Source organism: Macaca nemestrina, chromosome 14 (genome assembly GCF_043159975.1).
Source record: "Macaca nemestrina isolate mMacNem1 chromosome 14, mMacNem.hap1, whole genome shotgun sequence".
NCBI lineage: Eukaryota > Metazoa > Chordata > Mammalia > Primates > Cercopithecidae > Macaca > Macaca nemestrina.
The window spans coordinates 25,104,340-25,392,697 of record NC_092138.1 but is presented as its reverse complement, the minus strand read 5'-3'; the positions used below and the strand labels follow the sequence as shown (position 1 = coordinate 25,392,697).

The 288,358-nt window shown below is 38.0% G+C and overlaps 2 protein-coding genes and 1 pseudogene across 2 annotated transcripts; 1 reads left to right on the top strand and 2 right to left on the bottom strand.

The window, feature by feature from the left end:
• Positions 1-52,916: 52,916 nt before the first annotated feature.
• On the bottom strand, positions 52,917-53,267 carry LOC105498673 (small ribosomal subunit protein uS10-like). Its single transcript, XM_071078864.1, has one exon. The coding sequence runs from the start codon at positions 53,265-53,267 to the stop codon at positions 52,917-52,919; it is 351 nt and encodes a 116-aa protein (XP_070934965.1).
• A 14,711-nt stretch (positions 53,268-67,978) lies between these two features.
• On the top strand, positions 67,979-238,059 carry LOC105498954 (transmembrane channel like 1). The gene is made up of 21 exons (XM_071077413.1): positions 67,979-68,118; positions 89,139-89,203; positions 90,227-90,274; positions 96,095-96,266; positions 102,088-102,216; positions 138,717-138,807; positions 141,015-141,096; positions 150,467-150,573; positions 153,406-153,504; positions 170,969-171,111; positions 187,176-187,320; positions 188,072-188,266; positions 190,814-190,993; positions 191,118-191,279; positions 207,613-207,741; positions 216,635-216,702; positions 221,329-221,568; positions 227,111-227,236; positions 230,734-230,812; positions 230,914-230,965; positions 237,799-238,059. The coding sequence occupies exons 1-21, from the start codon at positions 67,979-67,981 to the stop codon at positions 237,819-237,821; spliced, it is 2,475 nt and encodes an 824-aa protein (XP_070933514.1). The 3' UTR covers positions 237,822-238,059.
• LOC112422999 (ubiquitin-ribosomal protein eS31 fusion protein-like) lies at positions 139,756-140,928 on the bottom strand (annotated as a pseudogene).
• Positions 238,060-288,358: the final 50,299 nt, after the last annotated feature.

Here is a 288,358-nt window from a genome sequence, read left to right as displayed (position 1 = left end):
TGATCCACTCGCCTAGGGCTCCCAAAGTGTTGGGATTACAGGTGTGAGACACTGCACCTGGCCCCTTATAGGTGAATTTTTATTTCCGAAGTATGACACCTATTCATAACCTGTTTGGAACCCTGAGAACATTTTGTTGGTGTGTTTTGTGACTAATATTGCCTTTTTCTGAGATGAATGTTGTTCTTTGAAAAAACATTTGTATTTTTAGATAGAAATGTACTTCATTCCCAGTGAATATTTCTGACTTTAGAGAAATTGCCAAACCTGCTGACTCATAACAAAAATAAAGAGCATCTACTATTCAGTTTATGGCTTTTAGTTTTGGGAGGTGGTAGGAGGAAGGATAGATTACCACCCACTATAGATCATTTTCTTTTCACTTTATTTTAATGCCATTTACCAGTACTGTGTATGGAGGTGGTCTTGAGAGCTTTGTGGAGATTATTTTTTCAATAGTACAGATGGCTCTGATAAATATTTAAGGCATCTTGAGAAACAAGAATACAATCCTGACTCAGGGGAAATTGGTCATGTAAATCACTTTGTTTCAAGTGCTTTGGCGTCTGAGCGTCTCAAATGGACACATACTTTATTGGCTTATTAACTCATTGCTGGAGTCACTGAAGGCCTAAACTACAACTTCATGCCCGACAACACACCAAGGCTTTTTTATTGCTTAGTTGTCTGGCTCTTTGCCTATTCTGCTCTCCCTACCCATAACCATGTGAGTATCATGTCCAGCAAACTAACTTACTCCTTCTCTCTCCCCACTACACACACACACACACACACACACACACCACACTGCACACACACACACACACACCACACTCCACACACACACACACCACACTCCACACTGCACACACACACACACACCACACTCCACACACACACATACACAGAGCATTTTGCATGGGTATGTTAAGTCAGACAGATTTCTCTGTTCTGAAGGCTCATCTCCTTAGAGAACCTTATCATGTCAATGTTGTATTTAGTTTAGTTTAGTGTGTGTGTTGTTGTTGTTGTTGTTGTTGTTGTTGAATCTTGCTCTGTTGCCCACAGTGGCACCATTTCGGCTCACTGCAACCTCTGCCTCTCGGGTTCAAGCAATTCTCCTGCCTCAGCCTCCTGAGTAGCTGGGATTACAGGCGCCCGCCACCATGCCCAGCTAGTTTTTGTATTTTTAGTGGAGAGGGGGTTTCGCCATGTTGCTCAGGCAGGTCTTGACTTCCTGATCTCGTGATCCACCTGGCTTGGCTTCCCAAAGTGTTGGGATTACAGGTGTGAGCCACTATGACCAGCTGTTTTATTGTTTTGTTTTGTTTTGTTTTGTTTTTGAGATGGAATTTTGCTCTTGTTGCCCAGGCTGGAGTGCAATGGCACGATCTTGGCTCATTGCAACTTCTGCCTCCAGGGTTCAAGCGATTCTCCTGCCTCAGTCTCCCAGGTAGCTGAGATTACAGGTGCCCACCACCATGCCCGGCTAATTCTTGTGTTTTAGTAGAGATGGGGTTTCGCCATGTTGTTGTTGTATTTAGTTTTAACGCTGTTATCTTCTCAGATTATAATGAGAGAACGGGCTATCATCATTTGGTGATAAAATTTCCTGTAATTATAATCTCATTATCAAAGATAAAACACTGATACCTAATATGCTTTTAACTTTAATGCCAATTTATCACAATGGAAGACATTTCAAATAAATACTGTTTTTCTGTTCATAAGCTCTTAAAAATCTTGAACATAACGGCAAAAAAGAATTACATGTTAAAACAAATCATAAAATTAGTTACGAAATGAGCCAAACTGAAAGAAGATTATATTCCTATGCCCTTGAATCTTTATAAAATTTGGTAAAAACTATTAATATAGAATTATTTACAAGAGACTTCTCTATTTACCAGCCCAATATCTTCATATTTCTACAATCTAAGGGGAGTTGATTGTGACCAGAGTAATTTCTAGGCTCTGGTATTGCAGTTTTCCTGCACTTACCACCATCTGACATGTTACATATTTTACTTATTTTTTTTGTTTATTGCTGTCTCTTTCCAGAAGTTCCATGAACAGAAACAGTTTTTCTGTGTTGTTTATAGCTATATTCTCAATGTTTGTAAGAGTGTCTAACACACTGTAGTCATTAAAGAAATGCTGGTTGGATGAATTCAGAAAAAAATTAGTAAATAGATGAAGCATGTTAGTTTAATATTCATCATCAGAACTTAAAAAGAGTTTAGAGAACCTCGACTGAGTTTTATACAAAAAGTAGTGATAAGATGGGACAGAGGTAATTTCTTCGTATCTCTGAGGCTTTCTATCTCATGAGGAACATAGAATAATATGTGTTTGAAAATACTGTGTTCAATATCTGAAGAGTATATATCATCAGTATAGAAAATAGGCAACACATGTTAAAGGGAAATGTTGTAAAAATTTTAGATGATTTTTAAGGTATGTGTGGTTTAATAGATTGTTTATATGCTATTTTCTTCTCTTAAAATGAAATAGTGCGAATGAAAAAATAAACTTTATGGGTAGTTTCTGGGAAATTCAGACAACAAAATTGTCTCTAACATATGCCAAAAACAATATAGCATTTAATCATGACATGGATTCTGAAAGTCAAATCACTGTTCATCATATCACAAGGAATCCAAACAACTGAGGGGTTATCATTTATCTATAGCTGCATAACAAATTACCCTAAAATTTAGCAGCTTAAAATAATAACAATTTATTATTTCATACATTTCTGGGGATGAGGAATCCAGAAGCAGATTCACCGGGTGGTTCTGACTCAGAGTGTCTGTATTTGTTTGCTAGGGCTGCTGTCACAGAATACAACAGCGCAGGTGCCTTAAATAACAGAAGCATGCGTTCTGGAGGCCAGAAGTCCAAGACTAAGGTGTTCTCTGAGGTCTCTGTCCTTGGATTGCAGATGCTTGTCCTCTTGCTCCCTCTTCACATGGTTGTCCCTCTGTGCACATGCACTCCTGTGTCTCTTTTTGAGTGAAAATTTATAAGCATTCCAGTCCGATTAATTTTTTTTTTTTCCTTTTTCTGAGATGGAGTCTCACTCTGTCACCCAGGCTGGAGTGCAGTGGTGCAATCTTGGCTCATTGCAGCCTCCACCTCCCTGGCTCAAGTTATTCTCCTGCCTCAGCCTCCCAAGTAGCTAGGATTACACGTGTACACCACTATGCCTGGCTAATTTTTGTACTTTTAGTAGAGACAGGGTTTTGTCATGTTGCCCAGGCTGGTCTTGAACTCCTGGCCTCAAGTTATCCAGCTGCCTTGTCCTCCCAAAATGTTGGGATTACAGGTGTGAGCCATTGCACTCGGCCCCAGTCAGATAAAATTTTCATCTCACTTTAACTTAATCACCTCTTTGAAGGCCCTATCTCCAAATATAGTCACATGAATTAGGGCCAAGCTGTATGGCTTCATTTAACCTTAATTACTTCTTTAGAGGCTCTATCTGCAAATGCCTCCACATTCTGAGGTGGTGGTGGGGGGTTAGGATGTCAACATATGAATTTGAAGGGGCACAATTTAGCTCATAGAAGCCTGTCATGAGGTTGTAGTCAGCTATCAGTTGGGGCTGCAATCTCATCTGATGGATTAACTGGGGAAGGATGGGCTTCCCAGCTCACTCATGTAGTTTTTGGCAGGCCTCAGTTTCTTCTCACTGGAGACTTCAGTTCCTGCCATGGGCTTCTCCACGGGTTGTCCAGATTACCTCAAGACAGCAGCTGGCTTCCCCAAAAGCATGGGATGGGGGTTGGGAATGGGATAAGAGAGAGAGAACCCAAGACAGAATGCACAGTCTTCTTATAACTTAGGTTTAGAAATAATATATCAGTACCTCTGCCACATTCTGATGGTCACACACACTAACCCTGGTAAAACGTGGGAGTGAACCATACAGGGGGAACTGGGGTCATTGGTGGTCATCTTTGAGGCTGGCCATGGTAATTAGGCAAAAATAAAAATTCAGGCTGCAGAAACTTATGTACTTATGTTACTTAAAATATTTTAACCAATTAGGAAAAAATGACTTTGAAGTATTTTTATAATACTGTATTATACTGTACTGTATTGTATTACTGTATTGTAATAATTGAGTAGGAATTATTTTTTCTTGGATTGAGTTTTTTTTTTTTTGTCAAACACATTTATAAATGCTGCAAATATTAGTGACCGATGGTCTATTCCTCTAAATAAATAGCACCAGGAGTTAGTATACTATTTGACTCCAGCCTCTGGTGCTAGACTGCCTGGGTTTGAATATTTACTTTTGCATTTACAAGTTGTAACAACTTGAACAATGTGTTCAGTCTCTCTGTTCCCTAGTTTTCTCATATGTCAAATGGGACAAACAAATAACATCTGCTTCATATGGCTGTTATGAAGGCCAAGTAGGTTTATATATATGTATGTATATATGTGTGTGTGTGTGTGTGTATATATATATATATAGAGAGAGAGAGAGACAGAGAGAGAGAGAGAGAGAGAGAGAGCTTAGAATAGGACCTGGCACAGAGGATATGATAAAAGAATATTATTTGTTTCCTCTTCTTATCATCCAGAACATGGCGCAATGCCCAATACATTGTAGATACTCAATAAATGTTTTTGTATGATCCCTAAACATTGTCCATAAGGAATTTACAATGGAGTTTATAACAAAAGGTGGTAGATGGTAGGTACCATGGAAGCATTACAAACAAATGACCATGTGAATTTGAAAGAAGCACAGATTGATTTCTTCATCATAAAATGTGGTTGTATTTGAGCTAAAGCTTAGAACTAATGAAGAGTATCAATATATCAAAATCATTATTTTAGGCTGGGCATGGTGGTTCACATGTGTAACCCCAGCACTTTGGGAGGCTGAGGTGAGAGATCACTTGAGCCCAAGAGTTCAAGACCAGCCTGGGCAAGATGGTGAGACCCTGTCTCTACACAGAAAAAAAAAAAAAAAAAAAAAAAAAAAAAAGATTATTATTCCCCAAATAGGAAATAACATAAGCAAAAGTCCCCTATTTCCCCCACGATGGAGCTGGACCATGGTGTTTGAGAAGGAGAGTCAGAGGGAGCAAGAATGAAGGGGTTGGGTTGCTACCAGGTAATGAAATCATTTTAACATAAGACTACATGGCTTGGACTTCATTGTGTAGTCATTGCGGAGCATTTTAACAACAAAATAATGTCTTAGGAAGATTAACCTGGTCCAATTGTAAAGTAGATTGAGATTCAGGCTTCAGACTTGGCTTGATTCAGGTTTCAAATAAAATCACCAAGAATCCATATTTCAGATCTGCTTTCTTTGTGTGGCTCTGCCTGTGGCTCCATAAGAAGCACAGAAAAAAGAGAAATGGTCTATTAAACAGAAAAAGTGGAAAAGATTCATTCCCAGAAAATATCTTCTTGCATCTCCTTGGCCTGAGTTCAGTCATGTTCCTATTCTTCAACAAATTGTCACGTCCAGGATATGAAATGGCTGCTTGGATTCAGGCACACTGATAGTGCTGATACCACACCTAGAAAAAGAAACAAATGAATTTCATTCAAATTCTATTCTAATACTTTAGGGTTTCATGTCTAGATGGCTGGAGAGTAAGTGTTACAGGCCAGGCATGGTGTCTCACACCTGTAATCCCAGCACTTCGGGAGGCTGAGGCAGACAGCTCACTTGAGGACAGGAGTTTGAGACCAGCTGGCCAACGTGATGAAACCCCATCTCTACTAAAAATACAAAAAATAGGCAGGTTTGGTGGTGCGTGGCTGTAATCCCAGCTACTCGGGAGGCTGAGGCAGGAGAATCACTTGAATCCGGGAAGTGGAGGTTGCAGTGAGCCGAGATGGCACCATTGCAGTCCAGTCTGGGTGACAGAGACTTAATCTTAAAAAAAAAAAAAAAAAAAAGGTTTTGCAATTAGGAGACCATAATGTTTATTTAGTGCCTACAATGTTTATTTAGTGGTGATACGTATGGTTTAGTCCTTTAATTATACTGTGGTTTAAATGCAAATTTAAAGTAACTCAAATACAGCTATTTTTTTCTCACCTCGTAGGGAGAATATAAAGTCCCTCAGTAATCATTCTTTAAATAGATATTTTTCTTCTTCTTTCATCTACTGCCTTCACCACTTCTGTAGTGCTTTCTCCAACAGTTTTTTCTCCAAATGAAACGAAAAACACCACTACCACCACCACCACCACCAAAAATCTCAAGTACCTACTAGCTCTGATCTTTCTCATCTGCTAATATTCTCTTCCTCCCTTACTCCCCTCCTCTTTTCTTCCTTTCCTCCTTCCCCGTCTCTCTATCTCACACTTCCCTCTCTTCCTACCTCCCTTTCTTTCTACCTTTCCCCTTCCTTCCTTCCTTCCTTCCTTCCTTCCTTCCTTCCTTCCTTCCTTCCTTCCTTCCTTCCTTCCTTCCTTCCTTCCTTCCCTCCTTCCTTCCTTTTTTTTTTTTTTTGGCTATTAAAAATTCCTCAAACTGGCTGGACGTGGTGGCTCATGCCTGTAATCTCAGCACTTTGGGAGGCCGAGGTGGGTGGATCACTTGAGGTCAGGAGTTCGAGAACAGCCTGGCCAACATAGTGAAAACCCATCTCTACTAAAAATACAAAAATTAGCCGTGCATGGTGGCACCACATCTGTGGTCCCAGCTACTCGGAAGGCTGAGGTGGGCGAATCACTTGAACCCAGGAGGCAGAGGTTGCAGTGAGCCGAGATCGTTCCACTGCATTCCAACCTGGGTGACAGAGTCAGACTCTGTCTCAAAACAATGACAACGACAACAAAAACAAACTGGCAATGTAGGACTTCCTTGAAAGACAGAGGGAAGGAAAAGACTAAGAGCAGTTATACCAAAACTCTTTTTAATAGGTAGGCAGGGGAAAAATTGGGAACCTTTATACATCAATAATTTTATTCTCATAGTACTTGGAAATCATGACCAGCTCTTGCTCTTCTTCAACATCTATTATCATTTCCACATCTGATTCAAGTGCTTCCTTTGTACGTCTTTTTTTCTTTGCCTGAAATATTACTTCCTTCCATCAAATTAACTTTTCTGCCCACCTGGTGACCTTCTCTTCTTCAAGCCTTACTCATCAAGAAGCCTTCCCTAGCAACAGGGAAGAAAGACTCTGCTACCAACCCCACCTTTATGCTCTCTGGACCACCACTTTGTCTTGTACATTTCTATTAAATTGTAACTTTTCATTTTTGTTACGTGTCTATTGACTCTACTGCTCAGTGAACTATTTGAGACCAGGATGCCATTTTGCATACCTAGCAGAACACCTAGCACATAGTAGACATTTCATAAATTCTTATTGATTGAATAAGTCAATGGTGAATAAAATTTTTATAAATTTCTTTTTGTATTTGAGTTGAAGCTCCAAGGAGTACACCCTGTTAGAGATTTTAAACTTGATTTTGAAAATATTGGACTAGAGCTTAAAAGAAGACTGTCTCAGTCAGGGTTCTCAAGAGAAACAGACTCAATAAAGATATATACATTGACTATATAATTCATTATAATAAATTGGTTCACATGATTGTGGAGACTGACAAGTCTCAAGACTTACAGTCAGCAAGCTAGAGACCCAGGAGAGCCAATGGTGTAGTCCAGACTCCATCCAAAGGCCTCAGAACCAGGTGAGTCAGTGGTGTAGTTCTAGTGTGAAAACCTGCAGGCTCTAGACACAGGAAGAAGCCAATGTTTCAGTTGAAGTCCGAGGGCAGGAAACACCAAGGTCCCAGCTCAAACATATTCAGACAGAAGGAATTATCTCTTACTCAGCCTTTTGTTCTATTCAGGCTTTCAACAGCTTGGATAAGGCCCACCCACAATCTGCTTTACCCAGTCTACTGATTTAGATGTTAATCTCTTCCAGAAACACCCTCACAGACACACCTAGAATAATGTTTGACCAAATGTCTGGGCACCCTGTTACCCAGTCAAGTGGATGCATAAAATTAAACACCTAAAGCCAGACTAAAGCCTGTAGATGAATATCTGGTAGCACCTCACAGAGGAGAGAGCTAAAGCTGTAATAATGTCTCTGAAGCCAAGAGAGAAAGGCTAGAAAAAGCAAGATCTGGGATATTTCCTTAGAATCCTTGCCTGAAGGCCAAGAAGATGAGGAAGTTAATTTTCTCATCCAGAGTGGTGGCATTGAGCTAGATAATTTTGAAGATCTTTCTAGTTCTAAAACATCTGTTACCTCCTTACCTTGGGGTTTCAAGACCAGGTAAATGGAAATACTAAGAGAAGTGGATGATGTAAGAAGACTTTGGACGGAACAATGTCTTGTTATGTACCAGTTGTATGGAAACTACTTATTTATAAGATTTAAAATTCCACGTACATTCCTTCAGAAAATGTTATCGGCTTTCTACAAGATGCAGCTTTAATTGTATTATTGGGAACCATCATTTATTATGAGGTTCTTTGGAGAAATTTCTTTCCTTCAATTAGAAGTGCCCATGAAGGATATGAAGAAGAGTGGGTCAAAGAACTGTAAGAAGATCATAAAATGCACTACACTATAGAAGCCAAAAGAAGAGGTAAATCAAGAGGCAAGAAATGATGGAAAAGTATTTTGCTACAGAGAGGTAAAGTTGATAAGACTTGGGAAAAAGGACATCGGATTTGGTGATTAGGATATTAAGGACAAGTTTCAGCCAAGTCATGAGAAACTGAGCATCAATTAGGTCCCTGTTGTTTGATATGAGCAAAATGTGGTGGATTTAGTAATTAGAGTCTTTTAAAATTGTCTGTTAGTGCTTTGCAGCTTGGGGACATGAGCAGAGAAGGTAAGGGGTAGGAGGAATGAGGAGCATGTCTGTGGCTGAGAGTTGAAGGCTTGAATGGTAAAAATAGGCTTGAGGATTGTGGCTTGTTAGAAAAGACAGCATTAAAATATCTGAACATGGGATTTTGTTTTAGAAAGGATACAAATGAAGTTAAAAGCCAGAAGAGGGTCTTGGGTAGGATTTTCAAGCTGCATTCCTTGGAGTCTTGAATCATGGATCAGAGTAGAGACCACCCAGTGCTGATCTCAGTATCTTCTCCTGTTAAACATCATAGCACATGTGCTTTGACCAGTTTTGTATATTAAGGCTTTATGTGGCTATCTTCTGTCCCGCTCTGTCTCCCAATGCCACTCTCCTTCCTTCTCGATGCTGCTCTATGACCGGGGAAGTTGACCTATACGGACTGTTATCAGTGGGCTGCTTTGCCCTCCTGCTTCTGTTTGGATTTTGCCCTTGGGGAGCACTAGCATGAGATTGCAGGGAGGGAGAATGGGAGGCAAGGTATAATCTGCTGTGACCTACAGAGTCATCACGGTCCTTTCCCCTTCAGGCCTAGATTTGGTAATAATGCCCAGCTTTTTTAGGCCCTTGAAATTTCTCTATACCCTGCTATACCTGTGCAATTGCCGACATAACTTAACCAGCGTATGCTTTATTTCCTCAAATGACCCAAGTTGAATATTCCACCTGGACCCTGTCTCACACAAGTTTTATGTAATCTTTTATTATAAAGAATTGTCAACACCAAAAAAAAAAAAAAAAAGTAAATAAATATTTGAAACCAGTGAACTGGGACAGAGGTTGTCAAACTTTGTTTTTCTTTTTTTTTGACAGGGTCTCACTCTGTCATCCTGGCTGGAGTGCAGTGGCCTGATTACCTGATTACTACTCACTGCAGCCTTGATCTCCCTGGCTTAGGTGATCCTCCTACCTCAGCCTCTTGAGTAGCTGGGACTACAGGTGTGCATCACCGTGCCTGGTTAATTTTTTCCATTTTTTTGTAGAGACAGGGTCTCACCATTTTTCCCAGGCTGGTCTTGAACTCCTGGGCTCAAGCAGTCCTCCCACCTTGGCCCCCCCGAAAATGCTGAGATTATAGACATAGACATGAGCCACCACTCCTGGCCCAAACTTTTTTTTTTTTTTTTTTTTTTAAAGCCAGGCAGTAAATATTTTTGATTTGTGGGTTATACAATCTGTGTTACCACCATTCAACTCTGCTATCTCAGTGAGAAAACAGCCACAGATGTTAAGTAAATGAATGAATGTAGCTGTGTTTCAATAAAACTTTATTTACAAAAAACAGGCAGTGAGCTTTGCTTTTGGCCCATGGATTGTAATTGAAAGACCCATGATCTAGGACAAGAAGTTTTCCCTTTACTCTATGATAGTGGTTCTCAGTCTGGGATAATTTAGGTCCCTAAGGGACATTTGGTAATGTAAGACATTTTCGGTTGTCACAACTGGAGGAGGAGTGCTACTGGCATCTAGTGGATAAAATCCAGGGATACTGCTAAACATACTGCAATGCACAAGACAGCCCCCACAACAAATATTACCCTGCCCAAAATATCAATAGTGCTGAGGCTGAGAAATGCTGGTCTTGAAGATGTTAAAAAGATTTTCAGTTTGTTGATCATATCGCCGTGGCTTGGCAAAAAGAATCACAGAGTTAATTTTATAACTATGAAGGATTGTTAGGAGCTGAGTTTTTTCTAGTTCTTATTTTTAAATTATTTTATGATACTTTTTATAAAAAGTGTTATAAGTTTGTGTTTATTCAGAAATGTGGTGTTTTTTTTTTTTTTTTTGACAGAGTTTCGCTGTTTCCTAGGCTGGAGTGCAGTGGTGCAATCTTGGCTCACTGCAACCTCCTCCTCCCGGGTTCAAGCGATTCTCCTGCCTCAGTCTCCTGAGTAGTTGGGACTACAGACCACCATTCCTGGCTAATTTCTGTATTTTTAGTAGAGACAGGGTTTCACCATGTTGGCCAAGCTGGTCTTGAACTCCTGAACTCAGATGATCCACCTGCCTTGCCCTTCCAAAGTACTGGGATTATAGGCATGAGCCACTGCTCCTGGCCCAGAAATGTGATGGTTTCTTCAGCAATTTTATCACCCCTCAAGTCATATTAATCCTCCATAACTTAGTCTTTTTGCCTCCTGATTATCTTTTGGGTGGGCAGTGAAAGTATTCATACCTCTTTTAGCAAAAAACTGTCTCTTCTTGGATTTCCTTTGCTTGCTGATTAAGAGGAAGGACTATCTGTGAAAGAGTCAGATGTGGCTCATGTGAGTCTTTCACGTGAATGTGAGAATGGTATGAGTGTGGGTGGTGGGTGCTGTGGGGGTCAGGGATGAGTGGCTGAACTGCCCCAAAATAAGAGTACTGAAAAGTATGTTTTCTTGTGTGTGTGTATGTGTGTGTGTGTGTGTTGGGGGAGGAGTGGAACTGATGTGGCTAGACAGGATTAACGAAAGTCTCAGGAGTTCAGAGAGACTGGGGACATTTTACCAATGGCGAGAAGGAGGCAGGATGACAGCTGGGAAAATTAGTGATTGGAAAACGTAGGCTGGGCAGTGTGCCCATGAGCTAGTCCTTTTCATTATACTCTTCTGGGGCTCTATGTTTAAAACTGGATACTTTCATATTTCAGAATGAGAAAGAGAGGAATGGATGGTAACTGATAGGGGCCATTGTGCTATGAGTTTTAAAAGAGCCTGTATATTATCCTAAAACTACTGAACCTGGCAGAACTGCAACATTAGTATTCTTGAACTGAACTGATATTTCCTTTGACTTATGTCCTTGTTCGATGATCAGAGACCATGACACTCCCCACCTCCACCCCCACACATTGTTCATTTGTGTCCAGTATGAAGAACAATGACACATGGAGGTCTGTGTTTGGATGACGTCATAATTTTGATCAGCTGGAAAGCCTGGCAGTGGCCTTGAAGAGACGCTTAACTTTTGGAAATCACTTCTTTATTGCAACCAAAGCTCTTAAGTTTAAAGGTCCATAAAGATGAGGTAAACAGTCATAACAGCCTTTTGAAATTCATACACAGTGTGTTAAATGGATTTAATTGCTGTTAGTTAAATGTAGTGATGTTAAAACAATGTCTGGCAAAACAATACACTGGCGAAAATCAGATCATCAACTGCTTAATGAGGGACAAAATTCTTGAGAAAGACAGTGGAAGAAATGCTGCTTATATGTAATTTGTGATTAATTTTTGCAAAGTTTTCAAGGGAATAACTTGGCTTTAAAATATTACAGTGAAAAACAGCTTTATACTTGGGTCCAATCTTCTTAAAAATAGAGTTCATTTTTGCTATTAGACACCTTTTATTATAGGATAACTTCTTTTTTCCCCCCATTGGAGACAGAGTCTTGTTCTGTTGTCCAGGCTAGAATACAGTGGCATGATTTCGGTTCACTGCCACCACTGCCTCCCAGGTTCAAGCAATTCTTGTGTCTCAGCCTCCCGAGTAGCTGGGATTACAGTGCCTGCCACCACGCCTAGCTAATTTTTTGTATTTTAGAGACAGGGTTTCATCATGTTACCCAGGCTGGTCTCAAACTCCTGAGCTCAGGCAATCCACCTGCCTTGGCCTCCCAATATGCTAGGATTACAGATATGAGCCACTGCGCCCAGCCAATTATAGGATAACTTCTAAACTTACAATCTTTGAAAGATCATTTTAGAATAATTCTGATCCTGCATACCAGTGAAATAAGTATAATTGAAACATTAAACCAAATTTGGTTTTAACATTAAACCAAAATTAAACCAAATTAAGCCAATATGTTAAATTGGGGTGTTAAATTAGAATTAAGATTAAATAGTTTAATCTTAATTGTAGTTAATCTTAATTCTAGTTAATATTTTTCATTTCCTATGTGTCAGGCAATATACTAAACAACTTACATGAATTACTGTTTTAATTTTCCTGGTAAACTGGAGGGGTGTGCAATTATTGTCATCTCCATTTTATAGAGGAAGAAAACTGAGTCATAAAGAGGTTCTGTACTTGGCTCAAAGTCACACAGTCAGTGATACTGTTGGAATTTGTACCCAGACAATTTAATTTTGGAGCCTATTTTCAACCACTCTCTGAGACTGCTTTCCTTTTCTGTACTTTTGATGATAAGTATAAGAAGATAATTTTGAGGGTATTATGGTATGTCGGATCTTACAAACCCAGGTAATAAGTCCCATCTATAGTACAGATAAGCTGTGTGATCTTAGAGAAATCACATAACTGCTTCTGTAAAATGAGAGATTATATTAAGTGATTTCCAAAATGTCTTTTCTACTTCAATGTGGTGATTCCATAGTAATGTAGAGGTTTTTAAAAAAACATACCCTTCAACCGAATGATCATCTTTTAGCATTAAATTGTTTGGAATAGATACTTCCCAAATTCACAGAATAATTTTCCAGCCTCTCTTTTTGCTTTGACACCTTTCTTTTTTTTTTTCTTTGAGATAGGGTCTCACTTAGTCACTCAGACTGGAGTTCAATGGTGCGATCTTGGCTCACTGCAACCTCTGCCTCCCGGGTTTAAGCAATTCTTGTGCCTTAGTCTCCTGAGTCACTGGGATTACAGGCGCCCGTCACTACACTCAGCTAATTTTTAAAATAGAGACAGGGTTTCACCATGTTGGCCAGGCTGGTCTCGAACTCTTGACCTCAGGTGATTCCTCTGCCTCAGTCTCCCAAAGTTCTGGGATTACAGGCATGAGCCACCGTGCCCGGCTATTGACCCCATTTGTTGATGCTTAGGGGTGAAACTGGAAACTCCACTACTAAAAGGGAGAATATTACTTGAGTCATTCCTCCATCATATATGGGATGTTTGCTAGTATAGAACATTCACAGAAATTATAACTGCAAAGGCCCTAGGCAATGTTTTAACGTGGTCTCTTCATATTACAGTTGAGGAAGCTCAAACTGTGACAGGGTCAGGGACAGGTAAAATTTACAAAGTTGGTTTACAGCAGACCTGTACTACAGTTATCTGGATTCAGATCCAAGGCCCCTCCAAATGAATCACAACCGCTTCTACCTTTATAATTCCAGGCCATGAAAGATCACTGTTTTAGTCTGGGTGGTGTAGTGGAACAGAAGGACCTCGGTTTGAATCTCAGCTCTACTGTTTACTAGACGTGAAATGAGGAACTCTAAAATGAATGTGTATACACAGAAACACACATTACATACATATATGTAATGTTCAGGATCATTAGACTGAATTTTAGAGCTTAGTACTAATGTACAATCGAGGTTGTGTTAGTACTGAGCAGTATATCTTTTATTGTTGAAGTCCAATAAGAACAGAGCAGATATCAACCTAATTTGTAAGTGATGCATTTTCCTAAACTAAATGCCCAATAATGGAATGGGCTAGAATATTGCAGAACAGGGCTGTGAATGGAGGAAAGTAGTTGGAAAATCAATCCTTATAAGGGCACAAAAGGATGAATGAACCACATTCCCAAGAACCTGCTCCCACCCACTGCTGTTCCCACCCCCGCTGTAGTTGGTAGCATGTTCACAAGGAAGGAGTTGGCTAGCTTTCATGGGAGCCACATCATCCATCAAATCACATTAGTGTTGATTTGAATGTTGTTTCCTTTGTAGGTCTGTTTGCTTTGACTTTGTAAAATTGTTTAGTCTTGCTATTATTATATAAGGACTATAATCATAAGGCATTTATATCTTATTGTGTATTATGAATTCAAGCAAAATTAAATTAAAAATTAGAGAGAGATATATAGAATGATTTTTCCTTCAAGAGTTATTCATTTATTTCCTTTTGGATATGAAAAACGCTTATGCAGTCCTGTATGTGGTCTCTCTCTCTCTCTTTTTTTTTTTTTTTTTTTGGGACAGAATCTCACTCTGTTGCCCGAGCTGGAGTGCTGGGGCACAATCTCAACTCACTGAAACCTCTGCCTCCTGGGTTTAAGTGATTATCCTGCTTCAGCCTCCCAAGTAGCTTGGATTACAGGTGACCACCACCATGTCTGGCTAATTTTTTTGTATTTTTAGTAGAGACAGGGTTTCACCATGTTGGCCAGGCTGGTCTTGAACTTCTGATCTCAAGTGATCTGCTTGCTTCGGCCTCCCAAAGTGCTGGGATTACAGGCGTGAACCATTGCACCTGGCCTGTGGTCTCTTTTTAAATGTTTGAGGTTTTCTCTGATCATCACATGATGGCAGCTGCAAGCTGTAAATATATTAAATGAGATAATACCAAATGGCCTAAGAGCACTGTGAATTCAGTGATGTTCCAAAATAACTTGTATTTTATTCATCACACAGGCATTTATATAAATTAAAAAGCAATAGCACCTGAAAACCTGAAAATAATTGTATTCAAAGTTATTTACTGATTTTTAAGAGAAAAGACTGGAAACAACCCGAATGTCCACTAATCGAGACTGCTTGAACCCAAGACGTTATAGCTACATCATAAGCTGAGAGAAGGAATAAGGTCTATTTCTGCTCACTGCCAGTGGTAATCTCTAGGAAGCATTGTTAAGTGAAAGAGCAAAATAGAGAAAATGTGAATAGTGTTGCCATTTACCCAAGAAGTCTGTGTGTGTGTGTGTATGTGTGTGTTTGTGTGTGTGATCTCCAGAGGGACAGAGAAAAAAGGATGGTGAAGACAAGGATAGAAGCGAGACTTCTCTGGGTGTATCTCTTTTTTTTTTTTTTTTGAGACGAAGTCTCATTTTGTCTCCCAGGCTGGAGTGCAGTGGCTTGATCTCAGCTTACTGCAACCTCTGCCTCCCGGGTTCAAGTGACTCTCTTGCCTCAGCCTCCTGAGTTGCTGGGATTACAGGTGCCTGCCACCACGCCCAGCTAATTTTTGTATTTTTCGTAGTGTCTGGGTTTCACCACATCGGCCAGGCTGATCTCCTGACCTTAAGTGATCCACCCACCTCGGCCTCCCAAAGTGCTGGGATTACAGGTGTGAGTCACCGCACCCGGCCTCCTGGATCTCTTTTTAGTACATTTGACTTTGAAACCAAGTTAGTATTTTCCATAATTAAGAAAAAAATAGAATAAAAAAGCAACAATTTCTAAAAACGAAGTCAAAAGAAACACATTAACCTGTGAGTTGAGTTGGTAGCATAACCACACAGACAGAAATTATTTCAAGTGACTTTAACACATACTGATGTGACAGTGCATCCCAAGGGAGATGGAAATAAAGGCAAATGTAAATAAAGGTAAAAATAAGCAAGATATACATAAAGGTAAAAAGAAGTGCAACCATCTTGAATAGTTTTCAATAATTATATCGTAAGTAGTAATTTTGGTATTGTTACTTTAAAACTATCATATTTATAATACATATGTTAACATAATCATGTTTATGCTTACCATAACATATGGATGTATAGCTATTAGGATAATGTATAAACATGATTGTGTTAATGCCATCAGGGACCAAGATTTCAGAGAAAAAGAAAGAAAAATATAGAATTAAAGAAGCTAGTAAATATATTATCTTAAATTTAAACTGGAAACCTCAGTGTAAACTCATAATGTGTTTTCTTTTAAAAAAATTATTTTCAAATTCAGTCTCCTGAATAGAACTCGCAATAATTACCAAGCCAGTAGCAATGGCAATAAACAGCCCTAGTGCCCAGATGGTGCTCTCTAAATACCATTTTCCACTAAGAGGAATGAGGACTCCTTGGAGAATTGGATGTTTTCAGATACAGGGCAGAACACATACAAAAAGTGCCTGGAACATTTGTCATACTGAAAAGCAAATACACTATGAAAGACTATAGTAATTTTATCAAAAGAACTCAAGAGCCACCATGAAGAGGCCCCCCGTGTCCAGAAATGGAATAATGTGAGCATTAAGAATAACGAATCTTAATTTGTCATGATATAACTTTAATCATATCATAAATATTCATAGCAGCATTATTGAAAATAATGAAATATTAGAAACAACTTAAATATTCAAAACTAGCAGTATGCCCTCATATATAGAAATGTCATTTAAACCTTGTAGAAAAGAAGTTTATGATTCAGGAAGATGTTTACAATATGCTGTAAAATACACACAACAAGTCATAAAATATTATGCATGCAGTATGTTCCAGTTTGTTTAAAATGATCTAGGTATAAATATCCATAACAAGAAAACTGAATGAATAAATGGTGAAATGTGAATAGTTGCTATATCTGTGTGGCAGGATTACAGGTGGTTGTATTCTAGTTTCTCTTTATGTTCCAATCTTCTACAGTTAGCATGTATAATTTTATATTTTTAATACAAAATATGGTATTTAACTAGTATTTATTAAACAAAACATTAAAAGTTCAAATGTTTTACAAAAACAAAAGCATATGCATAGAAAAGTACATTATTTTTTAGGTTATAGACAATGCTTGTACCTGTGTTTAGGGATTTGGTCCTCCAGGTAGGGAACTACAGATCTAATTTAATTAATTAATTAATTTATTTATTTATTTTGAGACAGAGTCTTGCTCTGTCAACAGGGTGGAGTGCAGTGGTGCAATCTCAGCTCACAGCAACCTCCACCTCCTAGGTTCAAGTGATTCTCCTGCCTCAGCCTCCTGAGTAGCTGGGACTACAGGCACATGCCACCATGCCCAGCTAATGTTTGTATTTTTAGTAGAGACAAGGTTTCACCATGTTGGCCAGGATGGTCTCGATCTCTTGATCTTGGAATCCACCCACCTCACCCTCCCAATGTGCTGGGATTACAGGCGGGAGCCACTGCGCCTGGCCTGACTTTAAAAATTTTTAAGTCACCAAAAAGCAAAGTGACATGCTCAAGGCCATTATTGCCAAGCAAAGAAAAAAATGTCAAAAGTACAAAATGTGGTTTTATTTTAAAAATTAGATTATTATTATTAAGATAGGGTCTGGCTGTGTTGCCCAGACTGGAGTGCAGTGGTGCACTCACGGCTCACTGAAGCCTCCACTTCTTGAGCTCAAATGATCCTTTCACCTTAGCTCCCAAGTAGCTGGGACTATAGGCAGGCACCACCATGCCTGGCTAATTAAAAAGAGAATTTTTTTTTGTAGCAATGAGGTCTCACTATGTTGTCCAGGCTAATCTTGAACTCCCGGACTCAAGTGATCCTCCCACCTCAGCCTCTCAAAGTGCTGGCATTACAGTCATGAGCCAACACGCTCAGCTATATTTCTATTATTTTGACAAGGTCCTGGATACTTCATCTATGTGTGCAAAATTTTGTACTTATCTCTTAAATCTGGAGAAAAATGGCCAAATTTATCATGGGGTGATTAATAAGTGATTAGAGATTGACCTTCAAGGATCTGAAGATCTGACCAGTGTAGATTTATAGTATTATAGTAATTACATTGAACCTCCAGGTATTTTCTATACATTGCTATAGTTAGCTATGAAAGGATGTAAAGAATTAGGGCAATTGACTATTTTAAAGAAATTAACCTCAGAAAGAGATTCTTCACCTAAATGCCCCTGCAAATACTATTGCTTTGTGCTTTGAGTTAGTTGAAAATGAGTTTACCATGCCTGATGTAAACTCTTGCACTACCCCCCTGTGCCAAAGAACTTTTCACTAACTGCATCGGGACTGATTGACGTCAGTCAAGTGACTTGATTGACTTGGCAACCAAGTGAGCCACTTAGAAGAAGGATCCCCTTATGAGGTTAACTTCTTTAAAATAGTGAATTACCTTTATTCCTTATGTCCTTTCATAACTGATTACACAAATGTATAGAAAATACCTCTTGAGGTACAAGACGATCTGTAACTACTTATCAGGGAAAAACACTTTATTGTAACACACATTTAGCTTGGCCATAAAGGGCATATTTACATCCACATTGAAAACAACTTTAATAAAATGAAAAACATATATCCTTGGATTCTTAGCAATTTAACAGCAGTGCTCTCAGGGGATCAAGCTACTATTTATTGACTCCCCCCGTGTGCCTTACACATTATTACTGATCCTCACAACATTCCTGGGAGTTAGTGTCTTACAGGAGACCTTTGACTTTTGTGATCGGACATTGTGAGTATTTTCCAAGTCCTCAATCCAGAAGTGTGGACATAGCTGTTGGTTTTCCTGAATTGTATTTCTTTCAAGAATCAAATGTTGCTTGTGAATATTCTCATGTCAGATTAAAAAAACATCTTTTCCCGACTCTTAGAACTTTAGTTTTATCTCTGCTTTGAGAGCCACTTTAATAAGCAAACTAACTAAAATCACTCTACAGAAAGACTGTACAGGAAATGAGTAGAGAACAGAAGTTGGCTAAACTGGGCAGCCAGCTAAGATCACTCAGGGTCTGAGAATTTGTTCCAGCAAATCACCCTCCGAGAATCATGCAGATTGTGCTTAGGCTTCCTTCATATATTCATACTCTCTTGGGGTGAATACAAGTCGGCACATTTATAAAGAAATTTTATTATTATATTCCGGAATATTTTTAAATATATATATAGTTTGTCTTTTTAAGTCTACCTCTTGGAATCTATCCTAAGGAAAATAATCATAAGATATCTGCAAAAAATTATGTGAATGTTGATAATAATTTTATTTATAACAATAAAAATTTGCAAGGTGGCAGATACCAGTTTACGTCTCCGAGCTCCAAATCCACCCTTGTTTGTCTTGCTTTGTGTGACTGGAGCTGGACCCTGTGGACCTTTGTCTTTTGCAAATTTGGGGGATATTCAACTTTGTCAGTTGAGGGCACTGGAGAGACCCTGCAGTGGAATAGAGGCTCCAGGTGCACCCACAGGCCATCTTTCCCTACCAGCAGCGATTTCAGAGCAACTTCAGCCTGTCCATACCCTCCAGCAATGGTGGATCACTTCTATAGATGAACTCTGGCCTGCCCACAGCACCAAGCAAAGGAAGGTCATTCCTGAAGACCAGCTTCCAACCACCCTCATCCACCAGTGATGATAGATTGCTTTTATGGATCAGTGGCAGTCTTTGCACTCAGTCATTTCTTTCTTCCTGCAGGCTGCCTGTGGTAGTTATTATCTCTCCGAAGAGGTCTGAATCTCAGCCTTGGAGCAAGGATGGCTTCTCCTAGTCCTTAGTGCCTTTACTGTTCTTCTTCATCAGCCTAGAAATAATAGCTGCTTTTAAAATTCTTGATGCCTGGACCCCTTAGAGTCCTCCTTTATATATCTTTTAGTAGTTAATTTTTAGAACATTAAATTTTCCTTGTTCAAATAATTGTCGTAGTTTTTGTCTTCCACTTGGGCCTTGAATGATACAGAATTTAAAGACTCAACAATAATGGACTTGTTAAATAAATAGGGAGGTATCCACACACTGGCATAAAATTGTTTGGATTATCTATTGTTCTCTTGGTGTGGTGACCCAGACCCTTATTTGAAAGGGTTTTATTGGCTGGGCATGGTGGTTCATGCCTGTAATCCCAGCACTTTGGGAGGCCAAGGTGGGCAGATCACCTGAGGTCAGGAGTTGAAGACCAGCCTGGCCAACGTGGTGAAACCCCATCTCTACTAAAAGTACAAAAATTAGCTGGACGTGGTGGTGGGCACCTCTAATTCCAGCTACTTGGGAGACTGAAGCAGGAGAATCACTTGAACCTGGGCATTGGAGGTTGCAGTGAGCCGAGATTGCACCACTGCATTCCAGCCTGGGTGACAGAGCAAGAGTCCATCTCAAAAAAAAAAAAAAAAAAAAAAAAAAAAAAGAACAACAACAACAAGAAAGAAAACAAAAATGAAAGAAAAGGTTTTATTTGTCTTCTCTCTCTCTCTCTCTCTTTTTTTTTTTGGCTCATATTTGCTGTAATTGCTCATTTGCTAGGGTCATTGGACACAGAGATACTAAGATGCCTCCGGAAATCATGAATATTCCCCAAGTCCTCTATCAAAAAGTGTGGACAGAGCTGTCGGTTTTCCCGTGGTTTAGACATGTTCTTTCTTGCTTCTGTTGTGTAGTAACCCTAGCTCCTCAAGGAAATCGTGGTCTATGGATTCTACCAAACAGTAATTCCTTTCTTTGCTTGCTGGCTCATTGACTCGAGGAACTCAAAGTAATCCTTTGGTAATTTCAGCTTCTAGGTCAGTGGGGACATTAATATGTTTCTTGGTAGAAATGTCACTCTACTCCAAGAAATAAGATCTTTAATCCAGAAAACCTGAGTTTTCAGGGACAGAATGCACAAACTTTTGTGGTCATTCACTGGGAGTTCTAATGAGCAGATTCAATCATATTTCTATTCTTTAGTTCCTCAACCCATGCAGTTTAGCTACTGGGCAGAGAACCACGTATCAGCTGTAAGTGTTATGTGTATTCCATATCATGAAGTTAATTTCCCAGGCCCACAAGGTTTTCTTCCCATGCTGGTGCCGTAACTGAGCCTTTATCAGGCTATTCCATCATTTTAGGTGTTTCTGGGGTAAAGAGTAAATGATAAGACCAGTGACTCCCATGATAAATGTGCACCATGGTGCACTTCCTTTGCTGTAAAATGTCATCTTGGTCCTAGTCTATATTGTAAGGGGTACCATACTGATATATCAGGTACTGTTGAGCCCTTGGATGGTGGTACTGGTAGAGGAACTGCAGGAAGAAAAGGTAAATCCATACTCAGAATATGTGTTGATTCTGGTAAGGACAAATTGCTTTTCCCTCCAAGACAGATGGTTCTGATAGATGGTTGTGTAGCCACCCTCCCTGGGGAACGATACTATGTCAAGGTCTTGGCATCAGATTCCGTGGCTTACAGGTTGGAAATTTAGCATTGGCAGTAGCTGAATTATCTTTTGTAAGTGGGAGCTCAAATATGACAATGCATAGCACCATAGTGACTGCAGCACTAGAGACACTATTTATGGGCTTTCCTGCACAAGAACTGGGGTGGCTAGAGACAGCCTGGCTAAAAGGCAGGATGGATCATCCTGAGCACATGGCTGTTGAGAGTCTCCTTTGCAGTGGGGCAGTAGTGTGAGATCTGCTTTGTTTATTCCTGTAGGGTTGTCCACATACTTTTTTCCCACACCTTTTCTCTGAGCTTCAAATCTTTTTTTCCTGTCCTGTCCAAATGGCCAAGTCATTCACTACTGCTTAGAAGCCAGTGCATACTAAAGGACCTAGTCTTTTCTTCCATATGAAGTGAATAACCAAGTGAGTTGCTCATAGTTTTCCCCACCGGGAGGATTTCCCTTTACCTCTCTTCTTTGGGGCCACCTCAAGTGAGGATGAAATGCAACAGCAGACTATCTTTGGCTCGAGGCAATAATCATGCTAGCCCAATTATGCACCAGGCCTGAGCTGTTTCCTCTACCACTGATTGTAGGTAGCAGTTGTGGGAGCTTCCTGTGGACCACATGAACAGATTCAGGTGGTGCAGCTGCTCAAACTCAGAACTCACCTGCAGAGTGTTCTGAAAATGTGTGGCTTAAGTGCCTCTACCCTAAAAGACCAACTTGGTGAGTGATGCAATGAGTGGGAAGTAGTGAGGATGGTCTGGATTCTCCATTGAGGAAGTGGCCAAGTCCTGGGGACAAATTGTACCTAGGAAAAGGTACAAAAACAGGAGAATAGATCATGTATTCAGTATTGGAACTGATGACTACTAAGCCGCTGTAGGCATCTGATTATAGATGTTGTGATGGTTTTAAAACATGTCTGAAAATTCTTTGACACTGTTTCCATCAAGAAGTGATGTCTTTGTCTCCTCCCCTTGAATCTAAGTGGGCCTTTGTGACAGATCTGATGAACAGAAGGTAGCAATGTGATGTCCAAGGCTAGTTTAGAAAAGACCATGTTGATTTCTCCGGCGACACTTGCTCTGGGGGCTATCAGTGTCCTTCAACCAAAGCCCCCCAGGAACACACCTGCAGCTAAACAAATTGGATTTATTGCTCATTGTAGCAAGGGAAACATACACCAAGGGGAACCATAGATATCTCAGTAAGAGGGTGTTAGAAAGAAACTATTATAAGATTTAGGCTTTGGTTGGGTGATTTGGGGGAAGGTTTAAGGAATCAGGGGTTTGGTCTAGATTGAATGCTCTCAAAAATGGGAGCAATTCTAGGGTTGGATATTTTGTAGGTGGCATAGTGACCTTCTTTTGTCTGTCCTTACACAAACGATGAAGTAGGCTTGTTTTGTTTCATTTTATCTTGGTTGCAGAGTAACTTTGTCTGAGGTTGGTGTTCTATAAGATTGTTTATGTCCAACCAGAGAATGACATGGCTTAGCTGTGAATATCAGATCATTTCTGGACATGAGGGGCTGATATTTTCCTTTTGAGCTTTCAGTTGTCATGTAAGAAGTGTGGCTACTATGAGGCCACTGCAGAGAGTGATTGTATAGCTATATATAAGAGAGATGGTTTGGAGTTCAAGCCCCCAGCTAGTCAAGTCTTCTCAGCCCAAGAGACAGATGTTCAAATGAAGGAGACAGGTAATTTCAGCCCCAGTCACTGTCTGACCACAACTGCATTAGAGACCCTGAGGGAGAACTGCTTTGCTAAACCCAGTCAACCTCCAGATTTGTTAAGTAAAATAAATAATTATCATTGATTGAAGTCACTCTTCTAGGGGTGGTTTTTCCTACAGTAATAAGTCATTGATACAGGTGTCTGGCAGGCAGTTGGCTCTAGAGGTCTGGAGCTAAGGAGAAAGGTCTGGCTTGGAGATATGGATCAGGAAGTCCTTTTACAAGAAGAAAAGCACTTGAAGTCATTTGAATGGTTGACATCACTTGAAAGATAATATACATTGAGAAAGAAAAAATAGAGACCCGACAATAGCACCCTTAGTAACAACACCGAAGAGACCAGGAAGAAATAAGCATTTGCAAAGAGACAAAGGAGTGAATAAGGTGATCAAATGGCATCCATCCAAGAGATGATGTCCAGGAAGCCAAGAATGAGAGTATTTCAGAAAGAAGAGTGTTGTCCACAGAGTTAAATGCTGTGGAGAGAGATGGAGTAAGATAAGATTGATTTAGCCCTAATGAGCTTTCATTGTTGACAAATGCAGTTTGAGGGAAATTGGGGGCTAGGTAGTGATGGGGCAGGAACCAGAATTCAGTGGGGTAAGGAGGGGTAAGAAGAAGAGAAGAATGCCAAATCCATGCTGTTTGACACATCATGGGCCCTCTCTCCATACCATTTATGTTTGTATAATTTTTTTCTACAATTTAATAATGCATAAAACCATCACATCACATCACATTACATCACAAACCCTACAATTCCACAATAGCATGGGTAGATCACACCCTGGTATATTTTTAATGTTATACTTTAACCTGTAGTTTTGAGTCATAAATGTACTACTGTGTTGTTGGTTTTGTTTTATTTTATTTTGGTCTGTCATTATAGTAATCACTTTAAATCTCTTATTGTTTATTTCTCTTGCAGTTAAAATAGTTCATCATTTAAAATAATACCCAGTGTTCCGTGTCCATTGGTGCCTTGTAATTACTTCAGAAAAACAGTCTCAGTTTAAAAGTTATAAACTCTTAATGCCTCTCTGCAGGAGGAATAGCTTCCTTTTGCCAGAGCAGTCTGGGGAGCGTTATTCTAGTCATACCCTGCTAATTCATTGGCTTGATTGTCAGGGCTCCTGGTCTAGTTCACCCTCCCGGGAGGCTGGTGTGGGACCCTGCTTATCCCAGCGGGGATCAAGGCCTCCTTGACGACAGTGAATGTGTTACTAGGAGGCTGCGGAAAGAAATTCCTCTAGTTCCATCCACAAGTAGATCCCACTGCAGTGGCCTCATTTGGCTCCTCTAATCCTCTCTTTCCCACTTTTCTTCAGGGCAAGTCTTACCCTATTTTCTTCATTACTTGCTTGTGGTTTCCTTGCCGGAGATGCTTGGAGGCAAGCATTATGACAAGGATGGGAGCAGGTGGGAGTAAGGCCTTTAAATGAAGAGTTTACATTTCAAAGAACTTGAAATGTATATTTCAAATGTCACTTCCAAATGAGGTTGTACACACAGACAGAAATGCAATTAACAGATTTGGAAGAGGCCACGTAGCATGCAGTTGAAAGTCCTGTTGCATTCCTTGGTCACTCTTGTCTGTGGCATCTTTTTAACAAATCCTGTAGTTACCTTGTAAATACCACCATAGAATATATTGTATTTAAAAAATATTATTTACTTAGATGTAAAAGTTGAAAAGGTACTATTATTTTTAAAAATCTTTGTTGGATTTTTTTTTTTTTCATATTTTAGGATGCTAGAAGCCTCTAAAATGGAAAACCCCCCGGTGCTTCTCCGCATCTGAGAATCTGCTTGGGGCAGCAACTTTGAGCCTGTGGGGAAGAAACTGTCCATGTGGAGTGGTCTGGTGAATGCTCAAGGAGCGGGGGATGGGAAGGTAGTAAGGAGACAGTTACATATTGAGCATGTTTTGGTGCTTAGCACTGTCCTGGCCTTTCACATGCTACGTTTAATCACACAGGATTGTATGGAATGAGGCCTGGGTTTGCGAAATCCTGGGGGAGATTGTCTGAGCTGTCATTTGAAGGGAAAACTGTAGCGTGTGGGACTTGAAAGCAGCTTGGGATGGAGTTTGAGGTATGGGGAGAGGGTAAAAGATCTTGGCAGATATATTCTGAACAAATACTTGTGTCATCCTCAATTGTGTAGTCTTTATGACTTTTCCTGTGTTCATCTGGTTGGCAGATGGATGCAAAATGCCTCTTAGCTTCATAGAAGGCACACATGAATCATGGCTATGTGATAAGTAGAAGAAGCCATGTTTCAGAGGGTTTCGGTGTGTGTGCGTGTGCACTTGCCTGTGTGTGGGTACACCCTTGTGCCAAATGGACCACCAGTTTAAATCAGTTTTCAACAGGGCAGATTTCACATGCTTCTTTAGTGTGGCCCAAGTGAATCTATTTTTAGAAGGGAAAAGTAGAGCGTGTTCCGGAAGTTCTTTTCTTCTGCCATCAGGGATTGTGGTACTTTTTATTTATAGTAATTTCAAGGTCCCTAAATACTTCCAGCAAAATTAAAGAGGCAAACAAAAAAAATTAGGTACCGGATAATTGGATCATGTGTTATTTTACAGAGAACTTTATTTCTCTTGCCTTTGGAAAATATAATTTGTATTTTTCAAAATTGTGATCAGATCTAATTCTTTTCCAAGATTTACTTAAAAGAAATATTTCTGCCTAGGAACAAGAATGTGTATAGTACAACTGGCTTTTTCTTAATGACTTGGTGATGCAAAGAAAAATATATAAGAATCAGTTTTTAAAAAATGTGTTAATGTTTATTATAATGGAAATAGTCTTACTAATTAGCAATAACTAGAAAAATGTCTACTATTTATTGAACCACTGCTATGTGCCATATTCTTTACCTGTGTTCATTTTCTCTTCTATATTGAAAATAATCCTGTATGCTTTATGATAACCATTTGTTCCAATAGGGTCTCAAAGATATTAGGTAATTATTCCTATAACATTGAGCCTGTGAATGGCAGAGCTGGGAGTTTGAACCTAACTAAGTCTGATGACTCTGAAGCTTATAGTCTTTCCACTCAAACAAGCTGTCCCCAAAGTCACGGCAATAACTGAGAATAGCACTCAGTTTTACAGCTAGGAAGGTAGTTGTAGTTGTGTTTATTGTTCAGTACTGTCCATATTCAAAGAACTATTCAATGAGTTTCTATTTCACTCCAGTCACGGTGATAAATAATGCAGAATCTAGAGATCAAAGATAAAATGGCCTTGCCCTCAAGGAACCCATGGTCTAGTAGGGAAGACTAATAGGAATATTAATGACTATAATGCAGAATGTTAGGTGCAATGAGAGAGATAACAAGGTACTACTGGGGCTTGACAAAGGATACAGGTTCTCTGTGTGTGTGTGTGTCTGTGTGTGTGTGTGTGTGTATGTGTGTTTGAGAGATGGTAAAAGAAACTTGAGATAAAGGGAACAACATAGACAAGGTCAAGGGCTTGAGAGCGTATAACTTATATGAGACAGAGCAAATTGTTTACTTTAACTAGAAAGTAGTGGTTACATGCAGCAGACTACGAGAAATGAGAATGCAAGTCCTTGAGAATGGTAACATTAGAAATTCTACTTTTTGGAATGATCTCAACCTTTTAAAATTGTCTCAATATGATAGATATTTTCCTTCTGTTTTGGGGTATCTGTCTTTTATTTTTATTTTTTATTTTATTTTATTTTATTTGAGGTGGAGTCTCACTCTGTCACCCAGGCTGAAGTGGGATCTTGGCTCACTGCAACCTTCACCTCCTAGATTCAAGCGATTCTCCCGCCTCAGCCTCCTGAGTAGCTGGGATTACAGGCACATGCCACCATGCCTGGCTATTTTTTGTATTTTTAGTAGCGATGGGGTTTCTCCATGTTGGTTAGGCTGGTCTCGAACTCCTGACCTCAGGTGATCCACCCGCCTCAACCTCCCAAAGTGCTGGGATTACAGGCATGAGCCACTGTGCCTGGCCTGGGGTGTCCATCTTTTAAAGACACACTGTAAGAGTCATAATATTTTCCCAAATAAGAAATGTAATTAGTACACAAATGTATGTTAAAGCTGGCTGTTATTGGTAATCAAAAATTTTTAAAAATTAACCCTACTAAAGAATAGAACTAATGAAAATATTTAATATTGATAAGAACAAGATGTGATATGTATATTTGTGTTTTGCTGATTGGTCTATAAAGTGGTTCAAAACTTTTGTAAACTATGCATGAGCTCTTTTAAATGTTTATGCCCTTTGATTCAATAGCACTAGGTTTGGTACTTTACAATAGGAAAGTTATTAGAAATATTTATTGCAGGGTTTCTTTAATGATGAGTCATAAGAATCAGCCTCAGTAACTATGGTACATCACTTTGATGCAACTTAATGTGTCATTAAAAGTCATGTTTATGAATAACATTTCAGATGCATTTAATACAATTCTAGCTGAAAAAAGATACTGAAATATTTTGTTTTTATATATGTCTGTGTATATATCCATATATATCCCTCTCCCTGTCAATCTATAAATTAAAAACTATACATTATAAACTGCAAATTAAAACTATATACTAAAGAAAGAAACTGGAAAGAAATCCACAGAATGTTAATAATCATGGTCATTGTGTTTGAGTGGCAGGACTATGGATAATTTTTTCTTTCTATTTATACATTTTTCACTTTTTTTTTTTTTTTAAATTTGAGACTGAGTCTCACTCTGTCACCCAGGCTGGAGTGCAGTGGCACCATCTTGGCTTACTGCAGCCTCTGCCTCCCGGGTTCAATCAATTATTCTACCTTGACCTCCAGAGTAGCTGGAATCACAGGTGCACACCATCACCGCTGGCTAATTTTTGTATTTTTGGTAGAGACAGGGTTTCACTATGTTGGTCAGGCTAGTCTCAAAGTCCTCCCAAAGTGCTGGGCCTCCCAAAATACTGGGATTTGGCCTCCCAAAGTGCTGGGATTACAGGTGTGAGCCATCACACCCAGCCCATTTGTCACATTTTTAATGACGTTTTTAACTTTAAAAGTAAAAATTTGTAATTTAAATTTGTTTTAACTTTTACAAATAAAAATTACTAATGAAAATTGAAATTACTATATATTTTTGTTACTGAACAAGAAAAGATGCATTATAGAGTCCAGTTTTATTTTGTTTTCTGATAAATCTATGGCTGGGCGGCAGATTGGTAATTCTTTTTTAAAAATCTGTGTTAACTAGATTTCTCTTGGGATAGCTCTGCTGAACTGGAATTAGATCTTCTCCCCCAGAGCCGCTTGGTGTTTTGATTTTCTGGAAAGAGAGGAATTATAGCAAGCTACAATCTACAAATTGCTGTGTTCTACAGTCTACTAAATAGTATAATATTTATTTTGCAAACTATATGTCTCAGAGTATAAGGCTCCACAGCTAGTCTTGCACCAAATATACGATGTTCTTGAATAGACATTTTCTCAAAGTTCCTGTCTCTTTACAAAGCAAGTTCATGGGGGAAGTGGAGAGAGCACTCTGGTGCTTCCAAAAGCATCAGCCATCCACACTCTGCCTATTGAAAACACCAAATCTGTTATCGTCCAGGGATAAACAATCATAAAAAGACATCAATGAAGCCTATAAAAATAAGAGTTCATGCAAGAAGATGTGATTTTTATTAAACAGGAGCACAAAGCTATTAAGAGAGAGCAACCCTAAGGAAAAGTCACCAGGGTGAGATGGAAATAGATATAGGAGGAACAGTGAACAGTTGCAAGAAAGTAAAGGAATACAAAAGTAATAAAATATCCATTGCATTAGTCTGTCCTTGCATTGCTATAAAGAAATAACTGAGACTGGATAATTTATAAAGAAAAGAGGTTTATTTGGTTTATGGTTCTGCAAGCTGTATGAGAAGCATGGTGCCAGCATCTGCTCCTGGTGAGGCCTATGGCAGCTTCTATTCATGGAGGAAAGTGAAGGGGGAGCTAGCATATCACATGGTGAGAGATGGAGTGAGAGAGAGAGAGAAAGAGAGAGAGGAGATGCCATTCTTTTAAATAACCAGATCTTATGTGAACTCAGAGAGAGAACTCACTTATCATGAGGACAGCATCAAGACATTCGTGAGGAATCTGCCCCCATGACCCAAACACCTCCCACTAGGCCCACCTCCAACATGGGCAGTCACATTTCAACATAAGACTTGGAGGTGACAAAACATCCAAACCATATCACCCACATTGAGGGAGCAAGGAGCAGACTCCATACTGTAGAACACACGTGGGGAACAAACTTGAGAAGTTTCCCCAGGAAATAGGGTAAGAGGAGAAGGGGTTGGAAAAAGAAAGGTAATGGTTATAGAGGACAGAGAATGGAGTTAGAAGCTACATCTGAGAACTTTACATATTCCTAAGGAACCAACAAAGATAAAACAGAACAAGTATGAAAGATGTAATAGAAAAAAATGACCCTGCATTGAAAATGATCAAAGTATACAGATTGGAAAGGCTCACAAATTCCAATAAAAAGAATTGAAAACAAAAAATGCTGCAATAACATTCTTTAAACTATATTAATTACAAGATTTTAACAAAAATAAATACCCAGGCAGTAGTAAAAAGTTTGCCAATGAAGAAACCAAATTAAACTATAACTTTTCTTATGTAATACCAAATTCCAGAAGAACTTGGAAACATATCTGCATGCTTTACCAGGGACCAGATTATGAGGCAGGTATTTATGATTAGAAAAGTTCTCTTTCATTGGTAAAGGCAACAGAAAGATGTATTTTAGAAGTAGAAGCTCTCTAACATAGGCACTATTCTGCAAATAATAATAATAATAATAATAATAAGATAAATGTAACAAAATAAAATGAGCTTCAAAGTGTATTTTGGTCACTGAGAGATGATTCAAAAGAAGACTTTTAATAATGAGAATGTTAACATTTAAAAGATAGGTGGAGTTTTTCCTTACTCAGTTTGTTCAATAAAATCTTGGGTCCACTATAACCTGATGTATCTTGTTACTTAAAGGGAAAGCTTGGCCCTTTAAGTAACCCTTAAAGCCCTTTTCTGCTTTCTTCTCTTTTCATGGCATAAAAAATATATTTTTGTTAACCAATTATTTACTTCTCACTTGAGGTACACTTTGTTGCCATGTTGGATGGCTATTTTGTTAGGTCAGACAGTTTTTTGCCACATGCCTAGGTGATTTTAAATAATGTAGCCTTCACCCTCAGCTTCTGCTATAGGGACCACATGCTTTGTGGTAACCAGGTGCTGCCAAAATTGGATGATAGCAGGCTCCTGACCCATGCCTGTCAAGTCATAGGTGGTTAAGGGAATGGGAGTTGGAGTCAGATTGTCTGGTTCCAAATTCAAGGTCTGCCAGTTGACTTTGACTTTTATTTTCTTATTCTGTAAAATGAGTTTATTGATTGTTCCTACTCAATTTGCTTGAGATGAAGATAAAATGAGTTAATACATGTAACTTTTTGACTGGCACAAGACACAATCCTATTACATCTTCTGAAAAAAAAATTACACCAACTAAGGGAATGAATTCTATTTCCTCCACTACTACTACAACTCAATCCTTCTAGTCACCAAATGTGTGGGGGTTTCTACATCAGTTTGTAAAACACCTACTAGGTATCCTATAATTCAGTTTAGTTCTGACACCATCTACATGGAATCAGCATCCGATCCCATGGACTAACAGCTCAGTCTCATAAGACTGTCTGTAATGATCCAAGTGGGTTCTTCTTGCCTGCTGCACAGAAAAACCAATACATGGAGACAGTGGTGTTGCAGTAGAGAAAGCATTTGATAATCACAAGGCCAGCCAAGTGGGAGGATGGGACATAATTCTTAAATCTGCCTCCCCAAGAGCTCAGGGGTTAGGGTTTTTAAGGATAATTTGGCAGACAGGGGGCTAGGGACTGAGTGCTGCTGGTGACTTGTGGATGAAATCATAGGAGTATCCAAACTGTCTTCGCACGCTGAGTCAGTTTCTGGGTGGAAGTTTCTGTGTGGGAGTCAATTCATTGGCATGAGTCACAGGTCCGGGTAGAGTCAGTTAGTTGCCAGAATGCAAAAGTTTAAAAATATCTCAGAGACCAATCTTAGATTTTGACAATGGTGATGTTATCTATAGGAGCAAGTGGGGAAGTTAAAAGTCTTGTGACCTCTAGTTACAGGATTCTTGAGCAGGAAGCTATTATAGAAAGGCAAGCTAGGGAACAATGGTTGGTTATCGTTTACACCTACATCTTAGCAGAATTCAGGTTATTCTCATAATCCCAAACTTGTGGACTTTCATTAGTTTTACAAAGGCAGTTTCAGTCCCCCACCAAGAAGGGGATTAGTTTCAGGAAGGGACTGTTATCATCTTTGTTTTAAAGTTAACAAAGGCACTTAGCTTGTGATGTTAGAAGAAAAAGGAGTCAGCTATATCAGATTTCTCTCACTGCCATCATTTTTGCAAAGGCGGTTTCATGACCCCACTTGAAATGAGAATGGGAAGTCCTTTCACCTGTGCTTCGGACTGGGTGGAGATAAATTAGAGGTTCACAGGACCTCCTCCTCAGTTTTGACCATTTGCTAGAATGGTTCACAGAACTCAGAAAAACAGTTTACTTATTTGACTACCAGTTTACTTCAAAAGGAAATTACAACTCAGGAAGAGCCAGATGGAAGATATGCATAGGGCAAAGTATGTGGGAAGGGGCATGAAGCTTCCATGCATTCTTGGGCTCATCACCCTCTCAGCACCTCTATGTGTTCAGCAACCTGGACACTCTTTGAAAAATTTTCTTAAGCCAGGTGTGGTGTCTCATGCCTACAATCCCAGCAAGTTGGGAAGCCAAGGTGGGTGGATCACCTGAGGTCAGCAGTTCAAGACCAGCCTGGCCAACGTGGCGAAACTGCGTCTTTACTAAAAAAAAAAAAAAATATATATATATATATATATATATATATATATATATATATAAGCCAGGTGTGGCAGTGCATGCCTGTAATCCTAGTTACTTGGGAGACTGAGGTAGGAGAATTGCTTGAACTTGGGAGGCAGAGGTTGCAGTAAGCCAAGATTGTGTCACTCTACTCTGGCCTGGACGACAGAGCAGGACTCCATCTCAAAAAAAAAAGGAAAAGAAAAGTGTTCCTTCAGATTTTTATGAGGGCTTCATTGCATATACATGCCCCTCCCTGGAGGTGGGTCTGGAGGTTGGGCTGGAGGTTGGTCTGGAAGTTGGGCTGGAGGTTGGGCTGGAGGTTGGTCTGGAGGTTGGGCTGGAGGTTGGGCTGGAGGTTAGTCTGGAGGTTGGGCTGAAAGTTCCAACTCTAACCACATGGTTTATTTCCCTGGCAACAGCCCCTCTTATCATTAGGGACTTTCCAAAAGTCACCTCATTAACACAAACTCTGGTGTGACTGAAAAACGAAAGATGTTCCTGTTACCTTTATTACTCTTAGAAAATTCCAAGGGTTTTAGGGGCTTTGTGGCAAAAACAAACACTATATATATATATATCTTATTATAAATCACACTATCACACACTATTATTGTTTAAAATGATAAGTCGGTGAAGCTCTCTTTTCTTGAGAATTTGATTTGGGAAACTTCAAGAATGAGGCAAGGAGCAGTGGAAATAGGAGTTTGAAGTAAGCATAGAGAGAAGCTAGGGAATACATTAGGGTTGCAAAAAGGGATGACAAATTGAGATTAGGAAATAGTGGAGACTGTGATTAAGCAGAGCCTGTCACTAGGCATTTCTGATATAAACCCAGATGCTGTCATATCACCGCCATGAATGCTTGCCCTGAAACACTTGTTTTAGCGCAGATAAATTCACCACCTAAGGATGGCTTATCCTTTCTATGGCCATTGAACCTATGAGCTCCACTAAATAGGATAACTCCCTTTATGTCAGGAAATCTACCAAAATTACCTGTGTCAGAAGGTTAAGAAAAGAGAATCCAGGATCCAGAATGGGATTGAAGTGATCTCCCATTCTTTTTGTGATATTTAGACTGCCTTCTGCCTCTCCAATTGACAGAATAAAGACCAAACTTCTACCCGGGGTGGGTAAGGCCTATCCTGAGGATGGAGACTTTCTAAGTATAGATGGTCAAGAAACTGGTGCACATTTCAGTTAGACGCATCTCTAAATTGTCTGGGCTTGGACTATTCTAAGAATGAATAATTATGAAAATTGAGGCAGCTCAGAGACTCATTTTCTAAGATTTCAATATATGATTAGCAAAGTGCTATAGAAAAAATAAAATGGCACAGTTTGGGAGTTGGCATCTTGTATCTTTCTGTCCCAGGTCTTTCCTGTGCTTGTAATTCTTTCATTGATAAAGAACTCAGCTATCTGTCCAGGCATGATGGTTCATGACTGTAATCCCAGCACTTTGGGAGGCTGAGGCGGGAGGATCACTTGAGGTCAGGAGTTCGAGACCAGTCTGGCCAACATGGTGAAACCCACAGGGTGAAACATCTCTACTAAAAATACAAAAGTTAGCTGGGTGTGGTGGTGGGCACCTGTAGTCCCAGCTACTGAAGAGGCTGAGACAGGAGAATTGTTTGAACCTGGGAGTTGGAGGTTGCAGTGAGCTGAAATCGCGCCACAGCACTCCAGCCTGGGTGACAGAACAAGACTCCATCTCAAAAAAAAGAACAAAAAAAAAAAGAGAATTCAGCAATGTGTGGTTCTTTTGAATCTATGGTATGTAGTAGCACATCACCCCAGAGCAGAGGTTCTCAACAATGGATTTTATTCCCCAGGGGACATTTGGCAATGTCTGGAGACAATTCTGGAACTTAGAGGCTGACGCTATTGGTGTTGTGGGCAGATGCCAAGAGAGACTGCAAATGTTCTCCAATTCAGAAGACAGCCTCCACAAAAAGAATTATTCAGTCCGAAGTGTTAATAGTGCTGTTACTGAGAAACCCTGCCCTAGAGAAGCAGCCTAGAACTTTGATTTTTTCCTTTTTTTTTTTTTTTAATCAACTAATGAGAATAAATGTGGGGGAGACAGGCAAAAATGTCAGCAGCCCCCGACGGGTTTCAAAATCATTTCAGATATTTGCTATTTACCAGTGTCAGCCAATGTGTATATTTTTGAAAGGTCGGGAATTTCATAGGGCCAGATTACTAAAATGCTTATTATTATTTTTTGTTTTCAAGGGTTTATGTTAGTTATCTAGTATAGAGAAGCCTACCATAGATATCCCTTTGTTCTGAGCACTGGACCTTTTTCACTTACCCAAAACTCTCCTCCTCTATATGTTCTTCACCCTGATAATCCAAAAAGTCTGAATCCTCCCCATGGCTCTGCCCTGTTTCCATCCCCAGTCAGTGGGGTTTCCCCCAGGTCTCCAGTGTGCTTTGGAAGTAGGACCTCCTAACAGATTCGCAGTTTGAACATGGTAGTCCTCTGAGCTGTTCAGGATTTTAAATCTCTCTGCAGTTAGTTAGAATCCTTCAACTCTTTTAGTCATTCTTCTAATATCAGTATAGATAACTAAATTATTAGAGTATTAGAAGACCTATTTCCCAGAGACCACTAAGACAATCTCGTGGATATCCCACTGTAGCAAATAGAGTCTATTTTCTGTCCAGCATCTGGTAGAGTAATTCAGACATGTGTTTTGACAGTTTGCCTGAAAGTAACTTGACGCATAATTTTACTAAAGAATCCTAGAAAGTCAATGGTAACATTTCGGTCATTCTAAGTTGTTCAAGCCACATCCTTATATGTGGTTGCTTCAAATTTCTTCAGAACTGGAAAAGTACAAGAGAATTAGTATTCCAGTAATAAGGAATCTTGGATTGTGTTGGTCCTTTTAAAACATAAACTAGTTTAGCACACAAGTGGAAGCCTAGTACATTTTAAAGGGGAGTCCGAGGGAAATTTCTTGAATTGCTGTAGTTCTCATGGTGTTCTCCTGAAGCCGTGTAGATATTGATCATGCTGCCTCCCACCACCATCCCCTTCATTCCAGATGAGCTCAAAGACAGCTTAGAAGGTCCTATGCTGGTCTCCTGTCTGAAACATACTTTCTCTCCTCCCGCCCCCAGCCTGCTGCCCATACTATCCCAATCCTTCTCTACCCTATTACTCCTCTGTTTTATTTTCTATATAAAAATTTTATCTATTTCTTTATATGTTAATCATCTATCATTCCCCACACACTACAATGTCTGCATTCATTCCCTGAGTAACTGAAACCTAGAAGCCCTTGAGTTATTTTTGAAACTTCCTTTCCTTGGCTTTCTCCTCCAACTGCTCTTCCAATTCATCTGCTGGGCTTGACTATTCAAATTCCAAATCTGTCTGGAACTTGTCTACCTCTCACAGTGTCCACTGCTGTTGTTCTGGTCTGGGGCACGATCGACACTCATGCTCACTGAATTGCAGCAGCCCCCTGCCTGCTGCTTATTTTAACCACACCTCTTTGTGAACCTATTCTGTACAGAGGAGCTCGAAAGAGTCAATAAAAATACAGAGCATAGTGTTCATTGCCTTGCTTGGACAGGACTTGTCATGTGTGTCTTCTCTATAGTATTGGCTGAATGCATAAACAGCGAGAAATAAATGTGTAGAGAGTAAATCGACAGAAAGCTGCCCTCAGTCATCTCCCATGGAGAGGGCTAGTGGTGACTGGCAAAGGTCACAGAGCTACTATGTGTTAGATTTTGAACTAAAGTCCAATTTTTCTGAGAACAGTCAAGAGTTTATTTATAGAAATCATGCTGCTCTATCTCTTTATTCCTTCTCACTCCCTGCAAATTAGTGGCATTTTAGTTTATTTTAATGCACAATTATTTTTAATTTTGATTGAAAAGTTAACAGTCATTTACTTCTGAAAACTATTGCTTTACTGAGGAGCATAGAGAAATAGGGACTAATTTATCAACCTACCATAGGTGGAATTTTTACTTTCACCTTTATACTTTCTTCCTCATTATTACTTTTTTGAAAACATAAGTATGCATTTATTTTTATAATCAAGAAATATGTGAAGTTACATAAATGTGTAATGAATTTCATTACTGGGAACTAACTGCTGGTGATATGTTACACTTGATCTTAGCCAAAAGGCCGAGAAGTGATGCTGGTGATATTTTAATGCACTATAACTTATTCTAATATTTCATGGGATTTATTTGCAATTTGTGTGATATAAATTTCCATAATGTATGGAAAGATATATTAGAAGATGCTAACCATGGGCTTAAGAAAGTAGATTTCATAATTTGAAACACGGCCCACACAATTAATAAATATAAGACATTTGGCACTCTACTTCTAATCTCTCGATTTTTTAGAGGAACTGTCTTTAAAAACTGCAACATATTCATGGATTTTTTAGAAACTTAATTATTTCTTGGAAAAATCCTTTGAAACAGGAAAATTATATTTGACAGTTTTCTAAAGATTTTCTGTGGAGAAGTTTTATCTGGATATACGTATAAAGCCCGAAGTAATCTATACATTTTTTTTATCACTGGTCTTCAGATACATTGGCAGAGTCACTTGTGAAATATATGGTTGAAATTAATGTAATTACTCTGACATTTGTTATTTTAATAAGCATTCTTAGCTAATACATAGAGGAACAAATGAAAGGAACTCTAACACAAAAATTATCCTTTCTTAATTAAATAAGAAGGACTGCAATTATTTAAAAAGTGTATGTCAAATCCAAGTTCCCTTCAAATGTAATTTAATTTTCTGTTATTTACATTTTAAAATGGCCATAATTTTTTCATTGTTCGTCTTTCTTAATTCTGTAGGCACTACTTACGCCCCAACTCCAACAACCAAAGTTAATCCTAATTTGCATCACAGTAATTTAAAATAGGTCAAAGAACCAATTTCATAGCCTGATTCAAAAGCATCGTGCTACCAATATATAGTATTAATAAAGCATATTTCTGGTTTTGCAGATCCGTTTTTTTTTTTTTTTTTTTTTTTAATTAAGTGCTTAACAGAGTGCTCGGCACAGAAAAAGCACTTGATACATGTTTGGTAAAGTCTTTGTGACTGTCGTTTTTACTGATGTTGGATATTGGTACTACTAAAGGCTAATGGGATGACTGCATTATGGTTTGATAATACAGTTAGGATGACCACTCGTCATAGCTGGCCTGTGAGAATCCTGTTTAATATCTATTGTTCCAGTTTTCTCCAACTTAACATTTTAGCACTCAAAACTATGTGATGTGGAGGATACATTTTAGGGTCACCAATCCTTTATTGTAAAGAATCGTGATGGAAAGGCTCCAGTGTAGTCATCACTCATCTTTTGATTTAGGCATCTAAGCCATTCAGGCATCATCATGGGGGTGAGCAGCCTGAATGACAGTAAGCTTTTCAAGTATGGGGACATGCACTTAAGATAGGTATAGTTAGTCCAATGCCAATCTCCTTTTACCTGCTGTAGGTCAAGAATCAGGCAATATTTAGGAAATGGAACCAAAAGTCTTGATCTCTTTCTTTACCCTTTATCTCAAAATGGTTTTTACTTGGGATTTTTTTTTTTTTTTGAGACAGAGTCTTGCTCTGTCGCCCAGGCTGGAGTGCAGTGGCACCATCTCAGCTCACTGTAAGCTCCGCCTCCCGGGTTCACACCATTCTTCTGCCTCAGCCTTTCCAGTAGCTGGGACTACAGGTGCCCGGCTCCATGCCCGGCTAATTTTTTGTATTTTTGGTAGAGATGGGGTTTCACCATGTTAGCCAGGATGGTCTCGATCTCCTGACCTCGTGATCCGCCTGTCTTGGCCTTCCAAGGCGCTGGGATTACAGGCATGAGCCTCTGCGCCCGGCCCCAGATCTTAGATTTTGTTAAGGCCCTCACGAGGTAGATGAAATAACACCCAGAATTTGGCTAGATTATTTTCTCCTTAAGATGCTCAGTTGTGATTTTCTGTGTATCAGTCTCAAGCTGCAAATTCTCTATTCCAAGTTCTTATGATCTGTGTCCTAACTAGGACCCCAGTCGTCCCTATGCCTCTGGTTCTATTGTCATCATACACTTTTCCTGTTTCATTCCTATAGACAAATTTATTCATGGCTAGGGAACAGATTATGTTAGTAAAGGTGTTAGCTAACATGAGTTTAAGGCAAGAGCTTAAATGTAAATATCCCTAGGGATTGGACAAGCAATATGCCTTAAATAGTAAAGCCATCAGGTATGGCCTGACTGCATGCCTGCAGAGGAAACAGCTGCCTATTTAAAATAGCCACAGAAGATTATTGCCATCTAAAAATGTGGGTATGCTTTGTCAAATATTTTTAAAGAAAAGTCAGAAATCCAAAAATTTGTATGAAATTTTTAAATTTTTTATGTTGTCAATTAATTCAATTTTTGAAAAGACTCAATATAGGCAGAGAAAAATAACTACAGCCCAAGGTTAAGCCAAGAAGTATCAGTTTTCTACTTTTCCATTGTAGTCAGATTTGTTCAGATGTAATAAATTCACCCTTTTGTGAATTTATGTACAGTTCTATGAGTTTTGACAAACACCTGTACATTAGTGTGACAATCACTGTAGACAAGATATGGAATAATTCTCTTATCTCCCCTCTTCCAAAATTCTCCCAAGCCTCTTTATGGTTAATTCTTCTAGCTCCTGACAATCACTAAAAAATTTTCTGTCTGTAGCTTTGCCTTTTCAAAAATGTCAAATAAAAGGAACACTACTGTATGTAGTCTTTTGAGACAGGCTTCTTTCACTGAACACAAATAATTTGACTTATTCGTGTTGTTATATGAAAAAATTATGCCCATTTTAAAATGTAAATAACAGAAAATTAAATTACATTTGAAGGGAACTTGGATTTGACATACACTTTTTAAATAATTGCAGTCCTTCTTATTTAATTAAGAAAGGATAATTTTTGTGTTAGAGTTCCTTTTATTTTCAAAGGAACATATAACAACATGAATTTCTACCTCATTTTCAAAGGTTTTTTTCCTTCCTTCTCCTTTCCTCCTTCCTTCCTTCCTTTCTCTTTTCCTTCCGTACTACACTCCTTCCTCCTTTTATTCTGCCTTTTTTCTCTCCTTCCTATTTTCCCACTTTTTTAGATATGAGGTATACAGAAGTAGATTAATCTTGATATTTATTTCATAACATATTCTCATTTGGGCCCATGCATGGCTTGTATTTCAATATTCTATTGAGATAAAACTCATATACATGGAGAAACAGCCCTGTGGAGGGAAAGAAATTGATATGCAGTAAACTACACATACTCATTTACAACTTGAAAAGTTTGACATATGTATACACAATGAAACCATCAACACATTCAAGGTAATAACATATCTCAGTTTCCTTGTGTCTTTATGTTATTCTTCCTTCCTTCCATCTGATCTGCTTTCTGTCACTGCATTTTCTAGAATTTTATGTAAATTAAATCATATAGCATGTGCTCTTTTTTTGTCTGGCTTCTTTCATGCAGCATAATTATTTTTCCATTCATATCAGTTTTTGTGTGTATCAATAGTTCATTCTGTATTATTACAAATTAGCATTCAATTACACGAATACATTGCAATTTATTCATTTGTGAATGGACATTGCATTATTTCCAGTTTTGGCTACGACAGAGATTCATGTGGAAGTCTGTATAGGGACATATGCTTTCATTTCTCTTGGGTAAATGTCTTAGAGTAGAATGGCTAAGTCATATGGTAGATGTATGTTTAACTTTTAAAGACATTGCCAAATTGTTGTCCAAAGTGTGTACCATTTTACATTCCTGGCAGCAGTGTCTGAGAGTTCTAGTTCTTCACCATCCCCCTTGGTATAGTCAGTCTTGCAATTTTAGCCATTTTAATAAATGTGTAGTAGTATCTTACTGTGGTTTTACTTTGCATTTCCCTAGTGCCTAGTTATGTTGTGTCTTTACTTTTGTTTATTTACCATCATTATCTTCCTTGGTCAAATATCTGTTTAATAATTCATACTTTTTTATTGGACTGTTTGTTTTCTTATTAATAACTTTGGAGAGTGCTATATATATTCTGGATACAAATCCTTTAACAAATGTAAGATTTGCAAATATTTTCTCCCAGTCTGTGATTGTCTTTTCATTCTCCTAGCTGTCGTTTGAAGAGCAGATGCTCTTAATTTTATAAAGTTCACTTTATGGTTTTTTTCTTTTATGGATTGGACATTTGGTGTTATAGCTAAAAAAAATCTGCCTAACCCATAGCCTTATGTGTTTTCTTCTAGAAGTTTTATAGTTTTAGGTTTTACATTTGGGTCTATGGTCCATTTTTGAGTTAATTTTTGTATATGGTATAAGATGCAGATTGAAGATTTTTTTTTAATATGTGGAAAACTGATTGTTCCAGCACTATTTATTGAAAAGACTAATTTCACCACTAAATTGTCTTTCTACCTTTGTTGTGAATCATTTAACTATGTATGTGTGAGTCTATTTCTGAATTCTCTTTTCTGTTCCAGTGATTCATCTATGTTGATGCCAATGCTACACTGTCCTGATAACTGTTTTCTACTTTTTCTTTGTAGTCAGATTTGTTCAGATATAATTCAGATGTAATAAATTCACTCTTTAAGTGTACAGTTATATGAGTTTTGACAGACACCTGTGAATTAGTGTGACAATCACTGTAGACAAGATATAGAATAATTCTATATCTTGGTAACTGATAGTTATCCTGATAACTGTAGTTGATAAAGTCTTAAAGTTAGGTAATAAAAGTCTGCTACCTTTTTCCTTTTCAAAGTTGCATTTTCCTATTCCAAGTAATTTGCATTAATCAAAACTACATGGAATATGTGTATTATGAAAAAAAGTTATGGAATTTAAAAATTTTCAAAATTCTTTTGCATCAAAGTAAATGTGTACTAACTTGTTATAATATGTGTGAACAGGAGCTAGTTTGAGGCACTGAAAAGGATAAATCATCAATTTAAAAACAGCCCCCATTAGAAAACATGAATTCTGATAAAATTGAAGGAAGAACAAATATCAAGTTTATTGCGAACCTGAGTGAGAAAAGGGTGAAATCACAGATGCTTTATGAAAAATTTATAGGGAAAATGTCACATTATCAAATGGATAACTCATTTTAAGAACAGATGATTTGATGTTGAAGTCGAAGCCCACAGCAGCAGACCATTCACATTAATTGATAGGAAAAAAATTCATCTTGTTTGTGTCTTAATTGAAGAGCACTGATGATTAACAGCACAAATAATAGCCACCACCATATACATCTCAACTGGCTCAGCTCACACAATTCTGACTGAAAAATTAAAATTGGCCGAAGTTTCCACTCTATGGGTGCCAAAACCATTGTGCCCAGATCAGCTCCGGACAAGAGTAGAGCTTTTGACGGAAATTTTAAACAAGTGGGATCAAGGCCCAGAAAGATTTCTTAGAAGAACAGTAATAGGAGATGAAACGTGGCTTATCAGTATGACCCTGAAGCCAAAGCACAATCAAAACCATGGTACCAAGAGGTGGAAGTGGCCCAGTCAAAGTAAGAGCAGACCAGTCAAGAGCAAAGATCATGGCAACAGTTTTTTGGATGTTCAAGGCACTTTTCTTGACTTTCTGGAGGGTCAAAGAACAATAATATCTTTTATTATGGGAGTGTTTTGAGAAAGTCAAAGCGTTAGCAGAAAAAGGTCTGGCAAAGCCTCACCACAGAGTCCTTCTCCACCGTGACAATGTTCCTGTTCATTGTCACGAAACAAGCTCTCACCAAACAAGCTCAATTTTGCAAGAGTTTCAATGGGAAATCATTAGACATCCACCTTACAGTCTTGATTTGGTTCCTTCTGACTTTTTGTTTTCTAATCTTAAAATAATCTTTAAAGGGCACCCAGTTTTCCTTAGTTAATAATGGAAAAAAGACTCCATAGTTCAATTCCCAGGGTCTTCATTTCTTAAGGAATGTACTATTTGGCTGGTATCATTGCTTACAAAAGTGTCTTAAACTCGATGGAGCTTATATTGAGAAATAAAGTTTATATTTTTCATTTTAATCTTCTAATTATATTTTTCCACAAAATTTTTGAAGTCCTCTCATATATACAAGCTCTGGAATCAGCTTATCAAGTTATTTACATTTACTGCTATATCACACTCTGTTTTGTGAATATTCTAAAATTATAGTCTATGATTTATATGTTCGTGACTATTGCATGATTTACATTATCTATATACCGATGATCATATTTTGCAAAGTTTTTGTTATTGTTATTCCATTATGAACAGTGCTACTAATATAAATCATATTTGCCACCTCATACATAGGTGCAAGTTTATTGTAATAGTCTTAGTATTAAATTTTCTGAGTCATAGTTTAGCAAAAGCTCAACTTTTTACAGGATATTGCTGGATTGTTTTCCAAAGTAGCTAAGTTATACTCCTATTAGCCATATACGAGAGATTCTAATCATCTTCATTCTTCAACATTTGCTATTTTCAGACTTACTAATTTTGCCAGAAAAAATGCATGAAAATGCATACCCATACCTGTAGTGGTCTTGATTTCCATTTACTCAGAAGAGATTGGACCTTTTTTCTTATGTTTATAGGCTATATTTTTCCTTCTTTTATGATATTACTGTTCATGTTTTTGATCATCTTTTATTGGGTTACAGGCCATTTTATTTTATTTTATTTTATTTTATTGTTTTTGAGGTGGAGTCTCGCCCTGTCCCACAGGCTGGAGTGCAGTGGCACCATGTCGGCTCACTGCAACCTCCAATGGGCCATTTTATATCCTAACACATGAAGTATCTGTTCAAAACTTTTGCCAGTTTTTTCCTGTAGGTGTGCTTGTCCTTTCCTTGTTATAATGTAGCAATTCTTTATTTTTGATATCAATCTTTTAGAAAGTGTTCTGTCGGGCTGGGCATGGTGGTTAATGCCTGTAATCCCAGCACTTTGGGAGGCTGAGGCGGGTGAATTACCTGAGGTCAGGAGTTCGAGACCAAACTGGCCAACATGGTGAAACTCCGTCTCTGCTGAAAATACAAAAATTAGCCGGGTATGGTGGTGGGTGCCTGTAATCCCAGCTTCTCTGGAGGCTGAGGCAGGAGAATTGCTTGAACCCAGGAGGTGGAGGTTGCAGTGAACTGAGATCGCGCCACTGCACTCTAGCCTGGGTGACAGAGTGAGACTCCATTTCAAAAAAAAAAAAAAAAGAAAAGAAAAAAAAGGAGAAAAGAAAGTGCTCTGTCAGTGGCAAATATCTCTTACCATGTTTTTTAGTTTTCTTTGAAACCTCTTTTAATGAATAGATTTTTTTTATTTTAATGTAATTTAATACATCTATTCTTCTTTTATAATTGTCCTCAGTTTCTTTAGTATTGTTTTCATAATTTTCTGAATATGAGTCTTGCAAAACATCTTTTGTTAATTTTCTCATGGTTTTTGTTATAATAGTATTTAGAGTTATTTTGTATGTTTATAGTTAATAGAAATCAAATTACATGTTGTTCTTGCTCTAAATTACAGATTCAATAATTTGCGACAAAACTTTATTTCTTTGTAAGTCCTCAAGTTAATTAAGTACTCTGGATATCTTTACATGTAAATACTTGTATCGACTGTCTTCTGTCTTACTCTTTCAGTTAAAATCCAGTATCTAGAATAGGGAAAAACCAGGTGAACATCACCCTTCCAGAGATTTATTTTGAGACATAATTTAGGGTGTGCTCCATACTGTCTTGGCTGTGGGCTGGTCTGTATATTCTAGAAGGGTCAGGTATGTGCACCCATTGATTTGTGTAGTCAAAAACTGCTCCACTATAAATGTGCCACCAGGATCCATTTCAAAACATTGCTTCCTCTTGCCTAGGTTAGCGCAGCTATGCTTGCTATCACCCAAGTAACCAGAGAATGCCAGCGTGCTTACTCTCAAAAAGGCAGCCTTTTCTGCACCATTACGATTTGTGCTTTTTGTCTCTTTCTTTTCACTGATGGAAATCTTTTTTTTTATCATTCCAAATCAAAGATCGCTGCCTTCCTATGAGAAGTTTCAATAGAAAGAAAAAAAATGTTATACTTCCTCAGAAAAATAGCACTTTCTTCATATTGCAAGTTTTACTTTCAGAAAAGTTGAAAAAATAAATACTATGTCCCCAAGTTTCCCCTCACTGGAAATTGATTGCTATGTTGAATGTGCTGTAGCTTTGCTGCTTAAACCCAAATGCCAAGTGCAGGGGTATCTTCTTTACTAACCCATTTAATTTACCAAGCACACTTAGTGGCTGGTGTTTCTCACCTTTCTAAGAGTGCACTCACTTACACTGCTCTCAATATATGTAATTAGGATAAAACCATAGAATGGAAGGCATTAAAAAGGAGGCAGGAAAGCACAGGCAGAGTGGGATGAAGCCAGCTTTGCTCCGAACAGGACTTATATGATCACTTTAGTTTTATTCCAGACATGAGCCCCAAATACAACCCCTTTGACCTGAGTACTCCATCCCTTAAATGGCAAACTAAACATTCGTGAAAATTTAATGGTGAGGAAATTAGTACCTTCTTAAGTTTCAGACGGTGAAATGGCACCAGGGGAGCACTTTCAGTGGCAGGCAGAACTGTGTGGATGTGCTAGATCAAACCTGAAATATTTGTCCCTTCATCCTGCAATCCCTCTCCAAACCAGCCAGCCACTGAGACCTTCTGACAGGACACCCCCAGGATGCCACCCAAAAAAGGTATTTACAAAATCGAGACTGTCTGTAGGACACTATGTCTTTCTGAGAGGTATAAAGGTATTTGAAAACTTTGAGAAGTTTGTTTTACAATTTTTGTTCCCTCTTTTGGGGTTTTCCCTCTTTCATTTTTTTTTTTTTTTTCCTGTGGGTAGTTTCCCTTTGTTTTCTGAGAAATTGAGAAGGATTTAATATCTCTCCACCTTCTTCTCTTTTATGGATGAATGATTTCACCAACTGGTAAGTGCTAAAACTGACCTTGCTTTCATTCAGGAAGACAATGGAGGATAGGAAAATGCACTGAGATTTCAGCATAGCAACTCAAAAACGGGCTTTATTCCACAGCAGTGACCTATTGTCAGATTGGTGTGTGAGACAGCTTTTGAAAGAGGACTTGTTCTACTTCCGTTTATGAATTAAGCAAAGTTCTAAATTAAGTAAAGTTGAGAAGAAGAGGAAGCAGGTAAAGGCAGGGATAGCAGAGAAAGGAGACATCAAACCCTATTGTTGTAGGATATTTATGTGAAGGAACGAGCAATGTGATAAAACACATTTTTGCTTGCTGTGACTTGCCATAGGGTGCATTTTCAGTACTACATGGATAATGTGTGGCATGTTCATTCATCAGTCATTCTGTGACATTTATGTAGCTTACACTTGGATCTATTTTCAACAACATTTCGGTTTCCTAAAGACAAACTGGCAGAATTTTCAAATAGGAAAAACCTGAACACACACATTTGCTTTTCTGTATAGACTGTCTAGTCCAGATAATCTCGCTATCAGTCATTTTGTTAGCTTGCTTATTTAATCTTAGAAATGGAAAGTGGAAACAGAGACCTCATTTAGAGATAATCTAGTAAAGCCATCCAGCTTCAGGCCCGTATCTTGGGAATCTGAGTAGTATCCTATTTAATATGCTCATTTTATTAACTTTAAACACCTGGAGAACATCATTATTGAGAAAGCCATTGCTTTTGAAAAAACAGAAACAAAACAACCACTTCGTATGAGGCTCTACACATCTTTCCAAAGAAGCTTTTGGAAATGGCCCAAAGTTTCATATTAGCTCTTAATAGGGTGGGGTGGTTTTTCATTAGTAAGAACAGGATTCAAATCTTATGGAAGATGGTAGATTTCAAGACCTTAGCATTTTTCTCAACCCTGGGATCTTCAAGTTCCTCAGGCTATTTTAGGTAGTTATAGTGTTGGCAAACTTTTTAAGTGCCCAATAATTTTTACAAAAACTTGTAATAAATCTGCTCAGGCTATCTTAAATGCCAACCATCTCATTAAGCAAGTCAAATTAGAATGGATTATTCCTGCTGTTTATTATTGCTGCATATTATTTATCATTTATTAACCTTATTGCACTCACATAGCAGGTATTTTAAAGTTTAATAGTTTTATTTTAATTATGAATGTAATATATGTTGTTGCGGAAAATATGTAAACTTTAGAGAAAATATACTAAATGATGCACTGATGGAAATACAGACTCCCACCACAAAAATATCATTATCAACATTTGGGTATTCTCTTCCAAACTTTTTATATGAGAATTATGTTTGGTTTTTACGTAATAAAATGGATAAAAATCAATAAATACAAAGCAAATGTAGTTTTTAAGACAATACTTGGGCTTCATAAAAATGGAGAAAAATGATAGACTTGCCTGGTGTGGTTTACATAATGTCACAGTATCATAACAATAGCTCCATTATTGAGTGTCCATTATGTGCCAGGTTCTGTACAATGTTCAGTGATGAGTCACCGTGATGACTAGAGGTAAAGGAAGGACAAGTGATGCCTTACTATGATGGCTTTCGACAAGCTATGAAGGGACAGAATAAGCCTTTTTTGAAACTTTTATTTTAGGCTTGGGAGTACATATGAAGGTTTGTTACATAGGTAAACATGTGTCATGGGGGTTTGTTTTGCATATTATTTCATCACCCAGGTATATATGCCCAGAACCCAATAGTGTAGTTATGTTTTCTCCTCTCCTCCGTCATCCTATCCTCCCCGCTCACATAGACCCCAGTGTCTGTTGTTTCCTTCTTTGTGTTCATAAGTGCTTATCATTATTGTACTTATAAATGAGAACGTCGTGTTTGGTTGTCTGTTTCTGCATTAGTTGGCTAAGGATAATGTCCTGCAGCTCCATCCACGTTTCCACATACGACGTAATCTCATTCTTTTTTTATGGCTGCATGGTATTTCACGGTGTATATATATATATGTGTGTGTGTGTGTGTGTGTGTGTGTGTGTATCACATTTTCTTTATCCAGTTGGGACAGAACAAGTCCATTGCTCAGATTGTTGAAATACTCTGCACAGAACACAAGGAAATCTGTGGAGGTAGCCCATGAAGAGATGAAGCAAGGCAAATTTATCCGCCTGGATAACCTCCTGTATGCTGTTTTCACTCCATGGAGAGTCAACACAACACACTTCTGAGTTGTGTTATCAAGTTCCTTCAACATGGCATTGCTGTAAGATCCTAGATCCCACACTCCATGGTGCGATGTTTTAGCCAAATCTGGAAGTGGCACAGGCCCTAAAATCTCTGCGATTGCAGGTTGTCCACTCTGCTGTAGGCTTGCCACTTCAAGGGAAAGTGTTTGGTTGGGGCTGGGATTTGGGCAGAGCCATAGAAAGGAAGGAAACATTCAAGGGAACTGGATGATGTACACGGTGTCTCTGTCTGATACAGAAAGAAAAAACTCTAAATAAACATTTGATACGTAGAAATGCTAGTATTTGGTGAGATTGAATGTGAGAAGATGAGGGATAAGAAGGTATTAAGAATGACTCCCAAGTTTCTAACTTGGTCAGTCAAGTAGAAGGGAAATTATTTTTATTTTTATTTTTAAAATTTCAGCAAGTTTTTGGGGAACAGGTGGTGTTTGGTTACATGAATAAGTTCTTTAGTGGTGATTTCTGAGATTTTGGTGCACCCATCACCTGAGCAGTGTACTCTATACCCAATGTTAGTCTCTTATCCCTCAACCCCTTCCCACCCTTTTGCTTGACTCTCCAAAGTCCATTGTACCGTTCTTACGCCTTTGGGTCCTCATAATTTAGCTCCCAATTATGAGTGAGAACATATGATGTTTGGTTTTCCATTTCTGAGTTGCATCACTTAGAATAATAGTCTCCAATTCTATTCAGGTTGCTGTGAATGCCATTATTTTATTACTTTTTTATGGCTAAGTACTATTCCATGGTACATATATATGTCCTACATTTTCTTCATCTACTTGTTGATAGATGGGCATTTGGGCTGGTTCCATATTTTTGCAATTGCAAATTGTGCTGCTATAAACATGTGTGTGCAAGTATTTTTTTCACATAATGACTCCTTTTCCTCTGGGTAGCTACCCAGTGGGATTGCTGGATCAAATGGTAGATCTACTTTTAGTTCTTTAAGGAATCTCCACAGTTTTCCATAGCAATTGTACTAGTTTTACATTCCCACCAACAGTGTAAAAGTGTTCTCTTTTCATCATATTCACGACAACATTTTTTTTTTTTGATTATGACCATTGTTGCAGGAGTGAGGTGGTATCCCACTGTGGTTTTGATTTGCGTTTCCCTGATAAATAGTGATGCTGAACATTTTTCCATAGGCTTGTTGGGCCATTTGTCTATCTGAGTAGAAGGAAATTATAATAAATAAAACAGGAAGGCAGCAGAAAAGGTGTGTTTGGGATATGGCTTGATTATTTGCAAGATGTTTGCTGTAGCATAGGAGAGAGGTGGATGTTGGTGATACTGATTTTGTCATTATCTGTGAGTTAAAGTTTTTAAAATCATGTGGCTTCCTAGGGAAAGCATATAGAATAACAAGGGAAGATAGCTAGTAATGGCACCCTGAATAACTTCAGCATTTAGAGGTGGGTGGAGGAGGATAAACCCATGGAAGAAACAAAAGGATGGGCCAGTGAGATGAGAGGAGAAGCTAAGGGAGTAGAGAGTTACCAGAGGGAGGGCGGGATCAGTTAAGAACCTTAGTGTGTTGCAAAGAAATAACCTGCAATGCGGACCAACCACGGGAACATTTGTACAAATGATGACAATTCTGAATTGTAATTTAAAATTTAATTGTATTGAGAGCTTTCTCTGTTTTTGTCTCATCATAATTTGAAGCAGGTTAACTACATATTAGCTAGAAAAAGCCCTTTGAAATTTTCCTTCAATGTATCAATAGATTCTGTGATTTTTTTTAAGTAGAAACTGCCTATTGGTAAAATAGCACTTAATTGGGATAATGCTTGTGAAAGCCATTTCTAAACTTTGAATTGACATACAAAATAAAGGTGGCAATCATCACCATGTTGCTATACTCTCTTTGGCCATATAAATTTTTTTTTCAACAATACAAAGGTAAGCCTTGTACAAATTCTTCAAAGTTATACATTTGTGGTACTTGAATAATGTTTTACTATATATAAAGATTAATAGATAGCATTTCCTACAATAAATAAATAGTTTATATATCAATGTGTTGGGATTATAAATTCTCATAGAAATTCACTTTATTAACTCATTTATTCATGTGATCACAGCTCATTCAGCAAACAATTTGTTTTTTCCTTCCTTTTTTTTTTTTTTTTTGAGATGGAGTTTCGCTCTTGTTGCTCAGGCTGGAGTGCAATGGCGTAATCTTGGCTCACTGCAACCTCCGCCTCCTGGGTTCAAGCGATTCTCCTGCCTCAGCCTCCTGAGTAGCTGGGATTACAGGCACGTGTCACCACGGCTGGCTAATTTTGTATTTTTAGTAGAGATGGGGTTTCTCCATGTAGGTCAGGCTGGTCTCGAACTCCCGACCTCAGGTGATCTGTGCATCTCAGCCTCCCGAAGTGCTGGGATTACAGGCATGAGCCACTGCACTCAGCCTTGTTTTGTTCTTTTTAAGTGCTCTGGGAAGAAGGTGATGTGACAGAGTCCTTTCTCTCAAAGCGTTTATAGATTAATGTGTTTGGGGGAAGTACAGAACAATTATTGAAACAAAACCAGAGTCAGGCACATTGCTATGCAAGCTATAGAAAGCCTATGAAAATTACGAACATTGACACATTTGTTCCTAACCTGGTTTGTGCTTTCAGGATTCCTCTGAAGTGGCAGCACTCCTTGGGTTTGAAATGTTCGTCAGTAATGACTGATGAACATCAACAGGTGAATAGACACACACAAAAAAACCTGTGAAACTTACATACCATAGGATACTATTCAACAACAAAAAGAAACAAATTATTGATACATCTAACAATGTGGATGAATCTCAAAAGCATTATGCTATTCCTTTGACTGATAAAATGTTGATACTCCTTTATTTCCCTTTCTTTCATCCCACTTTAAAAATCAGCCTTAGTATACTTTAGGCACAATATACTATGTGCATTTAAAATGACAATTTGACAAGTTTTGACAAATGTATATGCATTATAAAAATCATGATAAAGATTTCCGCCTCCTCAAAATGTTTCCTCATGCCTTCTTGGAATAAATCCACACATTCCCTCCGTCTCTACACCCCACCACCCATATATTCTACCTCTAGACCCAAGCAATTGCTAGTCTGCTTTTTGTCAGTGTAGATTAGTTTGCATATTCTAGAATTTCGTTTTAATGGAAATGCACAGTAAGTACTGTTTCGTGCCTGGCTTCTTACATTTAGTATGGTGCTTTTAAGATTCATCCACAAGAAAATGCGGCACATATACACCATGGAATACTATGCAGCCATAAAAAAGGATGAGTTTGTGTCCTTTGTAGGGACATGGATGCAGCTGGAAACCATCATTCTCAGCAAACTATCACAAGAACAGAAAACCAAACACTGCATGTTCTTACTCATAGGTGGGAACTGAACAATGAGATCACTTGGACTTGGGAAGGGGAACATCACACACCGGGGCCTATTATAGGGAGGGGGGAGGGGGGAGGGATTGCACTGGGAGTTATACCTGATGTAAATGATGAGTTGATGGGTCCTGACGAGTTGATGGGTGCAGCACACCAACATGGCACAAGTATACATATGTAACAAACCTGTATGTTATGCACATGTACCCTAGAACTTAAAGTATAATAATAAAAAAATAAAATAAAATAAAATAAAAAGAATGCTTAACAAGAATGTATGAAATGAGAAAAAAAAGATTCATCCACATTGCTGGGTATATCAATAATTTGTTTCTTTTTATTGCTGAGTAGTATTCTATCGTATACATGGTTCACAGTTTATCCATTTGTTTGTGAATGGACATTCCAGTTGTTTTATATTTGGGGCTGTTACGAATAAAGCTGCTATGAACATTTGAATAGAATTTGTGTGAATGTTTGGATTGGAATTGCTGGGTTGTATGGTAAGTGTTTGATTAACTTCATAAGAAACTGCCAAATGATTTTCCAAAGTAGCAATATATAATTTTGCATTTTCACCAGCAGCATATGAGATTTCCAGTTGATCCTCATCCTCATCAAAACCTGGAATTAAGAGTGAATCTTTTAGATTTTAGCCTTTTGAGATGTGTAGTGGTACTTCATTGTGGTTTTAGTTTGAATTTCTCTAATGACTAATGATGTTTAACATGTTTTTATATCTTCTTTTGTCTCCATCTATTCTTCATTCTTCATTCTCTTTTCTTCCTTTAGATTAAGTATTTTTTATTTTATTCTATCTTCACTACTGGGATATTATCTATAAATTTTTTGTTGTTCCATTTTAGTGGGTTTACAATATAAATCTTTAACTTATCACTGTCTATCATCAAATAATGGTATATCCCTTACATATGTTTTAGAAACCTTACAGTGGTAAAAATATCAGTTCCCCATCCTGTACTTGGTGCTATTGTTTTCATGCATTTTATTCCATATATACTAGAAACTCTATAATCTATCATTATTACTTTTGGTTTAAATATTAAATTATCTTAAAAAGAGATTTTTTAAAAATAAGAAAAAAGTCTTTCATATTTTTTCATTTATTTGCCATTTTTATTTTTTTTTCTTCCATATTTCAGATCCAAATTTCTATCTGGTATAATTTTCCTTCTGCCTGAGTAACTACCTTTAGTATTTTTTTGTAGCACAGATCTGTTGGCAATGGTTCTCTGAACTTTTGTATGTCTGAAAAAGCCTTTAGTTAATTTTTGAAAGAAGTTTTTTGATGGACATATGATAAGGTTTGGTTCCATGTCTCCATCCAAATCTCACTTTGAATTGTAATCCCCATGATCCCCATGTCATGGGGACATGATCCCCGTGTCAAGGTGGGGGACCAGGTGGAGGTAATTGGATCATGAAGACCATTCCTCCTGTGCTGTTCTCCTAATAATGAGTGAGTCTCATGAGATCCGATGGTTTTATAAGCATCTGGCATTTCACCTGCTTGCACTTCTCCTTTCTGCCACCTTGTGAAGAAGGTGCCTGTTTCCCCTTCACCTTCTGCCATGATTGTAAGTTTCCTGAGGTCTCCCCAGCCATGCTGAACTGTGAGTCAATTAAACCTCTTTCCTTTATAAATTACCCAGTCTCGTGTATTTCTTCATAGCAGCATGAGAATGGACTAATACAGTACGTACAATTACAGGTTGCTAGTCCCTTTTCAGTGCTTTAAGGATTTCTGTCTTCCATAGTTTCTGATGAGTAGTCTGTGACCATTCTTATCTTTGTGCATATTTTCTCATTTTTTTCTGACCCTCCCTTCTGAGACTCCAATTACAAATATCCTAGACTTCTTAATATCATTCAAAAGATTACTGATGCTTGTTTCTTTTTTTTTTTTTTTTTTTTAAGTTTCCAACTGGTAATCAATTTATTAAAATAGTTGACTTAAACGTCTACAATGGTGACTTCCATCTCAACTCCTGGCTCAATACTGATGGAAGTAATCTGCTTAATAATCTCAGACGGGCTGTACAAGTCAATGAGTCTCTTGTGGATTCTCATCTGGAAACGATCCCATGACTTAGAACCTTCACCACTTGGGCTTTTTTTCTTGTAGTGATTAGTAGGTATTCGAACTGGTCTTTTCACTTTGAGATTCTTTTCCTTTGCTCCTCTGATCAAGTCAGCACCCACCTTCTCCAGGGATTTTACGTTGCAGCTTGTTAGAGTGATTCGAATTCGGTGAATTGCCAACTCCTGCTCCATGGTTGTTTTTCCAGTATCCTTAAAAGCCATGGCTGCTGCGTGGCTTCCTGACCGACTTCTTCGGCGGCGAGAGCTAACAGCGGTGAGTCAGGAGCAGGTGTGGGCGGATCGGAGCTCCGCACCACCTACGACCACGTCTTCCTCAAAGAGGTGTTTCATGTTTTAAAATCTTAATTTCCTTCTGTTTCACTTTGGGTAAAATCTGTCTTCAAGTTTGGTGGTCTTTTTTTGGGCCAATATCTAATCTAAAGTTTATCCTATCCAGTATGTTTCTCATTTCAAATATTGTATTTTCTAGCTGCAGAGTTTGATTTGTATTTGACAACGTTTTTTGTTTTTCTCATCGTCTTAAACATTTGGGGTATACTTATAACAATTGTTTTACTGTTGCTATCTGCTAATTCTATCATCTATGAAATTACTAGATCTATTTCTGTTGATTGATTTGATTACTATTCTGGTTGGAAGGCAATATTTTCCCTACTTTGCTTACTTGGTAATTTTTTTTTATCAAAATAAATTTATAAAAGTAAACTTCATTTACAATTGGACATGATGAATTTTACATTTTTGTGTCCTGGATTTTTCTGTATTCCTTTAAATATTGTCGGATTTCTTTTTTTTTCCCCCGTGGGATGCAGATAAGTTTCTTGGAATTAGCTGGATGGCTTTTGAGTTTTGCTTTTAAGATTCGTTAGGGTGAGTTCAGAGCAGGGCTACTTTGATCTAGGAAATAGCCCTCTGAAGGGTCTCACGTTCTGTGAGATAGGAGGTCTTTCTCCTTTGACTGGTTGACAGCCTAAGCTATTCCTGATTCTTGTAAGGTCTGGACACTGTTCTGCGTACTCCTTCCTGATAGTTCTTTCCCTGGCCTTAGTAGTTACCACACATCCATGCATACAGCAGTGTTCAGCCAAAGTTTGAAAGGATTCAAAGATCTCCAGAGCTCTCTGTGTGTCACTCGTTTCTGTTATTCTATCCCACAAATTCTAAGTGTGTGAAACTCCCTGAAATCAGCACTATGTCTCCTCAACTCAGTGAGACCACAAGCCACTGTTTGGGTTTCCCCTGCCTATGTTGCAGCCTGGAAACTCTTCTCAGGCGAAAAGATCAGGCAACATCAGGGGTCATCTCATTTCCTTCCCTTTCAGAGATCACTGTCTCGGGCTGTCTATTGAACAATGTGTGAAGAAAGATGTTTCATATATTTTGTCTGACTTTCTAGTTGCTTAAGGTAAGAAGGTAAATGCATTCCTAGTTAGTGGATTGTGGCTGGGAGCAGAATTCCAATACTGTTTTTTAATGAGATGTTTTTACTTAATTATTTGAGGATTCCCTTTAGTTATCATAATTTTACATGATGTAAACAGGTAAATGAGAATATCTTCAAAACATATTTTTCAGTTTTGGGGTGGTTCTCCCAGTTCTGGTTTTTGCCAAAGATAATAGATTTTTAGTATCTGAGTTCCATATGACAATATGTATAAGTCTTGGGTGTATCCATATGGTATGTTATAATGGGAAAAGAAAGATGAAATTCTGCTTTTGTCTGATGTCTTTATAGGTCTTGGAAAGACTAGAAGAAGGGTTGTAAAGTCCATAACTTTACAATAAGACAAAATTAAAAGAATCCAAACCAAAATTGTCCCAGACAATGAAAAGTATCGCTAGGCAGAAGCTGAATCTCTTAAGCTCCCCTGCCAAATCGGCCATGACACAGTCCATAGTTTAACCGTTGTTTCAATTAGGAAACTAATTTTTAGTACTAATTTAAATATTTCATATTAGTATATGAGAATTCTTCCTCCTGTTCAGGCTGTGGTATGGGGAAAAGTCAGTTCCCATCAATACAGATTCATATCTACAAGCACAGTGATGAAATTATCCTCATAGCCCCTTGTGTTTGAACAAGCTGTGTACTTTAAATTTTAATGGGTTTAACACAATATTCAATATATGTTGATTACTGAATACAACAAAAAGTGTAATAAACACTCCTTGAGAAGCTCATAATCTATTTGGGCAGATGGAAAAAATACTTAGAAAAATTAAAAGGTAGTATAGGACCACAGTAAGAAAAATATTTGGGTGCAGGATATAAAGTATCAGTTGAATTGTAGAGGCAATATATACTATGTACTTTTTCGCCTGGGTGACAGGGTGAGACTGTCTTAATAAAAAACAAAAAACAAAAAAACAAAAAAACTATGGTTGTTCACTATAACTAAACATCTCTTTTTTTTTTTTTTTTTTTGAGACGGAGTCTCGCTCTGTCACCCAGGCTGGAGTGCAGTGGCGAGATCTAGGCTCACTGCAAGCTCCGCCTCCCGGGTTCACGCCATTCTCCTGCCTCAGCCTCCCTAGTTGCTGGGACTACAGGCACCTGCCACCATGCCCGGGTAGTTTTTCTGTATTTTTAGTAAGGATGGGGTTTCACCATTTTAGCCAGGATGGTCTCGATCTCCTGACCTCGTGATCCACCCGTCTCTGCCTCCCGAAGTGTTGGGATTACAGGCGTGAGCCACCGCGCCCGGCCACATTTCATCTCTTTTAGTCTAACTTACTCATCTACAAAATGGAGATAATACCTGTTTTGCAGTGCAGGCCCTGACACACAGGTAGAGTTGCATAAATTAGCTTCTATTCCTTAACTCTCTTCTTCCTTCCTTCTTTCTAGCTAATTTTTAACTCTCTATCCTAGACAACTTTTGCTAAATGTGTATAACATGTAGTACCTATGCATAGGAATATGTTTTTGTAGAACAGAATTATTGAAAACAGCTTCTTACATTTTTGTTATTTTTTCAAAGGCAAGAATTCATGTATCCCTTCTGAGCCAAGGACATGCAATAAAAAGTAAGAGAGATTCAGAAACTCTGATGATTACTCTCCCAAGAAGGGTGCTTGCTAGGGTGAGGGTCTTGCAGACACAGAAGGAGCTGATGGGATGAACTGTTGGGGTGTTACAAAAGGCCTTCAGGAAAATATGTAATCTAAGGCAAGAAATCAGAGTGAAGATTCCCTCAAGGAAAAAGGGAGTGGTTCTGAAGAATTTAGAAGTTTTTCCAGGCAATAGCCACAGATGCTAGCACAAGGACATGGTGGCCATATAGTGTGAGCAAAAATGCTTAACTTTTTGCTCTTCTTCTAATATTTACTCTATTAACCCAGACAACATGTGTTCCAGAAGCCTCATGATGAGTGGAGAAAGAAACATAAATCAGAAGTGGTCAAAAAGATGCCTATGTTCACTTCCGCCCTTAGGTCTCCAAGCCTCAGTTCCTGGCATGAGGAGGTAGAGGAGAGAAGCTTGGAATAGGATGTGAGATTACAGTTTTAATATAGACTGGACTGGATATTTGAACACCTGAAAATGAATCTAAATTCTCAAAATGAGGTGGTTCCTACAACTGAAAATAACAAGAAAGCTACAGGATCTCCTGCTATGTTATCCAGGGTTGGAAAAGTGAAATTCAATGGAGCCAGATTAAAAGATGGACTTTGGGACGGGAGCAGTGGTTCATGCCTATAATCCCAGAACTTTGGGAGGCCAAGGTGGGCAGATTATTTGAGGCCAGGAGTTCAAGACCAGCCTGGCCAACATGGTGAAACCCCATCTCTACTAAAAATAAAAAATTAGTCAGATGTGGTGGCCTGTGCCTGTAGTCCCAGCTACTGGGGTGGGTGAAGCATGAGAATCACTTGAACCTGGGAGGCGGAGGTTGTGGTGAGTCAAAATTGCACCCCTGCACTCCAGCCTGGGCAACAGAGCAAGACCCTGTGTGACCCTGTGTCCAAAAACAGACAAAAAACAAACAAAAGCCATGTGGAGTTTGTTTACTCTTTAAACAAATATCCTTCAGGTATTGAACTGAACTATAATTAACTCCTCTTTCACTTGCCATTTCCTGTGCTTCCTTTTCCAACCACTGTATCTCCTTTGACACATTTTCTTTTTTCCTTCTCTTTTTTTTCTTTTTCTTTCTTTTTTTTTTTTAGATATAGTCTCTATAATTAGAGTTAGTAGGGCACATAGCAAGTTTTATTAAGATATCTAGTTCCTCCTCTTAAGGTAACTCATGAGAACCTTTAAGCAAAAGAACTGAAGAATTTCTAATGGGGCAGCTAATCCACTCTTTTGTGCACTCTGTTCTGCTCATGATCTGATGTTAGTTGGGGTTTCTATTTGTGATTCCTGGGCCTTAACCGCTGATGACAGAGTTCGAAATCATTGCTTTCTAACTCTGAGAATGACTGCATAATACGACATCATTTTCTACCACTGAGTGTTAATGGTCTATCTTATTCTTCCTGCCTGTCCTTCTCCTTGAGGAGGAAGATCATCAATGTACTGTGTGGATTGAAGTGGCTTCATACCCCCTTGATGTTAATGTTCTCGTTTGCTTGAAGTCTGAACTGAATATGGATCCCTCATTTATGAAGCACCATGACACTTCCTGGGTAGTGAACAATTAAACAGACTTCCCAGCGACAATGGCTATTTTTTTTTTTTTTCTGCTTTTTCACTTCATGGACAATATTGTATGCAAGTTAAATTTGCAACTAGCTTGAGGCTTCACACATGGTGATTTTGAGAAATTGAATTCTGTACCTCAAATATATTTCCTTTTCCTTGAACTTTACATTCAGGTCAGCTGTCCAGTTCTTAAACAATGGGTTTTTGAGAGGCAATGAGCAATACAATAGCATTTTCTCCTTCAATTCTATCTGCCTTTGAAAAAAATAACCTTTTATTTTTGATTCAAGGAAGAGAGGAGTTTTCTTGTCTTTCTACATCTGTTCCAACTCCTCCAAATGCACAAAAATTTTTTCAGAGCATTCCAGAGTTTCTCAGACTGCACATATAAGATTTTGCATATAGATACATCTTGGTCATAATAACCTTCTACCGAATTAGTAGAAAATAGATGTATTCTAGATTTTCATATCTTTATGGCAATATGAATAGACAAGGCTCTTCTTGCAAAAATATCTCCTGAACTGTGCAGGAGATGCTTGGAAGACCCAGTCAAAATTATGAATTATCCCAAGTTCGTATCCTCCTGTGGCTTCCCATATTACAATAATGCCTTTCTTATCCAGGTTCCAGGACTCTCAAGCCCTTGTCCTTCACTTTTCATTTTAGTTTGCATTCATCCAAGTATTTGGATGGAAATTATCAATACCTTATATAAGAATGTATGGGAGGCTGAGGCAGGTGGATCACGAGGTCAGGAGATCGAGACGATCCTGGCTAACACAGTTAAACCCCGTCTCTACTAGAAAAATACAAAAAATTAGCCATGCATGGTGGCAAGTACCTGTAGTCCCATCTACTTGGGAGGCCGAGACAGGAGAATCGCTTGAACCTGGGAGACCGAGGTTGCAGTGAGCCAAGTTCGTGCCACTGCACTCCAGCCTGGGCGACAGAGCGCGACTCCATCTCAAAAACAAACAAACAAACAAAAAGAATGTCAATGGAGTTAAAAGTATGCTTTTCAGTTTTCAGCCATGGATAAAATTTTGTAGCCTTGCCTAATTCCTAGAGTCTCACTCCATGACGTTTCCTCCTTATTATAAAGATTAGATGGTTTGGCATTGCTGCCATGTGACATTTATACTTCCCAAGCTGCTGTGTCATCTTCTTCTACCATTTAAACTTAGTTTTACTTTAAGTGCACATCTAACCTGTGTGCCTGCGTGCCCAGCACATTTTCCACCTTCTACATTTTATTTGACTGGAGAAATCACCTCAGCCTCTCTAGGTCTCTGCTTATCATCACTCTGCTCATTCTTCAAGCCTCACTTGATTACTGCTTCCTCTGTGATGCTTTCCTGGATTTCCTTAGTAAGACATAATTTCTCCTTTTCATACTTCTGTGGTATTAAGTATGCACCAGTTACATGTGACTCATCTCCAAGTGCTTTGGTGTGGAGTTGTTATTTATGTTCCTTATGTGACTACTGACCACTTTTTTCCAGACTAAATATTGAAACACTTGGCCAGATAATTTTTTCTCAATTTTGAGTTTCCTTTAATAAGTTTTAAAACAAATTTTTGAAATTAAATTACATTTTGTTAGGTTGCAAATCTGACAAAGTCCAACGATGAGGTGAGTTTGTTGTGGTCAGTTGGCTAGTTGCTAAACTCACAGCTGGTTTGTGTCTGCTGACTAGCAAATTATTGGCCTACAGACAGTCTACATGGGGGAACCAGATTATGATGCAAACATTGCTTGGAGAGCCCTTGATCAAGAGCAGAACAGGTTGGCAGACTCGAGGGATAGGTTCGGCTAGGTCTGATAGAACATTCTAGTTTTGCCAATAGAAGCAAAAACATTGGAAGGACTTCCCCAGGATCTGGATCTCTTGCCACTGGGTAACATTTAATAAGCACTAACATGGTATCCTCTTTCACTTGCCATTTCCTGTGCTTCCCTTTCCAACCACTACATCTCCTTTGACACATTTTCTTTTTCTTTTCTTCTTTCTTTCTTTCTTTCTTTCTTTCTTTCTTTCTTTCTTTCTTTCTTTCTTTCTTTCTTTCTTTCTCTTTCTTTCTTTCTTTCTTTCTTTCTTTCTTTCTTTCTTTCTTTCTTTCTTTCTTTCTTTCTCTTTCTTTCTTTCTTTCTTTCTTTCTTTCTTTCTTTCTTTCTTTCTTTCTTTCTTTCTCTCTCTCTCTCTCTCTCTCTCTCTCTCTCTCCTTCCTTCCTTCCTTCCTTCCTTCCTTCCTTCCTTCCTTCCTTCCTTCCTTCCTTCCTTCCTTCCTTTCTTTTCTTCCTTTCTTCCTTTCTTTTTTTAAGATAGAGTCTTGCTCTGTCACCCAGGCTGAAGTACTCACTGCAACTTCCACCTCCCTGGTCCCAGCGATTCTTCTGCCTCAACCTCCTGAGTAGCTAGGATCAGAGATGTGTGCCACCACACTCAGATATTTTTTTTTTTTTTTTTTCATTTTTAGTAGAGACAGGGTTTCACCATGTTGGCCAGGCTGGTCTTGAACTCCTGACCTCGTGTGGTCCACTGGCCTCGGCCTCCCAGAGTACTGGGATTATAGGTGTGAGCCACTGCGCCTGGTCTCTTTTTCCTTAAGTGTATCAATACCATCATTTTGGCTACTTATTCTGCCCTGGGAGCCATTCTGTCTCTTTAGGAAGTTTTTGCATCTATCAGATCTCATCTTTTATGTTTTGATGTTTAATAGCATTTAAAGCTTTTTGTTTTGTGTTTTTCAAATGATTTGAAAAAAGTGTGCTCGTTAATTAATAAGCAATAAATTCAAACTTTTGTTGCTTTTTTAAGAAAAAAATGAAAAATTCTGTAACAATGTATCTTAGCCATAAAACACTTGTAATCAGCATTCCTCCAGAAATTTCAGGATGTAAGTTATCTCAATGATAATACTAGAAAATCTTGGGAAGCAAGGATATGGCTAACTTTTTATATCATAGATCCCTACTGCCACAACAAGAGTTAAGACTTAGTAAATTCAGTCATGCATTGCTTAACAACTGGGATATGTTCTTGTAACCACCCAACGGGTTCATTTTGCCTGCTGCCTGGATAGAGCCAATTTATCAAGAACCAGGAATTGCAGTAGAGAAAGAGTTTAATTCATACAGAGCCAGCTGAATGGGAGACTGGAGTTTTATTACTCGAATCAGTCTCCCTGAAAATTCGGAAGGTAGTGTTTTTCAAGGATAGCTTGAAGGGCCAGGGAATGGTGCTGCTGACTGGTTGGAGATACAATCATAGGGGTGTGGAAAATGGTCCTCGTGCATTTCTCAAGTCCACTCCTTTTCTTACTTCCTGCTTAGTGGAGGTGTTAGAATCTGCTTCTTGGTGGGGCCACAGGACTGGTTGGTGGGTCCAGGTGGGACCACCAATTATCAGAAATGCAAAAACCTGAAAAGACATCTCAAAAGACCAATCTTAGGTTCTATAATAGTGATGTTATTTGCAGGAGTAATTGGGGGAGTTGCAGATCTCGTGGCTAATTTGTTAGTCCTACAAAGTCTAGTCCCCAGGAAAGAAGGGGGTTTATTTAAGGAAAGGGCTGTTATCATGTTTGTTTCAAAGTTAAACTATAAACTAAGTTCCTCCCAAAGTTAGTTGAACCTATCCCCAGGAATGGACAAGGGCAGCTTGGAGGTTAGAATCAAGATGGAATTTGTTAGGTCGGATCTCTTTCACTGTCATAATTTTGTCCCTGTTATAATGTTTGTAAAGGTGGTTTCAGTGTAGACTTTATAAACACCATATACTTAGAGTATACTAAGTTTATTAAAATATTTTTCTCTTTTTGATAACAAATTAACCTTAGCTTACTATAAATTTTTTACTTTTTAAAGTTTTTAATTTTTTTGAACTTTTAACTCTTTTATAACAGCATAAAACACACTTTGTACAACTGTACAAACATATTTTCTTTATATACTTATTCTGTAAGTGCTTTCTATTTTTATTTTTTCCCCTTAAACTTTTTAATTTAAATGAAGACACAAACGCATTACCCTAGGCCTACACAGGGTCTGGATCATCAGTATCACTATCTTCCACCTCCACATCTTGTCCCACTGGAAGATCTTCATGAACAATAACACGAAGCTCTCATCTCCTGCGATAACAATGCCTTCTTCTGGAATACCTCCTGAAGGACCTGTCTGAGGCTGTTTTATAGTTAATTTCCTTTTTTACAAATAGAAGGAGTACACTCTAAAATAATGATTAAGATATTGTACAGTAAATACATGCACCAGTAACAGAGTCTATTATTATCATTATCAAGTTTTATGTACTGTACCTAATTGTGCTACATTTTTGTATGCCTGGCAGTGCAGTAGGTGTGTTTCACCAAGACCACCACAAACATGTGAGTAATGTGTTGAGTTATGACGTTACCAGAGCTACCATGCTGGTATAGACAGGAGACAGGGAAATACTGGGTAGAAGAGGGCAGTTCCCTAGTAAAAGCCTTACTCCCAAGCCTGGAAACCTGCAGCCCTAAACGGGAATAGACATTCCTGTTTGTGCACCCAAATGTTACCTTTCAGCCTGCCATGCCGCTTTGTGCTGTACCCATATAAACCCCAAGTCCTAGGCTTGATGAGCAGATGAGCAGATAAGCAAACAGAAGAGCAGAGAAGCAGAAGAGTGGTGCTGCAGAGAAGGTGAGAAGAGAAGGAGCATCTGAATGTCAAGAGGAGTTTGGAGGGGGATGGTCAGAGAGGAGATCAGTTGCAGGACAGCCAAACTCCAGGGGAAGATCATCTTCCACTCCAATCCCTTTCCAGCTCCCCATCCATCCTGCTGAGAGCCACCTCCATCACCCAGTAAAATCCCCGCATTCACCATCCTTCAAGTTCATGTGTGACTTGATTCTTCCTGGACACTGGACAAGAACCCAGGTGCCAAGAGGGCACTGAGCTGGTTAACACTTAAGCCATCTGCCGATGGCGGAGCTAAAAGAGCACTGTAGCACACCCACTGGGACTTTGAGAGTCACAGGCACACACCCCTAGATGCCACCGTGGGGCGGGAACCCAAAAGTGCTCGCCCTGGCTCCTGCACCTGTCTGTCTACATGCTCCCTCTCCTATAACGGACTTGCGCAGCAGTGGCTGCCCAACAGATGAGCCACGCCCCTTCCACATGTCCTGCAAGGGGGATCAGGGAACGCTCCCCCTTCAGTGTTTGTAGCTGATAGGAATATTTTAGCTCCATTATAAGCTTATGACACCACCTTTGTGTATGTGGTCTGTCATTGACTGAAGTGTCGTTATGTGGTACATTACTGTGTTTATTGAGTGGATGGTCAACTGTATGAGGTGCTTGAATAATGGGTGATGTGAACCTTGGTTTTATGACATCTTCTGAGAGCTGCTTTCAGGTGAGTATAAGAAGAGATATTTCTAGTCTAGGTCCCCACTCCTTTTCTTAGTTCCCGCTTAGTGGAGGTGTTAGAAAAAAAGGTTGGACTCTGGTACTATTTTCCCCCATTGGTTATATGGACTCAAAGCCATAACTTAAGGAAGAATGTCTATTTTTAGATTTGGTGACTGTTTTAGATAGGTTGCTACAGAAAGTGGTACAAAGATATTTCACACATAGAATATCAAATCCAGGGTGCTTTAGCACTACATTCCAATGGCCTGAGGATGGATGGGTGGAAGCCCTGGCAAGCTGAAATAAACCAGGGCAAGCTCCTCTTTGGAATTCACAAGTCTGACAACTGGTGACTCAAGCTCTAGTCAGGAGACCTGAATGTTATGTCTGGCACCACGACACCTTAGTTTACAGAGATTAATCTAACAGGCCTTCAGTTAGTTTGCTTTATTTTAAAATTCTGCTTAGCTTTTTGTTGCCTACCGAATTTCTCCTGATCTATATTTAGATGTAGGTGAAGGCTCTAGATGTGTGCGCTACCAACACCAGCTCCTGGGAGGGAACATTTTCTCACTCACAAGCAAGTGAACTTTGCTTTCTCCATGAAGAAGAATGACCTGCATGATGGCTTTCAGAAGTGGAGAACGCGGCTCATGGTTCCCTCCATAGTTCCTCCATGGCCTTTGGTTACATCTTCTCTGAATGGAGGAGCTTGGGTTATGTGAAAAGCAGAGCGACCAGACGACACAAATGCTGTAGTGAGAAGGCAGCAAATTAAAATATCAGAAATTTCAAAAGGAAAGGTTTATAATAGTTAGATTTAAAACATGCTCTGAGGCCAGGCATAGTGGCTCACGCCTGTAATCCCAGCACTTTGGGAGGCCAAGGCAAGAGGATTGCTTGAGGGCAGGAGTTCAAGACTAGCCTGTACTACATAACAAGACCCTGTCCTGTCTCTATATTAAAAAAAAAAAAAAGAAACAAAGGAAAAGGAAGAAAAGTGCTTTAATATTCAGAGGCATGAGAGATGCAATGAGTAATATAGGACCTTCTCTAGGCACACTGGGGAAGCACTCTACGGAGGTGGTTCTAATCTAGCCTGGAAAATCTCTCTTCCCTTCATGCCTTGTACTTCCTTCTTTGTGACTTTGCTAATGTTTTTCCTTCCTCTTGGAAAAATTTCCTATACTAATCAAAAGGCCCCAAGACACATGGGGAAATGTGGTAAATCTGAGACTGGAAGGAAATTACCATCTAATATCGCTCTTATACAGTATAACTATTGTTAATATTATTGCTTGGGTCACTCATTTATTCATATCACAAACACTGACTGAGTGCTTATTATTTGCCAAGCATGGGCAATAAAGAGTTGAAGACCAACAAAGCCCCTGCCTTCCCAGAAGCTTATTTGCTTGTGGGGAAAATAAACAGTGGATCAATTAACAGATAAGTAGATAACATAATGGCACAGCCAGGCGTGGTGGCCTCATGCCTGTAATCCCAGCACTTTGGAAGGCTGAGGTGGGAGGATCGCTTAGGCCCAGGAGTTTGAGACCAGCCTGGGAAACATAGGGAAATCCCATCTCTACCAAAACAAAACAAAACAAAACAAACAACAAACAAAACACATGGTGATGTGTGCCTATAGTCCCAGCTACTCAGGAGGCTGAGGTGGGAGGATCACTTGAGCCCAGGAGGCAGAGATTGCAGTAAGCCAAGATCTCCCCACTGCACTCCAACCTGGGTGACAGGGTGAGACCCTGTCTCAAAACAAACAAACAAACAAAACAACCAAAAACCAAAAAAACATAATGTCAGATGGTGACAGTGTTTTGAAGAAAATAAAGCAGGGTAGGGGAACTAGTGATAACTGGTAGATATGGGTTTCTCCATCTCCCGCTGCTTTTGCATCCTCTGTAAGGTGAAAGTGGCAAAGGAAATTCCAGGTTGACTTTTGGGTTCAGTGAGTTTTCTACCCTGTGTCTCTTCACTGCCCTTTCCCTCCCCAGAACCTCTAAGATCTGATCTTTAGATTCTGCAATGTAAGTCAGCTTCCTTCTTCTTGGTTGCCAGCTCACTATATTCTTATTCCTGGATAAACCAAAAATCTCTTCCTTGTTTTCCCATTTTCAAAAAGATGTAGAAATCTCTCACCTGCTCATGTTCCTTCCTTTTTGTCTCATGGGTATATATACCTTTTACAATTTTTTCCCTACCAAATGTAGTTGAATATTGGGATGTAGTCATAACAAACACATAAATACAATCAACCGTATTTAAATGGACTTATTCATTTAGTCTGCTTAAAATCGAGATAGTAACACAGGCACCAGTGGGTTTCTCTGCAAACTCTGGGCATTTTTAATCCTGGCAATTTTTAAATTGCTTAGCAGTAAAATGGTCAGGCAACAGCACCTATTGTTATGAATCCCTGCCCCTTCTTACCTCAATGAGGCTATCATTTCTCTCTATCAATTCTGCTGACAGAATTAAGAAGAGCCATTGACTTCCAGTTTGTTCAGTGTTTTTATTCTTAGGATGGGAGTGATGACTTGTAACCTCTTTCCATCTAGAGACTCAATTTAAGTCTACCTCTTTCATTCAGCCTTCTCTCACCATTTTCAGCTGCCTGGAATGCCGCCTTTCTCTCAGTTCCTATTTTTGACATTAAAAATCAGGGTACTTAGTTATATTGTACCTCACACCAATCATTTTACTTGTTAATATCTTTTTTCCTAGTTAGATTGTGACATTTTGGAATAAAAGAAAAAATATCTTTTTTAACTTTACAGCTTCCCAGATTTCATTAAATTAGTATAGATTTGAGTGCCTTTTATACATCAGGCAATGCCTAGTGTATAATATTTTTACTTATGGGTTTTAGCATTTAACTTATCTAATGATCACAACATTCCTATGATGTCATTTGTTTTCATGATTTGTTGAAAGTTGATGGTCACAAAGTTTAAAAAGTTGTCTGTGGTCATAATTTTTGAGGAGGCAGAGCTAAGTTTTGAACTCAGGCCTGTTTGATTCTGAGAACAATCATGTGCTCCTTCAGCTGAACCACACAGCCCCTCTTAGAGCTTTGTCTCCATAGACACTAAATGTATTCTTGTTGATTGAGTGAATTAATGGATGAACTATCTGGAGTTCCTTCTGCTTCTGTTTTCTTCTCTGTAAAACGAAGATCATTGCAGGAACCTGAACTAATAATAGTATAGTCCAACTGAGTTCCGTTAATTTGGTAATCAAGAGAAAGTAGAGTTAATTAACTAGAACCCTTTGCCATGACTGCTCTCTAAACTTTTCATCGCTTTTCTCTGAAAGTCCGGTCCTGAGCTCTATTACAAGATAGAACATTTTAGCCACGATTGAAGAGAGCACTATTAACATTTTATGTCATTGGTTCCTTTTTTCCTAATACTGTGGGATTAAAACAATGTTCACCAAATTCTGGATGTTCTATTCCTGTTTTTTCATGATGTTTTATAATCCAGGCCTTCTTCATAGAGACAAAGGGCTATGTTTTATAACTGCCAGGGTCAAGAAAAGAACAGCTTGTGTGAGATCCTTAAAGAAATAGCTAAGCAGTAACTTCAGACCTTCTGTATGTTTTCCTCAACATTTTCTCTCACTTTTTGTCTCCCTACAACTCAGTTTTAGAAAACAAAAACACAACACAATTTTGCCTTTTTAAAAGATAGTACGGCTGGGTGCAGTGGTTCACGCTTGTAATCCCAGCAATTTGGGAGGGGGCAGATCACCTGAGGTCAGGAGTTTAAGACCAGCCTGGCCAATATGGTGAAACCCTGTCTCTACTAAAAATACAAAAATTAGCAGGGTGTGGTGGCAGGCTCCTGTAATCCCAGCTACTTGGGAAGCTGAAGCAGGAGAATCACTCGAACCCAGGAGGCGGAGGTTGCGGTGAGCCGAGATTGCGCCACTGCACTCCAGCCTGGGTGAAAAAGTAAGACTCTGTCTCAAAAAAAAAAAAACAACAACAAAAAAAGGTAATATACGTGTACTGTAAAACTTTACAAAGTACAGAAAATATCTAAAGAAAAAGAAATAACATCTCACAACCTCATCATCTAGATATGACTGCTCACATTTTGACGTATTTCATTTCAGCTTTTAATTAATTTTTGCAGAAGACATTTATTTCAGATATTCTAACTTTATAATCTATAGAATTTTAATGATATTTTTGTATGACATCTATCATAAACATTTCTGCATGTCATTGAAATATTTACAAATATTATTTTTATTTAAAGGATGCATAGTTAATTGATATAACCCTTCTTTTAAAATTGGTAATTTCACATACCTGGAGATGAGCAGATGTGAAACAAACAAGAAAGGGTAAGAGATAGCTAGTCTCTTGACTTATATATCTATTTTCAATATGACTTGAAAAAAAGAACTTAACTTAGAGACCTCTAGAATAGTTAGCACAAATAGATTTCTCAGTGTGGTTAAGATGAAGTACAGATACTAAATTTACTCTTTTATGTGAGATAAATAAAAACTGGATAAGATATATACAGCAACAGTTTTCAAGACATTATACCTCAGACAACAAAGGATAATGACCTGTGAGAGAGGGAAAACAAATTAGGTGAGCCTATGATTGCCCCAGTTTACTGCCTGGAGAGAGATTCCAGGCCTAGGTGCAGAGAGAAGGGCTGCAAATGGAAACTATTGCTCTTTCTGAGTTGAGGAGAGAGACCTGAGAGTCTGCAGGTACTAAGATAGCTGCAATTCATGAGGAAGAGTTCCAGAGAAAAGAAAACTGAACAGAGAGTGAGCTCTGGATTTCTGTAGTGTTCCTGCTGACTCTTCTGCTGAATCATGATCAGTGCCTGTGTGTGGCTGGAGAAAGAACCTCTGAAAAGGTTTAGAGGGACAAATCCTTGGTATCACATAGGTCTTGGAATAGCTCCTCTTTCCACCAGAAAGAGTATAAAACCACGTAATTCACGGGATATCAGGTAGCGTACTCAGGAGGGTTTTGCTTCAGCAGTGAGAAAAAATTAGACCTAGACCAAATGTTGCTCTGATCCTAACAAAACTTAAAAATTTAGACCCTAAAGGATAAAACTGTTTCCAGGTAACTTAAATATATACCAGAACAAAGCCGAAGAATATGGGAATATGAAAATATCTAGCAGTCAGTAAGATAAAATTCATAATATCTATCATGCAACCAAATATTACCATGAATATAAAGAAGCATGAAAATAAATACCCATAATTCCAAGAAAAATCAATTACACATAATTGCCCCGTCAATGACACAGATGATGTAATTAGTAAACAAAGAGCTAATTATAACTCTGCCAACTCTAGCCATTACACATGTTCAAAAGGCTAGAGGAAAGATTAAATCAGGACACAGAAGAAATAAAAAGACAAAATAAAATATCTACAGATGAAAATTACATTATCTGAGATGAAACATAAGCAAGATGGGATTCGCAGCAGATTAGGTGTAGAAGAAGGATTAATGAACATCAAAGCATATATGACAACAGTAGCATAAAGTCTGTAAGAAAAGAAATGGAAACATAGTCGTATAAGGTTTTACACTATGTATGAAATGGTGTAGTATCACTTGAAGAGAGACTGTGACTAAAGACCACTGTACTCTCTTAGGGGAAGAAAAATATCTTTTTTTTCTACCCATCCTGGGTTCACAGCTGAGGCCACTATAACAAAAAACAGATTAACAACACAGAAGCGTACACATTTACTTGGTGTAAGTGTTACGTGATGCAGGAGCCGTCATAAGGAAAGAAGACTCAAAGAAACAGACCTGAGTATTTTTATAGTAGGTTTGATGAAGAATGGATAGTCATGGAGAAATATAATAGAACAATGGGTGTATGATCTAAAGGTAGTCAACTGGGGGAAATTTAGCAGGGTTTGCTTGTTCAGATTTTTCTCCTTGACGTTTTGTCATGAGAGGCAAGCATGTTTCTTTTCTCTGGGTATAGGGAGGGCACGTCTCACATGAGGGATGTAGGATCTGCTTCAGAGAAGTGCCGGGGAAGAACAGTGACCTTCCTGCTTCTGCAGTTTTCTTAAATTCATATAACTTAAATATTTAATATGCTAAGGTGTTACATTTGGGGGTAGTACATCTTGATACCCATCACCTGAAACCAACCACTTTATAATAGTAACACAAAGAGTTGTAGATAATATGCCATAAAGGTGGTAAAATGGAATCATTGGAAAAGTCAATTCATCCAAAAGAAGGCTGAAAGAGGAAAGCAAAAACAAAGCAGAGATGGGAGAAATAAAAAGTAAATCATAGGGACATGAGCATCCCTTAATTTTGGTACACAGGAGGGGTTCGAGGGGTGCCGTCAGATACCAAAGGATGACTGTATATTTTTTAAATTAAGAGACTTTCATTCTTTAAATATTCTTGGACTTAAAGTTTTTTAAAAAGAAAACAAATCAAAGCATACTATAGTTGCTAAAACCAATCATTTTGGTAGTATATTCAGTGACTGAAATGATAGGGAGCATCAATCGTTATTTCTTCAATATCAAGTTATCCTTACTGAAAAAATAAGATATAACTGGGAAATATTCTTGGATCCCTTACACATCCACTTAATTTCTTAAAAGAAGAAAGATAAAACACATGTAACAACAGAAACAAATAAACCATTTACTGTAACATTCCAGGAATCATGGGCTCCTTTTCTTCTTCCCCAGTTGATTTATTTACTTATCTTTATCACCTAGTAGTAGTTTGTTTCCTTTGATAGAATATATGGCAGTCCCACATTGGTGACAACTGGTGCTCCCTTCATCCAACTGGATCATTTTGAGATTCAGTTTTACATCTTTTTAGCATTTTCTTTGTGTTCCTATATCAGTTATGATGAGCCACTGATAATATTTTGTTCTAAAACGAAACATGTTACTTAGTACATTTTTTTAGTGTCTTGCTGACTTTTAAAATTTGAATGATGTACAGACTTTGTTTTTTAATGAAGTATAAATATTTGCTCATGATTTCTAAATTCCTTATAAAATAAAATTAATTCAATCTGCAAAAAATTAAATGGTAAGAGAGTAAACTCATCACTTAGATATTCATATTAAACGTAAATGGCCTAAACACCCCAACTAAAAGTTAAAAATGGTCTAATTGAATAAAATACCAATATCCAACTATAACTTGCCTATAAGAAAATATTGCCACTTTCAGTATAAAAATACAAATAGGTAAAAGATAAAAGGATGGAAAAAGACATACTATTTTAAATTAATCAAAAGAGAGTGGAGTGGCCATATTGAGTAAATTAGACTTCAAAGCAAATAATATTAATACTACCAGGGATGAAGAACATTATTTCATAATAATAGATGTAAATTGATAAAAAGGAAGTAACAAATTTAAACATTTATTCACCTAATATCAGAACTCTAAAATACATAAAGAAAATGCTGATATAACTTCAAATAGAAACAGATAAATCCACTGTTATAGTCAGATTTCAGGACCTTTTTCTCAATAACTGATAGAAAAAACAGACAAAAATATCAGTAAGGATATAGAAAAGCTTCAAAATATTATCAATCAACTTGAATTAATTAATATTTATGGGGCCAGGCTTGATGCTCATGCCTCTAATTCCAGCACTTCGGCAGGCCTTGAGCTCAGGAATTCGAGACCAGCCTGGGCAACACACACACACACATACACACACACACAAACACACACACGCATATATATGTATATATACACACACACGCAACACAGCAGCAGAATACACATTTTCTTCAAGAGCACACAGAATAATTAGCATGATATGCTATATTCTAGGCCATAAATAAATCTCAACAGACTTAAAATAATTCAACTAATACAAAATATATTCTGTAACTACAATGGAATTAAATTTGAAATCAATAGCAAAAGATATCTGGCAAATCCCCAAATATTTGGTAACTAATACCATACTTCTAAATGAACCAGGGTCAAATAAGAAATCAAAATAGAAATTAGAAAGTGTTTGACTAAATTAAATACACATTTCAAAATTTTGAGATGCAACAACAGCAGTATTTAGAGGAAAATTTACAATAGTATAGACCTATATTAGAAAAGATCTCAAACCAGTGACCTCAGTTCTTACCTGAAGAAACTAGAAAAGGAAGAGCAAATAAATCCAAAATAAGCAGAAGAAAGTAAGTAATAAAGACCAGAGCTGAAATCAATAAAGTAGAAAACAGAAAAACAAAACCAAAAAAATCTAATAACACCCAAAACTTGTTATTATGCAGATCAGTAAGATTGATAAACCACTGGCCAGACTGATTAGGAATTTATCAAGAAGAAACAAACAATTTTCTTTTTTTGATACCTTATATGTAGCACCCAAAAATACATAACTTTGATATAACATTTATTCATCTAATAACAGAACACAGAAATGAGAAAGGTGACATCATTATACATTCCACAGATAGTAAAAGGATAATAAGATAATATGATGAAAAACTCAGGCCAATAAATTTGACAACTTAGATAAACAGAACAAATTACTTATATGACACAATCTACCAAAGTTCATTCAGGAAGAAATTGATAATCTTAGTAGCTGTATATCTATTAAAGAAATTAAGTTGACAGTTAAAAGTTATCCTGCAAAACGTATTTCAAGCTCTGATTGCTTCCCTGGAGAATCGTACCCAATATTTAAGGAGAAAGTAATTCTAATTCTGCGTAAACTTTTCCAGGAAATTGAAGAGGAATAAATATTTTCCAACTCCCCCTGAGACCAGTGCTACTCTATCCAAAACCAGACAAAGACATTCCAAGAAAACAAAACTACAGACCACTGTATGCAAGCAGCAATGGGAAATTAAAAGTTATAAAATATGTATAACTATATTTATAATATCAGAAAAAGTAATTATGAAGTACTTAGGAACAAACCTGACAAAAGTGGCTCAAGATTTGAACTCTGGGCTGGGCGCGGTGGCTCAAGCCTGTAATCCCAGCACTTTGGGAGGCCGAGACGGGTGGATCACGAGGTCAGGAGATCGAGATCATCCTGGCTAACACAGTGAAACCCCGTCTCTACTAAAAATACAAAAAAAAAAAAAAAACTTAGCCGGGCGAGGTGGCGGGCGCCTGTAGTCCCAGCTACTCGGGAGGCTGAGGCAGGAGAATGGCGTAAACCCGGGAGGCGGCGCTTGCAGTGAGCTGAGATCCGGCCACTGCACTCCAGCCTGGGTGACAGAGCGAGACTCCGTCTCAAAAAAAAAAAAGATTTGAACTCTGAAAACTATAAAACATTGCTGTAAGAAATTAAAGAGGGCAGAAATAAATGGAAACCTCATTTGTGAATTGGATAAATTTAACATTGTGAAGATATAAATTTTCCTTAAATTGGTCTATAATTCAACAGAATCTCAATCAATACCTCAATAGGCTTTTAAAAATGCTTGCAAAATTTGACAAACTAATCCTAAAATTGATATGAAAATGCAAAGGACCTTCAAGAGGCAAACTATCTTTGAAAAAGAAGAGTAAGTTTGAAAGACATATATTTGCCCTCAGGGCTCATTATAAAGCTACGATAATCAAGACAGTGTGAGGCTGAAATAAAGATAGACAAAGACAATTTCTAGGTCATGAGAGCTATGTTTCCTAAAGGAAGGCAGCAAGTACTTATCAACTTTCCCCGTGTCCTCAGGATGCCTTAAGCAGTGGTTGCCGAACCACTAGCAACTTTAGCACCAACTGGAAGCTTTTTAGAAAAGCTAATTACTGGGCCCATCCCAGACCTACTGAACCAGAATCTCTGTGGGCAAAGCCCAGGAATCTGTGTTTTGACAAGCTCTCCAGGTGATAATGATGTCTATTAAAGTTTGAGATTCATTGCCTTGGGCTTTCCCTGTTGGAAATCCGCCAGGATTTGGGAGACAGGAGAAGAGGTCTGGAGAGAGTGGCAGAATTCAGCACCACAGAATGACGAGGAAAACTGATGGCCTTTGTCCATGGAATCCATTAAAATATACTCTCATTGCTGCCAGGCTGAGTTGATGAATAAAAAATAAGCTAATGTCATATCAAGCCATCAGGCTATTGATAATTGTGCTTCAGGGTGAGCAAACAGCTTTACCAAGCTCACACAGTTGACACAGTTTGTTGTTTGGAACTATCTTACTGTAAGTAGATGCTTAAGAAGAATGCAGAAGTTATGAAAATCAATCCAGGATTCAGAAATCTTTCAACTAAATCTTTAAAGTTCTCTCTCTCTCTCATGCACACACACACATGCACACATACACACATAGTAAGATTTCATGACACATGAGACAGGCTGTGAAGTTGAACAGTTCTGATGAATGCCTGAGTGGTAAAATCACCTTGAAGAACTGGAAGTGAAGGTCTATTCTAGCTGGGTATGAGCTACAAACTCGTTTCTTGGGGAACACATGAATACACTGGGGAGGCTAAGTAGCTTCTGAGGCTACTAACAGAATTTTAGTAATTTCTCCTGTCATCTGAAAAATATATGATATTGAATTTTTAAAAATGGGTTTAGTGTAGTCTAGTCTTACTGTCTGAAACTAGGATGTGGTTTGTTCCAATAACCAAAGTGATTCCATCCCATGTGAGGGAAAAAAGGGATAATGGTGAATTAAAAGCACCTGCATGTATTTGTTGCTCCTTTAGAGGGAGTGTCTCTTCATCAACATTAACTTTCTTTCCTACTTTTGAGCTGGCTGCTAAAAGTCTAGGTTTAGATCTTAATCCATTGTCCTTCCCTGCATGATGTAATGCTTACAATTACAGTCTCAACCCTCTGGCATTTAATGAAGATAAAATTGATTACTTTCGACTGAAGACAAAAAAAATCACTTACAATCAGGATACTGAATATATTAGTAAGTACAAGGTCCCAGCTTCTGGTGGACTTGGCAGACTGTCAAGCTCTTACTAAGTGACCCCACCCCATGCCTTTTTGTCCTTTCTGTTGCCACACAATCACGATAATTTGTTCTCTGAATGCCAGAGTACTGCCAAGGAAAGGAATTCTGAAGCTGGCTGAGAGAGATCATGTAAAACTCCCAATCTAGACTCCATTGACTCTTGTCTCTTTTTTTGTGTGGAACTGATTTTATAATTTCTGTGGCAATGAAAGATTAGTACCCAAAATGACTGCTAGTCCTTTGTTTATTGATCAGTCTGAGCATGGACTAGAATTCATCCTCTAATTGGTAACAAGAAAAACTTGGATGGGGAAGCACATCATTGGTTAAGGCAGCACAGCAAGTTTGAATTTGGCTGCCTCTACTTTCAATATTGGTTGACGTCAAGAGCAGACATTGGCGTTGTAGTTAAGAGTATCAAGAGAGTTAGTAAGTATGAATTTAGGGTCATATTTTATGCCTGGTCCTTATCTTTTGGTGAAATGATTTCTAATATCATCTCAGACTAAATGATATGGGATATTTCTACCTGCAGATTCTAAGGTATTAAGATAAAGCTCAAAGTAGATATGTTTTCCTTATCTTCCTAAAATTTTAGATTAAAGATGCCAAAAATTTGTGTGTGTATGTGTCAAAGCATTTGAACAGCCCTTGTAGACTATTACAACGTTTGTTCTGTACCAGGCACTGTATTTTTTTTTTAATTAATTAATTTTTTATTATACTTTAAGTTCTAGGGTACATGTGCACAACGTGCAGGTTTGTTACATATGTATACATGTGCCATGTTGGTGTGCTGCACCCATTAACTCGCCATTGACATTAGGTATATCTCCTAATGCTATCCCTCCCCCTACCCCACAACAGGCTCCAGTGTGTGATGTTCCCCTTCCTGTGTCCAAGTGTTCTCCTTGTTCAATTTCCACCTATGAGTGAGAGCATGCGGTGTTTGGTTTTCTGTTCTTGCAATAGTTTGCTGAGAATGATGGTTTCTAGCTGCATCCATGTCCCTATAAAGGACACGAACTCATCCTTTTTTATGGCTGCATAGTATTCCATGGTGTATATGTGCCACATTTTCTTAATCCAGTCTGTCATTGATAGACATTTGGGTTGGTTCCAAGTCTTTGCTATTGTGAATAGTGCCGCAATAAACGTATGTGTGCAGGTGTCTTTATAGCAGCATGATTTATAATCCATTGGGTACATACCCAGTAATGGGATGGCTGGGTCAAATGGTATTTCTAGTTCTAGATCCTTGAGGAATCACCACACCGTTTTTCACAATGTTTGAACTAATTTGCAGTCCCACCAACAGTGTAAAAGTGTTCCTATTTCTCCACATCCTTTCCAGCACCTGTTGTTTCCTGAGTTTTTAATGATCGCCATTCTAACTGGTGTAAGATGGCATCTCATTGTGGTTTTGATTTGCATTTCTCTGATGGCGAGTGATGATGAGCATTTTTTTCATGTGTCTGTTGGCTGCATAAATGTCTTCTTTTGAGAAGTGTCTGTTCATATCCTTTGCCCACTTTTTGATGGGGTTGTTTGGTTTTTTCTTGTAAATTTGTTTGAGTTCTTTGTAGGTTCTGGATATTAGCCCTTTGTCAGATGAGTAGATTGCAAAAATTTTCTCCCATTCTGTAGGTTGCCTGTTCACTCTGATGGTAGTTTCTTTTGCTGTGCAGAAGCTCTTTAGTTTAATTAGATCCCATTTGTCAATTTTGGCTTTTGTTGCCATTGCTTTTGGTGTTTTGGACATGAAGTGCTTGCCCATGCCCATGTCCTGAATGGTATTGCCTAGGTTTTCTTCTAGGGTTTTTATGGTTTTAGGTCTAACATTTAAGTCTCTAATCCATCTTGAATTAATTTTCGAATAAGGTGTAAGGAAGGAATCCAGTTTCAGCTTTCTACATATGGCTAGCCAGTTTTCCCAGCACCATTTATTAAATAGGGAATCCTTTCCCCGTTTCTTGTTTTTGTCAGGTTTGTCAAATATCAGATGGTTGTAGATGTGTGGTATTATTTCTGAGGGCTCTCTTCTGTTCCATTGGTCTATATCTCTGTTTTGGTACCAGTACCATGCTGTTTTGGTTACTGTAGCCTTGTAGTATAGTTTGAAGTCAGGTAGTGTGATGCCTCCAGCTTTGTTCTTTTTGCTTAGGATTGTCTTGGCAATGTGGGCTCTTTTTTGGTTCCATATGAACTTTAAAGCAGTTTTTTCCAATTCTGTGAAGAACGTCATTGGTAGCTTGATGGGGATGCCATTGAATCTATAAATTACCTTGGGCAGTATGGCCTTTTTCACAATATTTATTCTTCTTATCCATGAGCATGGAATATTCTTTCATTTGTTTGTGTCCTCTTTTATTTCATTGAGCAGTAGTTTGTAGTTCTCCTTGAAGAGGTCCTTCACATCCCTTGTAAGTTGGATTCCTAGGTATTTTATTCTATTTGAAGCAATTGTGAATGGGAGTTCACTCATGATTTGGCTCTCTGTTTGTTTGTTATTGGTGTATAAGAATGCTTGTCCCTGTCTCTACTAAAAAATACAAAAAACTAGCCAGGCAAGGTGGCGGGTGCCTGTAGTCCCAGCTACTTGGGAGGCTGAGGCAGGAGAATGGCATAAACCTGGGAGGCGGAGCTTGCATTGAGCTGAGATCTGGCCACTGCACTCCAGCCTGGGCGACAGAGCAAGAATCCACCTCAAAAAAAAAAAAAAAAAAAAAAAAGAATGCTTGTGATTTTTGCACATTGATTTTGTATCCTGAGACTTTGCTGAAGTTCCTTATCAGCTTAAGGAGATTTTGGGCTGAGATCATGGGGTTTTCTAAATATACAATCATGTCATCTGCAAACAGGGACAACTTGACTTCCTCTTTTCCTAATTGAATGCCCTTTATTTCTTTCTCCTGCCTGATTGCCCTCGCCGGCACTTCCAACACTATGTTGAATAGGTGAGAGAGGGCATCCCTGTCTTGTGCCAGTTTTCAAAGGGAATGCTTCCAGTTTTTGCCCATTTGGTATGATATTGGCTGTAGGTTTGTCATAAATAGCCCTTATTATTTTGAGATACGTTCCACCAATACCAACCTTACTGAGAGTTTTTAGCATGAAGGGCTGTTGAATTTTGTCAAAGCCAGGCATGGTATTATGTATATTGCATGTATTTATTATTATATTTAGTTCTCACAGCAACCCTATACAATAATTACAATTCCTTCCTTTCATTAAGGCATAGGGTGTTTAAATAAACTAGCCACTGTACAGGATGGCATAAAATTGTAGCAGAGCCAAAACTCAAACATGTCTCTGTCTGACTCAAAAACATAGTCTCATTCTCCAAGAGCCAGGCAACAACCTGAAAGCTCTGAGTTGACTTTTCTTGTTTTGTGGATGAATGCAATCATCTCAGGACCCAGATAAACAGAAGTCCTTCTTTCTTATTTGTATTTCTCAGTACTAGGCCAGTCAGGACAAACTCTGTTCTCCATGGCCACGATCTTGAAGAAATTTAGATTCATCCAAAGGAAATCAGGTATTGAAACATGTGTTTATGTGTATTGATTAATCTTCTGCCTGTTCTAGAAACATTTGAAGAAATGTAACAAAAACCAAATATCCTGAAACTCCCTAATGAACCTGATCTCTCTCTCTCTGTCTTTCTTTTTCTCTCTCATAGGTCTTTTGCCTGTATTTCTCTGGTAGAATTTACTAAATAATTATATAATGTGTCTTTTTATTGTACTTGACTGTTTTCATCAAGGTAATCTTGGGGGCAGAGACTTCTTTTGTTAGCCAGGGCACTCTAGTTGAACAGAAATTACACACACACACACACACACACACACACACACACACACGCACACAGAGGAACTGGCTCATGGTGGCTAAAAAGTCTCAAAATCTGCAGGCCAAAGGCTTGAGAACCAGGAGTCCTGATGGTGTAAGTTCCACTCAGAGTCTGAAGGGAGGAGAAGACAGATGTCCCAGCTCAGAGACCTTTAGGCAGAGAGAAAATTCTGTCTTGCTCAGCCTTCGGTTCTTTTCAGGCCTCCAGTGGATTAGATGAGGCTCACCGACACTGGGGAAGGAATCTGCTTTCCTCAGTCTACCAATGCATAGGTTAATCTCATTCAGCAACATCCTCACAGACACACCCAGAATAATCTTTCACCAAATATCTAGACACTTTGGCCCAGCCAAATCGACACATAAAATTCACTTCCACACTTTCTTACTAATGCATGCATTCTCTCCAATATGGGGCACTGGGCCTTGCAAGGAGTAAGTGCTCCATACATATTTACTAAATGACAAGCAATGAGATTATCCTTAGCCTATGACTTAGATATAGACAACCAATTATTAATACCCTATCATTTTTCCCCACTCTGAGAACCCAAACTGAAAAATGTTGGGATTACCTCTTTTCGCAATATGATATTCTCTGAATGCATACTCAAGTTTTGACCTTCCCTGTCTGTTCCTGTTTAGTATTCATGCTGGCTTAACTCATTGATTGATCAAGTAACCATTGAGCATATGCTGTGTTAACACTCTGAACAAGATCCTGTGAGAGGTGCTAATATGAATGGTGTTTAGCCTGATAAATAAAGTGTGGCAAACCTGTGGCTTCTGTGCATTTATTTTTATTGATTTATTTTTTAACCAACCTTTGCTATGTAAAGAATAACATCGATGATCGATGACAGGAACTTGAATTTGGATCTGTGTACATGTTCCATTTCAGACTCACCATGAAATGAAGTGCTTGCATTTGTCATTGTTGATTTTATAATACACTTTTGCACCTTTTGGGTAAAATTTTGCAACCAATGTAACTGAGGCAGCCTGGTATGAAAGCAACCCTGGAGGTGGAAATAGAAGACTAGAATTTAAATCTTGGTTATGCCTCCTATTGGTTTTATGATTTTTGTCATTTGACCTGTGTCTATTCAGAGTTTCTTTGCTAGAATGAGGGAGTTGACTAGAATTTATTGATCTCAGTAGTCAGCCTCCTCAGGCACAGATAAATCTTGGATATGTATCCTGAGACAGTTTTCCCATTTCCACATTGAAGACAACGTTCTATTTTAGAGCAATAATGAATTATATTATTTAAGGATATATGTTTCAGAGTTCAGACTCATGCCTATGGGTTTGAATTCTAGTTCTGCCACTTTCTTACTGTGCAGACTTTAGCAAGTCAGTTATTGTTTGTGAGCCTCAGTTTTCTCACCAGTAAAGTAGTGTGAGTAATAACTATCATATTATATCATTACAAGCATAAAATGAAATAAGAGTACTTGGCACAAAGAAGGATCTTAATTTTTAGCTTTTAAAAAAAACTATATATGTTTATATGCCATATGTACATATATTCTCAATTCTATTATAGACTATATTTATTATGTTTTTCATAGTCATTAGTTTCACTTAGGAATTGGTTGACCCTTGTGAGATACATGGTTTGACCACTTTTGACCTTGATATTCTTCAGAAAATAAGACAATTAGAAATATCTGATTGTAATTTTGATGCAAAATATTTTATAATCACGGCTAAAATGATCCCAGGAGTGGAATCATACACATAAATTCTTTTCTTTATTCTAATAATATTACTGTTAGTGTCTATGCCGAGCACGTATGTTATGTGTTGAGACAAAAAATTCTTTGTATGTTTGTTTATAACATTCCCAGCTCTTATTCCACTGAAGTCTATATTTACCTAGTTTCTTTCTTTTGTTTTCCTCTAACATTCATGCTATTTTAATCAATGTTCTTTCATTTGCAAGCCCCCAATCAGTTTGACCCCAAAGACTTTCAGTTTGCCCTTGCTACTCATAAGCATACTTACGACAATGCATGCCTCCCATTCTTTTCTTATATTTACAACAATCTTTTTATTGAGACAAATGCGTTCACTTTTTTCATGCTTGTGTTTAAGATCTCACTGAGTTCAGCAAAAGATATTAAACATTCCCTCAAGACTTTCTTTTTCTCTAGACCTTTATTTCCTAACTCCAGAGTATTTGCCCAGGTCTATAGGCCCCTCTCTCTTTTGCTTTCTTACCACTCCATCCACTTTCTTCTGTTTCCTATTGCCCAACTGGCTTCACTTACACAAAAACATTTGTTATTTGTACAAAGTGCAACATATAATTGTCCTACTGTATTTGGTTGCTATAACAAAATACCATAGACTAGGTTGCTTATAAACAACAGATTATTTATTTCTCATAGTTCTGGAGGTGAGAAAGTTCAATATCCAGGCACTACTGGCAGATTTGGTATCTGGTGAGAGCCTACATTCTGGTTCATAGACAGCATTCCATTTGTTGTGTCTCCATATGGCAGAATGAATAAAGTTTCTGGAGTCTTCTTTATAATGGCACTAATCCATTCATGAAGTTTTCATCCCATGACCTAACAATACTGTTGTATTGGGGGTTATCTTGCAACATATGAATTTTGGGGAACATAAACTTGCAACATATGAATTTTGGGGAACATATGAATTTTTGGGTAACATAGGCAGTGAAGCAGGAAATTTTCCCTGACCCCTTCATGGGCAGGAACGGGAGAGTGCCTATTTCACAGAGGTCTTATCAGATAATAAAATTCTCCATTAAATGGCAAAACAAATAACTATTTGGGATTCCTGGGTCTGTGGTGCCTACTCTTCCAAAATGAGATTATTAAGGCTAATATATTCTCTGACTCTGTGTATACAAAGACGGGGGCAGAAATAATATTGCTAGCCAGTCCACATACCTCAATCACATTTAATTTCACAAAATTTACTTCTAATAAGCATTGTTCCAACTAACAAACCATCTGGTGCTCGTCTAGAGATGGCTGAAGTGTACCTGATTCCAGTATTTTAGGTGTTAAATCTCCGTTCTAACATTGTGAATCCTTAACTGGAGTATTCAAATATTAACTAGCTTCCTCTAGGATATAAATTAATATGTGTACCACAGTCTATGTGAATTATTTTAATTATATTACAGGCCATACACAAATTATATATAGGTTTAGTCTTTCTGAGTATTGCAAGTTGAGTCTGTGAGAGAAAAAGTTAGGATGAATTGAGAATAACTAGAATTCAGAATTATTTTTCATTAAGTGATGACTGTTAACTCATATTCCTGGCTAGGTAGCAAGTCCTATGAAGTGTGATTTTCTCCTAACAGCTAAAGAGCAGGAAAAAAAATGGATTTATTCTCGTTAATGACTTGCTTTTACTATTTTTATTTAAAAAATGAAGTAAATTGTTTCATTTTTCTTGGTGCTATTACTATTTTGTCAGGAAGACAGATCCTCCAAATTTTAGGAAACTCTGAATCTAAATCCTATATTGCTCTCACTTCCTTTTTCTCTTTGTCTCTCTTCTGTTGTAGCCCTTCCCTCACTGCTAAGCCTTCATCCTGACTCTACCCTGCCCCCACTGCCTTTTGTTCTTCAGAAGACACTCATTAACATTTGCTAATGTATGCTAATGAGCAATAATTAGCATCTCTAATGTGAACAAAAGCAGTGCTACAAAGGAAGGGTAAAGATGTGTACAGAGTTCAGCCAGCCTTTTATGCCTCTTTATGCCTTAGGAACAATCCTCTTCTTTCAGTTCTTTCACAATTCTTTAGTGTTTTTTGTTTGTTTCATTTTGTTTGCTTATCCATGAACCCTGACAACCATTCTTCTTCTTGAGTTGGAATATTGCAAAAAGGCTGTGGAGGACAGAAAGATTCCTTTTTGTCCTAAATAATCCAAGGATATAAGCCTAGCTGCTAAGAGGTTTTAATGCACATTTGTATCTTCATCTGGTTGTTATTTTGGTATCCTATTACTAGCAAAGATTTTTAACCAGAAAGCCTCATACAAGATAATGTATTTCATTTTACAACACTTATTTACAGTGGTTGCCCTTTACGGTGGTAATTGCAATGTGAAAGCATACACTCTGAATATATATTATGACAGCATGGTTAAATAAGAAATGTTCCCTCCCTCAAACAATCTAAATGCAAAGAAAATGCAAGACTCACCACTTACTTTTTCATAACCACAGAGGGCTCTAAATGTTTTTGTAAATAGCTATTTATTTATTGAATATGTATAGTTTTTTTTTGAAAAGGCCAACCCTCCAAACCACATAGAGTAAGAGCTGTTTTTGTTCTTTCTGTAGACTGATGGTGTCGTGAAATACCTAATTGCAGTTTCTCACAAATACTCCAGCATGTAATTTGCCATTTGCAGAACCAGGCTTCACATTTCATATTTGCTCTTCCAGCTCAGGGGTGGTAGAATCTGGAAACATACCAGCAACCCACTTCACTCAGCCTGTGTTTAATTATAATTTCATGTACAATAAAAGCAGAAGGAAAACGTGCAAAAAAATTGGTGTGCATCCCTTTCCCCTCCTTCTTACGTATATAAAAAAGATTTATTTCCATTGTAAAAGGATAGAATGGGGATCTTTATTTTGAGTAGATTTTCTATTTTTATTCTTTCTGTTCGCCTCAGAGTTAGTGTCCTCTCTCTGTGACCTCGGAGTAAAATGTGTTTCTCCGTAGGCTTCATCCTGTTCTATTTATCAACTATATTGTATTTATCAACTATTTTATATTGTGTTTTTAATAAAGCAGACATCAGCAGCTATTTGTTTTCTGCCTCTGAGGGCCCAAAGAGTCTCAAAAAATGAATGTAATCTAGAAGGACAAACATTGAAGAGTGACAGCTATTATAACAGTTGCAATTTTTGCCTGCCTCCCTCTTTTGGATTGGTGAGTCCTACCAAAAACCAAACCTATTATTCTCTTTGTAATTTTGAAACCACAGAGATTGAAAATAACTATTTAGTAGCTCCAAGATATTATAATGTTTGAAAATATGACCAGTTTTGGGGGCATTTGTTACACAAGTTTCCAGTAGGGTGTTTTTGAATGTCTGTGCCCTCTGGTTTTCACAAAACTGATCTTAAGGAAGATAAGATACTGGTACACACAGAAGAAATATCAGCCTAGGTCTGTCTCATTAAATCTTGTCCCCAGATACTTTGATGATATTTAAGTGTGATGATCTCATTCTGTGTTTCTCACTCCTGATAAGTTTTTAAATGTCTTATAGCTTACAGGTTTATTAAGGTATTTGATTTATATAAGAACTAAATATTCTGTTCATTCAATGGCTTTTGAGATATGTTTAATTCCATTATTTGAAGGACTTGGGATTGTTATAAACAAATGGCACAAGCTTCTTTTTGTCTTGACCTAGAAGTAGCAAAAATAAAGGGAGCTGCTTTGTTAACCTGAGCGAGATTTAATAATCTTGGGTATATTTTATTCTAGAGTAAGAAGAATTGCATCCCTTTATTTTTATTCAGTTTTGTAGACAGTAGCTTCTGTTCCCTACTTCACAACCACCAATAGTGTTATCATAAATTCAGAGAGTTGGGCGGTATTAGTCCATTTTTGCAGTGCTATAAAGAACTACCTGAGACAGGGTAACCTGTAAAGAAACTAGGTTTAATTGGCTCATGGTTCTGCAGCCTGTACAGAAAGCATGGCTGCGCCGGGCGTGGTGGCTCAAGCCTGTAATCCCAGCACTTTGGGAGGCCGAGACGGGCGGATCACGAGGTCAGGAAATCGAGACCATCCTGGCTAACACGGTGAAACCCCGTCTCTATTAAAAAATAGAAAAAAACTAGCCGGGCGAGGTGGCGGGCGCCTGTAGTCCCAGCTACTCAGGAGGCTGAGGCAGGAGAATGGCGTAAACCCGGGAGGCGGAGCTTGCAGTGAGCCGAGATCGCGCCACTGCACTCCAGCCTGGGGGACAGAGCGAGACTCCGTCTCAAAAAAAAAAAAAAAAAAAAAAAAAAAAAAAAAAAAAAAAAAAAGCAATCATGGCTGCTTTCTGCTATCCAGCCCCCTCATGGCGGCCTGGAGAAACTTACAATCATGGCAGAAGGCAAAGTTGAGGAAGGAGGCACCTCCTACATGGCCGGAGCAGGAGGAAGAGAGAAGGGGAAGGTGCTACACACTTAAACAACAAGATCTTGTGAGAACTCACTATTCCAAGCACAGCAAAGGGAAAGTCTGTGCCCATGATCCAGTCATCTCCCATCAGGCACCTCTTCCAACACTGGAGATTACAATTAGACATGAGATTTTGGCAGGCACACAAATTTGAACCATATCATGGGCCATTCTCTTTATGGAGATGATGCCTGAATATGATTCGGTGACCCAATCTAGCATCCAAGTGGCTCATTGTTGGGCAATTCTTCTTTAGTCTTCTTTAGGGCCAACTTTACCCATTCCTTTTAAAATTTGGATTGATTTACTTTTTATTGGTTTTAAGAAAAGCAAAATATCTACGTGCTGTTCTTGGCCTACCTTATATGCATATACATACATATACATGTATAATTTTCTTCATATCAAAATATGCATCCCCATCATTCTTATTGCTCTAATCAGAAATTAGTAATTTGAGGGGCAACTGAATGACCTTATACCTAGAATTTTCAGAGTATAATATTACACAGTGTGTATTCATAAGAATGCTGCCTTTTAAAGAGATGTTTTAATATCATAGCTTATTTTTTATAGTTTCGCTGGTCTCTTTTCCCTCTTCTCTCTTTTTTTTTTCCCCCTGAGAAGAGAGATTTCATGTTTTTGTTAAGGGGCTCATAATTTCCTTATAGAATATGACAAATTTCAGTTTGGAATACAGTATCTTAAAAAAATTATTTTATTCACATTTTCTATCTTTTCACTTTCAAATTCTTGTTAAAGCAAAGTATTAATAGTACAGATAGCTGAAGGTGGTCTGACTTTAGTTAACGTGAGGTTACACATAATATGTAAATATATTAAAAATATTTATCATATGTAGCAAGACAAAAATGCAAAATTTTGCTTTATATTTATTATTTTCCATTATCATTTACTGTAATTCTCACCCCATATTTATTCTTTTACTTCTCTTTCTGTTTCTCTCCTTTCTCCTCTCATTCTTTTTCTTTCTTGTCTTCTGCCTACCCCATCTTTTTTTTTTTTTAATTAATAAATGTATTTTTTTATTATACTTTAAGTTCTAGGGTACATATGCACAGTGTGCAGGTTTGTTACATATGTATACATGTGCCATGTTGGTGTGTTGCACCCATTAACTCGTTATTTACATTAGGAATGTCTCCTAATGCTATTCCTCCCCACTCCCCTGACCCCACAACAGGCCCCTGTGTGTGATGTTCCTCTCCCTTTGTCCAAGTGTTCTCATTGTTCAATTCCCATCTGTGAGTGAGAACATGCGGTGTTTGGTTTTCTGTCCTTGGGATAGTTTGCTGAGAATGATGGTTTCCAGCTTCATCCATGTCCCTACAAAGGACATGAACTCATCCTTTTTTATGGCTGCATGGTATTCCATGGTGTATATGTGCCACATTTTCTTTTCTTTTTTTTTTTTTATTATTATACTTTAAGTTCTAGGGTACATGTGCATAACGTGCAGGTTTGTTACATATGTATACTTGTGCCATGTTGGCGTGCTGCACCCATCAACTCGTCAGCACCCATCAACTCGTCATTTACATCAGGTATAACTCCAAATGCAATCCCTCCCCTACCCCATCTTTTAGTTCCATACTTTTGAATTCCTATAGTGGACTCAAATATAAGCAAGAGGTGGTATATTAGTAAGTTGTTCAGTCTTTTAACAATGTATCAGTCAGAGAGTCACAGCCCAGGGATAAACCAAAAGCAGAAATAAAACTGAGGAATTAATAATCTAATTCATGTTGTTTGCTTTACATTATAGCTGGTTCATTTCATAGCCTACATCTTCAATTTCTCAATTCTCATTAGGTCTTTCTTATCAGCATATAAGAACATTCTATCTAGTGAAAATAGCTGTATCCTCTTACTCATTGCCCATCAGCTCATAAAGCCACTTGAATTCAGCTTTTTGCCCACACAACTGCACTAAACCTATGCCTGGAAGATGAAGATCATCAATATCTCTACATTGTCAGATCCAGTGGTCAATTTTCAGTCCTCAATGTACTTAGCAACTTACGATACATCTCTGATGCACATCTTCCGCCATCTGCAATCTCCGACTTTCCTTCTACTTAAGAGCTGATTGTTCATTTTTAGTCTCTTCAGTTTGTTCTTCTCCTGTTCCTCACCATTTTGAGTCTCCTTTTTCTGTTTTGTTTACACTCATTTTCTTTGTTATCTCATCTGGTCTTATGGTTTTAAATACAATGTATATGTTGATGATTCCCTGATTCATATTTCCAGTCCAGACCTTTCTTCTGAACTCCAGGCTCAAATATTCAACTGTCTACTTAATGTCATGCTTGGATGTCTAGATGGCACCTGAAATCCAATGGGTCTGATTAAACTCCTGAACTTCAACAGCTCCTACCTAAGCTATTCTCCCTACAGTCTTCCATCTTCTTTTCCTGCCGTTCCATTCTTCAGGTGCTCAAGCAAAGTACCCGTGGTTATCCTTGATTTCTCTATTTCTCTCACATCCCACAGGGATGACATGGGTTCATTTATGCCTGTCATGTCATTGATTAACATCCCTGTCAAGAAAGTTTAGTCTAAGGTAAAAGACATGCAATTTTTATGAGAAGGGTCAATGTTGACATTTCTCATACACAAAAAAGAATCCTGAGAAGAAACACAAAAAAGCTAAATAATACATTGCTGTTGTAGCTCAAGTAGACTGAATAAGATACACATACCTAATCTTGAAACTTGTTATAAAGTCTTTTTTTTTTTTTTTTTTTTTTTTTAAGAAGGAGTCTCACTTTGTGGCCCAGGCTGGAGTGCAGTGGCATAATCTCAGCTCACTGCAACCTCTGCCTCCTGGGTTCAAGTGATTCTCCTGACTCAGCCTCCTGAGTAGCTGCAATTGTAGGCACACACCACCACGCCCAGCTAATTTTTGTATTTGTAGTAGAGGCAGGGTTTCACCTAGTTGTCCAGGCTGGTCTTGAACTCTTGACCTCAAGTGATCTGCCCACCTCGGCCTCCCAAAGTGCTGAGATTACAGGCATGAGCCACTGTGCCTGGCCTATAAAGTCATTCTTTTGCATCAAATAGTAAGACTCATTAAAGGCAGTGGTATTTTCTTTTACTGTTTACCAACCCCTATTCAAGAGCATTTTCTCTGTATTCCTTTGTGATCACACAATAAACGGTAATTCAATAAGTGAATTTTCAGTTTCCAAAATAATAGCTTGGAGCTACAAACATTGCTTCAAGAGGTAAATGTGGGTCAGAGAAAAAGGCAATGCCATTCAACTTTTCTGGCCACGTGGTCACTGTGTTATCCTGAAGAAACATAGACTACTTTCAGTTTCATAGATTCAAAAAGAAGCCCCAGAACAATATCCACTTTTCTGAACGACTCCGATGCCTCTGAAATGTGACATTTTGCTGTTGTTTCTTTTTACTGTTTTTAATTACTGAGTCTATCTGCATGAAATGAGGATCTGGGTTGCCTAGGAGTTCATCTGCTCCTATTGCATATTCCTCTTTTAACTACACATACTTCAATGCAGTTTTGCTTGCTGCCTCCAACATTTTGACAGACTTCCCCTCCTCTTCCTTCACTATCCTCCCATCACTCTCTAGGAGAGAAGGTTATTTTTAAAGTGCATGATCAATAGGCATTGGGGAGCAACTAAGGCATGAAGAGATCACATGATTGGGAATAAGGTACTAGGGACTGCTGGGAGAAGCAATGGCAACAGGCCACCTCAGAGATTGTCTGAGAAAGGGAAGATGGTTTGTAGCTCCCATTCAAATATTCTGAGTTATCTCTTTGCACAGGTTTTTGTCTTGGAGGGGGTTCTTAACATGGTTCTTTAGCATTGCTTGAGGTTGAAGGAGATATAGGCCAGTGCTGATAGTTACTTTTCAGGCCAAATAATGTTCCATTAAAATCGAGCTGGGTCTCAGGATCTTGATAGTGTCTTAAATCTCCTGGTCATAGTGCTTCTATTTACTTCTTAATGCTGATGACGCCTTTGCTGAGGGTTTGAATCAAGGACAAAACAAGAATTATCACAATGACTATAAAAAAATGACTGTTCCATGATCAGACAAAGGAATGCTGTTAAGCAAAGAAGGCACCTAAGGAGAACGTGGAGACGATCAGGCACAGACCAGAATCACTATTGGAAAACCAACTCAAGAGGAGGGAATGGGTCATTTCTGCAGCTTTCTTCATTGCATCACTAGGAAATCATGGCTGTGTTTTAGTTCTCTACTTGCCATCACAGGGAATGTCTTCCCTTATGGACTTTTAAGTTTTATTTAATGGTTATTTATAACTATTCTTTCTGTGCCAGAGAAGATGATTCATGATTCTAGTCCTGCTTTTTCTCTCCCTTGGTTATTAGAGGAAACTGAGTTGTTGCTTATCTCTTCGGCTTGGGATACCTTATTCTGCTCTTTTTATTTAGTATATAATCCTTCCTAAAGATTTGCTTATATTTTTGTTCATTTAGTAGATTTTTCTATTTTATTTGACTTTATATTATCACATTCTAGTGAAATAATCATCAGAAATCAGCCTAATACATTGTGCAAATGTTTTAAAAATTTGCTTTGGCTATGCATATTGCAAAGTAGGCTGTGGGTCAGCATTTGCTATTTGTCCTCAGCTGTTTCTTCTTTATATATAGCTGATAAGACCCTGCTCCAATGCTAATCTTATATCATTAAAATTCTTTCCTACAGAATCCTTCTTTGACTGAAGAAGCTTAGTGGTGACATTAATTGCAAATAAAAGACCATGACCTATTGTAGAATGTGGAATATCTCCTTAGAAGTGTCTGCCTTCATTATTGCAAACTCTCAGTAGTGACATAAAGATCTTTGTCCTGTGTAGATTCAGTTGCAGCCAGCAACAGAAGGCATATGTTCACTCTGAACAAAAGAACATTTATTTTCACATTCTGTGGCTGATGTTGAGTGATAACATTTTTGCATATCCTAAATTTTTTTACCCAGATGCTGTTTAAAGGCAAAAAGTGCTTTTACAATAATCTTCTTTGTGAATGGAATTTACACTCTTGGTATGTGTTGCCTTTTCAATATGCCTGTCAAGTTCTGAATAATAACCTTTGACAGTGAGTGAACAGAAACAAAACCAGAGGTTGTTTCATCTGTTCACAGCAACATTGTTTGTCATCTTTGCTTTTTTGGACAAATGCCATTCCACCTTAAATAAAAATATGATAAAATTCATGTTTTATAAGCAAATTGATAGACTTTGGTTTTTAACAAATATTCTAATTTTTCTAAGGCAAGAAACCTGTGGTGAATGAACATTAAGTTGACAAGAAAAAAATTTGCCAGTAAACATATTTTTCATATTACTGTAGCATTAAAAATTTTGTAAAACTTTTATATGTCTTTATAAAAATGAAGCAAAGCTAAAAACAAGATGCTATATGGGGTGAGGAATCAACAGAAAAAGGGTCCTTTGTCTTGGAAAGAACTGTAAAATCACCTATCTCCATATTGCCAAAGGGAATCACATATTGGGAAATTTAGGCTATATTAATATAATACCTATAAAAATAATTGAAACAGAAAAGATCTGGCTTTAAGCATTTTTCTAAAGACTTTTTCATACTTGGTAAAAAAGGTTGAAATAAATTATTCTCTAGTTTTAGGTAGTTAATTTGGTTATTAACCTAATTGGTATGGGCATGTGGATATAGCTTTATTAACAATTCAATTTCTCGTGAAATAAAATAACCCAACAAACCCCAACTCTACCTATTGCAATACAGAATTCATTTTGGTTGAAGTTATTTTGAATTGAGCTGATAACTTATAACTTTGAATGGAGCTTATAACAGTTATGTTTTGCAAATCCCTGAAGATTATGAAATAGAAAAATCTTTGCATGGCATTGTATAAGATGCTGTAGCTGTATATCTTTAATAAATCGTGCTCATTTTCACAAGTTTATGGAAAAATTGTATTAACTGCACAAAAATGTTATGATAAAAACAATAAAAGTAAAAACTACTTACTAACAATTGTACAGGCATTTAAATAATTGCTGTACTGTTTTCTTTCCTCAACAGTACAAATCAAAGTGGAGGAAAAAGAAGACGAGACAGAGGAAAGCTCAAGTAAGTGGTGATGGGCCCACTTGGGATATGTTTCCTATGGAATACCCGTAAATTCAAGGAATTTATCCTCTTATCTTGTGGACTTGAGCTACCACATATAAGCAGAAGTGTGTGTGGATAACTTTTGATGGTCTTACAGAAGGAATCAAGTTCAGCAAACAGAATCCCCACTCTAGATTCCATCCAGTTGGCGTTGTAGGGGCCAAGACCGTGGTCCCTTGAATGTTCGCTGAAAAATCAACAAGCAAAAGGCATATTAATAGGAGAAAAGGCATATAATGTCTTGGAACATGTATTCATTAAAGCCTTAGGATGAAGACCCAAAGATAGAGAAAATTTTTCATTTTAATGCTTAGGTTCAACAAAGTATGGACAGCAGTATAGAAATATGATTGGACAAAAAGGGTATAATCTAATGTTTACACACTGAGTGGGGAAATGCAACAAGGCCTGTCTGCCTAGATTCTTCTTGGCCTCTCTAAGCAAGCATTTCTTTCTTCTGGGTGTGGGACAGGACCCTCTTTGGAATGAGGGTCTTATGATCTACACTCAAACAAGGTAGGGCGAATGATTTCTTGATGACCAATTTTTACACAGACAGGCAGAGGGAATGTTAGAGTAGTATTTTTAGGTTTTATGCATTTGAGGAGAATGTTTATTCTGCTGCTATTGGGTAGAATGTTCTGTGTATGTCTGCTAAGTCTATTTGATCTATAATGTTGTTCATGTCTGCTGTTTTCTTATTGATTTTCTGTCTAGATGTTCTATCCATTATGGAATGTAATGTAGGGTATTGAAGTTTCCTACTATAATTATATTGCTGTATGTTTTCTCTCCTGAGTTTGGTTAATGTTTACTTTATATATTTAGGTGCTTTTGATGTTGGATGCATATATACTTATAATTGTGATATCTTCCTGGTAAATTGACCCTTTTATTACTATATAATGCCCTTATTTGTTGCTTATGGCAGATTTATACTAAAAGTTTATTTTGCCCAATATAAGTATAGCCACCCCTGTTCTTTTTTAGCTACCATTTGCATGGCATATCATTTTCCATTCCTTCACTTTCACCCTGTGCGTGTCCTTAAATCTAAAGTGAGTCTTTTGTAGTTAGCATATAGTTGGACCTTGTTTCTTTTCTTTGGTTTGTTTTTTAATTCATTCAGCCACTTTACGTCTTTTGATTGGGAAGTTCAATCCACTTAAATTTAAAGTTATTACTGACAGAGCAAGATTTACTTTTGCCTTTTTGTTCATTGTTTTATGTTTTAAAGCTCTTTTGTCCCTTTTTTATCTCATGCTATTCTTTTTTATATTTTATTGATTTTTATTACAGCGATACACTTTGATTCCTTTCTTTTTTTCTTTTGTGTATCTTCTATAGAAATTTTATTGTGGTTACCATGGGACTTAAGTTCAACATCTTATAATTATAAAAGTCCTATTTTAGGCAGAAAACAATTTAACCTCAATTGCATACTAAAACTCTACACTTTTACTTTCCCTGACACTTAGTGTTATTGATGTCTTGATTTATATATTTTTATATTATGCATTCATTAACATATTTTTATAGCTACTTTTAATACTTTTGAACTTTTAAAATAAAATTAAAAGTTATCAATACACTGTCATTAAAGTATTATAGTATCCTGTATTTGTCTATATATTTACCTTTACCAGAGAGTTTTATATTTTCATGTGATTTTGTCTTGCTCTTTAGTGTCCTCTCATTTCAACTTGAAGAACTTCCTTTAGCATTACTTCTAAGAAAAGTCTAGGGGTGATTAACTTAGGTTTTGTTTGTCTGAGAGTCTTTATTTATCCTTCATTTATAAAGGACAGACTTGCTGAGCATAGTATTCTTTGTTGGCAGGTTTTTTCTTTTCAGCACTTTGAAAATATCATCCTACTTTCTTCTGGCCTGCATAGTTTCTGCTAAGAAATCACTGATAGTCTTATGAAGGTTTCCTTGTACATGACAAGTTGCTTTTCTGTTTCTTTCAAAATTCTGTCTTTATCTTTGACTTCTGGCAATTTAGGTATAATATGTCTTGATGTGGATTTATTTGGGTTCATATAATGTAGGATCTGTGGGCTTCAGAATCTGAAGGTCCATTTCCTTCCCCAGATTTGGGAAGATTTTGTCTATTACTTTCTTTGAATAGTCTTTGTGTCCTTTTCTTTCTTTTATTGTCCTTCAGAACTCCCATAGTGTATATATTGGTCTGCTTGTTGAAACCTCATAAAACTTTCTTCACTTTTTCTTATTCTTTTTATGGTTTTGCTCTGCTAACTATTTCAAACATCCTATTTTTCAATTTGGTAATTTTTTCTTTTGCTTGATTGAGTCTGCTGTTGGACCTCTGTAGTGAATTTTTGTTACTGTATTCTTCAGTTATTGTGTTAAGTTATTGTCTTGTATTCTTCAATATTTATCTCTGGTTATTTTTATATTTTTATTTCTATGTTGAAATTCTCACTTTGTTCGTGCATTTTTCTTCTGAATTTGTTGAGCATCTTTATGAGTTAATTTTAATAGTCTGTTAAGTAATTAATATATCTCCATTATATTAGGGCTTGTTTCTGGAGCTTTATCTTCTTCTCTTGTTTGGGGCATGTTTTCCCATTTCTTTATTTTTCTTGATTATTTTTGTTTGTTTTGGCATCCATATATTAGAAAAAACAGATTCCTTTCCCAGCCTTCAGGAGAAGGACCAGCCTTGTACAGGAGAAGACTTTCACCAATGAGGCAGGCCAGAGATTCTTGGGCCTCTCAAACATTTCGTGTGTATGCATCCTCTCTGGACTTGTGTGTCTAGGGAGGACACACAAAATCCCTCAATAAGAGGGATTTTTCAGCTGACCTTTTTCTTTTTAAGAATTCATAATCTCTTGTTCCCTCCAGTATTCTTCTGTCATAACATGTGCCTTCTGGGGAAGCAGCATGTCCTGAGTTCTTTTTTTTGTTTCCGGTGGCCCCCAGGCATCAACAGTATGCTGGGTCCTGTCCATGCTCTGAGACTGGCCATTCCCTTAGGCAGCCTCCTGAAAAGTCTGAACATTGGGTATATATTTCAGTCTTTTCTTTCCCATTTCAGGGGCAAGTCAAGAACTGGAATTCTTGCCAAGTATGTCATGCTGAACTGGGTGGGGAAAGGAGCTCTGGTGAATGAGTACAAACTAGTTCAAAACGTCACCTTTGTTCTCCGTGGCCCTGGACCATCTAGAATATAATGGGTCCTATTAGTGCTCTAGGAGACAAGTGGGACAGAAGCCAGTCCAGTCATCCTTTCCAAAAGTTGGAGGGAGTGTTGGTTACACTATCCAACTGTTTCTCCCCAGAGAGGTGCAGATTTGGTGTTTATCATCTGGTTACTCTGTGCTAAGTTGGGGGAGGGGCTACTGTGAGTGAGGCATACTATTCAAATGGCTATCTTTGCTCTCATTGGTTCCCAACCAGAGGTCTTTTCCTGTCAGTACTCAGATTCTGGCAAGACAGAAACCAGTCCTTTGGGAACCCCCAGAAAAATCCGAATGTTGGACACATGGTTCAGTTGTTTTCTCCCCTCCCCAGGGAGAAACTAGGAGATGGTGGGTTCTTCCCAATTGTATGGAGTTGTGTTAGCAGAGAGGGACTGTGGTATGAGGGTGTGTCAGATTTTTCTACCAGCTACTTAGCTGATTCTGTGTTCATCTAGGGTACAGGTACCTTTCAACTAGTTTCCGAATTTCTCACGAAGGGAGCTTATCTCCACATTGTGGTTGAACGTCTGTGGAGGAAAGGAGAGTCCAGGGCTTCCTATTCTCTCATCTTGTTGACGTCATCCCAGTAGTTTCGTTTTAATACAAAAAACACTAAAATTCAGAGCACCTAGTAGCTGCTTGGGTTTGTGAGTTTTTCGTGGGTGAATTGTTTCTCACCTCCTGTCAAGTTTTTGTCCTTTCTTTAATTAGTGACCAATGTGGCTAATAAAAGCTGGGTAAATATTCCGAATGCCACGATGGGGTTCAAATAACATACATTTGCCACAAAATTAAACAAACAGAAACTCATTCTTGATTCGGATGACAGAATATATACAGTTTTCCAAGCCCAGTTAGAAAAGTTATTACAGGTCGGGCGCGGTGTCTCAAGCCTGTAATCCCAGCACTTTGGGAGGCCAAGGCAAGTGAATGACTTGAGGCAAGGAATTCAAGACCATTCTGGCCAACATGGTGAAACCCCATCTCTACTAAAAATACAAAAAATTAGCTGGGCTTGATGGCTTGCACCTATAGTCCTAGCTACTCAGGAGGCTGACACAGGATAATTGTTTGAACTCTGGAGCTGGAGGTTGCAGTGAGCTGAGATTGTGCTATTGCACTCCAGCCTGGGTGACAGAGCAAAATTGTGTCTCAAAAAAAAAGAAAAAAAAAAAAGGAAAGTTATTCTGTTCCTCTCTCTCTGCTACCTGACATTTAGTAATATAGGTAATATTTAAGTCTTATACCTGAAATATCAATAAAAAAGTTCTAACAAGTGGTAATTAAAGATAATTTTGAAAAAAAAAGGATGACTCACACGTATGTGAAAAGAACATATTTATCTAATAAAACAACTTGTGAGATGCTATAATCAGTTCAAAGGAAAGTCCAAAGAATAGATACATTTATAGATAATAAATATTGAAATGATTGTACAAATGAAGGCAAAGTTGTTTTTTGAAAGGGGGCTTGTCTCTCCATTGGAAAGAGTTCATTTGTATGTCTACAGATAAAAAGTGTTTTATATTGCTTTATATGGTTATGTATAATTTTCAAAGTTGTCATATAGTTCTCATAAAATCAGAATCAGACAACACAGAAAGGCATACTGTAGATAATTCATAGTTTTCATTGAAATATAATTTTTTCTCCATGGTAGCCTCTATTTAAGAGAATAATGATAACTGTAATATTTAATTTTTTACAATAGTTTATGCTAAATGTTAGAAGAAGTTAGGAGCAATAGAAATGAAACTGAAGTAGTAATATTATGTTATAAACTTTGTGAAGGAAATTTTATCTTTTATCGTAATTATATCTCTATTCTTTACCTGGAAGCATCCTAAAAAGTTATGAACACATGAGTCTTTCATTGTTAATTGATGATAAAACAAAATAATGCTGTCATTATTCTCAATTTTACATTAAATTTATAAGTTACCTATTTCTATTCATAAGAAATAAATGATCAAGCAAATGTGTATGCTACTTTTTTTTAAAGAAAAGAACAAAAATATTTACAAAAAGGAGAAAAATATTTAGAATCAATAATGAAGAAAATTTAAATTGGGAGGAACCTCAAGGGTTGAATGAATTTCTCCAAAATTATTCTAGTTTGTAGCACCTCTTTAACGTTCCTCTTCTTTGTTCTAAGATAGAAATAGTAATAAATATGAACTGGGTAATCACTCAACAATTGCATAATGGAATGGTAATCTCTAAACTTGGACTTATTTGGTCTTAGAGGTCATGGTATGATATTAACCACCAAGCTGTTTAGTTACTCAAGTAAATGAAGACTAGAACTTCTTCAAAAACTTATTAAAATTTGGGAATCCACATTCACCTATTTGAGTCGATGAATCACAATGGAAATGGAAATCTAGATACATTTATTTAAATGACGGGCTGTGAAGTATGTATGCCATGATGCCTCTCATCATGATGTGGAGAATTGCTAGATTATGGTGTCAGATGTGTAATAATAGTTATTAAAAACTAAGAATAAGCTTGGTAGTGGGAGGAAGCACTTTCTGACATCACTCATTGAATCAACTGCTATGTTTAGGTGAAGAGGAAGAGGAGGAGGAAGGTAAACTACCTCGAAGAGAGAGCTTGAGACCAAAGAGGAAACGGACCAGAGATGTTATCAATGAGGATGACCCAGAACCTGAACCAGAGGATGAAGAAACAAGGAAGGCAAGAGAAAAAGAGAGGAGGAGGAGGCTAAAGAGAGGAGCGTAAGTTAGTTCTGATATCCTTTCAAAAGCTCCAGTGTTGAAGAAGATCACTCCTTTTAGATACTCTTTGACCTTAAAATTGGTAATTAAAACTACTTTTCGAAAGACAGCCTTAATCTGATGATGCTCTTTTATTCTACTCAATTAAATGTATTTTAATAGTTAAAATATAATTTTAAAATGAATGTATATTAAAAATGGACCATAAGAAATTCTCTTATGAAGGATCTGAATTATCATAGGTCATTGACATATTACAGTTAATTTAAAGATTTTAAAATTATCCCACTAATTGTATGCATATCTAGGTTAAGTAGAAACTCTTAAACAGTGAGCACACATCACTTTATCTTACAGAGCAGGGTTTGGAAAATTATGGCTAAATCCAGCCCAAGAGCTAAGAGTGGTTTTTACAGCTTTAAAGGGTCATTAATAAAAAGCAAAGATGAATATGGGACAGAGTTGTATATCTTACTCAAGGCTTAAAATATTAACTATTTGGCCCTTTACAGAAAGAAAGTGTGCTGGCCCCTATTACAGAGGATTTGGGTTGTCATTTTATTTTTAATACAACTCAGTTATCTTTCAGTTCCACCAGGAAAACATTTTAGTGAATGCCGACTTTGTGTAGAATAATACATTAAATGCTGTTTAGGAAAAATCCAAGAAAATACTTTTCTTGTCTTTGCTTTTTGGAAATTTGCAGATAGCAGGCAGGTAGGAAAAGTGTGCATGTAAAACACCTCTAATAAGAGAAAACCTCGAATGCAAGAGAACAGTCAACCTGTTCCACAACCCACAGGTAATAGGGCCATGTGAATCACCATCGGGTGGTAGAATCTCCTCCAAACACTCCTAAGACTTTAAAGCAAGAGGACATTTCTAAGGTGTCCTTCCAAGATGACACACTTTTGTACTCAATAGCTCTAACTATTGTATTGTTCTTTATAAATGATCGTCATTAAAAACAACTGTATGAAAAATTTGTCAAGTAGAGAAGCTTAGCATTAACAGACGATGGTTCCTTTTAGAATAAGAATAACGTCATCTACTTCACGTCTTAGTTTTCCTCCTCTTCTTCCCCATCTTCTCCTTTCTCCCTTCTGAATACCAAGACAAAACTTGCTTTTAAATTTTGTCTCTAGTATTTTTAATTTATATCTGCTTTTAAAGTTTCTTCACGCTTTATTCCTTTCAAAAATAAAATGCAACACAATTTTAAGTCCCACGTATTACTACGATTGTTAGTTCCATTATTATGTAGTAATAGTTCCTATTTAGCAAAGCTTATGCTTTCCAACAGCGGTATTTCATTGAGAAAACATCACTAATTGATGTATGCATGATATAGGTTGTGTTCCAAAATTTGCTTTTCTTCTTTATTTGTGCCTCAAAAAAATCCTTTTAAAAAGATGAGTTGGGCAGGAATTCCTCTGCTGTCTTGGTCTGCTGACAGCCCTCATGGCAACTGCTCAATCTCTAGGAAATGGGGCCATGTGAAGCAACTGGATCCTGTGGCTATGACAGTGTCTCTCCCTAGCTGGTCTCACTTTCATTTTGATCTTGAGAATCAAGATCCCTTACCTCCCACTCTTCCACATAACCAAACTGTCTCCATAGGTTTTGCAAATTGTATTTTTACTGCGACAATTTGCGCATCTATTATAAATAGTATCAGAAATTAGTTGTGATTATTGATAGTTCTGTTCTCTGTTTTAGAGTCCATTTTCTATTGTTCATTTTGAAGATAAGCATCTATCTTTTTTTAAAAAAGAAAATCTTAGATAATATTTTTGAGAAAGATTAGTAGGCAAATCAGGGCACATTTATTTGGGTTAATTAATTCAAGGCCTTTTTAATTTAAATATTCAAGTAATGCTTCAGGGAATTTCCCTTGCATTGACACAACATTTGAAACCAACTAAAACCAAGGTTGTAATGCTAACTATCTTTGGAGGCAGTTAAAAAAACACTGCCTTGTTAGACATTTTGGAGTATTTCCAGTAATATTACAGGCTTTTCCTGACCCAGTTTTAAGTGAATAAGTAATATATTCATAGCAGTGAGAAATTCAGCATATTATGCCTTCTTCTTCCTAACAACTGTTGTTTAAATATATCAAACTTAAGATAGAAAACCATTCTTGCACAGATTAGCCTGAAAATTTAGATGAGGCATGCCTATGCCTTTTAATATGATTAGCCCTTTCTTTGAGAGATTCTAGAAAAGTAGGTTTCCTGTAATGCTGGTTAGAAAAGTATTTTAATTACCTTCATATTTGAGGGTATCTTACGTGTCAGCAACTGCACCCTGTAACACAGCATGATCCTCCTGGTGAAATAAACAATTAACAACAGAGACGTAAAAGATATAGCAATCTGGGATCATTTAGTACCGAAATAATTGTCTTTCTATACCATAATAATCTCAGAGGTCGTTGTTCTATTTTAGTGTACTTTGAGCACTGGGTTTACGATGATAACCCTGAGCTATCCAGAAAAGTTTTGTACACATATGTTTATTCAATAAATTATTTACCCACCTCTACTTTTGTGCGGCATAATTTACTAATATCTTTGGGATACTTGGATATGAGCATGTAATTGCCTGCAATCTTGCAATCTTCAAAAGTCCATAATATAGTAAGGGACAGGCCACTTAGATACAAATTATTATGACATATGACATTCTATGTGTCCCAGCAAAATACAAACAAAGTAGCTTGGAGTCTCAGAGAAGCGAAACTGTTCCCATAGGCATAATTAGAAAAGGGATTATTAAAGACATTTCATATGATTTTTAAAGGACTTGAAATTTGGACAAGCTGAACTTATAAACTGATTAGTGTTAGAATTGTTTCTATTAAAGGGTTTCCGAAAGTTGGCATGTAGATTTAGTTACTTGGCAAATCCACACATCAGATAGGTAATTCTTTCATTCTTTGATGATGTTGGATTAGAGATGCTGTTTTACAGGTGATTCTTAATGGAAGTTCAGTAATGTAAAACTTTAAGGTAACTATATGTAAATATGAATTATTTTGAAATGGTTGGCAAGTTAAAGGCTTAACATATCAAGCAATTAAAGTATTAATCATAAAGATTTTTTCTAATTGACTTTATTACTGATAATTTCTTGCCATCTATTTTATTTTATTTTTGCTAGTTTCTGAAAATATTTCAGTAAAACTGCTATGTAATTTAGAGTTATTTCTATGTTTGCATGGAAACAATTATAATCATTTTAATTAAAACACATCTTTACCTCCTAAGACAAACTAACTCACTTATCATTCTAATTGGCAAATAAAAAAAACCTGTGGATATAGATGCAGTAAAAAAAAATCCTGAGATATTTTATGCCGTGGCTGCACAGCATCATAGGCTTTCATATGATAAACACCAAATAATTAAATAGAAACAACTCAATGCTTATCAGAGATGTATCTTAGAAGAGTGTACTTCCCTGGTTCTCTTGAACCATGATGATTCTTCTAAGCAAAATGTTTGGATTGTCCAAAAAACAAACTGTCGGTAGGAAGTGTTATTTTAAAGGGTTAATATGAATTTTTGTTTCAGTACTCATAGCACGATTAAAAACTATAGATTGGTGGCAAAGAAAGGAGATTGAAAGTCATTTTGTAGGGTAAACTATACAACTGTGGATATGTCCTGTTCCTCAGCTAGAACTTTAAAAAGCAGCTTTTGCCTTATTTCTACTGTGTCTAGTCATGAGCTTAGTGAAAAATAAATTGTTTTTCTGAGTAATACTAAACTGGATTACAATTTTTGTTATTGGTCCGTATCTAGTGAGGGGAGAAACTTCAACAGTTAATTGAACAGAGAGAATTTAATAAGTGAATTGTTAGGATGTATAAATAATGTTAATTAGACTACAGAAAAGGTAAAAAGATAAAGTATCATGGTGATGGTAACTACTGGAAGCAGCTACCATCCCAAGGGCTGGAGGAACAATGGAAAGGGTTAAAATGAAAACACTGTAGCCTGGGTGTTTTATTTCACTTGTAGTGGCTGCTATCAGATGCTAAAACCCAGGAGCTAAAACTCAGCCTCTGCAGAGGGGCTGATGCTCTGTGGCGTTGGTTTCTATGGGAGAGGTGATGAAGCTGGTTCTGCTAGCTTGTAGCAGATTGGTAATAGGGATTCACTTGCAGTACGGCAAGGATGCTCAGCTCCAGGAGTGAAGAAGTGATGCTAAGGAGGAAGTGTCACCCCTCAAAGCAAATAGGAAGCAGAGAGGAAGCCACAGGAAAGATGGAGATCCTCTTCAGTATCCCCTGTTGTCAGAGTCTATATTGACCCCACTAACAAAGCAGAAATATGACTCACAAAATACCAGCCCCAGCACCACAACGTTAATGTGTAGGAGGGTGTGTTTGAAGTTGGGACAATAGCTTAACAACTGAAATAATCTATTGCCAAAAAAACTGATCTCTATGATATGGTATTGCATGCCTCGATTTAAAATTATGTTGCTCTTGTTTAGATTTTGTTTTGAGCTCTGGACCCTATAGTGTTTTTGTAATACTAGGAACACAGAAAAGAAAAGCTACGTCTCCTGCTCAGTAGGAACTAAATTCCTTTGAAGGAATCCTTCAAAGGATTCACTTCCATCAAATATATTTCAAGGTGAATTTTACCAACTGAAGTTATAAGTTTAATTAACAGATAACAGATTAAGTTACCTTTGAGAAATGGATTTTTATTTTTCCCGATTTCAATTTTTCTTTCTTTCTTTCTCTTGAGACAGGGCTAACAAAATGTTTAAGGGCAAAGACATCTTCACCCTTAATTTATTATCCTTATTGAAAAACAAAATATTTAAATGAAATGTAGAATTGAGGGAAGGTATACAAGGGAACAAAGAAGAGAGGGAAATATCTTGATATATCTGTAATTATTCTTTCCACAGATTTTCTAGTTCAGAGAGTTTGAGGCTCTAGACATAAAAGAATTGCTTAGGCTGGGTGTGGTGGCTTATGCCTGTAATCCCAGCACTTTGGGAGGCCAGGGCGGGTGGATCACCTGAGGTCAGGAGTTTGAGACCAGCCTGGCCAACATGGTGAAACCCCGTCTCTAATAAAAATACAAAAATTACCTGGACAAGATGACAGGTGCTTGTAATCCCAGCTACTGGGAAGGCTGAGGCAGCAGAATTGCTGGAACCTGAGAGGCGGAGGTTGCAGTGAGCCGAGATTGTCCCACTGCACTCCAGCCTGGGCAACAGAAGGAGACTCTGTCTCAAAAAACAAGCAAACAAACAAACAAAAAACCCAGCTCATGCCTATAATCCCAGTACTTTGGGAGGCCAAGGCGGGCAGATCACCTGAGGTCGGGAGTTCGAGACCAGCCTGGCCAAGATGGTGAAACCGATCTCTATTAAAAATATAAAAATTAGCCGGGTGAGGTGGTGGGTGCCTGTAATCCCAGCTACTCAAGAGGCTGAGGCAGATTGCTTGAACCCAGGAGGCAGAGGTTGCAGTGAGCCAAGATCACGCCATTGCACTCCAGCCTGGGTGGCAAGAGCGAAACTCCATCTCAAAAAAAAAAAAAAAAAAAAAGAAAAAAAAAAAAAGAATAGCTTAGATTCAGGAAGGCAAACACTACTGCTTAAAATTGTAATAGTTTCAGTAATCCTGCATCAGTGTTCAGATTTGAGTTCTCACGCTTATGGGTCCTAATGTTGACTGTATATGGTCACATTTTAAAAAATGGGTTAAATATCTGATACCTACCTTCCTTAAGTTCCAAAGTCAAGCAAAGCTTAACTTTACTAAGGCGTTTCTTTTTTACTTTTAAAGAGAAGAAGAAGAAGAAATTGATGAAGAGGAATTGGAAAGACTGAAGGCAGAGTTAGATGAGAAAAGACAAATGATTGCTACTGTCAAATGCAAGCCATGGAAGATGGAGAAGAAAATTGAAGTTCTCAAGTATGGTGCCACTTTTTATGAGCAGAAACACTTTCCCCGACATTGATTTTCTAAATCCTCTGAATATTTCCTATATATATACACACACACATACACACATACACTGTATATATAGTATATGTAATATTATATATAATGGTCACCATCATAAACATGTATATCATATATCTGCATATATATACAAATATATGTATATTCACATATATCTGTTTCTTATCACTAGAGAGACTGGGCTAATGATTATAAATTGGAAGCAACTCTGAGAAATTGTTTAGAGTCTTTTAAATTCTCTGGTCATCTTTAATCATTTGTTCTTTAAACTGGAGTTTCGTTAGCTTAATACATTTGTTGCCACCTCTTTGAAAGAGATAATATATTTGAATTTTACAAGTTTGTGTGGATTGCACACTCTTGTTTCTCTTCAGGGCCCTGGTCTCAAATGATCTTTTCATGTGACAGCTCACATTAAAGCACAGAGAAGATGCTAGGCCAACAGAACAGTAAATAGGATTCCAATTAAAGGTTATGCTAATAGCTATTCCCCGAACATGTCAGTGACCCAATTTCAGTCTTATGTTGATGCTAATGTGGATGCAAACGCAGTCAGAGTACACAGATTTATAAACTCTTCATATGAAAAGTCAAATGATTATCCTATTCTGGGGGATGGGAAGATTCACCTCTGAGGATCACACTATATTTCCCTGCCCTGGTGGTTGGGGCAGGAGGAAAGGGCAGGTAAAAGGGAAACTGTTGTTTGTGATAACAGCCATGTTTGCATCTTCGAGTTTTGTCAAACATTGCATTCTTCCATAAATCATTTTTGTAAGTAGTAATAAGTTTTAAAAACTATCCCCTCACAAGCCTATTTAACTAGAAATGCTGTAAAAATGATAGTATAGTATTATTGTCTCTGATGATGAAAACAAGAACTGAAATAGCTATCAGGATAATTCACTTCTACTTTGGTTCTGCAAGAGCTTGTGTGCTATTTAAAGGCATCGCTTAATCTCCTGAAGCCTTAGTTGCCTCATATCCAAAATAAAGAACTATATTCTATATCTTCTCTGTGTGCTCGAAGCATAGCCATCATTTATAGTATTTTTGTTTTGTTTTATAGAGTAAGGTTTTCCAAGTTCCAAACAATGGTTTTCCCAGAAAACTTTTGCAACACCACAAAATTGTAGTCTGGGAACTCCCTTTGCATGCTCATGTACACATCCATCATAAATGAAAGCAAAGGCAAGCAGCATCCCTCGTTCCACAGAGCTACAAATTTTGTGTGTGCATGCACATGCGTCTGCACATTAAAATAATTTTCATTTAGTGAAGTGATAATGATGCTAAATTATAGGTTTTAAAATATTCTTACCTGGCAAAATAGAAGTTTGGCAACCCTACGTGGGCCCCTCAAACATATTTGAAATATTAATGGCCCATAAAATCCCCAAACCTGGGAACCACAGGTAACTATATATAGAATGTTTAAAATTGGAGCGATATTGTGAACATCCAAAATATATGGTTGAATAAAAATTCCAGGGACTACTTTTCCTTTCCAACTGCATGGAGGTGTAGAAATACCCCCCTGGTCTTTGCCTGTGTCTCTCGTGCAGGATAGTGGAGGAGACAACAGCTTCAGATTTGAGTTAGGATCTCAGATCTCCCATTTAATAGCTGTGTACATTTGATCGAGTTGTGTAGTCTCTCTACACAACTCAGATTCCTTATGAAATTGTACCTTATTGACAGAGTTTCTGGAATTATAAAGTGAGATAATTTGTGTAAAATATGGTGCCAGAACATGGCACATAGATGGGAAACCTAAGCTGTAGTTATTACTTCATCTCAGAACAGACTTGAAGCCTCATTCTTGAAGGGTGACAGGAGAGATGGAGAGAATTTGGGACCTGGCAAGTCTAGGTGGGAGCAGACCTAGCCACAATCAGACCCCAGAAGCCTTGTGGGATGGTGACACATTGGTACTAGTTTGGATAAACAGTAAGATTTTGAGGATGCAACAGAAGGATGTAAGGCGTTTGACAATTTAGCAAAATCCAGGACCAGACCATTCTCAGATCTTCTAAATCATAGCCATAGTCCTGTGGCAGATTTCAAGGTCTCAGGCCTTGGTCTGGAGTCCAAGAGTTAAGCAAATTTTAGCAATGAGGAGAGATAGGCATTAGCATTGGAAAGAAGGACAATATGAGTCCTTAGTACGAAAGCAGACACTGACAATGAGGAGACAGCACCTGAATCTAATCTAGACTATAGTTTTTTTATTTGGCCCACATGTTTTTTGTTTCTTTTTCTTTTATTTTTTTAATCGTGGCAGTATATACAATACAAAATTCACCATTTTAATCATGAAATGTATTTTCTTTATCACAATTTTTTTCAATATTTTAAAAAATTTAGGTTATTATTATTATTATTATTATTATTTTGCCCATGCTGGAGTGCAGTGGTGCAATCTTAGCTCACTGCAGCCTCAAACTCCTGGGCGCAAGGGATCCTTCTGCCTCAGTCTACCAAGTACCTGGGACTATATGTGCACACTTCCATGTTTGGCTAATTTTTTCTTTTTGTGTAGAGATGGGGTCTTACCATGTTGCCCAGGCTGATCTTGAACTCCTGGCCTCAAGCCATCTTCCTACCTCAGCCTCCCAAAGTGCTGAGATTATAGGTATGAGCCACTGCACCCAGCCTCAATCTTTTAAAAGTGGCAGTAAAATATTCAGATGTTCAGCTTTTCATGAACAAGTGGAAGATTTGGTCCTACATTCTTCCATCACAGTGACAGCTAGGACTAAGCACCTGGCCTCTATTAATGAGGCATTCCTTTTTCAATTTGCACCATTCTCAAACAATCCATATTACTTGTTTATGCTACTTGGCTGGACCTTGTAGACATTCAGATTTGCTGCCTCCTACCAGTGCAGCTGGGGGACAAGCTAGGCGTGTTACCAAGATGGGTGATTCAGATCTTCAAAGCCAAAGTCAGCTCACAGAATGGAAGCACAAATTTAGGCCCAGAGAAGAAACAACCGTGGCTTCTCACTTGTCAGCAAGGCTTACAGTCTGGTGATGATTTTCCATGGCCAGAAGTGGTTTCTGCCTTGTGGTTGCACCTGTGGATTCCAGCTGGTGCCATGACCGGGGCCAGCCTAATTCTTTTGGTTTCAGCCTCTGTGATGAAGTTGTTGGTACTTAAGTGCCCTCTCTTTGAATGCTCTATTGAGCTTTTTTTGAATGCCCTGTTGAGCTTCTCCCTACCAGATTCCAACTACATTATTAGAACAAGTGGTCAGTACTTCACAGAACAGGCAGGTAAATGTTTCTCTACCCCAGTGCTACCAATGCATGGGAGTGAGGCAGCTTTCCCTCCACCCTTTATTTCTTTCAGAGACATCTAAATTTGAGAGCGTGTTTCTAAGGATTATGTTATTAATATTACCCAAATTAGCCTGCATCATCACTCCTGGATAAGTCTATGAAACCCAAGATACTAGGCTCAGTGTAACTGGAATAGATGTTTTGATCAAAGGTTTGGATCTGTGCCTGGGTTTGAAGCCTTCTTGTTCTGGACTTGGAGAAAGTTTTGAAACTTCTAAAAGATATTTTAGACAGGGGCAGGGTTTTAAGATATATTTTAGAGTAAGCCTCAGGAATGGTGACTTATGGTTCTGTGGGTGTTATAGGAGACTCAGAGATAGTTCCCACATTTTTAAAGAGCATCTACCATTAGGAACATGAGCACGCTCAGGGCGTAGGGTCAAAAGATGGTTAATGTAAGTGGTTGCTACATAGCCAGACAGCTCTAGGAATTGGTTGTGAATCCGTATTAACCCTCAAACATGGCTCAGGAACTAGAGTTCAGCATCTTCAAGACAGTGGAATTGGCTCTATACAGCTGAAAGGAAGCCATCTCCTTTCCATCATCACTGTGGAAATTGTGGTTTTCATTCTATGTTTTATTGTACATTAATACAATTTCACACACTCCTGTAGCCTTAAACCTATTGAATGACAATCTCTTGGTGGAAAGGCAGGTGTATCTGGCCCAGACCAGAAATGTATATTTTTATTTTTTGATCTAAAAATTACTGATATGTAGTCAGAATGGAAGCTGCTGTTCTCAATTCTGACAGAAAGCTCCGCTAAACAGAATATTCAGTTCTACAGATGATTTATACAATGAGGAAGAGTGTGTGTGGGGAGTTGGAGGGGGGAAAGGGAAACTGTGTCATATTTTCCAATTATTTGAAAGTCAATTTCTATATTTTATTAATCACTTCATTTAAAAATATCCATTAATGAGAATACAAAGTATGATTTTAAACTGTTCACGGGTTTAACTCAGAGGTTGGATGACTAGATCTTTCCTACTTGTAAGAGGTCGCAGCACTTACCTGATAGCAGCCAGCACAAGTGAAATAAAATACCCAGGTAGAAAGTAACAGGTCTACTTATTACTCATCTTGAAACCTAAGACTTTTAACTATATCAGAACATTATATGTGGTAGATTAAAAGTGCTCATGACTAAACCTAAATAAGCAACCACCTTATTTTGTTACAGTAGAATAGGTTTTAGACTGAAAATTGAGACTTGGACTTTGGGCTAAGTGCTTCCTATGACTTCTCCTCTTTGAACCTCAGTTTATTCAATTATAAAACAGATAAATTGGATTGTGGACCATGGTCTTCAAACTGCTGTCCTCCAAAATCACGCAGTTTGGTGAAATCAAATCAGGGCAAAGGAGGCAGAGGTCACAGGGAGAGCTACTGGGCCACAATGCCGGCTTCAAGAACAGACCTATGGTTTCTCTCCTCTACACAGTGTACTTCCATATAAAGCAGTGGTTGGAAGAAAGATTGCTTCTGTGGCTATTAAAATAAAAAAAAAAAACAGTTTAAAAAACCCACTTAGCTGGATATTTAAAGAAACTTATTTTGGAGAGGGGACAGTTCTAACATTTCATGAGTCTACAAATTAGGATACAGAAACACTCCAAGTATACTTTTGCAGGGAATTGGCTCTTGGATAGACACCATTAAAATGATTTATTTTGATAACAAAAATGTTTATTTAGCTATTATACTGACTACTTTAATTTCTGAGCTTCGTAGCACCCTGACCCAATGTTTCTGGGAGTTGTCCATTGGCTGGCTAGGCCTGGTGATTTATTAATGAGACACCCAGTAAAGCCAGGAAAGTTATCCTCAGATTTCATTCACACTTAAACAGGTGCTTCAAGCTGTCAGCTGGCCATTAAGGTAACATTCCTCCTTATTCAATCTCCCTTGATCTTTTCACACTTCTTTTCATTTGTTTGTTTGTTTTTTTAAATTTGTTTTCTTTTTAGTTGGGAGAATGAATACATTTCTAGGAAAGTAGAAACAGACCACGGTTGATTTCCTCTAATGGAGCTATTGGGAAAACTATCTAGCTTCCATCCTCACCCTTTCTCTCCTGTTTTCTCGGAGCTTAAGATTTTCACAGACAAGAATCATGGTGTATACTTTAATTCACAAAGCTTTTTCTCTCATCTGTCATCGTGAAGGAATGAAAGATGCTATACAAGAGGACATTTAAGCATGTGAACACACCCACCAACATACCCTCAAAACATTCTGGATTATTTTCTTTTTAAATTTTTATATTTCCATAAGTTTTGGGGGAACAGGTGGTATTTGGTTACGTGAGTAAGTTCTTCTGTGGTGAGTTGTTAGATTTTGGTGCACCCATCACCTGAGCAGTATACACTGAACCCATTCTGTAGTCTTTTATCCCTCATCCCAATCCCACCCTTTCCCCAGAGTCCCCAAAGTTCCCTGTATCATTCTTATGCATTTCCATCCTCATAGCTTAACTCCCACTTACAAATGAGAACATATGATGTTTGGTTTTCTATTCCTGAATTACTTCACTTAGAATAATAGTCTCAGTTTTATCCAGGTTGCTGTGAATGCACAATATTTCTTTCTTTTCTTTTCTTTTCTTTTTTTTTTTTTTGAGATGGGGTCTTGCTCTGTCACCCAGGTTGGAGTGCAGTGGCATGATCTTGGCTCACTGCAACCTTCACTTCCTGGGTTCAAGCGATTCTCTTGCCTCAGTCTTCCGAGTAGCTGGGATTACAAGCATGTGCCACCACACCCAGCTAATTTTTGTATTTTTAGTAGAGACAGGGCTTTGCCATGTTGGCCAGGCTGGTCTTGAACTCCTGACCTTGGGTGATTATGCCCACCTCGGCCTCCCAAAGTACTGGGATTACAGGCGTGAGCCACCATGCCAGGCCTGAATGCCAATATTTCACTCCTTTTTATGGCTGAGTAGTATTCTATCATGTATGTATACCACAATTTCTTCATCCATTCATTGACTGATGGACATTTGATCTGGATTCATATTTTTGCCATTGTGAATTCTGCTGCTATAAACATGCATGTATAAGTATCCTTTTTGTATAATGACTTCTTTTCCTCTGGGTAGGTACTCTGTAGCAGGATTGCTGAATCAAATGGTAGTTCTACTTTTAGTTCTTTAAGGAATCTCCACCCTGTTTTCCATATTGGTTGTACTAGTTTACATTCCCACCAGCAGTGTAGAAGCGTTCCCTTTTCACCACATCCATGCCAACATCTATTATTTTTTGATGTTTTGATTATGACCATTCTTGCAGGTGTAAGGTGGTATTGTGGTTTTGATTTCCATTTTCCTCATCATTAGTGATGTTGAGCATTTTTTCATGTTTGTTGGCCATTTGTATATCTTCATTGGAAATATTTGTATATCTTCTTTTGTATATCTTCTTTTGAAAATTGTCCATTCATGACCTCAGCCCACTTTTTGATAGGATTGTTTGTATTTTTCTTGCTAATTTGTTTCAGTTCCTTGTAGATTCTGGATATTAGTCTTTGTCGTATGTATAGATTGTGAAGATTTTCTCCCTGTCTGTGGGTTGTCTGTTTACTCTGCTGACTATTCCCTTTGCTGTGCAGAAGCTCTTTAGTTTAATTAAGTCCCACCTGTTTATCTTTGTTTTTGTTGCATTTGCTTTGGGGTTCTTCGTCATGAAGTCTTTGCCTAAGCCAATGTCTGGAAGGGTTTTTCCGATGTTGTCTTCTAGAATTTTTATAGTTTCAAGTCTCAGATTTAAGTCCTTGACCCATCTTGAGTTGATTTTTGTATAAGGTGAGAGATGAAAATCCAGTTTTATTCTCCTGCATGTGGCTAGCCAATTATCCCAGCAACATTTGTTGAATGAATAGAGTGTCTTTTCCCCACATTATGTTTTTGTTTGCTTTGTCAAAGATCAGTTGGCTGTAAGTATTTGGATTTATTTCTTGGTTCTCTATTCTATTCCATTGGTCTATGTGCCTATTTTTATACCAGTACCTTGCTGTTTTGGTGACCATAGGCTTATAGTGTAGTTTGAAGGAAGGTAATGGGGTGCTTCCAGATTTGTTCTTTTTGCTTAGTCTTGATTTGGCTATGTGGCCTCTTTTTTGGTTCCATGAATTTTAGAATTTTTTTTTCTAGTTCTGTGAAGATCGATGGTGGTATTTTGATGAGAATTGCATTGAATTTGCAGATTGCTTTAGGTAGTAAGGTCATTTTCACAATATTGGTTCTACCCATCCATAGGAGCATGGGATGTATTTCCATTTGTTTGTGTCATCTGTGATTTAATTCAGCCATGTTTTGTAGGTTTCCTTGTAGAAGTATTTTACCTCCTTGGTTACATATAGTCCTAAGTACTTTTTTTTTTTCCCCCGTGGCTATTGTAAAAGGGGTTGAATACTTGATTTGATTCTCAGCTTGGTCACTGTTGGTGAACAGCAGAGCTACTGATTTGTGTACATTAATTTTGTGTACTGAAACTTTGCTGAATTCATTTATTAGTTCTAGGAGCTTTTTGGAGGAGTCTTTAGGGTTTTCTGGAGTGGGCATCCTCATCTTGTTCCATTTCTCAGAGGGAATGCTTTCAACTTTTCCCTGTTCAGTATTATGTTGGCTGTGGGTTTGTCATAGATGGCTTTTATTACATTGAGGTACGCCCCTTGTATGCAGATTTTGCTGAGAGTTTTAATCGTAGTGGGATGCTGGGTTTTGTCAAACACTTTTTCTGTGTCTGTTTTTTTGGGGGCGCTGTTTAAGAGCGGAAAGTTTAATAGGCAAAAGAAAGAAGAGAAAAGCACCCCCATGCAGAGGTGGGGGTTTCTGAATGGATCCTCTCTTTCTGCATCTATTGAGATGATCATGTCATTTTTGTTTTAATTCTGTCTATGTGGTATGTCACATTTATTGGCATGTGTATGTCAAACTATCCCTGCATCCATGGTATGAAATTCACTTCATCCTGGTGGATTATCTTTTTGATACAGTGTTGGATTTGGTTAGCTAGTATTTTGTTAAGGATTTTGACATCTATGTTCATCAGGGATATTGGTCTGTAGTTTTCTTTTTTTGTTTTGTCCTTTCCTGGTTTTGGTATTAGGGTGATACTGGTTTCATAGAATGATTTAGGGAGTATTCCCTCTTTCTCTGTCTTGTGGAATAGTGTCAACAGGATTGAATGTCTGGTAGAATTCAGCTGTGAATCTGTCTGGTCCTGGACTTTTTTTGTTGGTAATTTTTAAATTATCATTTCAATTTCATTGCCTGTTATTGATCTGTTCAGGGTTTCTAATTCTTCCTGATTTAAGCTAGGAGGGTTGTATCTTTCCAGGAATTTATTCATCTCTTCTAGGTTTTCTAGTTTATGTGCATAAAGGTGTTCATAGTAGCCTTGAGTGATCTTTTGATTTCTGTGGTGTTGGCTCTAATATCTCCTATTTCATTTCTAATAGAGCTTGTTTGGATCTTCTCTCTTCTTTTCTTGGTTAATCTTGCTAATGGTCTATCAATTTTATTTATCTTTCCAAAGAACTAGCTTTTCCTTTAATTTATCTTTTGTGTTTTTGTGGTTGTTTCAATTTCATTTAGTTCTGCTCTGATCTTTGTTATTTCTTTTCTTCTGCTGTTTGGGTTTGGTTTGTTCTTGTTTCTCTAGTTCCTTGAGGTGTTACCTTAGGTGGTCTATTTGTGCTCTTTCAGACTTTTTGATGTAGGTATTTAATGCTATGAACTTTTCTCTTAGCACCACCATTGATGTATCCCAGTAGGTTTGATAGGTTGTGTCACTATTATTGTTCAGTTCAAAAAATTTTCTCCTTTCCATCTTGATTTCATTGTTGACCCAACAATCATTCAGTAGCATGTAGTTTAATTTCCATGTATTTGCATGGGTTGGAGGATTTCTTTTGATTTCCAGTTTTATTCCACTGTGGTCTGAAAGAGTACTTGATATAATTTCAGTTTTCTTAAATTTATTGAGACCTGTTTTCTGGCCTGTCATATGGTTTACCTTGGAGAAAGTTTGATGCACTGATGAATGGAATGTATATTCTGTGGTTGTTGGGCAGAATATTCTGTAAATATCTGTTGGGTCCATTTGTTCTAGGGTATAGTTTGAATCCATTGTTTCTTTGTTGACTTTCTGTCTTGATGACCTGTCTGGTGCTCTCAGTGGAGTATTGAAGTCCCCCACTCTTATCGTGTTGCTGTCTCTCTCATTTCTGAGGTCTAGGAATAATTGTTTTATAAATTTGGGAGCTCCAGTGTTAGATGCCTATTTATTTAGGATTATGGTGTTTTCCTGTTGGACAAAGCCTTTTATCATTATTTAGTGTCCCTCTTTGTATTTTTTAACTGCTGTTGCTTTAAAGTTTGTTTTGTCTGATATAAGAATAGCTACTCCTGGTCACTTTTGGTATCCATTTGCATGGAATGTCATTTTCAACCCTTTTACCTTAAGTTTATGTGAGTCCTTATGTGTTAGTTGAGTCTCTTGAAGACAGCAGATACTTAGTTGGTAAATATATATATATATTTTTTATATATATTTTTAATTATACTTTATGTTCTGTGGTACATGTGCAGAATGTGCAGATTTGTTACATAGGTATACACATGCCATGGTGGTTTGTTGCAACCATCAACCCATCATCCACATTAGGTATTTCTCGTAATGCTATCCCTCCCCTAGCCCCGTATCCCCCAGCAGGCCCCAGTGTGTGTACATGTGTTCTCATTGTTCAGCTCCCACTTATGAGTAAGAACATGTGGTGTTTGGTTTTCTGTTCTTGTGTTAGTTTGCTGAGAATGATGGTTTTCAGCTTCATCCACGTCCCTGCAAGAGACATGAACTCACCTTTTTTATGGCTGCGTAGTATTCCATGGTGTATATGTGCCACATTCTTTATCCAATTTATCATTAACGGGCATTTGGGTTGGTTCCAAGTCTTTGCTATTGTGAATAGTGCCGCAATAAACATACGTGTGCATGTGTCTTTATAGCAGCATGATTTATAATCCTTTGGATATATACCCAGTAAGGGGATGGCTGGGTCAAATGGTATTTCTCGTTCTAGATCCTTGAGGAATCACCACAGTCTTCCACAATGGTTGAACTAATTTACACTCCCACCAACAGTGTAAAATCTTTCCTGCTTCTCCACATCCTCTCCAGCATCTGTTGTTTCCTGATTTTTTAATGATGGCCATTCTAACGGGCGTGAGATGGCATGTCATTTTGGTTTTGATTTGCATTTCTCTAATGACCAGTGATCATGAGCCTTTTTTTCATATGTTGGTTGGCTGCATAAATGTCTTCTTTTGAGAAGTGTCTGTTCATATGCTTTGCCCACTTTTTGATGGGTTGTTTGATATTTCTTGTAAATTTGTTTAAGTTCTTTGTAGATTCTGGATATTAGCCCTTTGTCAGATGGATAGATTGCAAAATTTCTCTCCCATTCTGCAGGTTGCCTGTTCACTCTGATAGTAGTTTCTTTTGCTGTGCAGAAGCTCTTTAGTTTAATTAGATGTGATTTGTCAATTTTGGCTTTTGTTGCCATTGCTTTTAGTGTTTTAGTCATGAAGTCTTTGGCCGTGCCTATGATCTGAATGGTATTGCCTAGGTTTTCTTCTAGGGTTTTTATGGCTTTAGGTTTAAGTCTTTAATACATCTTGAGTTAACTTTTGCATAAGGTATAATAAAGGAATCCAGTTTTAGCTTTCTGCATATGACTAGCCAGTTTTCCCAACACCATTTATTAAATAGGGAATCCTTTCCCCATTTCTTGTTTTTGTCAGGTTTGTCAAAGACCAGATGGTTGTAGATGTATGGCATTATTTCTGAGGTCTCTGTTCTGGTCCATTGGTCTATATATCTGTTTTGGTACAAGTACCATGCTGTTTTGGTTACTGTAGCCTTGTAGTATAGCTTGAAATCAGGTAGCATGATGCCTCCAGCTTTGTTCTTTTTGCTTAGGATTGTCTTGGCTATGGGATCTTTTTTGGTTCTATGAACTTTAAAGTAGTTTTTTCCAATTCTGTGAAGAAAGTCATTGGTAGCTTGATGGGGATAGCATTGAACCTACAAATTACTTTGAGCAGTATAGCCATTTTCATGATATTGATTCCTCCTATCCATGAACATGGAATGTTTTTCCATGTTTGTGTCCTCTCTTATATGGTTTGTAGTTCTCCTTGAAGAGGTCCTTCACATCCCTTGTAAGGTGTATTCCTTGGTTTTTTATTCACTTTGTGGCAATTGTGAATGGGAGTTCACTCATGATTTGGCTCTCTTTTTGACTGTTTTTGATGTATAGGAATGCTTGTGATTTTTGCACATTGATTTTGTATCCTGAGACTTTGCTGAAGTTGCTAATCAGCTTAAGGAGATTTTGGGCTGAGACAATGGGGTTTTCGAAATATACAATCATGTCATCTGCAAAAAGAGACAATTTGACTTCCTGTTTTCCTAACTGAATACCCTTTATTCCTTTCTCTTGCCTGGTTGCCCTGGCCAGAACTTCCAATACTATGTTAAATTGGGGTGATGAGAGAGGGCATCTTGTCTTGTGCTGGTTTTCAAAGGGAATGCTTCCAGTTTTTGCCCATTCAGTATGATATTGGCTGTGGGTTTGTCATAAATAGCTCTTATTATTTTGAGATACATTCCTTCAATACCTAGTTTATTGAGAGTTTTTAGCATGAAGGGCTGTTGAATTTTGTCGAATGCCTTTTCTGCATCTATTGAGATATCATGTGGTTTTGGTGATTGGTTCTGTTTATGTGATGGATTATGTTTATTGATTTGCGTATGTTGAACCAGCCTTGCATCCCCAGGATGAAGCTGACTTGATCATGGTGGATAAGCTTTTTGATATGCTGCTGGATTTGGTTTGCTAGTATTTTATTGAGGATCTTTGCATTAATGTTCATCAGGGATATTGGCCTGAAATTTTCTTTTTTTGTTGTGTCTCTGCCAGGTTTTGCTATTAGGATAATGCTGGCCTCATAAAATGAGTTCGGGAGGATTCCCTCTTTTTCTGTTGTTTGGAGTAGTTTCAGAAGGAATGGTACCAGATCCCCTTTGTACCTCTGGTAGAATTCAGCTGTGAATTCGACTGTCCTAGACTTTTTTTGGTTGGTAGGCTATTTATTGCTATCTCAATTTCAGATCTTATTATTGTCTATTTAGGGATTCAACTTCTTCCTGGTTTAGTCTTAGGAGGGTATATGTGTCCAGGAATTTATCCATTTCTTCTAGATTTTCTAGTTTATTTGTGTAGAGGTGTTTATAGTATTCTCTGATGGTAGTTTGTATTTCTGTGGGATCGGCAGTGATATTCCCTTTATCATTTTTTATTGCATCTATTTGATTCTTCTCTCTTTTCTTCTTTGTTAGTCTGGCTAGTGGTCTATTTTGTTGATCTTTCAAAAAAGCCAGCTCCTGGATTCATTGATTTTTTTTTTTTTTTGAAGGGCTTTTTGTATCTTTATCTCCTTCAGTTCTGCTCTGATCTTAGTTATTTCTTGCCTTCTGTTAGCTTTTAAATTTGTTTGCTCTTGCTTCTCTAGTTCTTTTAATTGTGATGTTAGGGTGTCAGTTTTAGATCTTTCTTGCTTTCACTTTTGAGCTTATTGCTATAAATTTCTCTCTACACACTGCTTTAAATGTGTCCCAGAGGTTCTGGGTCATTGTTTCTTTGTTCTCATTGACTTCAAAGAACATCTTTATTTCTGCCTTAATTTCATTATTTACCCAGCAGTCATTCAGGAACATGTTGTTCGGTTTCCATGTAGCTGTGCAGTTTTGAGTGAGTTTCTTAATCCTGAGTTCTAATTTGATTGCACTGTGGTCTGAGAGACTGTTATGATTTTCCTTCTTTTGCATTTGCTGAGGAGTGTTTTACTTCCAATTATGTGGTCAATTTTAGAATAAGTGTGATGTGGTCCTGAGAAGAATGTATATTCTGTTTATTTGGGGTGGAGAATTGTTTAGATGTCTATTAGGTCTGCTTGGTCCAGAGCTGAGTTTAAGTCCTGGATATTCTTGTTAATTTTCTATCTCATTGATCTGTCTAATATTGATAGTGTCCTGCTATTATTGTGTGAGGATCTAAGCCTCTTTGTAGGTCTCTAAGAACTTGCTTTATGAATCTGAGTGCTCCTGTATTGGGTGCATATATATTTAGGATAGTTAGCTCTTCTTGTTGCATTGATCCCTTTACCATTATGTAATGCCCTTCTTTGTCTTTTTTTTGATCTTTGTTGGTTTAAAGTCTCTTTTTTCAGAGACTAGGATTAGAATCTCTGCTTTTTTTTTTTTTTTTTTTTTGCTATCCATTTGCTTAGTAAATATTCCTCCATCCCTTTATTTTGAGCCTATATGTGTCTTTGCACATCAGATGGGTCTCCTGAATACAGCACACCAATGAGTCTTGACTTTTTATCCAATTTGCCAGCCTGTGTCTTTTAATTGGGGCATTTGGCCCATTTGCATTTAAGGTCAATATTGTTATGTGTGAATTTGACCCTGCCATTATGATGCTGGCTGATTATTTTGCTCATTAGTTGATGTGGTTTCTTCATAGCATTGATGGTCTTTACAATTTAGTATGTTTTTGCAGTGGCTGGTACCAGTTATTCCTTTCCATGATTAGTGCTTCCTTCGTGAGCTCTTGTAAGGCAGGCCTGGTGGTGACGAAATCTCTTAGCATTTCTTTGTAAAGGATTTGATTTCTCCTTCACTTATGAAGCTTAGTTTGGCTGGATATGAAATTCTGGGTTGAATATTATTTTCTTCAAGAATGTTGAATTTTGGCACTGTCTTCTGGCTTGTAGGGTTTCTACAGAGAGATCTGCTGTTAGTCTGATGGGCCTCCCCTTGTGGGTAACCCGACCATTCTCTCTGGCTGCCCTTAATATTTTTTCCTTCATTTCAACCTTGGTGAATCCGACGGTTATGTTTATTGGGGTTGCGCTTCTTGAGGAGTATCTTTGTGGTGTTCTCTGTATTTCGTGAATATGAATGTTGGCCTGCCTTGCTAGGTTGGGGAAGTTCTCCTGGATAATATCCTGAAGAGTGTTTCTCAACTTGGTTCCATTCTCCCCATCACCTCCAGGTACACCAATCAAATGTAGATTTGGTCTTTTCACATGATCCCATATTTCCTAGAGGCTTTGTTCATTTCTTTTCACTCTTTTTTCTCTAATCTTGTCTTCTTGTTTTATTTCATTGAGTTGATCTTCAATCTCTGATAGCCTTTCTTCTGCTTGATGGATTTGGCTATTGATACTTGTGTATGCTTCACCAAGTTCTCGTGCCATGTTTTTCAACTCTGTCAGGTCATTTATGTCCTCTAAATTGGTTATTTCAGTTAGCAATTTGTCTAACCTTTTTTCAAGGTTCTTAGCTTCCTTTCATTGGGTTAGAACATGCTCCTTTAGCTTGGAGGAGTTTGTTATTACCTACCTCTAAAGCCTACTTCTGTCATTTATCAAACTCATTCTCCGTCCAGTTTTGTTCCCTTGCTGGTAAGGAGTTGTGATCCTTTGGAGGAGAAGAGACATTCTGGTTTTTGAAATTTTCAGCCTTTTTGTGCTGGTTTCGTCCCATCTTTGTGGATTTATCTACCTTTGGTCTTTGAAGTCGGTGACCTTCAGCTGGGGTCTCTGAGTGGACGTCCTTTTTGTTGATGTTGATACTATTCCTTTCTGTTTGTTAGTTTTCCTTCTAACCATCAGGCTCCTCTGCTGCAGGTCTGCTGGAGTTTGCTGGAGGTCCACTCCACACCCTGTTCACCTGGGTATCACTGGCAGAGGCTGCAGAACAGCAAAGATTGCTGCCTGTTCCCTCCTCTGAAAGCTTTTTCCCAGAGGGACACTCACCAGATACCAGCCAGAGCTCTCCTGTATGATGTGTCTGTTGGCTCCTACTGGGAGGTGTTTCCCAGTCATTATACTTGGGGGTGAGGGACCCACCTGAGGAGTCAGCATGTTCCTTATCGCAGCTGGAACCCGGTGCTGGGAAATCCGCTGTTGTCTTCAGAGCTGCCACACTGGGTCATTTAAGTCTGCTGAGGTTGCACCCACAACCTCCCCTTCCCCAAGGTGCTCTGTCCCAGGGAGGTGGAGGTTTTACCTGTGAGTCCCTGACTGGGACTGCTGGCTTTTTTTCAGAGATGTCCTGGCCACAGAGGAGGGAATGTAGTGAGGCAGTTTGGGTGCAGTGACCTTGCTGAGTTGTGGTGAGCTTTGTCCAGTTCGAATTTTCTAGCAGCTTTGTGTACACTGTGAGGGTAAAACCCCCTACTCAAGCCTCAGCAGTGGCAGATGCCCCTCCCCCCACCAAGCTCAAGTGTCCCAGGTCGAGCTCAGATTGCTGTCCTGGCAGCGAGAATTTCAAGCCAGTGGATCTTAGCTTACTGGACTCCATGGGCGTGGGACCCACCAAGCCAGACCACTTGGATCCCTGGCTTCAGCTCCCTTTCCAGGAGTGTGAGTGGTTCTATCTCGCTGGCATTCCAGGCACCACTGGGGTATGGAAAAACAACTCCTGCAGCTAGCTCTGTGTCTTCCCAAATGGCAGCCCAGTTTTGTGTTGGAAACCCAGCACCAGGGCCCTGGTGGCGTGGGTACTGGAGGGAATCTCCTGGTCTGCAGGTTGCGAAGACCATGGGAAAAGTGCAGTATCTGGGCCGGAGTACACGTTACAGTCCATAGTGTCTTCCCTTGGCTAGGAGAGGGAGTTCCCCGATCCCTTGCACTTCCCAGGTGAGGTGAGGCCCTGCCCTGCTTCAGCTCACCCTCCTTGGGCTGCACCCACTGTCCAACCAGTCCCAATGAAATGAACTGGGTACCTCAGTTGGAAATGCAGAAATCACCTGCCTTCTGGGTCGATTTTGCCGAGAGCTGCAGACCAGAGCTGTTCCTGTTTGGCTATCTTTCCAGCAAATTGGTGAATTCTTATGTATTCTGCAATTCTGTATCTTTTAAGTGGAACATTTAGGCCATTTACATTCAACGTTAGTATTGAGATGTGAGGTACTATTCTATTCATCATACTATTTGTTGCCTGAATACCTTGTTTTTTTATTTGTTCACTTATTTATTGTATTTTTGTTTTAATGGGTCTTGTGAGAGTCAGGCTTTAAAGAGATTCTGTTTTGATGTGTTTCCAGGGTTTGTTTCAAGACTTAGAGTTCATTTCAGCAGTTCTTATAGTGCTCCTTGGTAGAGGCAAATTCTCTCGGCCTTTGTTTGTCTGAAAAAGACTGTATCTTTCCTTCATTTATGAAGCTTAGTTTCTCTGGATACAAAATTGTTGGCTGATAATTGTTCTGTTTAAGGAGGCTAAAAATAGGACTCCAATCCCCTCTAGCTTATAGGGTTTCTGCTGAGAAATCTGCTGTTACTCTGATAGATTTTCCTTTATAGGCTACCTGGTGCTTTTACCTGGCAGCTCTTAAGATTCTTTCCTCTGTCTCGACTTCAGATAACCTGATAACTATATGTTTAGGTGATGATCTTTTTGCAATGAATGTCTCAGGTGTTCTTGGAACTTCTTGTATTTAGATGTCTAGATCTCTAGCAAGGCCAAGGAAGTTTGCCTCTATTATTCCCCCAAATATGTTTTCCAAACTTAGATTTCTCTTTTTCCTCAGGGACACCACTTATTCTGAGGTTTGGTCATTTAACATAATCCCAAACTTCTTGGAGGCTTTATTCATTTTTTAAAATTCTGTTATTTTCCAGTACATTTTACATTTCTCTAAGTGTGTCTTTTATTTCCTGAAGTGTTGTTTTATATTTATGCTATCTATTTCACTGAAGATTTCTCCCCTCATATCTTGTATCATATTTTTTTATTTCCTTAAGTTGGACTTCACCTTTTTCTTGTGCCTCCTTGATTAGCTTACTACTCGACCTTCTGATTTTTTTTTTTTTCTGACAATTCAGGGATTTCATATTGGTTTGGATCCATTGCTGGTGAGCTAGTGTGATTTTTTTAGTGGTGTTAAAGAACATTGTTTTATCAAATTACCAGAATTGTGTTTCTGGCTCCTTCTTATTTGAGTAGGCTGTTTCAGAGGAATGATCTGAAGCTCAAGGCTGCTGTTCAGATTCTTTTGTCCCACAGAGTGTTCCCTTGATGTAGTACTCTCCCCCTTTTCTTAGGGATGTGGCTTCCTGAGAACCAAACTGTAGTGATTGTTATTTTTCTTTTGGATCTAGCCACCCAGTGGAGCTACTGGTCTCTGGGCTGGCACTGGGGGATGTCTGCACAAAGTCCTGTGATGTGAACCATCTTTAGGTCTCTTAGCTGTGGATACCAGCACCTGGTCCAGTGGAGGTGGCAGGGGAGTAAAAGAGACTCTGTGAGGTACCTTAGTTGTAGTTGTTTAATGCACTAGTTTTGTGCTAGTTGGCTTCCTGCCAGGAGGTGGCACTTTCAAGAGTGCATCAGCTGTGGTAGTATAGGGGTGGATCAGGTGGTGGGTGGGGCCCTAGCACTCCCAAGAGAATATGAACTTTTTCTTTAGCTACCAGGGTGGGTAGGGAGGGACCATCAGGTGGGAGAGGAATTAGGTTCAAATGACCTCAGACTCTCCTTGTGTGGCGCTTGCTGTGGCTGCTGTGGGGATGGGGGTGTGGTTCTCAGGTCAATGGAGTTATGTTCCCGGGAGGATTATGGCTGCCTCTGCTGTGTCATGCAGGTTGTCAGGAAAGTGGACAAAGCTGGTAGCTACAAGCCTCACCTAGCTCCCATGCAACCCAAAAGGCTGGTCTCATTCCCACTGTGCCCCCCCAACAACACTGAGTTTTCTGGCCTTTGGAAACCTACAACTGTTTTCCTCTTTGTCGTGTCACTTCTCTACAATGTATTGATCTTGTTGAAAATTTTATATTAGCCGGGATTCTAAGCCACACTGCCTTGAGTTACTTTTCACCTGCGTGATGTTCATATATTAATAGACTTGTTTGTTTTTCTCTGGTTAATCTGTCATTTTTTACAGGAGACTGTCTCAATTAAAAACTTATGAGGGTTCAGAAAAATTGTAATTTCTTCCCAATCATGACAATAGCAGAGCATAAAACTAAGCACAGGGCCCATCTGAGTATGGGGCCCTGTGTGACAGTGCAGGTCACAGGCCTATGAAATTGTCCCTACATGTGAATTTCACCTGAATATTCCAAGCCAAGAGCTACTTATTATCTATGTTGAACATTTCTAATGATTTCCATCTTTTCCAATAGCAGAATTCAGTGGTCTCAAATAATTTAGCCAACTCACATTATAGAACTCAAGTCTATGTAACTCCAAGTCACTGTTCATGCACTATAGCCATGGAGTTCTTTTTAAATACCATTTTGAACATGTCATTCCCATGTTCAAACCCTTCAATGTCTCCCTAGTAATTAAAAAAATTTAGTCAATTTTGCTTAAAAAAATCAGTGAGCTCCACAATCTGAATTCCAACTCCCTTTCCAAAGCAACCTCTCATTAATTACTGATGATGACCATGAGGTTTTGGAGAGGGACAAAACCATCTCCAAATGTTTTTGAGTATCTACTATATATCGTGTCCTGTACTAGAAGATGTTTTACACATTAACTCATTTAATCCTCATGAGAACATTGAAAACAAAGTTATCCCCATTTTACAGATGAGAAAATTGAGATTGACAGAGGTAAGGTAACCATACATAGTTATTAACTGTGAGAGTGAATTAAAATCCAGATTTCTCTGTCTCTAAAACATCAGGCTTTTTCTATTGTGCCATACTTCTTCTAATTTGAACCATATTTTCCAGTGAAATGAGATTAATCTTCTCCTATAGATATGCCAGGTACATGTTATCACTTCATTCTGGTATCTTCTCCATTTTTTGGCATCCTATGTTTCTTCCATGCCTGACTTTATCTCCCGTTTGAGCTTCTTTCTCTGCCAACACCCATAGAAATAAAATTCAAATGAATTCTCTTGATTATTCATTTGGCTCTTGTGTTATGCAGCATTGTGTTGTATTTTTAAAAATTGTATGTAAATCTCCTTCCTTTCGGAAGAGATTTTGAGTTCCTCAGGGCACAAAATGTATCACATAGCTCTTTATTTTCTCAAGCACTAGCATAGTGCTTTGTACACAATATTTAATTAATGTCTTCTGTGTGGGTGAAAATGTTAATGTCATTTTTGTTGGACATTCATTTCCAAAGCAGAAGAACAATTAACATGACTGGGATGTTTAAAGGGTCTGGATGAATAGGTGAGTAAAGGACAGAAATATACTGGTAAAAAGCCCTGATCTATAGTGTTTGCCAATTTCCATGGTGTAAATACTTCTACTATAGCCAATTTCAAGCTACCAACAGTTAGAGCCAGCTCACAAAATTCTTGGAAATTTCATAATCAATGGTTTTGTGTGAGCCAGCATAAGTCAACTTCGGTATCTCTTTGGGGGTTTTAATAATGAACTCAACTTAGGTAAAACTAATCTGGAACAACTAAAAGCAGAGGTTAAAGTAAAATAACTCTCTTATTTAATCTATAATCAACTATGAAATGCTTGAATTAGAACTGCCTGTGAGAAGGAAGAACAATGATTCCATAATATGAAGACTGAAGACAAAGGCTGAAAGTGCATCAGTGACTTCTTATCCTAGTTTTTTTAAACTAAAAAAACTGCTAAATGATTTTTGTTTTATATTTTAGAATTTCCTCCCACATCTGTTAGCATGCATAGAGAGTTTCAGTTTTTCTTTCATCTTCTCTGCTCCTGCTCATTTCTCTCTTTCTAAATTTTATCTTAAAGTGGAACACTTTTTATTCAAGAGAAATCAATTCTTGATTGAGATCAGAAATCTCTTGCCATTCACATTAGAGTTTATCTACCACAATTGCCTGCTTCATCATTTTTATTCTATTGGAATAAGTATTTACAGCTATAAACTATCCTGCGTCTTGCATATTTCTATTAAACAAGAACAATGTCCCTGACAGTCTTCTGTCTCAGGATTTATCTTATTAATATTTGTTGTATTGTTACGGGTGCTTAGCAAATTATTGTGGTTAACTTTACCAATACGTTTCAAATAATATTTTGAAATTTTCCCTGGAAGGACATTGAGAAAAGCCAAATGTAAAAATTAGTGCTTTTTTCCTTGGGATTTGCATGTTTTGAAAATGTTCTCAATTGTTAAGGAAGTCAGCTGTAAAACATAGGCTAAATATACTTTTGTCTACCAAGAATTCCCTTTACTTGTCTGTTTCATGATTTGTTTAATCTTTCTTAGTTATGCATGTACCATTTTACCATAGTTACCTGGATATATTCTTGTCTCTGCCTTAGTTTGGCAGACTTTTCAAGTGGCTCACTGAGCTCCTGTTTCTATTTCTTTTAGAAAGTTGTGGAGGCATTTATTACTCCCATAACTGCCTCAAAATCTCAAGCACATGGCCTAGTTAAATCATCTTGAGGTTGTGCCCATATGGTTGCAGGAGGATATTAGTCATTGGGAAAAATGGGTCTAAAATGATAATATTCAAAGATGTTTTCCAATATTCTTGGCAATCTTATTCACTAATTTCCACAAACATTTAATTATCAAGAATTTAAACAACTTTGTCTTAGTTTCCTGCTGCTATAATAGAATACCACAGACTGGGTAATATATAAAGAAGGAAATTTATTGGGCATATGGTTCTGGAGGCTGGGAAGTCCAAGAGGCATGACACTGGCACCTGGCAAGGGTCATCCAATGGTGGAAGGCATCACATGGTGAGCAAGGATGAGAGACAGAGAGAAATGGGGCTGTATTTATCTGTTTATCAGGATCTTACTCTGTGATACTAGCCCACTCTCATGGTAACCACATTAATCCATTCATGAGAATAGAGTCCTCATGGCCTAATTGTCTCTTAAAAGTCCCTTCTCTTACTACTGTTACAATGGCAATCAACTTTCCAACACATAAACTTTAGGAGACATAGTCAAACCATAGCAAATATTAAACTTCAAATAAACAAGGATTTTTTTTAGTAGCACAGTATAAAATGATAATAATAAATATCAGACATAAAAAAGTTCTGAAGTTCTTTTCAGATAGATAAATCATGGTCACTATTATCTTCTTAATTACATTTCATTGTACCCTGTTTTCTGTGGTATTATCAGTCAACATATTATATATAGTAAGATGCATTAAATTTTCTGAGCTTGCCAGGGCATCCTGTCCCCTAATGATTTTTGATAATGATTTATCAAATGTGTACTCTTTAGAATTTTAGCTGTCAGTAACAGTTGATTTTCACAACTTTTATTAGACTATCCATTATGTTTTTTGGAAAGGTGGTTAAAAGGATAAATACATTAATTATCGTGAAATTATCTAGGAATGCTTTTAAATACATTTGACATAATACATTAACAGTAAAAGGGAAGCAAATGTGCACCTAATAAGCACAAAATAAGATTAATCAGAGAAATATGTCCTTGCTGTTTTGGGGAAGAGTTATCCAGATCTCAGGTAAGGTACTTTTTGTGAAGATAACCTTTGGGTTTTATGAAGCTTGTAACAAGATAACAATCAAGGCATTTTTGTGGCCATCTTTATGTATATGACCAAGCAATGGCAAGTGAGATACTATTTTGGGGGCTTAAATAAAATAAAATAGTTAAGCTTTATGAAAATGCACATATTAAAATAAATTTTGAATAACATTGTACTTGAATATTATATTAGTCAGGGTTCTCTCAGACAGAACTCATAGGATACACACACAAACATTATATGTATATAAAATATATATAATATATAAATATAATATATATTTTATATTTATATATATAATATATATAAAATACATATAATATATATTTTATATATAAGGTCCCACGACAGGCTGTCTGCAAGCTGAGGAGCAAGGAGAGCCAGTCCCAAAACTCAAAACTGAAGAACTTGGAGTCCAATATTTGAGGACAGGAAGCATCCAGCACAGGAGAAAGATGTAGGCTGGGAGGCTAGGCCAGTCTCTCATTTTCACGTTTTTCTGCTTGGTTTATAGTCATTGGCAGCTGATTAGATTGTGCCCACCAGATTAAGGGTGCATCTGCCTTCCCCAGCCCACTGACTCAAATGTTAATCTTTTTTGGCAGCACCCTCACAGACATGCCCAGGATTAATTCTTTGTATCCCTCAATCCAATCAAGTTGACACTTAGTATTAACCATCACAAATATCATAACAAATTGTGTGAAAGGAAGAAAGGGGAATAGTTTTACATTTCAAATATAAGGGGTCCAAGATTCCCTTTTATATTTATAAAAATTAGAAATTTTTAAATAGTATGAATCACTTATTTCAAATAGTTGTGTTTATGATGCTTTCATAATATATATGCCTAAGTTTACATATATTTATACGTGTGCATGTATATATAATGTATATATACACAAAGGCAGTCATATCTACATAAAGATACATGGTTCTTTGGATGAATTAACTTTTACATTTTATGCATACACTCTTATTGTGTTTCTTGACCAGTACTTGGTCACAAGGATCAGGACAGGTTAGAAGGGAGGCTATGGAAGGACACTGAAAATACTACCACAACTTAATTCTGCAGAAAGCCCAGTTCACATAGGAACATGGTGTCCTTTGAGGGTGCCCTTACCTGAGCTGTGTTCCCCAATTGCTAAGGACAGTCTTCCATGTCTAAGTTTGTCATGTGGCAAACGATCACATTTACCAGATAGTCCCAGTGATTTGCAGAGCTCATTGAACTGCCATCATTTAAAAGCATCATTTTAAATTTATTGTCCACTGATAGATCAAAAGATTGAATACACTGTTCCAACAGAAAACTAAGGACTTTTTTTAAGAAAAATTTAGACTGAGCACTTCTAAATATCAGTACACAACATTTTGAAAAATGTTTTGAAAAAACAGTTATAATGCTTAGAAATATTTAGAAGAATCTAAACACACAGGTATTGTGTTGAAACATGCTACCCACACTTTCAATGCAGGATGCTTCTTCTCACTATGGGGCAGCACTTTGTGAATTTTTCTGTTTCACAGTATTCAGAATTCATTAGAATGCATTTGATTAGAATGCACATGAGGCAAGCAAAATTAACACAGTCTGTCTACCAAGCCACATAGATGGCCTTGCAAAGAGCTGAATGCTAGTATATCTAAGAATATGAGATTATGTGTATGATTCATGGTGGAAATGTCTCCTTTGTTAGAGAAATTCCTGCAAACCAATGCCTAGAATGCCCTCTCTGCCTACTCGAATTCTATTAGCCTTTTAGCATCCATTTGAATTCTTATCTCATCTATAATATCTTCAGCAACTCTCAAGCCTCCATTGTCCTCTCCTTTTTCACTTCAAGGCTGTCTTGCTTCGTTATGTAACTATTTCATGGGCCTAGATCTCATTTTTCTTAATATAGTTTAAGTTATAGAAAGGAATCCATATATTTCTTTTATTTCTTTTAAACACTTAACACATTAAGAACATAAAACATACCCAGTAATTACTTTGAAAAAACAAAAAAAGACTAAGTAAAAGAGAGAATGAAAGAATAATAGAAATAAAATGAATTTGTTTATCAACCAGAATTTTGGGTGGATCCTCCTCATAGCTATGTACAGCAATCTATAATTTCAGTGCCATTTCTACCTACTTCTAATAAAAATATTCCCACAGTAAAGGGGTAAGGTGATATTCCACCATTTTGCAACATTTTGGTGATTAGAATTGTTGAGGTACAGTTTTAGATAGAGTTTCCTTCTTATTCTTGGGCTAGTGATTTTAAGATTTATTTGTGGGTTTTAGGTCACGTTCTCCCCAAATCTCATTTCTACTCAACACAAGAACAGTAAGTGTAGGCCTTAGAGATATGGCGTGGAACTCTGCAGCCCACATAATACTATCCCTGCCTTCAGGTATTAGTGTTGCTAATAACATGCTCAACTGATTCATTAAAACAAAAGACAAAAAATAAACAAACATAAAATCATTTTCATAGAGCTTAAAGAGACTATCCAGAGAGACATTTATAAAGTTACCATTATAAAATGCTTCACACTAAGAAAGAATTCATTACAATAATTTGGTTGTAAATTGTGTAAAGATTCTTTTTCCCTCCATCAATTTTAGATTTATTGGCTGGAGCCTTGTAAGCCAGACTGACAAAAGACAGATTAACAAGAGAAAAACAAGCAGAAGTTTACTACCATGTATATCCTTCTTACTCATGGGACCACACAGGGATGAGTAACTGAAAGAGGAGGTTAGAACTTGAGTTTACATAGCATCTTAACAAAAGAACAATACACTTTTAGAGAAGTGACAAGACAAAAAGGACTTTGAGTTTCTCGGATGGCAAATGATGGGAAAGCAAATATATGGGGGAACTAATGGAAAATAAGGACTATTTAGTAAAGCTTGTTGTGCAGATTCCTCTGGTGCCCTCTCTTGACTGATAGGTCTGGAATAGTCTTCAGTGATTAACTTCTGTCCTTCCCGGTAAGAGGGGAACGAAAATAATGCCTTTATATATTTATCTCCTGCTTTTAGGCAAAGGGGGAGAGCAGAGAGCTTTTCTTGTGTATGCTGCTTCTTGATTGCTTTCAGCTCAAAATAATCCTTATACCATATTTTTGGCATATTTTGGCATAATATGGCACATAATCCTGATACAGCCTATTTTGGGATGCCATATTCTGCTACCCTCCACATTGTCTCTACCCTTCTATGATCTTAGCAGATAATAGTTCAGCTTTCCAAAATGTTGGTTCCTTTCTATGAAGAAAACACAGTTTGTGCTGTGACCAGTATTGTAGCTCCTAGGGAAACCTGTATGTTCTCCTCTCTCTTCTCCCCTGCTGCTGTAATACTAACAAAAAGATTGTTTAAACCATAAATTGACTCTTAAAGCAATCAGGTACAAATCAGAGTTAAGCCAGCAATGAAAATTAGCATTGTTTTAGAGCTCCAGGGAGCAAAGAAGTCATCCCGAGTCTGAAGAGCTTCTGTGGCAGTAACTTGGAATTTCATACAAATTTGACCTGTCCAAGACTTGCTTTAATTATTCATCAACACCAGCATCTGACTTTAACACATCTCCATGAGTATCATCAGAACTAGAGAAAAAAAAAATTCCCTTAAGAAATCTTTGTACATAGGCCACTCTCATGTTTGTTGCTGGTAAAAATTTTGAGGTCTTAGTAATTTAAAAAATATGTATTTTACCTGTGAAGTGGTACTATCCAAAAGGAACTATACCGAAATACATCAGACAAAAAAGTTAAGAGGTTATAAAAATGCACATGCAATTCTTTTTTTGCTTGTTCTTAGTTTATTTACTGCTTGTTTTCAGATAGTCAGTCAGGTAGTTACTCTTTAGAGATGTGAGATAAAGTATGGACATGAAAAGTAGTTATTTACCAAAGGCAATTATTGAGTATCGAAACATGTAGAGTACTTACTGCCAGTTCAGGGAGACAACAAAACAATTATATATAATATAGTAGCTGTTTAGCCCAATCTTCCAATAATTGCTTGACCAACATGCTAAATTTAAGAGTTCTTTACCTCTTAAATTTGGTAGTCGCAGTAAACAAAATTTGGTTAGTTCTGCAGGGGCAGAAAGATGTGCTATTTTGTACCCATCATAAGGTCACAGACAATACTTCTGTAATGAAAGAGGTTTGACAAGAGAAAAACATAACACATTTATTTAACCAAGGTTTTAAATGACATGGAAGCCTTCAGAATGTAGATTTGAAGTCCCCAGGTAAACTGTCCATTTTTATGCTTAGATTCAGTAAAGAGTGAACAGCCATGTAGAAGTGTTATTAGACAAACAAGGAATTATGGAATAGTAATGATGAGTGGGGAAACCCAGCAATACCTGTCCATATTCTTCTTGTCCTCACTGCTGTAACATCTCTTCCCCCTCCTGGCTTATTTTGGTATAGTTCCTTTTAGATAGTACTACTCTACAGATAAAATATATATTTTTTGATTATGAAGACCACAATTTTTGTCAGCAACAAATATGAGAGTGTTTCTTCCTCCCTTGACCTACTGTTGACCAAGAGTAGGTCATAGAATTTCTTTATGGCCACCTTCTAGACAGAAAGATGGAGAAGGTTAGAGTAATAATTCTTGTTTATATGGCCGGCTTTGGGGAAAAGGGGGTTTTAGTGTTTCTAAGGCCTGCCCTGGGGAAGGGGAACTCTGAATTCTATGGCGGTTTTGGGGAAGAATGAGGGGTGAGAGGCAGGAGAGCAGGAGAAGGTCAGAGAGACCCTGGCTCTGACGCTGCTTCTGAGGCCTTCCAGTGTCCTTTAGTTCAAGGTGCCTGGCATCCCAAAGCAGCACATTCAGGATATCATTTTCTGAGCCCAACAGTTCCATATTCTGCACCCAACTTGCACGTTGGAATCGTTTGTGGACTTAAAAAAATATTGATGCCATATCCCAGTCCTAGAGATTGTGACTTAATTTAGCTGTCTCCAACCTTTTTGACACCAGGGACCAGTTTCATGGATGACAATTTTTCCATGTACTGGGGCTGGATGAGGAGATAGTTTCAGGATGATTCAAGTGTATTACATTTATTCTGCACATTGTAATATATAATGAAATAATTATATAACTCACCATAATGTAGAATCAGTGGGAGCCCTGAGCTTGTTTTCCTGCAACTATATGGTCCCATCTGGGGGTGATGGGAGACAGTGACAGATCATCAGGAATTAGATTATCATAAGGAGTTCACAACCTAGATCTCTCGCATGTGCAGTTCACAATAGGGTTTGCACTCCTATGGAAATCTAATGCTACCGCTGATCTGACAGGAGGAGGAGCTCAGGTGGTAATACGAGTTAGCAATGGGGAGTGGCTGTAAAGCAGATGAAGCTTCACTCACTCGCCCACCACTTGCCTGCTGTGCGGCCCAGTTCCTGACAATCATCTGGTCTTCTCACTGGTATTTATTCATTCAATTAGCATTTGTTGAAATTCACATCTGTGCCAGGTGCTAAATTCACATCTGTGCCAATGGCCACGACCTGGTGGTCATCTGGTCTTCTCACTGATATTCATTCATTCAATTAGCATTTATTGAAATTCACATCTATGCCAGGTGCTATATTAAGTACTGGGAAATTAGTGCAAAAAATATAGACCTTTGAGATTCCAGTGCAATGGACTAGAAAGCAACACTTGGGATAACTACTGCAGAAAGGGCAGCGGTTAAGTCACAGTACCTAGGGGGTGGAGGAGATTGTTGGAAAGAAAGAAAGGATCAGGAAAGGTTTTGTGGAGGAGCTGTAGTGTTGGCCTAACTCTAGAACTGAAGATAAAGAAAATGAAGACAACAGGTGTAGGAGAAGAGAAAGGGCATCTTAGAGAAAGGAAACAGCATATATAAAAGCCTTGATGCATTATAAATCAAGTTGCAGCCAGCCTTTCATCTTATGTTTTCTCTAACTTACCCTGTATATCATTGTTGAAACATTTTTCTCACAGCACTGTATTACACACATCAATTTCCTGCTCGAAAATACTCTGGATCCTTATTAATAACAGAATGAATTCTGCACTGCTGAACCTGACATTAGGGCTTGCCAGCTCCTCCTCTAAAGCATTTAAAATGTCCTCTTCGTTGTCTATCTGAAGCCCCCAGGTATGTTTTCATCTCTTCACTTTTGCTTATATCATTCTCCTGCACCAAAATGTCCTTCCTACTCCTTTGACCATGTAACTGAATCCTCCCTTTGTTCAGGGTTCCTTGATACCACTCCATCTCTCATCTCAATCTTGTAGCATTTATGTTTACTTTTACTATTCTTGTTTGTTAGTAATTAGATGGTGCCCTAAATATTTATCTATGTCTTTACTTTTTAATGGGATTGTAAATTCCTTGCAGAAAAGCGTAGGACCACGTTATTTTATTTCTCTTTCTGCATATGGCACAGTGCCTTAAAATAAACAAAATTTATATTTTATTACTGATAACAAAACTGAATGACAGTAATATAATGAGTATGGAAAATGGAGAAACCAAGCATTTGCATAATTGCCTAGTCTTTGATCATTGATGCACACTACTTTTATGTAATTATAATGAGAGTATACAAATTGTTCTGTATTCTAAAATTTTACTTGACATTGTATCATAAACATTTCCTATGAAAAATAATAAATATCAGCTGGGCACAGTGGCTGACACCTGTAATCCTAGTATTTTGGGAGGCCAAGGCAGGTGGATCACTTGAGGTCAGGAGTTCAAGAACAGCCTAGCCAAAAAGGTGAAACCTTGTCTCTACTAAAAATACAAAAAAATTAGCTGGGTGTAGTGGCACAAGCCTGTAGTCTCAGCTACTCAGGAGGCTGAGACATGAGAATTGCTTGAACCCAGAAGGCAGAGGTTGCAGTGAGCCAAGGTTTGCACCACTGTGCTCCAGCCTGGGCAGACAGAGTCAGTCTCTGTCTCAAAAAAAAAAAAAAAGATAAATATCTTTGGATAATAACTAAAAGCATCATTTACCCATGGCGTGCCAGGTACTGCTTTGCTTACGCTGTTTCAACTTTTGTATGTATGTCCTTATTCCAATCCCATGAGGTAAACACTGGTGTTATCCTGGGGAAACTGGGAACACTGAGCTCAAAAAGAGTAGAGCTGTGCCACTTAGTAGGTGACCTTGGATACTTATTTTACTTAGAGAATCCTCAGTTTCCTTATCTCTGAGATGGGGATAATAATAGTTTCCACCTTTCAGGATTTTGAGGGGATGAAGTGAGATGATGGACATGAATAGTGCCTGGCAGATGGCCAACACTCAGTGTGCTTCAGCTCTTGAGTCACTGTTGCTGATCCCATTTTACAAGTGAGGAAGCTGGATCAAAGACATTTAGTAACGCTCCCCAAATCACACACCTGGTGTGTGACAGAGCCAAGATTCAAACCCCTGTCCCAATTATGACATGAGATAGGGATCACAGAATTTGATACAATGTTGTCCAAGTGTAACATTTTACAATTTAGTGCTACAGAGAACATGTGCAGTTTTGAGGGAAAACACAGTTGGATATCTTCAGATTATCTTCTGCTTGGAGAGAAGGAGAAATTGAGAGAGAGAGAGAAAGAGAGAGAGAGAGAGATTCCCACGGGCCCAAGCTCTCTGCAGCAGCATAGCGTGGCTGGAGCAGAGCTCAGGCTAGAATTCCTGACTGCTTCCTCCCAGGTGGTGTCATAACTGGGGCTTCTGAGACCCAACACTTGGGCCCTCTCCTTGGGTCTCAGTTGGAGAGTTGAATCCTCTCCTGCTTGCTTACTAACAAGAACAATTCCCACTTTCAATGGGGTAACAGTCTGAGGGGAAATGGGCTGGGGTTTTGCCTGGAAGTATCTAGTTATTTCTCAACTTTGTAGTTTGGAGACTCAGCATAAAAACTGCAGTCAGCCCTATTAGTACTATTGCTGCTAATACAGCCATCCCCCCTTATCAGAGGGGAATACCTTCCAAGACTCCCCGTGGATTCCTAAAACCAAGGATACTACTGAACCTGATTGCTGTCAGTGAGAACATATTCCTGTTTATGTCTTTCACCCACACATTTAATGCCTTTTCTATCTTAACTAAGCACTTATCACACACTATGGCCATAACTTTTGCAGTTTGAAGTACAACAGAAAAACTAGCAGGAATTTTTTTCCCTTCTTCACAATTTCAGGAAGAGAAGACGTCTTACCATAGATCTCAGCAACCTCAGCATACATTTTTTTTTCTGTCCTTATTAGGTTGGGAACTTTCCCTTTTTGACTTAAAGGAAGTACTTTGTGGCTTCTCTTTGGCATATCTGAATTGCCAGCATCACTAAGCTTATGCTTTGGGGGCATTATTAAGTAGAATAAGGGTTACTGGAACATAAGCGTTGTGATACTGTGAGAATCAATCTGAGAACCCAGAGGGCTACTGACTAACATGAGGAGAGTGCAGACTGTGTGGATTTGCTGAACAAAAGGAGGATTCACTTCCTGACTGGACAGCGCAGGATGACATGAGATTTCATTATGCTACTCAGGACAGCACACGATTTAAAACTTATGAATTGTTTATTTCTGGAATTTTCCATTAAATATTTTTGGACTGCAGTTGACTACTTGTAACAAACTGTGGAAAGCAAAACTGCAGATAAGAGGGAACTACTGTAATAGTTACTGCTTATACTGCTCTTGCTATTTGCCATGGATTAAACTAAACACACTATATACATTATTTTCTATAATGGATGCAACAATCCTACAGAGTAGCTACTATTATCTCCATTTTGTGGATGAAGCAGCTGGGCATCTTAACCATTCCAGCTACCGCCATCAGCATTTACCTTAGGAAAAAGATGTGTTTTGAATAATCACTTCCAGTATTGGGATAATTTTCAATAATTCTACCAGCCTAACTATGAAGTTATATTATCTAGGAGGCCTCTAGTTCTTATTTTTAATCCTTGTAACTTCGAGTAGCTTCTTACCTCTGTAACTCACTCCCACAGTAATATTTCGGGAGAAGCCAGATTCTCTGGACTATTGGTTAAGTTCTTTTAAATGGCAGTGTTTGTTATGAAAAGACTTTTCATTCTTCTGGTCCCCTCACTGGAAACTGCTCAAGAGTACAAGTTTTGATTACAGTTGCCTAAACACCAGTTCTGAATTGTCTTTCATTTACTTGAGCAATCAATTGGTTGCTCAATCATACTATCAAACTGAAAACAAGAGGAAAGTCAACCGAACCTAACCCAAAAGAGGAACATGTTTCCTGGGATGAGAATGTGTCAAAGGCAGCATAGCATGACCTAACTCTTCTGTGTAATCATGGTTGTATCATGTGTTATGGGTAAATTATCTATTTTGTAAGTTAGTCCAGTGTGTGCTGCTTCAACTAACTGTGAAAGCATTCTTGAAAGACCATGAAACCTAATTATTCTAATTACCAACACAACAGATTGATAAATGAATGATGAGGTCAGGTATCATTGTCATTAAATAGACCTCGCTCAATTATTTATCACTGGGTCTGGGGTTACAGCTCAGAGAGCTGTGCGTATTGCAGCACAGTTTGCTTGAGCTCTGAGACCTGAAGACCAGATTACAGTCTTGGCAGGTGGCTTTTGTTGAATGTAATTCAAGGGGGTGGTACACATTTGTTTCAGTCAGACATTTGGGTGTTTTGAGGCCAATAGATATTCAAAGTTTATCTACAAAAGCCTGTTTCATTTCAACCATGTAGAAAAATTTCTTTAAATTATACCGATAAATACAAATGAGTAGGAGAATCGATTAGCTGTAGAAAGACATATATGTAAAGATGTTTTCTTGCATCTTAGTGTTCTAAAGACTGTTCTTTATTTTCTTAGATTCTGCTATCTGTCATGGATACTTTAGTGCTCTGTATTGATCAATGTTTGTCTTCATATTGGATTTGTTTTTGTACCTTGTTTCTAATTGTACAATGAGATATGTTTTCTCATTAAGAAATTTGTTATTGAGGAGGATATAATTGGGTGATACTAGTTTTTTATCATCCTGAAATCATGCCAACTCATTGCAAAGATCAGTCCTCAAATTGATATTAAGGCATGCCCTCTCATTGAGTCTCCTGAGATATCTTGCAGCCCAGTGTCCCTTCTTGAAGGCCTGTAACCTGCGAAAGTACTTTCTTACATCCTATGAGCATCAGATATGGGGGATAAAGAATCCCTTCTTGCTAAACAATTATTCTTGGCCCACCCTCTGCCCCTTGGCTTTATTTTAAACCCATCCCCAACATACCTGATTAGTTGAGTCTAGTAATTCTGGCTTGAGTGGGCTATAGGGAGCAAGGATTAGCTAGAATTGCTGTTCAGGGACCTCTTTGGTATAAAACTGGGGGAGGTGGGGATCTCTCAGAGAATGAAGGAGAGGGTAGAGCACTAGGGAAGAGAAGAAATTCATACCTGAGATTATGTAATAGATAATAGAGTCTGGACTTTCGTTTGAAAGCCAGAATCAAGGTATATATGTTGAGGGTAGGGAGGGGTAGTAATTGAAAGTTAAATATGAAACTATACCTAGCATCAAGGAAAACTAATAGTAATTGAAGAGACAAAAATAAAACTTGTTTATGTCGTTCAAAGGAAAATTATATTTATAACATATGACAAAAACTTCATTAATGCCATGTAGATAGGGTTCCAGATTATTAACCGAGTTTATAATTAATTTTGTAGTGGTTTTAATTTGGTTGTTACCCTGACTTCCTTCTCTGTCTCTTAAGTTTTGCTAGTTTAATGTTCACAAGCTCACAAAATTAAAAATCTTGGTAGAAATATGGAGTAGCTATTTCTTTACACTTCTGTTTAGAACAAAGTTGTGCTTTTGAATTGACCACTTATCTGGAAAGTGATATAAATCTAATAAGCAAAACTGGGTGTATTTTAAATTATCTGTTAAATACCTAGAGCAGTGGAGATGTCCTGAAAGTGAGTACTTTATTACATTTGAAAAACAAACTTTAATTTTACTACTAAGAAGAATTTCCATTTCTCTATTTATATGTGTTCTTTATACTAGAGATTAATATGATAGCTCCTCTGTATACTTAGTTTTATGAATTTCAAAATTCTTGATGCCAAATAACTGAAGTATTGTCAATTCTGCCATAACATGATGTATGGTTTCCTAAAAATCCCCACACTATGCAAAATTGGGCAATAAAAACACATTTTACAAAAAAAAAATGGGGATAGGCACACAATACATAGAAACATCACTAGTGGCACATTACAAAAAATATGGGAATTTAGTAACAATGACAGCAATATTTTACTCATATTAATGGTTAAGAAATTTACAATAAATATGGCAGTTTACTTTGAAAAAGATCTAACGTTCCCTTGTGGAAGCTGACCTTCAAAAGGGTTGCAGTTTGTGAATTTTTGAGAAGTGTTGGGGGGAGAGTCATTGTTGCCCCAGTTGTGAGCAGGTGTGGCTTTTCTACCTGTGTGGGGAAGTGCTGATGGATGAGGTGTATGGATTTTGTGTATTCCTACGCTGCTTGGTTTAGCTGGGTGCAGTCTTCTGCATCTACCTGGTGTTTCTTGTGGATAGAATCACACATAAGCAAACCCCAAACTTGTGTTATGATCAAATTGTTCTGTAATATATCAATTATGTTAGAACAGGGTCATGGTTTCAAAACCAGCATTGCCGTAGAATTGACTGTGTAATAATCCTTTCAACACTTTCACATCTATGATCCCACCTTGTTCTTGCCACCATCTTAGCAAGCAGGGGTGCGATTGCCTGACCATTTGTTTTCTGGGAAATCTTGACCTATTAAAAGTCACACAGTAACTGAGGGAACCTGTGTCAGAGCTTGCCTAGGTCTGTGTGAGTCTGAGGCAGGCGTGCTTTCCTCTGAAAAGCCAGACACTCGTGTATGTGGGTCAAAGAGCATCAGAAACGTGGGCAAGGTCGTAGAGACAGATCCCAGAGACAGGATTAGAAGCCAACTTGCCTGATTTTCTGCTTAGAGGCTTCAGTTCACCATTTTAGAAAGTGCCTGCTGGCTGCCACCCTCCCTCCTGTCTTATCACCTCTAAAACACATTGTTAATGCTTACATAGGATGTATTTTCTTCACTGCATGAATCTAAAAACCCAGCCATGAGAACTCAGCTTCTAATTTTTGCCATTGCTTTATTGGATATTTTATTTTTTTTATTTTATTTTTTTATATTGGATATTTTAGAACATGCAAAAGGTTTTAGAAATTGTTTTTCAACTAATTTTTACCAGCACAGAGGTCATGTCAAGTGTTAGGGTGTTTGACAACAAGGCCAGTCTAGTCTGTTAATTGAGTTTCAGAGAAGGTTAATGATAAAGGGTGCAATCCCGAAGTCTGGGAATGACTTTGCTTTCAAGCATTAATTATTGTGGAAAATAAAATTATTAGATACTCCCTTGTCTACATCTACCCCAAACTGTGTCAATCAGCTCTGTTTCTAGAAGGTTTACATTTATTAAACACTCCCTGTGGTCAATGCAACTGTCAATGCGATGGAAGCTACAATAAGACAAGGTATTGTATCTGCTATCAGGAAACTGATTTGGGAGTTCTGTTTGGTGACCAAAGAGAATCTTTACCACTGTGCTTACATTTTTATGCCAGAATATGGGTGGGTGCACATGTACAGGTGAGTAATGAGGCCCCACTCCCTAGTATTAGTTAAGTCAGCAGGTGTATGCTGTTTTTTTGGTCACTGTGTATTGTAAAATTCTGAGTTTGGCACTGATACTAGGGAACATCTTACAAAAAAAATTCCTCACTGACCCCTCTTTTTTTTTTTTTTTTTGAGACAGAGTCTCACTCTGTTGCCCCAGGCTGGGGTGCAGTGGCACAATCACAGCTCACTGCAACCTCCGCCTCCCAGGTTCAAGTGATCCCCCTACCTCAGCCTCCCCAGTAGCTGGGATGACAGGTGCACACCATCATATCTGGTCAATTTTTGTACTTTTAGTAGAGGCGGGGTTTCACTATGTTGGCCAGGGTGGTCTTGAACTCCTGACCTCAAGTGATCTGCCCACCTTGGCTTCCCAAAGTGTTGGGATTACAGGTATGAGTCACTGAGCCTAGCCAGACCCTTCATTTCTAAAAGTTGACTTTATATGTTAATAGGAGTTTAATTATAGTCATATGTTGAAGGGTCTTGTCTGTAAAACCACATATTCCAGGGGCCATCCAACTGAGGACAGCACTGCACTTGTGGAACCACAATCCAGGCTTGGGTTATCTGTTTCTACCGTGACAGAGGCTACTCCATCACTTAAACTATATGTTCTGCAGCCCCTGAGAGGTGAAGACAAGCCTGGGTTGCCTCTATTTGTAATTTTCTTTTTTGTAATTTTTTTTGGTAAATTGTTTTTCAAACAACAAATATGACTGTCCCAGTCAGTTGAAGCTGATAGAACAAATGACCATAGACCGGGTGGCTTAAACGACAGGCATTTATTTCTCACAGTGCTACAGGCTGTGAACATCGAAGTGCCAGCATGGTCGGGCTCTGGCAAGGGCCGTCTCCCAGGTTGCAGATGGCTGGCTCCTTGTGTCTTCACGTAGTGGAAGCAGGGCTAGCTAACTCTCTGGCCACTACTTATAAGGGCACTAATTCCATTCATGAGGGTTCTACCCCCATAGTCCAATTACCTCCTAAAGACCCCACCTCCAAATACCATCACATTGGAGATTAGATTTCAACATACAGATTTCGATAGGGACAAAAACATTCAGTCTATAACAATGATCAAACAAGGTTACAAAAATTGTAGTGTATGTAGCATGCTTGCATTATGTTTTGATGAATTAATGTTTTTTTATTATATATACCAAAGAAACCAATGTAACTGCTGTAAATGTATAAATATTTGGGAGTAATGTTAAAGTTTACATTTAAAGCCCTTTCTGAATGTGAGGCTGAAAGTATTCCATTTCTCTCTCTTTCTCTTCTTAACCCGATTTACTTTACAGAATGATTTTTCTGTTGTAGGTCGTAATTGCTTTTTTTTTTTTTTTTAACAGGATTAAGTACCAGGTCATTAAGTGTGTTCTATGTCAGTTTGACCTAACCTCTCTGCCCGTTTCTTTTTTTCTAAAGGAATTCTTTAAAAAGAAGAAAGGGAAGTATTTTAAAATAAACATTTGACTGCCAGAATCTGATGTAAACTTCAGACTCAATTTTAACATGTGATAGAAATGAAAAGAACTAAGGTTCTCTATTATGACATTTAGCATCAATTCCTTTTCAATGATTCCAGCTAATTAATAAGTGAGCTAAAATATCTTACTTTTTCTGGTCAGCATTTAAAAATTTAAACATGAATTGAAAATCTCTAGGTTATAAAACACAGTCTAGGTTCACTTGTGAGGGATCTAGAAGAAATAAGACTGCAGGCCCGGTATAATCAACTGTCCACTACTTCTATATTCTAGTCATTGCAACTCACCTCCCTTTATCCCTTATGTTATTTTTATTTTCTCAGGGAAGCAAAAAAATTTGTGAGTGAAAATGAAGGGGCTCTTGGGAAAGGAAAAGGAAAACGGTGGTTTGCATTTAAGATGATGATGGCCAAGGTAGGTATTTTTATAGTTGTCTGGTTTATGGCATATTGCCTCTAAGAAGAACATTGATTCTTTTCTAAAGGGGTGAAAAAAATCTTACGTTTTGTATACATAAAATACAAATACTCATACAGTATATACACAGTATATCTGTGGTATTGAAATTTACAGGGGAGATTTAAAAAATTATTCTTAGAGGAGTTAAAATGAAAAATAAGTCAAGAAATACAGATTTATGGCAAAAGACTTACTTGTGTGACTTTAGCACTTCCAAATATAAAAGATTGCATCCTTTTTCATTTTCATTCTCTGGAAGTGAAGGGGTTCTGGTCAAGTTGTTTTCCTCAAAGTGTCTATATAGCTTTTTTCTACCAGGAACATCAACTATACAGTGGACAGAAAATTAAAAAAAAATGCTATACTGATACAAATATAGATTTTGGGGGAAAGACAGAAAGGCAACTAACATTTATTTAACACTTACTATGTGCCAAGCCCTGAATTGAATTCTTTTATAAAGTTATATTTAATTCTTACAGTAAAGCAGGAACATAGATATTATTATCTCCTCTTTACAAATGTTATACCAACTGTAAGCTAAATGTACTTCATAATGTTTTGTGAATAAAGTCATATATCTTAACTTTCATACACACACACACACACACACACACACAAAAGATTAATTTTGTCTGTTTTTCTACAGTTTAAATAAATGGAATCATATGGTATCTATGCATTTGTTTTTGGCTTCTTTGATGCAATGTTATGTTCACAAGATATATCCACATTGTTGTGGGAGTTATAGTTCATTTTTATTCGTGTGTGGTATTCTATTGTATAAAGATGCCATGACAATTTATTTACCCATTCTATTGTAGATTGGACATTTGGGCTGTTTCTAGTTATGAGTAATCTTTTTTGTTTGTTTGTTTGTTTTTAAAATTAACTCATACACAATTACTTATCTTCTGGTTTGTTGAAACAATAATCCAGACATTTGCTACAATAATGTCTGTTAAAATGGCTGGCCATGAAATCTCCAGCAATACATTCATCTGAAGGGCATTCTTGATGAAGGCAACTAATTTTGCCATTTTCATCCAACCTGTAGTATTTTAGGACAGCCAACTTAACCTTCCTTTTCTTATGCTTATTCTTCTTTGGAGTGGTGTAAGATTTATTCCTTTTCTTAGCACCACTATGAAGTCTCAACACAAGATGAAGAGTAGACTCCTTTTGAATGTTGTATCCAGACAAAGCACATCCACCTTCCAGTTTCTTGCCAACACAGATCCGTCTTTGCTGATCAGTAGAAATTCCTGTTTTATCCTAGATCTTGGACTTTGCATTTTCTGTTGTATCCAAGGGTTCAAACTCAAGAGTGATGGTCTTTCCCGTAAGTGTTTTTAAAGAAAATCTGTGTTTTCGTGGTGGTTCCACTGCAGAAGACAGATGGAAAAAAAAAAGCGTGGACAATCTTTTGAACTTCAGACTTGTCTCATGCTATTATTTAGACAATAGTGCCTGTGCAGCTTCAACTTCATCCCTGCATAATGTGCACACATGCAAAATTCTCTGCCACATTCTCATTGTTCCCGGTCGTCCTCTTGACCATGGATGATCCAACACTGGAGTTAAATAGAAAGAAGGCCTTTTGCAAAAAGAATTTGTGACTTGTTTTCTTCTGTTTCCATTAAGCTGACTATTCTGCCTCTACCAGATTGAAGTGTCTCATGTCATAGAACTTACCATCTTGTATTGAACTCACCTATTTGTACACAAACTACCCTGGTAGATCAGAAGGCTTTCAAAACAGGACCTGGAAATAAAAGACAGAAAATAAAATTTATTCATATTGAGTCCTCCATACAATGAAAACTAATTAAACACACACTCTGTTCCAATCACCCTATTATATGCTAATTCCCTGCTTTCTTATTGTTTTATATAATAAATAGCTCTTTCTGAGAGGCCAGCATATTTTCCACAAAACAGGAGGTTGATAAACAGTTTTTTGTTGAATTAAATTGGTCTAGGGTTAGTGGAGAACAGGGAAACAAGTGAAACCTACTGTTTCCCCCTTTGACTAGAAAGTAGTATTTGCTGCCAGAGAGACATTTCCAAGCTCATTGCATTGTCGTGTTTTGAGGTAGGGGATAAACATCTTGATAAATCAAGAGGCTGGACTTTACTGTTGTATTTGACTTTCTTTTCAGAAATGGGTAAAATTCCTCCGTGATTTTGAGAACTTCAAAGCTGCGTGTATCCCATGGGAAAATAAAATCAAGGCTATTGAAAGTAAGTGCTCATCAGATCTCAGATGGAGAAGGTTGTCTTAGAGAAATAGCTCATAAGCTTATCAGATGCCTTTCTCAGTTTCTGGACTTTTGGAAAGACTGTAAACAAATGAACGAAAACAATCAAATAAACAAAAACGTTGTTTATGCCTGCTTTCATCACTGTGAAGATTTGCTAGCACTTACCAAGGACAATACTGGCAATCCCACTCTCATGTTCTACCTTACTCCAAAACATTACCATTCTAACCTGGTTTTCTTTCCTATACAGGGAAGTCACTATTGTGCACAATGACATTGAGTCATCTTATTTGGAAGGCAGAGATTTTATTTTGGCAATGAACATGACATTGAGAATATATACTCTCGTTAATGTTAGACAGTAATCAAAATGAACAATGTTGGCCGGGCGCGGTGGCTCAAGCCTGTAATCCCAGCACTTTGGGAGGCCGAGACGGGCGGATCACAAGGTCAGGAGATCGAGACCATCCTGGCTAACACGGTGAAACCCTGTCTCTACAAAAAAAATACAAAAAAAATCGAGCCGGGCGAGGTGGTGGGCGCCTGTAGTCCCAGCTACTCGGGAGGCTGAGGCAGGAGAATGGCGTAAACCCGGGAGGCGGAGCTTGCAGTGAGCTGAGATCCGGCCTCTGCACTCCAGCCTGGGCAACAGAGCCAGACTCCGTCTCAAAAAAAAAAAAAAAAAAAAAGAACAATGTTTTAAAAAGTGAAGAAGTCTTGGTCTGGGAGCAGTGGCTCATGGCTGTAATCCCAGCACTCTGGGAGGCTGAGGTGGGCGGATCACTTGAGGTCAGGAGTTTGAGACCAGCCTGGCCAACATGGTGAATCCCCATCTCTACTAAAAGTACAAAAAGTTAGCCAGGCCTGGTGCAAGAGCCTGTAGCCCCAGCTACTCGGGAGGCTGATGCAAGAGAATCACTTGAACCCGGGAGGTAGAGGTTGCAGTGAGTTGAGATTGCACTATTGCGCTCCAACCTGTGTGACACAATGAGACTCTGTTTCGAAAGAAAGAAAGAAAGACAGAAAGAGAAAGAAAGAAAAAGAAAGAAAGGAAGGAAGGAAGGAAGGAAGGAAGGAAGGAAGGAAGGAAGGAAGGAAGGAAGGAAGGAAGGAAAAGAGAAGTCTTAAAACCTCATTTTCAAATCTCTGAAGTAGAATAAGCAATAGTCATCCAGGAGCTTGCTATCTGAATATTCACATTGTGCATTTATTTTGTGGAATATTCATAGGAAGGAAGGAAGGAGAATATAGCCAATCAAAAACCTATTTATCAGTGCTTTAGGCTTAGAATAAGGCAAATAAAAATTTTAAAATATTGTAAATAAAAATAGTAAATAGTTTTTTAAAATAATAATTTAAAAAAAGGGATAACATTTGAAACAATTTTGAGTATAATCTTACCATATTCTGGTTTCTAACGGTTTCAACTAGGATCTGATTTTTATCCATTCCTCTCTAGATTGGAGGCAGGTTTTCCTGCTGGTTAAGTGTGGCGTTGTATAATTAAAATGGAGGCTCCATAGGGAGATAACACAGCTGATGGATAGCTTGCTGACATGATTGGGCATGTTTTAGGAGTGGCTAACCCTCGGTTCCCTGTCTCTCAATATTGGATGGCAATTATTAAGTGGCAATGAATTAAAATACATCAGCTCATTAATTGTACCCCCTTTCACACACTCCCGGTGCCATTTCTTTCTTGCTTTAATTTCCTCCTTAACACTTACCACTATCTGAAATACTATATCTTTAATTTTTTGATGCAATCTTAATTCATTTTATTTCATGTTCATTTCTCCCAACAGATGGGAAATTTAGTTTTGTTCACTCCTGCATTCCACTTGGCACTTAATAAATATGTATTAAATAAAATTACAGACAAACTCGCTAAATGTCTAACATTCTAGGAAAAAAAGAAAGGAATTTAGATACATCAAAAAAGAGCAGGCATCATGGATTTCTTAGGTTTCAACTGTACAACTCAAATGTGGTAGATTGAGAGGCATTGAAAAACAGAAGGCCATTTGGAGCATTAAGATCCTGATACAATATGTATGCTAAGAACTCTGAATTTGGTCTTTACTTTGCTGCAGATTAGCTGTTTGACTTCAAGCCAGTCATTTAACCCCTCTGGATCTCAGTCTACTAATTTATAAAATTATAGGGCTGAGTCTTGATCAGTTGTTAGATAAATCCCAAGAAATTTGTAATTAGTGATAGGTAAATACATACATTTGAAAATTATTTTTAAAGCACACTACAGCAGATTCCAGCCTATCCTAATAGTAATATCATGCTCATTTGGGTTCCAATAGGCTATAGCCCATGAAACAAAAACAGACAGAATTATTTCTATTGCCAGAAATTACACGCAGCAAGAGTTACACATATGACCACCATCCATCATAAGTGTCACAGTAGAAAAGACAGATTGAGAGCTATCCAATAATAACCTTCAGTTATCTCCTCTCTTCTTCTCCTCTTCTAGTAAATTTGGAAAGCCAAGCTGGAAAATTCAGGCAAATGTAGATTATTTTTCTTTCCATATATAATTTATGATTTGATTAGTTTGTCATGACTTCTTCACTGTTAATGGTGCTGTGTCTCAACAGTGAAGAATTGAGCTTTATTTTTTATTCTATCAATACTCACCACACCTCTATTTATTGAGTACCACCATGAGCCAGATGCTCTACGAACATTATTTCATTTAATCTTCCTACATGTGCACATTAACCTTCCTATTTTACAGTTGTGGTTAAATAACTGTCCCAGAATTAGTAGCAGAGCTGAGATATAAGGCAAAATCTGTCTGGGTTCAAAACGTATGCTTTTCCATGTGTTATGCTGCTTTCTCCTTTAGGGAAGGTTTTACATACTTTTTCTTTTTAAACATGTTTTTCACCAGTTCCTAAAAAGTGTTCTACGAGGCCAATGGCAGGATGAGCAGTTACAGATTTTCTTGATCGTTATCAAGGAATTATTTTTCATTTTCTCATGTATTTACTTTTTAGTGAGTGATTTATTTAATTACATGTTTTGTATCCTATAAGATGCTTAATATACTGATTTTAATGATAACCGTGAGATTTTGGGCTATAGTATTAGTTGAAAAGAATATGAAACCTATGTAAGAATATATTATTAGAGCATTGGATTGGACTATCTTATAAAAAGTACCCTACTAAATATAGGTAAAACATGTATCTGTGATGGCCTTTGAAACTGAACTTAATGAAAAATGGGAAGAAAGAGGACATGTAACTGATTTTCTAAGAGTTGAGGACTTTTTGACCCCTACCACCTCTATAGTTCAAACAATCTATTTAAATCTCTGGTCCTCTGTTTCCACATTTGGGGCTTCTACAATATCTACCACATCTTGGGTTTAACTAGTCACTGTACAAGATCATTTCCAGCTCAACATTCTATGATGTATAAGTTACAGTCAGGTTTACATGTATATGTGGGCATGTGAAATTCATTAATGTATACTTTTGATTGATAAATCCTGAAAAATTTAAATGCAAAGCAGATTTATACTAAGAGAGGACTATATAACTGCCTTCTCAAATTCTTTTCAAAATAAAGTTGGTTAAGTGTATACTCTACTTACAGAATATATATTTAATTTTAAAACTAATATAAATGCTTTTCTCTAAAATAAATGGCCATTTAATCTTACAAAAGCTTCGGAAGTATCATTATATTCCATTTTGACATCAGAATCATCTAATATATATCTTGTTTAATCCTCAGAATAAGCCTGACATTATTGATTAACTGAGCAAATACTGGATGCCTAACATGTCTCCTTAGGTATGTTTCTAGACACTGTTGCTACTGACAAAGACAGCAAAGACTCTTCCCTCATTGATCTTACATTCAAATGTGTTAATGTATGTATGCTTGGATGGGGAAGACAGATTACAATATAAGCAAATAAATAATGAAGGTAATTGTGGATTGTAGTAAATGGCGTGGTCACAAGAGGAGCTGTTGCCTTGCATTCCCAGCAGCCTTTCTAATCCACTTGTCCTTCTCTCTGCTCAATATCTAAATAATACTGAACAAGTATTTTTTAAATGTGCTTTTAAAGGAGTCCAAAATTAACAGCCTTCACTGAGTTTTCCCAAAGTTCTGTCCAATAATTTGCAGAATCAAGAGTGGGACCCAAATCAGAGTGCAAAATTCATACTGTTTCCATCTTGATTCCAGTGAGACCTAGATTTCTTTATTAGCGTGAAGTGGATTCTCACCTGATGACTCCCAACTCTTTTTCACTTAAAAAATAGATTTGATAATTTCTGCCACAGAGGATACTGTGACGTTATGCATCACGTGGGAATACTGTGGGGTTTTACTGTCACGTCAGCCCTAAGGGGATCATGCCTAAAACTCGAGGGTTACTCTTGTGGACACATCTCATTCATCTCATTGAATTGCGTATTTTTCTGAAGCAACTGCATATTTATACCTCCAGGAAATATAATCTATACTCATTGTGATGCCAACATTATTATTAAGACCATAAATTAAATAATTGTTTGTATTTCTAGCTGGTAATTACAAATTTTTCTCAGGATCAAAATCTGCTTTTTCCTAATAATAGATTACATCATCAAAATTATGGTGTCAGAAACCTATTTTTTTCCAGACTGGAACTAGCTTTGGATAGGTAACCCAAGCACAGGGCTTAAACCTTATGTTTCCTCGCTGCCCTAAGAACTCTAGAAAATACAAATCAATTTTGTCACTTTTAATTCCCTACCCCTAAATAGTTTGAAAAAATTGTGCTTCCTATGCTGCTTAACATGATGGTGTTTATATCGTAGTCACACAGCAGGTCATTTAATTGGTCTTTTCCCATTTAGAAATGCTCATATTTATCTGCTTGTTTTATTACCCATCTGTTCAAAAGGAAATGCTGTGTTATGACATCGTTTTACAAATTACTTTGCCTTAATAATAAGCAACCAGAAAGAGAGTTGAAATTTTAACTTTAATTTGAAAGAAACAAGAATATTTAGTACCAAGTATACGCTTAAGCATAAAGCCTCAGTTTAATACATATTAGAGACTCTGTTTTGTTTTGTTTTGTTTTGAGACAGAGTCTTGCTCTGTTGCCCAGGCTGGAGTGCAGTGGTGCGATCTTGACTCACTGTAACCCTCTGCCTCCTGGGTTCAAGTGATTCTCCTGCCTCAGCCTCCTGAGTAGCTGGGATTATAGGCTCCCGCCATCATGCCCAACTAATTTTTGTATTTTTAGTAGAGATGGGGTTTTGCCATGTTGGCCAGGCAGGTCTTGAACTCCTGACCTCGTGATCTGCCTGGCTCGGCCTCCAAAAGTGCTGGGATTACAGGAGTGAGCCCCCAAGTCTGGCCAAGACTCTGTTTTTATACATTAATAATTTACTATGGAAGCAGCATTTATCAGTCTGATTAAAGAAAAAAGAATTGGTCATTATGGGCCTCAAATTTGTGAATTTGACTGGCTTTAGCTGATAGATGGATATTATCTCTGCCTATTGTTTCAGAAACACATATTCATTGCATATTTATTGTATATATCATAGTTTTAAGAAAATTAATTGAACTATGTTTTACTTAAGGGGCCATATGGCAGTGTGGTTAAGAGAGATCTAGATTTGGAGTCAAACACCTGTAGCTCAAGACTGCCTGGTTTAGAAGCCTGGCTTCCTCGTTTACTAGCTATGTAACCTATAGACCTAAGTCTCTGTAAAATGAGAAAACAATAGTTCCCATCTTGTAAGGATTTGATGATCATGATCATTAAATAAGTTAATACATACAGATCAAATTGGTGTTTGAAACAAAGATTCATTAAATGTTACCTATTAGTAATCAACTTTTGAGTCAGTCAACTACTGTGTTCAAGTTTTTGTTTCCTGATTCGTGGTGGGACTAATAATACTTAACCTCATTAAATTCTAGTGGCAGCATAATGCGTTGATGCTGATAAAGTTCTTGGAACACATAACTGACCATCGAGATATGCTAGCTCTTATTATTATTATTACTACTCATTTTGCTTCCTTACGCTGAGAGACTAAGTATGTAAAAATTGCTATTCTTTTCATTTATGCTCTTTTAGACACACTAATGAGGCATTTCTTTTTAGTGAACATCAGTTTTAGTCAACAACATCCGGTAGGATAGAACCACTAGATAAAAGGGATAAAGAGGGAAGATTTCTTCTTTTTTATTTTTGTGTTGAGACAGGAAAAACTGGAGTTTTTATGACAACCTGTTGTTTCATTTTCTCTCCTTTAAGATCTTCGTTTGTTTTGTTACTGTGTTTTCTCCTCTGCCATTGATAGGTCTAGTGTAGAAGAAACTTTGTCTTCTGGATTTCTTAGTCTCTTCTACCTGTGTCTGGGTCTTTCTACAGTCATTCTAATTTTAATGAAATCTGTTGGCTTGCAATTCATTTTCTTTACACTTAGGATTCTGTAAAGACTCAACCTCCAAATAAAATAGGTGTGAAGCCACTGTCAAATCTGAGAACTGGAGTTTGGAAGTTTTGAACTCTAAAGTATATTTCATTATAATGCATGTGCATATTGGAGGAAGGGATACTTCCTGAAACATCTTAATCACTTCTCTCTTTTACATTTAGGTATATTTGTACTCCACACACAAGGAACTCATTTGCCAGGGATTGTGTTTAGGTGGTGAGAGGATGGGCTGTGGCAATAATTAGAAGAGCAAAACCATAGGAAGGAAGGGAAGGAAGGAAGGAAGGAAGGAAGGAAGGAAGGAAGGAAGGAAGGAAGGAAGGAAGGAAGGAAAGGTGGGTTAGTATCCTATATGTGGAACTTCATACTGGAGGATCCACATGTGACTCCAGGGAAAAACCTACCTTGATTCCTAGCGACCAAGGCTTTCCTCCGATAAATGAGTAACTGTAATGAGTAACAAACTGGAAGTCCACTGCCTTCAATAAAACATGATGAATGAACCTGGCTGAGCAGCCCTGAGGTAGCCGTTACCAGAGAATGTAGATAACAGCCATGAAATGGTATGAAGTCACAGGGAGCCAAGAAGGTGATCAGATGTCCTAGGAGAAGCAGACCAGTGCACCTGGTGACAGCACTGGGCTGGGGTGGGGTGGGGTTGTGTGTCAAAACCACACACCCTTAGAAACGTTATAGAACTCTGTACTCCTCGGCAATGTGAAATCAATTCAAATTCCCTTGTGAGTATAAAGAAAAATACTCAGACTTCAAAATCGTTGATTTCTTCCAAAATATCCATTTAAAGGTTGACTTCTTAAGTTTCTAAAAAAACCTGCCACTGTGTTGTGGGAATAAGAAAGATGGTAGGTAAAGAATAGACAAAGGGGCTGGGCGTGGTGGCTCACTCCTGTGATCTCAGCACTTTGGGAGGCCGAGGCAGGTGGATCACAAGGTCAGGAGATAGAGACCAGCCTGGCCAACATGGTGAAACCCCGTCTCTACTAAAAATACAAAAATTAGCCAGATGTGGTGGCGGGTGCCTGTAATCCCAGCTACTCAGGAGGCTGAGGGAGGAGAATCGCTTGAAACTGGAAAGCAGAGGTTACAGTGAGCCAAGATTGCACCACTGCACTCCAGCCTGGGTGACAAGGGCAAAACTTCTCAAAACAAAACAAAAAAATAATAGACAAAGGTCCAGAAATAGAGGCGTTACTGTCCTGTGAGGCCGGCCTCATCTAAATAAGTAGAGGCTGGAATTTGCTACCCATGAGCCTTCCTTTTCCATTGATAATTCTTCCCCACTGATAATATTTCAAAGCCAGAAGGCTCCAGAAAATCATTGGTCAAAAGAGATGTTTAGCTGAATGTTAGCTGAATGGGACAGAACACATGGGCTGATGCAGCCGGGGACTGAAGCTGTTTGTTATTTTTTCTTGGGCAACTGACAATGATAATTTGGAAGACTGGGAAAGTTAGCAGCTTGGTGCTGAATCTTAAATGACCATCAAAGAAACTTTTGCTTTCGTAAATCTATGAAATTTTGAAATTTGAACCTAAGACTTAAATTCTTCATTTTTCTTCTTCCACTCTGCTTTAAGAAGGTGCTTTTTTTTTTTTTTTTTTTTTTTTTTTTTTTTTCTGTCAACAAGAATTAACCAATCACTTTACTTTTCACTTCTGGGGACGGGGTGAGTTGACTGAACATTCTTGCCTATTGTCTATTCATTCCCCAAAGCTAAAGTGGTTTTTTAAAAGTCATGCTCATCACCCCTTCCTCTGGCCCTAATGCTTAACACCTGTCAGTGTGTGGTTTGGCCTCTCCATCCTTATCTGTCACCACTTTCCCTCATTCATGTACTCCAACTGCACAGGCCTGAGTTTTGTTCCTCAATTGTCCCAAGCCCTTGCCCCTTAGGATCTTTGTTCTGGCTTTTTCCTCTGCTTGAACTGCTCTTCCCCAGCTCAGCATGTTGCTATCTCTTCCTCAAACTTCAGATCTCTGCTTAGATGACATCTCTGATATTCTTTCCTTGACAAATCTTTGAAAGCAACCCCTCTCAATACTTCCCCTTCCCTCCTGTAGTACCTGCTATTATCTCTATCTCCTGTCATCTCTATCTATCTCTATCTATATCTATAGCTAATATCTATGTCTGTATCTCTAGCTCTATATCTTTCTATGTATGTTACATATTTGCTGTATCCATACCTCACTAAAATGTAAGTTCTATTATAGCAGCCCCCCTATCTATGACATTGTGCTTCACATCTAAGATAATTTCTGGCATAAGATGTGTGGAGTGAATGAATGCATTCCAGCTTTTATACTGTCCCTGTAAAATTCCAGTAATGGGGGAAACAGCACAGGACTGCTGGTAAGATAACTATCTGTAAAAGATGTGATAAACTCTGTTTGAGAACATTGTTTGCCTGAGAAAAGGGGGAGAAAATAGCAGTAATTATAATTATAGTGGTAGCTAATTACTAGCTGGGCACCGTAGTTACCTTTACATATATTTGCTCACTTATCAGTATTAACTCAAGGAATAAAATGCACTCTGCAGGCGGCAATCATGGCTGCTCAGCAAAAGGCAGCTTTCCCTTGGATGGACTCTGATGGGGTAGGTCACATGCAGTCTGCACAACTGCATTCTACGTACCTTCTACATTCCACATGACAGGGAATGCTTCCAGCATGATTAACATTTTCTCTTCCTGAATAGAGAGAAAAGAATACTATTGCCTGTAAATATAAAAAGCACCAATGCCTCACAATAGACTTGTTTTGAAGGCAACCAAGACAAAGCTCTTTTTGTTTGTTTGTTTGTTTGCTTTGATCTCTCTTCAAACTTTTTATTTTCTTTGTAATAGGTCAGTTTGGCTCCTCAGTGGCCTCATACTTCCTCTTCTTGAGATGGATGTATGGAGTCAACATGGTTCTCTTTATCCTGACATTTAGCCTCATCATGTTGCCAGAGGTGAGATCTGACTTCTAGTTTACAAAACATGCTGAAAAATGTTTCTCCCAGAAAAGTATTTGTCTCTTCTTTAAGGGTGGAATAATTAATTGGCTATTTTCACATCTTGGAGTCATAGGATTTGTAATGAGATTAACCTTCAAAATGGTGCCTATGGGCCAAAGGTCCCAATCCTTGCACTAAAGGGTGTGTGAGCCTCTTGAAATTATATAACTTATGTATAATTTCCCATGTATGTTTAAAAGTGCATTTTTATGTGGAAAGTTTCATGGCTTCTTTCAGTTTCCCAAGGGGGTCCCTGTTCCTAAATGTTAAAAATTATTGTTCAAGAGGGAGACTTTGACACCCTGTGAGTTGTATTTATTTATTTTGCCAAGTTAGCTTTGAAAGAAATGCTTCTTTAATGCAACGCCAAGCCTCCAGACTTTCTATACTGAAGAAGCACAAAATGAACATTTACCCCCTAAGATACAAAGTAAGATAATGCCCACAACACACACACACACACACACACACAAAAAAAAAAAAAAATAGTGGGATGGGATGAGAGTGGGAGTGGGGTCTTTTAGGTCCAAAGTCAGAAACTAAAACAGACAGAGGTTCCAAATCAAAGAAGACAAAGCCCTGAACTGATGTGGGGAAAGGGTCAGCTGAGGCCAAAAAGCTAGACTGAGGTCAGAGCCTTCACCTATATGAAGTTAAATGATTCTGACACCTTTGAATGCTTACCTTACAGAAGTTGGGCTAGGTTTTATTTAACCTACAAAGGACCTTTTAGGACCAGTATTTCAAAGCCAATGTGGTTCATACAGCATTGACAGTGGCCAACATTTGGTGTTCTGGGTGACTTTTTATCTTGATAACTTCAAATCAGTGCCACTTTCTATACTAAGCCTCCCATTAACATAATAATAATAATGCTTTACATTCATAAAGAGATGTGAGCCTTTAATAGTACAAAGCTCTTTCACTTCTTTTACTTACTGTGCCTCACAACAAATTTATGATGTCGAAGGTGGAAGATGTGTTCTTCAACCAGGTAAAACATGTAAATGGAGTCGCATAATGTTGATGTGACTTAGCTAACATCTTGGAGTAAATTTTTTTATTAAGCTGATCTAGGACTAGAACCCATGATTCAATCCCTTTCTCCAAGATTTTGCACTTTAATCCACTAGTTTTATAATCCTTGAGAGAATTCCAGGGCTTCTAAAGTTGTCTGGCTCATAGAAGACAGTGACCAAAGATCAGAGGTTCTTTATAGTTTATTTCCCAAGTGCACACTTTCAGATAATGCAGCTGAATGTGTGTATTTTATCTATTTCAAATTAACCCCAGCTTTTTTTTTTTTTTCCTTACCTCTCTAAGGAAATCTGAAACTCCTCCATTCCATCACTGGCTACTATGACATTACTTAGTGTCAGATGCAGATATAAACGGAGTTTTATCAGCAGCATTTACTCTTTCCCCCCACACCATGCTGCCTCCATGTGGAGAAAATAAAAGGCTGTTGCTGATTTATTTAAATGACATGAAATTACAGATTATCTGCTATGTAGTGGATGGAGTGCCTATATGTTAGGTTGGATGTATTCTGAGAGCTAGGAAGCATGCTGGCTTTGGATACCCTTTTGTAGGTTGTATTAGACCCTGAGGGGCATCCTGTTTTCTGGGCAATGATTACCAACTCCAGCAAAAGAACAAGAGAATGGACACCCTGCATGCTGACTTTGCAGAACCACCAGAGGCCAGGGTAGTCATCTCCCGGCAGCAAGCCTGTATTTTTCAGCTGCCTCTACCCTACAGGCTCACTCAGTATTCCTCCAAGGCACATGCCCTTTTGCCCCAAGGTCCTGTGTCCCTGGGCAAGCCTTAGACCTTAATCTCCTTTGTCCTCTGTGCCCCCTAACTTTGGGGTGAGACAGCATGTGTGGAACCCACCTTCTATTCTCTTCGGACCAGGAAGCCAGATGGGCCAAAGGCCTACTTTGGGAGGTTGTGTAGCTTGTGCACAGGGAGTGAGCAGAGATTGATGTCCAGCCCTTTGCTCAGTCAAGCTCTGCACCTGGGCTTCAAGCCACATTCATCTTCTGTTCCCAGCTTTAGGAGGGAAGTTTCCATCTCACAGAAGAAGCAACATCTGCTTGGTAAGCTATGGGGCTAGAAAGGTGCTCTTTCCAGTTCTCACCAAGGCACCTTCCTGTGACCCTATCTATTCTTGTCCTCTCACTGACCCACTCTTCCCAGTACTGTTCTCCCTACTGTGCTTCTCTTCCAATCAGGTAGCATGAATTTGAGGCAGCAGCCCTGAATTAGTGATGAAGCAGACACCACAATCAGGGTGCAAGTGTTCTCACTTTGCAGGCACCCACAAATTACATGATTGGTTTTCCTTGAGTTCTCTCTCTTGACGTGAAGGACAGAATCTTCCTCCACCCCCACTCCTAAGGGGTATCCTCATATGAAGGTGTGGGTAAGGTTTTGTTGAGTCCTTTGTGACTCGAAAGGCTACCTCTCTCCTTTCTAGTCTTCTAAATCAGAACAGTTTGGTGGTAGTGGTGGCAGCGGGATCCTCAGAAAGCCCTCTGGGGAATGTGATTGACCTGACAGCTGGTGGTCCCCTGAACTCGGAATGCAGGGTCCTTTGCACTCCCTTTGTTCTTACCTCTGGATTTAGTAGTTGATTCCCAGAAAATGGGACCCCACATGGAGACCCAAAGAGTCCCCAGGAAAATGTTTCAGAAGGGCTTTTAAGCAAAACCATTTGTGATCACATGTGTGGCTCAGACTTTGTTTCTAATTGTTCACTGCTTTCTTTGCTTCTCCATACAGTACCTCTGGGGTTTGCCGTATGGCAGTTTACCTAGGAAAACAGTTCCCAGGGCTGAAGAGGCATCGGCAGCAAACTTTGGTGTGTTGTACGACTTCAATGTAAGTGTCTCCACACAACTGTATTGGTGGGAGGATGGATTTCTACATTTCTACTTAGTTTATTTTACTCTGAAACCCATGGCCTCCTCTCCTGGGTCAGGCTGAATGTCTTAATAAAGATGTCCCTGCTCCCTTTAAAAAGAAAGAAGGAAGGAAGGAAGGAAAGGAAGGAAGGAAGGAAGGAAGAAAGAAAGAAAAGAAAGAAGAAGAAAGAAAGAAAAAGAAAGAAAGAGAAAGGAAGGAAGGAAGGAAAGAAAAGGAAAGAAAGAAAGGAAGGAAGGAAGGAAAGAAAAGGAAAGAAAGGAAGGAAGGAAGGAAAGAAAGAAAGAAAGAAAGAAGTCTCTTTATATAAATGTGACTATGATTTAGGACAATGGTAATATATATGGGAATATAGACTACTGAATAAAGGTGAGCTCAGAGTTCAAAGACTTGAAGCAAATATTCTTATCGCTGGCTTTGGAAAAGAATAAAGGAAGAGTTTGTAAATGTGCTTTTTGGAAAATCTTGCTGGGTTCCTAGGGAATTAAAACTTTTACGCTTCCTATTAACCTCTTCCTAAACAAGCCTCCTATTTAGTATAACTCATTAGTTAATACTAAATAAAGCTAAATATTGAAAACTAAGAAATACTAAATTCTAACTTCTAAATAATACTAAAATTAGTATTATTCCATTGTAGTATTCAAATGAGCGTTACTCTTTGAGCTCCCCTAGCTAGAGATTATTACTATGGAAAGGAGTTCTGTGGAAGAACTGGGTACTTTCCCATTTTCATGGGGACTCTTTGGGTCTCCATGTGGGCTCCCATTTTCTGGGAATTGACTACTAAATCCAGAGGTAAGAGCAAAGGGAGTGCAAAGGACCCTGCATTCCGAGTTCATTCTGCGGAAGAACTCCTTTCCATAGAAAAACCATTTTGGACTATATGTATGAGTCAAGTCTTTGACAACAATGTAATTCCACATATTCTTCTTTTAGTAGTGACTAGATTAGAAATGTTTGGAAGCATATGGGTGGGAAAGTACCCAGGTAGAAATTGAGGAATTGATAATTCAAGTAATTTTTGGAGGCTAGACAATGAGAATAAAATTTTATACAGATTGCAGAATGAAGGAGGGAAAAAACAGACTTCCTGTTTATAGTGTTAATATGTATATCTTACAAACATTTTGATTTCTACTTTTAGCCTCCTTAAATTGTGAGTTTCCCAAAGAATGAATCAGGTCTGCTACATCTTTTCAGCCCGTAACCTAGTCCTCATCCAGTAGAGGCTAAATGAGTCTCGTTGACTGACAATCCTGAGTGAGGGGGATGATTTGTAGAGCCTTGAAGTAAGAACCACAGGACCAGTTTATGTGAGGAGTACCAGAACATGCAAACCTTAAGAAAGCTTTCCCATCTCTGAGTGAACAAAGCAAGCTATCAAATTAGCATAAGACACAATGAGAGCGACAAATATGTGGCATTTGTAATCTTCAGTCACCCCTGTCAGTTGGACTTTCCATTTCAATTCAGCATTTTTTAAACTGAATTATAAACATACATAGGTTTTACAAAGATGAATGTGACATGATTCTTGACCTCAGGGTACTCATGATATTAGAAGGAAGACACGTAGGCAACCAGTATACAAGATGCTGTCCATAAAGTTAGCAAAATTTTAAAAAAGGAAAAAAGATTCTGGGGAACCCTGAGTAAGTGGTTCTTATTTATTCTTAGGTGGGTCTGGGTTTTACAGAAGAGATGGCCCCTGAGTTGGATTTTACCTCTTCCCTTTTATTTCTCTTTTCTATCACTCCTAATTTCTTCCATCTCTTCCTCCTCCCCTCCCTTTATTCCTCCCTTTATTTATCTCTCTCACTTTCAAATTGCAAACAATACATTACTATGTCACCTTACCACTGTTTTCATTTCTCATTCTCTTCCTCTGATGAGCAAAATGACAAACTTCCGATCTGCTTAATAAGAACAAGGACTGCGATCACTGACTTTGTCTGCTTTTTATGGCATACCAGAGAAAGGAAGGACTAAAAATATGAACAAAAAGTCTTTGTATTTTTATGTATAGATTTCTGAAGTTTAAATACTTCTGAATTTCCCAATGAACTGAAATGGAAAATTTGGAGCAAAAAAGTCCATTTGGGGTTTGAAAGCTAGTGACTCAGTTGAGGAAGACAAACAGAAAAATTGCTGTAAGAGAGTTACTAATGAGTAGACAAGAGGGTCTGAGAGGCAAATTCAGAGGGAAGTAGAGGGAAAGAGTTTGGATGATGAGTGTGCTCCCCAAGATTGTATCACTGCCCTTGACAGCTCTCTTATGTCCAGTTTGGTGAAATACAGTTTATAGGTCGGCAGAGGATACAGAAACCAGAGTGTTCTATGATATTTATTTCTAGGCCTGCCTGAAACAATCCTAAGGCAATGAGAGAATATTTAAAGGTCAAGAAAATAACAGAAAGCCATTACACTGATTTTATTCACTTACAGGCTTACTGCATGCTGGTATCAGTCATTAATTTGGCATGCATCATTGCTGGGGTTAGTAGTGATTTTAGTAGCTCTATTTCTCCAATGTCTGCATCATGCAGTGAACTGTGATTGGTAAGTAAGGTCCCTCACTTCACAACCCTCTTCATGGTGGGTATTTATATCTGAGACTAAGCTCAAGAGTGTTCTTATATGTGAAATGGAGAAAATAACAGTATCCACCACAAAGAGCATTAAATGCGATAATGCATGAAGCAGCAGATAGCTCAGAGTATGTGGCACACAGTACAGGCTGAGTATTCCTTATCCAAAATGCTTGAGACCAGAAGTGTCTTATATTTCAATTTTTTTCAGATTTTGGAATATTTCCATATACATAATGAGATACCTTGAAAATGATACTCAAGTCTAAACACAACATTCATTTAGTTTCATATACACCATGTACACATAGCCTGAAAGTAATTTTATCCAATATTTTAAGTAGCTTTGTTCATGAAACCAAGATTTGATGGTGTTTTACTGTGACTTGTCACATGCGGTCAGGTGTGGAATTTTTCACTTGTGGCGTCATGTCGGTTCTCAAAACATTTCAGATTTTGGAGCATTTAAGAGGTCAGATTTTTAAAATTAGGAATGCTTAATCTCTAAATATTTCTTATTAAAAGAACCATAACTTGACCAAAGGCAAACAGTTATTAGGAGACCGATTCGGGATTCAGGGCTGGTGGTATTACATGAGGCCATATATGTGGATAGTGACAAGCTAGTAAAAGGACTTTTATTATAACAAAGTATAATTATGTAAGTAAATAAAAGTACTCTGACCTTAATGAGGAGTTATTGAAAAATTCAGGGAAAGGAAGCAATAGGATTATATAGTTGTTATCAAATTGTTCACTGAATATCATTATTATTTAAAAGAAAATATTACTGTTTTAAGGATTTTTATATGATATACACATTTTTATGACTTTTGAAGTTTGAAAGATTTTTCTTTTTTGGGGGCAATGATTATATTCTAAATTTGGCAGGGAAAGATAGGTTGATTCATGTTAAGGAACACTTTGCTTTTACATTTTTGTAATAAGAAGGAATTCAGCCCATCCTACAATAAGCTAATAATTGAGCACATTCTCTATACTAGGGTCAAAATAATTTCACAAGTACATCAATAAGAGAGAGGGCAGGACCTTTAATTATAAAACTGAAGATAGCAACAAGAAAAAAATGTACAAAACTTAATTTAAAATATATGAGATTTGGTTTCACAGTAAGAATCCAAAAGAATAAAACCAAGTAGTCACTAGTAATAAGACAGTATAGATTCAAATGAGATGCTGTCTTGGTCAGGATGTGGTGTCCTCTATGGCAGAGGGGAAGAGGCTGCCAGAGCACAGATTGTCTTGAGTATCCTACATAGATGGGAGAGATCAGATGCCACAGACAGCTGTGGGCTGTCACTTTAAGAACTCCCATGGAATGGGCAGAGATGTCCTCCTTAGCACATTAGAACTGGACAATAAGAAAAGAATACAAGGAAGGAAAAATAAAATCTAGTCAAGCTCAAGAACCTGTGTATGTTACATCAGGTTAACCAGACCTTTCTCAGAAGAGAGAATCTAAATTTCCAGTTATATTGCTTTTATTTATGTTATCATTTTTGTTAATAATATCAAAATTAATGTAGACAAAGTACTTATATGGGCAGGCACTGTGCTTAGTGCTATGATATTTCTATTTATTTATGAATATTATACTCATATATTTATAGTTATTTATACTACTTGTTTCAGTATGTGTCAAGAAAATGGAAGGCGCAGATATCTCAACAGAGATAATTTAATATAAAAAATTAGTGAAACAGATATTGGGGGACTAAAAAGGAAAAAGGGACATTGAGGTAACATGGAAACAGTAACAGTAACACAGAACAGTTTTTACCCCTACTGCTGGGAGAACAAAAGAAGAAGTGGAGTTATTAGAATCTAGGAGCTTGGAGGAAGGGCCCTGCATGGCCCCAGGGAGTGTGTGAGACTGGTTTTGGGTGCGCTCAAACAGGCTGGAAATGGAACCAAATACTGTTACTAGAGTGAAGAGGCATTGCTGGAGCCATGCATTCAGGAAAGAGCAAATCCCTTCTCCTGACTACTGTATCTAAGTACCTCCTATTGGAAAAATCTGCAGGGAATCCGGTCTCAAAGGATAAAAGTAACTCTCCAAGTCCCGTCTCCAGCATCACAAAGCAGCGTATACAAGGATGGGTCTGAAGCTGAAACAGTTACTAACTGGCACATTGTTCTATTTATATTATAACCTATTGCTCATCCTAGTCTAGTAAGGTAGACATGACCATTCCTAATTTATGCCATTATTTAAGCTAGAGCCGTTATCTAGGCTATCATTATCCAGGTAGAGCTTGGGGTATGTGTGACCTCAATATGAAAACATTTGGATCCAATCTCTTGGATCCAAAGAGGTGGCATCTGGAGGCTGTCACTCAAAGGAGAGCTGAATAGCACACCCAGCTACAGGATCAATTGACCTTGAACAGACTATATAGAGCTAAGTTATTCCATATAGAGGCAGGTGAACAGAAGCAGAAATATATTAAAGGTCTGCATTTACAGAATAATGTCAGATAAACACAAGCATGATCTCCTATGGTACAGAAGCCTGTTGGATGGGAAGGATCAGAAAATCTTTGGGGTAAGGTGTGAGGAACTACCAATCTGTAGAGCTTCATCTGGGAAACTTGGAACCTCCTCTCCATACCCATGAAAGCTCAGTGTTCTGTGACTTAGAAGCATGTATTACGACTCATCCAAATTCTCTTCAGTTATTAGTAGACAAATGCCATACAAAATGTGCACAATCAACTAGTCTTACGGCTTTTCAAAGTCAGAATTTACCATTTTGAAACACCGTATTTTTTTTATCTTCTTATTGAGTGTGTAATGATGCATCTTGCTGATTGTGTAGGAAATCTGTTTATTAAAACAGCAAGAAACAGGGAGGTTATTATGTATGCTATGAATCAAATAAGCAGAAATTGTATCGTGTAAATTAATAGAAGTAGAAGAATGAGTTTAAGTCAGTAGGAAGAAGATCTTTGTTGGCAAGATACTTGGAGGCACAAGGGTGATATACAAATGATAAAGAGGAAGAGGCTGTATGGTTTTGATATTCTTGTGAGGAGAACGAAGGAGGAACTAAAGTGGAATTTGGAAGGAGCTTCAGCTGATATCAGACAGTGAGATCATATGGGTAAAGATTTAAGTTGTGAGTAAAGGGAAATGCATTCTGCTTTTCACCTTGAGAGTGCCTGCCTTGTACATTGCTGATGGATAAATGCTATGTCCACTTCACCTCCCTTTTTCTGCTAATCATTATAGATGTGGGAGATTGAAGATATCCTACAAGGGGCAGGAGAGGAGACTTAACATCTATTATGTCTTAAGTAGGTGCATACATTAAATTTTATCCTCATAACAACCCTCAAAGATGGAATATATCATCCCAGATTATTTCTTCTGCCCTACTGCCTCACATCCCATCTTGGAGGTCTGTCCTTAAAGGAGACAGGTTAGTGACATTTTGAATGTTAATAAAAATGAGTTCAGTTCCCTAATCAACATTGACAACTCTTTTAAATAATAATCTTCCAAAGTAAGGGTGTCTCCTCTGAAACATATCTCAGTTCTCTTAAATTGCTTTATCTCTTTTTGCACTGGACACATGTAGAGGAGATATTTTGTGATTTGCATATGGAACAGCACATCTTTTGTTTTAGAAATATTTCAGGAGTTCAAATGCATCTTTATTTGGAAGGGTGAATCATTTTAGGTTTCCTGAGGTGTAGACATCAAGACAATGTTATATGCAAGAGATATTGGCGGAGGGAGGCATGTGAAGGATAAAGGAGAGAGGGAGCCAGAGTAGGTAGGAAGAGCCTTTAGATGGTAATGCTGACCCTATACCTGTGAAAGGGGAGAAGGAAGGATTCAGGAAGAGTCTCAGATTGCAGCACAGTTCTGAAAGAGTCTTGGCTAGGCTAATGGTGAGTCTCTAAACAAAGTATGCCCATTAGAGAAATTCCATATTGGTTAGCAATAACCCAGCTCCAGTATTTCCCATCACACTCGGTCATTATCTAGGTAGAGGTAAGGGTGTGTGTGACCTCAATATGAAAACAGTTTGGTCCACTCTGGTGGATCCAAGGAGGTGGCATCTGGAGGCTGTCTCTCAAAGGAGAGCTGAGCAGCACACCCAACTGCTACCTTGAAAATGTGACTGGGCTCCTCCACTTTAGATCATAGCTGTTCATACTGCTGTTGTTGCTGTTACTTAGTTTCAACAGGTTTCAAATGCAGCCAGAATGACCTGTTTACCACAACCATTGTCTGGGCCTACCTCAGTGCTAGGGCAGCAGAGATTGAACTCCTAGATCATGAATAATTCTTTGGTGGGATGACCCCAAGCAAGACTGCTAAGCCTCTTGTGGACAAATTCAGATGTATACATTTTCAAATCCACCTAGAGATACATCTTTTTCCTTAGGAGCAGAGATCATAACATTGGAGAGGGTGAGGACCCTCTCATCTGTGGATGTAGTGAGATTCCTTCAGCGGCTTTGCTGAGCAGGGCGGGGTGCTGCTCAGGCATGTGATGCTGGGACTGGCAGTATGTAAGGGCTCTCTATCCCTTATTTACTTCATTTCCTCAGTGTCCAGTGCAGGTCTCTTTGGTTCAACAGGCTCATTAAGTTTGATTAAAAGAAGAGGCATTTCATATTCTATTCTAGGTCCTAGATTGTTTCTTTTGCTTTGTAAACTTGTTAATTTGCTACTCCTGGGTGACTTTATGACACAGCTCTAGCTTGTGACGAGATTGATTCCTGGGTCTGCTTTTCGCTTTCTTGATATTTTCAACTTGGGGACTGATTTCTTTAGGTCCTAGCGATGCTTTGTTTGTTTGTTTTGTTTTGTTTTGCTTAGCAACAAATTTTAGTTGTCATCACCTTTCTCAGGCTACACTTGGCCAAACCAAAGGTGAGTTTTTCTTTTGCAAATATTCGGGATTCATATGATCCTAATGCTATACTTACAATATGAAAACAGCATTCCTTCTTTGGATGTGACCACAGAAATAAGCCTTCTTTTCATTAACATAGTAAACATTTGTTGAGCATTTGCCAGGTGCCAGGCATTAAGCAAAGGTGAGCAAACCCAAGGTCTCCGTGCTTGGGAACATAAAGTTCAGGGGAGTAGTCAAATAATCACAAAAATAAATTCAATTGTAATTGTGCCAAATGCTATGAAGGAAAGCTATATAGTGTTAAGAGAACTTACAGAAGGCAACCTGATGTAGTTTAGGAGCTAAAGGAAGGAGGCAGATAAAAGAAAATGTTTTTTTCTGAGAAAGTAATGCTCAAATTGGGCTCTAAGGAGTCAGGACAACCTCTGAATTTGAAAGAAGGGAGAGGCATTCTCAGCAGTAGGAACATCAAGTACAGAGATCCTGTGATGACAAGAGGTGGCCTTATTTGGGAGACAGTAAAACTCAGAATGTGAGTAGAGCTGAGTAGAGCTCAGAATGTGAAGGGACATCAGAACTCAAGGCATTGGAGAGACAGAAGGGAACCAAAGCACGTGGGATCCTCTAAAATCTAGACTGCGCTAATTTTTTTTTTTTCTCAGAGCAATTAAAAGTAATTTAAGTGGGGGTAGGTGGGTAGTGACATATCAGACTTGGATTTTGAGGTAATCAACAGGTTGTAGAAGGGCAAGATGAATGTGAGGAGATCAAGGAAGAGTCTTTCGATATGACTAGGTTAGAAACTAAGGTTGGAAGAGCTAAATTTACTTGGAAGAAGTTTTCTATATCTAAATATTGGCTGCCGAGCTAATAGATTAAAGGATGAGTCATTGAATTAGGTTAGAACTTCACAATGCATTAAATTATAGTCAATAATTTAAACACATAGCACTAAATCATAAATCTAATACATCGACTGTGACAAGTAGAGATTGTAAATCTATTCATTTTTTCCAAGTAGTTGCAATATATTCTTTACATTTTAAATTATTTTATTTGTTCAAAAACTCCTTTTTAAATATATGATACTAAGTAAGGTATCTCCCAGTATAGGCTGTGTCCAGATGACCACACATGTCTTGTTTCATATATGAATTCATAAAGCTTCACTCTGAGTAGTTTGAAGAACCAGGGGCAAATTTATAACTCCAGAAGTCAACCGGCCAACAAAACCCTCTAATATGCTTTTAATCTCCTCCTTGCAAAATGAAAGAAGACAACTTTTTTTCTTTGTGGAAAGAAATTATACATGAAAGCTCATTTTATAGCACTGAGATTATCTCATTTTGTAAGAGTTTTATGCAATTAGACAGTAGGAAAAATTAAAGAGTTTTTCTAGCTTCAATGTCTCTCAGATACTTCTTTGGTGTTTTGATTCATTAAATCCCAATGTAAGATTATTATTGTCATGTTACTGTCTTGGATGATTTACTCTATTTTATTGAAACGGGTAGCAGAGAGCAGAAGAATAAAAAAAGTTGGTGTACATGACACTTTAAAGGAGCTTATTCTAAATGAGGATTCCTAATGATTACCAGAAGCAATTTTTATTTTGTTCATTCAATCACTCCACAAATATAAATTGAATGTCAGATGTTGGGAATACAAAGACAACTAACATATATTCCCTGCCCACAGGGGCATTATGATCTAATTGGATATGCAAACAAATAATTGCCATGCAAAATGACAATCTGAGGCTGGTGGACATATGTCTTAGGCACTTGGGAACATAATGGAATAAGGGTTGAGTGTCGGGGTTTATTGGAGTTCAGATACTAGACTCTTGAGAGAGCCCAGTAAAGAGAACCTCTATTTCCCATGTGAATTCTGAATAATTTGTTTAAAAAGAAGAGGCAGATGGGCAAAAAATTTTCCACACTCATTATTAATAGAAATCGAATTGGAGGAACAATCCAGAATTCTTAGCCAAATGGTCTTGCTGATTTGGAACCCCAAATTAGCCAGTTTACCTCGAGGGCAACTTATTTCCTAGAGGAAGAAAGATATGTTTGGGCTGGGCCTGCCCAGTTAATTCGTTCCCAGTTTATCAAGAGAAATCACTACACCTCTCCTGGGGTGGAGTGAGTCTAGGGACAGAGAAAGGCTGAGGCGTATTGCACTGAGTGAAGCTCCGTGCCTCTGAAGGAAATGCTGAGAGAAAGGAAGGGGCATTCATTACCCCTATCACAACTGGCTGTGGTCGAGAGCTCAACGAAGGCTTTACAGGTATCTTAAACCAGTTTTAAAGAAAGGGCGGGAATAGAGCAGGCTCCAGAATGGGGCAGGCAATTGGGAAACGAATTCCAAGCAGAGAGATCAGCATGCACAAAGGCTTGGAGGCATGAGATGGTGCTATGCTGTCAACACCCAAGAGTGATTCAGCAAAGTTCGTATTTAGGGAGAGAGGAGAGTGGCAAGAAGTGAGCCTGTCATACTAAAAAAAATAAATTCAAAAAAGGGCCTAACCAGGGAGAACAATTTCATTATGCTCAAGTCAGACTTTATCCTACAGGCAGTGGAGCGCACCTGAGATAGGGGGAAGGAGCAGGTTTGGGAAACTTTCTTGAATGTGCTATGTTCAGGCTTCCTGTGAGACATGCAAGTGGAGTGAGATGTGTAATGGCGTTGGACATAGGGTCTTGAATTTCCACTGTTAGTATCAGGCATGGGCCATGGCCCAAAAGGCAAATGGAACTACTTTCTTCAGAAGCCAGAAGAGTTAAAAATGCAGTGTAGCATAATGACAAAAACTAGACATGAGATTCCAACAAACCTGGGTTTGAATCCTGCCACATGTGACCTGTGAAATATTAGACAATCATCCTGAACCTTGTAGTTGCCATGTATAAAATACCATTTATACAAGCCTAGCTACCAGGCTTGTATAAAAAATACATGAGATTATGTGTGTAAAGTATTAGCACATCTCGGCTGGGCGCAGCGGCTCACACCTGTAATCCCAGTACTTTGGGAGGCCAAGGCAGGCAGATTACAAGGTCAGGAGATCGAGACCATCCTGGCTAACATGGTGAAACCCCGTCCTACTAAAAATACAAAAAATTAGCCAGACATGGTGGTGGGTGCCTGTAGTCCCAGCTACTCGGGAGGCTGAGGCAGGAGATTGTGTGAACCCAGGCGGCGGAGCTTGCAGTGAGGCGAGATCACGCCACTGCACTCCAGCCTGGGTGACAGAGCAAGACTCTGTCTCAAAAAAAAAAAAAAAAAAAAAAAAAAAAAAGAAATATCAGCATATCAGCACGTCTCCGGTACATAGCAGATGCTCCTTTAAATGCCTCTTCAGGATACTTAGCTCATGAAAATTCCCATTTGTTGGAGGGACAAGGAAACAGAAGGAAGGAACTTGTATCCACAGCAAGAAAGTGGAAGTGGGGCAGCAGCCATGTCCCCTGTCTAGGCAGGAGGCAGGGGGACGAGGGTACCAATACAAGGATGGAAGGATGGACACCAAAAGGAACTGCCTCCTTCACAGCTGCTTGAGGGGCAGAGATCACTGTCTACTGTCCTTAACACAACTTGATTCCCTCTGCTGAAAATTAGATCTGCCTAGGCTCGGCTCAGCTTCCTCTTTGTAATCTACACTATCCCCGCTAAGAACCATAGAACACCGGCCGGGCCCGGTGGCTCACGCCTGTAATCCCAGCACTTTGGGAGGCCGAGAAGGGCGGATCACAAGGTCAGGAGATCGAGACCATCCTGGCTAACACGGTGAAACCCCGTCTCTACTAAAAATACAAAAAAAAAAAAAAAAAAAAAATTAGCCGGGCGTGCTGGCGGGCGCCTGTAGTCCCAGCTACTCGGGAGGCTGAGGCAGGAGAATGGCGTGAACCCGGGAGGCGGAGCTTGCAGTGAGCCGAGATCGCGCCACTGCACTCCAGCCTGGGCGACAGAGCGAGACTCCGTCTCAAAAAAAAAAAAAAAAAAAAAAAAAAAAAAAAAAAAGAACCATAGAACGCCTGTTTCATGTCTATGAATCTGGGTTGGAGAAAAACGAAAAGAAAAAACTCAGAGATGAGCACAGTATTAGGCAGAAGCCTAATGGGTCTGCCTGGAGAGGAGGAGGAGTGTGGCCATGCACTGCTCTCAGCATACAGCCCATGAGGGCAGGGATGGCTGCTGTTCTTGTGAGATCAGTTGAGGTTTGTTCTGGGTGTAATTAGCCTTTTCACTCCTTGTTTCTCTCATATGTTGTGTCCTACTCTATGAAATGTTGAGTGCCAGTCCTTGTCTTTCATCCACACTAGAAACCTTTGTTCATGCTAAGGTGTAAATAATCAGCAACAACTCAGAGAAAAGTAGAAATACACCCAGACTTGAATCTTGCAGTGTTACCTCCCCTCACATACCCTCAGCAGATATGCTTCAAAAATTATACCTTCTTTTCCTACCAGTTTTACCTTATACAGTCTTTCAAAATAATGGTATGACAGCTATTACAAATTAACAAGAGCTACTAAGAATGAAGAAATTCACTGATCATCCTGCGGATAGAGTGTTATCTTTCATGGTGAACATTTATTTGTAATCATGAGATACACCAAAGGGATGCAGTTCTAATATAATTTCAGACAACAGATAATTATGAAGGAGATGTTTTGCATGCAGAGCCTTTTGGGGGCCTCTGTAATCCTGTCTTCTAATCCATCTATGTATATTGGGCAAATAGTAAGTTCTCAATAAGTGTTAGTTAGGAAAGTAAATGTGTGAATCGAGCCCTGGTAACCATAATAAAAACAGTCTTTCTTGTGGAAATGTGTCGGTGATTATGGACTGGACCAGCTGCAGCATTCAAACAGAAATTAGAGTCTTAATAGACAACACACGAGCATGGCACCCCAGAGTTGGACAGAAATTTTCTGTGCTCACTGGGAACTTGGCACTGACTCTGGTTTCTCTGTCACAGATTTTGGGGTGGGAGAGTGCTCCCATGGGGAAAGCAGCATGTGCTGACATCAAAATTGAATAGAAACTTGGCTGGGCTAGGAGTCATTGCTATTTTAGTCACTTCCAGATGTCTGCTGCTGTAGTTTCAAGGGACAGGGAAAGATGAGTGGAGTGTGCCATGCCACTGGGTAGAAGATGGGGAGCATTCTCCTTCTAAGCCTTTCAAGTTGTATTTAAAGCCATCCCTCAACATGCTACAAAGATGGATTGGATAAAGCCTTTAAAAACTGTGCTCTTCTGTTCACAATAGCAAAGACTTGGAACCAACCCAAATGTCCATCAGTGATAGACTGAATAAAGAAAATATGGCACATATACACCATGGAATACTATGTAGCCATAAAAATGAATGAGTTCATGTCCTTTGCAGGAACATGGATGACGCTGGAAGCCATCATTCTCAGCAAACTAACATAAGAGCAGAAAACCAAACACTGCATGCTCTCACTCATAAGTGGGAGTTGAACAATGAGAACACTTGGACACAGGGAGGGGAACATCACACACTGGGGCCTGTCAGGGGGTTGGGGGCTAGGGGAGGGATAGCATTAGAAGAAATACATAATGTAGATGATGGGTTGATGGGTGCAGCAAACCACCATGACACGTGTATACCTATGTAACAAACTTGCACATTCTGCACATGTATCCCAGAACTTAAAGTGTAATAGAAAATTAGTTAATTAATTAAAAATAAATAAATAAACAAAAACTGTGCTTTTTAACAATATTCATTTATAGATTTGACTTCATATATATCAAATAGGCAAACTGCAGAAACCTTTGCAAACTAATCATGACTCTGCCTGCCCCCAGTCAGAAAAACAAAACCAAACCAGAACCATTCTCGGGCTTTGGTTATGATCTAATATTTATGAAGTGCCAGCCATTGAACATATGTTGAATGGTACATATGCCAGATGAGCTGGCTGCCCCTAGTAGCTATTGTGCTAACCTAACAAGCTCACCAGATGCTTGTTCTATATCTACTTTCTCCTTTTATGATATTTTCAGTGTGTCTTTTAATCCCAATATTGTCATTATGAATTAGATAAAAGATATCAGGTGGGGGTGACCCCCTCTGAAATATTCTCAAAAGGGGTGCCTGGGGTTCTTTCCAAGAGGCCCTGGCACCACCAGGGACCAGTCTAGGGGTGTAGATCAAAGTCCGTAATAGGTTCATAGAGTTTCTTGTTTCTTTCACCAAAAAGGTATGGCACTAGCATGATATAACTCTTGCTAGATAAAGAAAGCACAGGAGAAGCAGTATAGTACAGTGGTTAAGCATATAGGATTTGGATTAGACTCAGTTCAAGTTCAGACACTGTCACTCATTAGTTATGTGAACTTGGACAAATTACTTAACCTCTCTAAGGCTCAGTTTCTTCATCTGTAAAATAGGTATAGTGATAGTAGCTATTGAACTTTTGTGTGTGCAGGAGAGGGGAAAATTATGGTAAATAATAATTCCTCCCTTGTCCAACAAGATTGTGAGCTAACCAGAAATACAACAAAGGGTAAGACCAGTGGAGGTCAACATGCCCCCTTTATTATTGTCAAAGCTGACATAAAAGAATGTAGTGTCTTTATGGACAAGTGAACTTCACAGCCAGACCTCTCTGCCACGACAGGCCTCTCCTTGGAGGGGCAGAGCACAGCATGTGCCCTCTCAAGAGGAGGAAGAGATGTCCGCATTTCTCCATCCACGCTCTACTGTCAAATCAGTCGCTTTTCCCCCAGGCTAGAGTGAGGCAGTGGAGGGTGGCCGGGAGTGTTAGGTTAATGGGTCTTCACATGGAAGAAAACATCAAGAGTGGAGGATATGATCATCCTAGTAGCAGCAACTTCAGAGTGTTCCCCTGAGGACTCTGTAAGATAAAACAAGGTGTTTGGCAAGTGCTAAATGTTCACGAAATGTATACGGTGATGTTACGTATCACAGCAACCATTGTCACTGAGTGTCACGTTTGTGGTTTGTGGCAAAGAGATAGGGCAATGAAAAACAGAGACATTTGGAAATTGTTGTGTTGTCCCATGAGGGTTAAATAAACAGGTCAGGATATAATCTTTAAACCAAACAAGAGACTAAGTGTTTATACTTAGCACGTTCTGTTATTATCACCCTGGGACAGAAGAACCAGCATAAAGGTTTAAGACACAATAGAAGGAGATTGGATTTAACACAAGTGGGAAGAAGCAGAGATCTTAACTAGATAAATGTGAAACAAGAAGATGTCATGTACCTGGGAGCTGGGAAATCCTCCCAAGCATATTCTCCTGGGATGAAGATTTCTGGGTCTTGGGCAGTTGGTCAATCCATGTCTTACCTTAGACGTGAGATTAGCTCACCCACTCCCTCTGCTTGAGGTTTCTACTGGTTGTTTATCCCTAAATGTTCTTTTGGGTTGCAATCCTAGTCAGGGTTCTCCAGAGAAATATAACCAGTAGAAGATATGTATACACACAGACACACACATATATAAAATTTATTGTATAAATCTAGTATTTATACAATAAATTTATTTGGATTTATCATTATTACTTAAATTGATTATATAAATCTTTATTTATATATATATAATATAAATATATTTATATTATATAAATTATTATATATATAAATATATATTATATAAATTATATATTATATAAATATAAATATATATTATATAAATTATTATATATATAATATAAATATTTATATAATATAATATAAATATATAAATTTATATATATATATAAATTTAAATATATATATATATATATAAAAATTTGTTGGGTTTTTGTTTTTTTTGAGACAGGGTCTCACTTTGTCACTTTGTCACCTAGGCTTTAGTGCAGTGATGTGATCTCGGGTCACTGCAACCTGCACCTCCTGGGTTCAAACAATTCTTCTGCCTCAGCCTCCTGAGAACTGGGATTACAGGCATGTGCCACCATACCTAGCAAATTTTTGTATTTTTAGTAGAGCCAGGGTTTCGCCATGTTGGCCAGGCTGGTCCTGAACTCCTGACCTCAAGTGATCTGCCTGCCTTGGCCTCCCAAAGTGCAGGAATTACAGGTGTGAGCCACCGTGTCTGGCAGATATATGTAATTTATAAGTTAATGTAAATAATAGATTTATTACAGATAAAAGAGATTCATTTTGAGGAAATGACTCACACAATCATGGAGGCTGAGAAATCTGCTAACCTGCCATGTGCAAGCTGGAGACCCAGAGAAACCAGTGCTGTAATTCAGTCTGAATCTGAAGGCCTGAGAACCAGAGGAGCCAATGGTCTGAATCCCACTCTGAGGGCAGGAGGAGATGAGATGAGATGTCCCAGCTCAAGCAGTAAGTGAGGCAGGAGAAAAAGGAGCAAATCGCTCCTTCCTCCTTTTGTTCTTCATCTTTTTGTCCTCAGTGGATAAAATGATGTCCAACCATGTTGGGGAGGGCAATCTACTTTACTGAGTCCACCTATTTAACTGCTCATCATATCCAGGTACACCCTCCCAGGCAAACCCAGAAAGAGTGTTTAATATGGACACTCCATGGCCCACTCAAGTTGACACATACAATTAAACATCACAAGTTGGCTTTATTTTTTCTTGAACTGAAAAATGCAGATACAGGCCTGCGTGGCCCAGGGAAGCCCAGACCTTTGGTGTTTACGTATGATTCATTCCATGCAGTCCCAAGTTAAGCCCCCAAGTTCCTCTGAGATTATTTGGAGATTTTATTTTGTTCTAGTTCTTATAGAGTATAGTATTTAAGAAAATGTGCCCCATATTTTGAAAGCAATAGTTTTTTCAGGTCTCTGTTGGCCTCCGATTTGAGTTAGCCATGATCTTTGTTAAAGGCAATTTTCTAAATTACTTCTCTTAATTCTTCCTCTAGGAATTAGCATCCATGACATTTCTTCTTTCTTTTCCATACCTCCACTCTCCCTGACTTCACTTCCCTTCTTTGGCTGTGAGTGTCAAAGTCCCTGGGTTGGTATAAATGATGTTAAAGATAACCAACTGGGTTTTCTAAGATTCAGGGTTGATTCACCTGATCTCAAGAGGAAGCCACATATTGAAAAGTGATTATCTTCTCATTTCACAAAGCATAGTTATTGTCACAGAGAAGTAAGAGGGGCACTGGGGACTGGATAGCTGTAGTGATACAGTAACAATGCTTCAATGCTGAGAGTGAAAAACAGTGAATGTGAGGAAGGAAAAAGGTGCATATTATAAAGGAAGCAGCATCAGAATATGCCAATGTTCTGAGGATAAAGAGGGAGTTATTCAGGTGACTTTGGGAGAGGATGATTTCAACCCTGGCAGGTAATTTTTAGGAACGAGAATCTAATGCACAAGTAAACATGCTTGTTATAAGGGAATGCTGTGATAGTCTTGATGAACAGGAAGTGTGCAGGTGAGTTCTAATGTCATCTCACCTGCTCTTTGATTTTTGTGAAGTGAGAGCTGAGACACAACCTCTGTGGTTTAAGAAGAACTGATCTAATTATGGTCAGGTGATTGGAAATGGAAATCTGCCACCTCACTTTGAGGAAGCATTTTTCAGATCCCCATCCCCCAGTATTAAGCAAACTCTTAAAATTGTAAATCTAATGATACCATTAAGTGTGTTTTGATGTTTAAATCAAAGGGCATTTCACGGTAATGGCTCCACAGCTGAGCAAGCTTATATTTGCTTAAAAATTTTATCTATTTAGAAGTCACTGGTTTTCAAATAAACCAAAAAGCTGCCAGTCAACATGGCAGCTGAAACATTCACTTCATGGAGCAAAACAATAGGGCTCATGTCAGAGCTGTGACCCAAGTTTGAAAATTAACGTCATTTTGTTATTTCTCTTAAGAGTTGATCTTTTCCTTGAGTTGCTCTTCATGACATCTGCTAAGTGGCTTTGTTGTTGGATTTCAGGGTTTGGCACAATATTCTGTTCTCTTTTATGGCTATTATGACAATAAACGAACAATTGGATGGATGAATTTCAGGTTGCCGCTCTCCTATTTTCTAGTGGGGATTATGTGCATTGGATACAGCTTTCTGGTTGTCCTCAAAGCGTAAGTTTGATTTGTCTTTTGGGAAGCAAATAATGATTTCTGGAATCAAATGGAGGGATTAATTTGGGGATTGGATATAATTTTGTTGCTATTTTATGTCTAAAGGAAACAGAGTCTGTAAGAGATGAAATGTAGTTTTAATACCAACACTAATGTTAGACTATTACATCTTCAAAAGAATTGAACATAAACACAGGCCTTTGAGTCATCTCATGGGGTCAGACTAATGCTTGCATGTCTATCTTGTGTTTAAACATATTTTTTAAATGTGCATTTTTGTACTTGAAGGTACGAATTAACGTTGCCAGCAAGACAGGGAAACAGCTGCTGGCCCCTCTTTTGCGTGCAGAGAGGTTTTAACTTGCAGAATCAGCTCGATAGGCAGAATCTATTGTTCTCTACTCATTTAAAAAAAAAAAAAAACCGGAATAATCACTCATCCAAAAAATTTTAGCTGTGTAAGACAGAAAAAATGAATGGTCCCCAATGAAACCGTCACAATCAACTGTATAATCATGGTTTGTCTTGGGAAAAGATGTATTGGAGTATGGGGAGGAATTTCACTGGAGAACTGATATTACTGCAGTTCATTTTTCCCGCTGCCTAAAATATATTTATAATACCCTACTTAAAGACTGCAGAAGCCTAGCAGAGTTATTTGGGTTTATATATAAGAAAAATGACCCTGGCCGGGCGCGGTGGCTAAAGCCTGTAATCCCAGCACTTTGGGAGGCCGAGACGGGCGGATCACGAGGTCAGGAGATCGAGACCATCCTGGCTAACACGGTGAAACCCCGTCTCTACTAAAAAATACAAAAAAACTAGCCGGGCGAGGTGGCGGGTGCCTGTAGTCCCAGCTACTTGGGAGGCTGAGGCAGGAGAATGGCGTAAACCCGGGAGACGGAGCTTGCAGTGAGCTGAGATCCTGCCACTGCACTCCAGCCTGGGTGACAGAGCGAGACTCCGTCTCAAAAAAAAAAAAAAAAAAAAAAGAAAAATGACCCTTTAGCCAATTTTTTTTTTGAACCAGTTTACGAGAAGAGTTTAAACATCTCAAGTAAGGTTGCCATTCTTTTATTTGACTATGCTCAAGGTGAATGAGTTTTCCCCTCATTGTAGGAGGCCCCTCTGCCTGAGGGTCTAAGAGGGAAAAAGTGCAGAGTCACCCTAAGCAGGAGCTCTCTGAAGCAGTCTGTGACACACTTTGTGTCCTAAACCTGCCTCACTTACAGGTTCCTCCAGAGAAAACTGCCATATTTCATTTTTAAGCTCTTTTGGGACTTAAAACCTTGTGGGAAATCCTATATGTAAGACATTTATCAACCTGTTCAAGTGTAATCAGAGACCTCAAATATAAGAGACTGTACATCAGATAAACTACTATCACATTCCAAAAATCAAAGATATTTTCTAGTCTTTTGACTATATTGCTCTGGTTGGGCTGAAGTCAGAGGTATCATTTACATTACTGAGGCCTCATGAGTATCATTTCTGTGTTGCTCCTTTAGTTTCTATAGTCAGTGGAGAAGAATATTTTCTCATGTCCGATTACTCAGCTTTTTTCGGTAACTGTGCAGGTTGTGTACCCCACAGTCATTCTGCCTAGGTTCAAATCCCAGCTCTACCTTGTATGTATTTATACAATCATTAGCAGATGGCTCAACTGCTCTGTTCTCCTGTTTCCCCTTGGTAATAGAGGTGTAATGGATGTGAGGACTAAATGAATTAATACAAAGCACTTAGAATATGCCTGGATGAGAAAATTATTAAACAAATGTTAACTATTTTATTAGGATTATAATTCATACGCTTATTGAAGAGAAAAGGCCAGCATAGTAGGAGTTGAGGCCACATTATAGCTCCCCAAAACAGGGCAGTCATGTATGGTTATGCAGTTGTACATCAGTAGATTTGTATGTTTAATAAATTATTTTCTGGCAGATGAATTTAAAGTATCTAGAGCAGCACTATGCCAGGCAAGTCACTTATATAAGTTTAAAACTTCTAGTAGTCATATTAAATAAATAGATAGGTACGTTTAATTTTAATAATAAATATATTTGATTTAACTCAATATATCCAAAGTATTACCATTTTAACAAGCAATATAAAATTATTGTTGAGATATTCTCTGCCTTTCAGAAGGTATCAAGTCTTTGAAATCTGGTGTGTATTTTATACCAGTCACATTTTAAATGTTCAGTAGCCAGATGTTGGTGGAACACTCTATTGGGCAGAGTGGCTCTAGAGGAAGTAGTGGCTTTTTTAAAGTTGCTCAAAGATGCCATTTGGGATAGCTGCAGGGCATGAAATCCATTTTCCCCCTCAAAGTCATTCATATTCTGTCAACCAAACCAGTGTGGCCTTGAACCTTTCCTCTGGCATGGACCTTTGGTTGCTCCTTACCTGATTAGCAAGTAGTTTAAACTCATTGCCCAAACAGCAAGACAACTCGAAAACAATACATGACTCTCACCCCACCACCAGCCCATGGGACAATACTCAATAGGAAAAGAATTGATGAAATATAAATCTTTGTACAGAATCACTAATCATCTCTTCCTACTCCTATCCCAGTCAAATATTCTCTTGGAATAAGTTTGAGTGGATTTATGACATACGTTACTCAAACGGAATAGAAGGGAACCTAAGTTCTAAAATCGACGAGGCTACATCAAGATTTTTTCATTGTGCTCATTCTGTTAGCTTCTGCATATTCATTCACAAAATGGGAGCAAATATCTATTTTTAGTTACTTAATAGCAAAATCATAAAATAAAAAGATAGAAATCCAAGAAAATAGTTTGAAGTTTTAAGATAAGATGACTAACTTTGTTGACCCAGGACTCTCCTGGTTTTAGAACTGAAAGTCTTGCGTTTGGGAACCTTTCAGTCCCCAACAAACAAAGATGGTTGATCACCTTAGTTTTAAGTCCTTCCCTTTTCTTCTTCCTCCCTTCATTCATTTCTTTTATCCTTCTTTTTTTCCTTTTCTTCCCAGGTCAGTGTACATTTTCAACCACATCATATGCTTAGAAATCTTCATCATAAATATAAACATAAGTATTAAAAGCAAAGTAAAACAGCATAACGTAAAGTTACACAACATAGAAACCATCAGCTCCTTTAAATATTGTCCTCATTAGTTTAAAGTTTTATGTCACAAAGTAAAAGTGGCTTGACATCAGGACCCAACTGCTCCCATTAAAAATAATTCTCTAAGCTAAAAATCTGGGGTTTTACTGGTCTGTTTTACAGCAGTTAAACTACTGGAAACAGTTGAATCATTTTGGGAATACATGTCTTAATAAGAAACTCATAGCTATTTTATCCTTATAGGCTTCTTTCAAGACTTTTTCCTGTTTGTAAGTTGTTTTAGTCCATTTTGTGTTGCTATAAAGGAATACCTGAGGCTGGGTAATTTATAAAGAAAAGAGGTTTATTTGGCTGACAGTCTACAGACTGTACAAGAGGCATGGAGTCAGCATCTGCATCAAGTGAGTGATTCAGCCTGTTTCCACTCATGGTGGAAGGCAAAGGGGAACCAGCATGTGCAGAGATCACGATGGTGAGATAGGAGGCAAAAGAGAGATGGGAAGGTGCTGGGCTCTTTTAAACAGCCAGCTCTCGTGGGAACTAATAGAGTAAGAACTCACTCACTATCCCCTGCAAAGGAAGGCATTAATCTATACATAAAAAAATCTTCCCCTATGACCCAAACACCTCTCATTAGGTACCTCCAGCATTGAGATCAGATTTCTACATGACATTTGGGGAGACCAACAGTCAAACCTTAGCACAGGGCTCCCTGGGATTAAATATAATTTTTCTGTTTATGATCCTGTCTATAACAATACTTATAAAATGGACTAACAAATATTCTTGGATACTTAAATCATGTGCTATACACAACCCTTAAATGGTGTTAAAATTTTTGTCTACATAGACTATCATACATATTATATATACGAGATATATATTATAAACGACATATATAAAAAACCAGCCTCAACACATGCAGATAAATATTTTTAAATTTGGCAAAATGACAGTATGTTCATCCATATTTCTGGAGCTGCAACAATAATTATGATTTTTACTTGAAATAATAACAGTTAACACCTGTTGAACATCTGTCATGAATCAGTTTAAATTACACTACTTCTAATCCCTAAACATCGCAAAGTAGCTATTAGTTTTATAATTTTACAGATAATGAAATAAAACTCAGGGATCCTAAATGAACTGCGCAAGGTCATTTGACTGTAAGACCTCTTTGAATTTAGATTTTCTATTTCAAAAGATATCTTCTACCCCCTACACCTTGCCACCTCTCTGTACTGTGCTTCTCCTTACATAGGCCAATGTGTTCCTCCCACCAATCTTATATACTGTGTTGAGTACACATTAGTTATTCCTGTTGGATGGATGGAGAAATTAAGGCTCAGCAGAGTTTGAGGATTTGACTAAGTTCAAATACCCAGTAATTTGCAGAACTGAGCTTTGAACACCTTGCTTTAATTCCAGGACTTAGCTTTTCTAATTTCCATTGTGGATTCATTTATATTGATGATAACAATCATCAGTATAGAGTGATGTCTCTGTCTTATCCTGGGTAGCCTTTTTTTTTTTTTAAAAAAAATTCTATATTAAAATAGTTTCTTGTCTGTTGTTAAATTCCCTTAGAGTTTTATGGCCTTGATATGACTCAAGTGACCAAACGTTTTGTTAAAAAACAATTAAACCTATCAAAACCAAGTCCTTGTTCTACAAGATTCTTGCATATTCCAAGGTAAATCATGGCCAGCTTCACACATACCATTTCTAAATCAATGAGACTCTATTTTCTCCCTTCTACTTAGATGTCAGTGCCTTTGTCCATTTTCTTTACACTTCTTTGGTGTTTACCCAGACAGTCATGACCTACCTGATACTCTACCTAAATATCTTCCACGTCTCTTGACATCTTTAATTTTTTAACATTGAAATTGTTTCTTTTTCCTCCCCACATTCTCACCCCCAATTAATTTTTTTCTTTGTCAAGGGAATTTCTCCTTATCTATTTAGTGGAAAGCAGTGAGAGTGCCTCATAGAATCCAGTCTAATATTTTACTTCTCAGAGATATTTTCATTGGAGATCATAATGTTTGATGTATGTAACGATGAATTTCAGACCCTAGGGAAGGTTATGGAAGGGTAAGTGGACCTGGCCTAAAGGACATGATATTCTGGCAAATCCCATAAAACATATGATTATCTCATCTTCCTCAAACTATAGTTGACCTTGTTTCAGAAATGCTTGGAGCAGAAAAGCAATGAGGTATGAATGACATAAAGTCACCACCTTCCATTTTATATTACTGCTCTATGAACTGCATCTAGATTATAAAAATCAACATAAAAAGCTGTCCTCTTGCAAGAATGGACTAATAAGGATGGCAGTAGTTCACAATGAATGGCAGCTATTTACAAAGTGAGGTGATGTTGTCAAAACCTGTCATAATGACAGAGACAGAACTGAACAGCAATAGCATAACAAGCATATGTCGTATGCATTTATTATTTGTATTGTGCTATGCAAAAATGCAATTTATGCTATATGTATTTACTTGGTGAGGCTCTTTCCAGTGCTAAGTTTACTTCTAGAATGACAATTCATGTTTTCATTCATTTAATTACTATTTGTGGAGCACCTAGAATGGATAATCTAAGAGAACTATCCAGTACCTGGATCTTTCTTGGTGAGCAAAATAAAGTCCTTGCCCCTGTGGTGCTCAGTTGGGGAAATATTGTAAACAAAGAAATGACCAGTGGTTTTGGCCAATGTAGTATAATTTTGTGTTGTTGTTATCCTCTGCAGTCAAATATTTGCTACAGCTTCTCCATCCTCAAGAATTTTAAATAGCTGAGAAGAGCCAAGATGGCTAACAAGATGCAGCCAGGAAGAGCTTCTCCCAATGAGAAACCAGGGTGTTAAGAAGACTGGCACACTCCAAGTAGATCTTCAGAAGAGAGGCATCGAGAGTGGATGGAGGGAGGATGTAGACTGTGCTAGAATTGGAGGAAGCTCGGAATGCTATGCTCAGGAATGAGTTCTAGGACTCATTCCTGGCCCCGAGTTGCTCCTGAGGAAGGGAGAGTTAAATAGGTGTGGAGTAGCCCACTCTCACCATGGATCTCCATAATTCTAGTTGCAGGAGACTCCATGACCCCCATGCATATTTGAACTGATAAGGAGAGCTGCTTGAAGAGTTGGCAGGGACAGGACTCCAGACCATGTGGAGTTCAGAATATTTGGCAAAGGAAGGACTGCAGTAGAGCACAGCCAAGGACACCCATCCCTGAAGGCTCACCATGCCCCTGTAGGCTTTGGCCTTTGTTGACTGTCAGACCAATACAGAGCAGGGTTGTCTTGCCCATGGAATGAGGCCCTTCTTATCTGAGTGCCTCCCTTGTCTGCCAGCCTTTCCTGAGGTTCATGCCTGGCTGTGCCCACTTGCAGCAAAGGCTTGGATGTCCAACTGGGGCACTTCTTAAAGGCCATCACCATAGCTTCTTTCCTGGCAGACCCCACCCAACTGTTGGAGAGCTTCTGAAGACAAGCCTGCATCCACACACACCTGCCTGCAGCCTCCTCCCTCTGCTTTGCCAACATGCAGAGATGCATGGACCCTGCTGCTCTGCTGTCACTGACACATGAACATACACCCCACTGCCACTGCCCCGACAAAGCACTTTTGCCAGCAACCCTCATTGGAGCATTGTTGTTAACAGACTGGAAACACCTCATCTCCTTCAGCACATCAGGTGTTTAACCTTGAGAGGCCAGAGAACAAAGCTGTGTGCCTGGTCCTATACCATCGGGTTACAGCACACAGCCCAGGAGTGTTGAGCTGAGCCCAGGTCCCCTGAAGTCAGCCAGAAATGAAGCCAGTTGACTAGGCCCAACTTACATCACAGTCAAACCCTCAAAGGCATCAAAGAATATAAAAGCAAAAAGCCCCATCCAAAGAATTGCAACATCAAAGATTAAAGAAACATCAGCTCACACAGATGAGAAAGAACCAGCAAAAGAACTGGGGCAACTCAAAAAGTCAGAGTGTGTTCTTACTTCCAAATGACCATGCTAGCTCCCCAGCAATGGTTCTTAATCAGACTGAGATGGTTGAAATGATAGACATAGAATCCAGAGTCTGGATGGCAATGAAGATTGCTGAGATTTAGTAGGAAGTTAAAACCCAATACAATGAACCTAAGAATCCAGTAAAACAATACAAGAGTTGAAAGACAAAGTAATCATTTTAAGAAAGAACCAAGCTGATCTGATAGAGCTGAAAACCCTATTACAATAATTTCATAATACAATTGGAAGTATCAGTAGCAGAACAGCCTAAGCTGAGGAAAGAATCTCAGAGCTCAAAAGTGGTTCTTCAAATTGACTCAGTCTGACAAAAATAAAAAAGAAAGAATAAAAAAGAATGAACAAAGCCTCCAAGAAATATATAATTATGTAAAAAGACCAAACCTATGACTCACTGACATACCTGAAAGAGTGGGGGAGAGAGAAAGTAAGTTAGACAACATATTTGAGGGTACTGCCTATGACAATTTCCCCATCCTCACTAGAGAGGTCAACATTCAAATTCAGAAAATTCGGAGAACCCCTGCAAGATCCTATATATGATGACCATCCCCAAGGTACATAGCCCTCAGATTCTTCAAGGTCAATGCAAAAGAAAAAATATTAAAGGTAGCTGGAGAGAAGGGAAAGGCCACCTACAGAAAGAATCCATTACACTAATGGCAGACCTTTCAGCAGAAGCTGTACAAGCAAGAAGAGATTGGGGCCTATATTCAGCATCCTAAAAGAAAAGAAATTTCAACCAAGAATTTCATATCCAGCCAAACTAAGCTTCATAAGCAAAGGAGAAATAAAATCCTTTTCAGACAATCAAATGCTAAGGGAATTCATTACTACCACACTTGCCTTACAAGAGGTCCTTAAGGAAGTGCTAACATGGAAATAAAACACTGTTACCAACTACCACAAAAACCACACATAAGTACATAGACCATTGACACTATAAAACAACTACACAAACAAGTCTACATAACAACCAACTAACACCACTATGACAGGATCAAACCTTCACATATGAATATTAACCTTAAATGTAAATGGGGTAAATGCCACATTCAAAAGGCACAGAATGGCAAATTGGATCAAGAAGCAAGACCCAACTGTGTGTTGCCTTCAAGAGATCCATCTCACATTCAGTGACACCCACAGGCTCAAAATAGATTGATAAAAATCTATCAAGCCATAAGGAGATTGATAAAAATCTATCAAGCCACAAAGAGATTGATAAAAATCTATTAAGCAAACAGAAAACAAAAAGAGAAGAGCTTGCTATTCTTATTTAAAGCCAAACAGACTTTAACCTAACAATAATCAAAAAGGACAAAGAAGGGGATTACATAACGATAAAAGATTCAATTCAGCAAGAAGACTTAACTGTCCTAAATGTATATGTACCCAACACTGGAACACCAGGTTCATAAAATAAGTTCTTGACCTACAAAAAGACTTAGATAACTACACAATAATAGTGAGAGACTTCTGCAGCTTACTGACAGTATTAGACAGATTATTGAGGAAGAAAACCAACAAAGGTATTTGGGACCTAAACTTGACACATGACCAAATGGACCTAACAGACATCTACAGAACGCTCCACTCAACAACAACAGAATATCCATTCTTCTCATCTGCAAATGGCACATACTATAAAATCAACCACATGCTCACCCATAAAGCAATCCTCAACAAATTAAGAAAAACTGAAATCATACCAACGACATTCTTGGATCACAGCACAGTAAAAATAGAAATCAATACCAAGAGAATCTCTAAAAATCACATGATTACATGGAAATTGAATAGCCTGCTCCTGAATGACTTTTGGGTAAACAATGAAATTAAGGCAAAAATCAAGAAATTTTTCATAACTAGTGAGAACAAAGACATGACATACCAGAATCTTTGGGACCCAGTTAAAGCAGTTTAAAAGGGAAGTTATAGCACTAACACCCACATCAAAAAGTTAGAAAGATCTCAAATTAACAACTTAACATCACACGTAGAGAAACTAGAGAAACAAGAGCACACCAACTCCAAAGCTAACAGAAGATAAGAAATAACCAAAATCAGACCTGAACTGAATGAAATTGAGACACAAAAAGCCATGCAAAAGATAAATAAATCCAAAAATTGTCTATTTGAAGTATAAATAAGATTGATAGACCACTAACTAGATTAATAAAGAAAAAAAAGATTCAAATAAACACAATCAGAAATGACAAAAGGGACATTACCATCAACTCCAAAGAAACACAGAAAACCCTCAGAGATGATTACAAACATCTCTATGCACACAAACTAGAACACTTAGAAGAAATGGATACATTCCTGAAAACATAAAACCTCCCAAGATTGAACCAGGAAGAAATTTAAACCCTGAACAGACCAATAATAAATTCTAGAATTGAATCAGTAATAAAAAGCCTATCAACCAGAAAAAGTCCTGGATCAGACAAATTCACAGCCAAATTCTACCAGATGTATAAAGAAGAGTTGGTGCCAATCCTACTGAAACTATTTCAAAAACTTGAGGAGGAGGGATGCCTCTTTAACTCATTCCATGAGACCAGCATCATTTTGATATCAAATCCTGTCAGAGACACAATGAGAAAATAAAACTTGAGGCCAATATCCTTTATAAACATAGATGCAAAACTCCTCAGTAAAATACTAGCAAACCAAATCCACCAGCACTCTCAAAGTATATTTACCATGATGAAGTAGGCTTTATTCCTGGGATGCAAGGTTGGTTCAACATACACAAATAAATAAACATGATTTATCACGTCAACAGAATGAAAAACAAAACTACATGATCATCTCAATAGTTGCAGAAAAGGCTTTGGATAAAATTCAACATCCTTTCATGTTAAAAACTCTGAACTAACTAGGCATTGAAGGAATATACCTCAGAATAATGAATCATCTATGTCAAACTCACAGCCAACATCATACTGAACAGGCAAAAGGTGGAAGCATTACCCTTGAGAACTGGAACAAGACAAGGATACCCACCCTCACTATTCTTATTCAACATAGTACGAGAAGTCCTAGCCAGATCAATTAGGCAGGAGAAAGAAATAAAAAGCATGCAAATAGGAAGAGAGGAAGCTAAATTATCTCTCTTTGTGGACAATATAATTCTATACCTAGAAAAGCCCATAGTCTCTGCCCAAAGGCTCCTAGGTCTGATAAACAACTTCTGCAAAGTTTTAGAATACGAAACCAATGTACATTTCTATACACCAGAATTTTCCAAGCTGACAGCCAAATCAGGAATGCAATTTCATTCACAATAGCCACAAAAAGAATACAATATCTAGGAATATAACTAACCAGGGAGATCTCTACAATGAGAATTACAAAACATAGCTTAAAGAAATCAGGAATGACACAAACAAATGGAAAAATTCCATGCTAATAGATGGGAAGAATCAATATTATTAAAATGGCCATACTGCCCAAAACACTTTGCAGATTCAATGCTAATCCTATCAAAATACAAATGACATTTTTTTACAGATTAGAAGAAACCATTTAACATTTGTATGGAACCCAAACACCCTGAATATCCAAAGGTATCACAAGCCAAAAAAAAAAAAAAAAAAAAAAAAAAAAAAGCTGGAGGCATCAGAATCACACTACCTGACTTCCAACTATGCTACAAGGTGACAGTAACTGAAACTGCATGATACTGATAGAAAAACAGGCACATAGATTGTATTAGGGCTCTCTAGAGGGACAGAACTAATAGGATATTTGTATATATGAAAGGGAACTTTATTAGGGACAAAGGCTCACATGATCAGCAAGGTGAAGTTTCATGATAGGCCATCTGCAAGCTGAGGAAGGAAGAAGCCAAGAGTGACTCAGTCTGAGTCCAAAAACCTCAAAAACAGGGAAGCTGACAGTGTAGCCTTCAGTCTGTGGCTGAAGGCCTGAGAGCCCCTGGCAAACCACTGGTGTAAGTCCCAGAGTCCAAATGCTAAAGAACCTGGAGTCTGATGTCCAAGGGCAGGAGGATGGAAGGAAGCATCCACCAGAGCAGAAAGATGAAAGCCAGAAGACTCAGCAAGCCAGCTTACCCCATTTTCTTCCACCTTCTTTGTTTTAGCCACTGTGACAGCTGATTAGATGGTGCCCACTCACATTGAGGGTGGGTCTTCCTCTCCCAGTCCACTGACTCAACTGTCAATCTCCTCTGGCAGCACCTTCACAGACACGCCCAGAAACAATACTTTACCAGCTATCTAGGCATCCTTCAATCCAATCAAGTTGACACCTAATATTAACCACCACATAGACCAATGGAATAGGTTAGAGAATCTAGAAATAAAGCTGCACACCTACAAGCATCTGATTTTTGACACAGTTAACAAAAATAAACAATGGAGAAAGGACTCCCTGGGTAATAAATAGCATTGTAATAACTGGATAGTCCTATGAGGAACATCAAAGCTAGACTCTTTCCTTTCACCATATACAAAAATCAACTCGAGGTGGATTAAAGACTTACATGTAAAATCTAAAACTATAAATTTTTGGTTTTTAAAACTAATCTATAAAAACCCTTGAAGAAAACCTAGGAAATAGTATTCTGGATATCAGCCCTGGCAAATACTTCAGTAAGAAGACTCCCAAAGCAATTGCAATAAAAATCAAAATTGATAGGTGGGACCTAATTAAACTAAATAACTTCTGCACAGCAAAAGAAATTATCAACAGACTAAACAGACAGCCTACAGAATGGGAGAACATATTTGCAAACTATGCATCCAAGAAAAGTCTAATATCCAGAGTCTATAAGTCTATAAGGACCTTAAACTAACCAGCAAAAGCAAAACACAAAAACCCTAAAAAACCATTAAAATGGGCAAAAGACATCAACAGACACTTCTCAAAAGAAGACACACATGGCCATTAAGCATACAAATAATTACTCAACATTACTAATCATTAGAGAAATGCAAAGTAAAGCCACAATGAGATGCTACCTTACATCAGTCTAAATGACTATTGTTACAAAAAAAAAAAAAAAACAGAAAAACAAAAAACAGATGCTGGCAAGACTGTGGAGAAAAGGGAACACTTAGATGCTATTGGTGGGAATGTAAATTAGTTCAACCACTGTGGCAAGCAGTTTGAAAATTTCTCAAAGAACTTAAAACAGAACTACCATTTAGCCAAGCTATCCCATTACTGGGCAAATACCAAAGGAATAGAAATCATTCTACTGTAAAGACACATGCACATGTACTCATATTCACCACAGCACTATTCAGAACAGCAAAGACATGGCATCAACCTAGATGTCCATCAACAGTGTACTGGATGAAGAAAATGTAGTACATATACACCATGAAATGCTATGCAGCCATAAAAAAGAATTAAGAATTAAATTATGTCTTTGCAGCAACATTGATGAAGCTGGAAACCATTATCCTAAGAGAATTAATGCAGGAACAGAAAACCAAATACCTCATATTCTCATGTGTAAATGGGAACTAAACATTGAGTACATATGGACACAAAGAAAAGAACAGTAGACAACAGGGCCTATGTGAGGGTGGAGGGTGGAAGCAAGGTGAGGATTGAAAAACTACCTATTGGGTACTATGCTCATCATCTGAGTGATGAAATAGTTGGTACACCCAACCCCCACAACATGCAATTTACCCATGTAAGCAACCTGCACATGCACTCCCTGAACCCAAAATAAAAATTGGAAAGAAAAAATAATAATTAAAACAATTATCTGGGGAAAAATAATTTAAATTAGTAGCACCCTTTTGCCTTCAGGGGATATGTTCTAAAACCCGCAGTGGATGCCTAAAACTATGGATAGCAAATTCTATTGCTGTCAGTTGGAACACATTTCTTTTCATGTCTTCTACCCACAAATTTAATGACTTTTCCGCTTTAACTAAATTTTAATCACACACTGTGACCATCACTTTTGCAGTTTGAGGTACAACAGCAAAAGTAACATTAATTTCTTTTTCCTTCTTCACAATTTCATGGATAGAATATTTGTTCTTACTATAGATCTTAGCAACCTTAGTGTATGATTTTCTTTTCCTTCCTCATTAGATAAAAAACTTTTGCCTTTTCACTTAAAGGAAGCATTTTATGTCTTATCTGTGACATAACTGAATTGCCAGCATCACTGCTCTTGCACTTTGAGACCATTACATGAAATAAGTGTTACTTGAACCCAAGCATTTCCCTACTGTAATAGTGAGTCTGATAACTGAGACGACTACAAGCAACATGGATACACTATTGTATCCACAGGATGCATCCACACTAAACAAAGGGAGAATTCACATCCTGGGCAGGGTGAAGTGGGAAGGTGAGGAATTTCATCACAGTGCTCAAAACATCATAAAACTTAAAACATGAATTGTTTATTTCTGGAGTTTTCCATTTAATATTTTTTGGAACCATGAATTGATCACAAGTAACTAAAACCATGGATAAGAGAGAACTAGTCCACATGTTGTTTAGTATTGCGTTGCCAGTAATTTTCTTTTTCTTGTGTGGTCTTATCCTGTGGGCTTCTAGAAAATTGTTTCCTACCTGTCTCTCAATCCCCTTCCTCTTCTCAACTTTCATTTTAGCAGAGGCTACATTATAGTGACCCTCTTGGTTTAGGATTTAAAGAGGCATTTATTTGATTTGTTAAAAACCTCCACATGCACCCATGAAATAACCAAATGACCTCAGGGTATAAATGGAGTTGCAAACTTGTGGTCCAAGTCAAGAAATTCAGTATATAGGCAACAACATGTATGCTGGAATTGCCTTTGCTACCTCCCCTGCCCAGGTAAATGATGTATTGAGATTGCTTCTCAGATAAGGTGGTTGAAAATGATAGCAGTCTTAAAAAATGAGCAGTTTTCATAAATTTGTTGGTATTTTGCTCTGTAGACAAAGAGTAGAGCTTATAGCTATCACGGCCATGTCTCAATAAAAATGTGTTGCAAGCAGGTTTGTCTTGGGCATCCTTCCTTATTCCTTTCAGTATTCCACTTCTTTTCACACCATTTCCCACATGTTAGATATTCCCAGTCTGCTCATCCAGTTCAGGCTCCCTTCCCTGGGAGGCTGTCTTCAGGTCAAAACTTCGCCAGTGATAAAACTCCATTCAAAACTTATCTGCCAAGTAGCCATTTTTACTTGAAGCCCTTCCCTTGGCTCAATGACAGTGCAAAAATTGGACAGTGGCATTTTAATCAAAGGAGTCGTTTTCTTCCTAAACCATAGGGAATGTCTGCTTTCAACTCTTTTTGACCTGAAAAAAAAAAAAAAAAAAGGCATTTTGTATGGCTTTTCATACGTCATGGTGTCCTAGCTTGAGCACTAGAGCAAAGTCAGAAAATCTGAGCCCTTGACTTATCTCTGTGGTTCACTGCTAGATAATGTCCAGAAAATTATTTCATGCCTTTGAGCTTCAGCTTCCTCATCTGTAAAAAGGAGAGTAACTACCTTGACTTTTTGCTGAGATTTTAAAGAGAACAAATGTGAAAGCACACACAATCACCATTTGCAAAGGGTAAAGTGGTAGATGGATGAAAGGAATAATGATCTGTAGTTATTTTTCCTTACATGCTAGCCTATTTAAAATGTATAATTCTCCATGATAAGTGTGGCTGATAGTGGGGGAATGTAGATGATCTAGAGACACCTGTCAACCTACAATGTCAGCTTTATGTCATTGTGCCCTTTTGTTCTTTGGGGTTTATATGACTATAATATTTTAAAAACCAAAACCTTGTGGGACCATTTTATAATTTGTGTCATATGAAATTTTAATTTTGCTATTTATAGTGAAAGGGAAAAAAGGAAGTGGAGTAAATAGGACATAGATCTCTAACCACTAAAATAAACCTGTGAGTAAATGCATTTTAAGCTCTTCAAGCAAATACACACACACACACACACACACACACACGTAATCACTGATTTAAAAATATATAGAATCACATATATATATACATATAAAACCACTTGGCATTAAGGTTGTATAAAAATGTTGATTTTTGTTCAAGAATTTTAGAGTAGATGGAAATTTAATGTACTCAATGTAATCTCTATTTGGGAGGAGATTCTAGGGGGAATTAAAATTTACATAGGAGTTTATTCGCCTGATTTAGTCCATCCAGAGGCTTCAGATGGTCTGGGAGCCAACTAAAGTTGTGTGGAGCAGTGTAAAAGTCAGTACATGTGTTTTTTTCCCCTGGGGAGGGACTCAATCATTTTCATCGTATTCTTAAAGAAATTCTTATCTTACCAAAGGTTAAGAAATAATGATCTCAGTTCAACAAAACACATAAAAATATGTTTTTGTGTACATGTTGAATTATTCAAATCTTCAGTGCTTAGTACTTTATTAATCTTGAAGTCCTAGGAAGTGAATAATTTGGCTGGGCATGGTGGCTCACGCCTGTAATCCCAGCACTTTGGGAGGCCAAGGCAGGCGGATCTGGAGGTCAGGAGATCGAGACCATCTTGGCTAACACGGTGAAACCCCGTCTCTACTAAAAAATACAAAAAAACTAGCCCGGCGTAGTGGCAGGTGCCTGTAGCGCCAGCTACTCGGGAGGCTGAGGCAGGAGAATGGCGTGAACCCAGGAGGCGGAGCTTGCAGTGAGCCAAGATCGCACCACTGCACTCCAGCCTGGGCGACAGAGTGAGACTCCGTCTCAAAAAAAAAGAAAAAAGAAAAAAGAAAGTGAATGATTTAAACACTTGAACAAAAACAAAATTTAAAAAGAAATGATTTTCTGAACAAACTTGTTATAAAATATATGTCTTTTCGCTATTGCTTCTCCACTTCAACACTCATGATCATGTTTTGTTGCTCTCTATTCCCCCTATCTCATTTTTTCTGGCTGCTGGGTTAAACTTCCTGTTTTTACAGAATGACCAAAAACATTGGTGATGATGGAGGTGGAGATGACAACACTTTCAATTTCAGCTGGAAGGTCTTTACGAGCTGGGACTACCTGATCGGCAATCCTGAGACGGCAGACAACAAATTTAATTCTATCACAATGAACTTTAAGGTAGATGTACCAACTTCAAAAGCCTGCTATTTGTATTTCTAAGAGTAAAATTGGAGGCGTTCCATCTGGTCCAGCTAGTGCAGTATCTTGACAATTTACATGAAAGATTAACTCATGATTTCTGCCTACCAGGATCTTGCCATGGTTCTGATTATAACTGGAAAATCTTCCATGACCCACAACAGCACTATTATCCCTTAAAGACTTCTCTTCTCTAAATCTGGTAATAAAATGATGTTACTGGATTGAAACAGGACCCATGAGTAATAGAATAAGATATTTTAAAAACTAGAACAATGTTCACTAATTATTTACAGGAATAAGCATAATATTTAAGTGACCCTAAAACATTATTTTGTAGTACTTTTTAAAAAAAATCACTGGAGGGCAACTCGCTTGGGTCCCCTTCCACGCCGTCGAAGCTTTGTTCTTTCGCACTTTGCAATAAATATTGCTGCTGCTCACTCTTTGGGAAAAAAAAAATTCACTGGAATGAAGATTTTTAGAATGAAGACTACCCTAATATCAGATCAATCACAGTTTGTTTGCAAGAATTCTTCCTTCTGTCTCTTACTTACCATCATTTGTTGGCAGTAGTCACCGGTTTGTAGAATATCAGGTTTAGTTTACATTGTCATTCCTCACATTCTGATGATTGTAAAAATAACTTTTGAGGTTTTGATACTTTTAAAATGTAGCTAAGATATTCTATTTTGGGTTTTTGTTTGTTTGTTTGTTTGCCTGGATACAGGAAGCTATCACAGAAGAAAAAGCAGCCCAAGTAGAGGAAAACGTCCACTTGATCAGATTCCTGAGGTTTCTGGCTAACTTCTTCGTGTTTCTAACACTTGGAGGGAGTGGATACCTCATCTTTTGGGCTGTGAAGCGATCCCAGGAATTTGCACAGCAAGATCCTGACACCCTTGGGTGGTGGGAAAAAAATGAAGTTCGTCTCTGCATGCTTTTTATGTGCTTAGAACCTGACATTTGTTTCTTTTGGGGGTTATGCTTCTTTGAGGGAACATTTAAAAAGGCCATACTTTACCTTTCACCTATTCTGCCCTTACAGTTAACCAACTCTGTTGCTCATTTCCATTCTATTCTAGTCTTATTTCTAAATCTGGCCTGTCTGTTTTTCATTTTGTGACATGATGGAAAGTTAGAGTCAGAAAAGATATTAAAAAACACATAGGCCAATCATTATATTTTACAGATGGGAATGATGATTCTCAAGCGATTGCATTATATGTTTATGGTCACAGAGTTAGGAGAAGAGTCAGGGTGAGAACCTAGGAGTCTTGGCTTCGAGTCCAAGGCTCTTGTTGCTTTCTCTGCAAATCCTTCATCTGTCATTAAAAGATCAAATTGTTGCCTGAATTTTTTGAAGCAGCCATGATAAAGCCACTGATTCCTATGTTGAATCTTACTGGAAACACTCAGATTGCTTCTCCACCTTTGGGCATGTCTGGGCTTCCCTCTGTTTTCATTAGAAGCCTAACTGCAACATCTCCATCTCCATTTCCTCCTGCCCTGTACCTTACTTCCTCTCTCTCTAAATGCTATTCAAATGAAGAAGGCCAGCTCTTTTCCAGGAATTAAACATTATGACCACAATTTGCCTTTAGAGTATCTGCCCATTTAGTGGATCAGAGAAAGGAGGTTAGACATAGATCATTTAGAATCAGAAAATCATTGGTCATGAGTTGTTGCTAGAGTCTGTTCCCGTTCATAAAATGTTTGTGTGTATGATGTGACGTCATTTTGAGCTTGGGCATTTTCAAAGTATGTGCAGATTTAGGCTGTGGGAAGTGTAGACTTCCCACACTGAAACTTTTGCAGAACAGTATAGATCAAAAGAATTAAAATATGTCTTCATAAGCACAGAATTTTCTAAAAAATCTTGGACAGCAAATGATATAATCTACTTACAGAAAAAGATTCCAAATAACATTCTAAGTATTTCAGAAGAAGTACCAATAGAGATGGGACTAGATATTTTAAAGACTTTCATATACAGTCATGTCATAAAAACTTGTAAAATGTAAGTCATTTAGTAGAGGGATTTTATTTATTTAAAATGAAAAATGGAGGAACACCTCAAAGCATTTACTAAGTTTGCTTTCAAAATGGTCTCATAATTGTAATAGTACATGGAGGCAACATTATCATGCAGCTTTGGTCCATTATTTATATTGGTTATGTTTTTGTGCAAATAAACCATACTAAAGGATGGGTAGTTGATTATCAATAAAATAACTATTCTTTGTAAGAATCTCTTTAACATCTATTTTAGGGACCCTCTGAGTCCTAGGGGCCAATGAAGGTAATAATGGAGATTTGTGATTAACTTTACAAATTTGATGAAGCCAAATTTAAATTGGCCTTGTATAAGCTTGCACAGGATCTGCCAAATTTTCTTTACATTAGTCTAAAATTATAGCATGCTGATTTTGTATTATGGCATGCTGAGATTTGGATCCTGTTGGTCATGCTTATATAATGTTTTAATAAAAATGACAAAAATCTCATAGCAATTGTTTTCTAAATATAGCCTGGTAGTTATTATAATTCTTCACACCACGAAGTCCACAGGAGAAGATAGGAAATGTTTAGTGGTGACAGTTTGATTCAGGTATTTGGGAAAGGAGATAGTCACCAGAGTTACTTAAAATTGGTATTTCCCCATTAGAAAATTAATACGTGTTTTGGATTCTTTTTATTGACTTCCTTTAGCCAAATAATGTCATCATAAGGTTGCCAAATATCCAGGAAATAAGAAGCACATGTTTCCTACTTTTCATGTTTCTATTCCGTGTTCTCCCTCTCTCCCTCCTCTTCCCACCCCTGCATTATTCTCTTGTCTCTGAAATTATAGTCCATTCTTTCACTTTTGAAAGTTTTCTACGTTGGCTTCCATAACATTATGTCATGTGTTCTCCATTTGTTTCTCTGAGTGTCTTCTATTTCCTTTAATAAAACTCATTTTTTTTTTGGCCTTAAAAGTTTACGTTTGTCAAAATTCAATATTTATGCATAGGTCCATCTCAGGGAATTCATTCATTCTAACTGATTAAACTAGCTGATGATTGTCAGATTAGAATTTTCAGTTTGAACCTCCTCCTCAAGCTGATCATTTTCCATTTCTTTTGGAAATCTTGTTGTGAAGTGCGTCACCATATCAGAATCAGTTACCACATAAAACAATATGTGTTCTCTGTGTAGAGACTGATGTAAATTGCCACCTTCACTATACCAGGAAACAGACTGTTACTACTGGCACATACACGCACTCAGTCACATGCCTATCTTGAGAATGTGAGTTGAATATTGTCCTTGTCATTTTGAGATCAAATTCTAAACATGCTTAAAATAATCATTTTTGATCTTCAAAAAGATCAAAGAAGCCTAGCTCAGAATCTTCCAAAATTCTGGCAAAAAGCAATAGTAACTTTAAACACCATTAACTTAGTTTCTCCCTTGTGCCTCCTTGTAGATGAACATGGTTATGTCCCTCCTAGGGATGTTCTGTCCAACATTGTTTGACTTATTTGCTGAATTAGAAGACTACCATCCTCTCATCGCTTTGAAATGGCTACTGGGACGCATTTTTGCTCTTCTTTTAGGCAATTTGTATGTATTTATTCTTGCATTAATGGATGAGATTAACAACAAGGTAAGCCTCGTTTCTGGATTGTCCTTGCCATAAGAGTGTTGTTCAATTCCTAGTCTCACGTTTGCCAAAATGCCTTTGAAATCTCTATGGTCTTCATTTTCGTTTCTATCTTTTTGCTTTCTAGATTGAAGAGGAGAAGCTAGTAAAGGCCAATATTACCCTTTGGGAAGCCAATATGATCAAGGCCTACAATGCATCATTCTCTGAAAATAGCACTGGACCACCCTTTTTTGTTCACCCTGCAGATGTACCTCGAGGACCTTGCTGGGAAACAATGGTGGGACAGGTAATGCCCCCAACAGAAGTGTATGGCAATTAGTAGATTAAAAAAAGAGAGTCAATATCTCTTCCATAAGACTGTCTTTTTAAAAATTGCTTATTAGTAAAAATAGTTAAGATTTGTTGAATGTTGGCTGTGTGCTGGCTCTGAATTTCATGTATATTATCTCATGCTGTTTGCAAATCTATCCTTTGAGGTAAATACTATTTGTATGCCCCCTTTACAGTTGCATATAAAGGAAGGACAGTTGAAAATGGTGCAAAGAGATGTTTACTATCTGTGTTATACTAAAGCACTCGATTTAGATACAGGCCAAAGCAAATATTTAAATGAAACTCTATTTAGTGTTACTTGTTTGCTGTAAAACAAAACAAAACAAACAAACAAAAATAGAGTCTTGGAGGTGGCCAAGACAGCCGAATAGAAGCAGCTGAAGTGCTTGGCTGTCATGGAGAGGAATAGAAGGGGGGAGTAAATATAGCACCTTCAACTGAAACATCCAGGTACATGCATTGGATCTAATCAAGGAAACAACTTGACTCACGGAGAGCAGAGAAAAGCAAGGCAGGGTGACACCCCACCTGGTAGTGACATGAAGCCAAGGGATCGTCCTCTGCCCAGGGAAGTTGTGAGTGAATGCACGACCTTGGGAACCCATGCTTCTCCCGTGGATCTTTGGAACCTTGTGTCAGGAGATCCCCTCAGGAACCCACTCCACCTGGGCCTTCAGTCTGACACACAGAGCTATGTGGAGTCTCAGCAGAGCAGCCACTTAAGCACATGCAGAGACCCGGGAGCTTTAGATACCTGAGCTTTTCCTTTTCAGGCTTCCTGTCAAAAGTAGCTACACCTCCGGCAAAACAAGAGGTTAGAACCCCCCAACCACACCCCTTAGAAAAGGGGCTGAATCCAGTGACAGTCTGCAGGCCCCACTTCACAGCACCTCACAGAATGAAACCCACTGGCTTACAACTCCAGCCAGTCACTGGTAGAAGTGTTACACCTCCCTGAGACAGAGCTCCTGGGGGAAAGTGTGGGCCATCATCTTTGCTATTTGGTTGACTTAGCCATTCCATCCTTCAGGCTTCAGAGACTCCAAGCCAGTCAGGGGCTGAAGCAGACCGTGAGCACAGCATAGCTGCTCTATGAAAACGTGGCTAGACTGCTTTTTCAAGTGGGTCTCTGATCCCATTCCTCCTCACTGGGTAGGACCTCCTAACGGGGGTCTCCAACCACTTCCTACAGGTGTGTTTGGGCCAGCAATGGGTCTGTACATTTCTGGGATGGAGCTCCCAGAGGGAGGGGCAGGCTGCCATCTTTGCTGTTTCATAGCCTTCATTGTTGCTACCTCCAGATAATAAAACATCTGAAGTGACTAGGGACTGATGTGGGGTCCCAATATACTGCAGCAACCCTATGAAAAAGTGACCAGACTTTTACATGGGTGCCCATTCCCGTATCTCCTCACCGGACAGTCCTCCAGGCCTCCAGCTACACTCTGCCAGAGTTATCGATCAAGTAGCAGTTTTCTAACTCCCTGGACAGGATCCCCAGGGGCAACTGAAAGCCTCTCTGCCATTACCTCTGCAAGGCAGAGGCAGTAGAGCTGTTAGAACCCTTGGACTAACAAAGGAACAAAGACCCTAAGTGCCTCATCCATACCTCCAACAAGCTGCAGTTGACTCCAGGAGAGAAGGCCAGTTTGTCTCTCACAGGTCCTACCTACCCCCACCTTCTGCTTGTCACCAGACAGGGAACTCCGAGCTTGGACCTACAACATAGACTATCCATCCTGGGATAATTGCAAAGAGTAATTGCTGACCTGCATCTCAATGGGGTGTAGCCCCCAGGAGACAAGCAAAAGACCCTTGGCCATAACCATGCTAAGGTAAAGAAGAAACATAACACTGAGATTGCCCCAGAGCTGAAGGGGCAGTCCAGGAGTGCTGAGTCATAATCTATAGCCAGCTCTCAACAGGGAAAGAAATCTACACTTTCAGAGCATTGAGAAGGAACATGCCTACAACAATGAGGAAACAGGGGAGCCACACAACCAAGCAAGAGTCTACCAACTGACCAATATGCCTAAGTGCCACCTACCGGATCACCTTCCTCAAAGCTTCAATGCCAAAAATACCTCACTAACATACCCCCCTCTGAAACCAAAGACAAATTGTCAGCTTCAAATAAAGACCCTGCGCAAAGTCTTGGCCCTATGAAAACTTCCAGGAAAGATGTCTATTGACTGTATTCAATCTACATTGCAGTCAAAGGAACACCTACACACAGAGATGAGAAAGAAACAATGCAAGAACTCTGGTAACTCAAATGACCAGAGTGTTGTGTGTCCTCCAAACAACCACACCAGTTCTCCAACAAGAGTTCTTAACGAGTCTGAGCTAGCTGAAATGACAGAAATAGAATTCTGACTATGGAGAGGAATGAAGATCATTGAGATTCAGAAGAATGGCAAAACCCAATCCAAGGAAACTAAGAATCACAATGACACAATACTGGAGCTTAAAGACAAAGTAGCTGGTTTAAAAAAAGAAGCCAATAGGTCTCATAAGGCTGAATAAAACAATACCAGAATTTCACAATGTAATCACAAGTATTAACAGTAGAATAAACTAAGCTAAGGAAAGAATCTTAGAACATGAAGACTGGCTCTCTGAAATAAGACAGTCAGATAAAAATAAAGGAAAAAGAATAAAACAGGAAGAACAAAACCTGCAAGAAGTATGGGATTATGTAAAGGCCAAATCTATGAATCATTGGCATCCCAGAAAGGGAGGGGGAGAAAGCAAACAACTTGGAAAACATATTTCAGGATATTATCCATGAAAACTTCCCCAACTTTGCTAGAAAGGCAAATTTGCTACCAGTCCTTGCTAACAGTCAAATTTAGGAAATACAGAGACTTCCTGCCAGATTCCATGCAGGAAGATCATCCCCAAAACACATACTTGTCTGATTTTTTCAGGTCAAAATGAAACAACGTTACAGGCAGCCAGAGAGAAAGGGTAGGCCACCTACAAAGAGAACTCCATTAGGCTAACAACAGATGTCTGAGCTGAAACCCTACAAGTCAAAAGTGATCAGGGGCCTATATTCAACATTCTTAAAGAAAAAAACCTTCAACGAAGAATTTCATATCCAGCCAAACTAAGCTTCCTAAGCAAAGGAGAAATAAGATACTTTTTGGGCAAGCAAATGTTGAGGGAGTTTGTTACTACCAGACCTGCCTTACAAGAAATCTTGAAAGGAGCACTCAATAGAGAAAGGAAAGACTACTACCAGCTAATACAAAAGCACACTTAATTACACAGACCAGTGACACTGTAAAGCAACCATACAAACAAGCCAGCATAATAATCAGTGAACAACAGAATGACAAGATTAAATCTACACATATCAATACTAATCTTGAATGTAAATGGGCTAAATGCTCCATTTAAAAGGCACAGAGTGGCAAGCTGGATAAAAAAGCAAGACCCAATCGTATGCTCTCTTCAAGAGACCCATCTCATGCTTAATAACACCCATATGCTAAAAATAAAGGGATGGAAGAAAATCTGCCAACCAAGAGAAAACAGAAAACAACAGGGGTTACTTTCCCAATTTCAAGAAAACCCTCAAAAAACAAAAAACAACACACACACACACACAACAAAAACAGACTTCAAACCAACAAAGTTCAAAAAAGGCAAAGAAGGGCATTACATAATGGTAAAGGGTTCAATGAAACAAGAAGACCTAACTATCCTAAATGTATATGCACTCAATACAAGAGTACCCAGATTCATAAAGCAAGTTCTTAGAGACCTACAAAGAGACATAGGCTACCACCACCCAGTAATAGCCCAGGCCCTGATGAATTCACAGCTAAATTCTACCAGATGTACAAAGAAGAACTGGCAATATTCCTACCGAAGCTATTTCACAAAATTGAGGAGGAGGAGGAACTTCTCCCTAACTCATCCTATGAGGCCAGTATCATTCTGCTACCAAAACCTGGCAGAGACACAACAAAAAAAGAAAGATTCAGGCCAATATCATGAGGACTATCAATTCAAAAATCTTTTCAACAAAATACTTGCAAACCAAATCCAGCAGCACATAAAATGGCTAATCCACCACAATCAGGTAGGCATCATCCTTGGGATGGAAGGTTGGTTCAACATACTCAAAACAATAAATGTGATTCATCACATAAGCAGAAATAAAGACAAAAACCACATGCTTATCTCCATAGATGCAGGAAAAGCTTTCAATAAAATTCAACACCCCTTCAAGTTAAAAACTCCCAATAAACTAGGTATTGAAGGAACACATCTCAAAACAATAAGAGCCATCTATGACAATCCACAGCCAAAATCATAATGAATGGACAAAGCTGAAAGCATTCCCCCTTGAAAACCAGCACAAGACAACGATGCCCTCTCTCACCACTCCTATTCAACATAGTATTTGAAGTTCTGGCCAGGGCAATCAGGCAAGAGAAATAAATGAAGGATATTAAAATAGGAAAAGAGGGAGTCAAATTATCTTTGTTTGCAGATGACATGATCCAATATCTAGAAAACCGCATTGCCTCAGCCCAAAAGCTTCTTAAGCAGATAAGCAACTTCATTAGTCTCAGGATACAATATCAATGTGAAAAATTGCTAGCATTCCTATACACCAACAACAGGCAAGCAGAGAGCCAAATCATGCATAAACTCACATTCACAATTGCTACAAAGAGAATAAAATTCTTAGGAATACAGCTAACAAGGGAAGTGAAGGACCTCTTCAAGGAGAACTACAAACCACTGCTCAAGGAAATCAAAGAGGACACACACAAATGGGAAAACATTCCATGCTCATGGATAGGAAGAATCAATTTTGTTAAAATGGCCATACTGCCCAAAGTAATTTGTAGATTCAGTAGTATTCCCATTAAACCAAGATTGAAATTCTTCACAGAATTAGAAAAAAACTATCTTAAAATTCATGTGGAACCAAAAAAGAGCTCGTATAGCCAAGACAATCCAAAGAAAAAAGAATAAAACTGGAGGAATCACTCTACCTGACTTCAAACTATACTACAGGGCCACAGTAATCAAAACAGCATGGTACTGGTACAAGAACAGACACATAGACCAATGGAACAGAATAGATAACTCAGAAATAAAACCACACACCTACAACAATCTGATCTTTGACAAACCTGACAAAAACAAGCAATGGGGAAAATATTCTCTATTTAATAAACGTTGCTGGGAGAAGTGGCTAGCCATATGCAGAAAATTGAAACTAGACCCCTTCTTTACACCATATACAAAAATTAACTCAAGATAGGATTAAAGGCTTAAATGTAAAACCCAAAACTATAAAAACCCCAGAAGAAAATCTAGGCAATATCATTCAGGACATAGGCACAAGCAAAGATTTCATGACAAAAATGCCAAAAGCAATTGCAACAAAAGCGAAAATTAACAAATGGGATCTAACTAAACTAAAGAACTCCAGTAAAGCAAAAGAAACTATCATCAGAGTGAACAGACCACCTACAGAATGGGAGAACATTTTTGCAATCTATCTGACAAAGGTCTAATATCCAGAGTCTACAAGGAACTTAAACAAATTTACAAGAAAAAAACCTGAATCCCATTAAAAAGTCGGCAAAGGACATGAACAGACACTTCTCAAAAGAAGACATACATGTGGCAAACAAGCATATGAAATAAAGCTCCATATCACTGATCATTAGAGAAATGCAAATCAAAAAACCACAATGGGATACCATATCACACCAGTCAGAATGATTAGTAATAAAAAGTGAAAAAATAATATGCTGGCAAGGTTGCAAAGAAAGAGGAATGTTTATACACTGTTAGTGGGAATGTAAATTAGTTCCACCATTGTGGAAAGCAATATAGCAATTCCTCAAAGAGCTAAAAGCAGATCATTCAACCCAACCATTCCATTAGTGGGTATATACCCAGAGGACTATAAATCATACAGACACAGGCATGCGAATGTTCACTGCAGCACTATTCACAATAGCAAATACATGGAATCAACCTAAATGCCCATCAATGACAGATTGGATAGGAAAAATGTGGTATATATATACATACCATGGAATACTATGCAGCCATAAAAAAGAATGAGATCACGTCTGTTGCGGAAAAATTGATCTATTATCCTTAGCAAACTCATGTAGGAAAACCAAATACTGCCTGTTCTCACTTATATGGGAGCTAAATTATGATAACTCATGAACACAAAGAAGGAAACAACAGACACTGGGGTCTACTTGAGGGTGGAGGGTGAGAGGAGAGAGAGGAGCAGAAAAGATAACTATTGGCTCCTGGGTTTAATATCTAGGTAATAAAATAATCTGTACAACAAACTCCCATGACACAAATTTACCTATGTAATGAAGTTTCACATGTACTACTAAACCTAAAATAAAAGTTTTTTTTCTTTTAAATAGATAGATTATTTGGGGAGTACACATTAAGAAATTTTAATAATGTCAATTTTTGTTAAATAATTTTCCCGTAAGAGAAATAAAATAGTATTTTAAATCATCTGTTTTCACAATGATTTTGTAAATAACCCCAGCCCAGAACCAGCCATACTTTACCAGAGAAAAGAAATAATGTTTCATATGGCTTTCTATCCCTTAAGGGAAACCAAGACAAATAAAACCAAACAAAACCCAAGAAAAAAATCTACTTCTGTTCTCTTATTTTTATACAAATCCAATTTATATTTTGAAAAGCTTTTATGATTTTGTGTAGTTAGAATTGATATTCCTAATGTGCAGCCCATAAAGTGATTTTGGGGTTTCAGATTATCATTGAGAACAGCCTTTGTCATAAAGCTTCTATGTATTAGACAACAGTTCAGTTTAGTACTGAATGTAGTCTTTGTGAAAAATTATTTGAATAATTTTTTAATGTATTTTTTTGTAAGATAACATAAAAAATGAAGGACTAGCATTAGTTTTATAAAATTCATATAATTTAAACAAATATGTAAATCATATCTTCAGCCTCAATCAGATGCTCATCAAACTTAAGCCAATCAAGATTTCAGCTGTGAAAGAAAAAAAATAAGGGAAGTGTGTATAATGTTAGACATATATCATTAATGACTGAGTACAAAAATTATGGTATAATTGGGAATTCTATTTTACTTTATTTGTTAAGTTTTCAGGAACTAGGTTTTTTAAAAACCTGTCTGTAGTGATTCTCCTTGCTTCATCATCTTTTCTTACTGCCGTTTGTAGTTGGATTTCCCCCTTATCTTTCACCTTCCTTTCTCCATGGAAGCATTAAGCTCTAGTGGGAAAGTCTGCATAAGTGGGCCAAGGGAAAAGGGGTTGTGGTTCTGACTGGAATGGTGATTAGGCAGATGGAATATCTGGGAGCAAAAAGAACATATAGGACCTAACAAATCTGAGTGTGGCAAGGTCTGGCCTTTAAGAGATCAATATCTGTATCCATGCATCCAAAATTTCTATCCTTTAATTGCTTAAAAAATATGCCTACAAAAATAGTAAAGGCAGCTGCTTTGCATGTAATGTTAGATATGCACCCTAATTCATTGTTCTGTGAGAGTATTGCAGATGTTTCCTCTTCTCCTCCATGGATACCCTCTGCTTTGATTCTCTCCAAGGATGCTATGAGACTAAAAGCACTTATTGTTTTGAATATAGGATAATGTGATTGCTCCTTTACTTCTGCAGATTCCCAAGCAGTCATTCAGTTTCATGCCCACTGGATTTGATAGGTGGGCAGCAGAGCCATTCCTCTTTAAAGCTATATCCTGAGGTCTCCACTTTGGGGAAGGGGAGAAAGCAACAGCTGAAGATAACCACAACAATGGCTAATGTGCCAAGTATTTCCTCCTCAAATTTTTACGTTTCACTCTGAGATACGTTATATTATTATTCCCATTTTATACATGAGAAGACTGAGACTTAGGTAATTTGCTCAAGATCTCTGAGAAAGTCAATGACAGGAGCCTCAATTTAGCCTACATAGTCTGCTTACAGAGTTGATGTCTTTGTTCACAGTGCTAAATTGTCCCCTAGTTAGCATCAGCACACACTCCCCAAACTCCTGCCTGCAATGTCTATATTTGGTGATCCTTTATGATGTTCCTTGCCTATTGTTTTCCCTTCACCTATTAATAAATTATTCCTTTAGCTTTATTGATCAAAGCTGCATTGTAACTAATGTCATGTGTGCAAAGTTTTTAGGTGCAGAGTGTGGGGTTTAGCAGGAGGCCTGTGTGGGGGCTGTGCTCCCCATCCTGACAAGCATACAAGGAACTAGGATGATATCCTTAAGATTGGCTGGGCTACCATTTTTTGGATTCCCTTTCTTTTAAAATATATTTTTCCTGTGGTATATGAATAAACATTTAAAATTTTTAATACAATGTATCAGAGGAACCCACCCCTGATAGTTAATGTGGGTTCTTTTCTATTTCTCTAAGTGTCAGCTGGTTTGAGAAATAAAGGGAAAGAGTGTAAAAGAGAGCAATTTTAAAGCTGGGTGTCCGGGAAAGACATCACATGTTGGCAGGTTCCATGATGCTCCCTGACCCGTAAAACCAGCAAGATTTTATTCGCGATTTTCAAAAGGAGAGGGAGTGTACGAATAGGGTATGGGTCACAGAGATCATATGCTTCACAAGGTAATAGAATATCACAAAACAAATGGAGGCAGGGCAAGATCACAGGACCACAGGACTGGGCAAAATTAAAATTGCTAATGAAGTTTCGGGCATGTAATTTCATTGATAATATCTTATCAGGAGACAGGGTTTGAGAGCAGACAACTTGTCTGATCAAAATTTATTAGGTGGGAATTTCCTTGTCCTAATAAGCCTGGGAATGATACAGGAGACTGGGGCTTATTTCATCCCTTCGGCTTCGACTGTAAAAGACAGCCACCTCCTCAGGGGCCACTCATAGGCCTACCCTCAGTGGCGCATTCTCTTTCTCAGGGATGTTTCTTGCTGAGAAAAAGAATTCAGTGATATTTCTCCTATTTGCTTTTGAAAGAAGAGAAATATGGCTCTGTTCTGCCCAGCTCACCGGAAGTCAGAGTCCAAGGCCATCTTCCTTGTTCTCTGAACATTGCTGTTATCCTGTTCCTTTTTCAAGGTGCCCAGATTTCATATTGTTCAAGCACACAAGCTCTACAAACAATTTGTGCAGTTAACACAATCATCACAGGGTCCTGAGGCGACATACATCCTCCTCAGCTTACGAAGATGATGGGATTAAGAGATTAAAGTAAAGACAGGCATAGGAAATCACAAGGGTATTGATTGGGGAAGTGATAAGTGTCCATGAAACCTTCACAATTTATATTCAGAGATTACAGTAAAGACAGGCATAAGAAATTATAAAAGTATTAATATGGGGAACTAATAAATGTCCACGAAATCTTCACAACTTATGTTCTTCTGCCATGGCTTCAGCCAGTCCCTCCATTTGGGGTCCCTGACTTCCTGCAACAACAGTGTTTGAATCCTCTTCAGATATTTTATGTGAAAGTTAGGTCACTGCTTGGGAAAGAATCGAATTTCAACCTTTGGGATGAGGATGCTTAAGAGGATGTGGAAGACTTCCAAACCACTCTGAAATGTTTTCTTACCTGAGGAAGTCTTCTAGACCTGGCAGTAGAAACCTATAAATATCCCTCATAGCCTTCCTCTAATTGATGCTAGTTATTCGAATCTGAGCTCAACATTGCCTGGAAAGGGTGGGCATGGAGGCATGTATCTGTAGTCCCAGCTACTCAGGTGGCTGAGACAGGAGGATTGCTTGAGTCCAGGAGTTCCAGGTCAGCCTAGGCAACATAGCAAGACCCCGTCTCTAAATACATACATACATACATACATACATACATACATACATACATACAAAGAACTGCCTCAGGAAAGGAAAGGAGAAAAAGAGTAGGAAGGAGAAAAAATTGTGTCAAAAAATAATCACAGGAATACTATCAATCATTCATTCATTTTGTATTTATTGAGTGCATGGTAATTGCTGGGCATTGTGTTAGATACTAGAGATACACTGGGGAACAAATATGGGTCAAAAATTGTAAATTTACAATGGTAACAAGCACTACAGGGATGAAATGCATAGACCCTTGAAACTTTTTATAGGGAGTTTACCCTTGTCAGGGAGTTGAGAGAGACTGCTAAATTAGTGATGTTGTAGGGATGCATAGTTGCTGGCATAAACTGAGTCAAGAAACAGGTATAGCAAGAGTGATTGAGTAGAGTAAGACCAAATACAAAGGCCCTGTGGCCTGGAGGAGTGTGAAGTTTGAGGGTCTAAAAGGCGGCCAGTGAGGCTGGATCAGAGAAGACAAATATAATCACAGAAAAGAGAAGAGAAATGCAAAAAAGAATATGGATAGTTAGACAGGGGTCAGATTACACAGAAACTTTCAGATTATGCAGAAACATTTCACTCTCTTGCTCCACTTTTCTACTCCGGTTGTTGCAGCAAATAACTGCCTGTAGCTGTTACCTGATGGCATCTAGACTGTTCTGCACACATATTCTCACCTTTACCCCAGCATTCTCTGCAGTCACCACATGGAGCATTAATACTCTATGGGGCCATCCTTAACTAATGGGAAATAAGAGCTGGTGGATAAATATGCCCCTCTTCTGTCTCTTGAGTGGGCAATTCTGAGGCTTATTCTATATGTCTACTAAGTGGGTCCCCAGATGGATTAAGATCCACTTACCTTAATAGTGATAGCTTGTAACACACCTTGGTGGAGAGACTCTCTCCTTCGCTGTTTTATTCTTCCCATTCCCCTCTCCTGTTCTCTGATATTACGTCCCAAAAAGTGCTACTGCGTAAAAGCCATTGTCCCAGGGGAAAGGGGGAACCAAAGCTGAGGCTGTCTCCTATATTTACATACTTAAGTTTCAGTTAAGTTTTTGTTTGCATTGTATTTACTTGTAGCTAACCTATTTATGGCAGATGATATGTCCATCTTCCATTTATAATAGTAACAATACCTTATAAAAATAAACTATATTAAAGTTAAGGGAAATATCAGATAAGTAATATTTCACATGGTACTTGGATATGGCGGGTTTGTGAAGATTGTACATGACAGCATGGGATTTAGGAAACACTGTTCTGAGGTGTGAAGCTAGAACTCAACCTAACAACTCTTAGTTAAATGATTCTTTACCTTAAGAGATAATTCTTATTCACTAGTTACTTTAGAGGGAAGTCTATATAGGTAGCTGAAAATAAAAACCAAAAGATTTCTCATATTATGGAATAGCACTAGTACTTCTGGTAAAATATATCCTGTTAGATGTTCAATGTCTTCAGCTGTAGGGCATGAATTACTGAGAAGGAACAGAAAGGGAAGTGCAAACATGAGCTATCATGAAAATGTATAATTGTATGTCTATTTTTATGTTTATTGCCTGTTGCCATATGGGAAAATAGTGAACTTCCTTCTAATCCATAGCACACACACTTTGCACTTTGCACATAAATTTAAGCCCACCTGAATTTGAATCCAACTGAGATAACCAGTTTCTAATTTTCCAGATTTTTTCTTTTCATATACATGTTATGAAATACATACACATAATATGTATATATACATAGGGTCTCTGTTAACAAATGAGTTCATACCACATATACTGTTTTGGAACTTTTTAAAAAACATATTTCCTATTACAGCATAGCATTTTTTGTACCTTTAAAACAACTTTGTTGAACTACAATTTACACATAACATAGTTCACCCATTTAAAATACACGATTTGAAAATTAACAAAGTTATTGAGGACATGACTTAGCTCTGGATCAAGTGAGCTTAATAGATATCTACAGAACTCTCCACCCAAAAACAACAGAATATATAGTCTTCTTGGCACTACATTGGACTTGCTCTAAAATTGATCATATGATTGGAAGTAAAACACTCCTCAGCAAATGCAAAATAACTGAAATCATAACACAGTATCTCAGACAACACAGCAGTTAGATTAGAAATCAAAATTAAGAAACTCACTCAAAACCACACAACTACATGGAAATTGAACAATTTGCTCCTGAATGACTCCTGAGTAAATAATGGAATGAAGGCAGAAATCAAGATGTTCCTTGAAACTAATGAGAATAAAGACATAATGTACCACAATCTCTGGGACACACTTAAAGCAGTGTTAAGAGGGAAATTTTTAGTACTAAATGTCCGCATCAAAAAGCTAGAAAGATCTCAACTTAACATCCTAACATCACAACTAAAAGAACTAGAGAACCAAAAGCAAACAAACCCCAAAACTAGCAGAAGATAAGAAATAACCAAGATCAGAGCAGAACTGAAGGAGATAGAGACACAAAAAACCCACCCTTAAAAAATTCAACAAATCCAGGAGCTTTTTTTTTTTTTAATTTTTGGAAAAAATTAGTAAAATAGATAGACCACTAGCTAGATTAATGAAGAAAAAAAGAGAAGAATCAAATAAACACAATGGAAAATGACAAAGGGGATATCACCGCTGATCCCACAGAAATACAAACAACCAACAGAGAATACTATAAACACCCCTATGCAAATAAACTAGAAAACCCATAAGAAATGAATAAATTCCTGGAAACATACACCCTCCCAAAACTGAACCAGGGAGAACTTAAATCCCTGAATAGACCAGTAACGAGTGCTAAAATTGAGGCATTACTAAATAGCCTACCAACCAAAAAAAGCCCAGGACCAGATGGATTTACAGCTGAATTCTACCAAAGGTACAAAGAGGAGCTGGTACATTTCTTCTAAAACTATTCCAAACAATTGAAAAGAAGGGACTCCTCCCTAATTCATTTTATGAGGCCAGCATCATCCTGATACCAAAACCTAGCAGAGATAAAATGAAAAAAGAAAACTTCAGGCCCAGTGAACATCAATGCGAAAATTCTCAATAAAATATCAGCAAACCAAATCCAGCAGCACATCAAAAAGCTTATCCAACATGATCAAGTTGGCTTTATCTGTGGAATGCAAGGCTGGTTCAACATACACAGATCAATAAACATGATCTATCACATGAACAGAACTAAAGACAAAAACCACATGATTATCTCAATAGATGCAGAAAAGGCCTTTGATAAAATTCAACGTACCTTCATGTTAAAAACTCTCAATAAACTAGGTATAGATGGAACATACTTCAAAATAATGAGAACCATCTATGACAAACCTACAGCTAATATTATACTGAATGGGCAAACCTGGAAGTGTTCCCCTTGAAAACTGTCACAAGACAAGGATGCTGTCTCACACCACTCCTATTCAACATACTATTGGAAGTTCTGTCCAGGGCAATCAGGCAAGATAAAGAAATAAAGTGCATTCAAATAGGAAGAGAGGAAGTTAAATTGTCTTTGTTTGCAGATGACATTATCCTGTATTTAGAAAACCCCATCATCTCAGCCTGAAAGCTTCTTAAGCTGATAAGCAACTTCAACAAAATCTTAGAATACAAAATCAATGTGCAAAAATCACAAGCATTCCTATACACCAACAACAGACAAGCAGAGAGCCAAATCATGAATAAGCTCCCATTCACAATTGTTACAAAAAGAATAAAATACCTAGGAATACAGATAGGAACTCTTCAAGGAGAACTACAAACCACTGCTCAATGAAATCCGAGAGGACACAAACATATGGGAAAACATCCATGCTCATGGATAAGAAAAATCAATATTGTGAAAATGGCCATACTGCCCAAAATAATTTATACAGTCAATGCTATTTCCATTAAAGCACCATTGACATTCTTCCCAGAATTAGAAAAAATATTTTTAAATTCATATGGAACCAAAAAAGAGTCCTCATAACTGAGAAAATCCAAAGCAAATAGAACAAAACAGGAGGTGTCACACTACCTGACTTCAAAGCATACTACAAGGCTATAGTAACAAAAACAGGCAGACAGAACAATGGAACAGAATAGAGAACACAGAAATAAGATCGTGCACCTGATCTTTGACAAACGTGACAAAAACAAGCAATGGGGAAAGGATTTGCTGTTTAATAAATGATGCTAAGAAAACTGGCTAGCCTACGCAGAAAATTGAAATGGGACCCTGTCTATACACCTTATACAAAAATTAACTCTGGATGGATTAAAGGCTTAAATACAAAACCCAAAACTATAAAAACCATAGAAAAAAATCTAGGCAATACCATTTAGGACATAGGCATAGGCGAAGATTTCAAGGTGAAAACATCAAAAGCAATCGCTACAAAAGCAAAAATTGACAAATGGGAATTAATTAAACTAAAGAGCTTCTGCACAGCAAAAGAAACTCATCAGAGTGAACAGACAACCTACAGAATGGGAGAAAATTTTTGCAATCTATCAATCTGACAAAGATCTAATGCCCACAGTCGACAAAGAACTTAAACAAATTTACGAGAAAAAACATACAACCCCATTAAAAAGTGGGTGAAGGACATGAACAGACGCTTCTCAAAGAAGAGATTCACGCGGCCAACAACCATATGAAAAAACACTCAACATCACTGATCATTAGAGAAATGCAAATCAAAACCACAATGAGATACCATCTCACATCAGTTAGAATGGTGATTATTAAAAAGTCAGGAAACAACAGATGCTAGTGAGGCTGCAGAGAGATAGGAAGGCTTTTACATAGTTGGTAGGAATGTAAATTAATTCAACCATTGTGGAAGACAGTGTGGCAATTCCTTAAAGACCTAGAACCAGAAATAGCATTTGACCCAGCAATCCCATTACTGGGTACATACCCAAAGGAAAAGAAATTATTCTGTTATAAAGATACATGCCCACGTGTGTTCATTGCAGCACTATTCACAATAGCAGAGACATGAAATCAACCCAAATGCCTATCAATGATAGACTGGATAAAGAAAATGTGCTATATGTACACCAAAGAATACTATGCAGCCATAAAAAGGAATGAGATCATGTCCTTTGCAGAGACATGGATGGAGGTGAAAGCCATTATCCTCAGCACACTAACACAGGAATAGAAAACCAAACGCCACATGTTCTCACTCATAAGTGACAGCTGAACAATGAGAATACATGGACACAGGGAGGGCAACAACACACACTGGGGCCTGGTGGTGGGTAAGGGAGAAGTGAGAACATCAGGAAAAACAGCTAATGCATGCAGGACTTAATACTTAGGTGATGGGTTGATAGGTGCAGCAAACCATCATGGCACATGTTTACCTATGTAACGAACCTGCTCATGTACCCCAGAACTTAAAATAAAAAAAAGAGAAGACATAAAAAATTTAAAAAAATACACAATTCAGTGGGTTTGTAATATATTCACAGTTATGTATCCAGCATCACGATAGCATTTTGTTTTAAGAGCTTACAATATACCATTGTGCAGACATTTAATTTCTTTTATTTAATTAGTCTCCCAAGCATATTTGAATTTTTCCATTTTTAATCTGGAAGAAGCAGTACTTTCATGATTGTCTGTATAGATTTGTGCACGTGTGCGTATATTGCTGTCATAGGCATTTCTAAAAGTGGATTTTCTTGGTCAAGCTCCAAACACTTTAAAATGTGATGGATCTTAACAAATTTCTTCCCAACGTTGTGCCCAGTTTAACTTCCCCATCAGTTTATGCTCATGCTAGTTCACCACACTCACCAATATGAAGAAGCATGGATTTTGTATTTATCACTCTGTGAGGCAACAACTCATTGCTTTCATTTGCATTTTTATTATGTGGGGTTTAGGTATTTTTCAGTTTTAATGGACTGTTTGCATATATTCTTCTGTGAATTTTTAATTTGTGACTTTTGCTGGTTTCTTTATTTCTTTATTGGATTGCCCACCTATATTCATACTGATTTGTAAAAGCTTTTAATGTGTTAGCAATACTCACCCTCTATCATATATGTTGCAAGCACTTTTTCCACATTTGTCTTTCAAGTCTGTAAATAGTGCTATTCACCACATAAAATTTTAAACTGCTGTGTGGCCAATATTTTCCTGGTTTTGGTTCTTGTATTATGCTCATAACATTTCTCAGTAAGAAGAAAACTGTTGATTTAGTAAATGGGAAATAATTATTTTTAAAGTAATAAAGTCGGGGTGAAATATTTTTTATTTACTTGATATGACTAGTTGTTTTCTTCTTTTGCCATTAATTGCAGTCTTCAAGCCAATGCTTCTTTAGAAACATGACAGATTTAATACCAACACTAGGACCATTTGAAGACAGAGCTGTGTGTTTTAATAGAGATAATATCTCAACAGGAGTTTGTGCGGCTGACAGTCTCTGATGTTCTGACCACCTACGTCACAATCCTCATCGGGGACTTTCTAAGGGCATGTTTTGTGAGGTTTTGCAATTATTGCTGGTGCTGGGACTTGGAGTACGGATATGTAAGTATGATGTTAATTTTGCTCTTGTAACGTTTTTCCTTTGTAATTCATCATTTACACACACTATATAGGAGAAAGGCATCACAGAGTTTAGTGGATGGGATCACCTTTTTAGGTGCCAATAAATGACGACCAATGAGTACATTTATAATGCAGAGAAGGTCAGACTTGAGTATCATGGTTTACAATATTCTAGTAAAATTAGCACAAAATAGCAAAAGCAATGGACTTCAACTTGTTAGTTGAAATGTTGAACTCAGTAAATCTTGGCCCTGTAGCCCACCTTCTCCCTATAAAATTACTAGCATTTCTAGAAGCAGGGAAAGGTGGCTAATATCAACTGCATATTCTATTATGCCTTTGAATTCTACTAAACTCCTGGATACTATCGTGTGCCAGTCACTCTGCAGTAGATGGGGGGGATAAAAGGATTTGATAAATATGGTACTTGCTTCACAAAGTTCACAGTCTAATAAGAGCTTGACAGAGACACACGCAAGAGACTGCAGAAAGCTCAAGGAAGGCCTAGTTTGCTGTCATGCATCTGGCCAGTGGTGGAGCTGAATTCTGGAAGGGACGGCTTCTTTTCCTGAAACAACGGCTCGGGTTTCTCAGAACCACACTGGTACTGACTCCATCACCAGCTTTCCCTCTATGCTCAACCGCAGGTCCCCCAACAAAGTCTGAGGGCAACAGCACAGTCATCACTCAGTGACTAGCACGTCGCCTGGTTTCCACTGTCCTCCTTTGCAGTCAAACTGGCTTCAGTCATCCCGGAAAATATGACCTGGGGGGTTGGTAGTACTCATTTGCTTAAAATCTTCCAGTGACTTCTCAAGTACTTAGAATGATTTCCAAATCCCTTTCTAGGCCTTCAGTACTCTGGATGATCTGCTTCTTTTCTTTCTTTCTCAAGTCATTTGCTACCACTTTTGCTCTCGCTTTGTAAAGTTCACAAACATGGGCTGCTTTTTAGGCTCAAACGCAAGACGGTCCTTGCATTTGTAATTGCTGTTTCTCCCGCAAGGGGTGCTGTTGCCCTAGAACTAGGAATGGCTGGTTTCTTCTTGTCATTAAAGACTCAGTTATTATGTTACCTCCTTAGAGCTCTTCTCTGACCACCTATTCTAACGTAGCTAATCAGGCACTGTTAATATCAACACACTGTTCTGTTTTCTTCATAAGATGTGCATCTATTTGACATTACTCTTGTAAAATGTACTCATGGTCTATCTCCCTTTGTTAGAATGGATACTCTATGAAAACAGAGGCCCTGACCTCTGTTATGTGAACTGTGCGAGTCACGTAGCAGGCATCATGTCTTGACTGGCTGTTTGAATGTTGGACCTCCTCATTTTTGCACCATCAAGGCAGCACTGTCTATTGCCAGAACTCTGCCTCCTTCGAAGCATGTGCCCATGGAGTCTCAGTGTAATGTTTTTGAGTTATTGAGCCAGTAATGCTTCTCTCCTCACCAGTGAGGGAATATCCTTTATAGCTGATCTTCTATCTCTTTTATCTCCTGCCCTCTAGTCTCTGGATAAGTCCTACAGTTAGGACTGTTTTCAAGATTTCAGGCTAGGTCTGTCTGGCTGTCTGACTTTGAGATGGTACCTTTTATGAGGTCATCTCCATCACCCTCATTGAAAGTGCCTCCTCGGACTGGCCAAAAGCAGTTAGGTAATGCTCTTCGGTGAATGACAGTGAGGTAATGGCTATAGATACAGGATGCTCTTGTGTTGCTTTCCCATTCTTTGCTATGAGATATTCAGCTGGCTTGGTTTCATTTCTATTTTCCTTGCCTGATTCAGCTCCTCTGAGGCAGACATAAAAATTGCCATTTCTTCCTTAGACTATTGCTTGGCTTGTGCTTACCTTTTATCCCTTGGCTGCTTTCTTCTTAAGTGGCAGAAAACCTGACTGCAAATAGGAAGTCAATATTACATGACCTGGATGCATAAAAGCTGTAATTAAATGACTGTAATTTATTATTTATTGACTGCTGACAGTGTTCCTGGGTTAGTACAGGAAAAAAGACAAGTTCCCGTTTTAGGTCACAGAGAAGGAATTTTCTCCCACGTTACCTTTGGAAGGCTCAAAAAAGCTCTGTCAGAATCAAAACAAGTGTTAAAACATTAATGATGGATGATGAATCTTTGATGTAGATCCCATTGTCATTGACTTACCAAATGGATAGCTTACATGGGTGAGGGCCTACTAGGTGCAAGCCATTATGAACAAACTCTGTGCTAGGTGGTAAAGGAATACAGAGATGTAGAAGATGTAGACTTACGTAGAGGTTGCAAATGTGGCCTGCAGGGTGGATTCAGCTAATGGTTATTTTTGTGTGGTATGCCCAGTGGTGGTGTTTGTTTTTGTTTCATTTTTTATGAGCTAATACTTTAAAATGAGAGTTTTTACATAAAAACACATGGATTTCTTGTTTTTCTTGAAAGGCTGGCAAAATTAAGTCTGTATTCCCACTAGGGAGAAATTGGCTAGAGTTGAGAAACCACCACCATCTGCAGTTGGGATATTCATTCTCCAGTTCCTCATACTCTTCACCACTCTTTTCTCTTGCAAACTCCCAATATCAATAGAGAAATCAATTATATGGCCCTTTGGAAGAGAAAGTGTGTGTGTGTGTGTGTGTGAGAGAGAGAGAGACAGGTGTGCATCAGTAGAAATGCAGACACGGAGGAGGAGACATTTGAACTAAGTCTTAAAGGATGATCTGGATTTCAAGAGATGAAAGGAAGAGTTCCTGGTGGAGGGACAAGTATAAGACAGGGTCCCAGAGCTAGACAGTATGGACAATCCAGGTATAAATTTAAAAAACTAAAATGAGGCTGTTTTAGAGCAGAAAAGGCTGGTAAGAATGTTTCTCTGTTATTCTCCTAGACCTGCTAATCAACAATATGGTTTCAGAAAGTACCTGTCATGAAGGGAAGGACAACCTGAGATGGGCAGAGGAGATACTTGAGAATTCTGTCAGAAATAAAATATAAAAACATGATCCTTTCTGATACACACATGCACGCACACGTACACACACACACAAAGCACATTTTTTCTTCTGAATTACAAAAATAATGCCAGTTTATTGTAGAAAATTTGGAAAATATAACGAAGCTAATATGAAAATAAAAATCATATGTAATCTCTGCCACTAATGAGATTATTTGGATTGTTGAATCAAATAGTATTAGATAACAAGCACTACATATTTATATATAGTAACATAGATTTTTATAAATATACACATATATACATTTGTATATGTATATATGTATGTGTTTAAACAGATAGATAGTAGACTGATTACCTGCTTTTATTTTTTTTACCAAACAGTGATCATTTCCCAATACTATTAACTGTTGTTTTGTCACATACCTTTTAAATGGTTGTATAATATTCTGTATGTGGGTGTAGTGTAATTAATCTAATTAGTTTTAATTTGCTTTAAGTTGAACTGTCTAATTATTCTTATGATAATAAGTGTGATGACATTTCATTATATCTGTAAATAAGTATCTTCATAGATAAATCATAGTGGATGCATAAATTATTTTCTTATGATAAATTTCTCTGAGTTGAATTGGTCAGTCACAGAAGAGGGCTTTAAAAAAGTGTATTCATTTTTATTACAACAGCCTCTGTAGAAACTCTGCAGATTTCAGCATTAGATTCAGAGATCTATAGAATGCTAAAGTTAGGTGGATTTTGACACAAGCAATTGTAATGCTTGTATTTAACATGTGAAAAACTGCATCTATGAATTGAAATGAGGTTCCTAAGTTTATGTAGCCAGAGAATAATAAGGACAATGAAGTACACTTCTGGACAAAAATGTTATGTTAAATGTACTGAATTATATACTGGCTCTATCTGAGTAAGTTGGGGTAAAAGGGATTGTGAATATTTTTCAAGACATAAATTTATGGTCATAGTGTTATCACAACAAACCTATGGAGATTAACTAAGGTGGGAACATTTCTGGCTTGGAGCAGATTGCTACCCCAATGTAAGTTAATGTAATGTAAGTTAATATCTCCCAAGGCTTCTCTGACCACAGTTCTCAGTGTTTCAGAAGAGTTCATGGGGAGTAGAATAGTTTGTCCCTAGGAAGGATTTTAACTGCTCTAATTTAATACAAAGTGTGGCCTCTTGTAAACTCTGGGTTTTCTATAACAGTTCAATGCAGAATATCTTTATCTTTACTTCAGTTTTTGTTGACACCATTCTTACTATTTACCAACAAAGCAAGTAAAGAATATTCAGGAAGAAATAGAATTAGATTCAGGGCATGATGGGGTAAGGGAATGCTCAATCAACTCAGCATGGTGTTCACAGTTGCATTTTTCAGGTGATCACTGCTCACTTGTGAGAGCGGAACAGCAATGGGAGACTGCTTTAAAGTCTGATGAAGGGTGCTCAAGATTATCCATAAATAAGAGGCATATAATTGACTGACTACCTGAGTGGATTCCCAATCATATTACATTGTATTATGTTACATCTCAATGTACTGCTTATTTACTGCAATGTATCAGAAACTCTACAATGTACTTTGCATATATTATTCCATGTGATCGTACATATACAATAAGCAATGTACTGCTTATTTACAGCTATGTATCAGAAACTCTACAAAATACTTCACATATATTATTCCATGTGATCACACCAGCAATGCTGTGAGGTGGTATTATTGTTCCTACTTTACAGTAAACGGAGGTTTAGAGGATGTTAAATAATTGCTCAAAGACACATTGCTGGTTAGTGGTAGAGATAGGCCTGAAATTCGAGTCTCATCTCCTTCAAACCCATCAACCAAATTTCCATCATGTTGAATGTACACTGTAATGCTTGACTCTAGAAATTTTAAAAATTCTGCCAAAACTTGAATCATTAATGCACTAAACCTATGGCTTTTAGAACTCAAAGTGTTCCTAGGCTTAGGCAGGCTACCTGTGGTAGAATGGAGTTAGGAAATGAACTGGGATACAGAATTAGAAGATCAATGGTTCTGTAGCTGGGAACGTGGAGATATTATACATCAGTTCGGGAAGGTAGCATGATAAAGAGTCAGGAAGAAATCATCAGCATCCCATAAGGGGTTGAGAACATGGGAACAGGAACAATGCAGACTGCGTTTTAAGTGTTCCTTGAATACGTGGACAGGATCTGTCTGCAGTTAACAGGCTCCTACTCTCCACTAGGGTTGAAGTACAAAGCCTCAAGTGTTCAATCATCCTAGCAGACGAGGCTAGAGTTTGTCCTAGATCAGTGCTTCTGAAATTTGAGCATACGTCAAAATCCCCTGAGGACCTGTGAAAACAGCATTTCTGATTCAGTAGAACTGGGGCAAGGCCCGAGAATGTGCTTTTCTAATAAGTTCCCAGGTAATGCTGCTGACTCTCGTCTGAGGACCACACTCAAGAGCCACTGCTCTGGAGCCACAGCCCAGACCAGCTTGCAGCTCCAAGCAGAGTGATTCCAGCTGTGAGAAATGGGATTTATGTGGAGAAGGTCAGGCAACTCATGCCAAGACAGAATTAATTCTCTGTGAGATCCTGAATTGCATTTCATGTTATCCACAGGTTGGCAATCTGCCTCAAATAATGAAACTTGCAGAGAGAGAAGGGATAGTCCCAGGCTTTTTCTTTGTCCAGTGAGCACCACATGTCTTCCCTCTAGGTGGGTGACTGACCTAGCACATCACAAGCAAAGGTCCAAAAATTAAACAACATCATTTCCAATCTGTCGACTATGATAGACTTTAGCCCAAATCCACATGGGCTTTTCTGGTGCTGGCCCCCAACAATCTTACCAGGAATGAGCAGTCATTAGTGAATTTATTACACTTATCTCATTCAAATAATTTTATGATCTCAAAGTTCAAGAGAATCTGTTTTTTTCTTTTTCCCTAACCATCTTTTACCTTTGAGTTTTTTCTATTTTAGAGACAGACAAAATATATTGCAAATTGATTTATATTTATTAAAGTATTGCTTTAAAAATTAAAAATGTAATATAACCTAATGTTTAAAAAAGCCTGCCTCTAAAACAATGGGCACTGACTTTTATACTACATATGTGTAGTTTTTTGCCTTCTCATATGTTTTAGTTTTAAAATGAGAGCTTCTGTGTTTATTGCATAAGTTAAATTGCATTTCTAAGGTGTTTACAGAGAAGCAATTCTTTCACAACTGGGTCTGATTTTCAACCAGTAACATATTTTTAGACTAGAAAGGGATCTTAGAAATGAACTAGTTCAGAGGTTGGCAAACTTTCGCTGTAAAGGGTTAGATAGTAAGTATTTTAGCTTTTGCAAGCCATAGTGTCTCTATTATAATTGCTAAACTCTGTTGTTTTAGTACTAGTCATAGATAATATTTAAATGAATGAATATAGCTGTATTCCAACAAAAATTTATTTGTTAGAACAGGTGGCAGTCTAGATTTGGCACATGGGCCTTAGTATGCTTACCGTTGGTCTAGTTCATTTTTATTGATTTATGTGTCAGGAAACTAAGCCTAATGAGATAAGTGATGTGCCCAGCTCACCTAGCTAAGAAATGGTAGAGTGACGTCTAAAATTCAGGTTTGAATCCCAGTCAAATGTCTATTCTACAAATCCACTTGTTCCAGTATGGCCACCCTATGTCCTTTCTCTGCATCAGACCAATTTATAGATCAAGGAGGTTGTTCCTCCAGCTGTCTCTGCTGCAAACACGGCAGAAAGCTAGGGACCCTAGGATGTCCTTTATGCTTTTCTAGTCAACTAGTTATAAAATATTTCATCTCCAATGACCTTCTGGAGGTTTATGTGCTCGTGAGAGAGTGAAGAAAATAGATATTTAAAACATTGAGCTTTTTTCCACGTTCAGTAGTTTGGTGGGCTACCTCATGACATCATTCTAAGGAGGCAAAGGTTTAAGATTTGATTTTTAAACTGACATAGAGAAAGGCTGTTCCAAGGCCACAGGTGGGCACAGGCCACCCAAATGAGCATTTTTCAGATGTGTTCTGTGATCACACAGGGCTCCAGGGGAAAAGTACTGAAGATCATCCAGAGCAGGGCACTCCCCCAGAAGGAAAAAGACTCAGAGTTAATGTTCTCCAGATAAGAAACAATTCATTTTTCTCCACGAAGGTCACATTTTTTTTTCATTGCTGATTTCAGAACAAAAATTGTCAACCAAACCTTTTTGTCTCTTGTGAACATTGCCCTTCTAGAAAATCTGCAAACTAGCAAAACACTTTGCAGCTGTCCTTCAACAGTATCTAGAATGATACTGCAGTTATCCAGGTCATCTTTGTTCTGTTTAATACACAGGACCCTTTGTTATTTCATTATGTATCATCCTATGATTTTACCTTGAGGGTTAACCATTCCTATTATGCCATACTTGCTGTTCTTTCCCTGAATCTGTTACAAGGCAGATTGTCACTATATCAGTCAAATAGGAGAGTAATACTGCCTTTTAGGAAAGTGATGAAGTTGAGGCCTGGATTCATGAGACTCTTGAGGCCAAGCATTTGAAAGTTGGGAATGGTTTTGTTGGAGTTCCAAATCAGGAACCAATTATATCTTCTTAACAAGTATATTTTTGAGATCTTGGGTTTGGGAGGAACAGAGGCTCTCTTGAGTCATCTTTGTGTGTGTGTGTGTGTGTGTGTGTGTATGTTGTGGAGAGAGTTGTTACGGGGATATGTGTGGTCTGAAGCACACCTGGAGATAACAGAATCTGAGCAGGGCTAGGAACCTGCGAGTGTCTTGGTCTCTTTTTCATGGTCTTCTTGGCCCTCTCATTTCATATTTGCTGCTCTCTTATTCCCTTATGACCAATTGGTCAGTCTCCTCTGATACTCTATCCCAAATTAAATAAAAGCCAGTTTTATTGCCCTTGCTAGTTAGCATTAACTCCATTGTTACAACCTCTTGTTAGGATGCCTAATGCATCACCAGGAAACCTTTGGGTGGGCCACCCTATCACAGTTTCCCACCTCCATCCTATTGCTTTTTGTGGCTCCTCTGCACAAAAAACAGCCTAGTGTTGCTGCCCTGAGCATGAAGGTTATTATCCAAGACATGGAGACTGGACATTCAACTGAATAACTTCTTAAGCTTTTGTTATATATATTTTTTGCTATATTTATTTTATGTTACAGTTAATTCACAATTTTGTTGAAAAAAGTTTTAATATGCAAAACTTAAAAAAGAAAAGGAAAACTATAGTCCATCACTCACATATAAGGTATGATTATCTTGCTGATTCTTTTCCAGTCTTGGTGTGTCGTTTCATATAGTTGATTAATGTGTGACTTTATATTTTTTGTTTAACATTAGTGCACAGTTTTTGCTCATGTATGTAAATATTCTTTCAAAATGATTGTAATTTGTTGCAATATATCATAGTATAAATATACTGTATATACATGACTAATGTTCAACACTTACATGGTTTCATCATTGCCTGTTAAAGTTTATCATCACATCAGATAATTTTATTAAGACAGATTCTAGAAGTTTTCTTACAGAGTCAAAAAGAATAAGATTTTTAAAGCTTTTAATATGCATTGTCAAATTGTTTTTCTCAAAGTTTGCTACAGTTTTTCCTTTCACCAGCAGTGTATAGGAGAGCCTGTCCTGCTACACTTTCAAAGCATTGAATGACAGCCTTTAAAAATGAGTCTCACTATGTTAAAAAAAAATAAGAAGGTGCTTTCTTTGTTTTATTTATCTCTGGTTACTTATCCTAGTGATTATTCTGCTATTGTTGCTGAAGGGAAGTAGCTGAAACCCTAGCCATGCCTACGCAGAACCACTTGCCTTTCAGTTTTGACCATGTGAGATGCTAACCCAATGAACATTGTGTCTCCTCTAGCCTTCATACACCGAATTCGACATCAGTGGCAACGTCCTCGCTCTGATCTTCAACCAAGGCATGATCTGGTAGGCCAGCTGTTGGACAGTTTATCACTTACAGAAAAGCCTCCCAGGTTATTTTGGCATAAAGCATTGAATCCTGGTGTTAGAGGAGAACACAATCGGCGTCTAACTCCATATTTACTTTTGCGAAGTGAATGCCTGTACATAGTTTCCTTTTTTTTTTTTTCGTATCTTAAATGTCAGTCATCAAAGGTGTCTTTCTGTTTTGCAAGGCACTCCTTCATCAAGTAATGGGAGTCTGTGTTCTGGTTGGCAGATTTATTTGATGACTATATTTTTATATTTTGTGACACCAGGATCTAATATTAAAACATTAATAATTACATTACCACATGTTAAATACAAAATAAATTAACATAAGGCCTTTCTGAGAGACCGAGTTTATTTTTTTGTCACTACCAAATATATTTAAAATGTAACTTATAGCTACTTTTAAAAATAATACCTTATCAAATCCAATAGTTTATAGAGGTGAAACACATGTATTAGGAAAGTCAAGGTAAAATATGATCTTCGTTTTGTAACTTGTTTAATCGGGCCACTGGAACATCAGAATTACTATTTTTTTTTTTTTGATGTGTGAAGGGTTGTCATATCTTTTATCAAATAAAAGCATTCTCACTATAAACTTGACAGGTTAAGATGAGTCAATACAGTAGAAATCATTTTTGAGTTTAAGAGCTGAATCACGGACCACGTGTCTTGAAAATCTGTCACTTCAGATTTCCAGCCTATAAGCAGTTACAATAAGGCTACTTTATCCTGGGTATATGTGCCTAAGACAATATTATGCTACCAACCATACCATTGTCCTATTCACAAGTACAAGTATAGACTCAGTTTTTGAACAAGTTTCATATATTGTACAAATAGAGCTGTCCTGAATTATTAAACCTTTGGGTGCTGACAGACACTGGACCCGTCTGCAAATGCTAAAACTCTCTTGCTTCTGTCACACGAAGACCGCCCTCAAGGGCGCCATCATCTTGCCATGGGGACTGTTAAATTCCTGTGCCTGACTAGGTAAATCAATATGGAAAAGATGTTATACAAATATCGTTTCCTCCTTTGCCTGGTAGGTTTAAAAATCTAATTTTTATCCCCTTTTCAAAGTTTCCAAGTATGACTCACATGTCCAGACTCACTAAGGAAGGAAATGTATCTTTCATTTTCCAAGCAGGGAGGAAAGTGGAGGTGGCCCGAGGAATGTCTACTGACATGGAAGTAAAGGGAGCAGCTTCTGTGGGTTCTGAGTTTTCATTTCCTGGAGTTCAATTGGCTGTCATGGCAGAAAATGGCTATATGGCTATGGGAGTAAGGAGAAGCCACTGTTCTATCAGTGGCGTTTACACAAAGTGTCATAAATCCCTCAGCCTCGTGGTTACCATTCACACAGACATATGCTGCATGTCGATTGTGTTCTTTCAGAGTTAAGACAACAGATTGGCCTAGAAATTTGTTTTTATTGTCAGAAAACCTGTTATAATGGCTGTCTTGATTGGTTTCACTTGTGATTTTGCAACTATTTTTGTCCACTACTGTTCGTATTGAAATTCTTAAATATCTAACATGTTTTTCCAGTTCTCTCATGGGCAGATCCATTATCAGAATCTCTGCACTGTCATTTTCTGTCTATTAATTCTTCAGACAGTGGTCAGGCTTGCTTCTGGCTAGTTTGAAGAGAATATTAGAACGGGATTGCATTTTTTGAGTATACAGAGATATTCACACACTTTCCAAAGTTCCAGAAGCAAACTGACCATTATTCTATTATTCACCTTCACGTCAATGCTTGGCACAAATACTCTTTTCCTAACCCTAGGAAGGTGATGAGGGAGGGGGATGTCATGTAGAGGGAGGTGTGGGGCAGGTGTAATGTAAAATTAGTAGGCTTACTCTGCACAAAGGTCCTCACACACAATTGTTCCATTATTTTGTGAAGCATGAGGATATAATGCCGGAGCTTAACCATTTTCTACAGAAACAATTAAAAAGGTACAGGGATTTTGTATTCAATTCCATTGGACTGTGACTGGAGACATTGAATTACTGCTTTAGGAATTGCTGAGTAGTGGAGGTTACTTATGCAGATGTTATTAACATCAACATTTATAGATAAAATCCATTTTGCTATGATTTGGTTGAATGCTCAGTAACCTTTATTTACACACTTACTGTTTGAAATACACGTGATGGTTTCTGTGGTAATATTTTTAAATGATGAAAGCACATAATATCTTGATCATAGCAGGATATTGAGAAATGGCACAGAACATACAGTGAGAGAGAAAATGAGTTTTGGACATTGCTCCAACACTGCTTCATTGGGTACCCTCTGGCCAGGTTTATCACCTTTTTCTTCTCACCTTCTCAGTTGATCGGATGTGAATAATTTACCTGACATGTACATGTCACTGAAGTAATAAGGAGAGTTAAATAAAAGAAGCTTTCATTTTCTTTGATCTTCCTGGAAGAAAAGCATTTTATAATGCTAAAGTATTAAATGATTTTTACTGACAGATGATGGGATCAAGCCTGGGTAAGGGACTTAGTGGGCCGAGCTGATTAGTGATTCATGAGCAAAGATAGGATGAGCATTAAGATTCAGATATTATTATGCCAAGACTTATTTTTCTAGGTTATGGCTCTTGAGTTATTTGTTCAAAATGTCTTTGTGATATTTATTTTGAAATTTTGAAATTTATTTATAGATGCATGCACAAATAATAAGCATATACCTACGAACAATGTGCGTGTATATAGGTACAAATATATGTGGTTTTAGGCAAGTCTCGATTTTGAATTATGTGCAAAATTATGTTTTAGAATTGATTAGGTTATGCAGCAATGAAACAACCTCAAAATCTTAGCAGCTCATAAAAAGAACATGTTCAATGTGGGGTGGAAGAAGAGCTTTGCTCTTCTTAACTTACCTTTGCTTTAGAGACCCGGACTGATGGAATAGGATCCATCTGAAACATTGCTATCACACTAGCAGAGAACGAAGAGAAGGAAAAACCACACAGGGCTTTTAAAGCTTCTACCCAGCAGTAAGGGCCTAATTTCTTTTCATACTTTATTGGCCAAAACAAGTGATGTCGCCACCTGATTTTTAGAAAGACTCAAAGTGTATTACATCAACAAGTATTGGTATTGGGGGATATAATCCGGTGCTTTGCAATTCTAACCCATTAGCTGGGACTATCACTTGCTTACTTGCTCACTTTTTTGGCGTTCCCTCTCTCTTGCTGTCCTGTAACAAAAGTATACTGTATTGTTTTAAAATCTATCCTCCCATTAGAAAAAAATAGTTTAACTTCCTACAAAGTCTTTGTTCAATTCATTATGGTAAAATATCATTCAGATCTATTGCTTGAAATCTTGTCAACAAGACAGCCCAAATTGTGACAATATTCCACTTTTCAAAGAAATGAGTTAACTGGGTTGGCAAAAGTTCAATTATAGCGGAAACTAATTTCTTCATTTAAATTAAAAATGTCTCTATAATGAACCAAATTTACGTTGGATTGGCTAAACAGCTATTCAGGGAGAACAAAATGCTAAACCTAGTTAGAAATGTTGCGGGCTTCATTATAGATAGAACAGTTTAAAAGACAGGGCTCCCCTTACATTTTTAAAATAAGTGCACATGTATCTTCTTCTGATTTTGAGATAACAATGCTATTTGTATTGATTTATGGTGCTAATGAATTTTCTCATCCAAGAAGAGTGAAACTTATTTTGTTGAAGTAATCAACTAAGCCATCAAGTAAAAGTGACCACACCAAAGTGGTTCCTACCTAAAAGTAGTATTTTAAAATACTTATAAAAATTCAGATGCACAAAGCAGAGAATTCCCAAGACAAGCTACAGAAAGAAAGTAAACAGATAAACTAAATTTAAATAAATGTGTGGAATTTTCATCTCAAAAACCTATAATCTAGTTATACATTTTCAATAAAACCCTATTTTAGGAGGCATAAATACATCATTGCAATTGGCTTTAAAACACCATATCACCTACAAAGAGAAAATGATCAACATCAGAAAGAGAAAATTTATTTTAATTTTTTTCTTTCATTAAGCAAAAATTTTTTTCAGTTGTAAAGTCATGGCCTACTGCAACCTTGACCTCCTGTCATTAAGCAAAAACTAATTATTCATTACAAAAGTGATTAATTCAAATGTACAGTTTATTTGAGTAGAAGAAGTGACTTTAAGGGTTAATTATTTTTAACAAGTTATATTTATAGATATATTAGTCAATGGTATAAGTGTTGGGGAAAGTTTATTTTAGAATTAGAAGAAAGAAGTAAAACAATTGTAAATATTGTTTACCCTGTTGTAGTTTAAATTCACTAATGACAGTAGGTTTAGTTAATTAACAACATTCTTTCTATGAAATAATTATGATATGCAATTCCTACAATAATGGGGAAAGTGGCAAAATGTGTTTAGAAGTTGGAAATAGATAAGTGCAGTTTATTTATGAAAAGGGTTTGTGTGGTTGAAAGTAGCAGTGTATTTTCTGCCTTTGGAAAAGAAGCCTGATGTCAAATAAACAGAAGCAGTGTGACTTTGCTATGGAGTAAAGACTCAAAACTGAGCAGAGTTCTGTTTTCTTTCTAGGATGGGCTCCTTCTTTGCTCCCAGCCTCCCAGGCATCAATATCCTTCGACTCCACACATCCATGTACTTCCAGTGCTGGGCCGTTATGTGCTGCAATGTTCCTGAGGCCAGGGTCTTCAAAGCTTCCAGATCGAATAACTTCTACCTGGGCATGCTACTGCTCATCCTCTTCCTGTCCACCATGCCTGTCTTGTACATGATCGTGTCCCTCCCACCATCTTTTGATTGTGGTCCCTTCAGGTCTCTTTTTGAAATTTGACTCAGGCATGATGTTCTTTCAGGGATGGAGGTGGGAATGGCCATTCATTGTATAAGCTATTTTTTTTTTCCCCAAACAATGGCATTTTTGGTTGGTGGAAATGAGATCCCGGCTGGGCGCAGTGGCTCACGCCTATAATCCCAGCACTTCGGGAGGCTGAGGCAGGTGCATCACCTGAGGTCAGGAGTTCGAGACAAGCCTGGCCAACACGGTGAAACCCCATCTCTAACAAAAATATATAAATTAGCCAGGCGAGATGGCGGGTGCCTGTAATCCCAGCTACTTGAGAGGCTGAGGCAGGAGAATCGCTTGAGCCCAGGAGGCGGAGGTTGCAGTGAGCTGAGATGGCACCACTGCACTCCAGCCTGGGGGACAAGAGCAAAATTCTGTCAAAAAAAAAAAAAAAGAAAGAAAGAAAGGAAGGAAAGGAAGGAAGGAAGGAAGGAAGGAAGGAAGGAAGGAAGGAAGGAAGGAAGGAAGGAAGGAAGGAGAAAAAAGAAAAAAAAAGAAATGAGATCCTTTGGGTATTCAGGTTCAATAGGTGACGTGGAGATTCTTTGGCAAGTTCTATCTACTTCCTCATTTGGGAATCATAAAAGAGAAAATACTTTATACTTTTCCAGGCTCTGCCTGGGTAAAATATGTATGGTGAATCTGAGCTGTTTCCACCTTAGGGAATAGCTAAGAGCAAGGTCTGATGACACTGGTCTGGGTGTGAGTTTGCCTGACTCTGGGCCGTCACATCCAGACATGGTCAGCTCTCACTACTTCTCTTGTGCATCACTACCTTAGAGAGAGAGAGAGAGAGAGAGAGAGAGAGAGAGAATACCCCACATTTTACCTAGGAAAGAGAATTATTACTAAATACTAATGAGCATAAAGAGCGCCAATTTATTATCCAATTTGCCACATGCTAGTGAAAAAAATTAAGGCTGTTCCACATATATATTCTCTCCCAATTATCATTCAAGTCAGGAATCAAGAGTCACAACGGCTCCTTGTATATTTAGAGATATACATTTCTACAGTTCTCTATGACAGAGCTCTCTTCTCCCTATGACACATATCAGAAAACTAAGTCCCTGGCATCTGGAGGATGAGGTTTCTTTCCCTAAAGGGGCTTAGAAATGAATCTACCAGAAGTTCTCCCAAAAATCTCTGCGTGTTGAGTCACTGTCCAACATGCACTTGAACTGTTTCTCCTTTTCAGTGAAGGAAATGAGACTGTAAAAAGCCATGTGAATGATATACATGATGCTATAATGACCACATATAATTCCCCCTTTATGTTGTCAGATCTAAGTTATTTAATTAAAGTCAAAAGGTTCATTGCCGACAGACTAAGTATATAAGAGACATTTTCACTCTAACAGTAGTCTGAGTTATTGCTTTGCCGGAAAACAAGAAAATGTTAAGCCAGCTGATTGAGTTAAACTAGCTGGAGCTCTATCTACTCATCAAACTGATGTTGAGAAGCTCTGTTAATTCCATTGTGTGTGTGGGTGGGTGTGTGTGTGTTTCCAAGTGGACTGAAATAAATAATGCAGACAGTGACATCTGGAGACTAAATATGAAATTACAGTCTTGATGGAGACATTTGTCTCAATAAATCCCTAACCAATCTCGGAGTACAAAATTCAAGAAATATGCCATTCAAAGGCTTTAGTTAATTGCAAATTATTCACACAACTGGGAAGGGGTATCTCTATGCTATTTAGATTTTTTTTTTTCATGTCAGTTTCCTCACTTTGGAGCCAAAGGATGTTTACATTGTTTATTTGTCTGGACTTAAAAGTTTGAAAGGATTGTCCTGCTGTAGAAATGAGGTGAGAATGCTTGTATTAGTGGGTACCTCATAGCATGTCATCTTTATGAAACCTGAGTTTTAGGTGATTTGCTTAACCTTCCTAGCGAAGGTTGTCTGACTCTATCTGGATCTTGGGCAAACAGCAATTTAGGAAATATAAATTTGAACCAAGTTACTGGAGGTAACACAGTGATGGCTAGTTGCTTTCCAGTGTAGGGAAGTTTTCAGGTAAGATGGCTATAGTGCATTTATCCATTCAGTAAAGCAATGTGATGAGATATTCTAGTTTGTCTGGTTTTGTAAGACCTGGCTAGAGAGGGTAAATTTTCCAAGAAACTATTCCAATAGGCTAGTAAGTGGATTTGTCTTAAATAGTTGACAATTTAAAAACTATTTATTTGATGTCCAGATGAAGGCAATTCTAATTGTTCTATAGCATTTCCTGACATTTGATGTTTTCTCCCATCTATGTCAATAATTCTGAACAATTTATAGTTCTCTAGGTTTTTATACACATCCCTGCTTACATTATGACAATTTTATTTTTTCATGTATTTTCATCTTACTGCAAAGATAATATGTGTTTATGCTAGAAAACCTAAACATTGTAGAAATATTTTTACATGAAAAGAAGAGTGGTCCGTAATCTCGAAAACCTGAAATAACAATGTTTTAGCATTTTATATTCTGGTTTGCCTTTTACACATAATTTTTCATAACTGAGCTTGTACTGACACAGGATGTTTCTCAGCCCCTTCGCTGGACTCACAGAGGGCGCCCTGTCTACTCGCCCTGCTGTGCTAAACCCCTTGTGGGAGGAAGCATGTGGGCAAGCGAGTGCGGGATCTGGCCAGACACACCGGGCACTGACACAGGAGCAAGCTCCATGTGGGGCCTGTGGCCAGACCAGGTGTGTCACCTTGAGGAGAATGCAACGGTGCCCAAGTGAGGGTGCCTATGACCCCGAAGTCCCAGAGGCAGTGTTACAATGCTTCCTGAGTCCCACCATCCTCAGCCTGATGGATGGCAGTGTGTTAGCAGCTCAGTTGGCTCCTTGCCTCATCACGTGGGGCAGCTGCCCTCCACCATAGAAGGCAAAGGGCCAGTGTGACAACCTTTCCTGGATACCCACATTCAGTGGGCCCCGAGCTCTTGTCCAGCGTCCAAGAAGAATGAGGTCACATGGATTATTGAACGATGGTGAAGACGGATAATTTTATTGAGTAATGAAACTGGCTTTCAGCAGAGAGGGGAGCTGGAGAGGGGCCAGGAAGGGCAGGTCCTCTTCCCCAAAATCAGGTTGTCTCTTCCCTAAAGTCAGGCTGTCTCTACCCTCTACCAACCAACTGAGTCTGTGGTCTTTCTAGGCACAAGATGGACAGTGTGTGCTGATTGGTTTGTGAGTGTGCAAAAAAGGTTAAAGTGAAGACATCACTCAAAGGTAGGCATGACAGTGTAGAAAACCAATTAGGAAAGGGTAGGTATATGTAAAATAGGTGAAGGGTGGGGATGAATCAGAGGAAAGTGCACCAAACAGGAAGACAAGTTCTCAATCCGGTCTGAGGATTTAACTTGGAGTTTGGCTTTCAGGCTTTAAACTGTCTTTGGCTTGGAGGTGGCATTTCACCAGGTACCTGCCCCTATCTGTCTAGGCATTTGGCTGCCTTGTGTTGCTATCAGTATACGAGGTGCAGGTTTTTAGTATTAAAAGTTAAAATTATATTGTGACGCTGCTATTATATTGCTCATTTGCAATCATACTTTATGCATCTATTTTTCTTAGTAGTTTAGCTGACTTCTAGAGATTGGGGATAGAGCATTTCCATCTCTGTGGGTCTAGACACAGTAAAGTGCTGGTCAATAATTTGAATGAATGAATGAATAATGACTGCTTATTGTGCACTAAGCACTAGAGGAGACGCAGGGGTAAGTCCATGCAGTAAGCATTGATTCTGGTCCTGTGGCACTTACCACCCAGCTGGGAAAAAAGACCTCTTCATAAGCTGTTCTAATCTAGAGTGGTGCTATGCCTACAGCAGGACTATGGATAGACAAAGACAACTGGAAAAATAATTCTGAGAATATTGTGTAATAGCACACTTTGGCTAACCTGGCAGGAGAAGACATTGCCAGGGATTTGTAGATGCTTCCATAATTCGTATGTAATTAAGATATCTGGACTCCTTTCTTTGGTAAAAAGCCTGACCTGAAAAAGGTACACAAGAATCCCCAGGGACCTAGTAACTTTGCTTTGGGTCACACTGAATGCTGAGAAGGCCTTTGTGGGTAGGGATAATTTCATAAAATTTGAATCCCCCACTCTAACCTCATTCATCAGCTATGACCTGAGATGCTGGAGAAGGGAGGATAGATGGTCTTATCTTTTTTGGTACTTTTAATTTATCTGCTTATCCTGTATTCCATCTGGCTGGGGCTGTTGAGGGGTATGAACAATTAGAATGGAATGGTGAAAAATAAAACATTTTGGAATAGGGAGTTATAATCTTATATTGCTTGTAAGCTTCATTCCCTCTTATGTATCATAAGTGTTGAAAATTAGTGTGTAGATCTTTAATTTGTGAAGCAAACCTTGTACCTCTGTAGTGCAATGACTACTGACAAAGTACTTGGAGTCGCTCTGTCTGCTGGAAGATAGTATTGGTTAGACCAGGAGAAAAAAAACATAATCTGGGACTTGTGTGTCGTTGTTATTTAGTAGTTGAAAGTGCTTAAAGATTAAAATACAAAAGCAAAACTAAACATTGTATTAAATGTTGCACCAACATTTATTCTGATGATGCGTACAATTTGGTGAAACCCAACCCAAATCTCTTTTGAAAATTACATCTTTTCATAGTAAAATCAGTATGCATATACAGAGAAAACAATGGTGTAAAGAATATCATGAATATTATGGTACAATTCTAGCTCTTCCTTAGTAAGTCAAGACATCCTGTTCTCGTTTTTCTAGTTTATAGGAGCTGATACTTGCCTTCATGGATCTGCGCAGTGGAGCTAAGCTGGTATTCATTAGGGCCTGTCCAGGAGAAGAAACTGATAGGGAAAGAACCCATGATTCGGTGTGGTTACCTTACCTATTAACATATCTGATGAAGGAAGTCTGGTGGAAAATAAGATGGAAGCTATTGCATGGAAAGAGATATTGGATTATATGTGGATTTTATTCCACTGGGCTATTCCTTGTTCTCATTTCCAAGGCTAATTAAAAATTGAGTACACTGTTTACTTAGCTCAAAGAGAGTGTTCTCCTACAAGAGCAGCTGACTGAGAGGCAGACTTATAAGCTATTTACAAAATGTATTTCAATCAAAATCTTAGAAATACAGTTTTAAAAAAATCTTCTCCCAAAAAGATGAAATGTGGGTAGGGATAATTTCATAAAATTTGAATCCCCCACTCTAACCACCTTCATCAGCTATGACCTGAGATGCTGGAGAAGGGAGGATAGATGGTCTTATCTTTTTTTTTTCCTAACTACTTTGACTATATGTTTATATTAGGATCATATTTATCGTATCTTACCCATATATTGACTACATGAGGTCAAAGTGTCAGCAGTTGTAGCTAAACATCAGATTCCTAACCTGAAAGAGGACCTAAGCAGTAATTGAGAAAGATTTCCAGTTTTCTTGCTTTAACCATGGTTTTTCCATACCTTCTTGATAAACTTCTCTCCCCCTTTTTAATTCCCCCAGTGGCAAAAATAGAATGTTTGAAGTCATTGGAGAGACGCTGGAGCATGATTTCCCAAGCTGGATGGCGAAGATCTTGAGACAGCTTTCGAACCCTGGGCTGGTCATTGCTGTCATTTTGGTGATGGTGTATGTGCTTTCCCTCCTCATAGAAAGAGCCTTTGTGATGTTCTTCCTGGCTGCTTTTACATTTCAGCTTTTTCAGCTCTTTCACTCTCCCTAAGGGTTGTGCTGTAACCTATCCAAATGCAACACTGATTACATGGTGGTGAGAGGCTAAAATTCATGAGCCATATTCTGATCCTATTGGATGTAATTCACAGCCATCTGCATCTGTCTTTGCTTCCCCAGGATTATAAGATTTGTTCCCAAGTAACCACAATAATTATCCGTAAACAGCTAAAGCAAGGAAAACATAAATGCTAAATGCTAAATCTAATCGGTACGTTGAGCTTCCCCCAACAGCCCGACCTCCACCTCTTGTTCCATAAAGCAGATGGCTGTGAATATACAGAAATAATGAGCCTCTAAGTTAATATTCCCCTTGGGGGCCCTATAAACTATATTTTAGGGTCAAGGGCTTAAAGGGTCTTAAAAATTTCCCTGTCCTTGTTGTTAGAGGGCCATCAATAACAGTATGTTCACGATAATAGAATCAGAGGACCAGAGCATCTTGGGAAGTTTCTGTAGTCTATGCCTTCAAAGTCAGAAGTGATTTCCAAAGGGGAACTTGTCAGATGACTTTTGTTTTCATATAACTTTCATTGGCTTCTGACTCTTGGCCACCACAGATAAATTTACATTCTAAGTAAAAGTATAGACTTGCTGTGGAAGAGCCAAAAGCAGCGTCCATCTCTTCCTTTCAGTCCCTGAGTGCCTCCTACATAGAATGCCTGGAGCTGCCACCACTCAGTCAGGGGGTAAATATTAAACAACCCCAGGAACACGTTAAGAACAAAGTTGATGCAAAGGATTTGGTTCATTTAAATAAAGGTAAAACGAGGAAATCTCAGGGAGAAAACTCCCAGTGGTTTGCAGTAAATGAACAGGGATTCTGACCCAGTTATTGTCATGATCACAAGCCACATAAAGTAGTGAGGGCAGGTTTATCTTCTTCAATTTTATAACCTAAGAACTTGATTTAAAGAAGGAAAGCGATTTTCTCTAGGCAAGAGAGAGAGAGAGTAAAATGGTCACAGAAGGACCTAAAGCAGATCCTTTGACAGTAAATCCAGTGCTCACTTCTTTATACCAAGAGGCTTTCTGTGAGGGAGAGCTAATAACCTGTGGGGATAATTAAACAGTAAATCAGATTACCATTATATATTACATAACCTTGATAATGGAGTGCTATTAAGAATCTGATAGTAAATCTCTGGCACAGATGCATTAGAAAATGACCTACTGAATGCAGCATGTTTCACCAGATGGCCTTTGAAACGATTTTCTTTCTCTACATGTCCATGATACAGTGGCTTCTGAGAGCATGTTAATCAGTATCCTGTGGCCTTTGAGAGTCAAGGCCTTTTAGTGGTATGAGTGAGGTGTTGTTTAAAACACACACACACAGACACACACACACACAATGTAAACATCAGATTTTGTTACCATATTCTTAATTTATTAAGAGACATGTTTATTTTTAAGTGAAGGAGTGACATTGTTCAAATGCCTTAATCCAAAGATCTAGCAATCGGTCCTAAGAGTGTTTAAAAGGAATTAACACTGCCTTTGTTTCAGGTACTATTTACACACTGACTCATTTAATTCCCATAACAGCCTTGAGAAGTTGGCTTCATTAATCATACTGTCAATAACACATTGAAGTTCTGCCCCAAGTCAAGTGACTAATAAGGGGAATTTAAACTCGTGTCTTCTCCTTCACGCTAATTTCCTACACTCACTTGCAGCACCAAACAGGGATCAGAATCAGTGGGAATTTCAGATGGGCTGAAAGCCACTTGTCTGAGATGGTATAGACCCAGGGTCATCACACTTTTCCTAATTAGAGGGCCAGAGGCAAATTAGGCCAAGAGGCAAAATTGAGGATATTAATTAAGTAATTACTCATATAACCATTAAAAAAACCGAAAAAACCATTCTTAATTCATGGGCCCTACAAAGCAGTCTAGCAGTCATCTTCAGCCTGCAGGACCTAGTTTGCTTTGATCTGGACAGCCTGGAGGAAAGCTGGCCCTATGCACGTGTCAAATAGGTATACTGAAAGGTTGATTGTGGCTCTGAGGTTCTGATTTAAAACCCAGATTTTAGCTTATTACCGATTAGATTTTTTTCAAATTCTGAGATCTCCTCTTCTACTTTATGAGGCCCATACAATTGGCTTAGCTTTTTATTACCTTTAATTAGAGAACTGTACTAGTATTTTGAATTTCCCCCAATGGATTTTATTATATCAACCTGGATGGCTTTTGGGTATCTAAGCAGAATTCAGGTTAGTTCTCTGCAGGCAGTTTCATTCCTTTGGAGACTAGAAAAAGATTTGTGAGGAATACTTATTTAATGGGCATTACAAGGCAGAAAATCATGGTGGATAAATAGAGAATTCCAGAACTTGAAAGGACTTGTGAAATCTTTGAGTTCATCCTCTGAATCCAGGAACTTTTCTGAGAAAATCCTTATAATACACCACACACACACACACACACACACACACACACACACACACACACACACACACTTATTGAGTACCTATTTCATGCCAGATATTGCCCTGCATGCATTTATGTACGTAATTTTAGTTAAACTCCCATCCCTCATGTAAGAGACAAACAAACTCTGCCAAACCATATCAATAATTGTGTTGCTAGCACCAGATGGCTCATAAAGGATATTGTCTTTCATTTTTGGGAGTAAAGGAAATGTGTTCAATATCCAGTTATTTGCAGCAAAGAGTGATATAAGTTACCTTTTTTACTGCATTTTTTCTTTGTTTGTTTGTTCGTTTTGCCTTAAGTGAAGATAAGCATATTTATTTTTAACAGAATTGTCTGGCTAGAATTTGCCCTTTCTAGAATGTAAATGTCATTTAAAATCCAAGAATATTCCTTTATACAACATTTTCTTTTTGAGGGAGAAAGAAATGCAAACAATACATTCTACCGAAAAAAATTCCATGTTCATTATCTATGCCTATGAGGATTATATTCTTAGCTGCAAAGGCCAAAGGACGAAATTTAAGGCAGAAAGTCGTTTTCCTTTTTGTTCGACATATTCCCTAAGCTGCAGTAGGTTTTCCATTCTCTGGAATGTCATTGCCATCCATTTAAAATGCTACTTTCAATTACGATTTAAACTGGTGTTAATACATTTCCAGGAAAAAGCTAATATTAGGCAGTGTGAAATAGCAGACAGAGCAGGCTGTGGATCAGGAGCCGTGGGCCCCAACTTGCCAACTTCACCCCAGCTTCATCCCTGTGTCATCCTGAGAGTGTCTCTTTACCTCTCTGAACCTCAGCTTTTATCTGTAAGACAAGAGATTTAGAGTAGAAAACAGCTTAATGTTCATTCCCATGCTGATATTTCATAATTTACTTAATGTAAATTTAAGAAGTATCTTGGGGAACTGAAATATACCCTAAATTGTATTTTTTTTCTTTTTAATTTAGTTTGACCATCTATTATCTCAATGCTACTGCCAAGGGCCAGAAGGCAGCGAATCTGGATCTAAAAAAGAAGATGAAAATGGTAAGATACAATTTATTTCATAGAAATATTACCTTTATTAATGTCAAGTAGTGGAAAACACTGAGAAATCTAATTTTTTTCCCTTATATTTTATTGTGTAGCAAGCTTTGGAGAACAAAATGCGAAACAAGAAAATGGCAGCTGCACGAGCAGGTTGGAGATATGTTTACATTTGTAATTTTTCTTTTTCTTTTTCTTTTTTTTTGGCTTTTTCTCCATTGGATGGTGAGTGGCATTATTGCCACGAGCAAGTCATTCCACAATCCTTACCTTCCACCTTTTTAGCCCTTCTCAGGCATCACATTCAGGGGATTTGGTTGCTTTCTGTTGGGAGGGAAAAAAGAGAAATGAAAATGTGGGTGTGTAAACTTGGCAGTAGTGATTTTTAAAAGTGACCTTGAAAATGCACAGAAAATGAAGAAATCCCCCGTATAGTCATATACAAACAGCACACACAAATGCAGATGCTCTCCTGCCCATGTTGACTATTTTCATACATGGAAGGATATGGCGAGAAGATCCCAAGAGAGTCCTCTGGGCTTTCCACCACTGATTGCCAGAAGCTCTTTCTAATCCATTAAACTTTCTTTTTTGAAAAACCTCTTTAATTTTTAAAATACTAGAGTAAAGCCAACTTCTAGTTGCCAAAATTAATAATATGCTTTGAGTTCCCCATGGAAAGGTGATACCTAAGAACTTTAGTGAAAACTTTTTCCAACTTTTTCCTCAGTCCTAACTTTAAAACTCTTTATATTAGTAGGACTGTGTCCCCACTGTAAGTAATAAAACTCTCAAATTGGTTTAATTAAGAAATAGCAATTTATTTGACCATAGAAATATAGGGAAATGGTATTTTTTTATTTTTATTTTTAATTTAATTTTATGTTTTTTGAGACCTGGTCTGGCTCTGTGGCCCAGGCTTGAGGGCAGTGGTATGTTCTTGGCTCACTACGGCTCCAACTTCCCAGGCTGAAGTGATCCTTCCTCCTCAGTCTCCTGAGTAGTGGGGACTACAGGTGCACACCACCATGGCTGGCTAATTTTTCATTTTTGTGTAGAAGTGAGGTCTTGCTAAGTTACCCAGGCTGCTCTCAAACTCTTGGGCTCAAGTGATCTCTTTTTGGCCTCCCAAAGTATTAGGATTACAGGCATGAGCCACTGTGGCCAGCCTTCAGTATTGCGGGATCTGGCCAGCAGCCTGCAATGCAGCAGGGCTCTCTCTTTGTTCCCAGACAGATCGGCAGGTCAAGAAATAATAGACACACATGAGATAGTGAAAGCTGGGTCCAAGGGGGTCACCACCTTCTGGTCCCACAGTGCCAACAATGCACTGGATATACCAACATTTATTAAGTTTAGTGAGGGCGGGGGAAGGTTAGTGAGGGATTTAGGGTCATTTGATTATGAGGTGAGATGGTCACATGTGGATGAAGTAATTGTTTAACATAACATCTGTATGCAGAAGTACAGTATACAGAGGTAAGAATTTACAATATAGTGTGTGCATCAGCAATTTCTAACAGAGCCTTAAAACGGAAACACAGTCTTTCCATAACGTATGATTAGCAAGATATTAATCAGCAGTAACAGTTGCAGCAAGAGCTGGTTACAAACAATCCATAGAAACAGGATGTGAAGCTAGACAACTGGTTAGACCAGAAATTCTCAGAAGGGAGTATACCTTAACCCTAAAGAGGCCTAGAAGAGCCGTGGCAAGATGAGGGCGTTCATAGCCCTATCTTATCCATATCGACAAGCGCCCCCCTGCATGTGTCCGTTTATAGGCTCTCCACAAGGGTCACATTCCATTCCCAGAGCTATGAACATCTGCTTTTCTGGGATAGGAATCTTGGTGATGTGAAACCTCCCTGACTGCACATCCATTCATAGGTTCTCTGCAACGGGAAAGACACCATGTGCTGTTGGCTCATACTGGCAGTCCAACCTGGCATTGTCTTTACACAATCCTGCATGCAATTTTGTATTTACAATAATCAGGAGTGTTTCATCTTTTATTCCGTAGCAATAGTTTCAAGGGGTCTCCCTACATCTCCCCCTTTTCTCTGATTTAAACGAACCATAGCAATCATAGCTTGGCACTGATTATGATTGGATTGAAGAATATTTTCCAATTTTACACATGAACAATAAACCAATGGCACAAATTATACACAGAACAAAATTAATGATAGTGGATCCTCCCAAAGATTTTACCCATTGAATGGGGTTGAGATTAGATAACCCCTTAGAGATACTGTCTAAAACTTCAGCACCGGGTAAAGCAGTTAAGTGTGCTTGAGAGGCCTCAAAAATCTGTTCTTTTAGCTTGCTTATGTCTAAACTTAGATTATCTTCATTTCCTCGTAAATGGTGTTTTATTGATTCCCAATTGTGAACAGACTCATTATAATGGAACAGAATTATACAAAAATCAGAAGTATTCCAATCACATTGCATTTGTAATCTATGTTCTAAACTCATAATTCTGTCTCCCATCCATGTAACAGTTTGTCTTAGATCATTAATTTGATTGGCCAATTTTTGATCAATACTTGACTGAGAATTCCACATCCGAGTAGAATTGTTTTTTGCCATTTATCTACAAAATGAGCAGTTTGAATAGATTGATGTAACTACATTATAGTTAATAATTTTAATAGATAATTAACTATATATTAACTACAATGTAGTTACATCAATGTAACTCCAGCAGTAGCAGCAGTCACAGTAACAGCAATCAAGCCCATTATTACTGCAATTAATGTAAAAATAAATCATTTACTCCTTTTAAGAATTTTCTGTAGAATGTTACTAATAACTTGGATAGAAGGGGAAGATTCCCAAGGCCTATGTAAGGCTATGGGGAGCCAAATACCCTCTCTGGCTCTGACATAGTAATATCTACTATGATATTGATTAAAGGATGAGTCAATACAAGTATACAAGTAACAATTAACACAGGTAATTATGTTGGTTTTTGAACTAATATGCATCTTTCCTACTAATAACATATATGGTAGTTTAACACAACTTTTAAGTGGTATAGTTTTGTTGGATTCCATATAGATAGTATATATATTTTGGGATGATATTCTTTTTTGTGAATATGGGGTGGGGGGAATAGGTTGTATGAGAGGTGGTGGTGGGACATTAACAACAGGGGGGTATAAGTCCTCATAATCTTTACTATCCCATCTTTGAATTGACCTTTTGATGATTGCCATAGTGATATTTTTGGCTGTGTGGAAATAGTAGTGTAAATCAATCTGTTGTCTTAGTTTTTGAGGTGACGAGGTGGATTTACTTATAACACTTTCTCCAGCCCAAACTCTCATACCAGTCATAGCTATGGTTAACCTCCATAATTCTGAATGTTCAGGTCCTAAGTGGGGAACAATGAGGCTTGGATTTGGAGGGGCAACCCCTGCCCCTTTCCACTTAAAAAGAAAAAAGGAGTTAAATCTCCCATATAATAGGGGAGGGTTGTCACTACTTTTTTGATAAGTAATATCATAGAGAAAATGTTGCCAATCTCTGTGACCCTGAGAGCAATCATTAGTAATATGACCTTTAGGAGCCCAGTCAACAATGGTGTAGAGAGAATTAGATAACACAGTTCCTTCTGAACTAACGCAATCCTTCCATATTAATTTGTCAGCATTTGAAGACAAGTTGAGAGGACATGTAGGTCCTAAAGGCTTATATTGGGATGTGTGAATATAATCAGTGATTCCTGTTTTGATCTGCCTTAGAGGTTTTAACGAGAGCCCTGATTCCAAGTGTCCTAAAGGAGGGACAGAGTGACCAGATGGTAGTGTGACTACCCAAGTTTGAATATCTAATGAGAGACATCCATTAGTGGGTCCCAGGCACAAAGGTGGATACCTAAAACCTAAAGTGATATTGAAAGGGGTTCCTTCTTCTGAAGGTTGGGCAGGACAATGATCATCTACAAAACCAGGCATCCAAATACTATTTTTTTAGTTGATTTTTACATATTTATCTCCAAATTACCTGATTTTGTTGTAATTTCTTGACTTTTTAATTTTAAGTATTATCTATTAAAATTATTAACTACAATAGATATAATAATTTTAATAGATAATACTTAAACATTTTTTTATACTCTTGCTCTATGTATTCTCTCTATGTATTCTACCTATGTAGTTATATTATTATTTTCGTTAGGCCAGTATACATGATTATGGTCACACAGTCTTCACAGCTGAGCCAAGTAGTAAACTATGGTACTTGTGCATACTTTAAAATTTTCTCAGGATTCATAAGTCATCATTTCCCTTTTTAAACATTTTCTTATTTTTTATATATTTGTCAGTGATTCATTTAATTTCCAAATCTCTGCTATTTATTGAATTATACTCTCAATATATTCAGACATATTGGGTTATCTATCCATTTCATTTCCTTAGAGAAATCTTTCCCAGAATCTTCTGAACTTCTCCAATTTCAACTGGTGAGTGTCTGGGATATAGCTATTATCCTTTCATTTTTTCTTCACTGTCATTCAGCAGGATGAATGTCACTTTATCCTGTTTTGGATATCGTGTTTTCCATTTTCTCCAACTTCCTCTCTTTTGGTTTGCTCACATTTTGCAGGTAAGAAAGGGTATGTGAGAGGCAAGTTTTCTGAGACCATGCATATCTGAAATTGCTCTTCTCTTGCTCTCCCTTTTGATTGATAGTGTTGGTGTCAAAAATACTCATCTAATTATATTAGAAATAATATCCCTTCAAAATAATATTTTTTCAGAGGTTTCCCATTGCCTTTTAGATTCCACACTTGCTCTTGAGAAGTTTAAAGTCATTGTGATTCTTAGTCTTTCTTGAACAACTTGTATTTTTGATTATCTGTTTGGTTTTCCAATCTGAAAAGTTCTAGGGTCTCCTTATCTGCATGTTCAGAATTTCATGATGGTGTGTCTTGCACGGATCTATTTTTATTCCTTGTGTACTCATCAATGGATTCTTTTGCTCTTTGGTTGAAGGGAATTTTCTTGAATTGTTTACCAATTCTTTCCATCCATTTTCTGGTTTTTTTTTTTTTTTTTTTTTTGTATGTGGAATTTCTAGTTTATTTTTCATCCTTAAATTCCCTTTGTCTCTTTGTTTTACCCATGAACATTTCCTTATCTTTAAATTTTAACATTTCTCTCGGCCTTTTCGCTTTTGCTATCATAATTTTAGTTTCCGCAAGCTATTTTGTTCTTTAATTCTTCTTTTTTAAACAGCATGCTGTTCTTATTTAATGACTGTAATGGCTTGTTTTGTCTTTATGAGAATATTAATAACTCTTTTTGATGTTTCTTTGCCTTTGATAGTCTGTTTTCTCTAAGCTGTTTTGTCCTTTCTTTTTTCCCTGCTTGGTGATCCCCTGCTTTGTGACCCTCAGCTCATATTTCAGGGTAGGATGCAAAGGTGGATTTTGAAGCTCTAAGCACATGGATGGAGCTTGTGGGCAGATCCTCACTGGAGGACTCTGCCTGGGCTGCTGCTGAACCCCAATGTCAGTATTTTTAGGCTTTTTCTCTTAGGCTGATTAGATTCCTCAGAAAAATTACTTCCGAACTCCTGCCCGGAGAGGAAAGATTTGCTTGGCAAACCTGTAGCGCCTGAGTGGGAAAGACGACACCAGTGGGGCTCAGCTTTCAGCCTACAAATGCTCACTTTGCCCTCTATTTTTATTGTGGCATTCCTTCTGGTCTTCTAGCCCAGAAGCATCTCTGTTTTACTCTTTTTAGAAAAAATTGTTCCTGTCTTCTGCCAGATGAAAGGCGGTGGGGAGTGGGGAGCAATTATTCATTTGTACCAAGTGAAGCCCATCTCAGGCTCTAACTGCTGCTGCTTCATTTTTTAATAACCCCCACCCCTTCACCCCACCAAGCTTGACTGCTTCTTAAATAGACAGCTAAAACGTCCTCTTTGTGTTGGTTCCTTACTTCCAGAGGTACCTGTTGCTGCAAGTTACTGAACATTTTCGAGATTTTATGTGTAAATTATGTTGCTTACTATATTTTTCCTCCCCTGGCTTAGCTTTTCAGTTTGTTAGAATTGATAAGTCATTATCATTAATGTGTCTGCTTTCCAGCTTTTAAAATTTCATCATTGTTGTCTCTTCCCCTATTCTCCCCCTCCTTGTAGGTTTACGCAACCTTCTCCATCCTCCTCCCCAACCCCCCAGAAATTTCTTGACTGTCTTGTTTGTGAAAGAGTGAAAGTTCAATTCAATGTATTTACCTCCGCAGTTTAGGCAAACCTTTGTATTTCCTACTGGGAGAGCAATGGTTTTATCTCCATCTTCATTCTGTTCATCCCACAGTGCTTACCTGGGGTATTGTTTTGAAATAGAGTCTGGGATGGAGTCTACCTTAGTGAGAATTGATTAGAATTGTCTAGTCTTTGCAGAAGATGAGGTGGTTGAAGCACATACATCACATATACCAGCAGTGCTTTTGTATAATTTAATATTATCAAATTAGTGCTTAAGAATGGAAAATTCTGACTTGTAAGATCTAAATTCTAATTAAAGCTTATTTTTATCTTTATTATTTTAAATGATAATATAATGCTATAGCATACTATTGATCTGATATTTTTCCATAATGTGTATGGCCACCCAGTAAACACCAACTGAATATCTACTGAAAAATGAGGAACTCTTTTATTGGAAAAATATAAAAGGAATGCATGTATCTATTCATCACATAAGCAATAATGTATAAATGTTATAAAAAAAAGTAGTACATTCATTCTCCCTGGTTTAGAATTTGTGAAACCTTTGCAAACTAAGAAACATGGAAAAATTTTGAACATTAAAATGCTAAATATTATGGGAAAATGAGCACATTTGGACAATACAGATTTCTGGCCACCTCGTTCAGAACCATTAAGCACACTGCAAGCTACATTTTTACTTGTCTTCTCTTCATCTCTCTCTCTCTCTCCTTGTTTTTCTTTTTTGTGAACAGCTGCAGCTGCTGGTGGCCAGTAATAAGTATCCTGAGAGTCCAGAAAAGGTACACTTTGCCTTGCTGTTTAAAAGTAATGCAATATGTGAAGGCCCAGAGAACAAGCACTGTGGAGCTGCTATTTTCCTGTTCTACCCCTGATGGATTTTCAAGGTCATGCTGGCCAATCAAGGTATCATCAATCCTACCTGAGCAACAAGAATCTTCACCTTATTCCAAGTCAGGAACTGTTTCTGCGCAGCCACTCTCTCACCTGCTTTATTTCGTGACTTTTTTTAAAAAAAAAAAAAAAAACAAATTGTGTTTAGAAGTGGGTGTAATCCAGCAATAGAGTTTACTGGCTTAGTTGGTGGGTTAATTAAAAAAATTTGCTCATATGAACTTTCATTTTATATATTTCTTTTGCCTTAGTTTCCTTAAACTGAGAGCAGAAATATTTTACCCTTTTTCCTGTAAGTTCAGAAGTATCTGCAAAAAGTACTCATTGTAATCATTCATTGACTCACTTTTTGAAACCAATACCTTATTTTCTCTTTTTTTCTACCCGTCTCCCCAACCATGCCCCCCACAAATATATACCTAAAACCTTTGTATGTGGTGCTGGATTCAGTATGAAAAGAAATTGGCTTTTTAGAAGAAAAAAAAATCCTATGTGAATTGGCACCTGAATAGCACTGAGTTGAAGATCTCTTACTTTGAGAAGGTACATGAGTCTTATACAACCTAGCTTTTTATGAATTAAAATTAAAAAAAAGGAAAGACATCATAGATGATTGTTGTTCTCTCACAGTCTGCTCATTTGTCTTCCAACGATCATGTTATCAGAGGTGAATCCATACAGGTCTGCATCAAACTCCATACGATTCTTGCCTCCTTGGAGGGAAGAATTCAGCTGAGGGTCAGAAGTAGGTTTAAGGCAGAGGGAGAGACTGAGGCAAGTTTTAGAGCAGGAGTGAAGGTTTATTAAAAGGTTTTAGAGCAGGAACAAAAGGAAATAAAGTATACTTGGAAGAGGGCCAAGAGGGCAACTTGAGAGTTCCAAGTGCCCTGTTCAGCCTTTGACCTGGGGTTTTACACATTGGCATGATTCTGGGGTTTGCATCTCTACCCCCTTGATTTTTCAGGGGGATGGGCTGTCTATGTGAACGGTGGCCTGCCAGCAGTTGGAATGAGCTATGTGTACAAAGTGTTACTGAAGTTGTGTGCATGCTCACTTGTGACGTTTTCCCTTACCATTCCAGCGTTCCTAGAGGAAGGTCATATACCAGTTAAACTGCCATTTTGCTTAGTGGGCATGCTTGAGCCCACTCGCCCAACCTCTAAGATCTCTAGCTCAGGTGTTTCCTATCTATTGGGACACTGTCTTTCACTGGCACTGGCTGCCACCAATTACTATTTGAGAGAGAGAGTTTAACAACCACCTGACCATCACCTCATGGTCACCTGACATTCCTGTGGGACGGGTGGCGGGGGGAGGGGGACCCGCTCTTGCCCTGCTTATGTTTTTATGTTTGCCTAACTACCTACTCTAACAATCATATCCTGTAAGCTTAGATTCTAATATTCTATAATTTTTTCTTTGCTTTTTTGTTAAGATTAGGAAAACATACTTCTATTGGAGGCCTTAATTTACAGATATGTTTTAACATTATTATGGATTTACAGTTTGAATTGACTTTAAGTGGTAACATTCAATGCCCTCACTAGCCTTGTTGTGTGACTTTAATTGCATGTCCCAACTCAGTGTGCCTTTCCAAAGCTAAGCCAATTTGCCTGCCATTCCCTGCAGTTGACTTGCTGATTTTTATTATCCTGTCTCTGAGTTTCTCCTTCTTTTCGATCATCAAAAGGTTGCCATAGAATAATTGCACTGTTTCCCTGCCAATTCTGAACTTTATTCCTCTGGTTATCTTTTTCAGATTAACTTCCATTCTCAATCTTATCACTCCCTTTTTAGGATTCCTTGGGCTCTTATGTCTTTAATTCAGAGTCTATTATTTATATTGATTTTCATGTGATTTATAATGGTTCTTTATTATTTTTTGAATGCCTGGATTATCTTTCTTGTCCTGATTGTAAATTCTCTGTGAGTAGGGGTTATATCTTCTAACTCTTTTGTATGCCTAGTATAGTGCTGTGCACAATTAGGTACTGAATAAATGCTTGTTAATTAAATTGAATCAATTTAACTTACAGCAATTGTGTTATGAGACAAAATCTTCTGTTATCTGCATGAAAAATGTTACTATGATGTAAGAAATGGATTATCTGTTGATAGGCTGAGTTTATTATTTAATTAGGTTATAACGCAGGTGAGTAAATAAAGCTAGTGTTTATCTCTACTTGGATCATTTCTGCATTGTGTAATAGTAAGATTAGCAAATTGATTTATTGTTTTGTCACATTTACAATGTGGATTACACTTCCTTCTCTTGATCTGGATCATAAGGATGATGCCAGATGACAAACTGTTCCCCAAAGACATTCATCTCCTAAAGGCAATGTACTTTTAGAACGAATGTTCACGTTATAGACATTCAGACATGATATACCGAGTTTCAATATTTCCATAAATTAAAAAATACATTGGATTTTTATAGCACCTAAATACTCATCTGATTTAGTTAAGCAGCTTTAGAAAATTTAATCCTTTCAGTCTCCAGAGAATTGTTGAAAATATTTTCATATTACTATATGGACAAGAATCTGAAACAGTGAAGACCACTTCCAAAGCCAAAGCCGTTTTATGGCTATTCAGAGAACAGCCTTCCACTATTTATTTTTGTATCTTCATTTGCATATCTAATAATCAAAGCTATTGGAGAAATTCAGAAGGCAAAGAAGCAAACAAAAATCTAAACTTCACCTTTTATTCTTTCTGAGAAAAATAAAAAAGCTCTGAGAAATATGTGCAAAAACTAGATTTGCTTATCTAAAGAACTTTGCTGTTCACTTGAAAAACTAAGAAACTGCATTTCAACACATTCTTTGAATTATTTATTTAGGCATCTCAGAGGAACACATAGTTTAAGCTTTATCAAGGGATTTATAGCAACAAAACTTTGACCTGAACTGTGTTTGCCTATCTTGATGGATCTCTACAAGTATGAGAGCCAGAAATATAACCAAAAGAATAAGTAAGCAGGGTTTCAAAAACAAGAGACTCAAGAATGAGATTGGCATGTGTTCTGAGCTCTCAATGCACATATGCCCGTGCATTCTTGGAAGAGACTTTGAGACCTAACCTTGATATTAAAACAAACAAACAAACAAACAAACAAAAAAACGCATAAAACTGTAGTCCTAGCCTTTATTCCCATATAACTCCTATAAGAAGGAAATGCCATTACATGGTGACATCAGGAGTTCTCAAGCCCCTTCATGAGATATCTTTTTCTCGAAGTTCTTTTGTAACAGATCACTTTGGCTATTTGGCCTCCAATGGTCCAGCTGCCTTTTCCAGGACTGATTTTGATGACTCAGCAGTTACAAATAATGAAAAAATGTGTACATAAAATACTTGTCCTCTTCTGACAAGGTAGTTGTTGTATTACATACATTTTCTTACCACAAAGAAGTTTCCATACAAATCCTATGGGTATTTAAAAATTTATAAAAAGGTATATATTAATGACAGCACGTTTGGAAAATGTTAATAAAATAAAAATGTAGAAGTCCCACAATTCCACCACTCAAAATAACTTCTGTTAATGTTTTTTTTTTTCAGATTCACAATTATATATGCACAGACTCAATAAAAAAGTATGGATCATAAGATATATCTAGTTTTATCCCACTTTTTAATTAAACATTTTCCTATGTCACAAAAATTACTTTAGGACATCTTACTAGGTATAAAATATTCTTCTACATTAATATAGCATAATTTGTTTAACGATTCTACTTTGTACACTTAGATAATTTAAAGATTAAATTACAAAGATTAACTTTATATTAAAATAGAAAGATTAACTTTAAATTTGACTCCTTTTGGAACACATTTTTGTGCCAAGACATTCATTGTCAATATAGCCTTTTAAATCAATATATACACATTTCAACACAGCTGTGGTCAACATATGGATCAATTATATTACTTACTACCACTTAATAGGTTTTCTATTTCATAGCAATGAACCTTAGAAGTCACTAAATTTTTCTCTTTGTACTATTTTATTTGTGGTTACATAAACTCTCTATAGGAATTATCTCTTTTTCTTTTAAAGCAGTTTTAAGTTTAAGGAAAATATTTAAAACCAATAAATAAAATATTTATTTGGAAGCCAAATCTCACATGCTGTGTAAAATCAAGTTTCATCTACATCTGATAACCAACCCAAAGTGCCACCTGTGAAATTAACTTTTTTTCTGTTTGATTTAGAAAACTTTGGTATCAGTTACATTTATGTTTTGATTTTATTAAAAATAACTGGTCCAAAATTATTCACTCACTCAATGAAAATAGAGAGAGTCCCTGATATTTTATTGTGATTTGAATTTTTTATTGTCACTTTCATAAGGTCATGTTTCTCAGGTTACTATCATGGTTCAAAAATAGAGCCCAGGGGGCAATAGGGGAAAATGGCAGGACTAACTTGCAGGTCTCACTCAGACAAACAGAACAGCATGTGGAGATTCACATTGTGAATTTTTGCTCCAAGAAATAAATAAATACTGCAGGAACATACCAGGAAAGCCAAGAGAATCCACAGACTCTTTAGAGGAAGCAACTTGCCTCTGCAGGCTCTGTGAGACAGCCAAAAAATGGAGTGTGCAAAATATGAGGGGTAATATCTGCTCCCAATCGCACATACTCACTGGAGAACCTTCAGGTCCAGATCACTGGAGAAGGATTAGCCTCACTTGGAGATGAGATAAATTTAGAGAATCAAGCAAAATAAATGGATAGAGGAAGCAGTGGAAAGAGCCCTGTGGGCACTCTTGGTCCCAAGGGAAGCCATTTCTGACTTTGTCTTGCAGGGGCCCTTGGGGAGGACTGCCAGTAAAATTAAGGAAAGACCACAGGGAGAAGGAACTTTCCAGCTGCACTTTGTAACAATTTTGACTGAACACAAAGTTCCTCAGACATAATCTGAGGGAGGGGGCGAACTGGAGTGCGGGTACCAGTAAAGTTACAGCAGGTAGGGAGGTGTGAAACCTGAAAGCTCTGCTTGCTTTCTCACCAGGGAGGCTTGTATCCTAGGGCAAGTTCTCAGCCTTGCTCACCAGCTACCTGGAAATAAACTCGGTGCTGTTGGTGGGGCACAGTGGGAGAGAGATTGGCTTTTCAGACTGCATGAGATCTGAGTGAGACCTGTCACTGCTGTCCTTCCCCCACTTCCCTGGTGACCCATATGATGCAGCAGAGGCAGCTATAATCTCCCTGAAAACATAACTTCATTGGCCTGGGAACCACACTTCCATCCCCCACAGCAGCCACAGCAAGCCTCACCCAAGGAGAGTCTGGGCTCAGGCATACCTAATCCTGTCCCTACCTGAGGGTCTTTCTCTACCCACTCTGGTAGCCAAAGACAATGGATATAATCCATTGGGAACTCTACAGTCCCACCCATGGCCTGAGAAACCCAAATACTTATCCAGGCCACCTTAGGGCAAACTTGTATTCTCCCTATACTACCACAGCTGTTGCTCTCTTGAAAATGCCACCTCCTGGCCAGAGGCCAACTAACACAAAATCAGCATGATAAACAAAACCACAACTAAGGACCCTCATAGAATCCACTTCACTCCCCTGCTGCCTCCACTAGAGCAGTTGCTGATATCCATGGCTGAGAAACCTGAAGATGAATCACATCACAGGACTTTGTAGACACCTCCCAGTACCAGCCTAGAGCCCAGCAGTTCTGCTAGGTGGCTAGACCCAGAAGAGAAATAACAATCACTGCAGTTTGGCTCTCAGTAAGCCCATCCCTAGGGAAAGTGGGAGAGCACCCATCAAGGGAGCACCCTGTAGTACAAAAGAATCAGACCAGCAGCCTGTGAGCCCCAGATCTTTCCCCTGAAATAATCTCAAATGAGAAGAAACAGAAAAACAATTCTGATAATATGACAAAACAAGGTTCTTTAACACCCCCCAAAGAGCACACTAGCTCATCAGCAATGGATCCAAACCAAGAAGAAATCTCTGAATTGCCAGAAACAGAATTCAGAGGTCTCTTATTAAGCTAATTAAGGAGGCACCTTAATTAGCTTAATAAGTTGAAGTTCAACTTAAAGACATTAAAAAAAATAAGATACAGGATATAATTGTATCTTATTGATACAATCAATAAGATACAATATCCTTGATGAACATAGATGTAGAAATCTTTAACAAAATACTGGCTAACAGAATCCAATATATGACTGGAAAAATCTCCAGTGAAATAGATAGCATAAATAAAAAACAATCACAACTTCTGGAAATGAAAAACACACTTAGAGAAATGTAAAATGCACTGGAAAACCTCAGCAATAGAATTAAACAAGTAGAAGAAAGAACGTCAGAGTTCAAAGACCAGGCTTTTTAATTAACCCAATGTGACAAAGATGAAGAAAAAGGATTAAAAATGAACAAAGCCTCCAAGAAGTTTGGGATTATGTTAAATGACCAAACCTAAGAATAAGGGGTGTGCCCAATGAAGAAGAGAAATCTAAAACTTTGGAAAACATATTTGAGAAAATAATCCAGGAAAATTTCCCTGGCCTTGCTAGAGATCTAGATATCCAAACACAAGAAGCTCATAAAACACCCAGGAAATTCATCGTGTAAAGATTATTGCCTAGGCACATAGTCATCAGGTTATCTACAGTCAAGATAAAGGAAACAATCTTAAGAGCTGTGTAGCAAAAGCATCAGTTAACTTATAAAGGAAAACCTATTGGATTAACAGCAGATTTCTCAGCAGAAACCCTACAAGCTAGAAGGTTTCCTACAAGTTACAAGAAGGGATCACTTACAATCTAGACAGGGACCCACCTTTAGCCTCCTTAAATAAAACATTTAGCAGACAAGAATTTTGTGTCCAGCAAAAACTAAGCTTCACAAATGAAGAAAAGATACAGTGTTTTTCAGATAAACAAATGCTAAGAGAATTCAACACTGCCAAGCCAATACTAGAAGAACTGCTGAAAATAGCTCTAAATCTTGAAAAAAAAATCCTGGAAATACACCAAAACAGAACTTTCTTAAAGCATAAATCTCACAGGATCTATAAAACCATAACATAATTAAAAAAACAAAACAAAACAAACAAACAAACAAAAAGATATTCAGGCAACAACTAGCATGACAAATAGAGTAGTACCTCACATCTCAATACTAACATTGAATGTAAATGGCTTAAATGCTCCACTTACAAGACACAGAATGGCAGAGGAGATAAGGATTCACCAACCAAGTGTTTGCTGTTTTCAAGAGACTCACCTAACACAGAAGGACTCACATAAACTTAAGGTAAAGGGTAGAAAAAGATATTTCATGCAATTGAACACCAAAAGTGAGCAGGAGTAGCTATTCTTATATCAAACAAAACAGATTTTAAAGCAACAACAGTTAAAAAAGACAAAGAGGGATTTTACAATGATAAAAGGGCTAGCCAAACAGGAAAATGTCAGAATCCTAAATATATACGCACCTAACACAGAACTCCCAAATTTATAAAGCAATTACTACTAGACCTAAGAAATGAAGTAGATGGCAACACAATAACTGTGGGGGATTTAATACTCCACTGACAGCACTAGACAGGTCATCAAGACAGAAAATCAACAAAATAACAATGGACTTAAAACTATATCTAGAACAAATGGACTTAACAGATATATTCAGAATGTTCTATCCAACAACTGCAGAATATACATTCTACACACCAGCATGTGGAATATTTTCTAAGATAGACCATATGAAAAACCACAAAACAAGCTTCAATAAATTTAAGAAAATCAAAATTATACTAAGTATTCTTAGAATACTTGGTATAAAGGAATAAAATTGGAAACAGTGGAATAAAATTGGAAATCAACTCCAAAAGGAACTCTCAAAACCAAGCAAATACATGGGAATTATACAACATGCTCCTGACTGATTGTGGGATCAACAATAAAATCAAGATGGAAATGAAAAAATTCTTTGAACTGAACAATAATAGTGACACGACCTATCAAAACCTCTGGGATACAGTAAAAGTGGTGCTAAGAGGAAAGTTCATAGCATTAAATGCCTACGTCAAAAAGTCTAAAAGAGCATAAATAGACAATCTGTGGTCACACCTCAAGAAACCAGAGAAACAAGAACAAACCAAACCCAAATCCAGCAAAAGAGAAGAAATAACAAAGATCAGAGCAAACTAAGGGAATCTAAAACCAAAAAAAATAGAAGATAAATAAAACAAAAAGCTGGTCCTGTGAAGAGATAAACAAAATTGATAGACCTTTAGCAAGATTAACCAAGAAAAGAAGAGATAAGATGCAAACAAGCTCAATTAGAAATGAAATGGGAGATATTACAACTAATACCACAGAAATACAAAAGATTATTCAAGGTTACTATGAACACTTTTATGCACACCAACTAGAAAATCTAAAGGAGATGGATAAATTCCTGGAAATATACAACCCTCCTAGATTAAACCAGGAAGAAATAGAAACCCTGAACAGACCAATAACAAGCAGTGAAATTGAAATGTTAATTTAAAAAATTACAACAAAACAATGTCCAGGACCAGAGGGATTCACACATGAATTCTATCAGACATTCAAAGAAGAATTGGTACAAATCCTATTGACACTATTTCACAAGATAGAGAAAGAAAATCTTCTCTAAATAAATCTATGAAGCCAATATCACCCTAATATCAAAACCAGGAAAGGGCATCACAAAAAAAGAAAACTACAGACCAATATCCTTGATGAACATAGATGTAGAAATCTTTAACAAAATACTGGCTAACAGAATCCAACAGCATATTAAAAAGATAATCCACAATGATCAAGGTGGTTTCATACTAGGGATGCAGGGATGCAGGGATGCAGGGATGGTTTAGTAATGTCAGTCAATAAATGTGACACATCACATAAATAGAATTAAAAACAAAAGTCACGTGATCATCTCAATAGATGCAGAAAAAGCATTTGTCAAAATCCAGCATCTCTTTATGATTAAAACACTCAGCAAATTCAGCATAGAATTTTATTACCTTCAACTAATAAATTATTACCTTCAAGTAATGAAAGTCATCTATGACAAACTCAAAGCCAACATTATACTGAATGGGGAAAAATTGAAAGCATTCCCTTTGAGAACTGGAACAAGACAAGGATGCCCACTTTCATCACTTTTATTCAACATAGTACTGGAAGTCCTAGCCAGAGCAGTCAGACAAGAGAAAGAAATAAAGGGCATTCAGATTGATAAAGAGGAAGTCAAACTGTTGCAAAGTTTCAGGATATAAAATTAATGTACACAAATCAGTAGCACTGCTATATATCATCAGAAACCAAGCTGAGATTTAAATCAAGAACTGAAACTCTTTTACCCACAAAAATTATAAAATACTTAGGAATATACCAAACCACGGAGATGAAATACCTCTACAAGGAAAACTACAATATGCTGCTGAAAGAAATAATAGAAATAATAGACAACACTAACAAATGAAAACACATCCCATGGTCATCGATGGGTAGAATCAATATTGTGAAAATGACCATACTGCCAAAACCAATCTACCAATTCAATGCAGTTCTCATCAAAATACCACTATCATTCTTCAGAGAACAACAACAACAACAACAACAACAAATCCAAAATTGCATATGGAACCAAAAAAGAGCCCACATAGCCAAGGCAAGACTAAGCAAAACAAATAAAAAAATCACAAGCAAAAACTGCATCTGGAGGCATCACATTTCTCCACTTCTAAGTATAGTATAAGGCTATAGTCACCAAAACAACACATCACTAGTATAAAAATAGGCACAGAAACCAATGGAACAGAATAGAGAGCACAGAAATAAATCCAAATACTTACAGCCAATTAATCTTCAACAAAGCAAACAAAAACATAAAGTGGGGAAAGGGCACCTTATTCAGCAAATGGTGCTGGGATAATTGACAAGCCACATGTAGAAAAATGAAACTGGATTCTCATCTCTCACCTTATACAAAAATCGACTCAAGATGGATCAAAGACTTAAATCTAAGACCCGAAACAATAAAAATTCTAGAGGATAACATTGGGAAAACCCTTCTGGAAATTGGCTTAGGCAAAGAATTTATGACCAAGAACCCAAAAGCAAATGCAACAAAAACAAGAATAAATTGTTTTTAAGGTGGGACTTAAACTAAAATGCTTCTGCACAGCAAGGAAATAATCATCAGAATAAACAGACAACTCACACAGTGGGAGAAAATCTTTGCAAAATATGCATCTGACAAAGGACTAATATCCAGAATCTATGGGGAACTCAAACAAATCAGCCAGAAAAAAGCAAACAATCCCATCAAAAGGTGAGCTAAGGACATGAACAGATAATTCTCAAAAGAAAATATACAAATGGCCAACAAACATGAAAAAATGTTCAACATCACTAATTATCAGGAAAATACAAATCAAAACAATCGATATCACCTTACTCCTGCAAGAATGACCTAAATGAAAATAAAACAAAAAAAATAAATGTTGGCAGCGATGTGGTGAAAGGGAACACTTCTACACTGCTGGTGGGAATATAAACTATTACAACCACTATGGAAAACAATGTGGAGATTCCTTAAAGAACTGAAAGTAGATCTACCATTTGATTCAGCAATTTCACTGGTGGGTATCTACTCAGAAGGAAAGAAGTCATACAAAAAAGATACCTGCACATGCATGTCTATAGCAGCACAATTTGCAACTGCAAAATTATGGGACTAGCACAAATGCCCATCAATCAACAAGTGGATAAATAAAATTAGGTGTATATACACCATGGAATACTACTCAGCCATAAAAAGAAATGAAATATGGCATTCACAGCAACCTGGATGTAATTGGAGACCAATAATGGTCTTATTTGAATACCATTATTCTAATTCAGGAATGGAAAACCAAACATCATATATTCTCACTCATAAGTGGGAGCAAAGCTTGAGGACACAAAGTCATAAAAATGATACAATGGACTTCAGGGACTCAAGGGAAAGGGTGGGAGGCGGTTGAGGGATAAAGGACTATACATTGGGTACAGTGTACACTGCTTGAGTGGTGGGCGCACCAAAATCTCAGAAGTCACCACTAAAGAACTTATCCTTGTAACAAAACTCCACCTGTTCCTCAAAATCTATTGAAATAAAGAATAATAATGTATATATTTTTAAAGTAAAGCCCAGGATGCGTGACCTTGGCATCTTTTCTATTACCAGTAAGATAACAGTCCATTCTTTTCTGGATCATTCACTTTGCATCATATATGAACTAATAGAAACCTAAATTCAAATACGGCCATAGAATTATCCATAATGTATCAAATTAGTAATTGGTAATGTCAAGTGGATCATGACATATTCAATATATCCAACTTGAATTCATAAGGTGATTTAGCTACTGAAAACCTTAACTGACCATCTTTAGATTTTGCCAACATTAAGGGAATTTTAAGGGAAAAATAACATCATAAAAGCAGATTAGAATATCCATGTTCCCTGAAAACTCTAAAATTGTAACTCTTCATAAATCAGTTGAGAATAACTGATCAGGTTCAATTATTTCCTTATCACCAAAACCATTACTGAGAGAATATTTAACAGTAGTGAATGAAAAGGTCTAGACAGTGTAAGATCACGTTATTATAGTCCATCTTCTGAGCTGACTTTCCTTTAGGTACCCCAAAATATTCTGTAACAGCCAATACATTATGTCTAAGGAATGATGACAATAAACTGGAAAGAGAATTAAGAGATTGTTTCGTGCTCCAGACAAGAAAACATTTTCTCCAATTTGCCAGAGAATTATTGGTAGCTATTTTAGATTGATTATCTCTAAAGACAAAACAAGTTCTAAATTTATGATCTCCATTAAGATAGAATATAATTGTGCTTATTTTATGTAGAAAGAAATGGAAGCAGGTGCAAATGGATGAGAATTTGGAGGATCCTAGAGTTACTTTTCAGCTCAGAACCTGGAGAGGAGGATAACATTGTACTCAACAGAACACTAGCTCAAAAGTTAGAACTTCCTAGCTTTATTATCTATGTGGTATTGTTTCTATTGAAAATAGGAATAAAATATTTGCAACTAAAAAAGAAATTGGCCAACACAACTGCTGGGGTCTCTGAAAACCTTTGGGCCTTTTGGAGCTAGATGCAGTATAAACTTATCCAGCTCATTCTCATGTAGTGTAAGTTCATACCAACATATCTGATTGGCTCAGCTGAGCTTGGGGCTCAGTGCTAGCCTGCAATATTAGTGGACAATGTGTTCAAATGGAGCTACAGAAGTTATCTACTGTTTTCTTCAATAATGCAGCTTAGAAGTCACCAGAATATTATTCATTTTGTTATTCGTTCCCTCTTTCTTGTGTTGAGTATGCTTGGACTTTTTGTATGCTTGGATTGTTTGGTTTATATATTAGCCAGTCACATCCTCCAAAATGGGAATGTTCATGATCGTTCAAAGCAGGCAAAAATTGACATGTGGCTTTAAGAAAATTATTCAACCTTTCAAAATCTCGTGTTTCTTACCTCTAAACATGGGGATAATAACAGTCCTACCTCATGAAGTTTTCATTTGGGATTAAATGAGATAATGCATGCAAAGTACATAGTACTATGCTTGACACATAGTACTCAATAATAGTTAAGATTGTCATCCTTGTTTTCATGGAGTTCTAAATATTTGCCTTGTGATGTAATTAATTTCTCTGCTTGGTCATACACATAAACTCTGCGAAGCATTTGAAAACACCATTGAAATGAGAGTGAAGCAAAGCCTGATCATGATTTTTACAGGACTGAACACTGCAAATATCATGGTACTCTCCAACATCTGATTTAAAACAAAACATATTAGCAAGCTGGGTGCAGTGACTCATGCCTATAATCCCAGCTCTTTGGGAGGTCAAGGAGCAAAGATCACTTGAGGCCAGGAGTTTGAGACCAGCATGGTCAATAGAGCCAGACCCTATTTCTATTTTTTTAAAAGCCTAACAACACTAAACGTACATGCATACTGAAGTCAGATGTTTCTTTCTGGAAAAACAAAAACAAAAACAAAACTGCTTTGTTGATTCTCTAAACGACTGCTTACTTCTCCTATTATGTAATCCAGCCATGGAATTAACAACTTGTAGTGATTATGTTCTCATAAATTATAGAGTGTACTGTTCTATAGCCATGGTTAGTATCTTGCAGTAATTATATACATGGGCTAAATGCATAAGAACTGTGAGTCAACAGTGTCATGGAAGTGAGTGCTAAAATCCTAAATCTCTTTTGTTTTTGTTTCTTTTGGAATCAAACCTTTTTTCCAATATTGATATAGGTCAGATTTAATAGCAGAAGTAAATGGGGAAAATTAATTTAGTATAAATTTTTAGGAATAAATCTATGTGTTAAGGCAGGTCCAACTGTATAACATTCATTAAGAAAAATTCGATGTGATGTCACATTGCTGTACATGGTGTGAGGATAACCCTGAAAAATAGAGTAGCAGGTCTGAAGGGCAAGGTGACCATGGAATTAACAAATACATTTGCAGTGGAATTCAATATTGCATAAATGACCAAGGAATAGCCCCTCAGCAGATGATAAATGAGACTATTGCAAAAAGAGCCATGGGCTGGAATTACAACTGGTCTTGACAAAACATGCGATGAGTTGATTCCATGGGTGATGTTTGTCGCTAGTGGATAATAGATAAGACTGAGTGAAAATACTCAGAGTATTGCATTTGTGTGACAGAAAAGGCTCCATGTACCTCAGCTTAATAGACTACAAGGTAATTGTGGTGGCTAAGTGGTGGGGGAAGGAGCCTTGGCTTGAGAGTCACCGCCAAGGTACGAGTATGGGTTCTGTTCCTGACTACAAGTGTCACTTGCTAGCCATGTGATATTTGTATTACCACTATTATCCTTTTGACACGGGCTAATTGCACTCACTAAGCTTCAATGACCTCATCTTTAAAATGGACTATAATCATCTCCACTGTAGTTTCTGAAGGGATTACATGAGATGATGTTGAAAACCACTGAGCAGTGCACTTAGCACACATTTAAGGGCTGGATACACGTTACCCACAATTCCACTTTTTTGTCAATCAAATATTTTTATTTGAAAAAATTTTGTCACATTCTAGTTAAAAATTTAGAATTATTTTAATTTATCTGGTCAGGTGCCGTGGCTCACATGTGTAATCCCAGCAGTTTGAGAGACCAAGGCGGGAGGATCATCTGAGGTCAGGAGTTCGAGACCAGCCTGGCCAACATGGTGAAGCCTCATCTCTACTAAAACTACCAAAAAAAAGTAGCCAGGCATGGTGGCGGGCGCCTATAGTCCCAGCTACTTGGGAGGCTGAGGCAGGAGAATTGCTTGAACCCGGGAGACAAAGGTTGCAGTGAGCCCAGATCGTGCCACTACATCATTACACTCCAGCCTGGGTGATAGAACAAGACTCTTATCTCCAAAAAAAAAAAAAAAAAAAAAAAAAAGATTTACTTTAATTGATCTAATTCAGAGAGTTATTAATGAAAAATTATTTTAATTATTTTTAAAGAAGGTTTCCCTCAACTGGAAAAACCTCATCATTTACATATCCAATAAAAACAACTGTCTGGATTATTTTGGTACATTCTTAGTTATTTCTAGATGGTAACGTCTTAATAGTAGACTGGCTTAGCAAATTTAAGATAAGCAGCATTAAATGAATAGAAATGCATGTGATTGAGCATTAATGGCCCAGTGTTTCAGGCCTGTCTCTGCTACTGATAAGTTGTTTGACCTCTTGGAAATTATGTAACCTCTCCAAGTCTCGATTATTTGCAAGACAAGGAGGTTGCCCAAGTCTCAATTATTTGCAAGACAAGGAGGTTGCATAACATGATTCTAAAATTTCTTCCTATGCTGTAAACCTGAGCAGTCCAATATGGCAGCCACTAGCCATATGTGACTATTGAGCACACGCAACATGGCAGGAAATTAAGATGTAAAATATACACTGGATTTGGAAGACTCCATAGGAAAAAGCTAATGTAAGATGTATCATTAATATCTTTTCTTTGTGCTTACATGTTGAAAAAAATACTATTTTGAATATATTTGGCTAAGTAAAATATATTAGTAATATTAATTTCACCTGTTTCTTTTTTATGCAGTCACTAGGAAAGTTAAGATGCCATGTGGCTTACATTCGTGGTGGGCACTTCATCTCTATTGGACAGTGTTGTTCTAAGAATTCTCTGAGTTTATGAAATAAGTTTTAGTGAGGGTTCCAATTAAATCATACCCAGAGCTAGAATTCAGATCTTCTGGGAAACTTCTGATAAGTAGATAGTGTTGGTGGTTCTTCCTCCATCTGACGGCAGCAGTTGATTTGCATGGATATGCAGAGATGTAGCCTTTGAGGAAGTAGGAGAAGGGAAGGGGAATGGATGAGATTAGAGTCCAGTGGAGACACAGACTGCAGCCGGAATCCAATGGAGCTGTTCATGGAGTGGGGAGTCTGCGACGGTGGAGTAAATGTAATGCACTTTTGGTTCTCGGGAAATAAAGCTCTGCAAGTCCACCTGTGAATGAGGTAGGAAATCACTGTGATACTACCATCAGCTGGCTGTTTGGGGAGCACTGGTGACAGCCCACTTCAAAGGAGTCTGGGAGTCTGCTATCCTCACGACAGGCACAGCAGGCACTTCTCAGGTATTGGCCTGAAGGAGTGAAGTAAGAGAACAGAGCCGGCCACACAGTGAGAGAACCTGATAGATCAATTTATAAACTCTGGACTCTCAGACATAATCAGGTGAGATTTGCATAGTACCAATGTCTAGGACTAAAAATGTGGGATCTTAATGTTGATAAATACCTTCTCTGTACCAAAGGCCAGTGAGATCAAGGAAGGTTTTTATTTTATTTTTTTTAGCAAAGCAACATAAAAGTCTTTAAACATAAAAGTTGTTTGAGAGCAATGGCACACCAGGTTTTCTGTGTTGTTTCAAACAGCAGGCAGCGTGCTCATGGTGTCTTGCCTAGGTCATCTGGGTGAGGGTATGGGGCACAGTGAAGATGGAGGAAGTATTGACAGACATGCATGTTGCCACTTCTCTGTTGCCTCCTCTGTTGGTTTATAGCCAATAAAATGTAGACAACATTCACTATTTTTAGGGGGCATCAAATGCTCAGTTCTAGCTAATTATTGCAGACACAGGGCTCCCAGATCTTCTGGTGTCTAAGGAGAAGCTGGAAACCTTGATTTTTATGTCACGTACTATAATATTTAAATGTTAGTAATTAGCACAAATTAATACACACACACACACACACAATCTGTTGGCAGGATGCTGTCCAAGGGCCATCAGTGTACACTGCGCAATTTCTAATAGTAGAAACCCTATAAATAAGCAGCCTTTATCTGCACATTCTGAAACAATTTTTTCAAAGCTTTCCTAGTCTTTTTCTTCTTTAAATAACACAGGGTTTTTTTGTGAGCTCACTAAGACATGCTTTTCCTGCACAAAGAACCTGGAACTTGAGCTTGGCTCAGATATGCTACCACAAGGTGGAGCTCAAACATTTTTCTTTTTTGTCAAGTTTTACATGAAATTAGTGCTGATTAATGCAATAACCGAAACTATGATTCTATGACAGCTTAGTTTATCTCCTGCTGAGATTGCTTATGTGCTTTGGTTTTGTTCAAAATTACTAGCTGCAAAAACAAACAGCAAACAATTTTATTTTATTTTTATTGTATAGATTTAGGTTAATTTACTTTTTCCCATGACATATGCTGAAGGCAGAGTTAAAGGTGTAAGAAAAATATAGAGTTTGGAACTCTTGGGATCCTATAGGCTTACAATTCAAATTTTAAATGTAAAATAGAAAATAAGCCCAAAAGAAAACATGATTCTCTAAGACAAGAAACATGTTTCCGTTTAGGTAAAAGGAAAACCAATGATTTGTCCCTGTGGGCTGAGGTACTTAAAGAATCTCTCTCTGCCTTAGAGTCCTTTCTTAGGTTTCCAGCTTTATTTCCTTCCATTCACTTGGAATTTCCCTGAACCTCACTCTCCAAGTACATCAGTCCACACAACATGCCCTGTTCTGAGACGTGGCTTTGCCTTGTTTGTTTGTTGTTTCATTTCCCAGTTGCTTCTGTTGTCCGGAAGATGCTTTGTTGGCTGCACCCAGACTATTGGAGTTTTTCTTTCTTGTTTCTGTTTTAAAATAACAACTGTTGTTTCAAGGCTCAGCTGAAATCTAAAGCCCCCTTTAAGAAGTCTTTCCAGTTCTTCTGAGTTGGCTTCAATAATCTACTCTTCCACGATCATGATAGTACTGACTTAGGCTTTCTGGGCTACAGGACTGCTCTGAATATCTGACGCGCCCATTCTCTGAATTCCCATGAAGAACATCCTCGTTTTACAGCCAAGACCCCTGAAGAGCAGGGAGAGTGATGCAGCCGAGCCTCTGGAGCTGGCACTGGAGTGAGATTCATGTCAGTCCTGAGTCTGTGCTCTTATCTGCTAGGTTATGGCATCTCCCTGAATCATTATAGTACATGCCTCATGGTCTTATCTTACCATTTTTAACTGTTTATTATTATTATTTTCATCACAGTGGCTTATTTGTCTATTTACTCTATTAGAGTTTGAGCTGTTCAAGGCCAGAGGGTAAGTCTTGTCACTGTGACTCAGCAGTACTGGCTCTGGGGCTGTCCATGCAGGAGGGGAAGGGTTACGGTTCAATGACTCTGGAGGCTGAGGTCCAAGTGACCTCGCTTTGCCACGTGTTAGCCATGGGGCCTGGAAAAGATGCATGTCCCTGAGACTTAGTGTCCTCCCCTGTAAAATATGGAAAGCAACTGCACTTCTTCCACAAGGTTTTGTGAAAAGTGGTTGAGTTAAAATCTGTGAAGAGCTTGAGATGCAGAGTCTGGCTCATAGAACTCCCTACGTGCTAGGGATTATTACAGCAGACATTTGGCACTTTGAATCGACAGTCCTGGCATTCACACTGATGTATCACAGTTTTCAAGGCAGCTCTTAAAGCTTTAAACACATTGTCCAGCTAACTTGTTAATGTTTTACTCCCAATTATTTTTAGAATAAAAAAAGTTTAAGGATTAGTTGGTGACCAGCAGTGATAAGGCAGGCCTTGACTTAGATGTGCGATCTACACGTGTAAACCTGGTAAATACTCTGCTGAGTAACACACACAAAACACACTGATTTTGAATAACTGGATCCCAATTTTATACACGGTAAGATGAGCAGGCAACTTTACAATGAGAAAATAAGACTTTAATCTGTGTTTCTTATATTTAAATTCTAGGAGGTATTCTTATGCTTCTGAGTCTCCTACTGACTTCTGCTGAGATTATTCTCACGATATCGCTGAAGAAATTTGAAATTTCCCATTAAAGCAGATGCTTCACTCTCCAATTCATTGAAGCTAAAAAAGACACAACCTTTTAAAACTTTACAGAAGGTTGTATGGATATCAAGGTTATGATAAAGAATCTAATCTTCAATCACAATATTTTCTTTATGGAAATTTGATTGGATTTGCATAATTTTGACTTACAGGAAACTGGCCAGTCCCAAGTAAAAGGATTCTCTCTTCCTCTGTAAATTGCATTATCCAGTAATTAGTTTAACACATTGTATTAGTCCTTCTTGTATTGCTATAAAGAAATACCTGACACTGGGTAAGTTATAAAGAAAAGAGGTTTCATTGTTCATGGATCTGCAGGCTGTAGAAGAGGCATGGTTCTGGCATCTGCTCCATTTCCGGGGAGGCCTCAGGAAACATACAATAACAGTGAAGGGTGAAGGGGAAGCTGGCACATATTACATGGCCAGAGCAGGTGCCAGAGAGAGAGAAGGGAGGTGCTACACACTTTTAAACAATCAGGTCTCATGAAAACTCTACCATGAGAACAGCACCAAAGGCAGAAATCTGCCCCCATGATCCAATCACCTTCCTCCAGGCCCGACCTCCAACATTGGCGATTACAATTCGACATGAGATTTGGGCAGGGACTCAGATCAACCCATATCACACATGTTTACTGAGTGCTTGCTACATACCAGTCACTGTTCTAGTGACTGGCATGCTTTCCTCTTTGAAAATAACATGGCTATAATACTTATATTTTCTTGGTGACCAAAGTCAAGTGAAAAGCTGAATATTTAGAATAGGTAAATTCAAGCAGTTGAAAATTCAACCGCCTTAATAGTTTACAAGGAAACTAAGGAGGATTGACCAAAGTGGGGCCAAGTGTGGGTTTTCCCACGTTCTCTTCTTTTCCTTTCTCTAAATGAAGGTCTCATCCTCACTGCTGCTCCCTTCGACCACCCCAGGCACTGCCACCTGGCCAGGAGAGGAAGGTGCCACACAAGAGTGACCCTTCCACCACTTCCTTTGGGCTCTATCTGCCTCCTGGTTTTTACTGTCACTGGGTTTAGATTATTATAGGGTTTCCAAATTCCCAATAGATAGTAATCTTTGAAATTTCAGAACAAATAATCAGAATTCCTGAAATGATATTATTCTCTATTTTTAAAAATACATAATTATGTTTTTAATTAGTAACAAGTGATAATATTAAACTATGAATCATTTTTCTATTATAAGATTTTACAGAAAGTTTATTTAAAATTATTATTATAAATCAATCTATTGGGACAAAATGATATGTTTTAAAATGACATGTTAAAATGATCTTTAACTGACATGACATTTTATAATAGAAAACATTGAAAGAAGGGGGTGTAAAAACAAAACAATTGCTGAGTAAAAATCATTTTAAAATGTAAACATTATATTATGTATATTTAATGTTTAAAAGTTAACTTTTTATTTTTAAAAATTTTAATAGTTTTGGGGGTACAGGTGGTTTTTTGCTACATGGATGAGTTCTTCAGTGGTGAATTCTGAGATTTTAGTGCATCTGTCCCTCAACCAGTGTACACTGTGCCCACTCAATATTTGTCTTTTATCCCTCACCCCACTCCCAGCTTCCCACCCTGCAGTCATCAAAGTCCATTATATCACTTTGTACGTGTATGTGTCCTCAAAGCTTAGTTCCCACTGATAAGTGAGAACATGCTGCATTTGGTTCTTTATTCCTGAGTTACTTCATTTAGAATAATGGCCTCCAGTTCCATCCAAGTTGCTGCAAAAGAAATTATTTCATTCTTTTTTATGGCTGAGTAGTATTCCATGGTGTATATATACACATTTTCTTTATCCAGTCATTGGTTGACGGGCATTTAGGCCAGTTCCATATCTTTGCAACTGCGAATTGTGCTGCTGTAAACATGCATGTACATGTGTCTTTTTCATGTAATGACTTCTTTTCCTTTGGGTAGATTCCCAGCAGTGGGATTGCTGGATCGAATGGTAGATCTACTTCTAGTTCTTTAAGGAATCACCATACTGTTTTTCATAGAGGTTGTACTAATTTACATTCACACAGCAGTGTATAAGTGTTCCCTTTTCACCACATTCACGCCAACATCTATTGTTTTAACTTTTTAATTATAGCCATTCTTGCAGGAGTTAGGTGGTATCTCATTGTGGTTTGAGTTTGTATTTCACTGATGTTGAACATTTTTCATATGTTTGTTGGCTATTTGTATATCTTCTTTTGAAAAGTGGGCAAAAGACTTTTTGCCCACTTTTTGATGGAATTATTTGTCATTTTCTTGCTGATTTGTTTGAGTTTCTTGTAGATTCTGGATACTAGTCCTTTGTTGGATGCATACTTTGTGAATATTTTCTTCCACTCTGTGGGTTGTCTGTTTAATGTGCTGATTATTTCTTTTGCTTTGCAGAAGCTTTTTAGTTGAATTAGGTCTAATTTATTCAATTTATTTATTTTTGTCTTTGTTGCATTTGCTTTTGGGGTCTTTGTCATGAATTTGCCTAAGTCAATGTCCAGAAGAGTTTTTCCAATGTTATCTTTTAAAGGCCGGGAGCTGTGGCTCATGCCTGTAATCCCAGCACTTGAGGTCAGGAGTTCAAAACCAGCCTGGCCAACATGGCCAAACCCCATCTCTACTAAAAATACAAAAATTAGCTGGGTGTGGTGGCAGGTGCTTGTAATCCCAGCTAATCAGGAGGCTGAGGCAGGAGAATCACTTGAACCCAGGAGGTGGAGGTTGCAGTGACCCGAGATCGTGCCATTGCACTCCAGCTTGGGTGACAGTGCAAACTGCGTTTCCAAAAAAAAAAAAAAAAAAAAAAAAGAAGAAGAAAATAGGAAACAAGCAATGTTATCTTTTAGAATTTTTATAGTTTTGGGTCTTAGATTTAAGTCTTTGATCCATCTTGAGTTGGTTTTTGTATAAGGAGAGAGATGAGGATCCAATTTCATTCTTCTACATGTGACTTGCCAGCTTTTCCAACACCATTTGTTGAATAGGGTGTCCTTTCCCCAATTTATGTTCTTGTATACTTTGTCAAAGATAAGCTGGCTATAAGTATTGGCTTTATTTCTGAATTTTCTACTGAATTTTAAAACACAAAGCACCAACCATCTTATCCAACAATCTCTTTTTGTTTTGTGACAAAAACTGCTGCTTTTATTTCACATTGATGTTTGTTCATTTTTTAAGAATGTATCCAAAACTATATTCAAGCTGGGCATTAGGATACATGTAGCTTCATATAAACTCGTTTCCTTTTTTAATAATTTTAGTTTTTTTCTATTGAAATCAATATTGCTTTTACTAATTCAGATTTTAGAAGAGTTTTTGATTTCCCAAGGGAGACGTCTTCGATAAATATTCACATCTTCTTCTTTTCATTTCGTCTCTTCACGTATTTGTAAAGAATTGTAACCTACAGCAAATAATAAGACCTGAAAAATGCCAGAAAATATTCCTGGGCAATATTCAAATATCATAATTCTGCCCAGCGCAGTGGCTCACGCCTGTAATCCCAGCACTTTGGGAGGCCGAGGTGGGCGGATCACTTGAGGTCAGGAATTTGACACCAGCCTGGCCAACATGGTGAAACCCTGTCTCTACTAAAAATACAAAAAAGTTAGCTGGACATGGTGGATGGCGCCTGTATCCCCAGCTACTCAGGAGGCTGAGGCAGGATAATCGCTTGAACCCGGGAGGTGGAGGTTCCAGTGAGCTGAGATGGTGCCACTGCACTCTAGCCTGGGCAAAAAACAAACAAATATATATATATACACATATATACACATATACACACACACACACATACATATATATATATAGTAATATTAGAATCTGCTAGCAAGGTTAACAATACTGCACAGAATCACCAGTTGAAGTTGTTAATTGAATGACTTATTTTGCTTTCCAAACTTGTTATTTCTGGGCACATCAGTCATATGATTTGTTTAAAGTACACTATACAAATAAACTTGTTAGTATGTATTTTATTTGCAAGAACAACTTACCAGTAGCAGCAGACAGGGTCAAGAGCAACATTTCATAACAACACAACAGCCATAGCAAGACTGACTGATGAAACAGTTCTTGCTTTTCTCCTCTGTGTCCTGTTTAGGTTCCTGGAAATGTTGGCCTTAATTCAGCCACCAAATGTCTTGCTTTCAGCTACACATCAGTGAACTCCTTCTAACCAGTAATGCCTCCATGTTGATTGTTAGTCTTTAATAATTATGGGAGCAGTAAACAGTTTTTCTTTTCTTCTTAGTTTCTCAACTTGGTTTCTTGATTTTTCTTAAGATTCTGAAAAACAAATTTCCCAAGAAATACCAGGAAAGAATTTTCACATTGAAATACTCACGTGGAAAACCCTTGTGGCTGCTGCCATCTTCTCTGCTGGAACTTTCTCACACTTATCTTGAGCTCTGAGTTTCCTCATAAATCCAATCTGTTGGCCTCTTGTGTTTCCAGCATTTCTCCCGGTTTATTATCTAGGTTCTCCTTTTTATCTTTCAGCATGGCTGAATATCTCTTAAAATATGTTTTCTGTTATTGTTAGGGTTTTGGTATGAGAGGAAAAGATCATGTCCGTTATGCTATCTTGAAATGAAAGTTTAGCATTTCCATTTTAAAACTCCATTACTGCAATAAGGAGATAAGAAGAAGCCCTTTATCAATACAGTGTTGGAAAGAAGGAGCCTCAGGATCCTCACCTGCTTTATAGATAAACGGTGTTATATTCAGCTGTTCCTTTAGTCTGTGCCAGGGGGATAAGCAATTTGATAAGCAATGGTTTGATTTTTCATCTTTTTAATCTGTATATAAATGAACCATTCTTATTGCAATAATGGCTTTAATATATTAATCAGTGCTTTCTGATTAAATGCTACATTTCATTGTACTGTGCTATTGAAATGACAGTCTGTAAGATTAGAGACAAATGTCCTATGATAAGCAAATCTTACTTCGAATCTGTCAACTGCTTATACCTGATCTGGACTCTTCCAATTAACAGGTAATTGTTAGAATATTCAACTTAGGCTTCAATCCTAATGCTCTTATGATACCTACTTCTTTGTTATCATGTTTGTATTTGTGCAATGAAGGCTTTACAGGAAAAGGAACAGAATTAGTGAGAGAGAAGAATCTCCCTCCATGCCCCTCCTCCATCCCCAACAGCAGTTTCCATTAGCCTTGGTTTACAGCAGCTATAAATTAACTTCCCCATGAGAAAGGGGAGGGGACTCCAGAAGTCCTTGACTTTAGTGTGTTCATACTGGAATTTGTTAATGGAAAAACCAAGCCCTGCAAAATATATAAAGAGGTTTATACTGAGCCAATTATGAGTAACCATGGCCCTGGGGAACAGTCTCTACAGGTCCTGAGAAAGTTTGCCTGAGGCAGTCAGGCTACATTTTGGTTTTATACATTTCGTTTTACACATTTTTAGAGAGTCAGGAATTATAGGTAAAATCATAAATCAACACATGGAAGATGTACATTGGTTCAGCTTAAAGAGGTGAGACGTCTTGAAGCAGGGGGCTTACAGGTCGTAGCTGTTTTCAAAGATTTTCTGGTGGCTCTTGCCTGTAATCCCAGCACTTAGAGAGGCCATGGTGGGAGAATTGCTTGACCCCAGGAGTTTGAGACCAGCCTGGGCAACGTGGTGAAACCCTGTCTATACTAAAAATACAAAAATTAGCCAGGCGTGGCAGTGCATGCCTTTAATTCCAGCTACTTGGGAGACTGAGGCAGAAGAATTGCTTGAACCTGGGAGGTGCTTGCAGCGAGCAGAGATTGCACCACTGTACTCAAACCTGGATGACAGAGCAAAACTCTGTTTCAAAAAAAAAAAAAAAAAAAATTAAATGAATAAAAAACAATACGTTGATGATAATAAGCAAGAAAATATTTCTTAAGAACAATACAAGAACAAATATCGATGAAACTGACTACATGTAAAGATTTCTGTTATCAAAAGATATTTGGAACAAAGTTAAAAGACAAGCTAACAATGAGAGATGCATGCAAGTTACATACTCATCAAGTATTACTTTCCAGAATTTATAAGCATTTCTGTAAATTACATCACTGAAAAATACATTTATCTCTTCTTATTCCAGTGGCAGAAAAATTTTACATTGAAATTGGTTAGCAATCATATAAAATGTTACAGTAATAAGTTGATCATTTCACTGATCCTTTCAAGACAAATTTTTTATTATGGCAAAAAATATTCATAAACAATTAACCATTTTAACCATTTTCAAGTGTCTTCAAGGTTCAACCATTTTGTAGGATGTGTCAGAATGTCTTTCCTTTTTAAGGCTAAATAATACTATACATATATCTGTTTGTTTGTTTCTCTACTCTTCCATGAAGGGACACAGATCACAGATTGCTTTCATATTTTGGCTGTTGCAAATAATGCTGCTACAAAAATGAGTATACACATATATATTACAATCTCTGCTTTCAACTCTTTTGGCTATATACCCAGGAGTGGAGCTGCTAGATCGTATGGCACTTTATCTTTAATTTTTGAAGAACCACCATACAGTTTTTCCCTAGTGACTGCACCATTTTCATTTTTTTACCTTTCCACAGCAGCGCACAAGGATGGAAATTTCTCTATTATCTCCGCAGACCATTATTTTCTATTTCATTTTTGTCTTTTTAAATAATAGCTACACTAATGGGTGAGAAGCAGTTTCTCATTGTGGGTTTGATTTTCATTTCCCTAATAATTAGTAATGTTGAATGTCATTTCATGTGCTTTTCAGAAATTTATATCTCTTTTTATGGAGAAATGTCTATTCAAGTGCTTTGACTATTAGGTTGTGGTTGAGTGTAGGAGTTCTTTGTATATTCTGAGTATTAAATGCTTATCAGATATATGGTTTGTGCTATTTTCTCCCATTTTGTGGGAGAAAATTTTCATTCTGTTAGTAGTGTGTTTTGATGCACAATAGTTTTTCATGTTGATGTTGTCCAACATTTTTTTTGTTGTTATCTGAGCTTTTGATGTCATACCCAACAAATCATTATCAAATCTAATATTAGATTAACCAACATGAATGTAATCTTAGATGAGATTTCCCTATATTTCTTTCTAAAAGTTTTATCATTTTGGCTCTTACATTTAGGTTTTGGTCCATTTTTTATTGATACATAATATGTATACATATTTGTGGGTTACCTGTGATATTTTATTACTTGCATAGACTGTGTAATGATCGAGTCAGGGTATTTAGGGTATCCATCACCACAAGTATTTATCATTTCTATGTATTGAGAACATTTCAAGTCCTGTCCATTAGCTATTTTGAAATATACAATACATTGCTGTTAACTTAGTCCATTCTGAGTTAACTTTTATATATGGTAAAAGATGAGGATCCAAATCCATTCATTTGCATGTGAATAACCATCTTCCTAACAGTATTTTGTTTACAAAGACCACCTTTTTCTCACTGAATGGTCTTGGTACCCTTGTAGAAATTCATTTGACCATACATGTGATGGTTTATATCTGGAGTCTCTATTCTATTCCACTGCTCTGTATGTCTGTCTTTATGCCAGTCCTATACAGTTTTGGTTACTGTAGCTTTGTAGTAAGTTTTAAAATAAAAATGTACCTCCAAATTTGTTCTTCTTATTCAGGACTGTTTTGGCTTTTCTGGGGTCCCTTTAGATACCATATTTTAGGATTGATTCTTCTATTTCTGCAAAAATAGTCATTGAGATTTTGATAGGGATTGCATTAAATCTGTAAATTGGTTTTGGTAGTAGTAATATCTTAACAATACTAAGTGTTCCAATCCATGAACATGGGACATATTTCTATTTATTTGTTCCTTATTTAGTTTCTTTTGGCAATATTGTGTAGTTTTCAGGGCACATTTTTTTCCCTCCTCGATTAAGTTAATTTCTAACTATTTTATTCTTTTTGATGCTATGGTAAATGGAATTGTCTTCTTAATTTTCTTTTTGGATTATTAATTGTTAGTGTATAGAAATACAACTGATATTTGCATGTTGATTTTGCATGCTGCAACTTTGCTGAATGTATTTATTAATTCTGATGGTTTTTTTTTTTTTTTGGTGGAATCTTCAGGTTTTCTACATACAAGGTCAAGTAGTCTGTGAACAGAGATAATTTCACTTCTTCCTTTCCAACTTTGATGCCTTCTATTTCTTCCTCTTCCTTTGATATGGTTTGGCTCTGTAACACTACCCAAATCTCATGTTGAATTATGATTCTCAGTGTTGGAGGAGAGGCCTGGTGGAAGGTGATTGGACCGTGGGGGTGGATTTTCCCCTTGCTGTTCTTATGATATAGTAAGTGGTTTATCATGAGATCTAGTTGTTTAAAAGTGTGTAACACTTCCCCCTTCATGCTCTCTCCTGCTCTACCATGTGAAGAAGGTCTTGTTTCCCCTTCAGGCTTCTGCCATGATTGTAAGTTTTCTGAGGCCTCCCAACCATGCTTCCTGTAGAGCCTGTGGAACTGTGAGTTAAACTTTTTTTTTTTTTTTGTAAATTACCCAGTCTCAGGTAGTTCTTCATAGCACTGTGAGAACAGACTAATCCTCTTCCCCATACTCTTCCCTATTGCGGGATCTGGCCAGCAGCCTGCAATGCAATGGGGCTCTCTTTGTTCCCAGGTGGATCAGCAGGTCGAGAAATAATAGACACACACAAGATGGTGAAAGCTGGGTCCAGAGGGGTCACCGCCTTCTGGTCCTGTAGTGCCAACAATGCACTGGATATGTCAGCATTTATTATTAAGTTTAGTGAGGGCCGGGGTAGGTTAGTGAGGGATTTAGGGTCATTTGATTATGAGGTGAGATGGTCACATGTGGATGAAGTAATTGTTTAACATAACATCTGTATGCAGAAGTACAGTATACAGAGGTAAGAATTTACAATATAGTGTGTGCATCAGCAATTTCTAACAGAGCCTTAAAACGGAAACACAGTCTTTCCATAACCTATGATTAGCAAGATATTAATCAGCAGTAACAGTTGCAGCAAGAGCTGGTTACAAACAATCCATAGTAACAGGATATGAAGCTAGACAACCGGTTAGACCACAAATTCTCAGAAGGGAGTGTGCCTTAACCCTAAAGAGGCCTAGAAGAGCCATGGCAAGATGAGGGCATTTATAGCCCTATCTTATCCCTATGGACAGGCGCCCCCTATAGGCTCTCCACAAGGGTCTCATTCCATTCCCAGAGCTATGAATATCTGCTTTTCTGGGATAGGAATCTTGGTGATGTGAAACCTCCCTGACTGCACATCTGTTCATAGGGTCTCTGTAGCAGGGAGCACATCACGTGCTGTTGGCTCATTCTGGCTGTCCAACCTGGCATTGTCTTTACACAATCCTGCATGCAATTTTGTATTTACAATAATCAGGAGCATTTCATCTTTTATTCCGTAGCAGTAGTTTCAGGGGGTCTCCCTACACTTCCCCTTCCCGTTCTCCTTTCCTTTCCCTTTCCGTTTCCTTTTTCCTTTCCTTTCCTTTTTTCTTTTCTTTCTTTTCTCTCCCCAAATTGCTTTGGCTGGAACTTCTACTACTGTGTCAATAGCAGGAGGCATCTTTGCCTTGTTCTCGAGCATACAGAAAGACTTTCAGTTTGTTATCATTGAGTATGATGTTAGCTGTGGATTTTTCATATATGGCCTTTATTATGTTGGGGTAGTTTCCTTTTATTCCTAACTTGTTTAGTACTTTTATAATGAAAAGAAATTTAATTTTGTCAGATGCTTTTTCTGCACCAATTAAGAAAATCATATTTTTTTCTCCTTCATTCTGTTAATGTGGTGTTTTGTGTTAATTGATTTTTATATGTTGAACCTTCCTTGCATTTCATTAATAAATTCCACTTGGCGTGGCATGTGATGCATTTAACGTGCTGTTGGAGTTAGTTTGCTAGTATTTTGTTCAAGATTTTTGCATCAATATTCATCAGTGATACTGGTCTGCTTTTTTTTTTCTTGTAGTGTCTTTGTCTAATTTTGGTATTGGGTAATGTTAGCTTCAAAGAATGATTTAAAAACGTTTCTTCCTCTTAATTTTTTTTTGAAAGAGTTTGAGGAGGATTGGTGTTAATTTTTCTTTAAATGTTTGATAGAATTCACCAGTGAAGCCATCAAGTTCTGGGCTTTCATCTTTTGGGGGGTTTTTTGACTACTGACTCAGTTACTAGTTAAAATTCTATTCGGAATTTATATTTCTTCCTGATTCAGTCTTGGCAGATTGTGTGTTTCTAGAAATGTGCCCATTTTGTCTACATTATTCAATTTGTTGGAGCACAATTTTTCATAATGCTCTTATAATCCTTTTATTTATGTAAATAGGTAGTAATGTCACACTTCTGATTTTAGTTATTTGAGACTTTTCTCTCTTTTTATCAATCTAGTTAAAGATTTGTCATTTAAAAATATTTTCAATAAATCAATTTTTGTTTTCATTAATTTTCTCTATTCTCTATTTTGTTTATTTAGAATATTGTTTTATTTCTAAAGGATTTACCATAATTTCCTTTATTTTTTAAAAAACTTCTTATTTTATAAGTTCAGTGAGATTTAGGGATTCAAATGATCCCATCATCCAGGTAGTGAGCGTAGTACCAAATAGCTAGTTTTTCAGCTCTAATCCCCACCCTCTCTCCTCTTTCTAGTAGTCCCCAGTGTCTACTGTTCCCATCTCTATGTCCATGTTTACTTACTGCTTAACTCACACTTATAAGTGAGAGAACATGTGGTATTTGGTTTTCTATTCCTGTGTCAACTCACTTAGGATAATGGCCTTCAGCTTCATCCATGTTGCTGCAAAGAACGTGATTAGAATATTGTTTTCAAAATCGCTATAACTGGCCAGGTGTGGTGACTCACGCCTGTAATCCCAGCACTTTGGGAGGCCGAGGTGGGCGGATCATTTGAGGTCAGGAGTTCAAGACCAGCCTGGCCAACATGGTGAAACCCTGTCTCTACTGAAAATACAGAAAAAAAAAAAAAAAAAATGAGCTGAGTGTGATGGTGCATGCCTGTAATCCCAGCTACTTTGGAGGCTGAGGCATGAGAACTGCCTGAACCCAGGAAGCAGAGGTTGCAGTGAGCCAAGATCAAGCCACTGCACTCCAGCCTGGGTGACAGAGTGAGACCCTGTCTCAAAAAAAAAAAAAAGCTATAATTGTATAAGACCAAGATTGTCAGAAAAGCATCCCTAGAAGAAGAAATTAAGCTGCATCCAAGAGAGCAAAGAGTTAGCAGACACCTCACTGCCCTTTTAATATGCATTTCTGCGGATAATTATAAATTAATTAGTTTTAAAAATCTCTGTTGACTCATAATTCAAAGAGCATAGTGACAGCATTTAATTTGCTCCTTAGAAACATAACTTTGACAATACGCAGAAACGCTTTGGAAAAAAAAGAGAATCAAAGCAGAGAGAGCAGTTTGGAGGGTTTTGCTGTAATGCAATTGATAAATGCTCAAACTAAGACGACGACTACCAATATTTTTCCAGTCTGAAATCTTCTGCTGTATTGTTACATTTTTTTCTTTAGATTAAAAAGTTTTCAAAGGCTTCAATATTCATGTAGGTAAACTTGTCACTCTTTTACCATAATTTATTATAACTTATAAATTTAAAAGAGTGTGTGTGTGTGTGTGTGAGACTTCCAGTTGTTTTTTTGTCTCCTATGGTTTTCTAAAAACTATTTAATCTTTTTTATTCACTAAGTTGTCTTTTTTCCATTTTCTGAAATTCATCTGAATCAGAATATTCAGGCCTTGAGACAGAAGTGGATCAGAAATCACTCAAGATTTTTCAAACAAGGGAATATAATACAGGAATTTGGTTAACTTAGGTAACTCTATGCTAAACGGCTGCTTGGAACAGCAACAGTCCTTCTGGCTGAAGGAGTATGTGGAAGTGATGATATAACCAGAGCCCAGAATCGTGGAGAAGATAACTACCTGGGCCAGTCCTGAAACCACAAATGAAACACCACCTAAAATAGACGCTAGGATTACCGAAGGGCTACTACTAAGCAGGTGAAGGGACTCCTTCCTGTGGGTGCTGGAAATGCTAAAAGAGGATGGTGAAATGCCTGGTATTCCTTGCTGCTGGAAAATGCCAACAGAAGCTAAAATAAAAAAGGTACCATCTCTTCACTCCTACCTTTCAAACTTCTGCCAGTATTTCTTATTGGTAGAAACTAACCAGAAGCCAATTGACAAGTATTTTAGTCCATTTTCAGTTGCTTATAACAGAATACCTGAAACTGGAAAAGTTACAAAGAACTTGATTTCTTACTGTTATGGAAGCCGAGAAGTCCAAGGTCAAGGGGCCACATCAGGGAAGTGGCTTCTTGCTGATGAGACTCTGCAGAGTCCCACAGTGGCACGGGACCTCACGTGGTGAAGAGGGTGACTGTGCTAGCTCAGTTCTCTCTTCCTCTTCTTATAAAGGCACCAGTCCCACTCTTATGATCACTCATTAATCCATTAATTCATTAGCACATTATTCCGTTAATCCATGAATGGATTAATCCACTCATGAGAACAGAGCTCTCATGACCCAATCACCTCTGAAAAGCCCCACTTCTCAATACTGCCACGTTTGGGATTAAGTTTCAACATGAGTTTGGGAGGGGGACAAATATTCAAACCTTAGCAGCAAGTAACTAGGAAAACAGAATATGCAGGACCCCTGGACACTCAAAATGCCCGACACGACCTAGAAAGGCAGAAATAAAGACTGAGAGCAACAGTCAAATGATCAACTCACACTATTTTTTCTTCGGGGCTTCTGAGTGCCTATAACACACCCCAGAAGGTCATTTATTGGAATTTTGGGATATGTGCTTTTTCTTTTTGAGACATGAAAGAGATCTTAGGATTTCGATTGGTTTATTTTCACAGATTTGTGTATCTCCACCAGGTGGAGTCAGAGGCCAGTTTACTAAAGGGTTAAACTTTGGAAATAAATTTGGTTACGGGTTTTAGTTTCAGGATAGATGAAGGAAAGATAAACAATACTGAGGCACTGCTTCTTTCTTCAGATGTTCTTGCTGGAATGTTACCTTGTTATTATCATATCCGCTTTATGTTTTGTCAATGTGCCCCTATCCTCTGGCTGTAACTTAGGACGCTTCTGTTGCAAGGAACAGAGACTCATTCCAGCTGGCTCAAGAAAAAAAGAATGTTATTATAAATATACAACAAGGACTATCACAGACATTTTTGGAAAAGAAACAAAATACAGCCAGGGCTTACCAGGAACAGGAGCTGCTCTTTGCTTCTCTTAAGGAACATATGGTCACTCTTATTTCTATTGCTGATGTATTCATTATTCCTTCATTAAGTATACATACTGAGTCTCTATTGTGGTGCTAGGGCTTGGATATACAGGGGTAGAAAATATATTAAATGAGAAGACAGGCATTAAAGAAATAAGCACACACAAAAAATTATAAATTGCTACAAATGCTAGGAATAAAATGTGCAAATTTGAAGAGGGAATGTACACGGGAACTTAATTACAATTAGGAGGTTAGGGAATAAACCATTATCAAAGTGACATTTAAGTATAAACCTAAAAAGATGAGTAGGAGATGGCCAGATTGACAGTGGGGTAGGACGTCTGATTGCTTATAAAGGATCTGAACCAGAAAGAATTGAACCATTTCCTATGCATACAGGAACACAAGGCTTATTATTTAAATAGCTTATTATTTTAATATAGGGCAAACATATTTGTGATGAATGGGGTACATTCTACCAGAATTAGTGAAAACAGTTGTGGAAATATGTGAAATATCTATAGTTTGATTACATTCAGATTGGTTCTTTACTTCATATTTGCTTCATGTAGTAATTGAAGACATCAGTTGTAAAGTTTTTATCAGCCCAGTGTTTCCCAACACTTATTCATAATGTAATTTACAAGTGCATGAAAATAACTTGCCTTGCATTTTAAGTTGGCCAGTCTCCCTTCTTTTTGTGGGAGGTTTATTACACTAACTAGCAGATCTGGTTCTCCTTTGTTTCCACTTAAATGGTACAAGGGCAAACTTGAACCAGGCATATAAACAATGTCCAACCTACAAGGGATTCTTCCTTCAAATCAAGTATGTGAGACCACAACACATGACCTGACATCATCTGACATGGTTGCGTACACTGATACATACCTGTCAGAGGTCAGACATACAGTCCTGTTGTTTTTGATCCTTCATATGTACCAGGCTAATTATGGATTAGTCTTTTGGCCTCTCTCAGTCTGAATGTTGCTGGTAGCGTTTTTCTGTCCCAGGCCCTGACTTCACAGATAACAATCCACAATTAAACTCATTGAATAAAGCTTCAGTGACAGTAAAGCTTCCTAGGTTGATGTTTACTTACAGGATTTGGGTAATAAACCAATAGACAGTAGATACAAAAAACTGAGTCACAAGGAGCATATCCTAATCGTCTGCTAAAGTAAAAGATCGAATATCAGATAATAACTATTCTATCCAAGCTATCTAAGCCTAGACAATGAAATATTTAAAAACCCTGCCTAGAAAGCAAATATGCCACTTAGAATTTTTTGAAAAATACCTAGAAAAGTTATTTGAGGGCAGTTTACTTGCATTGCTTGAATGATACAATTGGCAATTTAAACAAAAACTTTCTACCGACCTTTGAGGTCTCTTGAAGTTTTTTTTTGTTTGTTTACTTTGTTTTTTTAACGTAAGAAAGAAGAGGCACCCAGCTCTGCCTTTTTCCCTCATTAAGACATACCAACAGAAATAACTGGCTGCATTTGGTCTTAGCCAATATCGTGTGATTATTTTTAGGGATTTTTTTTGGCCCCCACACAGTGCATGGTTGAACTGCCAAAATATAAATCAAGATATGAAGCATTACATTCTTCAGAATTCATAAATATTTTCCCTGGTTTAAGCAAGACTCCCATAACCAAATCATCCAAAATCAATTAGATTAATTAGGTCCAGAATGGATAAGATAGAATATTCACAAAGGAAAACCCTGTGTGCAATTATAAATATTCATTCCTTTATGTTGCTAGTTTTAGATTAGGTCAGCCTGTGGATGTATTTGTCTGTTCTCACACTGATATAAACAAATACCTGAGATTGGGGAATTTGTGAAGAAAAGAGGTTTGACTCACAGTTCCACAGGCTGTACAGGAGGTATGGCTGGGGAAGCCTCAGGAAACTTACAATCATGGCAGAAGAGTTAAGGGGAAGCAAGCATATCTTCATATGGTGGTCACAGAGAGAAAGAGTGAAGGGGGAAAGTGCCACACACTTTTAAACCATTGGATCTCATAAGAACTTACTCACTATCATGAGAACAGCAAGAGGGAAATCCATCTCCATGATCCAATCACTTCCCACCAGGTCCCTCCTCCAACATGTGGGGATTGCATTTCGACATGAGATTTGGGTGGGGACACAAAGCCAAACCATGTCAGTGGACATGTAATGAAAATGAAAGAGCCTAGCACACTTTGAAAATGATTTTCATATCTCAGTGCACTGACTAAGATGGCAGGCCAGGATTCAAATGCCAGCTCTATCAGTCACTATTGTGCAGCTAGGCATCCACTAAACTCTTTGTGCCTCAGTGCCCTAACCTATAAAATAGGCATCATTCCAGCTTGTAGACACCATAAGGTTTTGATGAAGATGGGTTGAGATCAGGTTTCTAAGGTACTTGGTGTGTAAATAAGCTCTTAATTGAAAAATCATATAGTATTATTAATGGCCAGTGATTTTGTTTCATTGCTTATCTCTACCAGAATGTAACTGTGGGGCAGTGATTCTCACTCCCCCTACCTCAGGAGACATTTGGCAACGTCCAGAGACATTTTTGGTTGTGGGGGTGCTCTGGCATCAACTGAGTAGAATTCAGAGATGCTGCTAATACCCCATAATACACAGGCAGCCCCCACAACAAGACTCAGATAGCCCCAAATGCAATAGTGCTGAGGTTGTGAAACCTTGCTGTAGGGGTTAGTGGGCCTCCTTTTTACTGAGTGTATGTATACAAGTGTGTGACTTTGTGTGTTGTGCTCTCTAATTTACTTTCTGCTCCTCTCCCCAATGCTCCCAGACTGTGAACTCCTTGGGGGCAAGTTCTGAGTCATCGTTACTGTGGCCATGCCTGCAATGTCCAGCCCAAGGCCTGGCCTAGACGAGGCCTTGGTAAATGCTTGCTGAAGGATATTTTAAAACTGCTTTTCAGAAACTCTATTGTAAAACACTAAATCTACCAATAAGGACTATGCATTGATTATTACAGTTCTGAAACTATGGTAGTTTCAGTACGTTTGTTCTGACAAGGTATGAGAAAGTTTATGGTACAGTCATCAGAGCACATGTTTCGGAGTTGGAAAGACCTCATTTTGAATTCTACCCTCAATTTACCACTTAGCCTTTTGTAAGTTATAAAAATGTTGGCAATAATGCATTTATTCCAGGGATGCTGTGAGAGACTTTATAAGATGGTCAGTGGGAAGTGCCTACTTCAGAAAATAGTTCCTAGCAGCTAGGATGTGCTATGACTCCAGGCAAGTTCTCAATGCCCACCTCCCCAGCCACAGCCTTCTCTGCAAAGGGGAGATAATAACTTCCTTGTATAATGCTAAAAGGATTGAATCAGGCCATGATGTGCTTAGCAGACTTTAATAAATGGTGACTATTATTATCATAATCTTTTCATTTCAGTGGCAAAAATACCGAAAAAAAATAGTTCTCTGTCTTGTGTTTTTCACTTATCCCATCTCCTTTATTAATACTCCCCAAGAGCAGCAGGAAGGAAACAAAACAAGAGAGGCCAAGAAATGCATTTTAAAATATTTTTCTCACATTCTAAAATAGCGAGATGAATTTCAAGCTTTCTTCAAAGGAAGCATTGGACACCCTTGTTCTTATAGCCTCATTGGCTGGAAGAGGCATTGATAGCCATTACTTGTGCTTCTGGGTCACCCTTCAAAGTATTACATTATTTCACAAAGATTTATTTCTTTTCATGTGACAAGAAAAAATAAATTGTGATGATTACTGTCACCTCCTGCCCCTTCTTTTTTTTTTTTTTCCGAAAAAATCATAGGTGAAGCTGCCAAAACCTTGAAAAGTTGTGTATATCAAACATGCAGCAGTGCAAGGGAGATGAAATAGTATGGGAACTTTGGAGCCTATACTTCCATATATATATGGAATATATATATATAGAATATATATGTGTGTGTATATATAGAGAATATATATGTGTGTGTGTATATATAGAATATATATGTGTGTGTGTATATATATAGAATATATATATGTGTGTGTGTATATATATAGGCCGGGTGTGGTGGCTCACATCTGTAATCCCAGCACTTTAGGAGGCCAAGGTGGGCAAATCACGAGGTCAGGAGTTTGAGACTAGCCTTGCCAATATGGTAAAACCCTGTCTCTACTAAAAAAACAAAAAATTAGCTTGACGTGGTGGCGGGCAACTGTAATCTCAGCTACTCAGGAAGCTGAGGCAGGAGAATCTCTTGAATCCAGGAAGCAGAGGTTGCAGTGAGCTGAGATCACGCCACTACACTCTAGCCCGGGCAACATTGTGAGACTCTGTCTCAAAAAAACCCGAGATATATATATATATGTGTTATATTATACAAAATAAATATATATTTATAGAATATAAATTATAGGAATATATAAATAGAAAAATTTATAATATATAATATACTTATATATTATATACTTATATATAATATACTTATATATTATGTATGCATAATGATGTATATTACATAAAATAAAATATGTAAAATAAGGGAATTTTCCTATTTGAGTGTGTCTGTGCAGTTGGGGAGGGAGGAGAATTAGGATTTTTTTGGTGTGTCTGAGGGTCAGAGACACAGAAGCAAACTTTATTTGCTCACTGAATCATGCCTTAGGATGGACTCTATGCTGGACTGAATTATGTGTCCAAACTTAGGAAAAACATTGAGTAAGAAGGATGGGCAATTGTTTTTCTCCAAGCAAGAGACTGGAGTTCACCTTTGTGTCCAGAGAGTTGTATACTATGATTACAGGCCCCACAGGAAGAGGTTCCCCCAAATCATATCCTTCTAAATTTTCCTTTTTCTTTCTTCTGCAATCATCTGATGGGTTCTTCCTGTGTACTGCACGGCCAAAATCAATTCACTGAGAATTGATTTGGTTCAATTTCAGTGGTATTGCAGTAAAGAAAGAGTTTAATAGACATGAGGCTGGCCATGTAGGAGATGGAGTTATTACTCAAATCAATCTCCCCAAAGACTCAGAGGCTAGGACTTTTCAAGGATAGTTTGGTGGGCAGGGGGATAGGGAATGGGGAATGATGATTGGTTGGGAATGCAACCTTAGGGGTGTGGAAAATGTTCACTGAGTCAGCCTCTGGGCCACAGGACCGGTTAAGTCATGAGTTGTGGATTTGGGTGGAGTTAGCCAGTCCTCAGAAAGGAAAAAGTCTGAAAAGACACCTCAAAAAGTTAATCTCTGATTCTACAATAGTCATGTTATCTACAGGAGTCATTGCTGAAGTTACAAATCTAGTGACCTCCAGAACAATGGCTGGTTATCACTTAACAACACCAACATCTTAGCAGAATTCAGGCCCCTCTCATAATCCTAACCCTGTGGGATAAGTCTGAATTAAGCACCCCTCCTCCATGGTTCATATTGCCCTCTTTCACAGAAGTTATAATTACAGAACTACAATAGTCAGTTTACCCATCTGCTGTGGATTAAATTGTGTGTTCCCTATATCACAAGATAGAGAAAGAAGGAACCCTCCCTAATTCATTCTACGAAGCCAGCATCACCCTAATACCAAAACCAGGAAAAGACACAACCAAGAAAGAAAACTGCAGACAGATATCCTTGATGAACATAGATGCTAAAATCCTTAACAAAATACTAGCAAACAGAATCCAATAACATATCAAAAAGATAATCCACCAAGATCAAGTGTATTTCATACAGGGATGGTTTAACATACACAAGTCAATAAAGTCAATAAATGTGAGACACCACGTAAACAGAATTAAAAACAAAAATCACATGATCATCTTGATAGATACAGGAAAAGCATTCAACCAAATCCAGCATCCCTTCATAATTAAAACCCTTAGCAAAATTGGCGTACAAGGGACATACTTTAATGTAATAAAAGCCATCTATGACAAACCCACAGCCAACATAATACTGAATGGGAAAAAGCTGAAAGGATTCTGTCTGAGAACGGGAACAAGACAAGGATGCCCACACTCCCCACTCCTCTTCAACATAGTACTGAAAGTCCTAGCCAGAGCAATCAGACAAGAGAAAGAAATAAAGGGCATTCGAATCAGTAAAGAGGAAGTCAAACCATCCCTATTTGCTGATGATATGATTGTTTACCTTGAAAACCCTAAGGACTCCTCCAGAAAGCTCCTAGAACTGATAAAAAGAATTCAGCAAAATTTCCAGATACAAGATTAGTGTACACAAAATTATTAGCTCTTCTATACACCAACAGCAACCAAGTGGGGAATCAAATAAAGAACTCAACTCCTTTTTACAATTGCCGCAAAACAACAACAACAACAGCAAACTTAGGAATATACCTCACCAAAGAGTCAAAAGACCTCTACAAGGAAAACTACAAACACTGCTGAAAGAAATCATAGATGACATAGACAAATGGAAACACATCCCATGCTCACAGATGGGTAGAATCAATATTGTGAAAATGACCATACTGCCAAAAGCAATCTACAAATTCATCACAATCCTCATCAAAATACTACCATAATTCTTCACAGAGTTAGAAAAAACAATTCTAAAACTCATATGGAACCAAGAAAGAGCCCGCACGGCCAAAGCAAGACTAAGCAAAACGAATAAATCTGGAAGCATCACACTATCTGATTTCAAACTATACTATAAGGCCATAGTCACCAAAGCAGCATGGTACTGGTATAAAATAGGCATAATGAAACAGAATAGAGCACCCAGAAATAAACCCAAATACTTAGCAGCCAACTGATCTTCAACAAAGCAAATAAAAACATAAAGTGGGGGAAGGACATCCTTTTCAACATATGGTGCTGGGAATAATTGGCTAGACACATGTAGGAGAATGAAACTGGATCCTCATCTCTTGTCTTATACAAAAATCAACTCAAGATGGATTAACGACTTAAACCTAAGACCTGAAACTATAACAATTCTAGAAGATAGCATTGGAAAAACCCTTCTGGGCATTGGCTTAGGCAAGGATTTCATGACCAAGAACCCAAAAGCAAATGCAATAAAAACAAAGATAAATAGCTGGGACCTAATTAAACTAAAGAGCTTTTGCATGGCAAAAGGAACAGTCAGCAGAGTAAACAGACAACCCATAGAGTGGGAGAAAATCTTCACAATCTATACACTGACAAAGGACTAATATCCAGAATCTACAACAAACTCAAACAAGTCAGTAAGAAAAAAACAAACAATCCCATCAAAAAGTGGGCTAAGGACATGAATAGACAATTCTCAAAAGAAAATATGGGAATGGCCAACAAACATGAAAAAATGCTCAACATCACTAATGATCAGGGAAATGCAAATCAAAACCACAATGTGATACTACCTTACTTCTGCAAGAATCACCATAATAAAAAAACTAAAAAACAGTAGATGTTGTCGTGGATGCAGTGATCCACTGCTATCTACACCACTATATTCCTATCTACACCGCTGATAGGAATGTAAACTAGTACAGCCACTATGGAGAACAGTGTGGAGAGTCCTTAAAGAACTAAGAATAGAACTACCATTTGATCCAGCAATCCCACTACTGGCTATCTACCCAGAGGAAAAGAAGTCATTAGTAGAAAAAGATAATTGCACATGCATGTTTATAGCAGCACAACTCATAATTGCATTGCAGAACCAATCCAAAGGCCCATCAATCAATGAGTGGATAAAGAAACTGTGATATATATATATACACAATGGACTACCACTCAGCCATAAAAAGGAATGAATTAACAGCATTTGTAGTGACCTGGATGAGATTAGAGACTATTATTCTAAGTGAAGCAACTCAGGAATGGAAAACAAAAGATCATATGTTCTCACTGATTTGTGAGAGCTAAGCTATGAGGACGCAAAGGCATAAGAATGATACAATGGACTTTGAGGACTTGAAGGGAAGAGTGAGAGGGGGTGACGGATAAAGGACTACAAATATGGTTCAGTGTATACTGCTTGGGTGATGGGTGCACCAAAATCTCACAGATCACCACTAAAGAACTTACTCATGTAACCAAATACTACCTGTACCCCAATAACTTATGGAAAAACAAAATAAAATTAAAAATTAAACATAAATAAATAAATAAATTGTGCATCCTCTTCCAAAATCATATGCTGAATTCTTATACCCTAGCACCTCAGAATGTGACCATATTTGGAAACAGGACCATTGCAGATGATATTAGTTAAGATTAGATGAAGTTGTTAGGGTAGGCCCCAATCCAATATGACTGTGGCCTTAGAAGAAGGCAAAGATTGGGGTGATGCTTCCACAAGCCAAGGAACACAAAAGCTTGCCAGTGAACCACCAGAAGCTAGGAGGGGTCCTGGAACCAATTCTCCCTCACAGCCCTCTGGAGGAACTAACCCTATCAACACCTTGATCTTGAACTTCCAGCCTCCAGGACTGAGAGACAATAAATTTCTATTTGAGCCATCCAATTTGTGGCAATTTGTTACTGCAGCCATAGTAAACTAATACAGTATCTATTTGCCTCTAGGCCTTAAGCTTCTTAAGATCAGGAAACTCATCATCTGGATCTCTATAGTCCCATCTCTGAGTACTTTTTCTCATACATAGCAGGCATAAGAAAAAGGTTAAAGGTATACAAAAAGGTTTTAGAATAAATGACTATGTAAAATATTTAGCATTCAATGAAGATAATAATGATTATAATACTAACATTAATCACTTTAAAAGTTCTATGAAATCCAGTGAAAGGAACAATGGCTTGTTCTGGCTGAGATTCATTATGAAAGTCTTTATGAAGAAAGTCAAATTTATGCATGTAGAGGGTGAACAACTTCGTAATTAAAGTCGAACTTGACAGCACATGGCCATAGAAACCACCTTTCAGGCTTCTTTCCTTTAAAACAAGGTTTCTTAACTTTGGCACTAGTGAAATTTTGGGCCAAATAAGTCTTTGTTGTTTGGGACAGTCCTGTGCTTTAGAGGATGTTTTTGCAGCATCCCTGGCCTTGACCCACTAAATGCCAATAGCATTCCTCATCCAATTGTGGCCACCAAAAATGTCTTCAGACGTTGCCAATTGTTTAACCTTCTTCCCAATCCCTGGATAATTGAGAACCATTGCTAAAATCAGGGTGACTTGAAGGTAGAGGAGACTAGTGGTCTATTGAGGGCTCATTAACATTGCTGGCAGCTGGGTGTCGTGGCTCACACCAGTAATCCTGGCGTGCTGGAGGGTCAGGACATAAGAATTGCTGGAGTATAGGAGTCTGAGACTAGCCTGCACAACATAGTGAACCCCATCTCTACAAATTAATACAAAAGTTAGCCTAGTGTGGTGGCATGTGCCTGTAGTCCCAGCTATTCAGGAGGCTGAGGTGTGAGGATGACTGGAGCCCAAGAGTTCGAGGCTGCAGTGAGCCAAGGTCATGCCACTTCACTCCAGCCTGGGTGACAGAGTGAAAACCTATCTCTAAAAAAAACCAGAAAATCACTGGAATTTATCTGTGTTGAGGGAATGGACGGGCAGAAATCAGGAAAAGGTCATGTGCTTATTAATTTTATTAAGCTATCACTCTGCATGCCCTCTCCCTCTTTTTTCGTAATTGTAGTGAAGTATGAAATTGAACTTATTACCTCTTCCATGGGGCCTATCCTTCTTTGAGAGAAATGGGAGATTTAAAAAATGTGATAATCTATTGGTGAATGGGGAAAACATCTGCTTAGTGTTACATTTACTAAATGGCATGACCAAGTTGTTTTTCATAACCTTGAGGGTTTTTCAGAGTCTAACATATAGAGCAAGCCTGCCTCGGGGATTTCTGGGCTGCCAAGGCAGATATGAGACCCATAAAACCTCCTGGAAGATACTTTTTACAGGATCTTGGAGGTCTAAATCTGGCACCTGGAATCCAGGATTAAGACATTCACGAAGCATAAGGTGGATCTATATTACTCATTCTTGTTTGGAGGTGTCCTGTTATGCTTAGATTCACTTCCATGGAATCTATTCTTAGTAATCACCTTTTGAATAAAGGAAGATGGGGTGAAGCCAAATTCATGGCCTCCCATTTGAGAAACAATGTTGGTAGGCAAAGGATTCCCCAGAGCACCAAGTCATACCACTCTGAAACTTTTAGGCCTATTTAATAGGGGAGTCAGTTCAGGCCAGAAGTAGTCAATCTTTTCTATTACTCCCTTTCAACTAAAAACCTGTTTGGAAGCACAATATGTAAACAGATAAAGAAGGAGCCGTTCTGATTGGGACGGAGGGAGGAAGAGGGGGCTCCCCTCAGCTGGTCTGCTCACACCTTGCCTTGCCTCACACACACTCCCTACCCTGCTCCATTTGGAGAGCTATGAGGGGGCAGTTTGCAAAACAAGAACCAGCAGTTGTTACTTTAAACATGGCGGCTTATAGCCTGTTAAAGAATGAGACTCTCAGAAGTCAGCACATCAAGATTGAGCTTAAAAAGCCATAACACAAAGAGAGAGTAGTTCCATGTGAAGTTGTCACTTCAGTGGGGCCTAAATTAAGCAGGGTGTTGATTGGGCAAATCACAGCCTTGGAGAAGAGGGCAAGTGGTCAAGCACAAGCAGTGAACAGTTGTATGGGCAAAAGCCCAAGCTGGCTATCATGACCCAGCAATGACAAACATGGGAAAGTCACTTTCTCCAGCAGTATGAAAGGATGGTCCTCTGAACACCCTAGCTCAGGATTGTTGCTGCATGTAGCCTTGGACTTAGAAAGATGAGAATAAAGCGTGAGGCTATGAAGGCTTCAAACCCTCAAGCCCTCAAGCGCTTTCTATCATGAATGTAGCCTGGGTTTTGCAAACTACTAAATTTGGATGAAAGAGTGAGTTTGGTCCAAAATTTGTCAAACAAAAAATATCCAGCCAGAAAGATTCAGGGATTTTTGGTAAGTCTTGTTCATACAGGAAAAAAGTGAGCAAGGAGCAATTGACAAACTTTTACTTCATTTTATGGTAGAGATGCTGAATGTCTCTTCTCTACAAGGAGACTACCAGTTTTAGGGGATACACAGCAAGGCCCGACTTTCCAAATCAGTTTGGAGCAGTCGTACTGGGAATCACTCTATGTCCCTCACTCCATGTCCTTCAGGGGGTTCAGGACAGCCTACCCTAAAACATGGCACCTTGGCATATTGAATATTTTAGGCTGAAGGAAATTGAGAAACAACATGTGCAAGAGGGTCTCTCTGACCTTTCCCTTTCCTTCTCCCCTGAAGCAGGTCCTAAGACCCTCATATGAGAAATGCCCTTCTTATACCGGGAGGAAAGGAACATCCTTGACTCCAAGATGAGGGACACCAAGAGGAATCTGAATGAACAGGTCTTGCTTTTCCCCCAGCTTATTACTCTTAGTTCATACTCTTTATTTTCCTCCTCTTATATTTTCCTACAACTCTCCATTCTTCATCCACCTCACTACAAAACATTCAGGTTTAACTATTTATTTGGGTCTTCACTTCCTAACAAAGCCTCCCTTGTTACATAAAACTTAAGTATGCATGCTTTTCTCTTTGTAATCTGTCTTTTGTTACAGGGGTGCCAGCCAATGAACCCAATATGGGCAGAAGAAAAGGATAAGTTTTCTCCCCTACATTCCCTCAAGAGTAACCCAATCGCTACCCTTAACATCAATCTGCTCTGTATATCTCCACCTCCTCCTCTCACTGGAGCCTAACAGTGACTGATATGTGTCTTGTCATGTGTTCTAAGTATTTTACATGATGCCGTAGAACCCTCTTTCAACCTATGGGCTGGGTTCCATCTTTATCCTCCCATTACAAGTGACAACCTTGTATTTAAACAGTTTGCTCAAGATCCCACAATGAGACTTGGTAGAACTAGGATTTGAACTCAGAGCTTTCTACCTTTAGAGCCTTCAGGAGTTCAAGCCTACTTCTTCCCTTTGCAAAATTGCCATTGAAATAAAACTGATCTGTTGATGAAACAATTTTTTTCACGTGTTTTATTGTCAGTTGGTTTTGCCTTATGGTCCTGTGATAAAACTAGCAGTGGTCACAGTAAGTGGAGAACTGGGTGTGGTGGGGTGGGTCTCATTACTCAGAGAACTGGGAAGGAATCCTCTTTTGAATATAGTCCCTCTGGGTGTGGAGGTTTGTCTAAGGAAGCAGCAAACATCAGAGCATTCAGAAGTAGGGAAAACAATAAAAGAAAAAAAATTGAGTTAGTAAATTAACAAACAAACCCACCAAAAGATAAATGACTGAATTAGTTGGTGAAGTGAAAGCATGCAAGAACACGAAGAGTACATTGTGTGATCCTTGGTAACCTGGCCGGATTGTCATTCAAGACTCTAACAAAGAGAAAAAAAAAAACCTCAAGGCTCGTGTCTCCCCATTCTCCTTGGTTATTTCTGCCATATATTGACTGTTCCAAATGGAGAAGAGTCAGATGTGTCTATTTTAAATGCTTTAAGAAGAGTTGCAGGAGGTCTTGTGCACTCCTTTTGAATTTGGTGAAGTTGGCTTCCTTTGAGGTGATTCCAAACAGGGTTTGAATGTTAGCTTCACAACTTAATAGGTTTATGAAGGAATAACTTACACTCCTTAAACTTAAGTTTCCTTCACTGAATCTTCAAATGGAGATTCTTTGATCTGAGGACATCTACCATGTTACTAGGACACTGAGAAATTGTGTGGAATACATATCCACACACCCCCGCCCCCACCCCACACACCCTAATTCCATGCCTATTGCTCAATAAATATAGCTGTCATTTAGTAGGATTGGGAAGAAAAAAACAAAAGGCAGTGGGATAAAAATCCCAATAGAATTGTCATGATTAATACAGGCAAAGCATTTCCAAAGTAGCAGCTTGTCTTTCTCTCTCGCTTATATTTGGGCAAGGCAGTTTTCCAACATCAGGTATTTTCTTATTGAATTATAGGACCATTTGATCGCTTCTATATTTTGTTTTTACCTTTGGGCTTTTTGTAATATCTTTTTGTGGTTGCTGTCCAGGTGTATTGTTACAGAGGTTTAACTTTTTCTCAAATTGCTTTGGTGGATTTATAGAATCTTGTGATTTTGATGTGTAGATGCTGGACATGGGGATGGTTATTCACAGATTTAGGTGTCTCATTTGGCACTGAGGTGGCAGAAGCACACAAGTGTCTCTTGGGTTCATTGCAGATATCATACCTTACAAGAAGCCAAATATTCACAAGAAGAAGAAGTGAATATCCATTGTGCCCAAATTAGAATCAACCACCGAAAACTTTCCTTTTCTCACACCTCTGATAACAATTCTGTCTGTAGGTCATGAGATGTGGGTTGCTATAGAGGTGAAAAGATTGAAAAATATTATACAGAAAAAAATGGCTGAGCTTATATAACATTTAGGAAAATATATTTCTTTGAGCTGGCATTGAAATAGAATGCATTGTCCTGTGATGGTAGCAAGAGTTATAAAGTTGATAAAATTTCCTAAGGTTCCGTAAGCCAAATTGTATGTATAATCTATTACATCTGGGCTGAGGCAGGTAAAGGCTGGTGTGCTTCTTCCATTTCTCTCCCCTCCACTTGAAGCATCGACTTTTAAGGCCACACGTTCTGGATGGCATAGCTGTAAGATGCAGGAAAGGCATAGTCCCCACATGAGCTTTTATGTGAAAGAGTAATAAACCTTCAATGTGCAAAGCCACTGAAATTTGGAGGTTTATCTTCTGTTACTGCACATGATACGTAGCCTATTCTGACTAAATCAAGGAGACTAGGAATATGCTGTTAAGATAAAGCCCACAGGCAATGAAATGTCATCCTTAAGAGATGGACGCGAGTTTTAGTCTAGGTCGCCACAGACTGTGAAGTGGACTTCACACAATACCACTAAACTTGTTTCCTCATCTGTAAAACGGGAATACAAATATGCACTTCATATTTTTATTGCTGTTTACTTCAGATGTACTTCAGAAGATTGTGGTAAGAACAAACGAGATCATTTATGCAAAGTCAAAGTGCTTTGCCTAGTTCCTGGTGTAAAATAAGCACTTAATAAAATGTTTTAATAACATCTTAAATTTAAGCATATAAAATAATACAAAAATATGAAGTGATTTTAAAAAATACTGAATATAATCTTGCCTTGCTCAAGATGTCAGTCAAAGCCAATTTAGTGTCTACAAAAGAGAAGTTCTTCACTCATAAGACCCACAGATGGATTTTAGAGGATAGTAAGCCTTATGCAATTGTATGCAAAATTACGTGTATAAAGAAATGTGCATTTGTCTAAATATATTGAATTCCAGGTAAGAGTTATTGAGAGCCTCACTTGGGATAACAGACCATAACAGAATGGAAAATCACATTTAGAAATAAAATATATTACAGCGAAAGTATTGTCAATAAATGAAGACTGATTAGATTATTGTGAAGCACAATATTCCAATAACTTAGTCACACAGGAAATTTGCAACAGTCAAAGCTCAAAGGTTCTTGGCTATGGTCGTTGTCATACTTTAGACTGCTTTTCACCCTCCTTAATCAAGCATCCACACCTAGAGGGTCCCCTGAGCTCTCAGGAATATTTCTGCCCCACCCTCTGAGTAATGAAGACTGTAGGTCTACCCTACCACACCCAGATCCCCAGATAATGTGACTGCTACAGCCAGTTTTGTTACAGGATAATGAGACTAAAGCAATCAATAATAAAACACTCGAAAAGCTCCTTGCCAATATATTTGCTTTATTTCAATTGGAACTTTAGAAATGAGGATGTAAGCAATAAAAACACTGGCTCTGAAGTTAGCTCACTTAACTGAAATGTGTAAAGATAGAACATATTTAGGTATGGCTGGTAAATAAAAGTTTCAGCTGAGTCACTGGGGTTCATCTGTTATTACAAAGGAGGTGCTAAACCATATGTAGAATTTATAAAAGTTAACCAAAAACAAACCATACAATTCTTTCACCTTTATTGAAAGATTAGCTTGGGTGATATTAAGGATGAATCAGGAGAAGGATTTATTTGAACAAAACTATTCTTGAGAAGGGGTGGGTGGAGAAGTTTAAAGGATTTACTCTGAGAGCTTGATGTGTGCCCCCTACAATTGGTTCCCCTGCAGTTAGCTAGTATTTGATCCACTCCTGAGAAATCTAGCAGATGAGAGAAACCTTGATTGGCTACCCTACAAGTAGAGTGACAGGGATTTGCTGCTGTCAGGCTTGCACTTCCAAAGTTTGACATTAAGAGTGATCCCCGTGTGCTTACCTTAGACCATGTATTCATTTGCTAGAGTTGCCATAATAAAATATATCAGACCGGGTGGCTTAAACATCAGAAATTAATTTTCTCACAATTCTGCAGGCTGGAAGTCCATGATCAATGTGTTAGCAGGTTTGGTTTCTTTGAAGACTCTTTTCTTGGTTTATAGAGGACCACCTTCTTGCTGTGTCCTCACAAAGTATTTCCTCTGTGTACACATACACGTATCTGGGACCTAATCTCTTCCTCTATGAATGTCAGCTCTGTTGGATTAGGGTTTAGCCATATCCCCTCATTTTATCTTAATTACCTTTTTAAGGGCCTTATCTTCGAATGAATACTATCACATTCTGAGGTGCAGGGGGTTAGTACTTCAACATATGACTTTTGAGGGGATGCAATTTAACTTATAACAGACTGTGTATGGGAAATATCTATGAGAGGGTTGTCAGGGTTGCTGTCTTAGATCTTGTCAAATAGAAAGACTGAAGTGCAGATGTTTTATGGCTGTGGTAGGAATAAGCTTCCCGGCTTAATAAAGAAATATTCGTCTGGTTGAGGGCATGAATGGTATGAGAATCCCAAGACTGGAGATCTCCAAGAAACCTATGAAATTGCCCAAGAGAGCAAGTCAAGCAGAGTGCATAAGGCCAGACCACAACAGTCCCAGTCAAGTAAAAACTTTCTGCCACCTCACTACTTCCTCCCCTCCCAGCTGACTCTTCCTCTACCTTAGATTTGACCCTAAATGGGCAGAAATTTGTTTAGCCAGGTGGGGAAGAAGGAAGTAAAGGTGTAAGTTGGGAAAAGAGAGAAATAAGAAATAAAGACAAGTTTTCACTCTTTTTCATGCTGTAAGTTTTTGTCTGTTATAAGCTTCAGTTACGGGAGAACAAATAGCTGTACCTCTGAAGAAAGGTGAATCTCGACTAATAAATGAGACTTGGTATTTTAAATACTGTATTATGTCTTTTAAATTTTTTTTCTTTTTTTCTTATTTTTCCATAAGTTATTGGGATACAGGTGGTATTTGGTTACATGAGTAAGTTCTTCAGTGCTGATTTGTGAGATTTTGATGCACCCATCACTCAAGCAGTATACACTGCACCATATTTGGAGTCTTTTATCCCTTGCCTCCCTCCCACTCTTCTGCCCAAGTCCCCAGAGTCCATTGTATTATTCTTCTGCCTTTGCATTCTTATAACTTAGCTCTCACATATCAGTGAGAACATACAATGTTCAGTTTTCCATTCCTGAGTTACTTCACTTAGAATAATAGTCTCTAATCTCATTCAGGTCACTGCAAGTGCTGTGAATTAATTCTTTTTTATGGCTGTGTAGTATTCCATCATATATGTATATCACAGTTTCTTTATCTGCTTGTTGATTGATGGGCATTTGGGTTGGTTCCATGATTCTGCAATTGTGAATTATGCTGCTATAAACAGGCATGTGCAAGTATATTTTTCATATAATGACTTCTTTTCCTCTGGGTAGATACCCAGCAGTGGGATTGCTGGATCAAATGGTAGTTCCACTTTTGGTTCTTTAAGGAATATTCACACTGTTTTCCATAGTGGCTGTACTAGTTTACATCTCCATCAGCAGTGTAGAAATATTCCCTAATCACTGCATCCATGCCAACATCTACTGTTTTTTGATTTTCTAAAATATTATGGCCATTCTTGCAGAAGTAAGGTGGTATCACATTGTGGTTTTGATTTGCATTTCCCTGATCATTAGTGATATTGAGCATTTTTTTCTTATGTTTGTTGGCTATTTGAATATCTTTTTTTGAGAATTGTCTATTTACATCCTTAGCCCACTTTGTGATGGGATTGTTTGTTCTTTTCTTACTGATTTGTTTGAGTTCATTGTAGATTCTGGATATTAGTCCTTTATCAGATATGTTAGATTGTGAAGATTTTCTCCCACTCTGTGGGTTGTCTGTTTACTCTGCTGACTGTTTCTTTTGCCGTGTATGAGCTCTGATATGATTTGGCTCTGTGTCCCCACCTAAATCTCATCATGGAACTCTCATAATTCCCACTTGCTGTGGGAGGGAGCTAGCAGGAGATGATTGAATCATGGGGTCAGGTCTTTCCCATGCTGTTCTCGTGGTAGTAAATGGGTCTCATGAGATCTGATAATTTTAAAAACAGGAGTTTCTCTGCACAATCTCTCTCTCTGTGTGCCGCCATCCATATAAGATGTGACTTGCTCCTTCTTGCCTTCCACCATGATTGTGAGACCTCTTCAGCCTTGTGTAACTATAAGCCCAATAAACCTCTTTCTTTTGTAAATTGCCCAGTCACAGGTATGTCTTCATCAGCAGCATTAATATAGACTAATACAGTAAATTGATACCAGGATTGGGACATTGCTAAAAAGATACCTGAAAATGTGGAAGTGACTTTGGAACTGGGTAGCAGGCAGAAGTTGGAATGTTTTGGAGGGCTCAGAAGAAGATAGGAAGATGTGGGAAAGTTTGAAACTTCCTAGAGACTTGTTGAATGGTTTTGACAAAAATGCTGAAAGTGATATGAACAATAAGGTCCAGGGTGAAGTGGTCTCAGATGGAGATGAGGAACTTCTTGGAAACTGGAGCAAAGGTGGCTCTTGTTATGTTTTAGCAAAGAGACTGGCAGCATTTTGCCACTGCCCTAGAGATTTGTGGAACTTGAACTTAAGAGAGATGATTTAGTGTATCTGGTGGAAGAAATTTCTAAATGACAAATCATTCAAGAGGTGACTTGAGTGCTGTTAAGGGTATTCAGTTTTATAAGGGAAGCAGAACATAAAAGTTTGGAAAATTTGCAGTCTGACAATGCAATAGAAAAAAAGTCCCATTTTCTGAGGAGAAATTCAAGATGGCTGCAGAAATTTGCATAAGTGACAAGTTGCCCAATGTTAATCCTCAAGACAATGGGGAAAATGTCTCCAGGGCATGTTAGAGAACTTTGTGGCAGCCCACCCCATCACAGGCCTGGAGGCCTAGGAGGAAAAAGTGGTTTAATGGGCCAGGCCCAAGGTGCCCATGCTGTATGCAGCCTAGGGACTTGGTGCCCTGAATCCCAGCTGCTCTAGTCATGACTAAAAAGGGCCAAGGTACAGCTCAGGCTGTTGCTACAGAAGGTGCAACTTTCATGTGGTGTTGAGCCTGCCAGGGCACAGAAATCAATAATTGAGGTTTGGGAACCTCCAACTAGATCTCAGAGGATGTATGGAAACACCTGGATGCACTGGGAGAAGTTTGCTGCAGGGGCAGGGCCCTCATGGAGAACCTCTGCTGGGGCAGTGCGCAAGGTAAGTGTGGAGTTGGAGCCTCCAAACAGAGTACCTACTGAGGCACAACCTAGTTGAC

Excerpts from the sequence above, each read along its gene's own strand:
- LOC105498673 (XM_071078864.1), bottom strand. The coding sequence starts at position 53,267 with ATGGCTTTTAAGGATACTGGAAAAACAACCATGGAGCAGGAGTTGGCA.
- LOC105498954 (XM_071077413.1), top strand. The coding sequence starts at position 67,979 with ATGATCAGTGCCTGTGTGTGGCTGGAGAAAGAACCTCTGAAAAGGTTT. Across the intron at positions 138,808-141,014 it reads TTAAGATGATGATGGCCAAG|AAATGGGTAAAATTCCTCCG; the intron begins GTAGGTATTTTT and ends CTTTCTTTTCAG. Across the intron at positions 221,569-227,110 it reads TTTGATTGTGGTCCCTTCAG|TGGCAAAAATAGAATGTTTG; the intron begins GTCTCTTTTTGA and ends TAATTCCCCCAG.